Source organism: Spermophilus citellus (assembly GCF_964194105.1).
Source record: "Spermophilus citellus genome assembly, chromosome: 10".
Classification (NCBI taxonomy): Eukaryota; Metazoa; Chordata; class Mammalia; order Rodentia; family Sciuridae; genus Spermophilus; species Spermophilus citellus.
In genome coordinates, this window is record NC_138197.1 from 117,768,848 (window position 1) to 118,028,031 (window position 259,184).

General features: G+C 37.8%; 4 protein-coding genes and 1 long non-coding RNA gene across 15 annotated transcripts; 3 read left to right on the forward strand and 2 right to left on the reverse strand.

Moving 5' to 3' along the window:
• Positions 1–7,624: 7,624 nt before the first annotated feature.
• Positions 7,625–90,360, forward strand: MYBPC1 (myosin binding protein C1). Of its 8 annotated transcripts, none has more exons than XM_081309304.1 (34): positions 7,625–7,782; positions 25,648–25,683; positions 28,288–28,329; positions 28,454–28,495; positions 35,193–35,231; positions 35,777–35,812; positions 37,394–37,507; positions 39,266–39,414; positions 40,113–40,230; positions 41,546–41,597; positions 43,836–43,892; positions 49,093–49,259; positions 50,311–50,443; positions 52,410–52,534; positions 53,420–53,525; positions 55,076–55,242; positions 56,400–56,562; positions 57,979–58,085; positions 58,409–58,542; positions 63,917–64,076; positions 65,270–65,374; positions 66,168–66,356; positions 67,180–67,314; positions 70,440–70,493; positions 71,361–71,528; positions 74,412–74,500; positions 78,062–78,257; positions 79,777–79,916; positions 82,532–82,691; positions 83,609–83,745; positions 85,499–85,685; positions 87,430–87,497; positions 88,900–88,942; positions 90,083–90,270. In XM_081309304.1, the coding sequence occupies exons 1-32, from the start codon at positions 7,758–7,760 to the stop codon at positions 87,492–87,494; spliced, it is 3,597 nt and encodes a 1,198-aa protein (XP_081165430.1). In that variant the 5' UTR covers positions 7,625–7,757; the 3' UTR covers positions 87,495–87,497; positions 88,900–88,942; positions 90,083–90,270. The 8 variants fall into 8 exon arrangements, with proteins under 8 accessions (XP_081165430.1, XP_081165429.1, XP_081165427.1 ...); XM_081309303.1 differs by having other exon boundaries at positions 87,430–87,488; XM_081309301.1 differs by lacking the exon at positions 88,900–88,942 and having other exon boundaries at positions 87,430–87,488; positions 90,083–90,360.
• LOC308657540 lies at positions 7,789–11,880 on the forward strand. Its single transcript, XR_014023958.1, has 2 exons — positions 7,789–10,276; positions 11,288–11,880. It is a non-coding gene; the product is annotated as an uncharacterized lncRNA (long non-coding RNA).
• Positions 90,361–105,009: 14,649 nt separating the features above from the next.
• CHPT1 (choline phosphotransferase 1) lies at positions 105,010–137,474 on the forward strand. 2 transcript variants are annotated; one of them, XR_014024094.1, is made up of 9 exons: positions 105,010–105,499; positions 118,110–118,257; positions 118,578–118,719; positions 125,182–125,266; positions 127,861–127,992; positions 130,572–130,730; positions 131,136–131,261; positions 133,856–134,061; positions 137,301–137,474. XR_014024094.1 is itself a non-coding variant. In XM_081310153.1 (9 exons), the coding sequence occupies exons 1-9, from the start codon at positions 105,227–105,229 to the stop codon at positions 137,343–137,345; spliced, it is 1,221 nt and encodes a 406-aa protein (XP_081166279.1). In that variant the 5' UTR covers positions 105,010–105,226; the 3' UTR covers positions 137,346–137,474. The 2 variants fall into 2 exon arrangements, 1 of the variants encoding a protein (XP_081166279.1); XM_081310153.1 differs by having other exon boundaries at positions 133,856–133,966.
• SYCP3 (synaptonemal complex protein 3) lies at positions 137,327–146,162 on the reverse strand (the record flags this gene model as incomplete). Its single annotated transcript, XM_081310154.1, has 8 exons — positions 145,625–146,162; positions 145,136–145,202; positions 144,856–144,890; positions 143,264–143,381; positions 142,181–142,280; positions 139,440–139,538; positions 137,509–137,613; positions 137,327–137,380 (listed from the first exon to the last, which is right to left on the reverse strand). The coding sequence occupies exons 1-8, from the start codon at positions 145,752–145,754 to the stop codon at positions 137,327–137,329; spliced, it is 708 nt and encodes a 235-aa protein (XP_081166280.1). The 5' UTR covers positions 145,755–146,162.
• A 6,884-nt stretch (positions 146,163–153,046) lies between these two features.
• GNPTAB (N-acetylglucosamine-1-phosphate transferase subunits alpha and beta) lies at positions 153,047–233,942 on the reverse strand. Of its 3 annotated transcripts, XR_014023959.1 has the most exons (22): positions 233,544–233,941; positions 210,983–211,068; positions 203,050–203,169; positions 197,981–198,022; positions 196,119–196,324; positions 191,093–191,157; positions 190,702–190,836; positions 180,508–180,669; positions 179,243–179,422; positions 178,865–179,035; positions 176,664–176,787; positions 174,701–174,904; positions 172,695–173,758; positions 170,572–170,771; positions 169,938–170,157; positions 169,159–169,272; positions 165,879–165,964; positions 165,516–165,614; positions 161,658–161,825; positions 157,605–157,695; positions 156,747–157,236; positions 153,047–155,359 (listed from the first exon to the last, which is right to left on the reverse strand). XR_014023959.1 is itself a non-coding variant. In XM_081309312.1 (21 exons), the coding sequence occupies exons 1-21, from the start codon at positions 233,658–233,660 to the stop codon at positions 155,282–155,284; spliced, it is 3,732 nt and encodes a 1,243-aa protein (XP_081165438.1). In that variant the 5' UTR covers positions 233,661–233,940; the 3' UTR covers positions 153,047–155,281. The 3 variants fall into 3 exon arrangements, 2 of the variants coding, with proteins under 2 accessions (XP_081165438.1, XP_081165439.1); XM_081309312.1 differs by lacking the exon at positions 156,747–157,236 and having other exon boundaries at positions 233,544–233,940; XM_081309313.1 differs by lacking the exons at positions 156,747–157,236; positions 210,983–211,068 and having other exon boundaries at positions 233,544–233,942.
• Positions 233,943–259,184: the final 25,242 nt, after the last annotated feature.

The window sequence follows — 259,184 nt, forward strand, 5'->3', positions numbered from 1 at the left end:
GATCAATGGAAAACGGTTGAGAGACCTGAAATAAACTTAGTCACATCTATGACCAACAGATCTTCAATTAGGATGCCAAGAACACTTAATCAACAAATGGCACTGGGACAACTGGATATCCACATGCAAAAGAATTAATATGAAACCCAACCTCATGCATATATAAAAAAAAATAAACTTGAAGTGCATCAACAACCTATAAGAGCTATTATTTTAGGAGAAAATGTAGCAACTTTCCAGAACCTTGGATCTGGCAATGAGTTCTTAGATACGACACAGTATGAACAACAGAAGAAAAAATAGATAAATTAGACTTTATCAAAATTTTCAAAATTTATGCATCAAATGGCATTATCAAGAAAGTGAAAAGGCAATTTAAGGAATGGGAGAAAATATCTTCAAATCATATATCTAAAGTGAGTCTAGTATTCAGACTATATAAAGAATTCTTGCAACCCTGCAACAAAAAGACAAATAATCCCATTTTTTTAAATGGACATAGGGCTTTAAATTTATTTTTTAAAAATATAGAAATAACTGGTCATGGTGATACACGCCTGTAATCCCAGCAACTGGGGAGGCTGATGCAGGAGGATCCCAAGTTCAAAGTAAGCCTTGGCAATTTATTGAGGCCCCAAACAACTTAGTAAGACCCTGTTTCAAAATCAAAATGGTTGGGGATGTTGCTCAGTGATTAGATGCCTCTGGGTTCAATCCAAAGGAAGGAAGGAAGGAAGGAAGGAAGGAAAGAAGGAAGGAAGGAGCACATGGAAAGATGTTCAACAGCTTAGTCATTAGAGAAACACAAATCAAAATGATAATGAAATACAATCCCACTTCCCTAGGATGGTTATAATTTCCAAAAGACAGGGTAGTGTTGGCGAGATAACAAGTGTTGGCAAGAATGTGAAGAAATTACACATTGTTGGTGAGAAGTAAACGGGGTATAGCTGCAGTAGAAAACAAGTTTAGTGGTTTCTCAAAAAGTTAAACTTAGCTGGGCGTGGCGGCATATGCCTATAATCCCATTGGCTCGGGAGGCTGAGGCAGGAGGATGGCAAGTTGAAAGCTGGTCTCAGCAACTTAGTGATGCCCTGGGTAACCTCATGAGACCCTGGCTCAAAATAAAAAATAAAAAGGTCTGGGAATATGGCTTAGTGGTTGAGTGCCCCTGGGTTCAATCCCTGGTACCAAAAATATTTTTTAAGTTAAGCATAAATTGCCATATGATACAGTTCTATTTCTAGGAATGTATGCAAAAGAATTGAAATCAGATGTTCAAACAAATACATATACACCTATGTTCATAGTACCAATCATAAAAGATGGAAACAACTCAAATATCTATCAATGAGAAATGGGCATATCAATACAAAAGAATATTATTTAGTCATAAAAGTATACACACCATATTATGAATGAATCTCAAAAACAACATGTTAAGTAAAAAAAAAAAAGTCAGACACAAAAGGTCATATATTGGATGATTCCATGCATATGAAATATCCAGAGTAGGTAAATCCACAGAGAAACAAAACATATTGATAGAAGCCAGGTTCTAGGCAGAAAGACTGATGGGGTTAACTGTTTAATAGGTACTGTGTTCCCTTTAGGGGTGATGAAAGTATTTTGATATTAAATGGAGGTGATGGTTACACAACATTCATAATGTACTAAATACTACTGAATGTTTCATTTTTTTAAAAAAAAATTTAATTTGTTCTAATTAGTTATACATGACAGGAGAATGCTTTTTGACACATTATACACAAATGGAGCACAACTTCTCATTCTCTGGCTATACATGGTACAGAGCCACACCATAGGGTAATCATACATGTATATAGGGTAATAATGTCTCTCTTATTCTACTGACCTTCCCATGAGCACAGCCCCAGCACTCCCCTAACTCCCCTCTGTATAATACAAATTTCCTTCATTTTTCCCTATGGAAAAATGGATCAGCATCTGCTTATCAGAGAAAATATTCAGCCTTTCTTTTTGGGGGGTTGGTTTATTTCACTTAGCATGATATTCTCTAGTTCCATTTTACTGGCAAATGCCATAATTTCATTCTTCTTTAAGACTGAGTAATATTCCATTGTATAGATGTATGAATGTTTCATTTTTAAATGGTTAATTTTATGTTATGTGAATTTTATCTTGATGACAATTAATTTTGAAAAGAAAACAAAGGTTATAATTTATAGATACTTAAATTAGTATGATAGATTTTTTAAAGTGAGTTTGCCTACATGTATACCTAGTTTAAATCTTAGTATATTTTTGCTAAATTACTTTCCCTAAAGGTTACTCATCCAAAAGTTCAACAGCACTGAACAGAATCACCTGTTTTCTCACACCCTAGATATAATCATTTTAGAATTACCCACAAGTTTGTTTAAGTTTTCATTTTCCCAAAAGGCTTTGCTTCTGTGAATCACTTTTTTTCTTCAAATCCTTTACAAATGGTCCTGACTGATCATGGTTCTATTTAAATTCACTTTCAATTTTATGATGATACAAACACAGGTTACATTCAACAGAAACCAAAACTTCAAATTTTGAATTTTGATCTCCTGGGTTGGGGACAGACAGTGGGTGTTGCTGGGTAGTGGCAGGAGCCACAACTCCTGGTCAGTCACAGGACCCCATATAGAAATAGTAGACACTCTCCCTTGTGCTGTGTGGCTAGGCTCTGATGCTCTGTGGGTGAGGTGCATTAGATCCATTTTCACTTGAAGGCATTTTCAACTTAAAATGGGTTTATCAGAATGTAACCCCATCCTAAGGAGATTTTTTTTGTCCAGGTGATGCTAACTCTATGCGCTTCAAATTACTTTCTCTCCTTTTTATTTTTTGAACATTTTTATTTCATGATGTCCTTTGTTACAAAAGAATCTATAAATTTTTGTTTATTCAAATCTGTCATTTTTTCCTCCATGGCTTCTGTATTTTCTATTTTACTTAAAAAAAAAAGTCTCTCCACCATAGTTCAAATACTGTCATAAATTTTCTTCAAGTATTTTCTGTTGATTTATTTTTAAAATTTAAAACTTTAGTTGTTCTAGAATTCATTTCTATATCACGTGAATGAGGGAGTTTAAAGTTATTTATTTTTTCCTTCCTGTATTATTCCTGTTATTTTTACCTTGTCAATGCCATTCCTGTTATTTTACCATGACATTGACTGCAGTATTAAACTTGGAGGTAAACACTGAAAACAACCTGAATGTCCATCAAAAGGTGACAATCAAAACCAAATGACAGGCCGGGCATGGTGGCACACGCCTGCATAGAGGCTGAGGCAGGAGGATCGCAAAAGATCTATGCCAGCCTCAGCAAAAGCGAGACACTAAGCAACTCAGTGAGACCCTGTCTCTAAATAAAAATACAAAATAGGGCTGGGGATGTGGCTCAGTGATCCAGTGCTCCTGAGTTCAATCCCTGGAACACCCCCGCCCTGGCCAAAAAAAAAAAAAAGATTATATGACACACTATGGTAATCCATACCATGAACAATTATTTAGCTATTAATATATATATATATATATATATATATATATATATATATGTGTGTGTGTGTGTGTGTGTGTGTGTGTGTGTGTGTGTGTGTATGTATGTCTATGACAGCTTAAATGAAAACAAGAAGTTGAAGAGTAATGTAAATAGAATGATCCCTTTCTTAAAAAGCAGATCAAGAACTTCCTACAGGGCTGGGGATGTGGCTCAAGCGGTAGTGCGCTCGCCTGGCATGCGTGCGGCCCAGGTTCGATCCTCAGCACCACATACCAACAAAGATGTTGTGTCCGCCAAAAACTAAAAAATAAATATTAAAAATTCTCTCTCTCTCTCTCTCTCTCCTCTCTCACTCTCTCTTAAAAAAATTCTCTCACTCTCTCTTTAAAAAAAAAAGAACTTCCTACATATAAATGTTAAGTTTGTGTGTATTTTTATGAATATAAGGAAAGTTAGATCACATGTCATACCTTGGAATGAGGATAACCTTGGGGAGAGGGAGAGATTATTGGCTATTATTTCTCCTTCACTGTCTTTGGGTTGATGCAGAGAACATTATTGCTTTTATTTTGAAAGTTGTGGCAGAGATTGAGAGTCACCTGTTCAACACCATTCTCCTTGGTAACAGATCCTCAAGTTTTAACTGAGCTCAATACCACTGACAATGAAATATTACATTTCCCAGCTTCTTTTGTAGCCAGATATAGCCACGTTATTAAGTCTTGTCCATGAGAAATAAATGTATGGTTCAAAGAAGTCTCTTTAAACTGAGTGCAGGCACATGCCTGTAATCCCAGTAATTTGGGAGACTGAGAAAGGAGGACCACAAGTTCAAGGCCAGTCTTGGTAGTTTAGCAAGACCCTGTCTCTAAATAAAAATTTAAAAGGGTTGGGGATGTAGGTCGGGGGTAGTGTCCCTGGGTTCCATCCCCAATACATAAAAAGAAAGCGAAGAAGGAAGAAAGAGAGGGAGGGAGGAAGGAAACAAGAAGGCTCCTTAAAATGGAGAAATGAGTTCTTTTTTCTTTTTCTTTTCTGCTGCCTGGAATAGGAATATAATGGCTAATGCCCTCGAAGCCATTTTATTTATTTTAATTCATTACTTAATTTTTTTGATGTGGAGTCTTACAATATCACCCAGGCTGGACTCAAACTCCTGGCCTCAAGTGATTCTCCTGTCTCAGCCTCCTGAGTAGCTGGGCCTACCTGTGTGCCATACCACTGTACCCAGTTAAAAGCCATTTTAGATTACATGGTCACCTAGAAGATGATAGAGCAAGAAGAAGGATCCTGGGTTCCTGGTGACCCTGAGCTTTAGATTTGTTTTATGTGAGCAAGATTTTTACCATGATCCAACTGTTATTTTGTGTTTGTTATAATCAACCAAACCTCATCATCAGTAATACAAAAGGAAAAATCCAATGAAGAATTTAACCAAAGGAAAAAAGAGCCCTGTTGGCCATTTTCCCCCTTACTGAAAGTGTAAATACTCATATCTACTTGTTATCCTAATTTACTTGTTATTCTAATTTTGCTTTAATCATCTTATATACTATACAACTGCTTATCCTAAAATTTGTCCATTTTTCCAACCCCTCCAATAGTGTTTTTTTTTAAATATCCAAATCTTTTATAACCAAGTATTCCCAGGTCATAAAATACTTTCTCCATGGGTGTCAATATTTCCTGGCATATGTTCATTCACGTCAGTAAAATGATCAGTGTATTAAAAACCCATGGGGTTTCTGCAGAAGCCAAAGATGGCATGGCACCTCTTTTGTGGTATGTGTGAAATCTACCCCTCACTATAAACATTCTTCTGCAATATGATACTCTGCCCCCTCTGTCCATTTCATATGTGGTGTTCAGTGAGCTGAGAATGCTGGAAAAGTGATTGTTTTTTTAGGAATTCCCACATAGTATCACAATGCTAAGGCCAGAAGGGGTCTCGAGGTGACTTTTTAATGCCCCCATTTTACACAAGAGGAAACTAAGACCCAGAAAGTCTGCCTGACTCTCTTAGAGTAACTCAGCTAGTTAATGATAAGTCCAGAAATACAACCCAAGGGTCGGACTTCTGATTCTAGGTTCTCTAATTCATTTCATCTGCTAATTGACTCCCAAAGGGCTCAAGAAAGCTCTATGTCTCTCTTCTATTTTTTTTTCCTTTCTAGCTTTGTATTGCAGAATATGCTGTTTTCCGGTTGGCATGGTCTGTTTAGCAGCTAAGATCAAAGAAATATATCTTAAAAGCAAACAAAGTGCTCAGGAATATCTATGTGTTTCATAGATGATGTTCATGGACTGTCTCAACTGGCCAGCTTCCCCCTCTCCCCACATAGTTAAAGCATGATGCTATTGAGTTCTAAGTCGAGTTTCCATCCTTATATGAAAAGTTAGCTTGGCACAGGGTTGGTAGAGCTAAGTCTGACCAGCTGTGCTCTCAGCCACCAGGGAAATTAAACGAGACAGTGTGGCTGGTTCAGGACAAATCAATCAGCCTCTTGAAAATTACATTGAACATGCATGCCAATAAAGGCGCATGGGTAGTTTTCATATAAACCAGTTTTAGTCCTTGTCTCTAAGGTGTCATGCATGTGAACAAAGAAAGTAAATAGTCTTTTTCAGTTTAATCCCCTGGTAGTTCATATATATATTTTTTAAATCAGTTCCATGAGAGTTTCTGAAGAATTTGACCAAATCTGATACATTCTACAAAAATCTCAAGTGAGATATGCATGTCCATTTGCCATCCGTGATCAAAACAATAACTACCTGTCTGTCTGAATTTCTTTGCCAATGTCCCACATATTTTTAGTGTACAATTCAGTGGTTTTTAATATATTCACAAACTTGTACACCCATCACCACCATCTAATTCCAGAACATTTTCATCATTACAAAAAGAAATCCTGTACCCACAAGCAGTCACACCTAATTCTACTTCCCCCAGTCCATAGCAACCACTAAGCTAGTTTTTGACTCTGGATTTGCCTATCCTAGATAGTTCAAGTAAATGGAATTGAAGAGGCATTGGCATGTTACTTTGCAGTCTAACTTATTTTATTTTATTTTTTATTTTTTAAAATATTTATTTATTTATTAGTTATTGGCGGACACAACATCTTTGTTTGTATGTGTATGTGGTGCTGGAGGATCGAACCCGGGCCGCACGCATGCCAGGCGAGCGCGCTACCGCTTGAGCCACATCCCCGGCCCATTTGCAGTCTAATTTTTGTGTCTGGCTTCTTTCACTGAGCATAAGGGTCATTCATGTTACAGAATGTATCATTGCTTTTATATGTCCTATAATTTTTAAAAAGAATATTTCTTAGAAAAGAAGGTAAATGCTATGAGTATTCCTTGATAGAGATCTTTATATATCCTTTTATATACCCTATAATTTTTAAAAAGAATATTTCTTAGAAAAAAAGGTAAATGCTATGTATTCCTTGATAGAAATCTTTGCTATTGTTGGTAGAGAAAATAAAGCAATTCAACTTAGAAATTTGGCTTGTCAAATTAATTTTGAAACATCAATAAAATACAAAAATATAAAAGGGAAGGTATTGGGGAATGAAACCAAATTGTCTTATGTTCATATACAAATATGTTGCCCTGAATCACATTATTATGAATGAAATTAGAAGGCAGCAATAAAAAATTAATATAAAGGAAAAGAAAAAAAAGAAAAATTTAAAACCCAATAATTAAGAATTAATGAAAATGACAAGCTAATGAGAGCATTAAATTGTCTGAATAGAGGTTTCTTTCTGATCTTAGTGAAAATTAAGCAAATACTTGGATTAGCATATCATGATGTTAATCTATTTTTTTACCGAGCAGCAAGCTTTCTGCACTCCTGAATAGGCACACCCATCTGTCAGATGGCGAGAGAAGAGCAAGAAAGAACACGAGGCTGCAGCTGAATTTAGAAAGTTAGAGGTGTTCTCATCAGCCACATGAGATGGACAGGAGATTCCTTCCAGTAGGCAAGAGAGCAGAGTGCAGACAACAGATGTAAGAAAGGTCCCCGTAGCTGTCAAGTTCCAGCATCCTTGTGCTGAAGAAGGGAGGTGCCAACGTGATTGATGTCCAGAGGCAGTATAAAAGCACTGGATTTCTCCCCAACTGCTTGTCACATTGACCTGAACCATCTCTCGACTGCTCTTGGGGTTTCTGTCAACTAGTACTGGAAGGGAAAAAGCTCTTTGGAGAATAACATTTTATTTGTGGCCATGCCAGAACCCACTAAGAAAGAGGGTAAGAGTCATCCGTAAATCTTTTTGCTCTACTTTGTATGAAGTGTGTTTATTTAGGTATCTATTTTCAAACAAATATCCAATTTCTTATATAGACTGTAAAATAATAGAATCACTGTAATGCAAGGATAAGATTTTTGTCAAGGCAAAAGACTAGAGGAAAATATAGCAAGAGTGTAATGAATTGAAAAATATCTCATAATGATAGTTTATAAAGGAATATTGACTACAATGGTCAAATGAAATTTATATCACTCACTTGCAAAAAAAAAATCTTTTTGTTGTTGTTGTTTGTGCAGGGGATCTTTAAAGTGTAATTTGAGGATGTTAAATGCTCATGGTGAGCACATTGTATTTTTAAGCATGTTTTCTTAGCTTTGATCTCAATTTTTTCATCATGTATTTGCATTATGCTGGGGTGGGGGCTTGTAACACTTTTTCAAATAGTTAATAAATTTGACCAAGACTTCAAAAAAGAATTTGTAACATTATTTCCAGACTTGTTATTTTTTTTTAATGGAGAGACCTTCAAAATATACAGATGAAGGTATTTTTTTGCTTTTACCAGTTTGTTTTTGTTTTGGAGCTTTATTGTCAAATTCCTGAATGAAAAGAAAAAGTCTTTGAATGTTACAGATTTTGTTCTTTCTGCGTTTTATTACGTATAATTTCAAAGGTAGCCTTTTAAAATAATTAAAGTGAAAATATAAAAATATCTTCATCAGAAAAAAGTATTTCCTTCAATAAAGTTTTAATTTTCAATAAAAAGATCAATATTTTAAAATTACTAATTAATAATATAAATTGGAATTAGTGATTATGAAAATTAATGAAAAACACATCCACCACTCAAATATATTGGCTTTAACTCTTAACTATGTCTTTTAAGATATTATTCATTAAAACTAGTCTTCATTATACTTCCTGAATCTCTCTTTTTCACTTCTGCAAATAAAAGCGCAAGCACACACACTCAAATTAGCAGGAATATAAAAACAATATTTAGCTTTTTCATTTTTAATTATTTAAAAAATGCGTTTAACCATTATTTTGGAGAACCTTGGGAAAGATGCTACATGTTTGAACCCAAAGCTGAAATACTAACCATATTATCAAAAGTCTTTTGAATATATTTTCTTTATATAATTAAGTAACCAGTGCTGACAGGCCGTGGTGATCAGTTTACAGGTTGGCCTTACTTAGTGGCGGAGGGCATTGATGGATGAAGTCTTCCACCAGAAATAACCACACCAAATGCATGCATTAATATGGGAACTTAATCCTGACTATCAGTCAGTGAGTCCAACCCCTGCTAAAGTGTCATATTTGTAATGCAAATGATTTACATGTGTATTAAGTGTCCTTTTTAGTTGATCTGTCACTTGACTTGCCTCTTTAAGGTTTACTTGGATGAAGTGCATTCTGTTTCCTCACTGAGGACAGAATATTGTTTTAATCATCCTGAGTATAGTGGATGAGTTTGCATTTGTGGTTTGAAAGTCCAATTGAAAATGACAAGAAAGCTGAAAAATTAATAAATAAGGTGTCAGTCAGGCTGCAAAGCCTATAAAGCTAATTCAATTGTTGTGACTGCTAGATAAGATGAAGTTTTGTGTTTTGTTTGACAACTCAATCTGATTCATTTTCCCTCTACAGAAAATGAAAGTTTAGAACTGCAAAGAGAAAAATATTTTTTAACTTTAGACATATATATACATATGTGTATATGTAAATTAGCACAGATACTACAGTCTCCTTGACCTTCTTTCACTATAAAAACACTGTTGATATGCTGTGTAGGAGTCCCTCCACCCAGACCAGTAATTTTATACCCTTAGATTCTTTAGTTAGTTTAAATTTGGATGGTGAGAAGTAGGAGGGGAAAAAAAGTGGGGGGATTACTGATATATTTAAAATTCACTGAGGAAGTACAGAGATTTTTATTGTTAGTGTTCTCTTGTCAGCAGAACTGATTTTTAAAGGAACTATAATTTAAGGAGTTTTTCTTATTGAAATCATTGTCTTTTTCTATCATTGATATCAGAAGATTAAGGAGTGTGGCAGTTGCCAATGTTATGGTCATGAATAGTACCTTCTCCTAATGGAAATTTCATTTTTATCTGGGTTGCTTTTGTTCCGTGTAAGACTCCCTCTAGAAGACAGCCCCCCAAATTAAACATGGCATGGAACCAATTCTTCGCAGTCATTTCAGACTATATGCAGGTTGCTCCAGTTCATACAGTTCTTCTCACCTCTTCCCTAGCTGGGGAAGGTGTGCCCAGGAAGGACATGGCTGCTTACTGGAGTCTTGTTAGGACATAAGGGCTGGTTTGGCCCTCTGATGGACTGGCAGGAACTGGCAGTTCTCTCTAAAACACTGAGTTTTCATGTCTTGCTCAGCCATCTCCCAGCCTACAGTGGCCTCATTCTGACTGTCTCATATTGGCTCTTGGGAGGTGTGCAACTTTGGACCTTGAGGAGGAAGTCTGATAGAGGTAATTAGTCAACAGTCCTTATTTAGATCCTTAAAAATATTCTAGATGTCTTAGTGACCCTTTTTGACAAAAGAAAGCACTGTTTTTTCCTCCGTGGGCTCAGGATTGAATCTAGGGCCCTATCCATGTTAGGCATGTGCTCTGCCACTTAGTACACCCCCACTCCAGAGAGTATTATTTTTAAGGAGTAGAATACTTCCCCTTGTCCTACTCCCATTGTGTGTGTCTTCTTTGGAGAATTATGTTATTTGAACTATCAGTTACACATAAAAGACCTGTCATATACTTTGAATTCATGAAGAACCAGAGGGATAGTAAAATTAACTAATTAAGTCCCAAGTTTTCAATTGTTTGAATATTTCAATGAAACCAACACAGGTTTATTAAAATAGGTTGGAAATCATATTCTAGAGCTTACATATTATTATATTATATTATAATTACCATGTATTATTATAATTACATATATTATATTAATAATTAACATATATTATTATAATTAAATTACTATGTATTACCTTTATAATTATATATTATTGTATTATTATATACTTATATTATGTATTCATTTTATATTTAGGTTTTTATAGGTGTTCCATATGTGGGACAATGGGACAAATTGGATTTATTTATTCTAATAAAATGCTGAGAGGAGATACAGAAGGAAGCTTCAGATTTGTGTGACTCTCACAGATTGACTTGCTGATGCATTCATTTGTGTGTCAACTATTAAATGTGCACTTATTGTATGTTAGCTGTTGAGATTTCAGAGATACATAAGAGATGGTATCTAAAGTCCCTCACAGTTAATTTCCTCTGGGTCCTCCTGTGTTAAAAAAAATCACACTATTTGGAAATGTCTCTTCCCAGTCAAAAAGAAATTTTATCAACATAGAAATAGAAAATTGCAATTGCCTTTCTTTCTGGAGGTAGAATCTCTACTAGTTTAAAAAGACTATAAATAGTTTTTCAATCCATAAATATGACTTCCTAAAATTTCATCTCTTGCAGTATGAAATGATTACAACCATGAGCCTGGTTTCTTATCCTCCTGAGACAGCTGTTTAGCTGTTAAGATTCTGCAAAATCCAGAAAATTCTCTTCCAAAACACAGAAGTGAGACCTACACATGAACTTTTTTGTGATGTGATATATCCAGTCCCCTTATATTTCACATAGTTGTTGGAAGAATGCCACAGTTCCTCCTTAGCACTAGTGTTTTGTTCAGAACACCTTGGGAGATTCACTAGTTTTCTCATCTTCCATGTAAGATCCCTTCTTAAAAAGTCAGACATAGGGCAAAACACAGGTTCATTTATGATTGTCATGTTAAGGGGTCATTCTGCAAGTGTAGGAATCAAGGTCTTGGTGTTATGATTTCAGATCTTTTGTGTGTGTGTGTGTCAGCACACAGTATCTACCCTATTGATCTTGAATAGGTGGGAACTTGGTAATGGACAACTGTGTGTGTGTGTTTTCAGTCCAGAAAAGTTTTTCCATTTCTATATCTTTTTTTCATTGCTCCCTAGAGATTTCAACAGATTTTAAATTTCTGCTGAGTTCAAAACCCATCTGAAGGTACAGCAGCACCATCACCTCTCACCTATTTGCAAGCATCGCCCAGGGCTTAGTCATAGTCAGAAAAGGAGGCCCGGTGTAGGAAGCCTCCCTCTCATATTTACTTACTCTTTGACCTTCAGTTTTCACCTGCATGAGACTATTTGGGGTTATTTCAAGCACCAAAAATAAATTTGTCTTTGAAAAGTCATGACATATAAAGAATATTACCTTTACCTCAAATTGAGCAGCAGTAGTTAATCATATATAGGAAATAAAAAGAAAGAACAGGGTGGAGAAATTTTCTTAAGGGCTTCTATTTTTCTCCTAACTTTGAATGGTTCACTAAGGCCAAGTTGAAGACGTGGATGAGGAATAAAGAAGTTATATAAATGAATACCACAATATTATTTCCTTAAACTGCCCCCCGCCCACACACACACACACACACACACACACACACACACAGACAAAGAAAAACTGCCTTGCTGTCCGGAAGATTCATGGCATGGACTTCAGCTCTCTGTTATAAAGAAGGAATACTCTTCGGCAAATGCACCCACCCTGAAGGGGCTTAATACTTGGCAGAATCATTCTTTTCAGTAGCCTGCTTTTATGACTGTTCATACTGCACCTGTTAGGAAGATAAATAAAGGACTGGCCAGTGCTTTCCTCTGTAGCGTCCTAAATATATCGCTTTGAAAAAAACTTTGGAAAAATAAGTTTGTATGCTTGATTTTCATTCAGTAGGTCTAAAGTCTACCTCTTGTTCCCAGGCCTTTCAAACAGCAGTGAAGTCAAGGGTAAGGGAGTTGGGGAGATGATGGAAGGCAGAGGTCAGACTCACCAGCTGATCTGAGGGACCCAAGAGAAAGGGAAAAAACGAAGCACTTGTGATGCTTTATTATCTCAATGGGTCACTTCATTTTGGCCATTAGACATGGCCTGGAAACATTTTCTTTTAGGCTTGTTGGCACACACAATCCATTGTGTTTCCTTATTCTTAGCAATTTCAAAGTCTAATTCTCCAACATTCACATTGGAATGAATTACCCAGGCTGAAGCCTCTTTTTAAAAATGCTTGGGCACAAAAATAAATTAACAGGGCTGGGGATGTGGCTCAAGCGGTAGTGCGCTCGCCTGGCATGTGTGCGGCCCGGGTTCGATCCTCAGCACCACATACCAACAAAGATGTTGTGTCTGCCGAAAACTAAAAAAAAATAAATATTAAAAAATTCTCTCTCTCTCTCTCTCTCTCTCTCTCTCTCTCTCTCTCTCTCCTCTCTCACTCTCTAAAAAAATAAAAATAAAAATAAATAAATTAATTAACAAATGGTCTCTAAAGATTTAAATGAACATGAAATTATGTTCACTTAAATTATGCATTATTTTAAGAAACAAATGTAATATTTCAAATTTTAGGGATTTGTGATGGGGGGCTCTGTGGAATTGCTGGGGTCCTTTTGGTTTTTATTGTTTGTTTTGTTTTGTTTCAGCCATAGAAATTATCTTTGTTTTGTTTTTTTTGCCTAAAATACTTATGAATATTCTATTTAAAATGTATTTTGGGGCCTTTATGTAGATCCCTAGAGAAGAATTTTGATTATTATGAATAATTACTATTTTTATCTGCACTCCTCCCTAATTTGTCTGTGAAACCTGTATCAAGTGACATGAAGAACTACCAACAGCCAATGACTTCTGTAGTAGTTCTAGACCTCATCTCTAGGCATGCTTGGGTGGGTTAAATCATGAAAAACAGAATTAAAGTTCTAGCAATAAAAAAAAAATGAAAAAAAATTTAATTTCATGTGTGTGCCCAAGGGGACATGGCTATGTCTTCTTTGTTTTTATTTACATGTTAGTTCTTAAGGGAACACGTCTTTCCTGGACTGCTTGATTGGTTCAGAGTATTGCATGCTGGATAAACTTCCTAAATACATAGAAAGGTAGTTACTGAATTATCCCTTTCTGAGTGATGTTAACCATGAAGAAGCTCTTGTTTATTCAAGAGCCATTTCCTAAAAATTAATAGCACAGTGATTTCGAGAGATGAAACTGTGAAAAAGAACAAAGACCTTGTCATTAATCTCCTACATGCCTACAAATTATTTCACAACCAGAGAAAAACAGGTCCTGTGTCCCCATAACTTCTTACAAAGACAACGCCTGAATACCAAAGTGACAATATTGTCTTGTCCCATCTGAGTCTGTATGAAGTGAACAGGGTCAGCCTTAATTTACAGAGAGTATGTTTGTTCAACCACAAAGATAAACATCCAAGACAGATTTCAGAATGTTCCCATTCATGAGGCCAAGAATTTATGGGCTTTTGTGTGTGTTTCCAGAGTAAAATTTAGGTACCATCAGATTGGGGTGTAGATTAGTTGATTTGGCAAAGGAAAGACCAGGTTCATTCGATCTCATGCTTATTTTTCTCTCTAAAATGAGATCACAAAAAGCTAACTGTAATCTGGCTTTCATTATGTCTTTCAAGTCTAAATCCACTTTGATAAGACTTTCGCCCTTTTATACTCCCTTAGGAATCCTTTTATAGGCCAATTTGGCACATAAATGCAATATCTAAAATTATGTTTGATATGTCAGATGTTAGATCTTATAAATTCACCTTATTCAATTTTTTTGACTTGCATTTATCTCTTTAGGTTAAACATTTTTTTCTCTCTTCCAAAGTCATCCAAATCTTTCTCCAAAAAGCATCTAAACTTTAAAAAAAGAAATTCCTCAGGAATTCTTCATTTTTATTGGATAATAGCCTATGCCTCGTATAAAATTAAGAGCAGAATTTCTACTTATAACTAAAAGTTCACCTATTTGTATAACTCTACATTTTAATTTCTCATGTTCAGAGCTATATGTCTTTTTAAGATTGTTCTCCATATAGTAGGCATTTCAGCTTTTTCTCTGCTTATTAATAATATTATTAAACATGGCAACATAGACAAATTACTAGAAAGTATTCATAAAACTTTCTAGACAGTTCAAATTTCAGCTGCAGCATGAACTGAGAGTTACTGGCACTTTGTATGCCTCAGTTGCCTCATCTGTAACATGATTAAGACAGTACTTGACTCACTAGATCTTTGTAAAAACTAAAATTAATCAGATAAAGTGCTGAGAACAGGCTTACATACAATAAGACATGAAGTATTTTCCTCCTCAAACAGTAAACTCAGGAATCTTGTGTGGTATAAAGTATTAAATGTCCCACATTTAATAAAAACTTTGAATGCAATTTCACTAAGGTACATAATGACTACTGCATCCCATCTCACCTGGCATTAATGATTATAATACATTCCCCCAAAGTGCTGTTGTTATTGTAAATCATCACGGCTACCCACCGGAAATATGTCCTTGTTTTACTTATAGTGAAACATCTTAGCTCTTACCCATGGAAGTTTAGGTCGTATAAAATAAATCAAATAGAAGGCCTACACTCCAGGGCTTCTCTTGGGTTCCCATGGAAATGTGTTATGTCCAGCCTGGGGTGGGGGGTGGGGAGTGACCCCAGTTGTCAAATATAAGGGGATAATCAGTTGTTTCTTTATTGTTCCATTGTGGGGTCATGGTCTTTCCCACTTAGATGAAATCGTCACCCTACCCAGTGGAACCTGTAACTATATCTACCACCAAGGGTTACAAGGCTTGGGTTTGAGGGACATTAAGATTTCTCTACTCACGAGGGGTGCCTTTCAGTTGGGGTCTACCTAGACCAGAATTTTTCTGAGATAACCACATAAAGAACTCTTCATGACCACATGTGGATGATTGAGCGCCACTATATTTACTGCTATGGAATTTTTTTTAATGACCCCACCTGGTATCAGGCCTCTCCTTCCTCTATTTAAAAAAAGTCACCCAATGTGAGGCCCAGTAATGGCTTGAAGCAAGGCCTTTAAAGACTTATCCTATTACCCTATAGCCATATACATAAGTCAGTGATGTACCCCCCCCCAAAGGCACAACAGGAGACTAAAGTGGAAAATTATTAACAATTCAAATAATTTTTTGCAATATTTTTTTAACCTGTGCAAAATGTTTTAGATTTCAATTTGAGTAGAGCTTCCTCCTTTCCTCACACTGCAACAATCCCTTGATCTGTACCACTCCAGCCCCCATTCAATTCTTTTTTAAAACATGAAATGAAGAGATAAAGTCATCAGATAGTAGCAAAAAATCTTATATTTGATGCTTTGTAATAATGACCATATTTTAATCCTCTTCCTGTGTGGAATGGCATATTGAGTTGAAACATGCATAATTAAAAAGACAGAAGAACACGTTGACTAAGAGAGGGAAAAAGTCCTGTGGATTTAGGGAAATTCCACCAGACGGAAGCATGAGTCACTGAAAGTTTGCATACTCAGCGCATAATTAAGATTTCATCCATTCAGACCCTAAGGGTACAGATTTTGACATCACTTGGCCCCCCGTAAATGAATATGGACTTAAGGGAATCATTTTGAATAGCTGGATTCTCTGCAGAGCTAAGAGTTCATTTTGTTCTGATACCTGAGAACATTATTATTTTAACTAATTTGGATAGAAAAATTCCTAAAATGTAATGTATCACTCTTTGCTTTTAAAAATAAAGTACAATGGATGTAGCTTCATTTCGTGTTAAATTATAGATATCAGCTATTGTAGTACATGGCATCTTGAGAGCCCCAAATGACTTGCTTTTGTGTCAAATGGGCTTGTATTGATTTGCATTTTGAGTTTGTGTCTAATTATTTATAGCATTTCTGTTTCGTCTCTTTCCGGGACATTGCTGACTTATTATTCTCATCAGTCAGTAAAGTTGCCCTGGTCTTGCCTGCCTTTGTTGTCATGGACTGCGCTGTAGATAACCAACCTGATTCAGTAGGGTTTACCTGAAGACTAGCTGGAGCAGCATTTAAGAGAGCACTCACTTTCCAGGTATGAAATACAAGACCAGCACCTGAGAGTGTGCATCTGAACTGTGGCTTCTTAGGCACCTGATCTGCCTCCCACTGGTCGCAGACTCTGGGTTTACTAAGACACAGCAGTAGGGTTCTCCCATGCGGAAAACACAGGGACCCTTGGTGCATGGAGTTTGACAGATCCAGTTTCCTCTCAGAGGTCAACGGCTGTTATCTGGATAAATAACGTTGCTAGATAGCCGAAAACAAACAGGGGAAACTGAAAAGACGATATCTTTTTCTCTGTTGTGCACAGAGGAAAATAAGTTACTGTCCCCCAAATCCATTTGTGATTTTTAATTTGACTGCTTCATTCATTTTATCAGTCAAAACTGCATATTTTTCTCAAATGAAGTATACAGCAGGAATTTTTTAAACACACACATGCACATACACAGCCATTTTCTAAAGAAGATTTGCAATAAATTATAAACCAGAAGTTTTCAAAATTTTTGGTCCCAGAATTATTTTCACTCTTAATAATTATTTTTAAAAGCTGGCATATTTATTATTTTATTGGAAATTAAAATTGATGAGCATTTGAAACACAAAAATATTAAGCACACATCCATGGAAAGAAAGGCCAATTTTTACTGCCTTTTAAGAGTTATCAGCTGTCAGGCCATTGAAGTCATCACATATTAAGTATCCTCTAGAGAATTTCACTCTATATTTGTGAAATAAGGTGAATGAGGAGAGCAAACAATGCCTCAGCATTATTATGAAAGTAGCTTTGACCTTGTGGGTCTTAGGGACTCTTGGAGATCTTAGATAATACTTTGGTAACTACTGGATTACTTCTAAAAAATATGTAAATCCTTTAAATTCAATGTATAAAATATCTGGACTCATAGTCTATAACGAGCAGAAGGCAAAATAAGCATATAACTGTTAAAATATTAAATTAAATCTTAATTTATGTCCAAATCCTGATTTTCTGATACATAATCAATATGCCCAATAAAAATGCACTGCTATTTGTGGTTGCTAATTTTTTGGTGACACTCAATTAATGTAGTCAAAACTTTTCCTGAGTACTGTGTGTGTCTCCATGCAAACAATATGTTCCTATGTTAGGGCAGTTCCACTGTGCTGTTGTTCAGGCATATGAGGGCCAGGCTGGAGCATGTACATAGGGCCAGGCTGGAGCATGTACATAGGGCCAGAACTTGCCATCAACAAGGAAAAAGCCTAGTAGGTGTTTATTGCCTATTTAATCAAAAAGAAAGATAACCTGCTATGTTACTAAAAGTGGAAATACAAGAATCAGCCAGGTAAAGCCAGCATCATTGATGATTATCATACATAAAACATACACATATTTAATTTAAGCCTAGAATGCCATTTTCAGAAAAAGCAATAATAATTAGCAATTACATGCAATTTTCTCTTCCACCTCCCCAAATGATGGCTTTAGTGTGTTTATTTTTCAAAAACTTTTCCCCAAAAAAGTGACAGAATGAAAACTACACACAAAAAAAAATCTATAAACATAACATTTGATAACAACTTCTATTATATGTTCTTCCTGTCTTTTCTATGCATACATAACATATTCATAGGGTATGGTATAATTATACTTCCATGTTATCAAAAAGCTAAATGAAATTGCACACAAGAAAACACTGAATATTTTGAAGTAACACTATATCATTTTAATAATTTATTATTTTAATATATGTAATATGATACAGTAATATTAGTATTATAATGTACTACAAAATAATGTATTATTTGAGATAGTGAGCTCATGGGAAGGAGAGAACAGAGTATGTCATTTTAGTGGACAGACGCATACATGGAAAGAAGGGCCGATTGCTGCCTTTTAAGAGTTAAGATTTTTTTTTTTTTTAAAGAGAGAGTGAGAGAGGAGAGAGAGAGAGAGAGAGAATTTTTAATATTTATTTTTTAGTTCTCGGCGGACACAACATCTTTGTTGATATGTGGTGCTGAGGATCGAACCCGGGCCGCACGCATGCCAGGCGAGTGCGCTACCGCTTGAGCCACATCTCCAGCCCAAGAGTTAAGATTTTTTACCCTTCAAGTTACTGACCCTGGAACCCTTGATCGTTGAAAATAGAAATGGCCTCCACTGGAGAGAGCCAGCCATTTATGGAGTGAACTGGGTTCCCAGTGTTTCAGCAGCAGCACAAAGGCCACATATGGGGCTGTCTACTTCATAGCTGCCACCAGTGCCCGTCAATTAGAATGCCCGGGCACAGGCTCTGCAGGCATGCCATTGGTGGCATACCTGTGCTTTTTACAGTAGGTGATCATAGGGAAAAATCCACTATAAATAGATCAAGCCCTTTGAAAGCATTTCAGTGTTGCAGAGGAAGAGAAAGTCTATATCTATGAATTAGAAAGGATCAAACAACAGCCGCTCTTGCCCAAAAAGGAAGGAGCAGGCTTTAGCTGCTTTAGAATCCAGTGTTGCCCACTAAAATATTTTGTTGGATTTTTTGTTTGTTTGTTTTTTTTTTGTTTTTCAAAACATATCCTAATTTTCAAATAAGCTTTACAACAGCAACTTACATATTCCTGCTCGTGAGTACATCCCTTGGTATGTTTTTTTAACAGACAATGGATGGAGGACAGAGAGGGGACAAAGGCTAGTTTTATTCACACCGTGGGAAGGATCCACAGAATTTGTCCTTTGACTTCTAAGTAAGCCCAGTATATCAGGACCCGATCTCAGTCAATACCCATTTGCTTGTCTAAGATTTAGAGAGCTTACTGGAAGTGGATGCCTCATGGCCACTACAACACAGTTAACCTGGCTGACAACAGAGCTGACATGGTTGACTGAAGGTCATTTGCTAAGAAATGGGTGGGACAGGTTCCTTGACTCAAGTTGCTTCTCTGCTTTTCCAGGCCAGATTTTAAAAGGGCGAGATTCCTTAGAAAGGCAAGGGGTTTATTATTCCTGAGAGCCAAAACTCTAGCCCTAATTGCTCTCCTGCCCTTGTTAAGAAATGCAAGACATGTGTTGACAGTAAGACAAAATCTAATGATGGGGTTTGGGCGCATGCCTGGGAGCCTTTAGCCAGTGGGAGGGAGACCAATGGAAGACATAGTGTTCCCTGTGGGTAACACAGACGAAGAAAGCTGCCCATGGAGTGCCAGCGGACCGTTCTTGATTTCTTGGCAGCATGCAGAAGGGGCTTTTGTGCAGGGCAGGAACAGCCTGCCAGTCAACTATATTTATGGAGCACCTGCTGTGTGGAACTTGAAAAGGAGAAGGAGACGGGCCTTGTCCTCAAGAAGCTTGTGACCAAAGGGAAAAGAAAATTCCCCATCTACTGTAAACCCGTTAGCATTCACAACTACCTTTGAAATGGGAGAATGAAATGGGTGACATGGAGGGCCCAGGCCCAGCCTTGTTACTCAAATTGTAGGTCGCGGACTAGCAGTACCTATAGCCTGTTAGAAATGCAGAATCTTGAAACTGGCTTTGACCCTGGGAGTCAGCTGGATCCCATCTCTAGGTGATTCCCATGCATACTATGGTTGTGGATGCTCTAGAAGAACTATGAAAGTAGTGAGTCTTGAGTGTCCTAGGAGAGTACAGTGATCTGGTTAGGTGATTAAATTGATACTCAAAGGCAGTTCATTTATCTGTAAGTTCCTTATACACAGGAGTCTCCTCTGTTCTTGGCCATTTTTATAACCCTCTTGCCCTTGCTTGTCGCGTCTACCCGCCGGCAGGAAAGACGACAACAGCAGGATTCTTCTTTAACACACTTTATTGGAAGCTTCCATGAGGTATAGATGAGAGAAAAAAGGCCCCCGGGCCCGAAAAAACCACCCCTTATATACTTCAGCTGCAGCCCTGCTCGTACACCATTGGACAAAGAGTGCATAGCAACACAGCAGCAGCCAATAGAATGATAGACCCAGCACTTGCACATAATGCAAGAGACACCCAGCTCCAGCTTGTGCAAAGCAACAAGCACTTCTTGAAAACAGTTTGTTCCAGGAGCTGGACAATTGATACATTGTATTCTAGGGAGTGGCTGAAAACAAAGAACTGGGTCTCAGCCCAAGAATTAGGCTCACGCCCACACAAGGCAGCACAGCAAAATGGCTCTCTACACTTGCTAAGGTAGTTATTAATGGGAGCTCAATGAACTCTAGTTGCATGGATGGTCCCAAGTACTCACTAGCCAGCGGGGCACCATGGACATTGCTGTTAGTGAATGATTTGTACAGAGGCAGCCAATGAATTTGGGGAACACAAAATGGTTTTTAGTGGCAAAGCATTGCAGAATCTGTTTGAGACCAAAGCATGAGTTAGAGTGAGAGGGTGCATGATCAGTCCCTTCAAGGTAAAAAGGGACACCTTAGGGTCCTGAGACTTAGCAGTAACAGTTTATTTTCCTTCCCAGTCAAGAGTTGCTTGGCTTTTGCCACTCCTGGTTCTCCATCTCTCCAGGTTAAGCTGAATTCCTTATTTCAAATGCCCAAGAACTCTTATCCTTTCTAGACCATCATGACTGATGATTGATTGACCTTGTATGACCTAGGATGCATGTAAAGTTCATCAAAACCAATAACTATTTCCATCCTAAAGAAGGTTTGGAGGGTCCTACCACCTCTGTACAGTCCCCACCTGCTTCCTCAGCCTCTACCCCAGTTCCAAATATGTTCTAACACCATACAGCCCATGGACTTGGAGACAAGACAGATCTGTAGCAAGTGGCACATGCAGAAAGACATTGGTGTCTTTTATACAAGTGCATGTGAGTAAGAATTAGGATAATCATGATAATAACCATGAAGTGATAAAGCATATATGACATTTTTTCATGTTCCCTGCCCCTGTTAACTCATTCATTCCTGCCAACCACCCTTGAGGTAGGTTTTACTGTTATTTCCATTTCATAGATGAGGGAATTGAGGCACACTTCACTCATACAGATAGGGAAATATCCTATGAGGCTATGTGTCAACTCATTATAGAAAATGAAATAATTATTTATTTATTCTGCCTCTGTTAAAATTAGTAAGTAAGAAGGGAAGTGCAAGGCACAGGCTCTCAGGCTGACCCCTGGCAGAGCTTGGCTTCATCCTTCATGTGCTGTGGGATTTGTCAGGGTCAATTTCCATCTGCAAAATGGGGATAATCATAGTCCTAACTTAAAGAATTATAAGAATTAGCTGGGCATGGTGGTTCATACCTATAATCCCAGCAGCTTGGGAGGTTGAGGCAGAAGGATCGAGAGTTCAAAGCCAACAAAGAGCAAGGAACTAAGTAACTCAGTGAGACTCTGTCTCTAAATAACATCCAAAATAGGGCTGGGGATGTGGCTCAGTGGTTGAGTGCACCTGAGTTAAATCCTTGGAATAAAAAAAAAGAAGAAGATTTATAAGAATTAATATAATATAGGTCCTGCATCTAGCTGGTGCCAACAAGTTGTTAACTTTTTATTCCTTCACTGGATATAAAGAAATGGGGAATCTGTGGTTTTTGAAAAGGAGAAGTCTGCCTATTTATCAGTCAGACATACATTTTCCAGTTTCCATTTCCTGCAACCATCCTACAAATGTCTTAGCATTAATATACAAATTATATGTTTCCAAGTTTGGATTATCTGTTGACTGTTAATGACCAACATTCTGTGGATTTGGAGGAAGTTGAATTAAACCCTTTAGATTCTCATTTTGATTTGATTTTTGGCCTAGTACATAGACCATGGCCCTTATACACATAATAGAAATGGATATAAATGAGGAATTTATATTCAGGGCATTTATAATTTCTGTGTCTAAGATGATTCTAATTTATTTAGTTAGAATTCACCCTTGGTCTTACTTGGATTTTAAGCAACCCTAGCTGCCCTTACAAAATGGGCCTTTGTGACATAGATTCTATGTCCTGAGTTGACAGGTCTTATTATTAAGGACACATAGCCTCATAGGATATTTCCCTATCTATATGAGTGAGGTGTGCCTCAATTCCCTCATCTATGAAATGGAAATAACATAGCATGGCCTACTTGATACACACACTTAATAACAACTTCACACGCAACCAGCAAAGGAGCCCTCCTTAATTCTTTTTTTTTTAATCAATTTGCTATACACTTAATGGGTTTTCAGAAACAAAATGAGATACCAGGGAGTTAGAAAAGGAAGGAAACATTCTTATTTTTGTTGAATTGGGGATCAAAAGAGATATAAGTAGGCTGAGACTCTGGAAAATAATTAAATTATAGTCAAGAAATAGTATATTATGGTGTGGTCCAGCATGCCAAGAGATTAAGGCAGAATGCAATGGAGTAATTAGTTTAGAGAGCCTTGAAAGAGGTACTACAAAGACGAAGATTGCCAAAGGATAGCCATGAAAATAGCTAGTGCTCTTAATGACAGAGCTCTTTCTACCTGCCGGGAGCTGTGTTATGCATTTTGCATGGGAATTACACCCTTGGGGTCATTTATTATTATTTCACCGATAAAGAAACTGAGGCTAACAGAGATCATGGAATCATCCCAGATCATATACCTAATAAAGCATACAGTCAGGATTCAAACTAGGTCAGTCTGATTTAACTGTATGTACAAAAAAAAAAAAAAAAAAAACCAGAAGGTCTGATGGGGAAATGAAGAAGAACATTGTTTTTTTCAGGGACAGAAAGGTGAAAAGGTGAACAGGAAAGACAGCTCTAGAATAGAGGAGCCACTGGGCACTACAGAGGGAGAGCAAGGAAGTGCCCACCGACACCGGCTTCAATGCCAACCTGGAGAGAGTTCCTAACCCAGTAGGTAACAGACCCTCTCAAGTAGAATAACAGGATGAAACACAGTGGCAGGATAAATAACTTCTGCAGCCATGAAGGGAAAGGAGACCAGGGGCAGAGAAAGTTATCTGTAGAAAGAGCCAGGATGAGGTCCCGGGGCGTTGTGCGACAGTGGCTCAGTCCAGAAGATAATGTGTCAAAGAAACCGGTTTCTGGCTCTCAGTATTCTGATATCAATTCATGTGCTTCAACAACTTGCCCAAAGCCAAGCTGTCAATATTAGATTTCCATTTCTGCACTCAGATCTCTGAAAATAAAATGCGTGGACCAAGGGTTTTGTCTTCTGGTTGGCAATGGCATTATGATACTTTCCATGATGTGGTGGAGAAGCGAGAGCCTATCTGTTTTTTTTTTTTTTTTTTTTAATATTTATTTTTTAGTTCTCGGCGGACACAACATCTTTGTTGGTATGTGGTGCTGAGGATCGAACCCGGGCCCCACGCATGCCAGGCGAGCGCGCTACCGCTTGAGCCACATCCCCAGCCCCGAGAGCCTATCTGTTGATACCATCTCAGGGACACTTGTTTTTTCCCTCAGTGTCTTGAGATTTTTCACCCTGTCTGTGAATTACATCACACCCTGCCGCATTATCTTTGGCCAGCCTGTATGGTTATGTGGTTTCCCTCTGCTTTGGTTATACACTCTTTTTCACTCATTAGTAAATAATAATATACTTATATGTGGTCATTTGAATTTCAAAAATAGTCTTTTTTTAAACAAACCAACAAATTGCAGTTTGTACCAGGCACAAAAATATTAGTGATGATAAAAGGTATTGTTGCAACTCGACAGCTTGTATCCTCTGTTCTTAGTTCTTGTTACAGTACAATCCATTCATTTTTCTATGCTTATTTAATCAGCCAGACTAGACTAAAACAGGGTACTCAGCCTACACACAGTGATGACTCTTTGGCCAAACTGCTCATTGTGGGTTAATATTCTGTCTGTTTAGAGTCACATGTGGAAAAAAGAATGTGAAAAATCTCAGACACTGAAACAGATCAGGCTCCTAGGTATCCCACAATGTCTTTACATTTTATTTATTTTATGTCTTTACATTTTATGTCTTTACATTTTATTTAATGATCAAGTGGAAAATTGTTTTAAAGGAAATCACCTTCATTAACTGCCTCTTCCTGTCCTAGAGTTGAAGCAGCTGTTTCACTCACTAATTCCTACTTCCGGGCATCTGCAGGCTTAGGAAGGGGAAATTTCATGCTTTTTGGCTATGGATATGCCATTAGCTATCCGGAAATCATATATTCCTTAATAGAAGTTTCTTTCACATACTCTGTAGCCAGGTTGCTCTATAATACTGGACAGCCAATGCCAGGTTGTGAAACCTCAAAATCAGAGCTTTGAAACTTTTGGACAAGTGTAGGTAGAAATCTACTCCAGGTATGTGCACTTCCAGAAAGATCTATGAGAGGTTGATTCTGTTTCCCAGTGAATGGTGGCTTGTTTTGTAATAAAACTAAAAGCTACAAAGCTAGAGGACTTTGGTCTCATCATCTCTCAGAAAGTGTCTCTCACACAGGTAGGACAATGTTACAGATACTTTGGTGCCCTTCATCTCTGGGAAAAGGGGGACTCTTTCTGCACCAATCTCACCTTAGACTCTGTGGATGTGCCTGCCCCACTCACTGGGGCTCATTTCATTCTTATAGGAGCCCTATACATATGAAATGGGTGCCATGGCCTTTTTTACAGAGTGGAAAATATGTTTAGTACTATCTACTGCCCTGTATGTGGCTTCCTGAAAGGGCAACCAAGTGGCAGGAGACCTGGCTCCCTGTGTTACCTGTGCTCTTTTAATCACTCTCTCTTCCACCTCCTGGAAATCTATATAATACCATTTAGATCTCTTACCTGACACCTCACACCCAAAAGCAATGTGTCATGGGTCTCTTGATGCCACTGGATGGTCTTTTGTCAGCATACACAGGTTAGATGGTATTCCAGAGTAGAGAGCATCTTGGGAACATGGGAAGCAACTTTTCTTTTTGAGAAGTGAGCCTAACGCTTCCATTACTCTTTTTATTTGTAGAAAATGAAGTGGTGGCCCCAGCTCCCCCACCTGAAGGTGAGTTAAACACTGCCTCTCATATTTGGGCTGCATATACAGAACGTCCATCCCAGCACGGTTTGGCTTCCACTGATGCCGTGAGCTTTAACCTAACTCCTACCGAGACCTTGGACAATTGTGATAAGTTGGTAACCAAAATAATCCATTGTGTTTATATAACTCTTTCATATTAATCTGATTTGAATGACATTTCATATATATTATGTGAGTGATTATTTTAAATTCCCTCAAGAAATGCATAAATTATTGCTATGCTCAAGTTTAATATTGGTGGAGGCTGAAGGATTTATGGGATTTCCCTCCCTAATAGTGAAAGTCAAACAAAGCTTATCTTTTTCTTGTGAGAGTGGAGAGTAAATCCATCTGGAACCTGGAAGATCCTGACTTGAACTATGTCACCATTGGGCATTTCCAGAAAGTCCCCAGAGGAGTTTCCAGAAAGGTTTGGGGAGCTTTGAGACTCAACATCAGGACCAATTTATTGAATTCTTAGTATTCCATTGTCCACCAGGTGGCAACAAAAAAACAATGAATATAGAGATCCAGAGAAATCCTTGGCAAGTCAACACAGAGCCCAGCAACATATAATACATGAAGCCAGTTTTTACACATGCATGGACCAAAGGAAGAGAAAAGAATTGAAATAATGGCAAGCCCAAGTTAAACCCCCAACACAGCCCTTCAGAATAATTTGTCTGCCTGCCTCTGCCTAATAGCTCCCAAGATGGAAGCAACCAAAATCATGTGCCTTTCCCATGAAAACACCAAAATGTTCTTTCTTGTTACTCTTCCTCCCTAAAGAGGATGAGAAACTGGCAATTATTTGCTGGTTATTTGCTATGTGCACAGCCCCAGAGGGTACTCTAACCCTTGAGAAGGATGCAAAGCTGTCTATCAAATGCTTACTGATAACTAGGGGCAAACATACTGTACCAGATACGTGTGGAGCTTCAAATAAGACATATAATCCTATATTGTTTGTTTTCAGTCAAGTAAAAAGTAAAATATAACCCTGAGAACGACTACTACATTACAGCATTAGGCAATTCTATAAGAAACCCCTAAGGCAGTGGAGAATTAAACCTGGGTTACTTGAATTGACAATGTGGTATGAAGTGGGGGAGGGTGTCTCTGTAGACTGTGGGTCAACCCAGGTGAAAGCAAGACTTGAATGAGGCCTCAGTTTCTGGTCTTTTTGCATGGAAATTTATGAGGGGATTATGAAGCAGTTCCATTCTGAAGACGTCTTTTTTTTTTTTTCCCTCAGAGCACAGTTTTAGAAATCTAGCTGCTCACAGAAGCCCCTTTGTCCAGCTAAGAATACTAGATTCACACACTGAAATTTAAATAGTGTAGAAGAGTATTCCTGTATCCAAATGAATGAAATAGACTCAGAGTCATATGAGTTCAAGCCGGGGCAAGCTTAGATGTAGTTTCTAGTAGATCTTGATATTAAAATTGGTATAGATGTGTGGCATGCTTCTTAGATCTTCTCCCTTGGTATGTTGTCTTGCACATACAGATTTATTTTGGGGATACTGAGAACCTACTGATCATTACAGATAAACCTTTCCCCTCTGTTCTTCAGATCAGATGCTGTCACTGGGTCACTATAAAATTCCTCTTATTATGCCATATTTCCTATTCATTGCATAACATTGACCTCCTGTAGCTAAAAGGTTTCCTCTCAAACTCTGCTAAAGTTGTCCTTCATAGTTAACTGAGATTTGGGTCTGTAATCATCAAGAGAGAGGATGCATAACTTGAAACAGTTATTTCCTGTCATATACTATGAGTCAGATCAGATACCATTTGTAGGTGTCTGAACTAGAATGATTCTGAACAGAAAAAAATGCAAACTAGATGATCTCGGCTGATAAAAATTTGATGCCACTTCTTTTATTACCACTAAATCCAATCCAGAAGATTCATGTGTACACCAAAACATTTTCTTTGAAACTACATACATCATAATTGCATATTTTGTATCTTCCTATAATATCCAAAAGTCCACATGAACTTTATATGGTTCAAATTTCTTTAAAAAGTCAATCCCTTATTGGGATCTAAAATGAAGTAACCCACATGTTATACTCAGTTCTACTCCAGTGTTTGTATAACATAATTTCTCTGTAACTGAGTAGTGTGGGTGTGGAGGGGGACAGTACTGGTGATTGAACCCAGGGGCACTTTACAACTTAGCTATATCCCCAGTCATTTTTTATTTTTTATTTTGGGATAAGATCTTGCTAAGTTTCCCAGTCTGGCCTCAAACATGCAATCCTCCTGCCTCAGCCTCCTCAGTAGCTGGGATTACAAGTGTGCATCACCATAGCTGGCTAGTTGAGTGTATTTTAACAAGACATTTATTGCCTGTTCTAATGCATACTTTTAAAAAAGATCACACTTATTGTTTTTATGAATTTAATGTGACTCTAAATTATAATTCCCAAATTAATAATTCATGTACAGCATAATGATATGTAGCACCATTAATGTTGCCATTTATTTCCTCCCTTCCCACTCTTCTCCATTGCTCATCACACAACAAAATGCATGCTTTGAGACGCTTTAAAAAATGTGCTTGTACTTTCCATACAGAACCAAATAAAGAGAAGGAGGCAGGAACTACACCAGCAAAAGGTGAGTGGGAGTAGCACCATTAATATTGCCATTTATTTCCTCCCTACCTACCCTACTCCATTGCTCATCACACAATAAAATGCTTTGAGACACTTTAAAAAATGTGTTTCTACTTTCCATACAGAACCAAATAAAGGGAAGGAGGCAGGAACTACACCAGCAAAAGGTGAGTTGGAGGGAGGAAGAGTGAACTGAATTCAACAAAATTAAAAGCAGGAAGAGGTCAATATAATGAATGTCATTGTGAATTTCTCTGCATTGTCTTTCATCAACGTCTCTGCAAGATCCAAGATAAACAGTGCTTTGCTATATTTCCATTACACAATTTCTCAAGGAAAAACAACAATGATAAAAATATCACAAGTGCTTGTTGAGATGCCAGCAGATTAACTGGCAGCTTCCAAGTTCCAATGTGCATGCTAAGGAAAAGAGATGTTTGATTTGGTGATTATAGCAATTGGGAAAATTATCTGAAATATTCAGATTTTTAAAAAATTGAATGTTCTCGTGTTATTATGTGAACTATTCCAAGTTTCCTAGTAATTTTGAAGGCTAGCACCTCAGTTTGTAACTCTTGAGTATATATTCATGTAGATCTATATAATGACTTACTGAAATCAACAATAGAACGTTGAACAAATAGCAGATTGTTTCTTATTGAATTGAAAGACTCACTTATCCCTGCAATATTTTTCTATTTTTACATTTTTGAATATAGTCTGGTTTTAGAAAAAATATTTATCATGTACTTCTATGATTCCATAAAATACTAATTCCTTGGTCTCACCATGGATGAAGTCCTTGTCATTACTGATAGTCTGTCTTAAATTAAAGAGCGTTAGTTTCCACAGAAGAATGTTTTCATGGAAGAGGATTTGAGAAATTTGCTTTATATGTTTGTATCATTGTTTTCATATGTCAACCCTTTATTTGTGTAATGAATAATGTAGTCTAAGTATTCAAATAATTAATTATTTCCTGACTGCAATAAGAATAATCTCTTTTTCCTGGACACTGCTCAAAGGCTTGTTAAGTATCTTAGTTTTTGATATTTCATTACCTAATTCCTATGATATTGTTATCTTCTAAACATTAATAAAATAATGTTTTTTCTTTCTTTCAGTACACTGGATCACTTTTAAGCTAACTTGAATTTACACTTTCAAAAATGAATACATAATGTTAGTCCGCTCACTTTGTCCTTGACCTTCAGTGGCTTCCATGGATAGTAACATGAATACTAATCCTGGCCACGTGGATCACAGTTTGAAGGTTATTTTCTTATGGAATGCAGACAGTGCAAACCCCTAGAAATCTTTCCATGAGATGGGTTCAAGGAGGTTTGGATATCCTGGCTGAAGTTACTGTAACATTATTCTCAACAAGGCAGATGGAATACACCTCTACTTCCAAATATGGAAAGGTGTTTGGACCAGGCTAGAAGGCTCAACCAACAAAGCAGATGATGTAATCCCAGTGGGCAAGCTGTCAAGGTTTAGACAAAGCCCATGCATGACCCTTCTTCTGAAAAATTCACCATATTACATTTGACCCTTACATGAGCTTTCTCTAAAGTGAAAAGCAACCAACTTAACAACCAGACAAAACTCTTTTATTTATATTGAATTCAGTATGATGAAATGACAAGGGCATCCTGAAATTAGTAGTATTTTTCTTACATTTGCAGAAGAAAAGCAAGGTGTGGCCACACACAGTTACAAGTTCATAAACTGCCTTGTATAGAGAGTTGCCAAAAATACCTGGCAAGCAAATCAATTTAGGATAGAAAGTGACATTCCTAAGCAAAAAAGGTAGGTAAACAGAGGGTTATTTTTTCCCCTAAATATCAGTTCTCTTCAACTACCACCCACTTTCATCAGGCACAGGGAAATTTCAAAGAAAATACTTAAACAAAAACCAGATGCAATCATTGTTGCTCATGTACATCCTCAGGTGAGAAGGAAGCCCCACGGGGGCTACAAGGGATTGATGGGGTACAACTCCACTTTTCTCCAGGATTAACTAGAATGTCCTCCTCTACCCTTTCTCCCTTCTCCTACTCTCTCCATTTGACTATCCAGCTCAGGTTTCATTCCTTTGTACAGCTTGCCTCTAACCATTCTGGCTCATTTCCATCTTTCTTTCCTCTTTCTGATTTCTCTTGGACCTGTTGCTTTTGTCATTCAATCTTTCTTATCTCCACTAAGTCATGTACTAATGGCCGACTCCTTTTCCCCAACAGGCTGTGTGCTTTTTGATGGCCAGGCACTGTGTCTTAACACCTCTTTGGTTCCCTCATCTCATTCCTTCCAGCCTCTGGCACAGAGCTGCAGATGACAATTGTCCACTACAAATTCATGTAATTGAACCAAGAGGTGAATTTCCACGTTAGTTTACCTGCTGACCAGTTCAACAATGGTAACTTGGATAGATTTTTATTTCTATTCAACGTGTTTGCTGGAAGGATAAACATCGCCTTGGGCGGGAAAGGGAAATTTTTCTTAAAATGGTGGCTGTCACTTAAGATGCTAAGCAAGGACCTTACACTGAGTCCCCAGCAAAGTCTCCTGTAATTGAAGAAATAGAGATGGCAATAAAGAAATGAGTTTAATCAAACAGCAATATCAGAAATTAAATTTGCAAATCCCTTTCAGAATGGTAACACCAGGAGGCAAGTCCTTATTTTAAAAATTCTGCTTGCTATGGCTTAGAATTCTTCTAATTTCAGATGGAAAATCAATGGGATGCTAAAAGTATAAAGTATTTTCTATATCCTTAATGGAAATAGAGACCTACCTTTTATTTTAGCATACTTATTCAGCAAGTATTTGCTGACCATCATCTGTGAGCTAGGGACGCATGTAGACACAAGGTCCTGCTCTCCTGGAGCCAACTTTTGCTTTAAGAGGAAAAACAAGCATCAACAGAGGATGGTGGGTTTGGGTGTTAGAAGCAGACAAAAGTCACAGAGAGCTTTGTGTAGAGAATAGTATACGTGGTTGAGTAGGATCATTTTCTTCTTTCTTTTTTCCTTTTTATTTTGTTGACCAGCATCATCATCCTTTGCGTGAACAGAGGTAATGAGAGTAGATCTCTTCTACTTAAGAATTGACCCTGTGGGGGCTGGGGTTGTGGCTCAGCAGTAGAGCGCTTGCCTAGCATGTGCGAGGCCCTGGGTTTGATCCTCAGCATCACATAAAAATAAATAAACAAAATAAGGGTATTGTATACAACTAAAAAATAAATATTAAAAAAAAAAAGAATTTGACCCTGTGGAATGTTCCCATATTGGTTCTGTGCCTGGACCCAAATGCAGCAACAGCATTGGAATCAGAGATTACTTTAAGTATCGGGACGCATTTCAATGACTAAGTTCTGATATTTTTAAAAAATTTTATTTTTTATATCTTAGTAGCCTCTAGTCTCTATTTTGGTAAAATTGATTGGGAGAATTACTGCCTTTTTAAAGTTTATTCATTTTCCTTCCAGAAAACTAACTCTTTTCAGTAATCACTGCAAAGGAAATAAAACTTATTTTCTCTTCCCAGGCATTAACATTACCATATAATCTATCGTGAATGAACCCTGTGCACATTAAATATCTCACATAAACTCGGATGAGAAGTCTTCCTTTTGGCCTAAAAGTGATTGCTGGATGACCAAGTGAATCAGCAGAAATTCCCATGTTTTTCTCCTTAATTAGGCAATTTTTTAAAATTAAAATAATGATTATAATTTTTTTCTTCATTTAGGTCCTGTTACATTTGCTATAGCATTATCCTGGTGCTTTTGACTGGCATATTAAAACATTTTATGTGCAATTTACCTTTAAGTGTCAAACAATCAACTGCTAAAATGTCTCTCTGCATTTTCGATGTATTCTAATTTCATTACTTATTAGTAACAAACTTTGCTAAAAATTAATATTACTGTACTTTTAAATTCTAGGATGTAGCCATTGTAAGAAATAGAGATGGCAACATTGATTTGATAGATATGAGGAAGAAAAAAAACATTAAATGTACATTTAATTGTAAGATAAATCCTGGTTTCATAAGCATGCGAGTATGAACGCATGTGTCTTCTCATTAAGAAAATGTAATAATCAAATGCCTCAAAACATGATAAATTAATTTTTCATACTTTGTTGTTGTCATTTTGATCATCTACATCAATATTTACTACAACTAATTACCCTGCTTAAGGAATTCATGAATTTGTCTAAATCAAATGAGATACTCAATCAGCATCTAACTGGTACTTATGAACCCCATATACTTTGTGTGCTTTTTACTCTTTATCATAAAATCTTAATAACTGTATCAAGTTTATATTACTTAAAATTTTAATTAACCAGGCGATTAAAATAAACCATAAGTAGAAGTACTGAATGCTACGTTAAATCTATAGTAAGCAATATGACAGAAAAATTGCAAGGTATTTTATTTTTATAGAAAATTTTAAATATCTAACAGTCTTTCTGAAATACAGTATTCTCTTGATAGCTTAGGAATACCTATACCTCCATAAATACACAGTTTTATGGAATGTTAATGAACATTCCAGGAGAAAAGATGTGGAAAGTGAACTGAGTTTGGAAGTGCTAATTACCATATCATTTCCCAAGAGCCCCTGTTCTCCAGTGGCAAGACTGTCATCACAGAGTAAAATCCCAGGCCTATAACAGGAGGCTGAGATCTTTCTTTACTCTCCAGGAGTTCTTCCTTGGAAACTTCAGTTGTTTAAAATAATCATCTCTTTGGTTTTACAAATGTTATTTTCCCACGACCTCAATATGAGTGAAGGTGTGCTTTGGTGAATTTCTACACAGCTAGAAGAAAGAGCAGGCTGCTCTCCGGCTGTGGTCTTCATGTCATATTCTAGCAAGTCCAGAATGGATGTCTACATTTTTGTTATTATTTTAGTCACTTTTAAAGACAAAAAAAGAAATATGACTGGCATATTTTAGTTTTTGGTCTTGTTTGTTTTTTTTGTAACATGCTGTGCCTATGTTGTTGAATTGCATGCAACCTGAAAGATTTGGATATTCTGTTTCCTTCCCAGTGATAGAACCTGGCTTCTGTCTCACCCAATTCAGCCAAATTTTCATGGGGAACTTTTCAAGAATCTAAGATCAGGATCCCAGCATCCTAACTACATTTTCCACTTGAAAAGTATGTCAGGACCAAAGAGATGCTTCAAAAATATCTCATACTTATGTATATTAGGAAATCTATGGGGAATGAATTAAATATTGCCAACCGAGAAGCCACTGCTGTGTGGAGGGTGTGTTGTATCATCTAGAGAAAGAATATTTCATAGCCCCCTGAAGCACTGTTTTAGGATGTGTTCCTTAATGATCTAAAATAATTGTGCATGTCCCCCAAATAGTCTTAATACTTAGTGGACATTGATACTATCATCTATCAAACTTTGGGTTAAAAAACCAAGTTATCGGGCTGGGGTTGTGGCTCAGCGGTAGATCGCTGGCCTAGCATGTGAGAGGCACTGAGGTTGATCCTCAGCACCACATAAAAATAAATAAATAAAATAAAGGAATTGAATGCTATCTTAAATAGAGTTTAAAACACACATCACACAAACACACAAGCTTTTAACTTTAGCCTGGCATTTTCCAAGCTTCTTTGACCACTGAAAGCTTCCACCAAAGAATCCCAAACCCTGTGAGTTCTCAGTGAATTCCCTCTTGGGTCCTAAGGTAATATCTTTAGGGGTCCTTATACACTGTATTACATTATTTTGTTAAAATTAATAAGAGATATTCCTGGTTGAAAGTTTTGGGTAAGACTTTTCAGGCTGCTAAATAAAATTTGTAGTAAATATTCTGATAGATTATATAGATATGCTGTTTTTTTCTTCTTATTCCCAGGAATTTTTACAAGTATTTTTTAATTAACAGTCATGTGCATGTATTTTCTATATCTTGCTTTATACAGTCATTTATGTTTGTATTTTGAAATTCAAAACTTTTCTAGTATTTTTAGCGTGAAATGATTATTTATAAAATCACGGGTCTTTGTGCTTTGGGAAGGAAGGGACAGAGTTTCCAATGATACCAAATTATGCCTCTTCACACATCTAAAACGTGAACTTTGTTGTTCAGATATTCTAAACAAGGGGACTATTCAGTGCCTCTGCACATAAACACTATAAGACATATTTTGAATTTTTATAAATGTGCATGGGTAAATACCAATATCATTTGGGGGTAAATGCTTATAAAATTTTCCTAAAATAGTAAATAAGACAAATCAATTCATATTAATTAATTGTGATGTTTGTTTCTTAAAGACAGAAGGAGGATTATAGGGTTTTCTGCCTGAAAATGAGTTCTCAAATAGTACCTATAGGCTTTTATATCAGTGTCCAAATGCATGTAATGTAGGCTTTTATATCAGTGTCCATTCCTAGTAATATCTCAATGATAATGTCTGTCATTGACTTTAGTTACAGAATAGAACTCAAAAATCACCTTCAAGGCTGAATTCACCAAGGTTTGATTTTTAGCATCCATTTTTCCTTAAACAACAGTCACATAAAGCTCTTCATAGAGTTCCATTTTTTAATCTGTTTTCATTTAATGAGTTAATTTAATTAATCTATATTTTCATTTAATCTATGGGTTACCTTACTTTCTCATCCTTTATTGTCTTTTCTTCCTTGTTTTTTTTCTATTCTTTTTGCTTAAGTTTAACCTTTCAGGTACCTAGTCGTCTAGGCTTACTCCGTGGTTGAAAATGTTTTGGTAGTTTCTACTCTTCTTTTTCAGATTTCTTTTTTCTCAGGTGACTTGGAATGAAGTCCTTTTCTCCTTGACTATTTACTCCTGTTTCTTGTTTCAGAGGAAGAGGAAGCCTCCCCACCTAGTGCCTTGCCTCCAGGTTAGGACGATTCCTGCCCTTTTCCCTGCTTCCTATCTTATTGATTGACAGTAAAGGAAAAGCCAAGGTAGGGTGCCTGGCTGAGTTAGTGCACCAAGAGGAAAAACCTGATTTTAAAAGCAGATTTGTGTTTGTTTTATGGGAGAACATTTTAAAAGGAGGATTTTTTTTGGTAAAATAAAGGTAGTTAAGAGTAGTAGTTTTTGAATATAAATTTTAGGGGCAAAAATCTTTTGTCTTTTCTTCCTTTTCCACATATAGATCCTTTACCCTGATCTTTATGAGATATTTTGGATTTTTAAATTTTATTATTGTTTTTAAAGAAGACATAGATGTTTACAGATTCTTTTATGGCTGGAGCTCTACCAATTTTCCATCCAAGTCAAATTCTAGTTTTTCTTTCCCTGTACCAGCAGGGAAAGAAATGGTCACTATTAACATCATAGACACAGGGTAATGGGGAGTCCCAGAAGATTGAAGTCAGCCCTCCATGTCCATCCTTCCCCTGACCTCCTTGCATCCTCCAAATCACACTTTCCTTTCAGGTTTGGGTAGTCGGGCCCTGGAGAGAAAAGATTCAGGTGAGCACACAGCCGGACAAGGCTTCCTGACCCCATTTTAATGTAGTCACTAATGACCTTGTTACTTGATGCTGTCTTGATTCTAATCCTTGTTTTATTCAGTTCGGAGCCTTTAGAGCAACTTTCATTACGTTTCTTCTTACAAGAAAACTAATGTATTGATAAACAATTAATTTGTTGTGATATGTACTAGACACACATTCAAGAATCTAGACACGAATCCCACCAGTTAGTTTGTTTCAACATTTTTAACATTTAATAAACACACAGAATTAAATCTTCATTCCTAGGATTTTCTGAAGTTCACATTTGTCTAGAACATTGTATTTAAAGTACGGATGATAGAAACACTTTCTAATGCATCCTGCCGGCTATAGCTGCTACCATTTTGTGCTGCTATTTGGTCGTTCATTTACTTGACAAATTTGTGTTGTGGGCTTAAATATGATCCTAGCATGGGCCTCTTATGGGCCAGCCAATCTTACAGGCACCTTACATACAGAAGTGATCGAAACAACAAAAATACTTATCCTCATGTTCTAAGCATGAATGGTCACTATTAACATCATAGACACAAAAATCATACAATTTTAACATTAACTTGGGTTTTCAAAGATGTTTAATCATGTGACAACTTTGTTTAACTTCACTGTGAAAATGATGGAGTCCTGTAGCTACAAGTACCTCGCACTGAGCATGGCTGATACATGAAGACTAAACTAATTAAATGTGCACTTTCTTTTCAAGACCCATTAACAAGTAGAGTTGGTGACCCATGCATTTTTTTCCAGTTACTAAGAGACTGAAACTGATCTTCTCTGCATTCAGCTCAGAGACAGAGGAAGTGTCTACAGTCCTCTCTCCTGTCCTCCTTATTGAAATTGACTACAGATTAATACCAACCAAACACCTGAGTGCAAACTAAACCTCATTTCCAGCCTGTCTCTCTTCATGGGAAAGCCTCAGTTTCTTTCTTTCTTTTTTCTTTTTTTTCTCCTCCTTGTAGGATAATTCCACTACTCTTTAAATTTATACCTGCAGGTCATGATCCTGTTATTTAGTTGTCAAACTATTGCCACATCTATACAACCCTAATAGAATTGCCCGGTGATACAATAACAAGAAATCTAGAGATAGCAGGCCAGGCTGGACTATCTCAGCTTTGTCAGCCAGTTTACTCTTAAACTGATCTTGTCTCTAATCTTTTCAAGTTCTGTTGGACAAATGTGGCCTACTAGTCAGTCACTTGGAAAAACAGGCTGCTGTTTGAATAGTTCCCTACCACTGTTTATGTGTTAGGGGACAGAAAGACAGAGTTAACTACTTATTGGAAAATTTTCACTATTTTCAGGAATTAGAAAATGTTCCTTTGTCCCTACCAGAGAAGAGACATCTACTTAAGAATGGTAATCTGTCCCTCTCTAGTGATGGTGGCTGGGGGCACAAAGAAAGATGCTGTATTTATCTAAGTTTATTAGACAAGGAAAAGCATTGGTGTTGATGAGAACAGCAAACTCAGGTAAGTCTGCCTAACAAGAACCTGGCCTTGAAATGATCCTTTTTCTTCTTTCTGCCCTCTAGAGTGGTCTCTTGGTGAATCACCTGCTGGTGGAGAGGAACAAGACAAGCAGAATGCCAATAACCAGCTGTCCACCCTGTTTGTTGAAAAACCTCAAACAGGAACCGTGAAAGTGGGTGAGTGCCTCGCATTAAGTCCCACCCCCCTTCACCTCATTACTGAGGTGAAATTCACCATTTTAAAGTGAAATTTTCAGTAGCTGTTGTATAATCACCGCGTTGTGCAATCACGCCTTCTATCCAGCCCCCAAACATTTCACCACCTCCAGATCATGGGCCTCATTAAGCAATTACTCCCCTTACCCCTCCCCCCAGGCCTAGGCACTCACTGCTTTATATCTCTACGGGTTGATCTGTTCAGAGCATTTCATAATGGATTCATACAATAGATGAGTTTTTGTGTCTGTCTTCTTTCATTTAGTAGAATGGTTTTGAGGCCCATCCATTTTGTAGCATGTATTGGTACTTCGTTCTTTTTTATGGCTGAATTCTTTCCCACGACTCCCATAGACGAGATGAACTGGGTTTAAAAGAGCTGGCTGCAACATTAAACTAAGAAAGCAGCAAAAAATCATGCAACACAGAGTAGTTCTTAAACCGAGGGCAGGTGGGCTCTGCGACCTTAAGGTCAGCTTCCACACTGGAAAGAGAGCACTGGAAACAGGGTATGAGCCCATGTTTACTTTATAGTGGGGACATCAGAGGCACGGATAAGGTTTCAAGGGTTAACTTTGAATCTGCTTTTTGCTAATGGGACAGACCATTTAGCTTCTTTATGCCTCAGTTTCCTCATCTGTAAAATGTGTGTAATAACAGGCACGCTCTGTGATGTGCTTTGATAGTACTTGAGATAACATAAAGTTCTGATCCAGTGTCTGCTGTTGCTATGGCATAAACCGCCCCATAAGATGATTATAAGTCTGCCTATGTACTAAATTTAATGCATAATATACCTTAGGGGTGGCTAGTCCAACAGATGGTTCAGCTTTGGAAATATTCATCCACAAATACTAATTACACTTCCTTTTTTAGGCACTGTGATGAACACTGAGTATAACATGTGAGTACTCAGAGTCTAAAAAGAGAGACAAAAAGAAATAACAGGAAAACACAAAGTCTGTGTGCCATGAAAGAAATCCACAGGATTTCTTTTCTCTTCTAGAAAAGTCCTTGGAGGTTCAAGAATTTTAACTAACCAGTTTTTATGAGGAATATATTATGATCAGAACCCAACTTTGATGCTTATCCAAAATTCTGCGAATGAGCACATAGCTAACTATATTTCCAAATTCCTTCTTTCAGCTCTAGCATGCAGGACACTGAATGGGATCAAAAATGTTGGCTCCCTTGTGTCCCTGTAAGACACTGAAATGCTGGGCTGGTGGCAGGGGTAAAGTTTTGATGTTCTTAAGGTCTAAGAGGTCAATATACACAGACAGTCAATTCAAACAGTTTCATTTAGTCATATTCCTATAATTCCAGATGTTCTCTCATCTTGCATAATAAAAGAACATGTGTATATGAATTTATATATACATATTATATATCCATATATGTGTATGTATATATATATATATATATATATATATATATATATATATATATATATATAATTTTAAGATTTTAGGTAGATCCATATGTAAAAATTCTTTCCACCAATCATTTTCTGCTTCATGAAACTCAAAAGCAAAACAAGTTGAACTATCCTAAGAACCTCAAGGGTACTCATCAAAAAGCAGGGCCAATTCATTGCAGAATTCTGGAGATGCAAGTCACATCCCAGTCTATTCAGTGGTCCTGGGTCAACTCCTTCTGGGTGAAAGCAAAACAAATGACAGTTTTAAATCACAGACCGAATCCTTGTGCCTTTTCTAGGTGAAAACATCACCTTTATAGCCAAAGTCAAGGCTGAAGACCTTCTTAGAAAACCCACTATCAAATGGTTCAAAGGAAAATGGATGGACCTGGCCAGCAAAGCTGGGAAGCATCTCCAGCTGAAGGAGACCTTCGAGAGGCACTCTCGGGTATGGCTTTGAACTCTTTCCCAGCTCAGGGGTGTGACTAGCTCATTCCTTCTGTGTGAGTAAGAAGTCACTTCAGGTTTAGCTTTGAGAGATCTCAGTCCTAGAAAATGCTCTGGAGTTAACATTCCCGGTATCTACACTATTGTGATTATCTTGCTGTGCTCTGCGACTGTGGGACCTAACTGAAAGATGACGGCCCCTTGTGGGCAAGGTAGGACTATAGTTGTTTTCATCAGCTTTATCGCTGCTGTGACTAAAAGACCTGACCAGAACAACTTTAAAGGAGGAAAAGTTTATTTAAGGGCTCACAAGTTTCAGAGGTCTTAGTCCATACAAGGCTGGCTCCATTCCTTGGGGTTTGAGGTGAGGCAAAACATCATGGCGGGAGAGGGTGGTAGAGGGAAGCAGTTCACATCATGATCAGAGTGTAGAGAGAGAGGTCTCCAATTGTCCCAATTGCTAGATACAAATATATACCCCAAAGCCACGCTCCGATTCCCAGCTCCTGCAACCACACCCTACCACTTCAGTGACTACTCAGTTAAACCTATCAAGGGATTAATTCTCTGATTGAGTCAAGACTCTCACAACCCAATCATTTCTCCCCCAAACCTTCTCGCATCCTCTCCCACATGAGTTTTTGGGAAACACCACATCTAAACCATAACAATAGTATATCTGGGTATATTTCATTACAGATATACACATTTGAGATGCAGATCATCAAGGCCAAAGAGAACTATGCAGGAAACTACAGATGTGAGGTCACCTACAAGGATAAGTTTGACAGCTGTTCATTTGATCTTGAAGTGCACGGTGAGCCTTCTTATCTGGATAAATGTGATTTTTTTTAATGTGGGAAAGGATGAGGAAGATTGCTAAGTATCCCTGGTCTATGATATCTTCAAGCTCCCAGATAAGGGATGGTGACATTTTTGCTACTGCTGAATGGCTGTTTCAATGGCTGTCTCTCTCAGGTTTGGAGATAAGGTCATGTGGTGTGAGGACATAGGATGCCCAGGTAGAAGGGAGAATTTCTTTTATAGGGAATAATGTCAGATGTGAACGTTCTCCATTTATATGCTCTGTGTATGACCCAGAGTAAATAAAATTGAGATAAATGCAAATGTGTACATTGAGGTTGGAGGACCCCCCCCCCTTCATATGTATACAAAGAGAAAGTTGATTTGGCAGCAAAGATCATAAACTTAAGATGAATCCAAAGTGTGATGTAGCTGAAAAAGACAAATAGAGTGATTTTAAACTGGGCTTTCCAAGTGGTGTAGAATTGATACTTAGGAAACTTATCTCTTCAACATGCTACTGTTCCACATTTGGAGTGATGTCATTGGTCATGGGTACCATAGCTCAACCTGGATCCCTTCTGGAGTAAAGTAACCAGGAGGATGAAGAATCTAGAAACCACACCTTATCTAGCATGAGTGAATGGGTGAAAGACAGCAGGCATAGGTGGCTTATAGCAGAGGGGGGAGGGCTGTCACATAAAAGAAGAAAAATGTCCTTTCTATGTATTCAGGAAGGATTTACGCAAATTAGAATTAAAAGATGGAAAGGAAAAAGAGGCTAATTTTGTCTTCACATTAAGATTAAATGTTTCATGAAAGGTATACAGACAGCCTGGGAAGGTTGTGAGATCCCCATTTGGAGCTATCAAGGAGAGGCTGAACCATAATGGATCAGGGAACTGTTGAGACTTCTGTATGAAGTGGGGATCTGGTGTCGGGAAGCACTACTTCACTTTCAGGGCCAGACATCTCTGAGAGTCTCCTGGAGGCCTTTTTTAGAATATTGATTTATGTTTTCCCCTCCCTGATTTGGTGAATCAAAATCTCCAGGAGGCAGGATCAGGAAGCTGATATATTTCTTAAGTTCCTTGTGATTCTAACAGGCAGGTAGGTTGAATGACAACTAGACAAGGTAATCGCTAAGGTCCCTCCATAGGTTCTTCATGGGGGAGGATGGTGCCTTGGCAGCTCAGCCATTCAGTAGGACAGCTGTTCCCTTCACCTGACTCTCCTCCAATTGATCAATTCCCATGCCTGTAAAGAAACTGAACACAAATTTTCCTTCTTAATGGGTATTTATTATATTGCTTTTTTTCCTTCCAAAGAATCTACCGGGACTACTCCAAACATTGACATCAGATCTGCCTTCAAGAGAAGGTAACTTCAAAAGGGGAATGTAGACAGCTTTCGTATAATATGAAGTGGGGGATTTTTCAGAGCACACCTCCCTTCATCCACACTTCATGTGGGAACAATCCTTTTTACCAAAATCAAAAACCACCTATTTAAAAGTTGGTGTTCTAGGAAATTCATGTGTTAAATGCCCAATCAAGCATGCACTGATGATTTTTTTTTAGAATAATCTTGTAGTGAAGCTTCCATTTGTTGGAGTTTCACAGTTGTCTTAGAAAGATACACTTTCAATCTATTCTTATGTGGCTTCTTCCGTAATCGCATTTATTTCCACAAAGTAGCCCAATGAGATATTCAAAGAGACATGTTTCCTATAGTATCAGTTAAACAACATGAGAAAACTTTTATTTTCATTGCTTTTCATCTGGATATAACCTATGGGCCTATTAAACCAGTTTCCCAGAAAAACCACAACAAGTAGCTACTTACTGAAGTTAGCACCTTATAATATTAGATTATACTAAATGGAATACACTGAGACAGCTGGCATTTAGAATATTACAAAAGCCTGGGATGTAGCTCAGTGGTAGAGTGCTTGCCTAGCATGAATGAGGCCCTGGGTTCAGTTCCTTGCAACACACAAACACATTCTCCATTCTCTCTCTCTCTCTCTCTCTCTCTCTCTCTCTCTCTCTCTCTCTCTCTCTCTCTCTCTCTCCTGTTGAACAGCAAAATTTAGACACCTATTTACTTTAATTTTTGCAATAGCCAAGCCTGAAAAATCAGGGTGTCAAGGAAGAAAAATGAAAATTTTTCTAGTCACTGAGAAATGTAACTAGCTCCCTGACACTATGTTACACTTTATTTTTAATGATAGCAATATATAAATTCTTTAAGGAAACCACATCTTATTCTTCCTAAAACCAAATACACATACAATTTTGTTGAGTAAGGAAAGTCATCCAAAATTACAAAACACCCTGTTATTATGAAACAATGATTTAGTCTGTTAATAGAAGGCATATTTCCCTCCTAAATTATGAAAAAAATCAAAATTATAATTACTTTTAAAAGATATTGAATACCACCTGAGAGTCAATGGTGTTTTTTACTTGGAAAAAAAAGTCAAACTCCTAAACTCCATTACTTTTTTTTCTAGCTTCCCTTTTCACCCCATATTTTGCAAATGCATAAGTCTAAAGCTATGCTCCTGGCACATAAGAGGATATTTTGGGAAAGACATGATCTCTTTGCTTTAAAAGACTAGAAATTGGTTCACTTAAAGGCCCCTAAACACCTACAGTTTTGAAAACACATTACTTGAGTTTAATTCTTATGACTTACATGTTATACACACTGTTTTTAAACCCACAGACTCTTTTCTTAGAAACCATAACTAACATTTGTAAAGAGCAGGAAACAAAATCTTCATTAAAAGGTTAAACATGTAAGTAAGTATGTGCCATTTAAATGTCAACTCCATAGCTTCTCTATAGAGTTCAGATGAAATCACAATGGTGGCTGCATGCCTAATTTAAGATGCATTTCTTTAGAGGAAAGTACTTTTAAAAACCACTGGCTAAGAGTTCATTAACAAAATCAAAGATATAATTTTTAAAATACCTTTAAAAGCATATTGATGACAAAATTAAAAGACTGTAATTTAAAGAGCAATCCCTTTAAAATAGAAAGGAATGCATCTTTTCAAAAGCTCCAATGCTAGTTCCATCTTTATGCTATGTTGGTATCACATTATCTGATTCATCTATTCATGGACACAAAGAGGTTACCTTTGAATATAAGGCTTTGTACTTATATATCTGACATTGGTATACTTCAACCTCCAAGCCAATCTCTGTCCTATGTGAATAACAGAGATCAGCAAAAGTCCTTTGCTTTTTACACAGGTTTGTTTCTATGGCCCCCCAACTTGCAAAAACAAAGAACTTTGTGTTGCTTGGCTTAAGTGCATTTGTGTTACCTGGTTTTAACACAAATCCAAGCAATTTTATATATGCAATCTACAAAATCGTGTCCTTTGAAATCGTAGAGAACACAAGCTCCTCTTGTTTACTTTTCCACAAGTACATACTCTGAAGACGTACAATGTCACTTGTGTGAAAAGAAATAGTAGTTTGTGTTGATTTAGTCCTCGTGTGCCAGCACAAAATTGCATATACGTTACATGTAGAGTGTTTTGGGAAAACTGTCATGTATGTGTTTGCATTAAACCTAGTTTTGCTTTTCTTTTGTTAATGACAGTGGAGAAGGTCAAGAGGATGCAGGGGAACTTGACTTTAGTGGTCTCCTGAAACGTAGGTGAGAACCAAGTGATGGAGTGGGGCACTGTGGCCTGGAAATCTTTTAGACACCCACCCAGAGAAGTCAAGTTTAAAGTGAATGTTTTCCAAGGAGTTATTAATTCTTAAAATGTGTTTTGCTTATAGAATATAATAGAGTCTACTAAGAAAGAAATAGAGAAACAACTATATACTAATCTGTTAAAGACTTAAGCTGATGCTTTTGAACTTCCTTTTTAAAAGTACCTAAATTTTCACACATGTTCTTATCTGGGGATGGAGAAATTTGAAAACTGAGACATAGGACTTAAATACCTAGAAGTCCCTAAGAGTGTACATATTCTTTCTCATGATTGAATAAATAAAACCTCTATTCTCCTGGCTTTAACGTTTGATAACTGACTGAAAAATCAATTTCACAATTTTCGTAGACATCTCTGCAGGTGATACACACACACACACACACACACACACACACACACATATATATATATATATATATACAGATCTATATTAAGATATTGTTGATGATTTTTAATATTTCTTCAAATTCAAGACTTTATTGATTTAAAGGCATACCAGTATTTTGTAAATCACAAAGGAAAAAAATTATTCCAAATACTATTATGACACACTATTGATTATAAAAACACATCCTTATTCCAGAGATGTTTAAAATGTCCCCCAAATGTACGTTTTAGAAGCAATAAAACATGGTAGTAAAATGGAAATAAATGTTTAATATTATCACTCACACTCCCTTGATATTTTTCTATCTTTGATAAAATTTATAGAATTTTAGTGTGAATATTTAGTAACTATTTCATAGGACTTCTAACCAGATATATGCATATCACATAATATACTATACTATACATGTATACATACATTCTTACCAGATACTCACTATAGTGAAGAAGCAACAAAAGGAAATTGGGTTTGCTAGATTGCATTTATCTAGCAAATATGAGAATAACTCTAAATCAATATTTTTAAATAATGATACCAGTTTTCATTGAGCTTTTCAGGTTTATTTTAAATAAATTTTGATGTTTATTTTTATTTCTAGTGCTTTCTATGCTTATTAAAGGACCATAGTACAAAAGGCTTAACAACAAATTATAATCTTTGTAATAAACTGGGCTCATGTTTATTCTCAGTTTAGCAGGATGGTTTTATTCAAGTGGATGAAAAATTCATCTATACTCTTCACAACATTTAGGTTCAGAAGAGGAATATTAACAGGTGTGATTTATTAACGAATGGATGGACATTAGTCAATCAATAGACATGGCAATATCAACTACATCTTTCTTCCTTTGAATACCTCAAATAATCACTAGTTGCAGTAATATTTATTAATTCCCCAAGTGCATTTTTAAAGAAACAGTATATGAAGTACCCTTAAGTGAACCTCATTTTCTCTTATTCTATAGATGTGAAACCAAGGTCCAGAGAAACACTGAGTGACTTACTCCAAGCCACACAGAAATTAGAGGCAGGGCAAGGACTCAAATCCATGTTTCCCTTTTCTGAGTCAACTCATTTTCTGTGACTCTATGTAAGAAAAACTACTCCAAATCTGCCCTGCAAGCTGGTGCTTGGGTTTATAATGCATGTCGACAATCTAGGTAAAGCAGAGTATTGTTTTTTTTTAAACCCTCCAATCATTTATTCTGCCAGGAAAATACCAAGTGCTTTTTGCAGAATATAATGCCAGGAGATATGAGGGAAAGAAATCCAGCTCCTGGCACAGAGAAAAGAATGAACATATTTGTAGTAGGGAACAGGGAGCGGCAAAAACAGGGACCTGAATCTCAACTTTACCACCTACTGATTCTGTGGCTTTGATTAAAATATATGTCCTCACTGAGATTTGCTTTCCACATCAGTAAATGTGAAGAATAATATGACTTAACAGACATTGTGAAAATTAAATTAAGTATAAAAGGCCTGGTTAATAGTAGGTGGCAAATCAATACATACTTCCACTAGGAAAATGTTGTGTTTCTTTCAAAGAGCATATACTCATAAAGAAATCACACACACACACATGCACACGCACAATCAATCAAAATGTGATATGGTAGATTATTAAATGTCATTGTCTGTTAAAAAGGAACAAAACAGACTTTTTTTTTCATTCAGCAGATCGCAGAATGAAAGAAATCTAATTATAAATGATGGGAGAAAAATTATTAGGAAAAAAATGGGCAGCCGACATGTCTCCAGTTCTCATTTTCTCTACATCCCCTAATAAAGATTTGGGTTCATAATTAGACTGTTGTTAATATAATACTATGTCCATTTAATATGCTCTACTAATCCATTATTATAATTTCAGATGTGATGTGTTTTCATATTAGTGTGTGTGAATTGCATGCTTTCATTATGGTAATGACACATGGTTGCCATTCCCATTTCCCCAAGAGTGTGTGGCAAAATCCTCATCAGAATGAGTCTAATTACACCCAACTTCTCTGTATAAAGAAAATATCTCCTCGCCCTGATCAGAGTCTATTTCAAATAGACATTAGATAAAATCAGGGTAAATCTTTTGGGCTGTATTCTGTTGTGGGATTAGACCTATATAAATACTTAAAAGTCTTATTCTACATAAAATTTCTATAAATGTTTCATAGTTCACTAGGATCATCAAGTTATAGAAATTTTGATGTAGATGAAAGTACTGTGGACATTATACAGGTCTATGCCAATGATGGAAAGGAATCAGAAATTTTGATTTTTCTCCTTACTGCAATTACCATAACCATTCAGCTAGTTTCCTGTGCAGCCACCATGGTAAGTAAAGATCCATTCTAGAGTTAAGGAAACGCTGCAAGTGAAGAGTCTTGACCTCACGTTCCAATATGTTTGCAATTCGGAATACAATGAAGTGATGGAGAGAAAAAGAAGGAAAAAGCAAGAGGTCATTGGTATTCATATACAGAATTTGGTAGGGAATGTGGTAGAGTGGCATGTATCTTGGTGTTTCCGTGAAAATTGTTGAGGATAATTCATTTTATCAAGATTCATAAAACAATGAAATCAAGAAAATTATTATCTTTATTACTGGCCTCCTTTTATAAATATTCACCTCACAGATCTAGGTATGTCACAGTGTTTGACTTGTGCTTTCTGTTAGCTATTTAAATCATACATAGTTTGCTATCTTTAAATCTGTCCACCAATATCAGGAGGATACTTAAAATGTGCATGTGTATAATTCTTCTCAATTAAAATACAAATTTTAAACAATCTAGTATGGCATAATTTTAAAGTTTTTTATTTTTTAAAGACAAAAAATAAAGCATAAAAAGATTTTTCCCCAGAGAGAAAAATACACACACACACACACACACACACACACACACACACACACATTTTAACTGCAATTCCCCAAGACTTCCTATTAAAATATTTTAAAAGATGAACTTGAAATGTAGACTGCTTGCACATCTGGCAAATCATTACCACTATTCCAATCTTAGGACAATTTCTTGAGCTCTTCAATTTCCTCATGTTAATAGAAGGTGAATTTTCATTTCAGTGAGATAAAGATAATGCTTCCTGTCTTGAGTTTTTTGAGTTCCATTTTCCTAATGGAGTTGTCTAGTCCTTCCCATGAAGATTACTGATGGACCAATGACCTCTCACCTCCATTTTCCAGAAGATTGACCTCAGTGATCCCCTCTCTCATAGAGTGCAAAAGACTTTCATGACAATATAAAAACGAAATTAGATATTTAGAAGTTATACTTGCTAAAGTCACCTTAAACTCCTAGCCTCCCCCATATCTTTGCCCATGATGACAAAAGAATATAAAGGAGAAAAATCTAAAGGTGTGATTAATGCGACAAAGCAACCATAAGTAACCCATCATTCCCTAACACAATAGCATGAATCTGTTTTCATACTGATGTATAAGATGAATTGACCAGTTGTCTGGAAAATCATATCCAAATCAAATGTTAAGTAGTCACAGTAACATTTTTAAATTAATCAGATAAAAATAGTCAACTAAGCTTAAACAAAATTAGAACCATTTAGACAATGAAGAAAATCCATTTAAATTATATTTTGCATTTATACTATGCCCCTTTTCTCAAAGTCTTTATCCCAGGGAGTTTTGAAATAGGGAAAATAAGGGCACTTTAAATATTATATATTTTTATATGTTCTATAAATGTTTATACATTTTGATGTTATCAAATTTTGAGCTCATAATTTTGGTAATAGTCCTAAGAATATACTTTCGTGGAATCCTACATCATTTTAAGTTTAACATTATATGTTTATAATTCTACCTCAACCTTCTTCCAAAAAACTTTCAAGACGGTATATTAAGATGAAAATGGATTTTTTTCCATCTCACCCTTCTTTTCCCCTGCCATTTTAGAAAAACAATTTTCTTTTAAAAAGGAAAAAAAAAGTCTTCATGGTAGTTTCGATTTTTTAATATAAAAATAATAAAAAATGGTCAATGTATATACTTACTAATATAGAAAAGTAATGCTACTGGCAAAAACCAAAGATTTGAAAAAATTGCTTTGTATCCATATGCACATTAATAACATAGAAATAGGTTATTTTTCATTCCTAGACCAAAATTTTATTTTTTATTTTTTTAAAAATATTTATTTATTTATTAGTTATTGGCGGACACAACATCTTTGTTTGTATGTGTATGTTGGTGCTGGAGGATGGAACCCGGGCCGCACGCATGCCAGGCGAGCGCGCTACCGCTTGAGCCACATCCCCAGCCCTAGACCAAAATTTTAAATCTTTCAGTTCTTTGCCCACTTTCAGAATGAATGCAATACCCATTTCTTAGGTGAAAACCATTCTTCAAGTTCCTCAAAATCTCACTTCCAATTACATTTTAAAATGTTTTCAGTATATTTCCTGACATCCTCTGGTCCCCTAAAATTGTGTTTTTAATTAGGAAAACAAAAGCATATATTTGACGTTCTACTTATTGAAACCGTCTCCAAAATTTCATTGGCCTGGCATGCTCAAGGGCTTGGATTCCATCCCCAGTACCTCCAAAAAAAGAAAGGGGCAGGGGAGTAAAAACAAGTCAAACAATTCGACTTTAAATAACCAGGTTTAAAAACAGAGCTTTTAAGGCAACCGAAAAGTGGGACAGGGTACCCGAGCTTCCGTGTCTTTGGGAGCCAGAGCAGCTACTAAACTAGGCAACGGTTCTCCCCGGACAGGGAGGTGAAGCCGCAGGAGGAGGAGCCCGAGGTAGACGTCTGGGAGCTGCTGAAGAACGCGAACCCCAACGAGTACGAGAAGATCGCTTTCCAGTATGGCATCACCGACCTGCGCGGCATGCTCAAGCGGCTCAAGCGCATGCGCAGGGTGGAGAAGAAGAGCGCGGGTGAGTGGCGCGGGGCGTGGCAGCGCGGGCCCCGGGCAGGTGCGCTGGAAAGACAAGACTGAACCCCACGCCGTGCTTCTTCCAGCCTCGCACCGGGTTGGGGTTTATTTTGGTTAGCTTGGGCTTCAGGTCGTGGTTCCCTGCCCTGCACGGTACTAGCTGTGGATAGCGGACCGCTCCTGATGAGTTTAGGTGACCGACATTTACAGTCCCATCTACCACGTGGAGTGGTAAATAGCCGCGCTGTCATTTGGAACTTTTCAACGGACCCCTTTTCTCAGCCTCCACGTCTGCCTTAGACTCCGAGTCTCTGTTTTATTATCATATTCTTACGATTCTGGGAGTTTGGAAAGCCCACTTCTCACACCCCGTACGTTTTTTGTAAAACATCTATGCATCTCCCTGGGCATCTGAAGTTGTTGTAGTTTGTTGTGGTTTTAAATACCTTTATGAAGAGGGAAAAGAGAGAAAGGAATACATTTTAAGTAGATCATCAGCTTTTCACTTTCCTGTACTAACAGTCAACTACCTGTTTTATGATACATCAGGATAATACATCAATCCCATGTTTACTGTTTTAAGGCTGTCCAGGTAGAATTTAAAGATTCTCACTACTTCTTTTTAAAAAAAATCTCCTTGTTTCTATCCTCCCCACCACCCCGAAAAGGTTGAGAAATATAGAAGGGTTTTTGTTTGATTTTGTTTACATATGCGATCATTCCTATTATCCTGTAACTCCTAAGGAGAGAGAGAGAGAGAGAGAGAGAGAGAGAGAGAGAGAGAGAGAGAGAGATGCAGTGTACTAGGGATTGAATCCAAGAGTGCTTTTCCACTGAGCTACATCCCCAGTCCTGTTTATTTTTTTTATTTTGAGACAGAGTCTCACTAAATTGCTGAGGCTGGCTTGGAACTTGCAATCCTCCTGCCTCAGCCTCCTGAGTCCCTGGGATTACAGTCATGTGACACCTCGTCCTGCTCTCTTGCACATATTGACTAAATTCTCAGCATATATACACACATACTAACGTATTTTGCTGTTTCTGTCGATCAGCTTTTGCAAAAATTCTTGATCCTGCATATCAGGTTGATAAAGGAGGCAGAGTAAGGTTTGTTGTGGAACTGGCAGATCCAAAGTTGGAGGTGAAATGGTATAAAAATGGCCAAGAAATTCGACCCAGCACAAAGTAAGTGGGCTTTGCAAGTAATCAATGACAAAAATAAGGGAATCAAACAGTGTTTGACTTAATTTTCTGAGAATACAAGGGCTTTTTAGTTATAATGCAAAAGCACATGAACGGAGAATAAAAATTTAATCACTGCATGTATTTCATGATTACTAAAACCATAGTATTATATGAAATAAACTTTGCTTTATGTTTAATTCTATACAGACTATTTCAAGTGATTCCCAGTTATAGTTTAGTGCCACTACAGCTTATATGTAATTATTTAAGAGATTGCCAAACTTTTCATAGTTTTTAAAAGTAAAACTTAAAAACTTTTGAAATACATATTTGATATGCCAGTGAGAAATCATGCCTCATAATTAGATGACTTCTGTTTTTTGAAAACAGTATCTGTATTTGATAATGGCCGAATACCTTTTATATTCAATTCAGGAGCTATTTTGAGTGCTTACTCATAGTGTTGCATCTGAATACAAGTGTTTCATGTTGAGATCTAATGAAATGCAGGTCTAAGCCCATGTTTTATTATTTCTTGGCCCTCTCCCAAAGGAAGTAGGCAAACTAATCCCTGATGTCTGATGGTATCTCTAGTCTATTATGAAACTACTTTACAGAGATCCTCCTCAGCCTGAGAGATTTTCAACTCCAGTATATTTTTTTAAGTTAACAAGGGCCACGTGTACATTGATAAAAGACTTTAATCCTGGAAATCTGTCACTTCTGGAGTACAATTAGGTGGTTTCCAATTTCTTAATGTGATCATGCCAACAGAGTGACTTTGTGATAATATTGTTTATATCTGGTGCAAAAATCTCTTAAAGACATCTTGTATTTACCAAAACATAATTTGATTTGGTTAGTTTTATCTAGAAAACATTTTTGAAATGTTTTATTCTTGTAGTCCTCAATTTGATAATTTCCCAACCCCAACTAACTTTTTCTGGTTTGTTATAATGCTCTAATGTGCTCCTCCATGATCCAGGTCACAGCATTAAATTTTGTTGTCTTCTTGACTTCCTGTTTTCTCTTTCTCATTACTCAAATACTTTCTTAATAGATGTTAATAGTGATATGAAAGCACGGGTTTTAGGCTCATGTAAGAGACTGTCACATTGTATAGAATTACTACTGCTGTAATGATTAGTCATATAATTGTTAAATTAAACAACCATCCAACAGTTTATTGTGTACCTGTGCTCGGCAATGAATGGAATATATGTCAATGAATAAGATTAAGTCTCTGCCCCCTTCATAGAGCACATGAATTGGTCATTAGAAGAATGTGCAGAGTTATGGGAAAGGGGAAGAACTGTGAAATGAAATTGAGCAAACTATGCTATGTGCATGTATGACTATATCACAATGAATTTCACTTTTCTGTGTAACTATGATGCACCAATTTGAAAATCCAAATTAATAGAAGGAAGACCAATAAAGTAGAGGAAGGGGATTAGAGGGTGGGAGGAAGAGTTGGAAGGGGGCAGTACTGGGATTGAAATGGAGCAAATTTTGTTATTATGATTTTATGAATATATTAAAATGAACCCCGAAATTATGTATAAATATAATACACTAATAAAAAATCTAGAACAAAAGAATGCACGGAGTTAAAAATCTGACACTGTCAACCAAACTTGTTGTCAAACAGTGGGTTTTAAAAAATCAAACAGCAAATATGTGAGAACTGGTTTATATTTGAAAGAAAAACCATGTAAAAAAGAAAATATAAACTAGTTAAATAATGTATATAAACATGCATGTGTATCGTAGATCATAAACATGGGAATTGTTTTTTGTTTGATGTTAATTAAACTATGTAAAATATATGCTACAAAAAGGGATGATTAATATTATTTCCCTTACTTTCAGATATTACCAAATTATAAGCCATCTTTGCTGACAATAAGGCAAAGAATAATATTAAGCTCATGGACTCTGTTTATCTTCCTCCTGTTTAAAACAGATACATCTTTGAACACAAAGGATGCGAAAGAATCATGTTTATCAATAACTGTTCGCTGACAGATGACTCAGAGTATTATGTGACAGCTGGTGATGAAAAATGTTCTACTGAGCTCTTTGTGAGAGGTAAGATGAAATTTCTTCCTACGGTCATCAGTGCTCCCAGTACATCATTACTCCCAGGGGTAATGATCAAAAGAATGGTCAGGGAACCTCTTTAGCTCCAAGCTAGAAATGGTTTGGGTTGGCCGTTAGATTGACCCAGCATTGAGGCTACCCTGCACTGGCAGGTCTCATGAATCCTAAGGAATCTTCAGAAGTCTTAAGGCTAGAAAAGTCAAGGGGAGAAGAAACTTCTGAATAAAACTGCTCCATAGTTTTGACTCAAGCCAAGCACTGTTCTGCCTGATAATTACAATAGTTATAGCTTCTGAAACCCAACAAACTTCACTGGATGATCCTTGTTTCACACTCTCCACTGATAACAAATAGAATTCTCTTAAAACCAGCTTGGCAGTTGGCATCAGTAGATCATCATTTATGAAGACATTGTGAAAAGAACGGGAGGGGTGAAATGAAGCCACATGTCACTTATTTTTTTTTTAATGAAGCCTTCTGATGACAGACAACTCTATAATCTCTACCCTCCTTTTAGAACCAAAATAAAGAACTTTAGTGTTATTCATTCTCCTTATCAGGAGTGTCTATCACCTGGTTTCTTATTGGCTGAAAGAAGGATACTTGATACATATTTTATCTGCTCTCCAAAACAATGATTTATTTAATTTGGAGAGCTGTGAGAGAATTGGGAGAACTTTTCCAGGGTTGTTAGCTATTTGTTTTGCCAATAACAGAGAGTAAAAAAAATAAATAAATAAGTAAACTTTCACCTCCTATTCACTACCATAGATGATGCTTTGGTATTGTTGGATTTTCATTTGTGAACAAGTCAGGTTTGGGAGACAGGATTTCGATATTTAATGATTTTGATTTCCACCTTTTTCACACTAGAACCTCCAATTATGGTGACTAAACAGCTGGAAGATATGAATGCTTATTGTGGGGAAAGAGTTGAATTAGAATGTGAGGTGTCTGAAGATGATGCCAATGTAAAATGGTAAGTAGTTTTCCTGATGTCTGTCCTTTTTTATTTTTTTTGTGTGCCAGGAACACCTAACCACTGAGCCGTATCCTCAACCTTTTTTCTTTCTTTCTTTCTTTCTTTTTTTTTAAATTTTGAGACAGGGTCTCACTAAGTTGCTTAGAGCCTCGCTAAATTGCTGGGAATGGCTTTGAACTTGCAATCACCCTGCCACAGCCTCCCGAGTTGCTGGGGATTAAAGGTGTTTGCCATTGCATTCAGATCTGTCCATTTTTAAAAAATATTTTTCAGTTTTAGGTGGACACGATTTCTTTATTTTATTTTTATGTGGTTCTGAGGATCGAACCCAGTGCTTCACATATGCTAGGTGAGCACCCTACCATTGAGCCATAACCCCAGCCCTCTGTCCATTTTTTTTAATATCTTATTTTTTAGTTGTAGTTGGACACAATACCTTTATTTTAATTATTTATTTTTATGTGGCGCTGAGGATTGAACTCAGGACCTCGAACATGCTAGGCGAGTGCTCTACTGCTGAGCCACAAAAATAGTATCTTCCTAGTTAATAGAACAGAAAATACACATGGCTTTTAAACATATGAACAGACTCTTGACCTTATAGAGATCTCAACCTTAGTAAAGATGACAACTACAACTATTCTATAATCTTGGGGTTCTTTTCAGTTATAAGACAGAGAAAAGATCCAGAAATCTATATTGGTAAGGATGTAGGAAGGTAGGGACTTATAACTACTCAGGTTACCCTGGTCGGTTTGACTCCAAAGACCGAGGATACTCTGACTCTCTACACCACTATCCTTCTCACCAATCCTTACTGACAACTTAGATGGGAAAAAAACTTGTTTTTTTTTTTCAGTTACATCCTCATCACTGTATTGTTACAGCATCCTCAGAAAAATATTTTAGACTAAGAATCACCAATTTAAAAAATAATTAAAAAGAGCTGGGGCTGGGGATATAGCTCAGTGGCAGAATATGTGAGGCCCTAGGTTTGATTTCCTGTGCTAAAAAAAAGTAAAAATAAAAATAAGTAAGTAAGTAAATAAATAAATAAATAAATAAAAGCTTTATTTCCTGGTCAGGTGGAGAGTGTTTTCTTACATGTTCCCTCTGAGTAATCTCAAAATCAAAAACTAGAGGATTCAAAATCTTAAAATAAAATTTTATGTTGAGAAGTACAGTAAATTACACAGTGGAATCTGTAGCAAATGGTACAGAGTAGATTGTTCATGCAAATCTACTGTCACAGCTATCTTTAAAATGTGTCAAGAACCCAGAAGGGGGTACTATCCACTTTCAGCATCTTCCTCCGATTGGCTTATGTTCTCTTAATATGATTTTTGTTGACGGTATTTGTTACAGGATGAATTCAATGGCAGATAGATTGATTGATAAAGTCTTTTAACTGGGCAAATCTTTCTTCTTTGTCTGGCATCTGCCAGAAATGGTATGAGACTCTGGAATAAATCAAGAAACGGGACTGATGAAGTTTGTTTCCCGGAGGTTGATTTATAAAAGTTTTTTTATGATCCATATTAACTCAGGTTTAAGAATGGTGAAGAGATCTTCCCTGGTCCAAAATCAAGATACAGGATTAAAGTTGAGGGCAAAAAACACATTTTGATCATAGAGGGAGCCACGAAGGCCGACAGTGCAGAATATTCAGTGATGACAACGGGAGGACAGTCATCCGCCAAACTGAGCGTTGACTGTAAGTACGATTGCTTAGGCGTCTTCGGAGCTGGTGCACAAATCATGTTGTGCTCTTCAATCCAGTTTTAGGAAAGTTCCAATCTATTTGATTTATTCCTGTGGCATCTTTAAAGATGTGAAATTGGATTCCATTTTAGCTGAGTGTCTATCAGATAGTCAGGGACTCTGAAAAAGGAACCAACTACTGAATTTAATAGGAGAGTACTGATATCAGGAAGAAAATATTAAAAAAAAATCATCAGCCAGAAAAGTGATCCAAATTGTTCTAATCTCAAGACCATAAAAATAGATGGTAAATACTTAGATATCAAATCTCAGTAATATTTCCTGAATCCGTAAGTAAGCATTCTATCTAGTCATTAAATAAGTAACCAACACTCTGTAATTGCATTTGAGGTAAGAAGAAAATTATTCAGACCAAGTGGGGGCATAATCAAGAACATGCCACCAATGAATAAGAGCTTATTAGCTAATAGGCTCCAGAGCTTTGAGAAAATCCATGTACTTTCCCAAGTGTTTTCTAATGGTCGTCACTTCTCAGTGACAGAATCTGTCCCAGTTTGCCATGAAAATTAAAATAGCAAAATGTCAGGATGAGTGGTAAGACATGCAGAGCAAAAATCTCATTTCCCTACTTGTCCAATTGTAGTTTATATGATCATGGATTTGTTCAGAAGCAATCTCAATACACTCCTTGTGCTTCATGGAATTATGGCCATTTTAGTTTAATATCAAATGTTTTTCAACCACAGGCAGGTCCTTGTCTTGATATTTGTATCCATTTAAAGCAAGTACAGCCAGTTCTGCTCTAATTCAACATATTCATTCCTAATAATCATTATTCTATGCAAAATCATGCAGTAAAAATCACAAGGTTTACACAAGAAATGGAAATATGGACATAGCATTCCAAGAAATTTGTTAGAGACACATTTTTTTTTTAAAAGAACCTCATAAAAAACAGTGGTGCAATTTTACCCATAGTAAATGCTCAATAAATATAACAATTGTCCTCTAGTGTATGGATTGCACTGCAACAAATTCTCATCTTCAAAACAAGCATGGTAGCAGAAGTGAGAGTCCCATTGTGAAATGCCATCATGCTGGCCTGTCTGAGCTTGGGTTCTGCACTCATGCTGCTCCTTATCTCCACAGTGAGACCTCTGAAGATTTTGACACCTCTGACTGATCAGACTGTAAAACTTGGAAAAGAAGTATGCTTGAAGTGTGAGATCTCTGAAAACATACCAGGAAAATGGACTAAAAATGGCCTGCCTGTTCAGGAGAGTGACCGTCTGAAGGTTGTTCACAAAGGAAAGTAAGCAAACGAGGTGCCACTGGTGAGGGTTGGTCACCATCTCCACCTTCCCCACTTCCTCATTTATATACTTGTGCAATTTCTGTTTGGAGAGGAGCCATGGGGAGATGACCTATTTCTAGCTCTTTGCTTCCAACTAGCAAGAACCTGTGATTTCTTTGTTGTACATCATGTCCTATTCACGATCCTGTATTTGTACTTCACTATGGTTCTTTGTTGACTAATTTTGTTGCATCTAAACAAGAGGTTAGAGGAATGGGCTGAACTCTAGCTGACAAGCTGGTCAAATGTATGAACTGTCCCAACCAAAGTTAAAAAAGATGTAGAGTAGACCACTGATTTGAACTTGGCTTCTGTACTAGGTCCAACCGACCAAGTCATCATGGAGTTACTCATGCTGAAGTTCCACACCACCATGCCCAAACTAAGTTGCTTATCTGATCTTCCATGAAATATGGAAAAATAAAAATAATAGCCAAATCCCAAGCAGACCAGTTTTAGCAGGCATGATAAGGAAATCCCCTCTGCTTTAACCTGTACAAGAAAAGCAACTCTGAAATAATCCAATTTTTGTTGTTTTTGCTTTCTTGAGCCCTTTTCTGCTATAAAGTCAATTTCTGCTCAGCTCATCAGAATACTCATTCTACTTTATAGAATGAGGTATTGCCCAGTTCCAGAATTGCCAGTTAAGATCTTTAAAACAAGTCTGTTTTAATGTTGTCTTTTGACAACAGTAAATGTCACATTTTTTTTTCCTTGAGGGGGTGGGCATAATATCCTAGAATCTAGCAAAGATCTAAGGCAAGGGTCTGAACCAATGGGCTCTTGTAAAATCATGAATGGACTTTTGGGGAAGCTACAAATCATCTGAAATGGTGAGAAAATTCTTTGTGTGTACAAAATACACACTTTCTGTAGAGAAAGGGTCCATAATACCCATCTGATATTCACTGGTTTGTGACACCAATAAAATTAAGAACTATTATTCTTTTGGCATGTAAAACCAAGTCAAGATTATGATTTATAATTTGAATCTTCAAATGTAGCATTACTGAGGTGCTATGTCTTAATCTTTTTAAAGTTATGAAAATAAAAAAAGAAGAATAGACTCTTGCACACATAATAAGCAGGGTATTTTTTGGTACAAATATTTCTATGTACTCCAAAATAGAAGTCTAATTTAGGTCAACAAATAATTAAGACTTCACGTTCATTCTCCCTCCCTCCCTCCTCCCTCCCTCTCTCTCTCTCTCTCTCTCTCTCTCTCTCTCTCTCTCTGCCTCTCAGTTTCCCTCTCCCTCTCCCTTTCTCATGCATGAAAGAAGTAAATCAGGTAAAGGACAGGTGTCTTTTCAGTTTGGTTCATATATAGTCTAAGTCTTAAGTCTTAGAAATATGTTTTTCTCATTTCCTTAGAGTCCACAAGTTAGTTATAGCCAATGCCCTCATTGAAGATGAAGGTGATTATGTGTTTACACCAGATGCCTACAATGTTACTTTGCCTGCCAAAGTTCATGTTGTTGGTGAGTAGAAATCAGTGCATAGTTGTATTCTTATTGGTCTGATATGGTTTGCCTAGGAATTGCAATGTATCCAAAACCATATGATATATCACCTGCTATTGTCACTAACTAAAGTACTTGGTTCTTAAATCTTACAGTGGGATAGTTTTGCAAGGTTCTGGGCACCAACTACTTTGACCCTTCTTGTGTTCTTTTTAGTCAGATAAAAACACGGGATTACCAATGTTTAGCACCAGCCAATCACTAACCAAAATAAGCACTAGCCAATCACTAACCACATGGAAATGACTGTCTGATAACAAAGGCCATGCTTAATACTCCAGATCCTCCTAAGATCATCCTGGATGGTCTTGATGCTGACAATACAGTGACCGTGATTGCAGGGAGTAAGCTTCGTCTTGAGATTCCTGTCTCTGGAGAACCACCTCCTAAGTGCCTTTGGAGCCGAGCAGATAAGGTTTGTCACACACACACACACACACACACACACACACACACACAGGCTGTCCCACTTCTTGCACTCCAATAGTCAGATGAAGGGAGAAGGCAAATCAACAACCAAGAGTGCAGTACAGAAGTAATTTCTTTGAAAAGGAAAGATGATTGATTTTCAGGCAAATCCGATAATTCTTTTCTTTTCATATTCTAACTCCCTACCATGTGGTCAAGTGTGCTTTTGTTCATAATGAACAAGGTCCCATTATGAACAAGGTCCTTCATTCTGTTGATGCTATGAGGCAGGATAGAGAAGAAATAGTGAATTTTTTAGATAAAGTAAATAAGTAACAGAACAAAGTCCCTTTGGAGAGCGAGAAGCATTATGAAGATAATAAAAGAGAATGTCACGATAGCAAGTGGCTGCATAGTCAGTGGTCGCCTCTGAGAATAACAGCAAGGGACCCCTTAGGCAGAGAAGAAAGGGAAGAGATTTCCAGGTAGAGACCATGCAAGTGCAAAGTCCAGAGCGAGAGAGCAAGCTTGGTGTGCTGGAGGAATAGGAAGAAAGATGGTGGGGCTGGGGTGGAGTGAATGAGGAAGAGAAAAATTAGATTGGAGTGGAAGAGTAGTGTCCGCTCAAGTGTAACCCATGGCTTCCTGCAAAAAGAAGAAAAAAGGAGAAAATTCTGTTTTTACATTTAAAAAGTAGAAATGAGAAACAGACTTCTACTTCCAATCAAAATAGAATAATAGGAACCTGATATATACGCTCCTTTGAAATAAGCCCCTAAATTGACAAAACATATGAACGATGGTTTTCAAGAGAGTGGACACCAAACAATGAAAAGCAGTGACCCTGAATATGGAAATAGGTGTGTCTACAATTGTCCCAGCTTCCTGCCTTAAGAGAGTTTCCAGGCAGTGTACCAGGAAAAGAAACCCAGACAGAGTCCAAGGTTAGGACTCCCTTCGTACAAGGAGGCTGCATAGCTGCATAGCTGGAGTTCCAACAGAGTCAGACTGTAAAAGAGAGTTGCTCAGAGAGAGTCCTGGAGCTCCCCAGAGGGTCCCTCTCAAGTATTCAGAAGTTATCAATTTACATTGTTCAGGAAACCACCCAGGACTGAGGAAAGAACCATCACCGAGGATTAAAAAGAAGAGGGCATCATTCACACAAGGCCAGGAATAGTGCTTGTCCCTCCTTAGAGCAGACTGAAAGCCTCATCCTGCAAAGTGCATTGAGGAGAATCATCCCAAAGGCCTTGCCTTGGTTGTGGAAATAATTAACTGGACACTGCTTAGGACATATCTAACAAATTAGAAAAGCAAGCCCTAAAAGGTTCAATTGACTTTCAAGTAATTTAATTGCATTTTAGAACAAAGCTCAAGATTTGGGATACAAAATTACCAAGCATCCAAAAAGGTAAAATTTGTAATATCTGCCACTGGTCAAATATCACAACAGATAAATGAGCGGGAAACGTAACCCAAAGGGAGAAGGGTTGATTGAAACCAGCCCAGATCTTGCACATGTATTAGAATTAGCAATCAAGGACATGGAAACAGTCAATTATATCCCAATGTTCAAGCAGTTAGGTGGAGAAATGTTAAGTTCTCCATTCAAAGTAGAGATAGTGAAGTAAAATAGGGGGTGGGGGGATGAAGAGGAAAATTATTTGTAAAGACCCAAATCAAATTGTCTAGAAGATAAAAACTGTAAATAAAATGTCTCTATATAAAATGCCTCAAAAAAAAGTGGATGGAATTAATAGCTGATTAGACTTTGCAGGCATATTTGAAGACACAGTGATAGAAACTTTCCAAAATGAAGTATAGGTAGAAAGGGTCTAAAACAACTAAAACAGGCATCCAAGTGAACTTCCGGTTTCCAATCTAGCATTTAAGGGGCTTGGAGGTCGCCAATCCATCTTACAAGAGAAGGCAGTATACAAACTGGAAAATGAGCACCTCCAAATCTGTCAGAGAAGTGAGAGGATAGGGCAGACTGCTGACCCCTGCAGTGGAGAGACAAAGGCAGACACAGAATCACAACCGAGAACAGAAACCTCTGCCTGGGAAACCAGTGCTAGGAGAGGGAAAACCTAGACTGTAATTGATAAATATCTGGAGTCTGAGAGTTCAAAACTCCAGGGGGACCCTGTCATGGGAAACCCCTCACTTCTTCAGTTTTACTTTCAGAACTCTCTCAGGCTTCACAGTGAATCCTGGAGCAAGATCCCAGCAGGGGCAGGAGAAGCCGTCGAGAAGTATGTTAGAGCATTCTCTTCTTAATGAGACGTGCATTGGGGAGAAAATATTTTGCCAGAGCCTAACTTTCTGGTGTTGTATCAGAGCCTGACCTACTGGGGGGAAGGGAAAGACTCCACTGTAGATCCCTCAGGCCTTCCTGTCCTGCTGAAGAAATGGGGGTAAAGTGAGAAGCACTGGAGACACTCCAGGGTTGTAAACTCAAGAGATCTCCCTTCATCTTCTTTAATAATGAGCAAAAGAACTTGAACAGACACCTCAAAGAATAAGTACAGATGGCAAGTAAGCACCGGAGAAGATGTCCCACACCACATGTCATTAGAGTAGTACAAAGTAAAACAATGAGATACCAGGACTCACCCATTAAAGTGGCCAAAATTCAAAACAGACAACATCCAATGCTTGCTGGGATGTGGAGCCACAGGAACGTACAATGCTATGGCCAGTTGGAAGAGAGTCCATCAGTTTCTTTCAAAATGGAACACACTTTTTTTTTTTACATGATTCAGCTCTTCTTCGGTATTTACTCAAAAGAGTTGAGAACTGAATATCCGTACAAAAACCTGCTTACAAGTGTTTATAGCCACTTTCTTCATAATTGCCAAAACTTGGAAGCACCAGTATGTCTTTCCATAGGTGAATAGATAAGCAAACTGTGATCCCTTTTGGTTCCATTTTCACTGAAGTACAGTTGCTAAATAATTTCCCACATCACAGGAAGAGAAAACTACAAACATGTATCGCTTATGAACAGATGAAAAAGTTCTAAAAAAAAATTAGCAGATAAAATTCATCAACATATGAAAAGAATGATGTATTTATCCAGGAAAAGGAAAAGTTGGTTTAACATTTGAAAATCAATAAAGTTCATAATATTAACAAAAAGGAAAAACACAATTATCTCAATAAACAGCAAAAATATGAAAAATTCCATATATTCCTGATTTTAAAAAACTCTCAACAAACTAAGAAGTAAAAAGAACTTCCTCACATGGTAGAAGATATTATAAAAACCTTATAGTAACCGTCCTACTTAATAAAGACTGAATGCTTTCCTCCCAAGATCAAGAATGAGAAAGAGAAGATGTCTACTATCACTACCTCTAATCAACATTGTATTTGAGCTTGGTAACCAAGCATGAAAAATAAATAAAATTCATCCATATTGAAAAGGAAGAAGTAAAACTGCCCTTATTTGCAGGTGACATAATATAAAAAAATATATATACTAGAACAAATGTTCGTAGTAACTTTATGTTTAATATTCCAAAGCTAAAAATAACCCCAAGTTCCGTACATGGGTGAGAATGGGTAGACAAATTTTAAGTATATTCAAGCAATTTTAAGTATACTCAACAATAAAAAGGAATGTGTTTCTGATACTTGTAAGAAGAACACAGGTGAATCTCAAAATAATTATTCTGACCTTAAAATACTTTAAAACATTATTTTGTAAAATACTTAAAAATTGTCAGCATCAAATGTTGGCAAGGATATGGAACAACTAAACTTCCAGACATCACTGGTGGGAATGCAAAATGGTACATCCACTTTGCATGAATTGCATTAAAACCATTTCATAGTTTTTAATAAACACATACTTACTATATACAACTCTATGATACTCTCTCTAGTTATTTACACAAGAGAAATGAAGACACATGTCTACACCAAAACCTATACATTAATATTTGTAGAAGCTTTGTTCATTTTTACCAAAACCTGGAAATAACTCTAAAGTCTAGTTGTACCAATATTTTTTATGCTGTAAATCAATAACACATGCAAAGTACAATGGAATACAATTCAGCAATAAAAAAGAATGAACTAGTAATAGATGCAGCAATGTGGATGTATCTAAAAAGCATTATGCAAAGTAATGCCAGATTCAAAAGGCAATCTACTGCTTGATTCTTGTCATATGATACTTGGAAAAAAGAAAAACTAAGGGAAAGATATTAGATAGTGGTTGCCAGGGACCAAATTGTAAGGTGTGGGTTGATTGCCAAGGAGCATGCAGGTACCATTGAAGGTGACAGAAATAGTCTATATCTTAATCAGGGTGATGATTACACATTGCATAAATTTGTCAAAATTCATAGAACCAGATATACAAAAATTATAAATGTTCTCTATAAATATCATAGCACAATATGCAAACATCAAAATACAGAAAACCAAGGAGGATCATGTAATATCACCCTAAATAAATATATTCTTTTCACATTAAAGTAAATAAGGACATATTTTATAATCTTAGGTTGGTATTTGGCTACACTGAGTAAATTTTATTTTACTATAAAATAAATGAATTATGAAAGTTATTTTGGATATTCTTATTATGTCTCAATTTTGTGTTGTTGAAGACCTATATAAGTCCCAATCTGACACAAGAGAAAGTTAATTTAATAGTTACTGGCAAATTTCCAAGTTTCTACATCACCCCAACGTTCTCTGTTATTTCTCTTTGTGTATTCACTATTATTTTTCATATGGAAAATATGATCTGAGAATCCAAAAATTGTTGTTTCTTTAAATTTCAGGTTTAATAAAGAAAGAAAGTAATAAAATACAGAAGAAAGTAAAACTAATAAAAAGAAGTAACAGAAGCCCCAACTTCTCTCTGTACTTTGGGAATTACATATTCATTCTTCCATGTCCTTATTGGAAATAGAAAATCCATATTCAACAACTTGAGTGGAAAGTTGACCTGGTGGCCTTCTTCAACCTTTTCTATGTTTTTAAAATTTTCAAGACATCTATAGAAATTAACAAATCATTATTTAGTTTCTGACATGAGTCCAAGTATTTCTAATTTCATTCAAGAAGAGACTCCTGTCCTAAAAGTTCACTTCTTCCCTCGTATTTTCAGTCCTCCATCTTTCTCTGGGAAGAGTTGGTTGATGGGCTCTGGGATCCAGTCCCAGTTCCACTATTTCTTAGCTTGTGGACTTGAACAGGTTAAGTCTTGGTTCCTCGTGTATAAATGGGATACTGCCTCTGTCGCTAGAGTTGTGGGAAGATTAAACAGAGAAAATGCATTTGGGGCATTAACACCACTCCTAGCTCAAGTTGAAGTATCTCTTCTTGTGCGCATCATGCTGCATTTTATCCCTTCTTGTCAGGCTATCATGGAGGGCAGTGGCCGGATACGAGCAGAATCCTATCCTGATAGCAGCACCTTGGTCATTGATGTGGCTGAAAGAGATGACTCTGGTGTTTACCACATAAATCTGAAGAATGAAGCTGGAGAAGCACATGCAAGCATCAAGATTAAAGTTGTGGGTAAGTCCTCTTGGGGAGCAGACGTCTATAATGAGATGGATACACCTAGATCCAGAGCAGACCTCGCCAAGTGTTGGTTGCCTCAGGTTTTCTGGGTAGCCAACAAAAGGAAAGCACAGTATAGCTATATTTTATAAATCTCACTTGTTCCCTCTCTTTCAACCTTTGCCACTTTCTTCTCTTCCTTTCCATTTCTTCCCCTTTCCTTCAATTTCTCTTCTATTTTCTTGCCTCAAGGACTTGACTTTGGAGGAAAGGTCAGCCATTTGGGATTCCTGATCATTAACTGCAAAGTCATCGTCTCTTTTTGTTGCCCTTTAAAAGTCATTGAAACACAATTGCTAAATAATTTCCCACATCACAGTCAATGCAGAAGAATAAGATCTATCTTGGTCCTTAGTGTATTTTTCTTTTCTTTTTTTAAATATTTTTTTAAAAATGTCAATGGATCTTTTATTTTATTTATTTATTTATATTTGGGTGCTGAGGATCAAACCCAGGGTTTCATACATGCCAGGCAAGTGCTCTACCCCTGAGCCACAACTCTAGCCCCTTAGTGTGTTTTTCTTAAACCTAACTAAACCAAAGAAAAATGGGTCCAGCAGGTTATTAATGTTTCAAAGTCTCAATGATCTCTCTTCTCTTTTCAGTTGTCCCTTAAGAGACATATTTCAAATTGGCCAATACTGGTCACTTTAGCAGGAACTGAACTATACTTACAAAACATGATGACTCTCATTTCTAACTCAGATATCTACTGGTCAGCATCTTGAATCTTCTAACAAATGTAAAATTTGCTATAGTTAGGCCTTCTTCTGGAAGTTCATTTGTAGTTTAAAAACAACAACAACAATAACCATCTAGTATCCAGGTAATAATTTCTTAGTTGCCATTTTCAAGGGAAAGAGCAATAGTCTTAGGTTTCACATGGAGCTTATTATTTAATGTTGTAACACTGGTTTAAGGGAGTTGGAGACAACATCGAGCATAACTTTTGGTCCAAATTAGATACTAAGTACATTTCAAGAAATATGGAAACGTTTTTGAAATAATAGTTTCTGTGCTTATTACGTGTGTGTGTGTGTGTGTGTATGTATGTGTGTGTGTGTGTGTGTATACATAACTTTGTTTTCTCTCTTCATTTTATTTCATGTCTTTTTTTTTTTTTTTTTTTTTTTTTTTGTCTACTACAGACATCCCTGATCCTCCAGTGGCACCAAATGTGACAGAAGTAGGTGATGATTGGTGCATCATGAACTGGGAGCCTCCTGTCTATGATGGAGGGTCTCCAATCTTAGGTAACTGGATTTTGATCAGTCTATGTAATTTCCAGTGCAGTTGGTATCCTCTTGATGTATTTTAGTATAGAATACATTTTTAAAATTTTGAGTTACAAGAATAACTCTTATACTATACTATGACTTTATCCATTCAAACTGAAATTTATTTATTTTGAGATACTCTGTAGTCTCTTGAGATTTAAATAGATCTAACAAATATCATCTAATCTATTCCCTATTCTCTTTTTTTGTTTATCATTAATACTCAATAGCTAATTTTGAATAACTATAAGTCTAACTTTCACTGCTCTATTCAGTAAATATCCAGTTCCATAGGGTTATGTTATGAAGAAACTTTTTTAGCTTTAAATGCTTCAAATTTGGTTCCCCAATGGCATAAGGATTTTTTTCTCCTTACCAGTAATGAGACTCACAAAACTAATCATTTACCCCTCTTTATCGTCATTGCTGGGGCTCAGAGCCAACTATATTGGCTCTGACTATATTGTCCAACCATAGTGATTTAAGTTGCTATGGTTTACTTATCTGAAATCTGGTTTTTTTCTTTTTCTAGTATAATTTTATTTTTTTCTGGTAGTTATTTTATCTTTATCATAGGATGTTAATGTTTGCATTCCCTATAATCTCTAACAACTGATGGAATATGATGGGTTGAAGTACATACATATATGACTTTCACCTACCATGCTGAGAATATGCAAAAATTTCAAGAATGTCTAATATCTGACAAAATTTAATTTTGGAGACCAAGGGGGGGAAAATCTTCAGTTTCTGTTTTGTGTACCCATAGGATACTTTATTGAGAGAAAGAAGAAGCAAAGTTCCAGGTGGATGAGGCTGAATTTTGATCTCTGTAAAGAAACTACTTTTGAGCCCAAGAAGATGATTGAAGGCGTGGCCTATGAGGTCCGCATCTTTGCAGTCAATGCTGTTGGAATCTCCAAGCCCAGTATGCCCTCTAAGCCCTTTGTTCCCTTGGGTGAGTCAAGAGAGATATGTCTTTGTCATGGGAATCATTATCCCATAATATAAGTCTTCCCTTCTGATGTCTAGCTGGGAGGCTTCTCAGAACGGTGGGTGGGCAGGAGGTAGGAATTGGTTAGGGCAATTTTCTGTCTGGTAAATTTAAAGATAACTTTGGTAGAGTTGAATGTCTTCATAATGTAGACCCTAGAATTCATGTCCAAGAAATCCAGCGATAGCCATAGGTGACTCCAGGAGCCACCTCCCAAAGAAAACATGGAGCCAACTCTACTCTCCATCTGTCTTCCCAAGGTATAAGCAGACTTTGGTGTACATATTACAATATGGCTAAAACAAACTGAGATCAGTTCAACAGCCTGCACTTGGAAACTAGTCTCTTACTTTAAGGTTGTACATTAAACATTATCTTTCAAACCAAAAAATGTTGGTTCAACGTAAGCAAAGAAACAAAAGATGTCTCCACTATTTTATGGTACTGAAGTATTTTTTTTCAATAGAAATGAAACAAAGAGTTCACACTTTAAAATTAGAAGGTTATAAGAAATTTACTCTGGATCATTAGATCTCAAACTTAGATTTCTTTGACTTCCTTGGCCTCCCATCCTCTCACACCAACCACCCAAATTGGAGAAAAAGTGACGTCATTGCCACAATTCTTGTGTGGATCATATCTTTGCACTATATACAACCATGCCCAAGGTGTTTATTGAGCTGTGAGTCTGCTGTACCCAATTATAGTGATATCCCAGTTCACTTCATCACAGTTCCTGGGTGATAACTTTTAGCTAATAGTTTCTTCTGTTTCTTCCTCTTTTAAGCTGTAACCAGCCCTCCTACTATGCTGGCTGTTGACTCTGTCACCGACACCACTGTCACCATGAAGTGGAGGCCCCCAGACCAGATTGGTGCTGCAGGTTTAGATGGCTATGTGCTAGAGTATTGCTTTGAAGGAAGTAAGTACAACTAGAAGTCACATGAATACCGTCCTCAGTAGGTGAGGTATGCCCCACTTCCTTTCGTCTTTCAAGTCTTTCAAGGAAACTCATCTCTTTCCCATTGAAAATGAGATTAAGCCAAAGATCATTCTTCTGAGATGTATAAAAATGTAGCCCTTCTTTAGTACTTGATGCTAACAAACTGAGACCTCAAAAATATCCTAGCTGGGCTGCAAAGTTGGGCAACACAAATGAGCCAAGGTCATAGGAGGCAGGGCTTCTGACAATACTCCAGGGTCTTCCACTTTGTAATCCCACGGGTGGGATTGCATTGTACCAGAACACAGTGAATACCTTGTTGAGATTCAGCAAGTTGGAAATTCTAAAATCTATGCTGAGCAGAAGCTCACTATCAAAAGAGCTGCATGTTTAGATTAATAATAAGAGACTACCTAGTGATTATCTCTTGTATTCTTAAGGAGAAAAAAAAAATTAACAGTGACTTTTAATTTTAAAGGAAATGGCATTAAATCCCAGAGAGTATAAGAAATAGTTTCAACATGTGACAGTTACTTATCTCAAGGTTTGGGTATATGAAAATTTAATCACTTAAATTTAAAGGGAAAAGAGAAACAAGGCCCATAAAACAATTACGCACAGAAGTAATGGAAAAAGAGAAAATGACATTAGAAAATATAGGCCAGAGTTTACCTGAAATCCAAAAAGCTGTGACAGTCACCAAAGCCTGTTGCTTTCCTTGGTTTCCCATTGCCATGATTAGAAGGGGATGGAACTTGAAAAGGGTTCAAGTTCTTCTGGCTCTGGACTCAGCCTCCACCCTGGGTGAATGGTAAAGGATCCCCCAGGGAAATCTTTTCTTATTCTGCAAAAATGAGCCCAAGGTTTGACCTCTAAGAAAACTCTTTGGACGCCAAGCTTTGACATGGATGCTCCAAGTGAAGAAAAGAGGCTACAGAGCGCATCTGGGAAGTGGGGAATATGAACACACTTTGGAGAAAAACTTACCCAGAGAAAGCTGCTACCAAAGAAATCCCAGGCCCTGGATGGGGGCATCCACAGAAATGATCCTCGCTGGTCAAGAGGGAAGAAGAAATGGGGAATGAAATATCCTGGCATCCCCGAGTTCCTTTCACATGTACTCCACTCAAAGAGAGCCGTGATTGGTTGATTGGTTCTCCAGGGCTTAGAAAGGCACTAACCCAAACCCATGGGGATATTAAAGGGTTAGTGCAGCAAGAGAAGGGGGTAATGTCACAAATGCAACAGGAAAATTCTTGAGAATTTCAGAATATGGTTTATTTCCATTTCATTTGTCCCCGTATTAAAAAAAAAAAAAAAAGAAAAAATCGTGAGCACTGCACTCTGCTTTTTATATTGCCCGGCCAGCAGAATTTCCCAGTCTTATATGTGATGTGGCTGCTGAGCTCAAACCTTGTGTATGTATGAAACAGAGCAAATTCTTTACTCTTTTCTTTCTGATAGGTTTAAAAAGTAAGAAGATACAGCAAAATGATAGATGGCTGTCATTTTGATGTTACCCACCTTAGATAAAATACAATGAAGTGTATTTTACGAAATTTTGTGTGTGGTCTGTGTAGATATATATGTATATACATCTATACATATGTATATGTACACAATCATTATTATGTATCTATTTTGCCACATAACGTTTTGGAATTAGCTTTCTATGGAAGTTCTTTCTTAACGTGTATATCTTTCTTCTTGCAGTCTTTTCTTTCTTTATGTGGCTGCCTTATTCTTCATTCTCATTTAATGGCTGCTGTCCTCTAGACTAATTTTCTGTAGTGTTTAATGCTTTTAGATATGTCAGGTCTATTCTGGAAGAGAATTCTTTCTTGTATAAGATCGTGTGTTGTTTTTTGACTCTTTCTCTTGTTTTTGTTTCTTTTAATGCCTGCAGTATTTTATTCTTGTTTTTCCCCCCTTCGCACTCATTTCTTCTTTTCTTTCTTAAAAATTCACCTTGTGTATTAAATAACTCAACATATCCCTTCCACATCCCCTCAGACATCATTTTCTTTCTTTCTGTTTCCCCTCCTGTTAAAGTGGCTCAAATGTGAAGAGATGGGTGATTTTTTTTTTCCCCTCCTGATCTTGACCATCCTGTTTTCTCTTGGAGATTTTTCCTTTACCATTTCTTCACTCTTCCCTACATGTTTCCTCACTCCAGTACTTTCACTTTCTCATTCATTGTCTCTTGACTGTGAACTACCAACACCATTGCTCTCAAGCAGACCATTTGCTTAAAGTTTTATCTTTTCAAAGACGTAAGTTTTTATCATCCACACGCCCTCTCAATGGCCAGGCTGTCTGGCTAGTCCAGACTTTTCTCCATGATATTCCTGGTACGGTTGGAAGAGGCAGGAGAAGGTTCCCAGGCACAGTTACTCCTAACCCTGATCCCTAGCTCCTCTCCTGTATCAAGAAAGTCACCACCCCAAATCAGTGGGGCAGGCCCAAGACCACCCTGTGAGCCACCCAGATGGAATGGAAGGACTCAGGCAGACCCAGTTTGTTTTCTTGACACAGTTTGTTGTCACAGCCTCCTGAACTGCTGGGCCAGATTGCATTTCCATTAAGAGCCTCGTTAAACATGGCTGAGCCCTGGCAGGAGAGGCTGACCTTATCACAATGCCCATGCTCCCTGATTCTGATGAGGGAGCCCCACCATGGGAGCATGATGTTCCTAGAGATTAGAGAAGAGCCTTCCTGCTAAGATCAGGTACAGGGATAAATGGTTTCTCTGTGTGCTGGCCCTCCATGGATTCCAGGGCCTCCTTCTCCTTTCCTTTCAGAGTTCTTCTCTGTATCTTCTTCCCACAGTTGGAAATGTCCAAGCTTCCTCCTCTTCTCTTTTCTTCTCCCTCCTCTTCTCTGGGGCAGGAGTCTCAGAACAAAAACCACAGGCTGCCCAGGGCAGGCTGTGCCTCTCCCGAGGAATCCCCCCTAACATGTTTGGTCTCCTCCGTCACTGCTCTGAAGACAAATCTCTGCGTATTTTGCATACTTTACTAACAGAGAATGCTGACTACTGATACCATATTCTTCTGGTGTGAAAGTGGGTGTCTTTAATTAATTTTAATGACGGATTCTCAAAGGTACATCAGCCAAACAGTCTGATGAAAGTGGGGAGGCTGCGATTGATCTACCAGGTAAAGTATCCTGTGAAGCTCTTGGCCTTTCTTACCATATGATAGCATTTCTGGGAATGTTCCATGACCTCCCACGAAGAACGCCCACTGTCCACATGCCAAAAAGCCCTAGAGCTGGGGGAGGTGGAGGGGAGTTAGTCCTCAGAATCCAAGCCCTCTTTTGTCCTTTGTGCATAATGCATGCTAACTTTTAGAGCTGAAATATTTGCAAGCCCAGGATATTGGGTTTAAATTCTCTTGATGTTGTAGACAAAGCTACTAAAAGCAAAGAAAAAAAAAAAACCAGATTTTAGACAGAATGAAGAATTGAGATGACTCTATATGAGCTTATAACTCAGGAGCTGTGTTTCCTGTTTTGTGAATGTTAAGATGTTTTCTTCATGCATACAAATGAACACAGATTCTCTATGCTCATATTAGTGTCTCATAATCATGAACCAGCCAAGATAAAGTAGAGAGATTATGTGATTATAAAGGTCGAAGCCTCTCGGAAGAATAGCAATTTCCTATTTCTCTGAACTTTAATGTACACAGATGACTAAATGCCATGATCGCATCAATCATTATAAAACCAAATTGGGATAAAATTGCTGCAAAACTCTTGGGGATAATTATGATCATTTAGGATACCTTAATCTCGAATAAGAGGTTTCTTCCTGTTGTGTATGTTAGCTGTTTTAGGCCATTTTTTAACTTAAACACGTGAAAAATGCCCACCATTTTCATCCAAGTTTAGACCAAAGCCATACTCTTTCCAAATGATTTGATTAGGAGCAAAATACTGTTGGAGTTGACTGTAATTACTGGGATGATTTCTTCCACTAAACACCATTCCTCCTCCTTTTCTTCTCCTTTTATGGATTTTAGCTGAGGACTGGATAGTTGCAAACACGGATCTAATTGACAAGACCAAGTTCACCATCACAGGTCTGCCGACAGATGCCAAGATCTTTGTTCGCGTGAAGGCTGTTAATGCCGCTGGTGCCAGCGAGCCCAAATACTATTCTCAGCCCATTCTTGTGAAGGAAATCATAGGTTAGTGTCAAGGATTTCAAAATTTGGTCTCCCATTTACACTGTTTGCCTTTTTTATTTAAACATCTTTCTCAAACTTTATTTTATTGTTTTTCCTTTGGTATTTTATGAATGCTTCTTGGGATTTAGAAGTAAACAAAAAATAGCTCCTTGGGAGCAATGTGGGAGGTCAGCTTTGCATTCTGAGGACCAGTTAATTAACCTGACCAGGTTCTAGGAGCCAGCTCACCTTGAAGAAAGATTTTGTGTTAATGCAACAGTACAAATGATTACCACACCAGAAGTTTGGCTTAAATGAGTCAAAAGTTCAAAGCCATTTCTATAATAATATGAATACATTCTGGCCCTTTTCCATGTTTAAACATCTGCGCCAATAGTGTAAAAGTGAAAGTAAATAAAATTGTTGGTGCCTTAGAGTGAATAAAGTGCCACCAAACTGTACTAACCTCCACACACTACTAGTTCAAATAAAAGGTCTAGTTTTGCCATTTTGCCTTAAAGTGCTGTTTAATGAAGCATCAAAATTGTTAGTTTTATTAAATCTTGGTTCTTGATTACATTGTTTTTTATAAGCTCATGTGACAATGAAATGAAAAGTATGAAGCAATTGTATTTTAGCATTTGGAAATTCAGTGGAGTAAAACTTTCCAAATTACTAATATATGTTACAAAATCATGCAAGGAAGTTGGGCACAGTGACATGTGCCTCTAGCCCCAACTGCTTAGGAGGCTGAGACAGAAGGATTGCTTGAGCCTAGAAGTTTGGGGCCAGCCTAGGCAACATAGTAAGACCTATCATTTTAAAAAACATTCATGCCAGGGGAAAAAAGCATATTCAAAATGCAAAATAGACAATGGATTTTAATGTGACAAAATATGAAAAAGTTCATTGAAATGATTTCAAACTTCACATTGTAGCTAATCTTTAGAAAACTACACTCATCATGTTTTGTGTGGACTCAAAGAGAAGTATTCAAATTGTTGAAAAAATTATTAAAATATTTCTTTCATCTGTGTGAAACTAGTTGTCCTTTATATACTTCAACCAATATTTACAACTGTCCACAAGTAGAAACAAACATGAGAATTTGACTTCCTCTATTAAGCTAGACATTAAAGCAATTTGCCAAAATATAAAACAATGCAACTGACCTTGTTGAGTTTTTAAAAATATAAAATATGGTTATTTATTATTTACACTATTGTTTTTGAATGAACCAGTAAACATTTCAAAACTCCTCAGTTTTAATTTCTATATGATAATAAACACAGTCCACATAAACAAAAAGCTTTCATAGGTCTATAATAATTTATGTGTGTGTGCTAGGGACTGAACCCTGGGCCTCATGCATTCTAGAAAAGTGATCTACCACTAAGCTTCATCCCCAGCTGTAAGTTTTAATCTGTAATAGTGTGCTGAGACCAAAAGTTTTAAGAACCCCAATCTAGAGGAAAAAACACTGGATAGAGAGCTTGGATATCTGGGTTGCAATAAGGTTTTACCATAGACTGCATGTGACTTCCTAAAACCTTTTTGGGAATGAGTTAGGAAATGGACAGACAGATAAATGGGTAGTGGATGGATGAACAGATGGATGGATGGAAATGAGGATGAATAAAAGAAAGCATGAAGCATATACATTTTCTTAGTCCATTCTGGTATCATTCTGCTTAGGTTTAATCCTGTTTCTGCCATCTATTGGCTCTGTGACCTTGGACAAGAGACATGATTTTTTTTAAGGCCTTAATATCTTCATCTGTAAAATAGGGACAATAATAATACATCAACAGGTTATGAGAACTGAATAAATTAGTCCATGTTGCTTACTTCACTGACTTTGCCATATAGAAAACCTTCAATATATGTCAGCTATATTATTATTATTGTTTAATTTGTTATGGGATCTTGCTGGGTATCTATTTCCTCATATGTAATGTTAGGGAGTTCAAGGACCTACAATTTTCCTTCCAACCCTAACATTTAGTCACCATCATCATCATCACCATCTCCAAAACATGATTGAGCTCTTAAATTCTCAGCCATTGTGCTAAATGCTTTCGTGGATGACTTCATTTAATTCTCAAAACAATGCTCTGAATTAGAATTAGGTATGCTGCTGTCATCTCCATTTTACTTAAGAGAAGACTGAGACCAGACCCACTGTCTGATTGATCTAGAATAGAAAGCTGAGTCTCAGGTGCCATGACACACACCTGTAATCCCGTAACATCCTAAGAAATGCTTTATCCCTGAGAGCCTGTGAGTCTTAGCCTTCCTGCTCCTGGGTTTGCATCAGCATTTTATAGTATCTTTATGGTGTTTAATTAATGAATTTTAACACACAGGTCTGTCCGTTGAATACCTCACCAGAGTCACACAGGGAGAAAGTAACTATCAAACTTGAACAGAATCATCTAAATAGCAAATGCTAGATGTTAAAGATGTTCAAACTGTTCTCCCCCCATACTGAGAAAGAATGGACAGTCCTACCAGCTAAAGTGGTGCTTGTAAGTCTTTTCTGGAAGGTTCTTTGGAGAGCATTCTTACTGATAGAAACTATAAAAAAAAGAGAGAGAGAGAGAGAAAACTTGGTGATTTTTTTTTATAAAGTAGCTTTAGGTCTAAATGACAATAAAAATACAAAGTTATGCTAAAGTTAGGGAGGTCAGGGATATATTTTGTGGAATTAAATTAAAACATCTCTGCTTAAAGAATACCATTTTGACCAAAGTTGCCATATATAAGCTTATGACACATCCAAGATTGTGTTGCAGGGCTGTGACCACAAGGAGAGACCAGGGATCACTGTGCCATTGGGCTTAAGCAAGGCCATTTCCAGAATACTGTGCTGATTCAAAATTATACTATTTTACTTTCCCCCAGAGCCTCCAAAGATTCGCATCCCGAGGCACCTGAAGCAAACCTATATCCGCAGAGTTGGAGAAGCAGTCAATCTGGTTATACCTTTCCAGGTAATAATCCAGGGGTCCCTCATTTTCCTTTTCAAGGGATGGGGTATTTAAGAGCAGGGGTTGAGGCTGTTCTAGCACTTAAATGATTTAGGATATCCTCAGAGGGAGAGTGAGTCAATAATGGAAGGAGTGATTAAAGAATCTCCTAACATAAAAGTAGAGAAACCTACAAAATAGTCAGATTTTTTTTTTCTGCATGAAACAAATGAAATCTAGTCTTGCCCAAAGTTCAGGGAGCTTGGAGGGCGGGAGAGGAACATTGAAGAGATACCAGATAAAGGAATGGCCGGAGGGCCTCTCTGGTCCTAGCTCTCTGTAACACCCATCCTTTTTTTTTTTTTTTATTGGTTGTTCACAACATTACAAAGCTCTTGACATATCATATTTCATACATTAGATTGAAGTGGGTTATGAACCCCCAATTTTACCCCAAATGCAGATTGCAGAATCACGTCGGTTACACATCCACAATTTTACATAATGCCCTATTAGTAATTGTTGTATTCTGCTACCTTTCCTATCCCCCACTATCCCCCCTCCCCTCCCCTCCCTTCTTCTCTCACTACCCCATCTACTACAATTCATTTCTCTCCTTGTTTATTACATATAAGAGGTTGTGAGGGGAATGAACACCCATCCTTTTAAGTGAAGCTCTCAGTGTAACATTCAAGAAAACAAAACACGGGGGCTGGGGATGTGGCTCAAGCGGTAGCGCGCTCGCCTGGCATGCGTGCGACCCGGGTTCCATCCTCAGCACCACATACCAACAAAGATGTTGTGCCCGCCGAAAGCTAAAAAATAAATATTAACAAAATTCTCTCTCTGACGCTGTCTCTCACTCTCTCTTTTAAAAAAAAAAAAAAAAAAGAAAAGAAAAGAAAACAAGACACACTTAGTTCCCACATGACCCTGAACCAAGCAAAATTCCAATAAGAGAGATAACCAAGATGTGAAATCTTAAGGCCACTAAAATATGTGCTCACTGTTAAATGGTTGAGCTGTTGATCTTAAGATTAACCAGGCTTTGATTATAGTAATCAGGTTGGGTCTCACAGGTACACATGTGCACACCCACACCCACTGGGCCTTGCCCCAAAGCCTCAGAGCCCTCCACCTCCCTAATCACGTGACTACCTTTATGGAACACATTAGGCAGTGCTGTTCAATAGAACTTCTGTGATGTTCTATGTATGTAGCCACCAGGAACTAATGCAAGTTTAAGGAAGAGGTTTTTTTATTTTTAATTTTCTTTAATTAATTCTAACTTAAATAGTCATGTGTAGCTCATGTCTATTGTATCAGGCAGCATGGTCTTGAATTAGAATTTAGTCTTTGCACACATGTGCACACTCAGACACACACACACACACACACACACACACACACACACACTCACAGAGCTCTGTTCAAACCCAGGTTCCCATGAAAGCCAAGCTAAGGGGACAGCTAATTCTGACCATGTCACTGCATCCAGGCCCAAGCCTTAGAAGAGGTGGTACAGCAGACACAGCACCTGAAATCAGAGCAAAGGCCAAAGCAACTGGGCAGAGCCCAGCAGGGAGGGGAGGAGCTGGCCAGGCTCTTCCCACCTCCTTCCTCCTAGTCTCAAAGGGAGTATGTCACAGCAGGCGGGAGACCCAGTGCCAGCCACAGCCCTACTCTGAGCTGGCTGCGACCCTGCCCTCGCGTTTCCAGATCATTTCTACCACCAGGGCTGATTCAGCCTCCCAGATCTTGGGGGTCTCTGTCTTCCATCACTGGGTCTGGGAAAGGAGAAAGCATGAAAACAGGGACTCGTAGGTTGGGTTTCCCAGGACCCTCTCGGCCACCAGGAAGGGACCATGAGAATTGTGTGCCATGTTTGTATACCCTCTAGAGCTTCAGACATTTCCTCATCTGATCCTTAGAAACACCCAGTGAAGCAGGGGCTGCAGCTCAGGGTAGCAGAAATGCCCAGTGAGGCAGGAAGGGTAGATATCCTTACCCTCACTTGAGGAGGGAAGAAATTGACAGAGAAGTTAAGTGATTTGCCCAAGGTCACACGACAAGTAAATGGTAGTGCCTACAGCAGAGTCCTTGTCCCCTGTCGCTTACTTTTGCCATTCCATAAGTTGTTAGAGAACTCAGTTTTTCTCTTGTAGCTCACAGCAAGCTGTACCTTTAAGGAAAGAAGATGTGGAACTGTTTGTCCTTTTTTTTTTTTTTTTTTTTTTTTTGGTGGGGGGATACCAGGGATTGAACTCAGGGGCACTCAATCACTGAGCCACATCCCCAGTCCTATTTTGTATTTTATTTAGAGACAGGGTCTCAGTGAGTTGCTTAGTTAGTACCTCGCTTTTGCTGAGTCTGACTTTGAACTCACAATCCTCCTGCCCCAGTCTCCTGAGCCACTGGGACCTACATTGTTCTCTGCAAGTGTGAGCAACCCCAATTATTCTTTCATCTCCCTGGGCAGGAGTTTAATGTGTATCTACATCCTGTGTCATAACCCAGCCAGCCATGAGCCATGTCTGGAACACATTAGGAAAACTGTGCCTTAACGAATTACTGAATTAATTTCTGAGTTAACTTTTAGTTCTTGTCTGCAGGAGTGAGCCTGGGTGATCAGAAATTCTAGGACATTCCTTTGTAATAGAAACTGAAATTCATGCCCTTGAATCAGATTGTAATTTATCTTTTAAGTCTGGAGGAATAGACGAACTCTAGATAGGGCAGAGTTGTTGGAGGGGAAGGGAGAGGGCATGGGGTTATAAATGATGGTGGAATGTGATGATCATTAATTATACAAAGTACATGCATAAAGATACGAATTGGTGTGAATATACTTTGTATACAACCAGAGATATAAAAAATATCTATATGTGTAATAAGAATTGTAATGCATTCCGCTGTCATATATAAATTAAAAAAAATAGCATCAGCAGGTAGAGAGAGCAGAGAGAGAATTCTAAGCAAATCTGAGGTGAGCAGCACAATATAGTGTATACTAATCATTAACCTTTAGATGATATTAATAAAACATTCCTGAGTATGCAGAAATTTTGTTAGGTCTTCAACTTTTATAACCATCTGGTAAGATAAGTACTATTGTTTCTATTTTACAGATTGGGAAACTGAGGCACAGAGAGTTGCAGTCATTTGCCCAAGATTACACATCTATTAAGTGGTCAGGATCCAAGTATAGAGTGCAGGGCTTCAGAGCTCATGCTCCGGACGAGTAGCCTATTTGTGCAGACTATGGAGCAGTGCAGGTCCAAAAGAGACTTAGTTCTAGCACTTAGCTGCCAGGCCTTGCCAAATCATTTAACTCCCCTACATAGAGAAAGAGGCTGATGATACTTATCTTGATGTGAAGATCAAGGGAGATAATAAGTGTCACGCACATGCTTTGCACCCAAGAGGCAACCCACAGGCAGGGGCTCTCCTGCTACTGTCACCCCCACCAAGGCTCCAAGGGTGGTGTTTTCCATCCTTGCCCATGGTCATTCATTCCTGCCATGTTGAAAACCACTCTCAGGCAATCCACCTTCTCCCCTCTACTTCTTTTGTCTTTCTATTTAGGGAAAACCAAGACCAGAATTAACTTGGAAGAAGGATGGTGCAGAGATTGATAAGAATCAAATAAACATCCGCAACTCTGAGACTGATACAATCATATTTATCAGAAAAGCAGAGAGAAGCCACTCTGGGAAATACGATCTGCAGGTCAAAGTGGAAAAATATGTGGAAACCGCATCCATCGACATCCAGATTGTTGGTAGGTTTGGAGGAAGAAACTCGAATGTTCTGTCAGAATAGTGTGGGAACTAAATGTCCTTGACATTAGGGGAGAAATGGAAAGTTTTGTTAGGTTACCTTTACATAAAATTTTTTAAGATTAAAAAAATATATAAATTGTTAAGATTTGTTAGCATTTCAAAATAACTTTTCACTGACTAAAAATGTTAATCATAAGAGATTTGGGGCACATGTGTTCAAGAAAATTAATGTATGTACTTTTTGGTGAAATCTATCTGTAAAACTTTAGCAAACAAGCTCTCTCTGAGTTTCCCAATTCCCCAATGATAAATCTACTCTATATATTGAATTCTTGCCTTAAAAAAATTGTAGATTCTGGATGTAGCTTAACATGTTTCTTACTATACCTAAAAATCTCTTAAAAAGTTTGAATGGGAAATGAAGAATTTTTGTTAAATTTTTGTTAAATGTAAGGAAGATGAACCTAAACAAAATTAAACAGTTAAACACTGAATGGGTTGCTCCTTCAGGGCTTATTAGATGCTTACAAAGAAAAAGGTTAGTTCCTGCTTTTGCCCAGAGTTAGGGGAATAGAGCAGAGATCCTTTTGGGGTGTACTCGCTTATTAAACTGTTCTATAACTGTATCTTTTTAAATTTTATTTTTATTTTTATTTTATTTTACTTCTCATACCGGGAATTGAACCCAGAGGTACTAAACCACTGACCCACATCCCAAGCCCTTTTTAAAATATTTTATTTAGAGAAAGGGCCTCGGGCTGGGGATGTGGCTCAAGCGGTAGCGCGCTCGCCTGGCATGCGTGCGGCCCGGGTTCGATCCTCAGCACCACATACCAACAAAGATGTTGTGTCCGCCAAGAACTAAAATAAATAAATAAATAAATAAATATTAAAAATTCAATAAAAAAAGAGAAAGGGCCTCACTAAATTGCTGAGGCTGGCTTTGAACTCTCGATCCTCCAGCCTCAGCCTCCTGAGCCACTGGAATTACAGGCATGTGCTGTGCACCCAGCCCCTATAATTCTCTTGATGTCAAGAAATATATTTAAGAGCAGAGCTAGGAGAAGTCTTGTTTCCAGTATTTTTATTCTTATGGTGCTGGGTGGGGATTGAACCCAGAGCCTCATGCATGCTAGGCAAACACTGTACCACAAAACTACAACCCTATCCCTCCAATAATTTTTATTATATTTCAGTCAATTTGCTAAAACTTGAGGTTCTCTAACCAAAGGGCCTCTGATGAGCCTCTCCTCGGGTGAAAGGACATGCCCTATAACCAAGCACTCTTCCCTGTGGCTAAACCTCTCTAGTTTTTGCTGACAGGAGTGTTGCTCTGTGGCCTTGGATCTGGTCCTGCTCCATTCTAACCAAAGGCCCAGGGTCTCAGATGCCCCTCATGTTAGGGTGTGGAAGAGCTCCGCCTCCCGGTGGCAAAGGGAAGGAGGACACTTTAAGATGTAACTGTATAGACTGGCAGGGAAAAGGACCTCACAGTGATGCTGTGAATCCATCCTGTAGACCGTCCAGGTCCACCCCAGTCTGTGAAGATTGAAGACGTCTGGGGAGAGAATGTGGCTCTAACGTGGACACCACCAAAGGATGATGGAAATGCGGCCATCACAGGGTACACGATCCAGAAGGCTGACAAGAAGAGCATGGTAAGGGCTGGTGCTCTCTGTTCAGTGGCAGGAGCAAAATCACCTCTCATGAGAGGTGGTGGGGTGGTGTGAGGTTCTGCCAGGTGAGGAGACTGTGGAGCCACAGAGAAGTGATGTTGCAGAGCAGAAAAAGTAGCACATTGGGAGCCACAGAGTCGGGCTCAAGGTCACTTAAGGCCACATGCATGTCATCAATCACTGGACCTCTTTGGTCTCCATTTTCCTTATCTATAAAATGGAGGCCCAGATACGTACCTCACTTATCTATTATAAAGCTAAACAACATAAAGCAGTTAGTACGATGCTTAGTAAAGTTCAACAAATATTTACTCACTCAAAGCGATTCTGACTCAAATCTGTAGCTGGCAACTCTTTTCTTCTTGTGAAACAAATGTTGGATTGTGGAGACTTGTGTCTTTAAAAAAAAAAAAAAGGAGACAAAAGCAAGATTGAAAAGAAATATTCTACAATGTGCAGCCTAAGCTAAGATCCTAAAGAGGAAAATATTACAATGTGTTCAAGGAGAAACCTAGTTGGCGTATGAATTATTATAACCCATATTTTACAGATGAAGTAAATGAAGCTCATATAGGATCTGTGGCTTGTTGGAGATCACCAGAAATTAGCCATTAGTGTCTGAATCAGAACCCATACTCTACACCTTAGTACTGACCTGTATATGAATGAATGAATAAATCAATGTGTGGACATGGTGACTTAGAGCATTTTTCATCTTATAGTAAAATATCATACCAAATGATGTAGATAGAAAGTCTATGCATTTGTTCTTTTAGATCTCAGTAAGAAAATTAGGTCTTGCAGTTACATTGGATTCATAGAAGGAGAAAGTATGGGAAAAGACATTCTTAAGGAAAAGAAGTTTCAGCCACTTCTTTCTGTGACAGGCATGGCTTGTCCCCACACTCCTGCCCCACCCCTGTAGGGATTACATGTCAAAATAAGATTTGGTATTTAAAGTGTTATCTTTCATGGAAACCTGGACAGCTTGAAAGCAGGACCGATAGATGACCTTGCGAAGGAAGGATCTGAACATCTCCAGCTTCTTAGCAATAAGAGTTTTCCACTGGACCTTAGCCTGATACTGGCAGTGAACCCAGAGGGCTCCTTGCAGAGCCTCCCTGTTCTTCCACCCTCTGCATACTTGCCCAACCCTTGCCTTCTTGAGAACATGGGTATCCAGTCAAATCCTGGAGAGCTGGGACTTTATTGCCACTCCTTGTGACTGAGATCTGCCTAGGACACCCCCCCACACACCATGCCTGTATTCCAGTTGCAATCCAGCAGGGACAGACCAAGAGACCACAAAATGCTGCTCCTCCCAGTGCCACCCCCAAGGAAATCGACTCATCACTGTGTCATCACAACTGCAGATGCTGTTCTCCACTTAAATTCCCAGTCAACATTATTTTTATTCTGTGCCCAAACACTCACTTTTCATCTCTGACCATATATTGAGCACTATTATAGCTGCTGAATCAAACTTTTTAATTTTTTAATTTTTTCCATATAATTTTTTTTAAAGACAACTCCCACTCTTGGGGCACTCATAGTCAAGGCAAGAAGGAAGACATGAAGCCAAATGGTAACACAATATAATAAATGTTAGAATGGAGGTTTGCATTTAAATGCTTTGGCAATAGAGAAAGATATATCTATCTTCTGTCTAAAATATCCAGAAATCATAGATCATGAAGGCCTCTGAGTGTCCAAGGAAGATGCTTTTCTTGATAAAGTGACTTTTTGTTAGCACATATATTTTCTCAATTAATAGTAATGAAACATGGCATGATGTGGTTTCATCCGGCTGCAAGAGAAACTTTAAGACTGTTATGTTTTGTGTTATGGTGAGGAAACAAAAACAAACCTGTGATGGGCACTGCTGGTACAAAGAGTTGAGAAGCAAATCAGGTTTTATGTTGTGGAGTGCACTTTCCAAGGAGGGAATATGAAGAGGAAACAAGTAAAATGAATAAATAGATATTTTATATATATATACATAAAACTTGTATATATTTAATTTTCATGTATATATATATATCATACATATATTTTTATACATATATAATTTTGGTAGCTAGTGTTGTGGGGAGAAATTAGCTAAGTTAGGTGATAAAAGTGTGACCAACGAGGTTAGGTGGTTGAGAAGGGGTGATATCTGGAAGAATCTGTTAATGATGTTTGGAAAATTCACTGGATGCTATTAATTTTCCTCTGGTAATTTAGTTCCATATCTTATCAATAGAGAAGTTGGCACTAAAATTATACTTTATTCTACAAAAGATGGATAGAGAAGTAGGTAGATAAGTAAATGAGAGACATGGTACGGTTATGAAAAAATATAAAGTTGGTAGAAAATGACATCTAGGGATATGGAATCTAATGTAATCTAATGAAGATTGAATTTCATAGTCAAGTATAACCAAATTGTAAAATATTAAGCCACGTGTACTTTGTTGTAACTCTCAATATAAAAACTAGTACTCTTTTTTTCTTTTCATTAATGAAACAAACTTGTTATTTATTCTAAACAACAGTTGGAAGAGTTGTGTGTTTTTAGTTGATTTTTCTCAAACTGTTATTATTTTTTCTTTCAGGAATGGTTCACTGTCATTGAGCATTATCACCGAACCAATGCTACCATCACTGAACTGGTCATAGGGAATGAATATTATTTCCGGGTATTTGCTGAGAACATGTGTGGCCTCAGCGAGGATGCGACAATGACAAAAGAGAGTGCTGTGATTGCCAAGGATGGTGAGTCGGGAATGGAGTGACATCCAGAAAACTAGGTGGGCAGGGATTAGATGGATAAGGCTGAAAGAAGCGGAGATGTGGTGAGGGGAAAACTATGGAAACAATTATTATTGGAAAAATTGTGATAAAAATGTTCAAGTGAAATTTAAATTTTACAGGCAAAATCATTCAAGGGATATTACATTACATTGCATTTTTTTTTATGAAGGCTTTAAGCCAAGAGCAGTGGCACATGTCTGTAATCCCAGTAGCTGAGGAGGCTGAAGCAAGAGGATTTCAAGTGCAAAGCTAGCCTCAGAAACTTAGTGAGGCCCTAAGCAACTTAGTAAGACCATGTTTGAAAATAAAATATAAAAAGTGCTTGGGATGTGACTCAGTGGTTAAGTGCCCCTGGGTTCAATCTCTGGTACAAAAAATAAAATAAAAATAAATTAAAATATAGGCTTTAATTGATTCCAGTTTCTGGGCCATGGAGCTATAAATGGCTAATGTCACTGGGATAGGAAAAAGTAGACATTTACTTCTTGAATTTCTGTTATTTTGATTCTTGGACACTTTCAATATAGCTACACATGAGACCCACTCAGCAAAGAAAGGAGAAGCTGAATTCTATCTTTAACCTTTCATTTTGTCATAAATAACTCTCCCTCTAAAGCCCTTCCTGATATTCACATTAGAACACATTTCTGATCAAAATTCTTGGGGAAAAAACCAATCCTGTCAATATTTGTTTTAGAGTCAGATGACCATTCCAGCTTTCCATCTCGTGTGTAATGATTGGCTGTACATTTTCTGAATGTATGCCATGTGTTATTTCTAAGCTCGAGGAAGTTTTAATCATGAGTGAAGCATGCCAAGAATAATATAGTCTCAAGCCAATTTGTACTTTTGAACATATTTTAATACTTGTTTTTAAGGCAAAATCTACAAAAATCCAGTGTACGAAGACTTTGATTTCACAGAGGCGCCCATGTTTACTCAGCCTTTGGTTAACACCTATGCTATAGCTGGTTACAACGCCACCCTGAACTGCAGTGTGAGAGGAAATCCCAAGGTACCATACTGTTCTATCACGTTAGTTAAACTGAGGAATTGACCTCGGGGTCCCTCTTTTATATTCCCATGTTATAATGGTTAACACTTTTATAAATGAACCTTCTAACCACTATTTGTGTCTTTTGGGGATGTGGGGAATGGAGAGTAGCAGTGTTTGTGGATAATTAGGTTCACTATTCAAAAGTAGTAAAAGCCAGGCATTACATGGCTGAGGCAGGAGGACCACAAGTTTAAGGCCAGGCCCAGGAATTTAGGGAGGCCCTGCTTCAAATAAAAAAATAAAAAGGGCTGGGTGTGTGGCTCAGGGGTTAAACATCCCTGGGTTCAATCCTGGCACCAAAAAAAAAAAAAAAAAAAGTAGTAGGAAAAAAATGTTTGTCTTTACTAAAAGAAAAAGAAAAAGGAAACCATCTAATTTTGAAAGAACCGAGAGGTAAATAAAATAAAGCAATGTTGAGTCACCTGAAAAATTAGGTGGTGATTTTGACTCATCAAGAGTCAAAAAAAAAAAAAAAGAAAAGAAAAGAAAGAGTTCTATAACCGATTAAAGTAAATAACAATTATGCTGTAATGCAAGGCAGAATGCAGAGTACAAAGAAGGAAGAGATCACTGAAGAGCTTTAGAAAGGTTTTAAGTTTTCGTGTTGTTGACATTTGAAAATAACAACAAATTAACAAAGTTGTCCATGAAAAACTATGTCCCTGGGTGCAACTGTGGAAAAGTGCCCTAGAATCTGGAAAATTATAACAGTAGTGTGTTTCCTGCATATGCCAACAGAGATAGGGAAGTCAAAGGGAGAAGCCAGATAGGACACAAGGAAGACCCTGAATTAATGTGTAAATGGAAGTGATGTGGAGAAGGATGAGGAGGCAGATCAGAGGTTTCATCCAGAGCTTAGGAGAACATCCAGGGCTGTTGGTGTCAGTTTGGGAGGCCCAGTGTGGAGGTGCTACATTTCACCCTTTGGAGCACAAGCTCTAGAAAGGATTATCACTGAGGTAAGAGGGTACTGTGAAAAGCCAAGGACCAAGGCGTGAGCGTAGGGGAACGCTCCCATTTGGAAGGAAGAAGAGGACTGCGTGAAAGAGCTAGGAACGGTGCCGTTTCTAGGTTCAGAGCAAGACAAAATATTATAAAAAGTGGAAGGTGTTGAGGAAGGTGTTCAGAGAGTGGAGGAGTAGACAGAAGAAGTGAGTAGAGAATCAAGGATTTCAAGTGCAGTTCAGAAGTCACAGAGCATGAAATCAACTTTCTGGGGGACTGGGTTGGAACTGATCTTGTATTGTCTGATGGGAGCAGTTGGAACTGATCTTGTATTGTCTGATGGGAGCAGAGCCACTGTCACTGATGATGACTTCAGATGTCATGCATATTGTGTAATGATTATCACAATTAACACATCTATCACCATGCACACTGTACACTGGATGCCCCAAACTCATTCAGCTCACACCTAAATGTTTGTATCCACATAGATCAAATTGAAATGCAACAGAATCCATCTGGGAAGATTGCCCTAGCAATGTCCCCTGAACAAATCTGACTTTCTCCTTCAGAACTACCCACTTGCTTTCTTGCCAACCACTAAGTAGAATGTAATTTGAGAGATACACTGCCCAAGTAGATGTGTAGTCTTCAGTGTGCTTTCTTTCTAATCTATGCTTTAAAATTCTGTCACTGGCTTCGATGGCCTTTGAATGTGCTACATACAGATAGGTTTTGACCTCACTTTCTTCAATCTGAACTTCAGCCCAAAATAACCTGGATGAAAAACAAAGTTGCTATTGTGGATGATCCAAGATACAGGATGTTCAGCAACCAGGGAGTCTGTACTCTGGAGATTCGCAAGCCGAGCCCCTATGATGGAGGCACCTACTGCTGCAAAGCGGTCAATGACCTGGGGACAGTGGAGATCGAATGCAAACTGGAGGTGAAAGGTATGCCACCCACGGTCTCATGTATAGACCAAAGCAAAGGAACATTGTGTAATTATGGTTCTTAATGCAAAATCCAAGCTCTTTGCCAAAATGCTACAACTGGGGCAGTTGTAATGGTAGCAGTAGCAAGAGAAGGGGGAGGGAGGATTCAGGGAGAGGAGACATTTTTATATTCTGCCTCAACTCTGCTTTATTTGTTAAAGGCTACTACTTGATTATTTAAATTGGTTTATTTTTATCTCTTCTTATTTCCTGTTAACTAAAGGAATATTAGCTTTAGTGAAATGTTAATGGGTATACAGCATGCTGAGAATAAATACAATGAACTCATGTTACTTTGGTGATGTAGTCTATCTATAAATAGAAGCCTACTGCAAAAATTCATCTAATGAAAATGAAGCTAAGGAATTCATATTATTTTTAATTGGTTTACTTATCTGTGAAACTTCTAATCTATATAGACTAAGTTTGTTAATTTAGTGTTTGATTATACACATAATAGAATATAGCATATACATATTATAATCCGTTGCTTTTAAAATTGCTAGAGAATTTTTACTTGTACATTTCATTGACATTAGTTTTAAGAAATGTGGCAACTTATATAAACCATGAAAACATAAGGATTTTTGTGATAAGAGAGTCTCAGCATGAACAGTCATCTTAGTTTTCTTGTTAATTGGCTAGAGTCTTTGTTTTGAAGTTTTTCTTGGCAATAAAAACCTACTTTGGGACACTATGAGAACTCCTGCAGAAAATCCTCATTAGGAGATACTAGGTGACAGGATCCTAATGTGCTTTTTCTCATCCGTCACTGTATCATATTGCTATTCTATGATAACTAATGTCTTTTATTCTTATTTATTTTTAAAAAATACTTTTTCAGTTGTCAATAGACCTTTATTTCTTTATTTTACTTACTTATATGTGCTGCTGATAATTGAACCCAGTGCCTCACACATGCCTGGCAAGTGCTCTATCACTGAGGACCAACCCGAACCCTCTTATTTCTTTATAATGAAAAAAATTGTAATCCAAAAGTCAGAAAGATGACTTTGTAAATATCTATTTTAGAAAATCATAGTAAGCTGGGTATGGTGGCACATGCCTGTAATCCCAGTGACTCTAGAGGCTGAAGCAGGAGGATTGCAAGTTTGCCCTAGGCAAACCCTAGGCTAGACCCTTTCTCAAAATTAATAATAATAATAAAGGACTGGGGATGTGGCTCAGTGGTTAAGTGCCCCTGGGTTTAATCCTGGTACAAAGAAAAAAAAACAAATAAAAATAAAATCATAGTAAATGCTCAGGGTTTCGACATCCTCTAAAAAAACAAAAACAAATTTTTTTTTAAATTACCACCTATTCATGCTTTGAAAAAAAATTGAATGTTGCTAATGACATTGATGATGCTTTTATAAATGGTTCAATATTTGGAGCCTTCCATAAGAGCAAACAGTATTATGCATGTGGATATTATATTCTTTTTAGTAATAATCATATAGTCAATTGTATAGTAGTTGAACTTAATAATCAGAATAATGTATTTTAACCTATAAGTTCATGATAAGGTATCAACTGTGGTATTGAAAAAAGCTTTTGGTCCTAAAAGTAATGCTGAGATTGTTTATCATCAGATTATTATCTGATAATAGGTAACTTGAATCAAGTTAAGCTGTGTAAAAAAAAAGGTAAGAATGTCAACTAAGAATAAATAAATACTGGTACAAATATTCTGATTCTGCAGTGATATATCAAGGAGTAAATACCCCTGGACAACCAGTCTTCCTGGAGGGGCAGCAACAGGTTTAAAAAGTTCATATCCCACTGGATATTTCTACTTTCCGTTCCATTCCTCTTACATGAAAACGCACTTTGCATGTAAAGCTTGACTTTCTCATTTGCTTTTAATTCTGTTTTCTTAGCAGCTCATGGCATACAGTGTTTATGCCATGAACAAGGAAGGCCAAATTATTCAAGGATACCAAGTAATGTAGAAACCATGAGCTTTGTCAGAAAACTAAGTACCAGACCACAGGTCCCCAGGAGTCAAATCAGAACACTACATTTGAAGAGGTCCTCAGCTTATATAATAAGATTATCAAAACTTGGGAATCAATGGCATTTATTTAGTATTTTCATTTTTTGAATATAGAAAGATATATTTGTCCTTTAAGATAATTTACAGCATAGTTTTCTTAAAAGAAGGACAGAATTCAGAAAATAGAACCTTTTAATTGTAGACAAGTGTTATGCACATTTTTGATGGAGGGTATAAAAATAGACCCAACATCTGGAAACTTATATTTAAGATTGTCCAATTACAAATTTGTGAGTAGAGTGTTTGTAATCCATCTCTATCCATTGGACAATTTAGTCATTTCCATGGGACCCAAATTATTTTATATGTCTATGAACTTGAAAGAAAAGTGTAAGACCCACTATAAAATGTTTTAAGCAATAAATGAGTTCTATTATGTATGTATAATTCACCCCCATTTGAAAGAGCCAATTAAGAATTCTTTAGGGCCAGGTGACAATCTGTTATGACCTTTAATGTAGACTTTGCCTAAGTTTACAATATTTGCTTTCTGAATCTCCAGACATAGAGTTAGTTTTACAAAGAAGAAATTAACTTCTGCTTTTGAAGTTTTATTGTTATACATATTGTCACTTTGTATCCTGTGTTTAAGTCTTGCATTTGTTTACATCATTTATATATAATCAGTTCAGGATAGAATATTATGAAATATATTAGTCTAATATTTATACTTGATAATTTTGCCTTTTGGAATTTCAACATATATATATGAACACTAACATTTTATAAAATATCTATGTTTTTCTTTTGATGAAAAACACAATATATATATGTTGTAGGTTTTTTTTTTTCATAAGCTAATGGTTTGGAAGCTCTTACCATAAATATTCACTATACCATCAGATTGGCTTTGCCACCTCTCTGGCAGAGTGGTTGTGCATATTAATATATATATATTTTACATATTAATGATCCTTTTGAAGTGACTGGATCCTCACCCTTCATTCCATGTGCTTCTATTTTCCCACATCTTTCACATGACTAAGGATTAATGAAATCAACTCCTTATAATTGTGACCATAATTTCATCCAACCAGTACTCAACTTGGGTGTTAGCAGTTTATTAATGCTTACAACTTCTCTCTCTCTCTTTCTCTCTTTCTCTCTTTTCCTTAGTTGTAGCACAATAAGGATGTTTGAATGTATATTGCCATCTAAGGTAAGCTTTCATATGGTTTTGGCATATGAAGCTTATGACTATCATAAGCCATACCAAGCCTGTGGAGTATGGCATGATTTTCATTACGTAATCCAATGAAAATAGACTCCTTAAAATTGCTAACTTTGTAGTATTAATTTGTATTTTTCAGCATCTTAAATTAATATCTAGTACTTATTCATCATGACAATCTCCTAGTGACATGAAACAAACTGTTGAATGTGATAGAGCATGAATCAAAGCATTTAATGTAGATGGACATGATTGATACCCACGCATTCTGCATTCTTTGCATCAAGGAATGGACATGTACATAAGTGGCATCATTTCTACCAATATGTGACTTGAGTTTTTTTATTTTGTTAAGGAGAATGACTTTCTCAAATTTGCATTAAAGAAGTTTTAAGAATGTTTCAAATAGCATGCTGTTTTTTGTCTGGACATGAATTTATTAGCAAGTAGTAAAGCCCTTCATTGAAGGACCGTGCAGTTTTGTGGTTTCGTGGGTTCTCATTTGAATGAGGCTTTTGTTTTCTTAATATAAAAATTCAGAAACTTGGAAAGTAGGTATGAAATGTTAGGCATTTCTCTCACCTTCAGAAGGTATTGGACCATTCCTACTATTTTTAACCAAATAGTTCCAATTTTTGCACTTTCGACAGTTTAGAAGTGGTCAAAGTTAAAGGAAAGAGTCTTTTCTTCTCCAATCTGCTTGAATCAGAACTTTTTGTGCTTAATTAAAAGGAGCATTAACAAACTGGAAACAGATCTTCCCACTGACCCATAACATGGTATGCATTTGTTGTGCCAGAACCTTTAAATCATTTATAGAGCAATCACAAAACCTCTCTAAGAACAGTAAGTGTTTTCTACCATTTAGGAATTTAAACTAAGATTGAACAATAGAAGGGGAGTAACTGCTATGGGTCTTCTGGGAACTTGCTTTTCTGTCTAGATGCCAAGGGCTTTAAATTCTAAATGTACTAAACCTGGAGAAGATTTCCAAGTAGGGATTGAATGAATCTTTGTAGTAATAAAGTCATAATTAGTCTCATTTCCAGGCAGCTAGTGCAGTAGTATTATTTCAGTGATTTTTCACATAGATGGTTTTGACTTTTCCCTTCTCTCTGTCCTTTATAGGTGGGCTGTCCTTCTGCAGGCTCCTCTTGCAAGGTGTGCCTCCAAACATAATTGATTCATATTTGCGAGACTTACACTCAAGCAATCCTGAGGAATACTGAGGGCTGGGCATAGCCTCTCTGAATTCTGCTGCTTTGAAATCTGATTGAAAAGAGAAAGCATTTTCTGGTTTTCCACCAGGCCCCCAAGTGTGGTCATTTTCTTTCCTCTGAATGTTGAAGAGAAAAAAAAAATTGTTTGCACTGGTTGCTTAATTAAAAATTGCAAACAAAATCTCATTTGCTGTCAGTGCTTTGGCTGTTATTGTTTATGCTCCGATGTATTTTCTTTTAAAAAGCATCGTAGAAAAGAATAAGCAAAAGCAATTGTTTTAGTTTCAAAGAATAGGCTGTACATGGCCCCCCTCTCTTGGAGTAAAGAATGCAATACACCATGGTAGAAACTTGAACACCCATCTTGCTCTTGGTATATGGACTTTTTTCTAAATAACTTAAGAGTGGTTTATTTCACACAGGCCTGCTTAACACAAAGATCTATGTCCCCCCCACCCCCGCCTTTTTTCCCATTTGAATTCATTAAAGATTTCTTAAAGTTTACCTTTCAGACAAATTTTCTCAGTAGAAAGGAAAACTTATTCAGGAAGTAGTACAACACATGTCAAGTGTTTACGATGAAATGTCATTGTATTCATTTATGTGTTTGGCATTGAATTCTCAGACACAGAACTGAGGAACAAACGCTGAGAGCCAGGATGCTACCAAACTCAGGTGCAACCCCTATGGTGTCTCTGGCAGGGCTTCCTGGACAAATCCACTAGATCTCCTGCCAAAATAGCTAGTCCTAGGGATGGGAGACTGTTGCAGACTTCAGAGCAGTTACAAAATTAGGGTTAGCTGATGGTATCTGTTTGATTTGAAGGGAACCTCTTTTTTAAAAATTCTAGCAGCTGAGAAACATTTGTACTAATCCATAGTCTTTTTTTTTTTTTTTTTAGCAACTTCCTTTGCTCTTCCTGATATTATAGTTTCAGAGAAGGGAGTAGAATGCAAGTGTAAGGTACCACCTCATTACTGTTTTGCCCATGATTCCTCCCCCTTTTCCCTTGTCCCAGAGGCTGAATAGTGACTCACAGGTGCTTTCATAGCATCATGGGATGACATTGTTAAAATATCTGCACTGCTTCCTCTCCAGATCAGAGTTGTGATGGTGGTCGTGGATCTGGGTGATGACAGGCTCATGAAAGAACAGGTGGATCATCCAGGTAGTTGCAGGACATTTGAGAACAGCAAGAGAAAACTAGTTTGTGTCCAAACTATGGTGGCCCCCTCTTTTTCCATTCTAATTGGTTGGTGACCTTGCCTTTATGGTTGTTAGGAATATTGGTTATTACCCCTCTCCTATATTCCCAACAACTCCAAAATATAGTCATCCCTGAGTCCCTGGGTATCAGGGATTGGTTCCAGGACTCCCTGTAGAAGCCGAATACTTTTATCTCTTCTCTTCAATATCATAGTGTTTGCATATAATCTATATATTCCTCCTGTATGTTTCAAATCATTACTAGTTTGCTTATAATACTGAGTACATGTAAATGCTATTTTATTTTATATTTTTTAGATTTACAGGGAATGATATTTTTTTCTGTTTTTTTTATTGTTGGTTGTTCAAAACATTACATAGTTCTTGATATATCATATTTCACACTTTGATTCAAGTAGGTTATGAACTCCCATTTTTACCCCGTATACAGATTGCAGAATCACATCAGTTACACTTCCATTGATTTACATATTGCCATACTAGTGTCTGTTGTATTCTGCTGTAAATGCTATTTTAATTGTTCTTGCTCTGTATTGCTAAGAGGATAATGACAAGGAAAAAAGTTTCCCACGTTTAATGCAAATGCATTTTCTCCTCAAATATTTTTAATCTGTGGTTGGTTGAATACTTGGATGTGAAACCCAGGGACCTAAAGGGCCAATCTGGCAGCATTGCAACAGCCTGGCTGGCTGCCTAACTCAAATATCCGTTGCCTGATTTTGCCAAGTCATGGTCAAGTCTGTTAGGCCATTTATAAACACAGCCTAGAGTGACTGTAAAGCATCCTTCCATGGTTTAGGTTCCCCATTCATGACTTAGACACTCTACTTATATCCTGTGTTTTATAATGCTAATTTTCTGCATATGATCTTACCTCGAATTAAAGGTACCCATACACCGCAAAGTTCTAAAAAGGAAGAAAAAAGTTCATTTTGAAACTGTAAAGAGCAAAACATACCAAAAGTGTCATTGCTCTCAGTTTCCCTATAATATTTTTCTAATTCTGTTTAAATTTTATATATACTTAAAGAAAAATTATATGTCACAGAAATTTACCAAAAATTCTTTTTGGAAACTTAACATTCAGAATTTTAAAGGATCACACTTTATTTACTTCATTTAAAAGAGTTTGCTGAATGTTCTCATCTAAATTATTGAAGTAGAAGAAAAACCAATAGTTCTAAGAAACATTGGAACAAGGTAATATGTCTTTAACTCTTCACTTTTAAATTGAATTCTGAAATGTTCTGTTTAGCTCAACCTGTGCGTTATTGAAGGTCTGATGTGTACACTGATCGGCTCAGCTAGGAACTCAAATGATGAATAAACCATTTCATGCGTTGATAATGTATATGACTAATACACAAAGGGAAACAAACATGGCAGGTGTTAGAGGATTTGCAGAAGTTGGGTAACATGGTTTCTATATTTATTAGTAGTTACTGGCAGCCAACCTAGGGACCTACCCAGATCCCAGCTGACTGGGATTGGCTGTCTGCATGAAAAATAAGCAGTTAAGAAGGAAAAAAATGAATTTAATACAATTTGGCTAAAACCAGAGAGAAGCAAGTAAATTTCTCTGCAGGTCCTATAGAGGAGTTTACACTTTATAGAAACAAAAGCCAGGAACTATACATATGTATAGATTTATCTAGGCAGTGCTAGCCAGAGAATGTCACAATTCCTGTTTTTTCAGCCTTTGCTCAAGCCACCTGGACTTTAGTGGCAGTATTTCAGCTTCCACTGAGATTGAGAAAACAATAACCAGCAAGTTTGGGGGGAACTATTTTAGGGCTTTTAATTTCAAAAGGATTCTGTTACAGTATCAATGTATGGAGTACAGGACATGCCGTAGTGCTTTATTTTTCTAAATCAAATGTAGTATGAGTCTGAGGATCCCCACCAGCTAAGGGGATTGAAGTGAGAAATTATCTGTCCTGTGTGGGGGTTCTACCTCCGTCTCAGATTCTAAAGTCAACCGGAATCGTCCCTAGTGCTAACTAAATGCAGTAAAAGAAAGGTTTTTGTTCTTCAGTTAATACTGGTGATGGCAGAGATAGTTGTGATATAACCCCATATGGTTCAATCAAAGACAGGTGGCTGAAACTTCCCTGATAAGTGTAGAACTGAGGAATTCCAGACTCCAAGGCTATAGCATGACTTCTGTATTAGGGTTCTCCAGAGAAACTGAACCAATAGAAGATGAGTGGGTGAATGGATGGATAGATGGATGTGTTAGGGAACAGACAGATGAGGGTGGTGGGAACAGGAAGCTAAGAAAATAATTCTATAAAATGGGCCTGCTGTGCTGACCCCCACATGCTTTCTTTTCCAAGAAGCAATTTACCTGCTGCCCTGCCTGGCCTCAGTGAACAGAATATTTCACATTCCTCAGCAAACTACTCGTTAACTGCAGGAGAAATGCAGGCCCAAGATAATGTCAGTGGAAAGAACCCAGGAGATTTTTGTGATCCTGAAATCTGGGAGATAAGGATAATTCCTTCCAACCATAAAATCTGTAAGAATGCATGGTTAAAAATCCAATTAGAACCAGTCAGCATGGGTCAATATGACCTACAGTTGCCATGGCAGTGGGGACTTGAAAGTCTTGCTGTTAGTCAAAAGTCAAGAGGTAGATCTGGGTGGGACTCTCTGGAAACTTCTCTAGGATCCCCAATAAAACGGAAGTGCAGGACAGACACATTGTCCTTCTTCTCTCTGAGAGGACCCATTCTCTCCCTTGAGAGTATCCCCTTCCCCTTTCCTATCCCTTCAATAAACTCATTCCTATTACTCTGAGTGATATGTCTGAAATATTTCTGACTAGGTCACAAAAATTGGGGTTTGAAGAGAAGGTCTTCACATTGCCTCAGTTTCTTGGAAGGCCCCAGCTCTGTAACAGATTTCTAGGGAGAGATTTATTATAAGACACTGGTGATGTGGTTATGGAGGCTGAAGATCCCATAATCTGCTGTGTAGGGATATGGAGACCTCTGAAGGCTGGTGATATAGTCAGATACCTGAGAGCCAGAAATCCAATGGTATAAATTATAGTCTCGATCTGAAGGCCTGAGAAACCAGGAGAGCCCAGAGTTCTCAAGTGATTGGATGATGCCCAGTCACAAGGGAGAGGGCTATCTGCTTTACTCAGTTCATCAATTCAAATGTTACTATCTTCCAGAAATACCCTCACAGACTTACATAGAAATGTTTTTTAATGGGCTGGGGCTGTAGCTCAGTGGTAGAGCACTTGTCTAGCATGTGTGGGGCACCACATATAAATAAATAAAATAAAGGTCCATTGACAACTAGAAAAAAAATTAAAAGAAAGAAAGAGAGAGAGAGAGAAAGAAAGAAAGAAATGTTTAATGACCTAGCTGAGCATTCTTTGGTCCAGTCCAGTTGACATTAAAATTAATTATCACAGCATTTCACCTGCTACTTTTAGATGGGAGAATCGGAAAGTTCTACTCAGTACCAGACTTAGACATGGGCGAAAGGAACCTCAGCATTTTCAAGAATTCCACTCTGGGCCTTTTCTAGTCATACCACCATGGGGGTAGTCCTACTTGGGATACTTATCATATCTTGCTTTCTTACAGACTGCACCTAACCCCCCTCACTCCCCCCCCTTTTTTTTTTGTCCCAGGGATTGAACCCAGGGGCATTTTCATATCCCCAGTCCTTTTTATTTTATTTTTTTGAGACATGGTGTTGTTTGCTAAGTTGCTAAGGGCCTCACTAAGTTGCTGAGGCTGGCTTTGAACTTTCAATCCTAGTGCCTCAGCCTCCCAAATTGCTGGGATTACAGGCTTCCGAAACCTCATTTTTAAGGCCTCTTCTCTGGTTTCAAACTCCCAAGGAAGTATCATGTATATGCACTCCCCAGGCTCAAAGGGTGGTCTAGAAGCATCTATTTGCCAGGGGACTGGGGTCAGGAAAAGTAACGAGAGGCTGAGGCATCTATCTACATGGGTGGACCACACACTCCTCATGGTGCAGTAAAGGAGGGAGTCAGGGTGGCAAGAGAAGGGAGACTGGACAGGATGAGCCATGATATTCTGGCAAGTATCACTGAAGAATCTGATCACCCTACATTCAAACTGGACATCCCAGTCATTATGAAGATATTCTGGAGGATACAACTATTTTATTAACCATCAGCTTGATTTATAATTTCTAAGTATTTATAAGTAACAGTTGTAAAATTTAGGGTGCAGTCGGCCCCCAACAGCCTCTGTTCCTTCTCTGAACCTTTTCCTCCCACTCTTCCACCAGCCAACCCAACTCTCCCCTCCCTGCACACCTCTTCCTCCCACTCACCAAGTTCCAAGTCTGACCCTTTCCCTCCTTAAAGTTCTCCTGAATGGAATTCTAGAAATACAACTTTGGCCTCTCTTTCTTATGAGTAGGGATAAATTAAGAAATAATAAAACCAGGTAGTCTTCTTACCAATTCTATAACATTAATTGATTATAAATTAAACTCTATATTTATTTTCTTAGTTTAGTGGGTGTCACTTAATTTCCATCCTTGCACCAAAAATTCAAGTTACTGTTACATATAAGTATTTATAAAATCCTTTGTAATTAAGCTTTGATAATTCAGGACTAAAAAACAAAGCTGTTAATGGAACAACCAGTTGTTCTGATTCTAAGATTGTCCTCACCCTCTTCAAGACACCTGATGATCTCTCTGTGTCCCCAGATGCACTGGCCTGGGCAATCTCTGGCCTTGCTAAATATTTTTATTCTATCTCGAGTAGATTACTAGGGACAAAATGCCACGGAGGTGACAGAGGCAGTTAAACACTACCAGAGTGAGGACTCAACAGCAGAGTGGGGTGCTGGAGGACTCAAATCTGTCATTAAAGAAAAAACTTTGCACTCAAGTGCAGGATACCTGCTTTTTCTCCCAAGCCATAGTTTCAGAAAGCGCCTTCCTGTTCTTTGCAGATAAGTACTCACATAGCTGTTCATAGCAAGACTTCTAATCTTAGAGCACAGGAAAACACCTTAAAAGACATTATATACCAATGTAAAAGTCTTGGCTCCTGTTTTTTGAAGTTAATAAATAAATAGAAGAACAACAACTAATATTTACCAGCAATGCTGTGGCAAGAAAAGAACATTATTTATTCTTTGAAAGGCAACCTTCTTGAACAATCAAGACAAAGGATAATTGGAAGGCAGCCATGATTCAAAATAAACCAAAGCTGTTTTGAAGTCATGTGGTCCTCTGGAAAATTCCAGGCATTGGAGAGCCAAGCAAGTGTATCCTCTGCAGGCTATGGGATGAAGTGCCTTGGAGCTGCTCATCCCAGCCCCAGGCTTGAGTGTCCACTGGGGGTCACTGTGAATTCAGTTCCCATTTCTGCCTTGGGAGGTGCCCCTGAGCCAGAGGTAGTTGGAGTAATAGTGGGGAAGAGACTTGCTAAGAGGATTATTTTTATGCTCATCTTAATAGCTCATGGCAGGACTCCAAAATCATTCCTAGTAGCAGAAGCAGGAGTTCATGGGTGACATAGATTGTTTCCTGGGTCTTTCAAAAGCATGGATTCTGGCCCAACATAGACTTTGGGTCACTTCTCTCACTTAAGGAGTTAAGTACGAGTAGACAGATTGGGAGGCTGTGACTAGAGGGCCAGTGATGGCCAAGGCCAAGGAGCAGCATCAGGCAGGAGGGAGGAGGGGAGGACAGAGTAAGGCACTGTTATTTGTACAGAGAGAAGGGAAGTCAGGAGCAGCCAGAGAGGAATGAAGCCAGAAATAGCCTTGCCAGGCAAGCAGCTAGGGAAGAAGCCTAAGGAGAAAAATCAACAATAAAAAGAAAAGAGCTCCTGTTTATCTGCTTTACAGCATTGATCCAGCCATGCTTTCTTAACTCTTTCCACCTGGGCTGCATTTCTCTTTTTGCAGGATGGAAAACCACAGGGAGATGGTGGGCTTCCGGAACACAGTGTTCGCGCTCAGCCACCGCCTGCGATCCGTGCATGGTGTTCTCTTCCATTATAGATGAGCTTATTTTAATACCAAAACATTTTCTTCTTCCCGGATCTTCAAATGGATGTTTGTTTCTCCAGGTTTACTGTCATGGAGTAAGAGGTTTCTCAGTCCAGGAAGCTCAGCATTGGCTGAGAAAAACTACAACAGCCGACACCCTTAGCAAGGACCAAAATGTAGACTTCAGTTACCTTGTAGATATTATCATAGAATCAGTACCAGATACAGTTCTTATATATATAAAATCTAACTATCTAAACATCTAGCACCCATCTCTCCATCTATCAAATATCTAATCCTTTGTTCTGGAAAGAACAGCTGAAGGCAAAATTGAGTCCAGTTAGTCTTTCTCATCCCTTAATTGCCATCTGAGTCTTTTCTCTCTTCTTTCTTACTCATTCCCTGTTCAGTGGGGCCAATAGGGCTTCTCAGAGTGGTGCCTCACTAAAGCCTTCTAAGACCCTGTGCTACACTGGGCACCGAGGCTCAGGAGGCTGAGGCAGGAGGATCAAGAGTGCCAGCCTCAGCAACAGCAAGGTGCTAAGCAACTCAGTGAGACCCTAACTTTAAATAAAATACAAAATAGGGCTGGGGATGTGGCTCAGTGGTCAAGTGCCCCTGAGTTCAAGGCCGGGTACATTAAACAAACAAACAAACAAATAACAACAACAACAACAACAACAAAAAACCTGTGCTTTGGTCCCTAGTTACCCAAAATGTGATTTGATGACCAGCAGCTTTGGTCACCTGAGAGCTTTTTAAAATGAAAACTCTCAGGCCTTTTCCCAAATCCACAAATTCAGAATCTGTATTTCAACTGGCTCTCTTGTGGTTCAGTGTTCATTCATGTAGGAGAGGCCAGGCTCCAGTTCTCTTTTTGTCTAATTCCTTGCATGGATATTTATTTTGGGGCCATTTTCTCTCAGTTGTCCTAAGGGAAAGCTATTCTGATAACTGGATCCCCTTTCAGGTATTCCTGATAATGACATTACCTGACATCCAAATGTGACTTAACCTGTTATTCTTAAAAACCCTAAGCTGCAAGAAAGAATAAATTGCTCTGGGATTTTAGGCAGTCCAAATTGCTGAAAAGGGAATTTTTGATGAAGGGGGTTCCCTTCAGCACTCCTCAAATCATACCTTGGGAAAACATTTTAAAGCAGTAGGGCATTTACTCAGAAAAGGATAATAAATGAAAAACAAAGGATATAAACAATATTGAGAACTATGTCTCCAAGGGAATACAGTTTCCTTAACCCTAAACTGCTTTTGCAATTTTTTTTCAGATAAAAAGCACAATTACATCATATCAGGGATTCTCTTGTGAAATTTTGTTTTTCTGATCTTGAGTAGAAAATGAAGTATTTCTAGAAGAGAGCAAAGGTTTTAGTTGATCTGCTATTGAACAATGCATCTCTAATTACCCACAAATTTTTAAAAGTAGCACAGTTTCATAAAATTTGAACTTTAGAATCTCAAAGTACAAAATCATTAAGACAGAAATTAAATAAAACTCCAGACCATAATAATTGTAAATACTCCAGCCTATAGTCTGAAGCTCAGAATTCTAAACACAACACTGTACATATTTAACTGTACATATTTATGGGGTACACTTACAGTAATTTCAGACACTGAGGCAGATACTTGGCATGGTGATGCAGCACTGGTACTGTATGAGCTGGGTGGGGAGATAGATCAATAATTAAATTATAACCAAAAACAGGCTGGATTACAAGGCACAAAATACTCTGGTTGTATGAGAGCAAGAGAGGTGCAACTAGTAGAATCCGGGTGGTCCTCTTGGGGAAGAATGAATTTAAGCTGAGCCCTGTCTGATAGTGTTTCAGGGCCGTAAGGGATAGAGGGTACTCTCCAAAGGGGAACAAATGAGGGGCCCGCTAATGGACCCATGCAGCCAAAGCATGAGATTTAGGGAAAGCATGAGATTTAGGGAAGAGAAATTTGGGAGGTAAAACCAGAAAAATGATCAGGCTTTTAAATCCCAAGCTAGGTAGGTGGGACTTCATCAAAGGCTTCTGAACCGGGGAATGTATTATCAGTTTTAGGAAATTTAGTAAAATAATTCTTTAATATTTTTCATTGATACTTAATAATTGCACATATTTATGGGGTACAGTATGAAAATTCAATCATGTATACAATGTGCAATGACTAAAGAAGGGTGATTAGCATTTCCATCTCCTTAGACATTGATCATTTATTTGTTCAGAGACTTCAGACTCTTCTAGTTCTTTATACAGTATATAAGAAATTGTTGTATGCTACTGTCACCCTGTGAGGTAGAGCCCTATAACTCATTCCTCTTAACTGTAGTTTTGTACACCTTATCCAATTGTGTGTGTGTGTGTGTATGTGTGTGTATATATATATATATTTGTAGATGTGTGTGTTTGTTTCAGAAGTGTTAAAGGGCAGATGCGCCTTTATTTCATTTAGTTTTTTTATGTGATGCTGGGGATCAAACCCAGTGCCTTACACATGCTAGGCAAGTGCTCTACCACTGAGCCACAACCCCTTCCCCCAAAATTCTTAACATAATATTTAGAATGAATTGTAATGGCACAAATGCCACATGATATATAGAAACTGAAGAGTTTACTGTTGACAAAATGCCCATCTAAGTCCTATACTGATTGAGTTTCCCTAATCCAAAATGCTTGAGATCAGATGTGTTTCAGGTCAAAAAATCTGTTTGAGATCAGATTTTTTCAGAATTTGGATATTTGCATATACATTATGAGATGGAAAGACCTAAGTGAAAACACCAAATTCATATATGTTTATGTGCAGTTATAAACATAGCTTGAAAGTAATTTTATACAGTATTTTGAGAGCTTCTGTGTCCTAAGACCTGACTGACATGAGGTCAGGTGTGTAATATTCCACTTATGGTGTCATGATGCCGACATTCCAAAAGTTTCAAATTTTAGGATATTTTGGATTTGGGGTTTTCAGATCAGTCTTGTTCAATTTATACTTAATTGTCCAACTTACTGGGTTGTTTTTTTTTTTTTTTTTTTTTTTTTTTTGCAGTGGTTACGAGTATGGACTCTGGAATTAGACTGTGTAGGCTCAAATCCTGGCTTTATCACAATATTAGCTGTGCAATCCTAGGAAATTACTGAACCTCCCTATACTCCAGTTTCCTCATGTATGATATAAAGATGATTATGGTGAGTATTTTGTAAGGGTTTTGTGATAATCAAAGAAAGTAACTCTTGACACTCAGAATAGTGCCCAAGATAGGAACTCATGTGAGCTACCAGGTTAGTTCAAGAACAGGAAAAACTGAACTGAGACTGTAGCTCAGTGGCAGAACACTTGCCTTGCACGTGTAAGGCACTGGGTTCAATTCTCAGCACCACATAAAAATAAACAAAATAAAGGTATTCTGTCCATATACAACTACAATTTAAAAAAAAAACGAAAAGGTAAAATTGTCACTATACTGTATATGATAGATGTACACATCACCATGTAATAATTCATGTTAATGGGAAGGAGTCTGGTGAAGTAACAGGAAACTGTGAATCTATTTGTTTTTGGTAATTGGAATGCATTACATGCAGTAGATAAGGTAAAAGGGGCAGATGCGCATCAGCATGCCTTGAATTAAAGTGAAATTTCCAAATATTTACCACAAATAGCAATAAGAAGGGAAATCAGCCTAGATAGAGCATGATGAGGGGAAAAAATGGTTCTTTTTCCTTTTTATTATTTTTGCTACATTTTAATTATGAAATATTTTATATTGCAAAATAAATTTAAATATTTATGCCAGATGTCTGTGTCTGTACATAGATATGACATGAAATATACATATTTATACACATATATGGCATAAGTAATGATTAAATGAACTACCCAGTTTGAAAACTGTGGTTGAGATAGCTTGATGGCTTGCTAATATCCATTCTAGCACTTTTCAATAGTAGTGGAAATTTTAGCAGGTGACCCTTCTGGCTTGTGGGATGGGAGCAAAAGTGAGGTATACAAACTTGGGTCATGGCTTTCGAAGGAAAAGGAGTGCAGCCCCCCTTCTCTTTGCTCTCTCCCAATTGGTTGCGAGTTGGGACCACCCATTTGGACCACAAGTTCAAGATTAACATCCTAAACATGGTACACTAATAGAATAAAAGAAACCCACTTCTCTGACATCATGGAGCTGCTGTACCAAGCCCTGGATTAACTACCCAGACATTATATTTGAGGAAAATAAACTTCTATCTCATTCAGGCTTCTACAGTTTCCTAGCTGTATCCTAAAACAACTCCCAGTGAATTATCTGTCAGGACTGCTTGGTGCCCCTCTACAATCCCATCTCACCTCTCTACCAGGAGCAACCACTATCCAGCATTATATTAATTTGTTTTCCTTTTCTTCATAACTTTGCAATATGTGTTCATATCCCTAAATGCTAAATTTTGCATCTTTTCAAACTATATATAAGTAAGGTCATACTGTGTGCATTTTTCCAGTGACTTGCTGCTATGGTGTGTATAATATCCACCCCCCCACCCTGAATTCATATGTTGAGACCCCAACACCCCACTCCACCCCTGTGATGGTATATGGAGATGAAACCTTTAGGAAATAATTAGGTTTAGATGGGGACAGGGTACTTCTGGTGGGACTAGTGTCCCTATAAACAGAACCATTAGAGCACTTCCTCTCTCTCCTCTCTCCTTTTCTCTGCCCCTCTCCTTCCTGCCCCTTACCCATGTGAGGGCATAGATGGGAGGGGCTATAGGCAAGTAAGAAAGACAGCTTTCACTGGGAACCAAACCAGGTGGCAGCTTGCTTGACTTTGGACTCTCTAGCCTCCAGAACTGTGAGAAATAATCTCTATTTTTGTTTAAGCTACCCAGTTTATGGTACTTTGTTTTGACAGCCCAAACTAATACACCTGCCCCACCCCATTCAACAGTAAACTTGTGCAATTCATATGAATAAGTGAACATAACAGGTTCCAGATCAGACTCAGCAACTAAGCAAGACCTTAACCAACTTAGTGAGACCTTATATCTCAAAATACAAAATACAAAGGGGCTGGGGATGTGGCTTAGTGGTAAAGCATTTCCTGAGTTCAATCCCCAGTATCAAAAAACAAACAAAACAAATCAACCAAACAACAACAAAGCACACACACACACACACACACACACACACACACACAAAGAAGATAAAGTTCCTTAATTTTCACTGCTGTATTAAACTTACATAAATTATATGAAAATTCCAAGCATTGGTGGACACTAAGGTTATTTTCTAGCTTTAGGTTGATGTACAAATGTACCGGCAATATTATTACACCTATCTCCTAGGATACTTGTGCAAAAATTTCTCTAGGATAGACTTTTAGATCAGAATTGTGCTGTCATGTTGCAGAGTATGTGAATATTAAACTTTACCAGATAATGCCAGATTATTGTGCAAATGGTTGTACTCATCTACTCATCTTTACTAACACTTGCATTTAGGTAGGTCTATGTTCTGGCCAACAAATTGTATGTAGAAGTATTGAGACTTTTGGAATGGTACTCTAGTTTGCTGGCTCAGCTTAGTGGTAGCACTCTCCTCCTCCCCTTCACCCTCCTCTCTTCCTCCACCTCCTCTATTTCATTTTCATCCTCTTCCTCTTTCTTGCTGCTTGAAATCTAGATATGATGGCTGAAACTCCAGCAGCCACTTTGAACCATTAGATGATAACCTTGTAGATACATAAAAAGATGTTAGAGCAGAAAAAAAAAACCAGAAGAGTCTGGAGTTCCTGATGACCACAGAACCACCATGCCAACCTCAGAATGCCAATTCTAGACTTCTTTTATGTAAGAGAAAAATAAGCTTATATTTTGTATATGTCAACATGTTTGGAGCTTTTGCTATAGATATATGAACATAAGCCCTTTTGATTGTTTTTATTTATTACTTATTTTAGAAGTTCTTTATGTAATCTGAATACTATTTATTGTGGATGTTACTTGAAGGAAATGTATTCAGTTTATAGCTTGTCTTTTCATTTTCTTTAGTATGTCTTTTGATGTACAATAGAAATTACCTTTAACATATTTAGATTTGTTAATTTGGAAAGGGACTTTTTTCCTTGTCACAGTCATGGCATTGGTAAATTAAAAAGTAATTATCTCTTGGGGCTGGGGATGTGGCTCAAGGGGTATTGTGTTCGCCTGGCAAGCGCGTGGCGCTGGGTTCAGTCCTCAGCACCACATACAAATAAAGATGTTGTGTCCGCCGAAAACTAAAAAATAAATATTAAAAAATTCTCTCTATCTCTTTTTAAAAACTAATTATCTCCAAGTCCACTGCACATAGAATCAGCATAGTTAAAAGTGAATCTCTTCTGCATTTGCAAGCACCATTTTTCACATTAAAAATCACCAGAAATATATTTAATGAGAGGTTTGCTCTGATATTGCTCTGAGGCAGGAGATGTCAAACTTTGTTTTGGTAAAGGGTCAGGTAGTAAATATTCTAGACATTGTGGTCTCTGTCACAACCCCTGAACTCTACTAGAATAAACATGGCCTTATTCATGGCACTGAGTTTGAATTTCATAAACTGCACATCATGAAATACTGTTCTTTTGAGTATTCCCCAATCATTTAAAAATGCAAAAACCATACGTAGCTCTTAAACTTCAGGAAAACTGGTGGTGGGCTAGGTTTGGCCTGCAGGGAGCAGCTTGCTGACTCTCTGCTCCAAAACGTAGTCATGAATCCTGTGGGGCAAAATCCACCTGCTCAAAAGATGTTGCCCAATATAAGTATCTGGAAGTAGTTTCTAGCCTATCGTATGCCTTAGAAAAGTGCATATAGATCAGAATCACCAAGTGAAGAGTTAGGCAAGTGACAGGCCTAGCTGTGCAATAAATTATGTTTATGACAGGATGTCCCCTGCCCAAGTGGGTGCATTGTGAGGTAAAAGACTGGTGAACTCCCACTGTGTGGCAAGCTTGCTTGCTCCACGGTGCAATGAGAGGACACACTTGGATTTCTGCCTTCTATTCCAAGGAAGAGCGTGTCTAAAAATACCCATTGTTGTTGGTGTCAAATGACCTGAAAAATTGGCATTTGAGTTTCAAACATCCAGTCTCCTTGTTAGTATTTTCCAAGCCCTGACCCCCCCCCCTTTTTTTCTTTTCTCTTTTTAAATTTTATTTATTTATTTTTAATTTTCAAAACCTCGTCCTCTGACCCGGCAACTAAAGCTCGCAGGCTTGTGTTTCCAAGCTGCCCAGATGGGGCTATCATGGTGGTGGACCCAAGATCTGCAAATTCATGTTCTCACTTGAAAATTCCTGGGCTCTAGGCAGCATTGTACTGCAGTGATCAGCCCGAAGCCACAGCGTAGGCCCTCTAGAACCCAGCTGTGCCCCCCACCGCCAGGTGGAGGAAGCAGCTCTGTAACCGTCCAGCCGACGAGACTTCACTCACGTAGCGGAAGAAATCAGATCTCAGAGGCAGGTGCAGGAGGCCCTTGAGCTAGGCAGGAGCCTCCTAGCGCGCCCTTCGGGAAGTGTCCGCGGCCAGCCACGCCTCGCGCCCCCGCCCCTCCCAAGGCCCCGCCCCCAGCCACTGCTCCGGCCGCCCCGCCGCTTTGGGGGCGGAGGCGGGGGCCGGGACCTGGGGCGGCCCGGCCTGACCTCCACCGCGGCCGATCGGCCCCACCGGCGAGCCCCACCGGCCGGCGCAGGCCCCGGCCGCGAGCCCCTCCCTCCACCTCTCCCCGCCCGGCCCGGCTCGGCAGGCGCTTGGTGGCGGCTGCGGGTCCGCAGGCGGCCATGGCGGCGGGGGCCGGGGCCAGGCCGGCGCCGCGCTGGCTGAAGGCGCTGGGCGAGCCGCTGAGCGCTGCGCAGCTGCGGCGGCTGGAGGAGCACCGCTACAACGCGGCCGGCGTCTCGCTGCTCGAGCCGCCGCTGCAGCTCTACTGGACCTGGCTGCTCCAGTGGATCCCGCTCTGGATGGCACCCAACACCATCACCCTCATCGGCCTCGTCATCAACATGGTCACCACGCTCGTGCTCATCTCCTACTGCCCCACGGTCACCGAGGAGGTAGGGCTCACCGCCCGCCCGCCCGCCCGCCCGCGCCTCGTCACCCAACTGCGCCTCGTCACCCAACTGCTGTCCCCGAGCCCAGCCCCGGGTAGCCAGAGGCGCGGGGAGCGGGAGGGGAGACCGGTGTGCCACTGAGCATCCCCGTGGCCGCGAAGGGGTGGGTACGGCCTTTGCTTCTGAGTCCACCGCGGACGGTTTCACTGTCCCCTCGCGGACACACCCGGAGCCTCTCCCGGGTCGCCTAAAGGCTGTCACGCCACCACCCTAGTCCTGTGACCGCCCTGAGCCTCCCCCTAGCAGCAAGCAGCGGAGGGGCTGTCAAGGTCAAGGTCTGGTCCCATCCCCACATGGATGCCAACTTGTGGTTTGGACCAGCAGTCCGGGTGCTTTGCACACTAAGGACTGGGCACCCTCATCACCGTTCTTCCTGGAGCAAGGATCTGAGGTGGAGTCAGCCAAGCCCAAATTGCCCTTTGGACACTTTTATAATAGTTTGTTTCTCAAAGGTGGTGGTAGTAGTGATCAAAGATAAGTAACCTTTAAGAGACAACTTCCTCTTTGCCTCATTGACTTTTTCAAGAAAAACAAGCTAGGGTAGTATGAAAGTGATAATCCTTATCACAACTGAGAGATTATAAAAGCCAACAGGTCTTATTAGCAATAATTATATTGGACCTATGTCTAAAGTAAGAAGAGTAAATAACCCGGGCTTTGGACAACTGTTAACCAGGAGCACACCATAAGCTGAGTGTAGAGGAGATCTAGGGTGGCAGAGTGAAGGATCACTTTTAGCTAAAGTGCTGGGATAATATTGCATGGCACATTCTTTGACATTGCTTTCCTTTCTTTGTCTTACAAATAGTGAAGTCCCTCCATCACCACTATAGATTTGACTATAGATCTGTGAAAAATTAGTGAGAATTGAGGTTGGATAAGAGAAATACTATGGAAATACCTGCAAGTGATTTTAAATTTTGTTTGATGGAGCCCATTGGTGTGGTGTATGCCTGTAATGCCAGCTACTGAGGAAGCTGAGCCAGAGAATCTCAAATTCAAAGCCAGCCTGGGCAACTTAGTTGAGACCCTGCCTCAAAATAAAACAAATTTAAAAGGCTAGCACTAAAGTTCAGTGGTAGAGCACTGGGGAGAAAAGTCTGATAGAGCCTTCATTTTAACATGTCTTGCCAGTTGATGGATATGTTTATTATGTGATTCTTAGTCATTCCCATTATTGTTCATTTCCGAATTGTTAGGGAAAAAGTAAGCTGCTTTAGTATTTGTTCTTTGCTGCTCAATTCTAGAATTTCCCAGAAGCAGGGTATTAGAATGAAAAGATCGATGGGTTGGAAGTGGAAGACTTGAATTCTCATCTCGCCATGGCACAACAAACCTACAGAATCTGCTTTCCCATGTTGAAAATAAAAAATAATGCCATCAAACCAATTTTACAAGGAAGCAGTGAGAGACAAATGATGTATTATATGCAGATAAAGACAAGACCTCATTAACACATTAAAAATATATTGTTTTTAAACAATGTCCTGAAAATGCACATGAAAAATTAGTTTTGATTGGGCGTAGATTTGGCAAAAAACATCTGGACATTAGCCAATATCAAAAACATCTGATATTGGCCAATTAAATTGTGAACTCTTAGATGTTATTATTAATTAAAGAATACTTTGCTAAGCACTTTAATAACAATACACATACAAACAAGTCCAAAAGCTTCTGTTTAGAGGTGGAGGGGATGCCTGATGGGAGAGGTAAATTTATGATATTAATTTTAGGCTCAGAGGAGTTTTCAAAAGGGCATGAGGTGAAGATCTGAAGCACTTGAATTGAAAAATCAGAGGGGGCATAAGGATTAACATAATAAAATGAAACTGGAGGACTTTCTGAAATGGGTGTCATTAGATCCTTAACTGGCTTCTAAGTGGCTGAAGCAGGGAGAGGAAACACCCTTTCAGGATCCACATTGCTTGTTTGATAAAAATCCCAGCAGTAGTGTGAAAGAGCGTACCAGTTTCTGGCTATTTTGCCTTAAGGTCACAGAACGGGTAAATGAGACAGGACCAGGTAAGATTCAGGTCTAAGTTGGTCTGCCTGCAAAGTTCATATTGTTTTTGCTACACATTATCTCATTTGGAGTTGCTCCTTTTCTCTGTGCATGTGGGAAAACTCCTTATGCCTTATATAATTCAGGTATGTAAAGGGCATTCACATCATTGTTGAATTTGTGTCCTATGTCAACCCAAAGAAGTCGGTAAGCTTTCCCTTCCTGGCATAGCCTTTCTGCCCTCTCAGTATTTCTTCTCCATTCATGAAGTAACAGTAAGTAGTACATCATTTTGTAAGAGAAAAGTGAAGCCCAGAGAGGTTAAGTGATTTTAACCTGTCTTGGGACTTGTTTATGGATTCTCAGACTTAAGAATTTTTTTTTTTTAGAGAGAGAGAGAGAGAGAGAATTTTTTTAATATTTATTTTTTAGTTATTGGCGGACACAACATCTTTTGTTTGTATGTGGGGCTGAGGATCAAACCCAGGCCGCACGCATGCCAGGCGAGCGTGCTACCACTTGAGCCACATCCCCAGCCCCCAGACTTAAGAATTTCACAGTACCTAACAGATTGTTTCCAGAAAGGGACAGAGCAATCACATAAGGGTTTTTAATATGGCTTATCTACTCAAAAAGCCTGCAATACTGTCTACAATAATATGATTTTATATATTTTGTAACTACTGTGTTAATTTCTAGGACATGACTGGGGATGAAGGGAAACTGATAGAAAAAAACCTTGTGATTTATATTAAGCATCTACAGTGGTGCTCTGAATTGCTTTTCAAGCTGTCTTTTCTGATAATGGTACTAGGGATTGAACCCATGGGTGCTCTACTGCTAAGCTACATCCCTTTATTATTTTGAAACAAGGTTGCTCAGGCTGGCCTCCAAACTTGCTCTCCTCCTGCCTCAGCCTCCTCAGTAGCTGGGATTACAGATGTGCACTACTGCACTGGTACCCAATTGCTACCTATCTTTTAGTGCCCAATTCTAACATTGCCTTCTTATGAAGTTTTTCTTCCTCTCCCAAGTCAAATCAACCACTTATTCCTCTGAACTTCTGCAATAATAACAACAATAATAACTAACATTTACTGGATATTTAATACATGCCAGGCATTATTTTAAACTGCTTTTGTTCTATTATCTCATTTAATCCTCCCAACAACCTGAGTAAGGTACTATTAATACTTCTAGTTTATAGGTGAAGAAACTGAAGGGAAATTTACCTCTTCTAGGTGACTTAGCTTTAAGTGAGGACAGAATTCCAATCCAGAAAGCTGTTCTACCTCACAGGCTTTTGTGGATTTTGTGGAAGTTAAAAAACAGAACAGATGTTACATTAGGGTACCGGATACAATTGATGCTGATGATAGACCTGGCCCAGGAATACTCTTCTGTGGAACTTCTGCATTTTATTTTGATGCTATGTGTCCTTACTGAGCAGGAAAACCCATCATCTTTAAGTTTAGACAGAAATTGCTCATGTGTATAATCTCCATAGCACAGTGCCTTGCATAAAGCAAATTCTTATTGGGTATTTATTAAATTATTGGCTGCATGAATGAAATAACAATGTAATCTTGAGAGATGATGTCTTTCAACTTTTGTTTAGTTTTAGCTGATCTTGGATTAAAAATGCTTATCAATTGTTTGGCCTGAGTAATTTTAAGAAGTAAGCAAGTATTAGGATGAATGGAGAAAACAAGAACTGCATCATCTCCTCCCCTCATGAGGCAGATCTGTTTGAACTCCACTCTAAGTATGTAGCCCCTGACCCCATTCCTTGGCTTTCTTATCCAAAAGTAGAATTACAGGTTCTTAGAGTTTGAAAGAACCTGAGAGTTTATTTGATGCAATTTCTACATTTATACATGTGATAACTCAGTGATTCAAATCTAGTTTTTCTAGCTGTAATGTAGTAGCATTCTCTACTGCAAAACACACCATACATTCATTTTTGACTAGTTTAAACCTTTGATTTCATTATCTTTTACTTATTGGATTAAATTTTTTGCCCTGCCTTGTTCATCTGTCCCATAAATCCATGCCAGTATACTCTTTTAAGAGTATGTTGAGGCTGATCTTGAATTAAAAATGCTTATCAATAAATGATGCTTGATAAATTAAAGTGCCTAGCTTGGGCCAGGTCAGAGGGCATTGACCAATTCTTATGTTTGTGATGACAGAGTTGAACCAAAAGGAAAAAATACCTGGGGAAGTAGCAGGATGTTAAGAAATAGTTCACACCTGTTTAAATAACTGAGATTATAGCTGCCTTTGTACTGTATAGTAAAGAGTTATTTGTTGGGGTCGGGGGAATGATAGAAAAAAAAGGCAATAACCTGCATATTCTTACTCAGATGTTTTACTAACAGGTTTGGTTTCTTTGAATTCTAGCACATTTCCTTTTTAATCACCTTCTTCTCCACCTCCCCCCACTTTTTAACAACAGTTCATTAATTTATCAAGCATCATTTATTAAGGCAGAAGACTTGTGAGGGAGTAACCTCTTTTATTAAAACAAAATATAAACTCCTGACTTTCAGAAGATGAAAGTTCTAGAAACAGGACAGAGTCTAGGATGAGGTAAGTCCAGCCCTCTCTATATAAGGAGGCACTTGAGGACCTCGGAACAGATGCCCCTTTGATTCTGCAGCTGAGGTGCCTCCTCACCTTTCCCCAGTCCAGCCCTGTCTAGAAGGAACCCCTTAGTTTTCCTTTGTGGTTTGTTCTTTTAACTCCTATGGCTTCACTGTACTTAATTCCCAAAGCATAAACTGTTTCTCCTTTAAAATTCTGGGTCAAGTGTTGAAAAAACATGGCATTGTGGTATAGAGAAAGAACATTAAAACCCTACTTACTCCTGGGGCATTTGACTAGGGCCACAAGGATTGGACCACCTGGATTTTGTGACTTAGGGCACCTGATACAATTGATGTTGATATAGGTGAGGCCCAAGAGTTCTTTTTATCCCTTGCCCTTCCTATTACCCTTAACATAGTGAGAGGCAGGCATTTTCAAGGAGGACTCTAGCAAGTACTAAAGGAAGAGGAAAATTTGGAACTAGTCACAGAAATGATAAAAAGAAAGAAGACCACCTTGTGAAGTTGGATTTCTACAGTCATGAGAAAACTGTCCTCAAAGTGCTGGTTTAATTGCATTCATGAGTGATGCTTGATTTCCCTGGCCCTAACCTATAACCTGCCTTATTTCCTAAAAATGAGTGTGTTCTCAAATGTTGGCACTTAAATTGAACTGAATTGAGGCCAGAAGGCCAGGATGAAACCAGTAAGCCCCTGGAGCCATCCTGTTTGGCTTGACAGAGAATGGTTTTCCCTCTCCTGACCATTAACCTGCTCTGGAGCTCTGCCAAGCCAGTGATGAGAACCCTCTGTAAATAGGGAAGCACCTCACCCATATCACAGGCTCCTAATATGAATGTTACACAAATAGAAGCAATCAGTCGGGGCTGGGGATATAACTCAGTTGGTAGATTACCTTGTATGCACGTAGCCCTGGGTTCAATCCCCAGCACCACACACACACACACACACACACACACACACACACACACAAAAAAAATCATGGGGAGGCACTAAGCAACTCAGTGAGACCCTGTCTCTAAATAAAATACAAAATAAGGCTGGGGATGTGGCTTAATGGTCAGGTGCCCCGAGCCCAATCCCCAGTACCTCCCCCCACCTCAAAAGAAAAGTTAGAAGCAATCAGTCATTTCTAATTGTGTTTTTCCAGAGTGAAGGTAGTAGTTCCTTAGAGGCACCATGAGTTCTCCTAAAAATCATAGAATCACCTGATTGGGGACAAAGTCCACCTTTAACAGCATCACAGCATTACCTTTTCTCACATATGCACAGCCTGTCTCCTAACCTTCTTTCCTCTCCACCTCTTAGAAATTTAGTTTCTCTTTTCATGGAAAAGGAAAGTCAATCGATGCTTGGATAACTTTGAAATTTTACCAGCTGGCCTAATAATGGGTTTTGTTAATCCCTTTTGCATATGTGTCCACTCACCCAAGGAGTTTAAATCAAAAGAGGTGTTTTTTTTTTTAGTATAAAAATTCAGATCATAGACAATGTATAGATGTAGTGTTTTTAAAATTTTGGGTGGGGGGAGCTGGGGATGTGGCTCAAGTGGTAGTGCGCTCGCCTGGCATGCGTGCGGCCCGGGTTCGATCCTCAGCACCGCATACAAACAAAGATGTTGTGTCCGCCGAGAACTAAAAAATAAATATTAAAAAAATTCTCTCTCTCTCCCCTCTCTCTCTCTCTCCTCTCTCTCTCTCTCTTTAAAAAAAATTTTTTTGGGGGGGTGGGGAAGATTTTTGCTTTTATATATTACCCATACTAGATTTTATTTACTAATTTTCCCTACATCAACTTTAAACCAACCAATGTTAAAAACTCACACTCTAATCATAAAGTCACAGATATAATATGCTAGCTATTTTCAAAATACTTTAAAAATTTCCAGAATATGCAAATTAAACATATAAATACATTAAATATATATATTAAGAAAAATAGTTGACCCTCAAATCACCTAAAATTATCTGATAGAGTATCAGTAATATCAATAGCAATGATTAACATTAACCGAGCTCTTACGAGCACTTTACATTTTAATTTAATTTTCACAACGAGATAGGAATAGTGCCTATTCCCACTTTTCACATGGGGAGACTTGAAAAATAACTCATTCAATTCAGCCATAAGGATCTAGATACAAATAGAATCCAGAATCAACACTCCTAACCACTCTGTAAGAAAACCCTGGACCTATATTTTTCTCTTGAAAACTATTGCTGTGTTACCTGATGGAGAAAAGTTGGATGAAAGGTTGATTTTCAGCATCTAGGTACTGAGCTCTTGAAGTATGTATATCAGATTTTAAAAACAGAATATCTGCTCAGCCCAGTGAAAGGATTCTATTTTAATATGAAATGAGCCAAACACAAATGAGATTGCATAAATCTAAAGTGGAAATGCATATGATTGGTGCCATATGCAATCTGTAAGGCTTCGTGGCCCTCATTCTTAGGAACTCATTTTCTCCTGTAATTCCTCTTTGGCTTCTAAATTTTCTCCAGCAGCTACTCTGATGCAGCGGGGTGCCCCTTTTTGCCAGTCTCACTGCCCAGTGACTCTCACTCACCTGGACATCTGGATATGTGTACTTACCACTCACTGTGGCCATCTTCTCAATGTTTGCCTTGTGCCTTCTGTCGTAGAAGGCTGTGTGATTCACTGTCATCCTCCCACCTGTCTGACTGACCACTTGAGAGACTACGTTCATGGGTTACACTTCTCTCTCTTTAAAATAATCCTTACTGTGTATTGACTAAAAGACCATGTGCCATTATGAAGCCTAATCATTTGAGCATTTAGGGATTCATTTCTTTCTCAACTGAAGTTCTACTGAGAGGTCCACTGTTACAGGAAGTCCTGTCTATTTAATATATCCCTGTTTTTCTCACTTTAATGGGTTTCTGCTTTCCTACTCTCTGGAACAGGACGAAAAGTGCCCCAGAAAGAGGCCAGAGTGCTGGTAACCCAGAGAATGGGTCTTCTATTTAATGTTCTTTCAGAACCTATCAGGTAATGCACCAGTCAGGTAACTTTAAATATTGAGACCAGCTTAGGACTTTTCTTGGATCCTAGAGATACCTTTCTAAGTCTCATATTTCTGATCAAGGAACTTGAGTCCAATTTTCTCCTGGACTCTGACAGACTAGCACCTGAGTATTTGTGAGGTTTCTTTCTTAATGGGACCCTGGTAATACTTAAATTACTAATCTACCTCTGCTGGCTTTCTCTGTAATTAGAATTAGTTTTCACCTAATATATTTGAATGTTGAAGTATCTTTGAGTTTATACTGATCACATAGAAATGTTTCCATTATTTCACTTCTATAGGAGTCCCTTCTACAAACAGAATAAAAAGAGGAAAATACGAAATAAAACCTATTTTCTTACAGAAATTTTTGAATTTACAGTTGAGGAGTGGTAGAATACATTTTATATGCTATATGTTAAAAACACCACGTCTTTCCTGTATTATTTATTATAATGAATTAAAGTAATTATTATCAAATCATCGTTTACAGTCAAAAGAAGAAAAGGAATTATTGTTTTAAGAAGAACGAAATAGAATATTGTTATGATTTAATTTCCAGTTATTAGTAGCTAAGTTGATATCATAAGGTAATTGTCTTTGATCATAAGATGGAGAGTATTTTTAAAAATATTTATTTAGTTGTAGATGAACACACAGTATCTTTATTTATTTTTATGTGATGCTGAGGATCAAACCCAGTGCCTCACACATGCAAGGCAAGTGCTTTACTACTGAGCTACAACCCCAGCCCCTTATATTTTATTACCACAGTTCAAGGCCAAAGATCTGGCCCTGGGGCTGCCAACATATCAGCTATAGGCATGAGTCACCCAAACCAAACCAAAAAGTTATGGTAGAAAGTAGGAAAGAAACTTTAATCAGTATGGCCATAACGGGAAGACAAGGGGACGGGTATTACCCACTATGTCTTCAGGATACTGACATGAACTCCCAAATATATAGGCAAGGGGGACCAGAAATATACATAGTCAAGCAGCCTTGGTGAAACTGTGGTCTGGTAGATTATCTCAGGATTGGTTGGGCAGGGATTTATTCAGGAGATAAGAAAGTTGCTATTCCCTATGGTAATAATTTCAACTCATCACAAAATGTTTATTAATTACATTAGTTGTTTCTAGAATCTGGGATCACTTGGCAAAAGAGACAGATGGAAAATGGAGGCAGAAATGCCAAGTTTTTTTTTTTTTACATTTGCAGGCCCAAGTGAAATCAGTGCTTTTTAGCAAAAGCAGCCTCTAAGTCTTTTAATACTTTTAAATGATTATGAAAATAGAAATTAAGAGTTTGAGATTGGAAGGCTTGATTCTGTAGGAGTTTTCATTTGTTTCCACTCATTTTAATTATAGATTCAAAGATCGTAATCAACTATTATAACTATTATTTAAGAAGTTATTATCAGAATCAAATGTCCAGACTGCCCAATTCTCTAAGTGACCAACATTTGGGAGATAGGATTTGAGAAGGAATCAGGCTTATTCAAAGCAGGCCTGAAGAGGATGGAGGGTTATCTCCTCAAAGCTCTATCTTGTACCTGCATACCCATGTTTACAGTGGCACTATTCACAACAGCCAAGTTATGAAATCAGCCTAGATGTTCATCAGCAGATGAATGGATAAAGCAAAAGTGGTGTATACACACAGTAGAGTAGTATTCAGTCATAAAGAAGAATAAAATCATGTCATCTGCAGGAAAATGGATGGGACTGAAGATCATCTTGTTAAGTGAAATAGCCAGACTCAGAAAAACAAGAAATACGGGCTGGGGTTGTGGCTCAGTGGTACAGCACTTGCCTCACATGTGTCAGGCACCGGGTTCTATTCTCAGCACCATTTATAAATAAATAAAACAAAGGTCCATTGACAACTAAAAAAAATTTTTAAAAAGGGAATAATATCATTAAAGGAGAAAGATAAGTAATATATGTTTTCTCTCATGTGCACTCTCGGGGAGGGGGGGAATGACATGAAAATAGAAGGACGACAATTTAGGGAAGGGGACCAGGGAAAAGGGAATAAGAGAGGGGAATAAAGAAGATGGATATAATCAAGGCATGTTATATGCATGTATGGAAGTGTCACAAGGAAATCTATTAGTATGTGCTAATAGGTTTTTTTTTAAGCTCTCTCAATTTTTTTTTTTTTTTTGGTGGGGGTTGGAGTTTTTGTTGCTATTATTGTTTTGTTTTTGTGGTACTGGGGATTGAACCCAGTGAGTCTACCACTGAGTTATATCCCTACCACTTTTGTGTGTGTGTGTGTGTGTGGTGCTGGGGATTGAACCCAGGGCCTTGTGCATACAAGGCAAGCACTCTACAAACTGAGCTAAATCCCCAGCCCCTACCACTTTTGTATTTTATTCTGAGACAAGGTCTTACTAAATTGCCCAGTCCTCCCACCTCAGCATCTCCAGTACTGGGATTACAGGTGTGTGCCACCATGCCAGGCACAAAGGGCTTTCTTGGGAGGGGAGAAGGTGATATAGTGAGCAGAAGGCTCTACCCTGGTCAGGGTCCTCATCAATCATGGATGTGTTTCCCTTTTTCTTCTCTAGGTGAACATTGCAATGGACTTTACCCTCCTGTCACAAGTTACTAAGACCTAGGAATGACTGCTCCTCTGCAAAAGGGCCAAAGGGAGGGGGGCCAAAGGGAGACGGAGCAAAGGACAGTGTCAAAGAAACCCCTGTAACAGAGATGGCGGGCTACAGTTGCGAAACAATGTAATGACTTCCTTGGTCTTTGCTTCTTAACCAAAGAAGATAATTTCAAAGCTTTGCATTTGTATCTTATGCTGCCACCTGTGAAACAGCCAGGCATGCCCCCAGAGCTCCAGAGGCTGGGGCAGGAAGATCACAAGTTCAAAGCCAGCCTCAGCAACCTAATGAGACTCTGTCTCTAAGTAAAAATTAAAGAGGGCTGTGGATGTGGCTCAGTGGTTAAGCACCCCTGGTTTCAGTCCCTGATACAAATAAATACATAAATAAAAAATAAATTAATAAATAAATCTAAGGAAACTACACCATAGAAAAAGTGGAGTGCTATAAGTCAAGAACACCATTGTTTTGTAGTTTTTTACACTTGTATGCTTGAGATGCCAATGGTGTCATAAGCAAGCTTGGTACAATAGAAAGAATGGTTTAATTGAAAAACTAAAGTGGGGCTGGAGTTGTGGCTCAGCGATAGAGCACTTGCCTATCATGCGTGAGGCCCTGGGTTCAATTCTCAGCACCACATATAAATAAATAAATTGAATAAAGGTATTGTGTCAACGACAACTAAGAAATATTAAAAAAAAAAAAAAGAAAAGAAAAATTAAAGTGGGACAGGACTGTAATTCCAGAGACTGGGGGAGGCTGAGGCAAGGGGATCATGAGTTCAAGGCCAGCCTGGTGGGCAGCTTAGCAAAACCCTGTCCCAAAATCAAAAATAAAAGGGATATAGCTCAATGGTAGAGCACTCTTGGGTTCAATCTCCAGTACAAAAATAAATAAGTAAATAAAGTGGCATAGATAGGAATAGAGTGACTGGAAATGGGTATGTTTGTGGTTTTTTATTTCTTCCTAGGACAAGTGTAGATGGAGGCAGTCCTTGAAAGAGGGCATACATGAGGACTTTGCCAAATTGGGTGAGGAGAATGTTTAGGAAGGGAAGAGCCATGAGACAAAATCAAGGACATGAGGACTTTGTGGCTGGAAAGGAGCTGGAGTATGCAGTTGGGTAACTTGAGAGTCAGGCTGAGCCTAAGCTCCTGACACTGGGTCAAGAACTGTGGTCATCCCTCATGTTTTACTTCTTCATTTGGGAAGCCCTGGCCTGCGTGCTCCAAGTACACATGAAGACTTTCACTGCCATTTCAGTCTGTTAACTTGGGGGGGATTTGTTGAAGGTTTATTCTATGCCAGTCACTGTGGTAGGGAGCTGGGGAGGTAGCAGTGGGGGAGAAAGATAGTCCCTGCCCTCACGGCTTCCTTCAGTTTAGACCTCGCAAATTTCATTTGAAATGAAGAGAAAGAAGAGGAAAGAGAGAAGGAGTTTTGTAATTTTGGCTGGAGGGAGTTTTGTTTGTAGAGGGCAAGCTGAAGTTCTAGTGCAGTTTCTGTTTGTGGAGGTTCCACTTGAGTCTTTTCTTTTGTTATAATTTTCATGTAGCCCCCCTCAACTTTTGTCTTTCTCTTTGTGTAGCTTCCCCCTCTGTTACTGTGCTTCACAAATCCTAGCTGCCTTGACCTCATGAACTCTGATATGCTTTTCCTCCACAGCCAGCTTATGGGGCTCTATTTAGGTCCCCATTCCTGAGCTGGGACCTGGAAACTGCCTCTGGGCAGTAAACTGGAGCAATCATAGGGACGCATTGTTTCTCTTTTCTCAGGGATCTCGATGGCCTGCAACGTTTGAGAATTGTTGTTTCATGTATTTTATTATCTTTCTAGTTATATAAAGTGAGAGGGTAAATTCAGTCCTTGATGCTCCATCACAAATGGATTCCAATGTCTACAGTTTACCTTTGAGGTCTTATTTCACAGCAAATGCTTCCTGAGTAAGTTCATATCTGTGCCATATATGAATAGTATTGTATTAAAAGAGCCATGGACTAGGAATAAGATCCAGTTTCTTTTACTTGCTTGCTATTTAAATTTGTGTTTCTTACAAACAATATGGTGCTTCCGTGGTTCTCAACTCAAATGACATAATTAATTTGATGTCTCAATTTATTTTCATCTATAGAGGGAGAGTTTGAACTGTCTTTATAGCATATGGATATGATATAAAATGTGCACACAACAAAGTATGTCATTTGCTTAGTCTGAGCTATTTTCAAACAGAAGCTAGTATGTTATCTCTGAACAGTCTTTATTATTTGTCTTTATTACTTCCATGTATTTTTTAGGCACCATACTGGACATACCTTTCATGTGCCCTGGGACTCTTTATCTACCAGTCACTGGATGCTATTGATGGGAAACAAGCCAGAAGAACAAATTCTTGTTCTCCTTTAGGGGAACTTTTTGACCATGGGTGTGACTCTCTTTCTACAGGTAAATTAGCATTTTCTTCCCCACCCTCTCTCTGTAGTTTTGTTTTAACACTGATAGCTTAAAAACCAAAATGAACCAAGTTGTTTGCTCTTTTTTTTTTTTTTTTTTTTTTTTTTTTTTTTTTTTTGCAGAGGTGTACATTTGGGAGCAATTTGCATAATTTGTTTAAAAAGGATGTTCAAAAATTCATTTTGTTAAATAGACCTTATTTTAATGCCAGAATTATGTCCTCTGAAACTCTGCATTTCAAAATAGCACAGGGCAATTATTTCATTGATGATTTTTAAATTCGTAATGGTCTTTAAACCTTGTTCTTTCAGTATTTATGGCAATTGGAGCTTCGATTGCTGCTCGCTTAGGAACTCATCCTGACTGGTTGTTTTTCTGCTCTTTTATTGGGATGTTCATGTTTTATTGTGCTCATTGGCAGACCTACGTTTCGGGCATATTGAGATTTGGAAAGTAAGTATGTGTTTTCAAGTTGTATATTTAAAAATGTAAACAAATTAATTTTCACAATCTGATATGGCATTTGTTCATGATAAAGGGGATGAAGCTTCATTCAGTAATTTAAATTCTTTTAAATTTATTAGAGTGTTCCATGCATGCTACATCTTCTAAGTCCTGTAGGTGTTCTGCATGTTACAGATATGTTATTTGACAATAGTTTTATTTTCTTCCCCTATTCTCCAGCTTCCTCACTAGCCCAACTTTACTATAGATAGGGCAAAAAGAAAAATAAGGGGTCCAAATAACATAGAAAAAGAATTTGTAGTATTTAAATAAACAGCATTTGACCCTTATAATAAGTGACAAGTGATGTGGAGCCTAAGTACTCATTGGTCAAATCATCATGTGCCCCAAAACGGAACCCCCTTGACAACCATCAATAATAACAGGTAATTGTGAGACTCTCAGCTGTGGACACAGTTGGTGAAATGATCTACAAGTGCCCTGTAAATGCTGGAGCCTTGTACCAGATGCTATCTATGCCTCTGGTGCCTCTTTCTCAGACACCAGGAAATAGTGCACAAAGCAGAAATGCTGTTCTGTATTATTGCTTCCCCATGTAGCTCCCCCTCCACTTGGTCCTTGAAGACCTTCCTGCTGTTTGCTCACTCTCAGTTTACCTTCCTATGTCTACTGATTCTTTTTAGCCCCATTTTCTTGCTGCATAGGAAAATCAGTAGCTCTAAGAAAAAAGAAAAAACAAAACTAAACTCCTGATATAATGAGAGGAAAAACTCAAAAGTATAGACCATTTTGGAGCAGTAAGGCTTCAGGCAACTTTTCATATTAATCCCAAATTTTGGAATAATTGCAACTACCACCTACTAAGCACTTGCTTGCTTTAGGCACTGTACTAAGTGTTTTCCATACATTGTGTCTTTTATTCCTAACATTAATCCTGGAAAATGGATGTTACCTCCACTGTACAAATATACTACCAATAAATGATAGAACCAAGACTACAACTCAAGTCTTTGACTTCATGCTCTTAATAACTGCTGTCCAGAACTATGAGTCTAGCAATGTATTACATGTCATGGAAAGATAGAAAATACATGACAGATAGAGGCCCTCTTTTAGGAACTATGTGGGACATTTCGTTAGAGATAATACTTCTGTGACAATGATAACAGTCCAGATCAAATGTGAAAAGACTTACTTTAGGTTTCCAGAATCACTGAAGAAATCCTAAATAAGAAGAAGGTAACTATAGGCTGAACTGGTTTAAGAGAGTTTTAATAGAAAATGTGAAAATTAGTTCTTTACATACCAGTCAAGACCCATGGATCAGAAAGTACCAGTAAACATTCAAGGTAACTGTGTAAAATTAAGAATCTGTACCTAGTTATAGATTAAGATATGGTAAAATAGAAAAGCACCTTTTCAAAATCAAATGCATTTTAGTTAATTTGCTATGGTAAACTGGAGTAATATAATGCAGTGTTCTGGATAATTATGATTAATGACTAAAAGTAAAACTTTTTTATTATTTCCTTCATTAAAATTATTTCTGGGATGAATTAGTTCACATTTCTGGCCTCACTGTAAATTTTACTCCCAATTACTATTGATTGAGAATCTTGAACTGGAAATACAAAGATGAGTCACCTGTTACAAGAATATGCCAGACACACTGAGGAAGAGCATTCTACTCAGAAGCATCAGGAAAGTACTTAGAATATTAGAGAAATGGCTAGTGAATGATTACCAGTCTTGGAGGAAGTAAAGGAGATCCTTCAGGGTCTCAGGGTCAGCCATTTAAATATTAACTACATGGTAGTTATTTTCAGCTATGTACTTTTTTTTGCCTTACCAAAGTAAAAATACTATGGAGAACTGAATTGGATAGGTTGAGAGTCCTGCTTAATACTACAAGAAGGACTATAAACATACCTTATGGAAGTATGTAGACTGACCTCATGTCAGTTGTCCCTGCTAGGATGGATTTCCTGAATATCTGTCATTTTAAACATAATTTTTATAGTATATATGGTATTTGAAAATAGATACATAAAACCAAGATGAACACTATCAGAATATACTTCAGAAATTTATTTCATGAATACATTCTTGGTTTAAGTCTGTTTTCTGTGATTTTCTGTTTCTTAAAAGACCTAAGAAAAAACATACCAAATCAGTTTGTTTTGTTGGGCTGAAAAATGTAAGGTTTTACTAACATTGCTATATTTTTTGCTATATCATTTTTTCCAATTTTCATACCCCTTTATGCACTTTATTAGTAGTCTACTTTAGTATAATAGTTGAAAATAGAGGCTCTTGAGTCAGATTGAGTAGAATCAAATTCTGGCCCCTACCTACTAGTTAATTTATCAGAAATATATTAGTTTCATTTTTTCCATTTCTTTACCTATCAAATTAGAACTATTGTCATAAAAAGTTATTGTGAATATTGAACAACAATGTATGTAAAGTACTTAGCACAGAATCTGGAACATAGAAATATTCCATAATAAAGTTAGCATTATGATGCCTTGCTATTTATATTTTAATTCAATTTCTTTGGTATGTTTATTTCCTCAGGAGTGACATTAAAAACTAACCTTTCCTAAGAGAAAAACATATGTATTAATCAGTGAGATAGTAACTGATGTCAAATGAAAAGAAGCATAGGGAAGTTGAATCAAAACAGATTTGAGGATGGGAGGTTAATATAATTTATTGAGTGGTTTTATTGAATACTGGAGCAATGAATTTGAATAAATATTTTATCAAATATTGATTGAGCATCCATTCTAGGCCCTTTCCTAGGTGTCATAATAAGAAGAACAAATAAAATAGACAAAATCACTGATCTCATGCAGCTTACTTTCTAATCTTGGAGACATAACAGTAAAATATGCTAAACAAATAAATACTGCAAATAGTAAATTGGGTGATGATAAGTGGTATGTGTCAAGAACTGTAAGGGGTCTGATATTTTACCTACTTATAAGCTCCAAGAAAGCCTGTTAATGTTTTATGAATGCCTGCAGAAGATACAAAGTCCTGGGTCAGAGGCAGAGGACAACATTATCTGGGCAAAAACAACAGACAGAGGTTCCTGTTGTGCCACATTTCCAACCCTCTCCCATAGTCTTGTGGGGACCTAGATGAATGCCTGCACCTGTAGTGGGTTCCATAAAGAGAGAACTTTGAGGATCTGTTTAGTTTTATAGCAAGCAAAAGCAAACCTGTTTAGGGAAGGTGTAACCTCATCTTTCAGGGTTGCTCACAACATTCACAACCCTGGAAAATGACCCCAGTTGAGTGTTGTCATAAAAAGTTATTGTTCGACATAAGCTTGCATTCTTGGCACATATGCAGGGCCACGCAAGGGTATTCTGGGTCCATGGCAGAAAGCCTCTCATAATTGTGGGAAGAAAAAAAAATAAGGAAGGAAGAGCAACTATTTAAACGCTTCTTTTTTCCTTATGAATATAAAACACTGTCCTGTATTGTTCCACAGAATAGAAGTACTACCTATTTTACTTGGATGTTAATTGTTAGGTTGAACTCTTAAAAATGTGTAATTTCACTACAAATATGAACTTGTTACCTTGAATCAGATCATTAAAGCCATAATACATTAGTAACTACTTTAACTATAATTTTAAACTTTTACCTTAGTTTATGTATTGGTGTTTGTAGTTATAAATATAAGTTTATCAATGGTATATTAGATTTTCTTTAGCACAGTTAGCAGAAAAATTTAGTTAAAATCTGTTCCAGGTCTAATGTTTGCCATATAAGATAGAGCATATCTTATTTATTATAACATGCTTGTTCCCATGTAGAATCTTATGTAATTCAGTAAAGCAGGGTTTAAAATTTAATTTTTAAAACTAAATCAAGCATTTTAAGTTCAAGTCCAGTGTTAACTTGTATTATGTGGTACTTTTAAAAAAAATCAACATGTGAATATTTAGATTCAATGTTAATTTTTTCCTTTCTTTCAAAACCTTTCTATCAGATCTGTTTCTAAGACCACGTTTGGGAGGAAAGACTTCTTATCCCCATCCAACCTAGAATTACAATATACAATTTTAAAAAAAGCAGACTTATAAAATATAATCCCCAATATTTTATTTGATTCAACACACAAAATATTACTGTTAAGTTACCGAAACTTTTTCTACTGCTTACTCTCAATTCTGTAACCCTCTTATTGTGGACTCGTAAGAAACTCTGTACTACTTTGAATAGCACTATTGTAGATTGTCCTCAATGTTAACAACCTGGGGACTTATAGGTATTATGCCATCATATCCCCAATATCTGTTTTTCTGGCATGTTAAGCCTTTTGAACAGATTCTTAGCCCATTAATTAATTCTCTAAGCCTATGAGTTGTTATATAGAATAGTCTTTGTATAATGTGTCCTTCAAACTCCAATTGTTTCTTCATAGTTCAAAACTTGAGGATTGGTGAGTGATTCCACCCTTATACTCCCATAAACTTTGTTATTTACTAGATATCAATGTTATCTTTTCAGCTTCCTTTTTTTCTAGACTTAACAGGCACAGAAGTAGGATGAATATATGAGCTTAATTTAACATCTATGTTATTGAATGTTGTATATGTGCAACCAGCCATATTCCTAGCTCAGTTCTCATGTGTGTCATTTACTTTCATTCTAAAGAAAGCTCATCCCATAATCCCTATCTACTTTCTAGTTGCTTCTGGTCACTAGTCATAGCCCATGAAAATTATGGACAATGATATTATTCTTTGTTATTACTGAAATGAGTGCAATACTGATAATAGTCCTAAGTGCAGTAGGATGAGTGTTGGCTCTGAAGTCATGTTCTTAAGCAATATTCAGCTATTCTTTAAAAACCAGACATAATTTATAGTTTGCAAGATACATAATAGATGCTAAATAAATTTCAGTACTCTCCCTCCTTTTTCTTCAGAAAGAACCCTACATAATATTATTATATTTACCTTTACAACTAATTTGACTCTCCTCCAGGCAGCCTGGAGGTCTTGGTTTGCCTGCTACTGATCTTATAAATACTGAATGTTATTATTATATTTTCCTTTTATTTGTATGTTAAGATTCAGTTCATTTTTCCTTCTAACTGACCAAAATAACTCAGTCAAGAAATCTTTTCTTCCATATGTAGTTTTATCAAATCCCTACATTTCTTGTATTTGCAGAACATTAAATATTCCTCTAGCATTAAAGACTCTGGGATATATAGTAGAGTCTTAAAGCAGAAACATAAAGCAGGTAGACAGATTTAAAAAAAAAAGTCTAGAGCTCAGAAAAAAATTGAAGATTTATAGTTGGTAGTTTTAAATTTAGGTTAAATTATTAAGAGAATATGAAATTGCAGATGGAATTTAGTAAACAGCATTTAAAATGTAGAGGAATAGGAAGTCTAGGAAAGAGCCTGGGTAGAACTCTAGAGAGGAAAAAAAAATCAGGAGAGTACATGGAATAAATAGAAACACAGCAAAACAGTTCAAGAAAGAAGAATGATCCACATTTTAAATTTTGCAAAGAAGTTATATAAGATGATTACTGAAATATATCCACTAGATTTGGTAAATAAAATCACTGTTTAAGCAATTTTAGTGGAATAACGGGACCACAGTCCAGACTCTAGTGAAATAATCACAAATATGAAGAGGAAATTACAAATGTAGACTAATTTTCCATTAGTCTGTTGAGGGAGGAAAGGAGAGAGGATTTGATAGTTTCTGGGGAATGCAGATTAGAGAGACTGAGACTGTTTCATTAGTTTTTTTTTTTTAAGAGAGAGAGAGAATTTTTTATTTTTATATGGTGCTGAGGATCGAACCCAGTGCCCCATGCATGCCAGGCGAGCGCGCTACCGCTTTAGCCACATCCCCAGCCCACATTAGTGGTTTTTTGAGAGAAATATGAATATGCTTATAAGAGGGAAAATGTCTGTGAAAACCTAAAAACATATTGACTAGTTGTAATGTAATAAAAGCTATTAGAATTCCCCCTACTTTATAAGTGAAATTGACTTAGAAGTGTTTAATGATTTTCCCTAAATCATATGGTTGCTTGTTTATTATTATGATTTATTCCTGGTTTATAAAAGTAATACATAATTTAAAAAATTCAAACTTTAGAGAAGTATATATAGTAGAAAGTCTTCTGAAATTTCAATGACAATTATTAGCAATTTGATACATGCTATACAAGTTTCTTCCCTTTGCACATGTTGTTTTGTAGCCTTTGAATCTTTTAATCTTTGAATTATCAACTGAATACAACTTTGTGTATTCAGTTGATAATTCAAAGATTCAAGTAAAGGTAAAAATAAACAAAGTGTATAAAGATGTTTACTTCCTCGACATCTAATATATGATTAGCTAAGCTACACAGTCAAGAATTTTACTTGCAAACACCTTATCTATTTTTGTCCTTCTTTTTTAGAGTGGATGTAACTGAGGTTCAGGTAGCTTTAGTGATCGTCTTTTTGTTGACTACATTTGGAGGATCAACAATGTGGGACTACACGGTAAATCTAAATATTTAAATTGATGTTTAAGCACTTTTTAAATATGTAGGACAAAAAGTGTATTGTTAATCTCTTCAAATCTTTTCCAGGAATTAAACTCAGGGGCACTCAACTACTGAGCCACATTCCCATCCCCATTTTGTATTTTATTTAGAGATAGGATTTCACCGAGTTGCTTAGTGCCATGCTTTTGCTGAGGCTGGTTTTGAACTTGTAATCTTCCTGCCTCAGCCTCCCTAGCCATTGGGATTATAGTCGTACACCTCCCTTTATTTTATAATGTTAATATCCTGTATACCTTATAATGGCATTTTCTTCTATGTGTAAATATTTTACTGCATAGAAGATAATGACCCTATTTGCACTCTACCCCCCTCAAAAACAGAAATTACCTTTTGAGGCCAAAATTTATATCATGAAATAAATATGCATTTAAAAGTCCTGTTAATTTTGTTTGAAATTTGTCCTTAAGTATTAAGGAAGGAAAATGGTTAATTTGCCTTTTTAAAATCCATTTTGAGATGAAGATTAAGGCATGATTTTGTTTTATGCCAGGTTGGTGACCTCAGTTGGCTTTTAGGAGACCACTATTATAAACCCGAGCTTTGCATAAGAAGAAAATTTATAAAGAAACAAATTATTCTGTCACCCAACCCAAGTTCACTAGCTGACTCACAACTTCATATGCGTAGTGTTAAGAAGAATAATGTCAACGGTCAACAACTGATATTCCACACTTTTGTCCCAAACACTATGCTGTCAGTTTCATCTGCCCTTCAGAACTATCCTGGGAATAGATGTTATCATTATTCTGTTTTAGAAATGTCTTAAAATGATTAAGTCCTTTGTTCAAAGATACATGGGAAGTACTGAAGCTAGGACTTAAACAGACTCATTTCAGACGTAATGTTTGTAATCACTAAGCCACATACCTCCAGCAAAAACAGTGAGAGATACAAAACTAAATTACCATATGATCCAGCAGTCAAGCTCCTCCTGGGTATTTACTCAAAGGAGTTGAAAACTTATGTCCACACAAAAATGGCTTTATTTTTAATTGTCAAAACTTGTTTGGTAAATTGGTAAGTAATGGGGTCCATTCAGATGATGGAATATTATTCAATGCCAAAAAGAAATGAACTATCACAACATAAAAAGACCTAGAGGATCCTTAAAAGCTTATTATTAAGATCAACAAGCTAATCTGAAAAGGCTGCATACTTTGATTTCAGAACATGACATTCTGAAAAAGGCAAAACTATGAACTCAGTAAAAATATGAGTGGTTTCCAGAGGTTGGGAGGATGTAGGGATGAAAGGCAGAGAGCACAGGATTTTTAGGTTAGTGAAACTATTTTGAATGAGTGTTGGATTCATATCATTATACATTTAGCATAACACAAAAGAATGTACAACACCAAGATTGGAACCTAATGTAAACAATGAACTTTGTGTGATAATGTGTCAATGTAGGTTCATTGGTTGTAGCAAATGCCATGATGGGGGATGTTGATGGTAGGGAAGGTTATGGGGTGGGAACAGGAGAAATGTGGGAATGCCCTATACTATACTCTCAATTTTGCTATGAACCTATAACTATTTTTTTAAATAAAATCTAGTAAAAACAGTAAAATATTTAATTCCCTGTAATACTCAGAACTGCTAATTACTGTTTCTAGTGGTAGGCTCAGAAAGAGATTTTCAGCATACTTTTAAGTGGTGATACATTCCCTGAGACATTCATATTCCTTCTCATTAGGTAAACATAAACAGTAGTATTGAGGATATGCTATCATAGGCCCATACAATATACTAGAGAGACGCTATATTTTATGGTAGCTATTTAGCTAGTACCCATAAGATAGTGAATGTGGACCAAGAAGCATTTGGGCAACTGCAGTCATTAAGTCAGATGTAATTCACTTGAATTTAGAACTGAAAAATTGTTTCTTCCATTGCTTTGACAAGGTCATAGGAATAAAATACACTTGCTTATTCTCACTAAGAATACTTATTTTTTATTTAGGTTTTCAAAATTTAATGGCTAACCTGTAGTTTCTGCAAATTTGGTACAATCTTTCAAAGTCTATTTTCAAAATACAATAGCCTATGGCATTTGGCAATTCATTGTTACTATTTTTAAATCCTTTGCTGCCTTTGGAATTTTTCTTGAACAGCAATTGACCAACAGGTAAATATATTGCTAGAGATTTGATCCTGGATATTCACTACACAAATGTTTTTGCATGCACACACATCATATCTATCACATTTAAGATACATATCATGGTGTCTGCCTTTCAGGGGCTACTACATTTAAGTGAACTATCCTTTTTCGTGTTTAAGTCAGATGAAGGCTTGTTAAGTATTTAATCACAATTATAGAAATAGATTGAACTGATTTGGTGAATTCATTTTTGCTTAATGAATAAACCAATTTCAGAAGAAGTTACCATTTATATTCCAAAAGTTAAGTTTTGATTACAAGAAAAAGGATAGCTTATTATTCAGGACCTATCATAATGTTTCTTTACTATCTAATAAGAAGAAAATTCTGTTTTCTTAATGATTTCTTTCTCTTCTTTACCCCTAAAGATACCCATTCTAGAAATAAAATTGAAGATCTTTCCAGTTCTTGGAATAGTTGGTGGAGCAATATTTTCCTGTTCAAATTATTTCCATGTTATCTTCCATGGTGGTGTTGGCAAGAATGGATCCACTATAGCAGTAAGGCCCTAATTTTTCATCATCACTATTGATTTATGATAACTTTTTTTTTTTCTCATCACCAGCTACCAAGAGACATGAAAATATGTCAAAGCTTGAGACTGGAGAAGGAAACTAAATATCTTAAAGAATTTATTGTAGAAACACAGCACAAAAACATTTTAAAAACTATGTAGACGTGGGGCTGGGGTTGTGGCTCAGTGTGAGGCACTGGGTTCGATCCTCAGCACCACATTAAAAAAAATAAACAAAACAAAGGTATTGTGTCCATCTACAACTAAAAAAAATTTTAAAAACTATGTAGATTTATAATGAAGCATTTTTCCTCTTTCCACAGGCTTGCTTTGCATAGACTTTTCTGACTTCATTTAATTACTTTCATTATTGTACATAATCAAGAGTTTCCATTTGTTTTCTTGCAATTTGTGCCTTGAACTAGTAGAGGAGAAGAGGAGTAGGGAATAAGTTCCTGATTGAATTGACAGGAAAGCTATCAAAGGTCAAAGGTTATACAGTGGGGCAATTTATTACTCATAAATTTTATTGAAATGCCACTGAAAATACTTAAAAGACCTATCCTAATATTTTTAAAGGGAAAAAGTTTAATCTCAATTTTCAAGGAGGTATACCTTGTGTTTTATGTTCTTTACAGTTGCTCATGCAATAATTTTTTATTTATTCATATATTTTTTAAAGTCTTTAATACTTTGTTTTTTTTTTGTTGTTTGTTTCAGTATTGAGGATTGAACCGGGGGCACTTGCACAATGAGCTATATACCAAGCCTTTTTATCTTTTATTTTGAGACAGAGTATCACTAAGTTGCCCAGGCTGGCCTTGAACTTGTGATCTTCTTGCCTAAGCCTCCCAAGTCACTGGAATTACAGGCATGTACCACCATGCCCAACTTCACTTCTTTTAAATTGGAAAGAGCATTCTTTCCAAGTTTTTTTTTTTTTTAAACAAACATGATAGCTAGGTGTATTAGTATTATCATCTTAAAAGTAGTTGAACGTAGGAAGATAAATGTTTATTCCAGTGATGCCATCTTACAATAAAACATTATAAGGACTTTTTAGGGATTGCACATACCCTTTAATTCCTTTGGTTCTATAATTCAAAAATTCTGTTCTTTTAGAGTGGATTTGATCTTTGGAAAACAGTAAAAGTTATTTTGGAAGGACTAATAAAATAGAGTAATAAACATGAGATATAGCATTTTTAGTTTTAAAAAAGTCTTATTCTTTTAAATGACTTATAAGTTGGCTCCTAAGACAATTTCAAACAGTCCCCATAATACAAAATCAACTTAATCAACTTTTTTGAATCATATATATATTTTCATTCAAAAGCATATTATATAATTCATTTAGCTATGTAAGCTCTGACCTATTTGGGAAAAAAAACCTCTCATTTCTTGAGGTGTTTTGTCAGTTGATGTTAGTGCAGTACTGTACAGAAGGTGCTTAGGAATAAATGTTGCTTGATGGATAATAAAATAGAGCACTAGCTGGAACAAAAGTTCCACTGAAGAAAATAAGATTTGTGAGGATCAACATTCACTTTAGAGGATATTTTATTAAAAAATAATTATTAACTGTCTGGACAAGAACTTAAGAAGTCAACACAAGCTAGGAAGGTAGTTAATTTCAAATTCAGAAATTGTGATTTTTCAGTTTCTGGCAGATTTTTTTTTTCTGGAATAAAACCTAAGAACATTATATAAAGAGATAAAATGCTATTAGTCAAAAGTTTTATAATTTATTACCATACAGTATTTTACATATGTAATTTTATAGTACTTATAGTGTTATTACTTTTATTTTATAGTAATTTCTAACTTAAAATATGTGAATTTAATAAATAAGCATAAGGCTATTTTAGTGAACATTTTTAAATTGGTAGTTATAGATTTAGTAACTTTAACACTAAATTTATTTTAGTATTTTGTTTAGGATAAGTAGTGCTGAGAGAATCCTGATATACATGGATAAAAATTTACTGGCCTGGATTATATCATTTTATATAAAAGGACATTTGCAGTCTGAATGCAAAATAAAGGGGAGTGAGAAGGTGTTGATGTGGAGAGAAACCAGGGCAGAGTATTGTCAGTGATTGAAATATTTTGTAGAATTGGCAGAATAAGCTTTTTTTCAGCATTGTCACAAAAATGTTGACAGTTGAAAGCAAATTATATAATTCATTTAGCTATGTAAGCTTTTTTTTTTTAGCATTGACACAAAAATGTTGACAGTTGAAGTATTGATGGTCTTTGACACAGTAAAAGTTGATACAGAATAAATAACAATGTTAATTTTTAGGTAATTATTGGTTTAAAATGTGCATATATAAAACTGGAATCAAATGTCTTTTGCACTGTTTCACATCTGTATAGCACTAGGATTCTGTGGAAGTTTGAAGTCAGCATACCTAAGGTGTATATACTTCTTTAAGCCATACAACATCATAATCTCTTCTTTAAGTCTCTAGTTCTTTGCACATAATAGATGTTCAGAAAATGTTTTAATTGTAATAAATCCAGTGTTAAAATGTGACGCTGATTTTCTGCTTTATTCCTTAGGGCACGAGTGTCTTGTCACCTGGACTCCACATAGGACTAATTATTATACTGGCAATAATGATCTATAAAAAGTCAGCAACTAATGTTTTTGAAAAGCATCCTTGTCTGTATACCCTAATGTTTGGGTGTGTCTTTGCTAAAGTTGCACAAAAATTAGTGGTAAGAAGTTCTTTTATGATTCTTAGTGTAACTATTATACCTAGTTCACAAATGCAAAACTGGAAACTATTTCATACAATGCATTAAGTTTTTCTTTGTAGACCCAGCATCATAGTAAGTAGCTGTTTGTGCTACAAGAAAAACTGCATTATGACTTAATATTATATTCAGTTCTTTTAATTATTTAGTTGTAATTATCTATTAAAACTTTCTGATATCAAGAAACTTAACTTTAATAAGCTACCTGGTTATGAATTTGAGAGGTGTAGATAAGGATTCCCATACTGAATATAAGACTAAATAATCTGTCTTAATAGTGAATTAAAACTAACTAATTTCTCCTGAAAATTAGAGCTAAAACATTTAAAATTTAATAGTAAAATTATTTTGTTTACTTTCTTGTAGATAGCTCACATGACCAAAAGTGAACTGTATCTTCAAGACACTGTCTTTGTTGGGCCAGGTCTTTTGTTTTTAGACCAGTACTTTAATAATTTTATAGATGAATATGTTGTTCTATGGATAGCAATGGTAAGTACTTTTCTGCTATTTATTTTTTAACAGATGTCAAAGCACAACATGTTTAGGAGACATTTAACTATCAGTTGCCTCAATATTTAGTCTATAAAATGTTTCTGAATATGAAAATTACTTCTTTTAAGTTGTGAACCATTTTATATTGTATAGAAATAGCCAATGTATCCAAAGATCAAGATTCTAACAATCCAGGTCCTTGGAAACACAATCATTTATTATATCTTTCCCCCTCTACCCCCACAAACTAGAACAGAAATGTCAAAAACCACTTCACTCTAACCAAAGGACTTTCTGACTTTCCTTAAGCTTATTAAAATTATTCCCAGCTTACAGCAAGTAACAAGCTAATTAGATGGGGTTAGTACTAGCAAGGATACTTAGCTGCATCAGAAATCGTCTACTAATATTGAGGAGACAACAATAGATGTCACTAGGAAGTTCAGGATTCTGAGACCATTTTATATTAAAGGTAGGCAACTCTGTGTATCTATATGGCTCTTGATGATAGTATAATTTGTTTTAATCATGATGATTGAATCATCAAGCAAGGATTAAATTCTAATGATATGCTGCTCAAGAAAGGCATGTAGATATACATATTTTTCTACTCAAAAATTATTATAAAATGCAGAATATGGTGTTTAAGAAAGACACTTTAGCCATCTAAGGAAAAGAAAGTCATTCCGAGTAACAATCACAAAATTGGATAAAAGGAACATTACATTATTCTGTTCTTGAGATATATGTTTACAGTTGGTCTTCAACTAATAGTGGTTTTGTATAGTCAATACTCTTGATATATTTTTTCCTATTTCTGGATCTCACCAGCCTTTACCAAATTGTTCATGATATATAAACATATTGATATGTATTTTTTAAAAGTTCTAAATAAATCTTTTGATAATTCAAATGATCTCTCCTGTTGTTAAATTTAGGCATTTAAAAAATCTGTTTTCTGTTGTGTATAGGCCATTGGTACACATTTGATGAAACTTCCCTAGGTTATATAGTATTATACTTTATCTGGATTAAATTAACAATATTCATGCATAGTTCATTTAGAAGTTTTTTATTGTCCCAGGGGTGAGATATAATACCTAATCCTCTTGGGTAATGAAAATTTGCAGTCAATATACTAAAAAGTGGGGCTGGGGTTGTGGCTCAGCAGTGGAGCACTGGCCTAGCACATGCGAGGCCCTGGATTTGATCCTAGCACCGCATAAAAATAAGTAAAAAAATAAAAGGTATTTATATATATATATATATATATATATAAAGTGTCTGAAAAAAGGTATTTATATATATATAAAGTGTCTGAAAATCAGAGTACTTTAATTTTTTTGATGTACTTGGATATGTATTATAAAATGGAATTAACAAAATTAAAATATCAGGGGTTAAAATTCAAGCACCTGTTTTGTAATGAATAGTTGGCCTGATTTATACCAGTGATGTAGGCTGGTAAACTGAGGAAGTCAAATTCAACTTTTCTTTAAAACATTATACAGAAGAGGGCTGGGGATATAGCTCAGATGATAAGAGTGCTTGCCTTGCATGCATAAGGCCCTGGGTTCTATCCCCAGCACCACACACACACAAAAAAGAAAACATTACACAGAAGATAATACACACATACACAATGGGTGCCTAACAAAGTATGTGTTTTGTGGCATCCCTGAGGAAAAGCTTCCTGCCTCAGATAGAAAAGGATCTGATGGAGCTTTTCAAGTAAATGACAGAGATTTTCTCATGGGTGATAATCCCTCTCCAAAGGCACAGCTATGAGGCTTCTTTTTCTCCTAGGCTTCATTGTTTGAAGGAAAGCTTTTGACTAATCTCCAGGAAAATCTTTGGAAACCTTCCTCTTTCCATTTTGAATAGAAGACAATTTTGCATATGCCTCCCCTCAACAGGGCGTCTTTCCCAGATCTTTTTATATTCCTTTTATACAGACTATATTACTGATAATACCTTTGGAGGTGGATACCAGTGATTGCATTCAGGGGCACTCACCATGGGAGCCACATCTCCAGCCCTATTTTGTATTTTACTTAGAGTCAGGGTCGCATTGAATTGCTTGCCTCACCCTTACTGAGGCTCGCTTTGAACTCGCAATCCTATCAGCCTCTCCAGCTTTTGGGATTATAGGCATGTGCCACCATGTTTGCCTAGATCTTTTATGTTCTTATAACTAGCCTTAAAGGAATAAAATATGTATCTGAATAGTTCATTACAATGACTGGCAGCCCCTTCTAGAAAATGTGTGGCCTTATTGCATAGCAAAAAGTTGAAAGAATGTGGAGTCAGAAGACTTGGCTTCTGTTACTTTTGAGCTTTTATACTTCGGTCCTCTTACCCTCAGCTTCTATAATTGAAATACCTTGTATATTCCAGAAGAGTATAATAATAAGGTCCAAATATGAAATATGCTAAACTACTCTAAAAAGTAATAAAAAGTAATATTTTCAGAGTTAAGAATTTTATGTTAAGAATATTTGAGATTGGGTGGGAAGGGACAGAAAAATTTCTGTAAATTCAGAAAACATAGGCCATAATCCATTTTATATTTTCTTTTTTTGCTTCCAAAGGTCATTTCTTCATTTGATATGATGATATACTTTGGTGCTTTGTGCCTTCAAATTTCAAGACACCTTCATCTACATATCTTCAAGATTTCATATCATCAAGCACCTGAACAGGTTCACAAGCATATTGACTGACTAAATAGCCCAAGGAAAAGAGGAGAAGCAGTTAGGGGAAACCTATGTGTGAAGGAAATCCCCCTGTGCAGGAGGCTAGTATACTATCCAATAAGGTTATGTTTGAATATAATAGATAAATCCTATAGATTTCATTATAATGATTTCAGTAATGAAGTCCTCATTATGTCTCATCAACATTTTTGATCAAAGGTATTATCAGTAATGTAGTCTGTAAATTAGAAACGAGACCAAAGAATGAAAAACTGAACATAGGTAGTTCTAAACAGCAATCTCTTTGTGTCTACAAAATATTTATCAGACACTTGGGATTTTCATTGCCAAAGAATTACATAAAAATTCAGAACTTAAACTTTAGCCATCCTGAACATAATGGCCTTCTTTGCTAAAAACTGATAACTCATAATTGTAAATGCATGGCTTATAATAGTGTAACTGAGTTTGATATTATAAAAAAATTTATGCTAGCCATTTTTCAAAAACTATGTTAATTACTGCTATAAAAGGAAAAGTACCAACTAGAATTTAAAAGGGCCATGGGAATTAATAATCTGTATTTAGTAAAAGATTTTGTGGTACTAGTTCAGAAAAACATGTGAATCCTTATATTGAGGGTAACTTGTTCTTGATATTATGGGTTAAAATTTCATTGCCATGAAAAAGACATTAAACATTCCCTTTTATGAAAGACAAAAAGCAGCAACTGAAACAGCTGATATGTAAGAAAATTAGTAACTTATAAAAACATGGCAAAAACATCCTTCTATAGAATATTAGCCAGTTACTTCAAGTACACATAACTCACTTAAGGTAATAAGGGGACAAAATAAGTATCAGTTATTCAACCACTAAGTACTTTGGGCTCTGATTCTTCTCTTTCTACTCTTAGTTGAAAAGATTTAGATTGCTTTTATAAATACTAGAAATATCACCAAGATCTTTGATGATCCAAATCTTCAGACTCCCATTTGACCCTATTTCTAATTTTATAGAGTTACATAGGGCATATTGCTGTATGACAAAATAATTCAGAAAAAAAAGTAACAAAGATTACTATATCTAGCCAAGAAACAAACATTTAAAAAATGAACAGTGGAAATTTATATTCCCTAAAATATACTTCTATGAATTAAGTACATAGAAGACATTCTGGAGATACTTATTTTGCCTCCATAACTATTGGTAGAACTTCTCAAATAAAGACCTTCTTAGAAGTTTGAATAGTACTTAATATTTATATTCTAAGTTAGGGTATCACTCAGTGGAAGAATGCATGCTTAGCATGGGTGGGGTCCTGGGATCAGTCTCCAGCACCACACACTCAAAAATTTGGAAGTAAACTGTCCTCTTATTGTCAAATATTTCCTAATGGTGGGAGCATTAATTTCTTTGTATAAATTATCATAGTTAAAAAAAACACGATAATTTGTATAGACTTGCTTTTAAAAACCTGAAAGACCTTAGAAGTAACATAAGGATGGGTTATAGAGGCAAAAATTAGAATTTAAAATGGAAAAGCATGAGAAAGTCATTCCTTTACTTCTAATGGACATATCATTTTTGCCTGGATCGTTCACTGGAAGTATTTTCAGCAAGGAAAAAAAAAAAGAGTTTTAACTGACTTATTTCAAACAAATGTTGAAACAATTTAATATTTATTAAATCAAGCATTTCAGCCAGGCCACTATGGCATAAGCCTGTAATCCCAAAGATTCAGGAGGCTGAGGCAGGAGAACCATGAGTTCCAGGATAGCCCCTGCAACTTAGGGAGACCCTGTCTCAAAATAAGCATTTAAAAATGGTCTGGGGAGTGCCTTTGGGTTCAATCCTCTGTACAAAAACAAACAAACCAAAAAACCCACAAATGTTCCTTAAGTTTTTCTATTTAAAGAATGTGTATTTTAAAAGACAAGGTATAAAAAATAACTCGTTCAGGTTTGAAATGAATGTAAAATCAATTCCACATTTTTATTGATATTAAAACTAAAAAGATATACTGGGTAAAGTTATCTTTGAAGTCATAATATACTTAATTAGTTATGTTAATGACATACTTTTAATTATTACTAAGAAAATGTGTCAATTGTGGACCAAGCCCAATTACCTGATATTTTTTTTTTTTGATTAATTAAGAAAAGGTGTTTTTATTTTGTTTTTCAAAATAAACCCAGGGGTGCTTAACCACTGAGCCCCAGCCACCCACCCTTTTTAATATTTTTTATTGATTATTTAAAGCATTACATAGCTCATGATATATCATCTTTCATACATTTGACTCAAATTGTGTTTTGAACTCCCATTTTCACCCCAAATACAGATTGCAGAATCACATCTGTTACATATTCACATTTTTACATATGTCTTCGTGGAAATGACACACTCACAGATGCAGGTTTTAAAAATCTTAAAACCTAATATTTATAGGCTGGGTTGGGTGGCACATGCCTGTAATCCCAGCGGCTCTGGAGGCTGAGGCAAGAGGGTGTGAGTTCAAAGCCTGCCTCAGCAACAGCAAGGTGCTAAGCAACTGAGACCCTGTTTCTAAATAAAATATAAAAAAGGGCTGTATATGTGGCTCAGTGGTCTAGTTCCCAAGTTCAATTCCCAGTGCCCCCCCACTTGCAAAAAAAAACACCTAATATTTATAAATCTTGCTCAGTTATATTAATGATTTTAGCAGTTTAATTTATTCTAGGTCACAAATTTAAATTCTTTTAATATACTTTATATGCCAATAGAATAGATTTCTCTTGAAATCTTATTTTCATTAGAATTGGCTATGTAATAGTATATAGAAAAGAATGTATATGTAAAACAGATTTTGTGGTTTTTTTTCTTAAGAACAATGTAAGCCACATGTGGTGGCATAGGCCTGTATTCCCAGCTAATTCAGGTAAGGGGGAAGGAACACATGAACCCAGAAAGTTTGAGACAAGCTTGGGTAACAGAGCAAGACCTCAAAAAAAAAAAAAAAAAAAAAAGGAATAAAGAACAATGTAATCTTTATACTTGTACTTTGTACATTTGTGACTAACAAATACACTGAAGCCTAAATCTAAATTCAGTATCTTTATTAATACTAATAAAAGTGATAGTGTTAGAAAAATTCACAATTACAACTTCAGAGCTGAAAGCTTGATACATATAATTTAGGAATAGCTGGTACTTCACATAACTGTTGCAATTTTTTTGGAAGTTTACAGGAAGGGAGGACTTGCACTTAAATAAGCTACTGATTAAACTTGAATTTCTGAACTACTCTAAAGACTTACATGACTTTTAGCTAATGTTATAATTGTATCATATTACTTAGGTTCAAGTTCTTTCTTCAAAGAGTCATCAGAATAACATGGACTGAAGAGACTTTCGAACACTTGCCATCTCTTGCTGCTGCTGTTTCATGAAAGGAGATATTAAACATTTGTTTAATTTTTAGTTAAGTGTTATACAATTTCAGCAAATAAAATATTTCAGTGCTTACACCAACCCTTATTTTTTCAATTTGAAATATAGTGACTTACAGTTTCCATCATAATTTTTTTTTGCAACATAGCCATTTCTTTTTTAAGTTCACTTTGTGTACCAGTAAGTAGATTATCATGATTCTTCTCCAAGTCCTCCAAGCTCTAAAACACAAAAGGTTACTTCAGTTTTAGACCATAACTTTTTACCTCAATTTCTAAACTTGGAAAATTGTCAAAAAAAGTTTCAATATTCAGATAATGTTAATTATATTTATTCCAACTAAAAATACATTCTAAGTAATACATGAAGACCAAAATTCCTAGTATGAAAAAGTAAAATAAATCAGATATGAATCAAATACAATTCCAGAAGATACAATAGTAGTATACTTTACTGGAAATAATGGGTCAAAGAACTATTAATGTAAAAGTGGAGAAAAAAAGGAAAGGTACCATCACTAGAATACCATAATTTTGAAAATTTCGAATAAGTTTCTCAAACATCAGGTTATAACCTACTAATTATGACCAATAGTCAATGTGACATGAACTCACTAGAGAAAAAAATGATCTATAGTATGAACTCTTTATCTGAAAGTTATGAAAAACAACTTATATTTTAACTCTTTACTATTTATTCAACAGTTATCCTAGTGCCTACTATGTAAAAAGTACTATGTTAAGTGCTGTGGAGAAATTTAAAAATAAATAATTCATGGTTGCTTCGTTATTCCAAAGAGAAGAAACATATAAACAAAAATAACACAAAAGCTTTATAACAGGAATGGAAATGTAGCTTACTCAGGCTATATCAAAGAAAATGGGGATTGAATCCAATTTATTTGGCAAAAAAGTAAAATTTCAATAAATAAAGGAGTTGAAAGTATTCTAGGGGGAGAATATAAGCAAAAGCATGGACATACAGTGAGTGGGTTCAGAGAAAGCAATTATGTAGAGGGGTAGAAGTAATAAACTACATGAAACTTAAAAAGAGTCATGACAGGGATCTCAAAGACCTAAGAATGTAGAATGGGAATGTAGATTTTTCAGGAGGAAAGAGATTTTTTTTTTTTTTAAGAAAAATAACATGGAAGACTTATGAAGGATGGCCTGGAGAACAGAGAAATCAGTTAAGAGTTTTAATGGTAAAAACAAAAAGTGATAAGGCCCCGAACTAAAGTAGTAACAGTGGGAATTAAAAGAAAGAACCACTGATGAAGAAAAATTACAAGATCCTAGTTATAAATGAATGTGAAAGATAAAGGAGGTGGAGGAGTCAAAGTATACTGAAGTTCCTATCCTAGGTAGTAATGTTTAATTATAATATTTAGAAAAAATATTTTCTAGTTTTATCAAACCTTCATACCAATTAACAAATTTTATTCTCAGGGAGCATTAGAGAAAGCAAGTTCTCTACATGAAAATGCTTTTAATTTTAAAAGTAACTTTTGCATTTTTAAAACTATTTTACTGTTTAGATCACAGCTTGCACAATTATCAGTAAATAATTTCAATCCACAAATTTTTACTCTTAAGCTATCTTGCCTATCTCTTAAAACTTGGAATATAAAGTCATTTTTGATTACTGCAATAAATTCTAAAAGCAAATATGCCATACTTATATGTATATCTGAAAATAAATATTAATTTCAATTGGATCTTTTCTATTTAATGAAGACTATGTAGAAACAGTTAAACAGAGAATAATGACTTAAATGTTAATTTTGTGGATTTGATACATAAGTATATTTCCAGGTAAAATTCCCAATTTACCATTTCTGTCTTGAATAATCACCATAAAACAGAATCCTAAAGTAAAGATATATATTGTCACTTGTCAGAAATGAGTTCAAAATGAAAAGGTAAAAATTTTAAATGCATTAGCAAAATACTTTTCCCCGTAAGTTTGGAAACAAAAGAATTATTTTCTATTTCCATAAGTATATTGTTTTTTAAGACTGTATTGTTACAAAATGTACAACATTTACCTTTACGAACTGCTCATATAGTTGTCTAATTGTTTTCAGTCTCTGATTCTGAACAATTCTAGATTGTTGAAAAACCTTTTGTTGTTGTCGAAACATATTCTATAATCATAAAAAGAAAAAACTGTGGTAATAACAATTTGGTAAATTGTTTTGTTTGTTTTCAGTGCTGGGGATCAAACCTAGGGCTTCACACATGTTAGACATTTTACCTCTGAGATATGTCCCCAGCCCTGAAGTTTTAAACTTAGCAAAAAATAATTCCATATTGCACTTGAAAAGAATAGTTCATAAGTTGGTAGTTTTTGTTTCAATAACTATTATGACAGAGTTTAGATAATTTGTGTTTATTGCTAATATGGAATAATTATAATAATCCTACCAGTCAATGAGTAGGAAATCTTAATGCTCAAGACATGTATTATTCTAGGTAATTTCAATATCCACATGGATGATCTTCCATAATGGTGGTCTTTCAGTTCCTTAACCTATCCTCCACCAATGATTTTTGTCTTCCCTATTTTAGCCATTCACTTATATACTTATACACTAGATTTTGCCTTTATCAATGATAGGACCTTTCTATAGTATTGATAATGGCAAACAAAAAATATATTAACTTTGTGTCAGACTTATAAGTTCAAACTTATGTGAACTCATTTAATCCTGTGAGATAGATAGGTACTCAGGAGTCACTTCTAGAGTTGAGGAAACTAAGAATTAAAGTTAAATAATTTGTCCATAGTTTCACAGGTACCAATTGCTCAAACCAGGATTTGATCTCAAACTGTATTTTTCCAGAGTCCAGGTACGCTGCATATGCATAACTGTTTCTCCACACATCCCAGTATTTGATCACCACCTCAACATTCAAGCTTACTCTCTTTAGTAATACAGTTCAATAATATATCAGGAAACTAAATCCATTAATTCTACCTATTTTTACTGTCATTCCTATTCCTGTTGTCCTAACTTTCCTCTTTCCCAGCTTAAATTATATGGACAATTATTATAATTACTCCTTTACATATACACCTTGCCCCTTTCTGACTCTTTATCACACTTAATTGGTTAAACCTCAACCCTGAAAAATTCAACTCTCTAGCTACTCTATCTAGAAGCAAGACTTTCACCATCTGATTATCTTATTAAGAAATAAAAGAAATCTAAAGAGAACTTTATCAGTTTCCCATTACAATATTGACTGTTCACCTACATTAATTTATGCTCAAGATACTCTGCATTCCCTTTTGTTTCGAAGGATGAACTATCCTTGTGCGTAAGGCCAACTTCTTCACATGTCCCACCCATTCTCAAGAATTCAGCAAATGCTTCCCTCTTTCTGTTATTTTAAATTTGTCCCTCTAAATTATTCCTGTCAATACACAGACATGTTGCCACTTCTCTTAAAAACAAAAAGAACAACAACAACAAAAAACACCCTATTTTTCTCCTCAGGTCATCTTATTTCTTTGCCATTCTGTCTTGTACTCATTTTAATCAGATTTTTGCCCTCACTTTTCTACCAAAATCATTCTGATCCAGGACACCAATGGTCCTCCACATTGCCAGATCCACCCTATTTGGCCTGTAAGCAGCATGTAACAAAAGTAATCCTGTTTCCTTCTTAAAAAGCTTGCTTTATTTGGTGTAGAGTGGTTTGCACATTAGATATTAGCTCAAACATAATGGAGTTTCCTTTGCGGGTTCTCCCTTACTTCCAGAACACTAAAAATTCAAGTAAAATTTATAATTTACAATCATGACTTTATCTCATCCAGTTTTCATGGCTTAAAAACTGTCTTTAAACTAATACTCAACTTTGTGTCTTTAACCTCTCTCTCCTGAACTCCAGAGTAATATACCAGTGACCTATTCAACCTCTCCTTAGATATTTCATGTGCATTTCAAATTTAACATTTCCAAAACTGAGTTAACCAGCTCCCAAGTCAATACCTTAGCTCTTAAGGAATGTTTGATAATTACAAACAATGAAAGGATAAGTTGAAAGAACAATTAATGCAAAGTATTTGAGCAGGGCTGACTTCTATCTCCCATAACACATTAAGAGTCAACTATGTTCTGGGTAGGGGCTATAGCTCAGTGACAGAATGCTTTGCCTTGCATGTACTGACCAAGGGTTCAATCTCCAGCATCTCAGATTAAAAAGAGAAAAAAATTAAGAGTAAACTATATTCTGACTATAGTGATTAGCTCTGGAATGAACTACTAAATCAGGATATTCCTCCAGAACTTTCTGCCAGAGCTAGCGAGAAAGATTATCTATCTCAATCCACTGCAGTTATGAAATTATTTAAAAAATTTGTAGTAAGTCTAGAATTGAACAACAACAACAAAAATCTATCAAGATGAACCCACTAAGGTTTGGCAATAGTCCCAAGTTGCACTACATAAGCAACCCTTTCCTATCCCCATCAGGTATGCCTGAATCTAAACTACACTGATTTTCATTTATATTATCCAAAAGTCCTTCTTTTGTCCTTTAACAAATTTTTGTCACTAGAAAATCCAGAATTCCAACCAATGTAAGATGGCTAACAGCTTTTATGAGTATAATATATTCCTATTCTGTGGTTTGCAGTTCAGCATCTTTAAAAAACACAGCCAATAATGAGAAATGGAATCTGGTTTAGTTCCATGGGCCTAATACAAAGCTAGATTCTCTACTAATATTTGAGACTTGGTTATAATAAATTAATTGAAAAGCTAATAATGATACCAACAGCTAGTTTTTCTTCTTGTTCCCCAGCTTTCTGCAAATCTATATCCCACTGCTGAAACAGAGTCATAAATTGCTGAGAATATTCTTGGTTAAGCTTCTGTCTGTAAAACATAATAATGAATGTTGTCACACTTCATGCCAATAGGAAAAAAAAAAACATGCAAGACAATATTGAGTTGGTGTATTTTTATACTACATAAAAAAAGAAGGAAATCAAAGCAACTTAAATATTCTGATGATAGGAATCCAAAAAGTAAAATTAGATTCATACTGATTCCAGAATTTTTTTCCTAATAAGCTAAAACAAAGTCCTTTCACATGCTTTAGCTATTGAAAATTTTATCATTTATATAAATTTTCCAGAAAAATTTATTTGCTCTCCAAAGAGTTTATTTTTCATTTTCCCCTACTGAATGTACATTTTGATATGTTAAACAGATTAAAACATTTCTAAATCGAAACATGTCATTTGACTTTTTTCTCCATTTTGGCACAGGAAAGATTTTGTACAAAGGATTAGTTAAATCAGTGAAAATATAAAAAATATTTACAATATAAAATTGACCTCTTCTTACATTGTCAAACATAGTTAACTATAAGATAACTAATAATTTCTATGATATTTACCTTTTACTTAACTAGTATATTTCTGGAGTGAATGTGCATTATTTTTATAATTTAAAAAACCTCATTTGTTATCTGGAAAGAGAAAAAAGTAATTTACACCCGACATAACTTTCCTGTGTTCATGTACGAATACATGACCAGTGTAATTCCACATCATATACACCCATAATAATGGGAAGTTATATTCCATGCATGTAAAACATCAAAATACACCCTTATTATTGTATATCTAAACAATAGCAACAAAAAACGTAATGTTCACTCACTGCTAAGAAGCAGTTATCAATTCTATGAAGGCATGAGGTTATAGGACTACTTACTTAGAGGAAAAATAAAGCCAAATATATTTTCACTAGACTTTCCAAAAAATAGAAGATCATAATACTACTTTTCATAAGTGACTGTACAATATATACTAAGTGATACCAATGTGACCTTAAAAACCCAGCAATCTTACCTTTGCTCCTGCTGTGTTTTCCAAACATGTTCAATTTTCTGGTTACTGGTTTTGAAAGAAGCCTTGGTATACATTTCTAATCTTTTTCTCTTGGCAAGAAGAGCTTTGTTAATGTCAGCTATATTGAAAGAAACATTCATTAAAACTGAATATTAGAGAAAATTATTTTGTTCCCACATATCCATGTAAATATAATTATGGGTAAAGTTCATTAAAATATTAAAGAGACATTTAAAATTAAATTTAAAATACCAACATAATATACAAAAAGTTTTATATTTTTGAGCATTCAGGATTTTAGATTTCAGACGAGTAAGACTGTGCAAATATTTCAAAATCCAAAAAACTCTGAAATTTGAAACATTTCTGGTCCCAGGCATTTTGGATAAAGGATTCCCCAGCCTCATCCCAATTCTGATTTTCCTAAGTGAAAATAATTTTTAAATTTAGGGGTGATAGAAAAAAAAGAGCTAATAACAAAGGACAGGAGAGACTTCAATTTCCTCACAAGAAAATATTTTAATAAAAGCTAAAAAAGGACACACTTGGCTGAATCATTATTAGAACTCATTATATAAAACATATGAAAATAATCTATTATAAACCTAATTTTAAAAAGCCTAATTAAGAAAGGATACCAAATAAGAAAATTATGTTAAAAATATAGTTAATGACACTATTAAGTATATTTTTTATTAAAAGTAACAAAGATCAAAGATAGAAAAAAATCTTAGTTTAATAGATGAATTCATTTAAGAATATTTTAAATAAATGCTTTCATGGAGCTTTCTTGTAGACATTTTACCATTAAGCACTGCAATTCATAATATTTTAATACTTCAAATAGTACTATGGATCTACCACAAATAGTTATCACTCAGTAATCATGATGGCGCTGTACTACATATAAATATTTTATAATTTTAGCATCCAAAATAATACATTTGTAAAACAGTGAACTGTCACCGAACAAAACACACATTAAAGAAAAAGATTTGATTGTATGAATAATCCTTCTGAGAAGCCAAATATTGACGCATTTTAAAGAGTATTTTCCCTTAAATTTCCCTGTAATTGATATTTAACATAAAAAAAACTTAAAAATTTTGGATCTGATTATAAATGTCTTAATGGCTAGCAAAATTGTTTTTCATTTTCAACTGCAGTTTATTAATGTAAAAATAACAATAGTTATTTTAGAGCCTTCAATTTATAATCCTCCCAAAAGAAAGGAACACAGGAAGAGTTCTAAAATATAGAGTAAATGAAAAACTGATGTACATACAGATATATAGATATGTACTATGTACACGTGTTACTCAATCTTAAATTACAAAGAAGTATATACTTTTCCCATTCTTCCCCCCGCCTAAAATTCTATTAAAGCTACACATGTCTAAAAGCATCATTCTCACATGGTGAAAAAGGTTAAGTAAGGAAATTAATGAAACTAAATCACACTTGGTTATGCAAAATCCCAAATGTGAACAAAGAAATAATAGTTGCGTAGGTCGCTGATTAACATTTTCTATTATACAAATTACTATGTGGTTTTAAATAATTTCTTTAAATGAAAATCTCCAAAAACATACCTCCAAATTTTTCCAGCATGTTCTGTACTTCACCCCTGTAAAGAAATTACACTTAAAAAACTTTTAGAGATGGGGAATGTAACTCAGTGTCAGAGCATTTTTGACTAGCATGTGCAAGTGCCTAAGTTCAACCCCAGCAGGAAAAAAAAATAAAATAAACTTTTAATTAAAGATCCATAAAATATCATACTTATTTTGGAAGAAATATCACAGCCAAGTATTTTACATACAATACTTGTCAGACAACCAAAGCCAATTTTTCTTATTTTGAATATGTTACCCCATATCTTCAACTATTCCTGCAGAAGGCCTTTTCTTCCCATGCTTATCAATTGCTGGGGTCTTTCCTGTATTGACAAAAAAATGAAAACATTTTTGATATTAAGTATGCTACTTTGGTAAATTTTAATGACATAATTTTCATTTGTGAGTCTTTTAAGCATTTTGCCAATATAATTTTAAAAGTAGATATATAAACAGTACTTTCTCTGCAGGTTGGGTAAAATTAAATCAAGTTTCAGAACTATTTTATAGGACCAATCTTTCAAGTCTTCCTGGGGTAAGGTCATACATAGTAAGCAGTGTACTATTCATGGACAAGTTGGGAATAATGACGGCAAAGGCAAGTCTGATACAGGAGTATTAGGATTCAAAAGAGAAACAAAGGACATGAAAATGCTAAACAAAATTTTATTAGTTTTAAATAAAGTAGATTCAAAACAAATGAACCACAGGACATCATAACTGTCCAGCTTTAGGTATACAGTACCTTCAGCAACATCCTCCTCTGAACCACTCAGATCTTTATCTTCTTTCTCAAAGTCAAAGGCTCTTACAAGCTGATCCTCCACTGATTGTTTCCCAGATTTCCCAGAATGCTTTCTTACAGAAGGTACCATGTTTAGATCAGATGTCTTCAGACTTAAAAAAAAAAAAAAAGTCTCTCACTGATTCCAAAAGCATCATTTAAACCAACTGATAAAATTTAAAATGTTACCCATTTCCTAGTACATTCCGTTGGTCCAAAAGTTAACCTATTGACATTTGTTGGTTAAAAAGGAAAAACAAAGTGGGGCACGGTAGTGCACACCTGTAATCCTTGAGGCTTGGGAAGTTAAGACAGGAGGATCGCAAGATAAAGCCAGCCTCAGCAATGGCGTGGTGCTAAGCAACTCAGTGAGACTCTGTCACTAAATAAAATGCAAAATAGGGCTGGGGATGTGACTCAGTGGTCTAGTGCCCCTGAGTTCCAATCCCTGGTACCAAAAAGGATCAAGAACATAATGATGGCGTCAACCCCGACTCCAAAAGTGCTGTGCCCATGAGGATTGCAAGATCTGAATTTGAGCCCCACCTCTGCCAGATTCTTGCTAAATTTGGGCAAATCTATTCCACATCTCAGTCTCAAAGTGGAATCGCGGTTGCTGGCAAGACAGATCATGCCAGACTTAAGTTCATGGCAACACTCATCTCCCAGAGGAATTCCACGGGACTGGGGCTGAGGGTATCGCTCAGCGCTGGAGCGCTCGCCCGGGGTTCCAACCCCAGTCCAGAAAAAAACAAACAAACAAAAAAAAAAAAAAAACTCACCACCACCAACAACAAACAAACCAAGCAAACAGAAAGGCCGGGCACGGTGGCGCACACCTGTAATCCGAGCGGCTCGGGAGGCTGAGGCAGGAGGAGCGCGAGAGTTCACACCCAGCCTCAGCAATGGCGAGGCACTAAGCAACTCCGTGAGACCCTGTCTCTAAATAAATACAGACCAGGGCTGGGGATGTGGCTCGGAGGCCGTGCCGCTGAGTTCAATCCCGGGTCCCCCCCCCACCCACCCACCACCAAAAAAAGTCCAAGCGGGCCTAGGAAAATTCTATGAAACCTCTACAACATACATGCGGACATACATGTATGTTGTAGAGGTTTCCTAAAATGAAAATGAAGGAGTCCCCAGTTCCCTGCCCTGGTTTTTAACGGATTTGGGGCCCGCAGGAGCGAGAAGGCTGAGGCAGGCCCCTGCCGCGCTCCCCATAAACCCGGCCCCAGACGCGGCTCTGCCACCTGCCCTCCACCCACCCGCGCCTGCCCCAGGCTCTGCCCTCGGTGGGACCCCGGCCCCATCTTCCCGTCGGAGGCCCCAGGTAACGCCAATGGGGATTCACCCCCAAAGCAAGAGTAGTCTCGGCCCGCAGGAACCCCCAAGCCGACAAATCCCACCCCTCCTTACACCTCAATAAAACCTCAGTGGCCCCACCACGTTTCTAGACTCCCGACAAGTGACCTTAAACGCTCCGGCCTCCCCTATCCCGGCTCCTCACCTGAGAACTCAGCTGCTTCGTCGTCGTCGCCTCCAGAAAACCTTTCTGAGGCAATTTGCTATTCGAGCGGGAGAAAAACCAGTCTCGCCTCAGCCAGGCGCCTCGCTGATTGGCTGAACGCCGGGCGCATGCGTGCTCGGAGACGAGCCCCGCCCCCGCACGGGGGCGATCGCTCGCGGGCACGTTCGCCACGCCCACGTTTTAGCCCGCGCTTGAGGCTTGGCGCCTTCCAGTTTCTACATTTTAAATTTATATAATCTCAAAAATGTGAAGAGACAGTGCGAACTATGAAACAAATGAACACATCACCTACTTTGTGAAGTACAACTTCACCGAATTTGATTCACGGATTCTCCTCAGGAAAGCCTATCCGCCTCAGCCCGCCCCTTTCCCGCCACTTCTGAGAGGTGCGAAAGTTATCCGCGGGGCGTGCTGAACGTTCAACTCCTCCCATTTGCTAACTTTTGTTACCAAATGTACCTGCCCTTGAACAACGGGGCTTAGTTTCGTTTGCGCAGAGCAGAAACAAAAACAAAACCCCACTATTCCACGATTTTTCCATGGATTTTCTGGTCAGTATACATCTGAGTTATTTCCAAAGCCGATTGAACATTCTGATTTCTTGCGTGACCTATTTTTTTTTTTTAGAAATATTTCAACATAAGGACAACTTTATTAATTTTTTTATTTTATTATTTTATTAACATAAAAATGTGAACTGCTTGATGAATTCGTGTGGTCCAAGTTCATGACCTTCGCTGTGGAGGGGAGCGCCGGGCTGAACTGTTTACAGAGTATCTCTGAGTGAGGTCGCCGTCGCGCCTGGTGATATAAAGTGACCCTCAATTGTTTCCAATTGTATTGCAACCAACAAAATGTATCCCTGTCAAACTCCTCTTTACTCGCATTGTCGGATTTCTTTACTCTTTTTTTTTTTTTTTTTTTTTTTTTTGCCATTTTTGCCATTCTAGTGGATATAAAATGATATTTGTTTCAGGTCTTTTTATATTTTTCTAATCACTCATGAGATTAAGCTCCTCTAATGCCTAGTAGGCATCTCCTTGTCTCCTTAAAATGTTGACTTGGGTTTCTTGCCCATTTTTCAACTGGATATTAATTTGTTTCTTACTGGTTTGTAGGTCTTTATGCTGAGTGTTAATCTCCACAACTTTTTTTGTTGTTTTTTTTTTTTAATTTTTATTTTGTAGTTGTAGATGGACACAGAACCTTTATTTTATTTATTTATTGTTATGTGGTGCTGAGGATTGAACCCAGTGCTTCAAGCGTGCTAGGCAAGTGCACGGAGCAACAAATCCAGCGCTCCTTTTTTGGTATCTTTTAAAAGAAATTTATTGTTTCCCTGAAGTTATAAAAATATTCCACTACATTTTCAGTAAAATTTTAAGATTTTTTTTTCATGTCTTCGTTCATCTAGAATTAATCTTTGTGTCTTTTGTCAGGGATCAAATTACTTTTTTTTCCCTTCACATAGAAACTATTGTCCCATCATCATTTATTGATGGTCTTTTTTTTTTTTACTTATAATAATTGTAGATATTTATGAGGCATAGTGTGATAGTTCAATACATATACATGTGATCATCAAATCAAGGTAAGTTTCTGAATGTTCAGGAGCCTGTTTTGTTAGCCTGTTTTCCTGGCCAGTCTACCCACATCCATGTGCCAAAACCACAGTTTTCATTGTTCCAATTTTATTAATGCTTTCATGTCTCACTGGGCAAGTCTCATATCTTACTTTATCCTCACAGTATCCTGAGTATACTTGAATTTTTCAAGTAATTTTAGGATGGGTTTATCCAACATCCATGAAAAATAACTTGCTGGAATTTTTATTGGAATGCCACCAAATCTATAAAACAATTTAGAGATTACTGAATTTCACTATTCTTGAATATAGTATATTTTCTATCTTTAGGACTTCAATAATATCATTCAATAAAGTTAAATTTTTTTCTCTTATGCAGATTTTGCATACTTTATTGGATTGCTTTATAAATTATATTTTTGATATTTTTTCTAATTGTTGCTATGTAAAATTGTAATTGATTTCTGATATTAATCTTGCTAAACTCTTTATTATTTCTGATAATTGATTGTAGAGTCTGGGGTTTTATAATATCTGTGACTAATCACACTTTGGTTTCTTGCTTTATAATTCTTACTTTTTCCTTTTCTGACTGTACTGACCAGGATCTCTTGTATCAGTAAATAGAAGCACAAATATTGGACATTCTTGTCTTTGTCTCCATTTTAAAGGACATGTGTCTAAAGTTTCTGTTAACAATGACGATGCTGTATATGGATTTATGTTTTCCCCTTTTGAAAGTTTGCCTTCTATTCTTACTTTGCTAAGAAATGAAATAATGAGTTGCAAAAACCTAACCATAAACTTCCCTTTCATAGTTTGCATTCCCCTGTATCTTTCACCACAATGGAGCTATTTTCTTTATGTCTTCCAGATCACTCGTTTTTCCATTCAAATGAATTGAGTCTTTTATATTTCCACTGACTCATTTCTAACAATGTTTTATTTATTTTTTCCAGTTTTGCTTGGTTAGTTTTGAATCTCTTCTAACTCATTTGATAATGGCTTCTTGTTGCTTGGAGAGTCCAACTTCCTCCTAAACATTTCATTCTGTGTCAAGTGTAACATCTAAGGTCTTTAGTGAGATTTAGTTCTGTTGTTTCCAATTATTCTGGCTAGCATGCTTCCATACACACACACACACACACACACACACACACACGTGGCTACTTCACCAGCCCTTTTTATTTTTTGATACAGGGTCTTACTAAGTTGCTGAGTGTGTCCTTGAACTTGCCTCAACATCCCAAGTCACTGGGCTTAACAGGAGTGTGCCACTGTGCCCATGTTATCTGATCTTAATTGTCTGGCAGTCCTGAGAGTTTAAATTTCAAGTACTTTCTTCCAGAGAGATATCTGTTTCCTTCAGATGTACATTTATTAATGGGACTTTTTTCAAGAATCCAAGTAAATATCAGGTATATAAGTCCTACTCTACAGTGCTTATTTTCTGATTCCAATTTTGGTATTTCATGGTTGCATATTGCTTACTATTCTTCTTTCAGCTTTTATTTTCCCCCTGAAATGGTTCCATTAATTTCTGGAGGCCCAGAACTGCATTAAGAAGTAAATTTAGAGCCAAGCATGGTGGTGCATACCTGTAATCCCAGTAACTCAGGAGGCTGAGGCAGGAGGATAGTAAGTTGGAGGCCAAACTCAGCAATTTAGCAAGACTATCAGTAACTTAATGAGACTCTCTGTCAAAATAAACCATAAAAAGGGTGTGGGGATGTAGCTCAGTGGTGAAGTACCCCAACGTTCAATCCCCTGTAAACACACACACAAACACACACACACACAAAAAAACATTCAGGGTCTGGGTATACAGCTCAATGGTAGACATTTGCCTAGCATGTGCAAGGCTCTGGATTCAATCCCCAGCATAACGAAAATCAAAAACACAACCAAACGAACAAATGTTTATTTTAACCAAAGACGGAGTCTTCAGAGTGTCTCTGTTATAAGCTGAAAGTTGAAGAATTCCCTTTCTGGACTTTAAACATCATTAAACATTTCAGTTCTTGTCATTACAGGATTCATCTCTCCTAACTTTGCTGCCCTAATTTAGACCATCATTTTTCACCTGCTTTTTGGCTATCCCATTCTCTATCTTGCTGCTGGTAATTGTTCTAAAATCAAAACCTGATCATAATCTCCAGTTGTCACCTAATAGCTATCACTTATTTATACCATTCCAAATGCGGGAGCATTTTATATACATTGTATCTAGTTCTGTAAAAACCTACTATCTGGGTTTTATTATCCCCAGAATGGATTAGAAAAGTTCAGCAAGAGAGTGGGGATTCTGAGTCAGATCTACCTCCAGATCCTACTCGGTGGTGCCCAAAAGCCTTCAGGGGTTCCTTAGATACACTAACACAATTGATGTGTCATGCAGGGATCTTCAGCCTTTCACGTTAACTCCCCTTCTCGCCTCTCCTTTCTGAGCATCATGCAGTTTTCCCAAGCACCATTGCTATTTTGTACCACCTGGCCTTTGCACAGTTCAGCTGTTTTTTCTGTAGTCTCATCTGATGATCTTCTCTCAGTCTATCATTGTGTCTTGTGTAGCTTTTCTCCACTCGCTACAATGAATAGTCTGTTTGCCAAAAAGACATTACTATTCTGTCTCATTTTAATCATACAGGAAAACAGAGTAATTCTAAGCAGATTTAGAATACAGAATTCAATGGATCACTACTTACCCATAAATAAAAGCAACATTTGTGTAAGTGCTATGGTCCTTTGAAAGATCTTGTACATATGATTCAGGCAAGAGGCCCAGTTTTTTCACTGATAAATGAGTGTGAGATGTGGATAAAATGAAATTATGAACATAAACCACTTAGCACACCAAGTGTACTCAGAGAGATGCAGCTGTTACTAGGGAATGGGAGGGAAGAGCAGTTAGAGGACCAAGACACCCCCTTCACCTCAACCACCAGATGCTCTGTACTCATGTCTCTACCCCAAGTCTAGGATTTACTTTAAAATATATCAACAGAGAAAAATTAACCTTAATAACTGTTGGACAAATGGGAATTCATGGTGCTTAGTCTCTTTAAAATTTTCATAATTTTGTTAAAAGAAAAACTCTGTTGACACTGTTATGTGGTTTTTATCGGTTCTGCTGATACAATGAATTGCACTGATTTTTAAGTGTTGGACGAATCCTGTCTTCCTGGAACAGATCCAGCTTTGTCCTAAAAGTTGTTCTTTTGGCAAATAACTGAAGCCAACTAGTTAGTGTTCTATATGGGTTTCTTGTGGGATATATTGTATATGTGGTGTCCTTGTGGGATCGGAGCCAGGCACTGGGGCTGGGGTTGTGCTCACCTCAGAGGATGGTTCAATGGTGGTTTCCTTCTTTTTCTCCTACTCTCTGAAGGAATCTGTGTGGGACTGGTACTGCTTCTTCCTTAAATGTTTTGACATGAGAAGTAATTACAGTTTATTTTTAAATCCTTGATCTGTTAGATATGTGAAGAAATAATTTTAAAAGTAAATGCTCTTTTTATTTTTTCCATCTTTGGAGTGCTAGGGATAGAATCCATGGGCTCATGTATACTAAGCAAGTGCTCTCCCTCTGAGATATATTCCTGACCCCCTAAAAATAAACATATTTGAAGAAATAAAGTGTGTGTAGCAGTCTTTCTTTTTAATTAAAGTGTGTTACTTTCTTAGTGAAGGGTAGTAGAATCCCCTCATCTCAATGACTGGACCAGGAGCCCCACCTCTGGCCTAGATTCAACCCCTTAACACATTCTTTGGTCATTACCACCATCATCACTGGCACTTGCCAGGCAGACATGATTGCCAGGCACTGTCCTGGGTACGCTGCATAGGTCATTTCCTTTAATCATAGCCAATGGCCTATGAAATAGCTACCAGTATTCATTCCCACATTTCAGAAGAGTAAGCTGAATCCTAGCAAACCATGTGTAGGGTCCAAACCTTGAACCCTTGCAATCTGACCACATAGAGTATGACCACCCACATGTGCCACTGCCCTGTGGAGGCAGCATGGCCTGGAAGGGATGGGAAAAAGACAATCTAGGTTCCAATCCCACCTCTGCCTCTGACTGCTCTGAGAACTGAGCCCAGTCAGGTAGTGCTCCCAGCCTTACTGCCCTTGATTGAAAAAAAAAAAAAAAAAAAAAAAGGCTTGGTTCAGTGGTTTTGAAATTCTGCCTGCGGGGACCTGGGGTTTGGAGGCACAGGGGTATTCAGATAGCACAGCAGCTTTCCTTCTTCTGTATCACAGAACACAATGATTTGAATGTTTTTATTTCCTCTAGAATTCATGTTCAAACTTAATCACTTAATCACTAAAATAACAGTATTAAGAGGCAGGTAATACTTAGGGGAAGTGATAAGACCTCATGCATGGGATGAGATTCCCTTATAAATGGGTTTGCCATAGAGTTCATCCTTTAGTCCTTCCACCTTCTGCCATGTGAGAGCATGGTGTTCTTCCTCCTCAGGAGGATACAGCATTCCAAGGTGTCATCTTGGAAGCAGACTACCCCTCATCCAACTAAACCTGCTGGCACCTTGATCTTAGACTTCCCAGCCTCCAAAACCATAAGAAAATAAGTTTCTGTTCTTCATAAATTACCCAATCTCATGTATTTTGTTATAGTAACACAAACAGCCTAAGACACGTTGGCTTTCTATAGAATTTCATTTGAACTAATGGTTCTGATGCCTTAAAAAATTTTAAGGACACAGACTACTCATCAGCTTCCGAAGTTCATATGTGCTAATATTCTGCTGAATCATTAGATGAATGATCCCATGAATATTCTATGATTCTATTATCTATCCCATTGTCAAACCCCTAGTTAGGTGGGGTCTATGTTCATCTAACTGTGTAAATCTCCATTATACCCAAATATTCATTTCTCTATAACTTCAAGAATAAATTCTTTGCTTTTACAATGAAACCCAGATAGTCTCCTAAAATTTGACCATATGATAAGTTCCTTTTAAACCTCTTTTCTCCTTATAAAACAATATTCTCCAGTGTGTTAAAATATTCCTGTCTTCACCCTACTTTTCACTTAATTTCAGTAGTATTCAGTACAGTCTGACACACCATGTAGGCACTCAAGTAATTTGTTGAATATGGATTAAAAATAAATCCCCAAAGGTTTAAAAATCAAAGCATCAGACAAATATAACTTTTAGGAGACTTCAGTTGTTGAAATACATAATTCTTACAGCACAAACATAGTATTTACATTTCAAGTTCTTTTTACAAAATGTGTGCCACTGTGGAAGAATACTGTTGAGATCATGATCTAAAATACCTGTCAAATTTCAAACAGGACTCATGGAATTAGGTTTCCCTAAATCCAATGTATAATGATATAACAAAACATGGCTAAACTTCAGGGTTTACCCCAGACATAAAAAATACTAATCCTCAATGGTTAGCCAATGTTGGCCTATGGCCTGTTCTTGTACAGCTGCAAGCTAAACACAGGGTTTACAGTTTTAAAGGACTGCTTAAAAAAATAAAAACAATGACGAACAATATGTGATAGAGACATTTGTGTCCTGAAATTATTTACTATCTGGCCTTTTACAGAAAAAGTTTGTTGACCCTTGCTTTATACAAAACCAATTCAGAGAAAGAGAGCTACTGGAATATACTGATGAGTATTAAACTAGACACCAAGGTACTGTGCCTGTGCCATCAGAACTACTCATTTCTAAAATGAGGCACTTTTGTTTGAATATGTACATTTCCAAAACATAATTACATCTGGTAAGTAGCACTGCTACTTAACTCTAGCCCTTTGTAATTAGGCCTGCACACAAAATCACAGTATTCATAGGGGCTAAAGTAAACAAGCACAGAGTATTTCCAATGTCAATCACTGAGCTCTTCAGTAGTTATTAGTGGTTTAAGACCACTTTACACATTAATAAAATCAATAATTTGCATATTGCCAATAAGAGATGATATTAACTACATTATTTAAATAGCATCTATAAAATCACGTTTAGACATCTTGATTCACTTTTTTCAAAAGCAAGAATAACTAGTTAGCTTAGTAGCTACTTATCTGAAAAATGAGAAATGGAAAAAAGAAAAACAAAAGTGCAAAACTATAGAAAAAGGCTTTGGAATGAAAAGACGGGGGTCTCTCAAGCAATTGCTCCCAAGCTGGCCTGGGCTTCTCCCTTAGCTTGCAATAGTTACAGATGGAAATTAGCAGCGTATCCGTGAGGGTTTTCATAAAAAGGTGACAGGTCCATGAGCAAATGCTTTAGAAGTAAAATCAGTTCAGAGCTGTTCCACATCTAAGTTTTTGGAATTGATTAAATAATTCCCGGGCAGTGGGCTATATTCATGCCACAGCACAGTATGGTTCTGAATATTTTCCCTTCTTTGGGCCACGCTGGCTGCACATCACATCACAAAGACACTTCAGTGATGCTGAGTTTCAAAATGCTCAGTAAATTCTGAGGTAGGTGATATTCAAATGAAGATCTTTTAGACCCTGATTCGATCGGGACTGGCTTCTTTGTTTATCTTCCTCCTGGGAAACACCTTCCGCTTAAGAGCAATTAACTAAACAAGGGAAGACAGAAAATAAATTTCAATTTTCCATACTGATGAATGAGTGTGAGTGCATCCAACTTTCTGAGACATTTGTCCTTAATCATTTCCATAGTTTTATATGTAAAAAAGTCAAAAAACAAGTTTCCTCATTCCTCCCTGAAACAAAAGGAAATTTTAATTTTGTAGGATCAATATGCCTAGGTTTATGTCCAGAAACAGACCCAAGAGGATTAAAATTATTTGGGCCCACACTTCATTTTTCTAAAACCCATAACTATAGATTTTTGTATACCTATTACCAGACATTTATTTTCAAGATTTCTGTTTGTCAAGTCTTTCCACCAAAGGGAATGGACTCTAGGTAACCAGTAAGACACTCTCTGGGTTTTAATATGACTGCAGTTGTAAGACAGAATTTTTAAAATACATCTATATTAAAAACCCTACTGACAGTTTTTTCTATACTTAGCAAAAATCATTTGAAAACAAAGTACCTAATTTATGAAAGGATTGTAATATAAAAATTCTTTTGTAAATTAGTAGCTTAGAATTGGGATAAATAATACATTTTTCCTTATGAACACAGTTACCCATGCTATCATTGAAATAAAAAATGTCACCAACACTATAAAAGTTTCAATGATCATCCACAAGAATGGGTTCCTAATTAGAATAGGATATACTCCATGCTTGTATAATTATATCAAAGTGAATTCTACTGTCATGTATAACTAAAAAGAATCAATGAAAAATAAAACTAAATTAAAATAAAAATTAAAAATAAAACCTAGCCCTTATGGGGGGGGGGGGGCAAACCATGTTCTTATGGTTTCCATTTGGGATCCCTCTTGTGTGCTTTGCCTCCCTCTCTCCTGCCAAGGAGATCCAGTTACTGCTTCCTTGGGAAGCTGGAGCAGGGGCATGTACCACTGTGGTTTAGTTGATGCATGGGATTTGAGCAGAGGAAGAGGTGGTATCGACTGGTTTGTTCCTCTTGGTGGTAGGAAGGCAGGGAACAAGAGCTTGATTCAAGTAGCTGGAAAGCAGGGTAACTAGAGGCTTTCCTTTCCTTTCTCCCTCCTACTTCTTTCATTCTGTCCATTGTTTTCTGCTCCTATAAAGGACCCAGGAAAGGCTGACCTTCCTGTTTTCTTCCACTGCCCCCCAGTGGCTCCTTTCAGCCCAGCTAGTCCCTCTTTTTCCCTATCCTTGGACAGTTTAGACTCATAAATCTCTCAATGGACTCCTATTCTAAAAGTAAGTAGTCTTTCTGAGTTTTTTTTTTTTTTTTTTTTTTTTTGGTAAGATTTTTACCTGCCAGGAACAATGGCAACAAAAATATCAGGAACAAAATATGCGAACCTGAAGATAAGTATCAAATTGCCATCCTACTTACCTGTCCGATCTCCATTTTCTGAATTTCCTTCCATCAGTGGCAGGAAGCTCAGTGTTTATTCTAAAGCTCTCAATTTTTAGGCACCTCTTTTCTCTTAGTGCAAGTAAACCTGGTGTACATCTCCTTTGAATGACAACTAGAAAAGGTCACTCAATAGTCACCTTGACCAGAGGCTGAGGTGGGGCTGTTTGCCCCACACAAGTTAGGTCACCTCAGTTGCCGTTCTTCTCTTTCAATCTTTTTTCTTCAGGGCATTTCATACCTGCAGCCTAATGAGGATTCTCTTAACCCTCTCTTTTCATCCCTACGTCTTCAGGACCTTCACATCAAGGAAGCTGAGAGTGGGCGCAGAGGTGAGCCTAATGGTAAGGGACTAAAACAGCAGAGGGGGCGGGGATAGGGGAACCCAGGAATTCACTGAAGTGGGAGGTGTACTACCCGTGTGCAGGGCACACACACCCAGGGGGTATCTGGAGAGAAGATGCTGAGGCTGTTTCAGGAAAGTTAAAAGAGAAAGAAAGAAAATCAGAGACCCATAAAAACTAGCATCAGACAAGGATTCTAGGCAGGTTTTGGGTTAAAATTAAGTAGAGTTTTTCAGTTTTAGCTCAAAGTGTACAAGTTAATCCACTAAGAGTCAGGCAAGAAGAAGACAGGTAAGATTTAGAAGATATATGAATAAAAATCTCTTATACTGACTGCCTAAATGTTATAAAATATATTTCACATATTGGCATATGTGCTATAAGCTAACAGAATTTAAAATGTTCTAGTTGTGAATTTATATTATTTTCTAGAAGACTCAGATAATAATGTACCAAGAAATACTAACACCTATGTAAAATATATAAAACTTACCTGTTCAGCAAAAAACGAGAACACAGTAAATATAATCAAAGTAGCTAGTACACAATGGGTCCAAAACTTCAACTTATCTCGATATGCCCTCCTGTTCAGACAAAAGAAAGAAAATATGTACTTCTGTATATGGCTTCGCTGTCATTAGTTAAAAGTAATTTATATACTATCTTTACAAAACAATGCTGTGAAAAGCAAAAACATTGTTTACAGGCAAGGCTAAAAATGTTAACACAACATATAGTTCCAACATGAGTTCAGATTAGTTACTGTGGTATAAAACACTGTACTAGATTACTAGAAATTATCCAGGCAGGAGAGAAGACTTCAAAAGAAAATTGTGGTATTTAAACAAAATCACTCTTTAATTCACTTTTATTTGTTCATATTCACTTCATCACTTGTTAAAAAAAATTTCTGAGGTACAGAGAGAGGAACAATATGAAGTACCAGTGCAAAAATATTTAGAAACCTTAAGAGCCATTATGGCCACAACATATAGACAAAGAGACACATCAGCAAAAGCAAAATCTTGAGGAAAAACTCAGAGAAAGGAGGACCGCTCCGCTGAGATGGTACATTTCCTTCAGCTTTGGAGGGGACAGGGGAAGAGTCTGGCAGAGGGCAGAGTTGCAGCTGAGGCCTGGAGGACAGCTGAGCTGCAGGAAGGAGGGTGGGTAGGAGCTGGCCACTCTGGGAAACCCTGCAGTAGGGTCTGTATATAAAACCAGTGGGAAAGTGGATGGGATGGCAGGGGACAGAGGCGTGTGACACAACTGGAGTAAAACTGGTCACCATTTAAAGGATAAGTGGATAACCAAGCCACACAGTCTAGTGTTAGTCCAGGCATGAAAAAAGAAGGAAAGGCTGGCCCTGGTCAGTGAGAAGAGACATTCAAAGAAATAGCAGTGGAAGGGACATTCTGAAGATAGAATCAAGTGGTCCCAGAGATAACAGAATGTTGGGGACAAAGACAAGCAGCACAACACAGATTTCTCACCTGTAATTTGGAAATAATGAATAATTTGTTATGAAAAATAATTTAAAATGTTTAACATAAGGTTTGGAAGATAAGCTAATAATTATCCTCAGGCCTCTGTTCTGAGTTTCAGGTTCTCATTTACCACTGTTGTTGGAGTGGAAGACTCTACCTTAAGTCTCACACTCTCCCCTCCACAGTTCTTCTTCCTCCTTTCCTACATCTGCTACCAGGATCACAACCAGCTCAGTCAACTCCAGTGTCAACAGTGCCATTCAGAATCCATGTGTTCTTTAAAGAGCTAAGAAGCACTGGCTATAAGGCAGCTAATGTGTTGCCCCAGCAATCAATCATCACTGAGAACCTACTGTGTGCTGGGAAGGAACCAGAAACCAGCAAGATACTACCTGTATCCCTAAAAAGGATCCACGGTCAAGCAGGAGAGGCAAACATCAGAGATTGCTGTACAGTGCAGAAGTGCTGACCCCAGAAAGGAGTCAGGCATTTTGTGGGAATAGGATGAAAAATGACAGGAGACTCATGAAAGGAAAGAGAAAAGGGACAACTGTTTCCAGAAAGAAGAGTTGGGTTGGTGGGTCAGAGTGAGGGATGACACAGAAGTGAACGGGATGAGCAACCAGTGCCCTAAATCAGAGGATGACAAGAACATCCACACTTGACTTGTGTTACTGGCACAACACAGAATCAAAGAGTCGTCTCAGAGGACTCTTCGGCTCACAATTTCCTGATTCAGTTGGGCCCCTGAAGGTAAATTTAGTCACAGCCTAGATTTAGAGAGTTAACACTTAGGACCATCTAAAGAGCTTCCTCCACTGAGCTAAAGATGAAAATAATGAGAAGCTATTCCTTGTCACCTCTGGGGAACAAGATCCATGATTCAGTAACAACTCCTTATGAAAAATAAAAATATACCTATATCAGCAGTGCACCTGCCAACTGTTCCGTTTATCCTAACTCTAACAAAGAAAAAGATCTAATATAGATATGGGTTTCCAAAAATCGCTCTTTTTCTTTAACATATGCCGTTTCTTCTACTAGAAGTGCTCTTCCCTACCTGGAAAAGTCATTTGGATAATTCAAAACCAGGTAAAAAATGTTACCTTCCCCCAGCACAATCAGCTGTTCCCTCCTTCATATGCCAACAGCAGTGAACCCCACAGCCACACTCAGTTCACTAAGTTAGCCACGTTCCTGGTGTCTGGATCCCTGGATAGACTGTGGGGACCTCCAAGCTCTATGCCTTTTGTCTTTATATTCTAAGTGCTTGGCACAGGGAGGCAGGCAAAGGGTCAAAAATCTTCCTAAATTAAAAGATAAAATTATCCTTCTATTTAAATGGTGGTAGTGTAAGAGAATAAAAGATAAAAGAGAAGGAAATGTACAAAGTGACTTTGGAATACAATGGGATGTGCAGACGGTGAAAAGTCAGGCAGGACCTGCTAGTTGCCAGCTATTTCAATTGAGCATCACTCAACAGTACCTTTCATTGCTGTGTCTAGTACACAGCAAGTACTTCAGTGCACGTGCACTACTCTGACGTGGTCAGACTGTGGTATTGATATGGGGGAACAAGGCCTGGCAGGTGCTGGGCCAGGCTCTGGGAAGTGGGCTGCCCAGGTTCCCACATGGGCACCCTAGTCATAAGCCAAGATGCCTTGTGTAGGCCATATCCTAGCTCCATGCTCCAGATCCCTTGAGGACAAGAGTTACAAAGACACAGTCGATGGAAAAGTTAAGTGAAAACATGGACAGAAAGCTTTCAAAACAGTGTTGTTACTTAGCACTCAATGTAGGTAATGATGATTCCCACAGCAGATAACTAATGAAAAATAAGACTGAAAAATCAAGCATAGCAGAAAGCAAAAACAACGCCCACATCAGTGTGACTTGCACTTTCCCTAGACAGTTAGGAGTGCTTCAAGTATCTTTTTTGATGGCTGCCTTTTCTCCTCAGGCCCTCTAACACTCCCGCATTTTCTTTCTTGATTCTCGCCTACTCTCTGGACTCTCTGCTGTTAACAGTCTATCCTGGATCATAATTTCCACTGGAAGCTCTGAAAACAATGATTTCCTGAATCAGGCCTTCCCTAGCTCCAGCCTCATTCTACAAAAAAAAAAACAAAAAAAAACATCCAGAGCTGGCAAACCCATACTTAGAGAAAAGGCAGACTAAGAGTTACCGGGGGCTGAGAGTAAAGGCAATGGGGAGGAACTGCTTGATGGGCATGGGGAATTCTTTGGGAGTAATGAAAAAGTTTTAAAACTAGGGAGATGTTATACAATATTATACATGACCTAAATGCTACCGAATCATGCTCTTAGAAATGGTGAGGTGTGGGTTACATGACTTTCATTTCAATTGGAAAAAAAAAGAAAAAAACTGTCATTGATGCTTGTCTTCCCTGGTTTTCATCCCTTCACAACTTTATCAGATAATTTCTAAACACTTAACCAAATGGGCTCCTAATTCTTCTCCAGGTTTCTGTCCCACCTTTTCCAGCATATGAATCCAGCTGAGTCAGCCTGGCAGCCACACCACCCTCATCATTTTCTTCTTTAACCTTTGGCTTGTAGACACCTTCCCACCATTATCTGAGAGTGCCTTCAGGACTTAGCCCAATTCCATTTTCCTAAAGACAGACCCTCCAGTTTGGCCCACAATGACTTCATGTGCCTCTCATTGTGTGCTAAACAAAATTTCTTTCCACTCCTATGTTGATCAGCAAACCGTTGAATAAATAAGCGAAGTTCTAATTACACTGGAAAAACTCAGCCACCTAGTTTTTTCAATCCCTTGAAGTGATATTAAATGTTTTTCAAATATTAAACACAATAAAAACTATAACTGTATTTTCTTTTTTGCAGTGCTAGGGAACCCAGGACCTTGTGCTTGCTAGGTAAGCATTCTACCACTGAGCTATATCTCCAGCCCCCTATAACTGTATTTTCACACACAAAAAAAATTACACAGCAAATAATATATAAAAGAAATTTCTCTTATTTAAGATAAAGATATGCACACACACACTTTTATATGAAAAATGAGATTTTACCATTCCTGCAGCTCATGCATATGAAGGAAACGGTTTCGGTATTCTCTTGGCAGCTCAAATTGGGAAGGTATGGGAAACATGGATTCATAGAAGTCCCTGAGAACGGCCTTCACTGTCTGGGCATCTTTATGATTGTGATCAATGTTGTCATTTAGGCAAACAAACTTCCTGAAATAATAGAGAGCCAGAGTTAATGGTCATCATGAACTTGATCCTGAGCTGACAAACTAAACAATGTGGATTCCAAACGTCATTCATTCATTCATTCATTCATTCATTCATTCATTCATTCATTTATTATTGGACAATGAACCCAGGGCCATGCACAGGTAGAAAAGTGCTCTACCACTGAGCTATGTCCCCAGCCCTTTCTATTTTATTTTGAGACAGGTCTCACTACAGGCTGACCTCCAACTTGTGATCCTTCTCTTCAGCCTCCAATTGCTGGAATTATAGTTGCCACAATGCCTGGCTCTTAATGTATTTTAAATGGACTTATGTTCCAAATTGGTACATCTTCTGATGACTCTGGGGAAGTAATGTTCTGTAAAAATTTCCTCCAGAAATCCCTCATCTGTGAAATAAGAGAACTGAGGTAGATAATCTTAAAGATTATCTGTTTTCTGGCTATAGTAGTAAATTTATGATTTCTATTAGTGCATAATGACTGGAATATTCTGTTAGCAGCTAAGAAAAAAATTATTAAGTACCTAAAGCCAAGTTTTCTAAGCGACGGTTATATTATAAATGGTCATATAGATAACTAAGATAGACACCATGCCTTATAGCTACAGAGTCTATGAGTTGGACATTTTTAAATTAATTTTTAAACTAATTACCAAGCTGTAATATGCTAGCTGTAGTCTGCAAAATGCAGATTAAAGTGGTGCTTCCCCTTTCAAGTTCTCTTCAAGATAAAAGTCACTATGTCAAGGGACCATTAAAATAGTGGGTCTGGGCACAGTGGCAAATACTTATAATCCCACTACTTGGGAGGGAGGGTGATCACAACTTTGAGGCTAGTCTCAGCAACTTAGCCCTATCTCAGAGGGCTGGGTGTTGCTCAGTGGTAAGGTACCCCGGCTTAAATATCCAGTATCAAAAAAGAAAAGAAAAAAAAAAAAGGTTGGTCCAATGACACTTTTGAAGTAGATTTAATGAAATTTTTAATAAAGGCTTCAGATCTAACTAACAATTCATAGAAAATTCAGGGTATATAAAAACATGCTAAACAACTAAGAACTGATTAGAAAAGCACAGTGTAGGAAATTTACAGAACACAGAATCAGACCTCTTCATATACCCGCTCCCCACATATAGTAGTTTAGAAAAAAGAAATGAAGGGAAAATCTACAGATTTAGCTGCAATGAGTTTATCTGATACCACTTTAACAAACATAAAAACACTATAAATACTTATGAAATGACAGTGGAGAAAGGTGTACACTGACAGCTGGCTGACCTTAAGAAATCACTACTGATTTTTTATAGTGAAATGGTTATTGCAATTATATTTTAAAGAATCTTTATAGTTTAGACATATATACTAGAGAATGTATTAATAAAATGATACAATGAGATTTACTTAAAATTATTCAGAGGTGGTGATGAGGTGAGTTGGTTTAGATGAAATGAGCAAATATAAAATAATTCTTGTTGAAAGTTCACTCTAACCATGCATTCCCTAATTTGGGGGATTTCTTTAAATCAAGGGATATTCGAGAGCTATATCAAAAGCCTTGATTATATCCTAGATTTAAAACACACAGAGACAAATGGCAGCTATCAGGGGCATCTGGAGGCAACTGGTAAATTGGATAAAGGCTAACTATTAGAGGGCGTGTTCGTCACTGTTGAAGTTTTTGGATGTGTGGTCATGGTCTAGTCTTGTGGTCTACAGATGAAGCCACCAGTACAGCAGGAGGTAGCAGAGCTAAGAAGCCAAAGCAGAGCTGAGGGCTGGACCCTGCCTACCCTAGACTCTGTTAAAGGCATAGGCATATCCTTAAGTTCAAGTCAGTTTGAACACTGATTTTCCATGCCTGTCTTAAAGTGAGCCCTCATAAAAATAAAACAAAACAAAGAATTAAAAATTACATGTTCAGAAACACTGGAGGAGCTAGGTCTGACAACCACTGTCAAGGACGGCTGGCTTGCCGTCTTTTAACTAAATCCCTATACCTTTAAGTGCCACAGAGATGGCTATAGTTTCTTTCACCCAACCATTTCCAAACTAGCACAGAGACACAAAAGTACAGGCTATAGTTCAAAACGGTAAATTTTCATATCAGTACTATGAATCACTAGTGTCTAAGAGACGAATAGGGGGAATTCTATATCCCAATCAAAATGGATTCTAAAGACTAAAATTAATTTTTAAGAAGTAGAGCAGTGCATCCCAAGTGAAGGAACGTACAGCATACACAAAGAGACTTGCAGCTGGGTATTTATTAATCGTATGGCTTGTGGTGCGCTTGGGAGAAATATTTTGGAGAAATATCAATAGTTTCTTGGGTTACTAAAGACACAAAATAAACACTGAAGATATTTTTAATTTTCTCAAAATTCCAATATCTTTCTCCTTTCCCTCCTGAAGAAGAATGGGATTTCTAAAATAAATATCATCATTTTACAATGTCTAGAAATTATACATCTCTGGTCATTCATAATTAAAATTCCAATTTAAAGGAGGCAAGACTGAATACTTTCAAAGACATTTAAAAGACTCAGAAGTAGGGCTGGGATGTAGCTCAGTAGTAGAGGGCCTGCCTATCATGTAAGAGGCCCTGGGTTCCATTCCCAGCACTGCAAAAAAACAAAACTCTAAAATGAAAAGTGTTTATTTTATATGCCAAGGTCTCCCCACTCACCCCAAAGTGAAAACAAACAACTCAAAAAATGAAAATTTTAACAGATGTTTTCCTCATGGTTAAAAACTGCTTTACTTGTTATGGTCAGTACTAGTCAATAAATGTTGATCCCCAAAGAAAAGCTCAGTTATTTATCAGATGACTGGTCCACAGAGAGCTGAATGATGCTGGACTAAATAACTACTGGGAAGACTGAAGTCAATCCCCCCTGTTTCTTGGGAGATGAAGCCATAGCCAACTGATATACAATCCCGTAAGATCACGGTGGCCCCATGTGGGAGGGCGTCAGCTACCTCCACTCTTCAGATGCACTGGAATTCCACTATCCTCCTGAAATGGCTTTTGTTTCTCTGGAACTTTATTTCAAAATGTATGCATGAAGCAGTGAGGATGGTCCTCTGGGCAATGTGATAAAAACCCAGCAGGTTTGTAGCACTCTGGCTCAGATGCTGCCCACTGGTCATGACAAATGAATGGCAGGCAAATTTCAACTAATTTTTATAAACTCATCAAAACAACAGCTAGGGTCAGGCTGAATTTCAAAGCTTATGCAAACCTCAAAATGTATTCATCTCAAAGAATGGTTGAAGTTTATCGTATTAATTTTCACATAAAATTTATGGTAGCATTTCTTTGTCCTTGGAAGTTCATCTGAACTTCACTTTGAATTGTGAACATAAACCTAACCACCCAAACAACTGCTCTGGAGGCGCCCTTTTAATAATTCTGGGGATACCAGAGGCCTGCCCTTCAATCTCACTGACAACTCATGTTTCCCACTCCTAGGAGTCCAGGCTGACCCCTCCACATGGTGTCCCATCTCAATTTGCCACTCACACCTCTCAGTTAAGCCCCAGCTTGAAACACTAATTCCGCCATTAGGCCTTTCTGCCCAGAACTGAAATAAATTAATCTCTTCTCTCTGGTCCTGTTGCCCTTTGGTCAGGTTTATTTGCATAATTAAAAATAATTTAAAGAAAATCAGTACCTGGGGTTTTTTCTTATGTCATCCAACTGGCCAACCACATGAGAAACATTGGTACGAATCATTTTGAAAGCAATCTCTTCTTCTCCCATTATTTCAAACCTGATTATCAAAACATATTTAAAGAGGCTAAATATTTATGTGAATATGAAAAACAAAATTTCAATAAAAAGAGCATTTTTTAAAACGTTAGCAGACTCAGAATCCACAGAATGACTGGACCTTCAATATTACTAAAGAAAACAATCTTACATAAATTTTAAAAGAATGCTGAAAAGAAAAAAATATAGAAAAAAAATTATGAAAATGTCAGACCTTTGAAATTAGTATTAAACTAAGCAAAGAGAAAATATATGCACTACTCACCTATATTTGTTTTTGTCCTTATATGCTTTGTGGATTTTGTCAGTTACTGGTTTACAATTGGTTACTAGATTTTTAGTGACCGGTGGCTGTGAGGAAATACAAGTAGGTCAGATGTTGTATTAGGGATGAGATAGGATGAGGTGAGCAGACACTCACCTAAGGTGCAAAATGTAAGGGGTACCTTATATTCACTGAAATGAATATTTTCATGGAATATTTAAAAAAATCATGTTGGTATGTTACAAGCCTGCTTGTTAATCAGCTGTTTTTGCAAATAAAATTTTATTTTAATATGCATTACACTATATTGTGTTTAAAAATCTTGATGTTTTCAAAAAGACAATTTCTAATCCAAAATAAATTGATGTTTAGAAGTTATAACCTGTAGCTATAACGTAGAAGTATAATGTGATTATAGTTCTATAATCAGAGAGAACTAGTCTATATGATACTCGCAAACAAACTTAGTGATTTTTTACTCTAATTAGAAAATACTTTCTTTATCCTGCATGTAATCTGTTAATTATAGTAATGAAGCCTATGCCTTGGATGAGTTCACTGAAGTAATGTTAATTAATGCTGCCAGTGTAACTAATTATTTATGTCTTAAACAGTTTACATGCATGAGCCTCAAGACCAAATTATAATCATTAGTAAAGCAGCCTTACTTAATTTTTGGCTCTCAAAGGATATTTTCTGATTCTAAATTTCATGCCAGAAATTTGGCAAACAAAATAATATTCTGCAAATGAAAAAAGATGTATACATTTCAAAGGAAAATTGAAATCTCTCAATAATCTCCCACTTTGGCCACCAAGAGGCAAGACGAATGTCTATTTTCTAGGTGCTTATAATCTTTCCTTAGAGAAGAGCACATTTCTACAAGTTCCAGTATCTGGTAATGGTAAAGTCTGACTACAAGTTTTACAAGAGAAAGAAGTGGAAATGTTGGGAATATGGCTCAGTGGTACTTGTGCTTGCCCCGCCTGCATAAGGCCCTGGGTTTAATTCCCAGCACCACAAACAAAAACAAAACTAAACAAAAAACAGTGACAGAAAGAAACACAAATGAAAGGATGGGAAAAATAAAACGGGCTGTGTATTCTGAGGCAAGTGAGTGGCCAAAAATTAAGTAAGGCTGCTTTGCTAATGATTATAATTTAGTCTTGAGGCTCACGCATGTAAACTGTTTAAGATATGACTCAATCACCCCCAAAAAACTGAAGACCAAAGAGGATCAGGTTAAGAAGAAAGGCCAAGGGAAAGCAGTTTCGGAGTCCCACAGCCTTTCCTCTTTCCATCTCTTCTATCTTAACCACACTGAGGGGTGCCCACAAGAAAGATAAAGGAAAAGAAAGGGTAGCTTGGAGCACCCAGATGCCTACTTTCTCTCTCAAAGAGAAATAGTGCACCCAGATCCCTAATAATAGATAAAAATTTAGTTATCTTGACAAATACACAAATGTGTGTTTCTTTAAACTAGGTTACTGACTTCTCTGATTCAGAGTTAACTGTACTAGGTTACAGTTTAGAGTTTTGTTTTCAGAAAACAGAAAAGTGTTATTGTTTTAAAAGTTTTGTAACTGAGAATGTGAAATTTAATTTCTAAGACATTGATTTTATTCTCTCCAGAGGTAGCAAAATAACCTACACCATGATGACATATATACCATTTTCATGATTGAGAACACACTAGCAAACAATTACTAACATTTATAAAACAGTCTGTAGAGTTTACATTTTTTTTCACAAGATTTAACTATTTTATCCTTCTAGATTATGTCAAACATCCAGAAGAAACCCTGAAGCACACCAAGGAGCTGCTATCCTCTCACCAGCCTGAGTGCTGATCAGCTGTGCCGGAGGCCTACTGCAAACCCACACCCAGAACTACTCTCATTCTCTACCTGCTGGTTCCCATCTGCTGACCTTACTAGAGTGAATTCCTTTGTGGCTGACGATAAGTCTTGCTCTATTGATCTTGACCTCACTGACTCTGTAGTTTAAAGTTTTAGAATACTTAGAGAATTGGCTTTTAATTAGCACAAATCTGTACAGCTGCCCAAGTCGCATGCTAGCCTGACCTATGTGTGCATGATTGTTAGTACTTATGCTTGGTCTACGTGCCTCCACAGCTGCTGTTCCACCTCTCTCATCAGTGGCTGTCACTCATCACACTACTCCTCCTTGTGAGTGAGTTTCCATTGGGCTCTCTGAACATGTGCATGAGAAACAACTCCTGACAGGCACACCGAATGCTAAATGAACAGTTTTCTTTAAGGAATAAAATTTTTAACTGATTTTATAACTCTTCTCTATAGTTTTTACAAGTGTCTGATCTGTACTTAATAATAACTTATATGTGACTTGAAGACTTGCCAAGACTGTAAATTTTTTAAAAATAACAATTTATATGATATGTCAAGAGCTTTGTAATGTTGTGAACAACCAATAAAAAAAATCTGAAAAAAAAATTAAAAAAAAAATAAAAGTTACAATTTATTTTATTTATGAAAGCAAAAGCTATTCATTATAGAAAATACTCATAGAAGAAAAGGACATTAAAATCTACCTGTGATTTAACCTATTGTCATTTCTGTTACTTTTAGGGGTATATATGTTTATGTTTGTTGAGGCAGGGCAGGGTATTTGGAAGATTTTCATAATTCTAATCATACTGTGTATATGGTACTAAGCACTTTCCCCACTGAATTTTATATTGTAAGCATTTTTCCATAAATTAGTAAAAATTAACTATAAACAATTTGTCAATGTCTGTATTATTCCCGTTCATCAATTCTAAGATACACATTTTTCCCCCTTTTTTAACTTCTCTGAAGTGTGTCTTACAATCAACAGTCCTCCAATTACTTCAACCAGGTGGCCTTCTAGTGTGTATGTGCAAACCATTCACTGGTCAAGACTGAGAAAGTGCCAGCACTGGTCCATTCAATTGCTATTTTTCTGGCTGATATTTAACCCCTGGATTGTTCCCCCTGACCAATGACAATGCTCTCAGGCTACATGCTGCCATCCTATATGCTGTCGAGGACGTCTGTTTATGGAATTTATGCAACTGATCTGAATATATCAGCTTAAATCCTCATGGGGAAGGAGAGATTCCAAAGCAAGATATAAATAATTCTGGATTATATGCACTACTACTTTATTCCAGATACTTAATTAAACAGAGCCTGCCTCTATTTCTTGATGTGCTTTACAAAAATGTTGTAAATAACACCTGATATAAGTGTACATAAGAGAAACTCAGGCCACTTACCAGATTGGGGTCATAGTATGCTTCCTGAGTTGGGGGAATGTGGTTTAGCTGAGTGACATTAGCAGGTAGTGTTTTTGAGCAATTTATTAACATATGTTCAAGACCTGTCAAATCCTAAAAAAGCAAAATAAAAATATAAACTTGTTATATACATTATAAGTAAAGATTAGGATTTAAAAAACAAAAGTCATGTAAAAGTCTCTATAAAAAAATGACCTAAATACTATCCTTACAAGGCAGTTTAAATCTAATTCTTAGGCATAAAGACAAGCTAAGAAAGAGCAGAATGAGAATGCAAGAACAAATATTTCATCCTCATCTCCAAGTGGAACATACTGGCCTGAGGCACACATTTTATACAAGATGGTACAGGGGTCATGACAGGAGATGTCTTATAATTCTCCATTAGTAAGTCTCCTACTCCTGGGCTACAGGATGCCCTAATGGAGGAGTCTGGTTGAGATCATGGGTCATCTATGCCTAAAGGCCCTAAATGAATTTGTTACAAGAATCTTAGAAGGTATCTAATCTCCAGTTCTTCCCCAAATAAGGAGAAGATAATCCCTAATACAAACCTACAGAAAGTAATCTCATGAAATATGAACTTCAAATGTGGTTTTAATTCTGGCACCTCAAATCAATAAATTACAAAATCCTCATTAAATGTTAAGAATTACTTTTACTTGAATTAAATCAAAATATAGAGCAGAAAAAAAGATTATCAGAATTATAATTTCCATTTAAAATGTCACAAAGTTTAGACTAAAACAATACAAGACCTGTAAACTTAAAGGAAGATCATGAATTCTGGTAGCCAGTGTTCGGATTTCTCTGTCAGATAGGACACCAGATTGGTCTGTATCAACTTCATCAAAGACTTGTGATATATTCAGTGGCTGAACTGCACTCATGAGATAATAAAAATAAGAGAAGGCAAATTGCATGTCCTCCGAATGACGCACTTTGTGAAACGACGTCTTGTCAAATTCTTCAGGGAACCTGTCCAAATATAACATATAGTGAGCTTTGGATTATAAAAATATATATGGTAGCTAATATCTGTGAACATAGAATCTTTTTCTTTCTTCTTATTTAGATAATATCCTTAAAAATATCAGTCACAGGGCTGGGGATGTGGCTCAAGCGGTAGCGTGCTCGTCTGGCATGCCTGCGGCCCGGGTTCGATCCTCAGCACCACATACAAACAAAGATGTTGTGTCCGCCGATAACTAAAAAATAAATATTAAAAAATTCTCTCTCTCTCTCTCTCTCTCTCTCTCTCTCTCTCTCTCTTTAAAAAAAAATATCAGTCACACAATATCAGAGCTAAAAATTTTGCACAGTGAACAGGCAAATTTCAAGTATCTTTAGCTCTAAACATAGGCAAATAACTCAAACACAAGTAAGACTTACATATCCTGCAGTTCTTGCATAACAATTCGGTCAATCATGTGAGGCATATGTGCAGGGACTTTCCGAGATGTGAATCCAAACTTGCTGTTTAAAATTTTATTTACATATCGGAGTGAATCTGCAAATGTATCTTTTAGTTGCCTCCCAGTATGTTTGCTATCAGTAAAGTATGCCAATTGTGTCTTCAATGACTCTTCTTCCTGAAGGAGAATTCCATATAACTCAGGGTTATACTCAGTGCTAAGTGTACCTTCTTACCAAGTAATAAAGGCATTGAAATTCCCAACATTGGCTTGAGAACAACAGTTGTGTGAGAGGTCTGTTTATAAGGTGTTCCTGAAGGATTAGTCATTGATCATAAGATTTTGAAGCCAATTCATGCAACATTTAGAAAATTTATTTACATATAAATTTGGCAATACTTTCAATATCAAGCTATTTTGTGCTGGTGATCTCAAAGCATCAAATAACTGAGTTTTAAACATAAGGACTAGAAACAAATTTGCTTTCACTTATAACAATGTTTAAGATCATAAAATCAAAACCAATAAGAGGCAGAATTAAATGGGCAAAGAAAATTGGCAAGGAATTCAAAGACACATTACAGAAGAGGAAATATTTTTGCCTCCCAGACTGAAAAAAATCCAGTAAAGAAATTGACAATACCTGGTGTTGGTTAGCCTGTGGAGCAACAAATACTCCAGTATGCTGCTTGTTCCAGTGTGAAGTGGTGCAATATTTTGGGATATATTTAAAGTTTATAAGAAACCAGATACATTAACCTAGCAATTCTACCTACATTAGTAAATCTTTATTTCTGTAGGTTGAACTGCTAAGTGTAAGATATACATGTACAAGTATATTCATTGCAAAACGTTGGAAATAATTTACAGCCATTAAAACAAACAATGGCAGTGACAGGCATAGTTTGCCAGCATATTTTCAATCAAAAGGCAACTCCAGGGAACTGTATTTACAGTGTAATTTCACTGCTGCAAAACAGAAACGATATAGCTTGTATGTTTGCATACCTGCAGAAAAACCTTAGAAGAATACCCAAACTATGAAGAATAGCTGTCTCAAGGGCATAGATTGAGGAACGAGCACCCTCCACCCTTTTTAATGTTACATTTTTGCACTGCTTGCAATTTTTATCACTAGTCTATAGTAGTGCTTTTGAAATCTTTTATTTTTTATTTTTAAAAAAGGAAAGAGAGAAACGTGTGAAAACTAAACATACGCAAGAACTAGGCAGCCCTTCACTCAATGATCAGTAAATGCCTAACGGAAAACAAGATACTTCCTGAAAACACTGAGAGAATGAGACACAAGTTCCCCCTTCATCAGGCACTTGTGGCTCTGCCTCTTCCCTTCCCATACTGGATCATGTGACTTCTCATGGTCTGTCAACTCCTGGTGGGGGGGAGGGTACTTCTCCTGCATGCTGCCCCCCATACCTTAGGCAGAGCTAAGCTCTCCCTTTAGACTCCTTACCTGGATCTCAACTGAGATACTTTATCTCATTGCTGCAACTGTCTGCTCACAAATCTGTCATTCCTACTGCTCTCCAAGTTTCCATAGGTAGCAACTATGTACTAGTCATCTTGTATTTCCCAGCACTGAGCACTGGGATGGCACCTGGGAGATGAATAAAGGATGCTACAGCTGGAAGCTATGGCACAAGGGAAGAACACTCCAACTTTTAGTTTTGGCTCACACTGACTTCCTGCTGTGATATTGGCAAAGCTAAGGAACTTATCTGAAACTCAGGTTTTTCTTTCAGTAAAACTAGAAAAAAAATCAGCTCTGCCATGCTAAGTAAAGATAAGATGCCACTCTGTTCTACTTCCTCAAGGTATGTTTCTTGCTAAATTCCTTACTCATACTATTACTGTTTCCAAAACTGTAAAATGGGAGTAACAATAATAAATCCCCTTATATGGCAGTTTTATAAAAAAAAAAAAAAGATTCTGGGAAAATTAAATGAAATCATGTAAGAAAAGCACTTAGCTTAGTGGATGCAAAGGAAAGTATTAAATAAGTGTAGCTATTATTATATTATCACTTACAAAGTTATTTATTCTTCCTGAGAAAGATGAAGAATAATGCCGGATCTAACTTACATCAAGAAGATCTTGGAAATACTTTTTTTTCTCCCAAGGCAAAAAGCCCAGATGAGTTCCTATGAAATGCTGCAGCTTTCTTCCAGGTAAAACCTCATTAACATCTAGGTGATCTTTAGCATCTTCCTCCATTCTGTTTTGCTCTTCTTCTTTCCCTGTGATTTCCTTTTCTTTTGTCACATGGATTTCCAGTGGAATAATCAGAGATGAAAGCTTTCCTTTAGACACATTCCCATTTTGGGTCTGAGTTTCCAATTTAAATCTTGCTTTGGTCTCTAAGAGCAGTGGTGGATTCTGACCCTGGTAGTTCATTTTTACTGTCCCTGATGGAAAAGTCGACCTGTGTAATCTTCCTAGGCTTTCATGAGCCAGTTTTTCTATTGGGACCTCCAAACTGTCATTTATTTCATCTGTTATAGTAGCTTGATTTTTTACTTTATCATCCTGTAAGTTCACCAGAAATGATCTCAGCAAGGCTATTTTGGACAAATTGTAACCTTTCAAAGTGATGTCTCCTTGTTCCAGCTGCAAATCCAAGTTGCTGAGACTCAATCGGGCCTCTTTTGGGAGGAGTGAAATATTTACCAAGGGAACTTTCACCTCCTCTTGGAATCTTCCTGTTGTGTTAACATCATGTCTCTTGACCTTTGGGAAGCGTTTTTCTTCAGGAATATCCTCAAAAAGGATTTCTGCCTCTGGAAGAAGTGTTATGGGGCTATCCAAATTTTCATAAGACTTCTGGGTTGTAGCATTCACCTTGGGTCCCTCCCTTGTATCCACATCTACTGTTAGCTGGATTTTGAACTCTTCATCATTTGTGTTTTGAAATGTGATGTTAAAATGTATTGTAGTTGCATTCATTCCACCGTGCATTATGAGGTGGATGGTTTTCCACTTATTGGCAATAGAAGCATGTCGAATTATGGGGTTGTCACTATAGGCACCTTCTACTCCTCTTTTGGCTATTTCTGCAAAGCTGAAATAAGGCAGGCGTTCACCTTTTGGAATAATATAGTGAGTCTGGTTTGGAAGAAGAGTTACTTTATATAATTCATGAAAATGATCTAGAGGAAAAAGCACAAACAAGATTTTGTTAAAGAAAAACTAAGCACCATTTTACTCCTCTTCCTTTAATTTTTTGGGTTTGAGTTTCTACTTTTTAAGAGTGATCAGAAATTCTAATTTAATAAATACTGGTAGGCAGCTCATTTTACTGAGACAATCACAGTTATTTACATGGAATGCTGACCCTGACTCATCTTAGAGATTTGGCACAGTTCTTATTCTTTTTTTAATTTTTTAAAATTTTTTTAGTTTTCGGCGGACACAACATCTTTGTTTGTATGAGGTGCTGAGGATCGAACCCGGACTGCACGCATGCCAGGCGAGCGCACTACCACTTAAGCCACATCCCCAGCCCCAACAGTTCTTATTCTTAACAATAAATTCCAAATGCCAATTTCCATCTCTCTTTCTCTACTTGAAGGAAGAAAAGAAAAAGCTTTCTGACAAAATGATGACTTCCATTAATAAGCTATTATGAATATTCAAACTATCTTTATTTAATGAATTATTGACCTGCTCTTATTGTTTCCAAATTAAGCATTCAGCATGTTAAAAGAATGTAAAATGTAAAAGAAAAGATAATCTTAAATGTCAACTGTTTTCTATTTTTTTTTTTTTAGAATTTTTTTTTTTAATCTTTATTTTTTTTTTTTAGGTTTCGGCGGGCACAACATCTTTGTTTGTATGTGGTGCTGAGGATCGAACCCGGGCCGCACGCATGCCAGGCGAGCGCGCTACCACTTGAGCCACATCCCCAGCCCTCAACTGTTTTCTAAAGATCTCTGTCCTTCTCTTTAAGTTAGCTTAAAATTTAGATGCAAAATCAGAAAAGGAAACACAGAGATTAATTACTTAAAATAATAATAACCACCCAAAAGCCTGTATACTTTTCCATGATTTACCCTTTTACTTTTAGTATGTCATTATGGCAATAAACGTACCTTGCCCACAGTCACCAGCATCAAAGCCACATGACAAGACGTTACAGGCTTGGTCACAGAACTTATCAGCGAGCCAGGAATTTGCACATCCTTGATTACAGTAAGAGACGCTGTTTATTCCTCCACCAAACTGCCAGGGCTGTCCAACACCAATGCTCCCAGTACCTCCGCCTCCTGCAACATAGCGACTCCCTCCATTGTTACCTGTAGAGGGAGGGAGGAAGACTAAATCTTGGTAGGTTTTCAATTTTGAAAGAAGATAATTATTTCTTACTAGTGTTTTCAACACTGATGCATGAATTGTAGTCAGAAAATTTCACCACATTCTTGAGTAGATTTCACGTTGTTGCACAAAACAGACTGGTGGAGAAGCAGCAAGCAGCATTCAGAGAATAGAACTCCAAACTTTGTTTTATGCCATTGGGCCCAGAGGAAAAGAAAACTCCAAATTCTGAGCCCTGATCCATGGTTTCTCACAACAATGATAAGTTATTTGCTGTCATCTTAGACCCATCCTATTATTGGGGCTTTTTCCTTTTTTTCCCTCTTTTTAAAACTGAAGGCCTTGTGCTATATCTCTGACATCACAGGCATCTGTTACATTTGAAGAAGGAGTGGTCAGACTCCTGGGGCAGTTATTTACAATCCAAAAGGTAGGGACCCAGGGTTAATTAGACTTCCTGGAGAAAGGCTGGGAGAAGAAAGGGGAACTGACCCCTTCCCTAGGCATTGGTTTCTTACCATAACATTTTTATAATTTCATTTCACAACCAGGTCTAGTTTTGCCATCAAAATGTATCTTAAAAAAAAAAAAAAATACAACTGAACAGGGAGCATCACTTGACAGTGCTATAGGACTCATGTGTGTGTGCATGCATGTGTGTGTGCACGTGTGTAGACAAGGAGAAAAGGAAGAGATTATTTCAAAAGCCATGATTATCAAAACTGCACAAGAACATGTCTGAGCATGATTAATGACCTCTTCTACTGAATGTTAATGTTCTACTAGGGACAGAGGCTCTGGCCAGCACACATCTACTTTGAACATTTGTGTTCTCTCCCTATATAGTTGCTTTGTGTTTTCAAAACTATGCCTGACTCTAACATTAAAACAAATAAAAAAAATTTTTTTAAGTATGCCTGGCAGATCCGACTGAAACACAACTTGAAGCTTTGTTTCCTCAAATAGTCAACAAACTTCCAAATGTGTTCCCTCATGAGGAACACGGAGATGATCCTATCTGTGCACAAACACACTTTTTCTTAGTTGACCAAGAAATTCAAGTAGATAATGAATAATGCTCTATAAATTTAACACTTTATTGTAAGGTGGTAAATAAAATTTAAAAACTGCTATTATCAACAAGTCCAAATATAAGTATATGAGAAGGGAAGAAAAGCGGCATCTCTTCAATTATTCCAGACCTGTTGCAATCTGTTGGTAAAAGCTCCTAATCATGAATTCCCATGAGATGACTCAGAATTATTTTGTTCTTGGGTTTATAGTACTCTAGGTTTTCATATTTTAAGTAATAAGAAAAGGCATTTTCAAGTGCAGGATAAATATTGGAAAGTGCCCTCAATAATGGATAATAGGAATAAACTAGGCCACATGAGATTGTGAGTCTATGGATCACCACCGGACATGGTGGCACACACCTATAATCCCAGTGACTCAGGAGGCTAAGGTAGGAGGGTCCCAAGTTCAAAGCTAGCCTCAGCAACCTAGCGAGTCATTAAGCAACTTACCAAGACCCTACTTCAAAACAAAACAAAAAAATAAATAAATAAAAAGGGCAGGGGATGTGGCTTAGTGGTTAAGCGCCTCTGGGTTCAATCCCTGGTCTAGGGATCACTGACTATTTCAAATATATGGTTTAAGTCTATAGCATATCTTCAATTTGATTAGAATGAAAATACTTCTGTAAACATGAAAAATAATCATATTTTAACACATCCTTACCAGTACAATCACCACCATCCCAGTCACAGGCTGAATTATTACAAGCCTTGTCACAATAGCCATCTTTAATCCAGGACCCAGGGCAGCCCTCAGCACAGTTTGGCACAGGCCATGTCAAATAAACCTATGACAAAACCAAATAGAAAATAAGTGATTTATGACACTTTTTACTTTGAATTAAAATTCCTTTTTTTTTTTTTTAATCTATTCCTCTCAAAAGGCTGAATTTTCCAAGGCCTAACTGTCCACTTCATGCTTGTGTTCAGCTGGCCTGTCCCAGAGCACCCTGCTGTGGTGTTGGTGCTGAGCACATTCACTCCTTTCCATTACTCAAAAAAAGCAGACCAGGGCTCAACACATAGACTAGTTTCTCACACCATGCTCCTGTAATCTACTTTGAAATAAAATAGCATCATGTCAGATTTAATTTTGAGTACAAAAATATGCCACAATAGGTGGAAGTGTCACTGTTTCTCTGTGACAGCTATCAGTAACTCCTAAGTGTATTTAAGGATAATTTAGTCTCAATGAGGAGAGAAAGAATAAATAGACTCTCAGTATCCTTTACCTCCATGTATAAGGCCGTGTGACAAATGAACCAGCACAGCACTCTAAGCTCCCAAAATGAGTGATAAGGTATATGGTTATTTTTAAAATTAAAACCATTTTAAAAATATACTCCCACTTTAAAGTTTCTGCAACTTTGTCACTCCATCCATTTGGGATGTCTTTCTTCACCTAAACTAACACTTACTTATTCTTCAAAATATATGTCCATTCAGATGGGAGCTGTCCCTCATTCCAACTGATTTCCTCCTGTGCTCATGTTCCTCAGCACGGACATGCCTGTCAGCATCAAAAGCTCTGCACACAGTCACCGATTTTGTACTTGTCCCCATTAATATACAAACTCAAATTTGGATCCCTACAATTTAATGCAGACGAGGCACGTGGACAGGGACACAGAAGGAGCAGGTGGGAGACACAGGAGAAGGAGCAGGTGGGAGGCATAAACATCAACAAAGTAACTTTTTGCTCTTAGCATTTAGAGTTGCAGAGTGTTGTGGTTTGGAAATGAGGTGTCCCCCAAAAGCTCATGTGTGAGACAATGTGAGAAAGTTTAGGGGTGAAATGATTGGATTGGGAGAGTTGTAACCTAATTGGTGGATTAAGCAACTAATATATTTTAACGGAGTGGTGACTGTAGGAAGGTAGGCTGTGACTAGAGGAGGTGGACCACTGGGGTGTGCCTTTGGTGTTTATATTTTGTCCCTGGTAAGCAGAGCTCTCTCTCTGCTCCCTTGTTGCCATGTCCTGAGCTGCTTTGCTCTACCACTCTTTTGCTATGATGTTCTACTTCAACCTGGGTCCAGAGGTGGCTGTCTGTGGATTGAGACCTCTGAAACAATGAGCTGAATAAGCCTTCTCTCCTCTAATTGTTCTTGTCAGATCTTTTGGTGGCAGTGATGAAAAAAAGCTGACTAAAACATAGTTTTATAACTCAAGCCTAGAGTGATAAGTCTCTAAATTATCACTACATCCTTCTAACAATGCTATGGGGGTGTTTGTATTTTTCCCTACCAGGCAGATGGAAAACTTCCCTTGGCCAAGTCACTGTCCAGTGTGGTCCTAAACAGTTGGCCCCTATGTCTGTGCTCTCACTTCACCTTTCCATCCCACCTCTCAGCAAAGCCAGATGGAAACAGGCTGCCTCAAAACAAAATTTCTTCCACACCTGAAGTGCTAATTTGAGCTAACTTTCGTTTTTTTACTTTTCTGTTTTTTCTTATTGTTGTTTTTGGGGTACTGGGAATTGATCCCAGGAATGCTTAACTATTAAGCCACATCCCCAGCCCTTTATATTTTTTTTTATTTTGAGACAGGGTCTTGCTAAGTTCTTAGTGCCTCACTAAGTTGCCGAGGCTGGTTTTAAACATGCAATCCTCCTGTCTCAGTCTCTGAGACTGTTGGAACCAGGCACCAGGCCTAACTTTCCTTTTGCTGACACTAATTACAATTTTATTTCCTATGGCAAGGGGAAGAATGGGTCCTGGGTATCCCAGAATGCAGGAAAGCAAATTTCCTATAGTAGCTATTTTACTCAATTGTTGACTCGTTTGAATACTTATTTGTTTACATTTGAGTATAGAAATACACACAATGACTTCCAGCCTCGGCATCCCCTCCTCTTAGACACTCACCTTTTGACCCTTGGAGTGACTATAGAAATCATCTGGCCAGACATCCTTCCCAAACATGACATCATCATTTAGGTAAATAAATTTCTGAGACAGTCCTTCGATGCGATGAATGTGACTTTCAATAGCAGGTGAACTAAAGGTAGGCAAGTGGCTCAAATTTCGAAAAACATCCTTTTAACAGAAAAACCAAACAACAAAAAAGGAAGAAAAAAAAAGGAGAGAAAGGGTGAATTTGAATTGTTCTGGTTTGGACTGGCTGATGGAAAGGAAGGGAAGAAAAGAGTTTAAAAGGTGGACATGAAGGCGAGAGGAATAGAAGGAATGAGACCCTGAGATTCCTACACCACATTACAAGAAGAGAATGGGAAAGTCCTGTACCTGGTGTGTCACTATTTTCACTCGAGGATTGTCAAGGTTCAGCCAGGATGGAATCTGCCCATTGGTGACAATGAAAATATTCCGAACCCACGGTGCGTGCCTCTCGATGGACCGCAACGAGTACCTCAGCTCTTCATTATCTTCAAATCGGCTGGCAGAAACATCCTCATCCTGCTTGGACTGAGAGAAACAAAGGACACATAAAGATGTGAAGTACCCCTTAAATCACACCTCCTCCTCCTCCTTGTCTCTGCCCTCTGCCCTCTGAATTCAGGGTGCTCTGGATGACTTTCAAAGACAGAATCTGTGGCTGGGCGTAATGGCGTATGCCTGCAATACCAAGTGACTTGGGAGGCTGAAGCAAGGGGATTGCAAGTTCAAAGCCAACCTCAGCAACTTATCGAGGCCCTATGCAATTTAGTGAGACCCTGTCAATAAATAAAATATAAAAAAACGGTTGGGAATGTGGCTGGGGATGTGACTCAGAGGTTAAGCCCCTGGGTTTAATCTCAAATATGGAAAAAAAAAAAAAAGATGGAATCAGTGTTTGTCATCTTTTTATCATGGAGACTAAAATCCCTGATAAGAACAATTTAGAGAAAGAAAAGTTTATTTTGACTAAGGTTTCAGAGGCTTAGTACACAGTTGCCAACTCCATAGCTCCAGGCCTGAAGTGAGGCAGAGCATCAAGGCAGAGGGTGTAGGGGAAGAAAGTTGTTCAACTCACGGCAGCCAGAAAACAGAGAAAGAAGAGGGGCCGGGGGACAAGATATAGTCCCCAAGGGCATGTCCTCAGAGACCTATTTCTCCAGCTACCCCCACCTGCTTATAGTTACTTCCCAGTATAGCAGTCCTTCCAAATCATTAATCCAACAAATGGATTAATTCACTGATTAGCTGATAGCCCATAATCTTATCATTTCTCCTCTGAACAACCCTGCACTGACCAACATGAACTTTCTGGGGACACCTCATATCCAAACTGTTACAGAATCCTAATTTAGAATATTATAAAAAATGTAAAAGACTCAGTAATATTAACAAACAAAAACGAAAATAAAAACAAAACTTGAAGATATAACATTTCTTTATCACACTTTATAAAAAGGTTTGTAGATATAATTCTAGGTCACTTCAATTAATCTTAAATCAATGGCAGGGACTGGAAAATTAGAAAAGTTCCAATCAACTCACTTCTCTGTAAGTTCTCTTCCTTCTAATAGAAACCCTTTATTTGAGTTGTAAAGAATCTTTGCCTTCCTTACCTGGCTGATGGCACTCAGATCCCATAATAAATATGCAGGACTTATGGTCAGTTCTTTCCCATCGATGGTCATATTCTTCTTAGTTTGCTTATTTAGTTCTTGGAAACCCTTGGGATTATTCAGTTTTAGAAGGGCCACACTAGCCTCTGAATACAACTGCAACTATTTAAAAAAGAAGAAGAAGAAGAAGAGATACACACAAGAAAATTGAACCTCAAAGAGGAAACCCCCTTAATCTTCCCCTGTAATCTTTGGCAGGGCTGCCTGTAGAAAAACTATCTTTTGGGGCCAAGCTTGTGGAACAATCACAAATCTAAGAGGGAATACAGTAATCATCAGCTAGTTTTATAAACAGGCTTCTCCACCCACTTCAGAGTACATCCCACCCTTTATCTGCTTTATGTTCTGACTCTGTGTCATAGAATTTCCTACAAAAAGAGTCTTTCAGATCAGAAAACAGGGAGGGGATGAAAACCATGAATCGAGGACAGCAAAATCCTTTGGCTAAACTAGCTCTTCTGACATCAATTCTTTGTTAATTTATAAAATAGAAGCAAACACAAATCATTATGGGCTCATTCTGAATTCTATATGTGCTATGTGAGTATACTTAGCATGTTCTGAACAATTTCCTGAATTTATGGAGACCAAAAAAACCAGAGGCTGCAGTTAGAATTCTACGTCTTTCTCCCTTTTTATAATGCAGGCTGCTAACTTGTACCACCAATCGTGCAGGAGCAGATGTGCGCTCCAGCACACGTAAGTACTGCCTTCCTGTCTGATTACTTTTTTTACCCTGACGGTTCCTGGCATAGATTAAACACTCATAGAATTCGGCTTTCACTGCTGTCACTGCTGTCCTCACCCTGCCTCAGTGTAGGGTGTGGGAAATGGGAGGCAAGCCACAAAGGGAGAATATTAGCCTGCTCGGGAACTGCCTGGCCAGCCTCCCTGCTCCTTCTTCCATGGCCCTTCTGAGGGCTCCCTGCAGTGAAAATAATTACTATTCTAGTCTCAATACAGTAACAATACTCCAAATTAATTTTAAATTAATTGGGAAAAATACATTTATCCTAATCTTTTCTATCTAAATTGCTTTTATTTTGGAAAGTTATTCTGAAATTTCACATTCTAAAATTTGTAGATTTTTAACATTAAGATGAATTTAAAATCTAGAAAAGGATCTGACACTGATATATTTCCAAGGTGTAACAGTGCATCCACCTTGCTCCCTGACTTCGGACCAGATCCAATGCCACTGACTGCTTAACATTGGTTTTTCCACCTAGGCACTGGCTTATCAGAGAGAACCACTTTTTCAGAAGCTGTATATAAAAGAGATGTCAAAGTGCAATGATATTAAAGTTTTAAAAAAAATCAGTGAAACTACTGCCTAACACCCTTACATTTTAACTTGATGACAACATTTTCACTTCAGTTTCTACCACCGGCTGGGCACTCACTGTATGCCAGACATGGCCTGGGTGCTTAGCAAGTGCCACACCTGAGGGGTCAAACTTGGCTCCTAGAGTAGAGTGCATCACTTACTTAGGCTTCTGCTGATGTCACAGGCTGGTCTGTGAGTCACACTGGCATGGAGGACGACTACTCAACAGACTAGCAACACACGCTATCAGACACTTAGCATCGAATGGGTGGGCTCTACAGGGGCCGTGACAAGAAGCAGGTATCTGGCAGGCTGTTTGGGGCAGGGAAGAGCTGCTGGAGAGGCTGTGCTCTAGGAATAGAACCTGGACATTCTCATACCAAGGGACAAGATCATGGCTCCTTCACTATACTAGGTAGTTTAGGTGATCTCTAACCAGGTCCAGAGGGAAGAAATTGCAAAGCCTCGCTGGAAAGGGAAGCAGGAGCAACACCTCTACTAAATCTTATGTAACACTCACTGCCCTCTGCTGCAGACAGGCTCCCAGGTCATCATGTAACTATGTAACTACAACGGAAAGGTTGGGGATTCCATTTTAAGACAAAGAAAACAAAACAAAATACACTCCTATTCCAATACTAGCCATTAAGGTATGAAGAAAGTTTTTTGAAAAAGAAAGGAAAAAATCTTTTTTACTCCTCACACAGAGGAAAAGAAAATTTCAGAAATTGTGAAAGGGACGTCAGAATAGAATTCTAATACCTATGGGTTCTAACAGAAGATTCAGGAATTCCTAGTGTTATGGGCCAGGCTACATGGCCCATAAAATATTCTCCATTTTGCCCTGGGACTCCATGTCATGTAAGAAACGCTTCTCCCATGGGAAGACCCCACCTCTGGACCCATCAATAATTGCTTAGCATAGCATGTTTGCCAACACAAAATGGCAATTCTTATACAATGTAAAATTGTTCTTTCTTTGGATCCCATTTTTCCTGGATAATGTACACTGTCACTAGACTTTAGTAACCATTCTTTAACTTATATTCAACTAGGGTCATTTTGACCCACATCTTCTTCTTCTTATTTTAGATCTCATGTTTGTTTATGGTTTTGAATCATAGCAACAGCCACTTATGATTAATGTGGTTTTGCACTATAAAGGTAGACTCAAACCCCAGGATGGAGTCAAAGGGTGTAGACTAGTAGCCTGCTCCATGGCACGCCAGCTGGTGGATCTGGACCCCCTGCTGGTAAATAAAGTTTCCATTTCCTGCTTTAAGATCAACTTGGTGATTTACAGCAATCTTGCCATAACACTAGTATTAAATTACATCTTGTTTGATTTCACAGCTTATATTCATTTTTTTCTTTGATAAAAGATACATTGCTATAACTATTCTTACATTAGCCACCTTGCAGAGGGCTGATGTCTTTTCTTTTCTTTCTTTTTCTATTTTTTTTTTTTAGAAGAATAAAAGTCTTATTCTAAGCTCACATTTTCAGAGGTTAGTTTGCGCTTGGCCAGCTCCATTGTATGGGCCTGTGGTGAGGCAGAACATCATGGCAGAAGGGTGTGTCAGAGGAAAGTAGCTCAGCTCGTGGCAACCAGAAAGTATATATATACCAAGGGCTGATTTCTAAAAACATATACACTAAAAGATCAAGAAGAGGTTTTCCCATGGTAACTGTACAAAAGTGGATGGGAGATAAAGAGTAAGGCATTCAAGGGAATATTTATATGTGAGAGAAAGATTTTCTGCCACTGCAATTAAGCAAGTTGTGAATGGTGAAAGGGTTCCTCTGCCACCACAAGGTGGCAGCCCAATCCCACATATCTTTGTTACTTCCGCCAGAGAAGGGACAGGAGGTGGGTGAGGCAGAAGAGTTGTACTTGGTGGCAGAGGCTGGAGACCTATGCTTGGTCAATTGTGGGCAACTGCCTCCATAGATCGCTTCTTACTTTAAATTTTACATTTATCTAAATTCTTTAAATTAAATTATAAGTTTCTCACAGAAAACAAGCTCCACATGCCCCACTACAGACTCTTAAGGAGAGGTAGCAGGACTGCAAAATGAGCTGTTATGTTTGAGCCAATGAGATTTGGGAGTGTTTGCTACTGTTACATCATCTAGAGCAGCAGGATGGGCACACCTTAAGTCCAAATGTAAGGATCATAGTGTAGGATTCCAGGTATAGGCATCTTTCTAGATTCACTTTAGATAAATCCAGGAAGAGGTGAGCCAGGAAGAAGTGAGGAAAGATTGAGAGAGATGAAACAAAATGATGGTCCAGGACAGGACCTGGGCAACCTATAATAGCAGCAAGAAGAATTACTGCATTTCTTTTTATAAATTTTGCAAAAATCATTTCTTTGCAACAAGAAGAAAAATAGTTCCAAGAAAAATGCTGAATCCTGGTATACGTCTAAAGATAAATAATGGAGACCAAAATTAAGGGGTGAGAAACCAAAATTAAGGGGCTAGGTAATTAGCAGGTCAGTGCCAAGTGGCTTCAGAGGAGTAATGGACATGGAAACCAGATGCCAAGGACTTGACCGCTCACGGACAACTTCCAGAAACTATCTATATATGTGTGGGTATACGGGAACCAAATCTAACACTTTACATTGGGTTTACTGTATGAAATAGGACAGGGAAGAGAAAAGAATTAGAGAGGTATTCTTTCACAAACTTAAATTCAGGATTATACTGACCAAGTCATGAAATATAAGGATTTAAAAAATGTAAGAAACCTTCACTTTTCAGTTCTTTTAAGTGATGACAAACTATCAAGGAAAGACTGGTGTTTATTAATGTCACAAGTGTACAAACATGGAAAAATAAAAATACTGGTTTTGTGAAGTTATTCTAATTAAATAGTTCCACTGTTCTTAGCATAGTATCTCACATTTAGATTTTGGCTTAAAAAATAATAACAGCCAACAAAAAAAGAGTATGAATGCATGTTTTTAAAGTCAACCAAAAGTAATGAATGCAGAAGAGAACTCACCCCTTAAGGCACACAAAATAGTCATGTGTTAAGGTAGACCTTACTTAAAAATCATTTCTTTTCACAAATTTTGCAAAAATAATTTCTTTGCAAAGTTATTTCAAACTGATCATATATAAACGCCTAAAAGGAAGGCTGTTAGAGTCTGTAAACAAGTCAGGATGGCGCCTGGCAAATGTTAGCGTCTGTAAACAAGTCTGGATGACGCCTGGCATTTTGCCAGGGGGAGTGGTTTATGAGGTGGCCCAGCGAGCCATTAAATATGGAGATTTCTTATTGGTTAACTGCTGTATCTAGTTTATGTTAATTAAGATAAGCTGTGTGGAATGTATATATACCCCTCCTGTCCTACAATAAACGGCTTCCACTCCTGCTGTATCAACGTACACAAGTTGTTCGTCACCCTCCCGGTTATTTTGCTGCAGCGGGACTGCGGCAGAAGGCTGTACTAACCGGTCTAAACAACTGTGTATCTGCAAATACTATATCTGGGATAGTTTCAATCAGGGGCAATTCTGCCTCCATGGAAACTTTTGGCAATATCTAGAGACATTTCTGGTTGTCAAAACTAGGAGTGGAAGTGCTACTGGCAACTAGAGGACAGAGCTAGGATGCTGCTGAACATCTATAATGCACGGGACAGTCTGTTACATGACAGCTGTATCAGGCCCAAACTGTCACCAGTACAGAGGTTAAGGAGAATGTACAAATCCCCAAGGATGGTAAAGGCTTTCCCATATTGGGTCCACAACAATTTTAAAGGGCTCAAAAATTCAGAAGATCTAACCTATTTTTATTTTGAAATAATTTAATCTTAAAGCAAGTAAGAACCCTTTAGGGGAAAAACATTTCTGCCAACACCAACTGAAAAACAAATTAGCACCTTTCAGTGATTTGACAACTCAAGGCCACTAGGTCTTAATATGTCCTGTGGTTTTCTAAAACTAAAGTCAACTCCAGAGTTGGTTGATCCCTCTACTGATGAAATAAAACCAAAAGAAAGGGCACCATGTTGTAAAAGAGCAGGTACATAAAATGGTTCCAGAGAATCACAAACAAAAGGTCATAAGAACAATAGTACAGGTTGAGCAGTCCTTATCTAAAATTCTTGGGACCAGAAATGTTACAGATTTTAGATTTTTTAAAATTTTGGAATATTTGCATTTACATAAGGAGATAAATTGGGAATGGGACTCAGGTTTAAACATGAGATTCACTTATGTTTCATGTATACCTTCTCTCCATAGCCTGAAGGTAATTTCTAAATTTTGTGCACGAAACACAAGTTTTACACAGTTAAGAAATTTTCCATGTGTGATGTCATATTGGGGCTTATGAAGTTATTATGGATACTAGAACATTTCAGATTTTGGATTTTTAGATTAGGGATGTTCAACTTGTGTAACTTAAATAGGGTGAACTTAAATAGGCTCTGAATAGAATGCCAAGGGTGCAGAGTCCAAGTAAGACGTTATGCTATTTATTCCCACCCTGACTGAGGTCCCTCTTGCCTACGCCACTTACCCAGTCTTCAAGGACCTGGCATAGCCACATTCTGCTTCAGAATGTAATTCTAAATACTTGAGGACAGGGTCAGTATCCTCCCACTCCTTTTGCATACTAGCTCAGCAACCTCTATCATTGAATTGGCATAATGTAAGCATTTCCTTGAGAAATTTAGGAAGAATTCCAACTTGTTTTCATATGGTAAAAAAGAAGAGAAAAGCCAGGTGCAGTGGTGCATGTCTGTAATCCCAGGGACTCACAGGCTGAAGCAGGAGGGTCACGAGTTCAAAGCCAGCCTCAGCAAAAACAAGGCACTAAGCAACTCAGTGAGACTCTGTCTCTAAATAAAATATAAAAAAGGGCTGGGGATGTGGCTCAGTGGTTAAGAGCCCTTGGGTTCAATCTCTAGTACCCCCCCCAAAAAAAAAGGGGGGGAAAGAAAAAAAATTCACTAACCAAAAAATGAATGAAAAAATAACCCACCACGAATCAACATGTCTGAAAACACAATTTTGAGTGACCTGAAAATAAAGACAAATGGATAATTATTAAAAGGCTAATTTTGTGCCATCACACACAAAAATTCTACAGATAAATTAACTGAATCATGCAAGGGCTCACCCCAAACTAGAAAGCCTCTGACTGAAAAAAAAAAAAAAAAAAGCTTGATTTATAAGACTAGAGTTGACAGAGAAGTTTTATGAATTCAAACCCATTTTATTAGAAATTAAAGCATTTTCAAATCCTATGTCCTCTCCTAAAAGGGGAAAAATATGTAGGTTTTCCTTTAAACAGGATATATAAAGGATATATGCAACAAGTGAGTATACAGGCTCATTTCTGGTACCAAATACCTAAAGTGGCACATGTGAAAAATCATAGTCCTGAAAAGAATTCCCTTTATGTTCCAAGTCACTGTACATGTGAGTGTGTTTATGGTTATGGATTTTTTAGTGGTGCTCCAGCAGTGAGCTGCATGCCCTGACATTCTTTTTATTTTTTATTTTTTTGGTACCAGGGCGTTTAACCACTGAGCCACATCCCTGACCCTTTTTATTTTTTATTTCAAGACAGGGTCTCACTAGGTTGCTTATAGCCTTGCTAAGTTGCTGAGGCTGGATTGAATTTGCTATTCTCTTGCCTCAGCCTCCCAGACTACTGGGACTCCAGGCAAGCACCACCACACCTGGCCCTGTCCTTCTTATTTTGTTTTGAGACAGGGTCTTGCTAAGTTGCTGAGGCTGGCCTTCAATTTGCTATCTTCTGCCTCAGTCTCCTGAGACACTGGGATTATAGGCATGAGCCACCATCCTAATTTCAACAAGCATTTCTAGAGTGGTCCCTAAGTGTCCGGTAATCTGTTCAAGCATACAAAGATGAACAGGGCAGTGCTTGTCCTGAGATGCTCATGACCTGATTAGAGTTTGGGGGCAGACCTGAGCCATGGTCCTCAGCACAAGCCTCTTAGAGGAGCCTAGGAAGGCAAAGTGATCCAGCTGTTTAGATCCTGAAGCCTAACACCTAAGGGGCTTTCCTCATACATGCCACATGTACCTCTAACCCAACACACCCCAAACTGAGTTCCAGGCTTCCATCTAAAATCTTGCGTCTCTACCATAGCTCAGAGGGTGGTTAGTGTCATCACTTCTATCTTCACTAAAAATATCCACTTCCACTTTCCCTCTCCTTCCCTTTCCCCAACAGCTTCTAAGTTACCATGTGATGTCAGGTGTCTCTCTGATGTTTCTGGAGCCATTCCCATCCCTGGCATCTCAGTACCAAGGTACTTCAACAGAAATGTCTTGCTGGGCTATAGCAGCAGTGGCTGAACTGGTTTCCTGCTTCCAGCCTCTCCCTCTCTAACACCTGCCACACCTGCCCCTACTATGTTCCCTAGAAAGAGACCAGACTCTGCCCTCCTCCTGCCTCCAGGAAAAGGTCCAGGCTCCTTAAAGGAGACCTTTCTCATTCTGGTCTCACCTATCTTCCCACCCTCATCCCCTGTCTATGCTCTGATCTCTAGGAACTGCTGCCTGGATTCCCTGAAAACACCATTTATATCCAAGCCTCAGCCCTATTGCTCAGGAGTCCCCTTTACTTAGAACAGTCATTCCTTTCTCTGCTGGAGAGCAGATGTTCTGTCTCTTCAGGGCCCAGCTAAACTGCTTCCCATTCTGCAAAGCCTGCCATACCCCAGGATGCCTAAAACCCAGTATTCTGACAGCATTTTGTACAAACTCTTATTCAGAACTGATCATATGCTAATATAACTGCTTTTATCCATTCAGTTATTTTTAACATAGCCTCTGGCACATAGGATGAATTTAATACATGCTTACTATCTAAATGGACTGAGAACCCCTGATAGGAAACTTCACTTTCAGACGACCCATAATAAAGTCACAGGTAGAATCTAAGAAAAGAGAAAGGCTTGAAAATCTGGCTCAAATGCTGACATCCATCTGTTCTTCCTCATTCTCGTTTTCTCTATAGCTTCTCAAGACTAAAAGTCCTAGTCCCTGAAGGTGGTCAGATGCTGGAATTACCAAAGCAACCTGCAGCAATCCTTATGGATGATTACTGTGATGCTCTGGCCTCCACGAGGACAAGCCCAGAAATCCAACAGCTCTCCAGCTGGGTGAATGAGCTGTGGAGAGCAGTTCTTACCATATGGGAAGCTTGCTGATACGCAAGTTACTACTCTTCACTACCTCTACTTGCAGACACCACATCATGCCATCCCAGAGTAGTATACATAGGGTCCACCACACCTTGGGACTGGCATTCTCTGGCAGCACACACCTTCCTATCAACAGACACATCAAAAACAGTAAGTACTAGTAAGAGGCTGCAGCAGGTCTGGAGATGTGGGATTCCAACCAGAGTGGAGGATGGAGAAGCAAAAGAAACATTCTTTCTTTAAAAATTTATTACAGTTGAAATTATTAAATAGAACCAAGGATGTCATTCTTTCTGAATGAGAAACTGAGTAGATAGTCAAAAGTACAGATGTACATGTGTCTATAATTCTAGAACTAATAGCTAAGAAAGCCAAGAAGTGATGTGGCTAAAATGAAAGCAAATCTATGTTTTGTTTGTTTTTGGCCCAAATCAAAAATAACTCAGGAGTAGAGATGTAATAACTATTTCAAAATAACTGCATATTAAGAGCAAAATCCTAATACAGCTAAGCACTACCATATTTTAAAGTACAATAAAGAAAGTCATGGAGTAAAATATAAAAAAATTACAAATGTCATTCATATTGCCATTATATTATAAAAATATTATAAATTCTTAAGACAGTGAAACACAGGTGGGGGGAAAAAGAAGCAAGTTAAAGGGAATTTTGTGGAGGGTATAAAAACATAGTTAAGACAGGGATCAAAAAACTCCCTTAGTCATAGCTCCCCCACTCCACTAGCCCATTTTCATCCTCCCACCTATAAACAGTCAAATGATGTGTAAAAAGAGGAAGAAGTCAGAATCAAGGAAGTTAAATCCAGTGGTGGAACTCAAAGAGTGTTTCTTCATAAAACCCAAGAAAATCAAAGCCTAAGAAATTATTTATGCCAGGGATTTTATGCCCTCTGAGAGAAAAGACATTCAAGTTTTACAACATGGAACATTTCAGAAACAACAGTAGGCATCTTGATCAACTAGACAGCCACCCATATAGACGCAGGTCACAGGCCAGCCTCAGAAGTCAACCTTAACAAATTGCATCAATGGTCAGTCCTGAGGAGTTATTAAATATAAATTCTAAATACATGGAGTCCTCTATTATCTATTAATGAATCAGAGTTCTACACTCTCAAATGCTCCAAATATCTCAAGCATAATCGCTACATGAATGAAAGCATTAATAAATTTGCAGGCTGGCTCTGTGGCCCTCCTGCTTCTAGGATCCCTTTTCCTCTTCCAGACCTTCGATTCCTTATGTCATCAGTGCTATCAGGCTCTGTGTCTGTTTTGCCCACTGCTGTATCCACACAGGATGTAACACCACCTGACACATAGTAGGAGCTCATTTGTTAAACAAATGAATCCCACTGCTATCTGGGAAGCCAGCAAACCAAACCAGAAAACAAGACTCTTTTTAAGAGTTTGGCCAAATTAATACTCAAGGGTGAGGATCTTTTCTCAAAAGCCACCTTTACAATAGCACACTGTGGCAAGAGAGAGTCCCTCTGTCTCTTATGATCATTTGGCTATACTCCGAACAAAATGGTTATCAGAGAAGGGTCATGCATTAGATGAGACAGTGGCTCCTTTTCTATGTTCTTACCAGTTTTATTTTAGAAGAAAGATTTTCTGGCAGTTTTGTTTTCAGTTGACTTGTTTCCTTGAATGTTGGTGGAAATCCACTCAGGAAAGCCAAATCTTGCATCAGCACTAACCCAGGGACTTCTTTATCTGTTGTCTAAAATAAGGAGGGGAAAAAACACAACTCACTGTCCACATCAAGAAGCTGAGTGAAAACTTAGAGTTCTTACTAATCAAGAGCTTACTGCATTGTACAAACTTCAAAATAGAATGGTGACATTACTTAAATCAACACTCATTAACACTGGTAAGCTGGGCTCAGAGAAAAAGGTTCTCAAAGGAAAAGAGCTTCATTATTCACACTTTTATTCTAGTCTAATGCAAAAAATACAATAGAATTTAAAATGGCATACCAAGTAGCCTCTCCAAACTGTCTGTCTGCTATTTCCTTTAAACACTCCGGCATGGGCATCTTCAACTACAATGAAGAATACAGTAAACAAGCATATTTTTAACAAATACTTAACTGTTATCTGGCAGGACATTGTGTAAAGCATTTTGAGAGCTATTAAAGGAGCATAATACATCATCTCAAAAATAAAGCAGTTAGGAAAGACAAAATTAACACATTCAGCAAAGGAGGAACAATGAAAGTTGGTGTACAATTAAACATTAAATTTCATTACCTAGCCATTCACGCAGGCAGCAGAAATGTGGACTGAGTTTTGGAAGTAATCAAATTTAAACTGGATCTTCAGTTGGGGTTGTAGCTGAGTGGTAGAATGCTTGCCTAGCATGAGCAAGGCCCTGGATTCAATCCCCAGCACCACAAAGAAGGAACATCTCCCTCAAAACAAGGATGAAAATTGTATCTCAGCTGAGCACAGTGGTGCATGCCTGTAATCCCAGCAGCTTGGGAGGCTGAGGCAAGAGGATCAGAAGTTCAAAGTCAGCATCAGCAACTTAACAAGGCCCTAAGCAACTTAGTAAGACCCTGTCTTAAAATGAAAAAAAAATTTTTTTAAAGCAGGGGAAGGGGGCAGGCTGGAGACGTGGCTCAGTGGTTAAGTGCCCCTGAGTTCAATCCGGGTATCAAAAAAAAAAAAAAAGAAAGAAAATTGGATCTCAAAGAAGGAAATGACAGGATGACAGAAATGACAGATATACGAGCAAACATGGATACATCTGAGAAAAAAGAGAACTGCTCAACTAGAGTAAAATATTTGGCAACCTATGTACCAGCAAGCAAGGGTAACCAAAGGGGCCCTTGAATACCAGGTGGTGCATCATTTATCTGAACAGCAGGAAACCACTAGATCCTTTAGCTCCTTAAGAGGACAATTTTCTCATGATGAGTTTCTAAAATTCAATTTGAATAGAGCAGATTCCATTGGGGTGAGGATAACATAGTCCAACTAGGAGAGGTTTCTAAAGTAATGGGCACAAGTGAATCAGCAAATTTGCTGTTGATACTCAGGAATCATGGGAAATGGAAGAGTGGTCAGAAGGCTCTGAATTTAACCCCCAAGATGGGGAAAGAAAGTGAGTTCTGCAAATTATAGCCTAGCAAGACAGATGTCAATCCTAGAAAAGTCTCCAGTGAGTCCCTGGAAAAAGAAGCTTTGAAATACACTGACTTTAAAGGAAGTACTGGGCATTAAAAGCATGCCTTCGCTGAGAATGAATTTATCAAATACATCTCTCTCCCTCTCTCCAAGGTTATAGTGGGTGCTACACTGGTTGATCAGACTCCTAACAGATCTGATATGTATCTGTATGTAAGCTCAGTAGACCTGCAATAGTATTCTCAAGCAAACTTCATAGATACAACTGATATTCAGGCTGGACCCTGAACTGGGTAGATCATAACATAAATAATACCACCTGAAGGACGTGAATTCTGAGGTCATAACCATCAAGGTTCTGCCTTGAAGAACGATAGATCAAGGTTCTGCCTTGAAGAATGATAGATCAAGGTTCTGGAAGATATGAGAGGTGTGTCTGTCAAATGTGTGAATTTACACAAAGCTGACAGAGACTATTATCCTGGATAACAGAATCAGGATTCCTCCAATTCTTGACTACTTAGAGCAATGAATCAAATCTAGCAAAATAAAATCTCCTACAAACAAAGTAAGATCTAGGGCTGGGGATGTGGCTCAAGCGGTAGCGCGCTCGCCTGGCATGCGTGCGGCCCGGGTTCGATCCTCAGCATCACATACAAACAAAGATGTTGTGTCCACTGAAAACTAAAAAATAAATATTAAAAATTTCTCTCTTTCTCTCTCTCTTTAAAAAATATTTCTATGGGGGCTGGAGATATGGCTCAAGCGGTAACGCGCTCGCCTGGCATGCGTGCAGCCCGGGTTCGATCCTCAGCACCACATACAAACAAAGATGTTGTGTCCGCCGAAAAAAACTAAAAATAAATAAATAAATAAATAGAATTCTCTCTCTCTCTCTCTCTCTCTCTTAAAAAAAAAAATAAATAAAAAATAAAAAATATTTCTAAAAAAAAAAACAAAGTAAGATCTAGACATGGCATCAAAAACCAACTATGCAAACATAAATATAAATATGTATTTGAGCATTAGCATATAACTTTTTTAAAGAGACTTGGGAGTTTTAGTTGATAGTTCATGATGTGGCCCTACTGAATTTCCATTACATTTTTGTGCTTGTAAACAGAAGTAAAGCACTTAGACTCCTGTCACCAACTCATCAGGAAACCCTGTGAGACTGACCTTAAAAATGTCCAGAATCAGAACTGAGGATGTAGCTCTGTGGTAAGGTGCTTGCCTAGCAAGTGTGAGGCCTTGGGCTCACCCCCGGGCACTGTAAGAATAGAATAGAGTAGCGTAGAATAGAAATAAATAAATAATTCAGGAATCTAAAGCCAAACTCTTCTCAGCTGTATCACACCACCCTGATCTAACCACTTTCTCTCTTTCCTGAATCATTTCAATTTTGTCCTCTCCTCAATCTATTTTCACCACAGCAGTAAAAATAAAAAGATCAAACTGATCTTTCTGGAATATAAGTTAGATTATGTTATTCCTCTACCCCAAATCCTCCAATGATCCTCTATTACACTCTGAGCTAAATAAAACCAAACTCCTCAATGTAGCTATGAGGGTCTGCATTCTTTACCTCCCCCCACGCCCCCATTACTTCTCTATGCTTATCTCTGTCCATTCCTCTCCAAACACACTGGCCTCCTTACTTTACTCTTCAAACAGGCCAGACACATTCCTGCCTCAGGACCTTTGTACTAGTTTTTCCACTTATCCAGATCACTCATTTGCTGCAAATGTTCATTTTGCTGGCTCTCTTATCTTCATGTTTTCATTGAAAAATCATCTTTTCAGTGATGTCTGCCCCTACCACCCAATTTGAAATTACCATCCCATATCCTCTGTCTGATGCTTCCTCTATCTTACTCCATTTCTCTCTGCAATATTTATCTTATGTGGACTACATAATCTACTCATTTGTTGGGAGTAAACTCGATAAGGGCAGAGACTTTCATTCATCTGTTCACTGTAGCACCTTCAGCACAGAGGACAGTACCCAGCACATAGCAGGGACTCAGTACCAAGCTCTTGCTGAATTCATGGTCCTGCTTTCCTTGTACAAATTGAGCCATATGAAATGGAAGTAGTTTGGAAATGCCAGTTTAGTCCAGAGGTAATATGAATTGCCCTGGAAGAAATCATTTCCTATGTATCAAAGGGTATAAGCTTGCCTGGGAAAACCACTCCACTGACTGAGATGACCTGGATCCAGACTTCTGGGCTGGAATATGTGATTGCTGAAGCACAAAGGAGTTCAGCGACATATCTACAGTGTGAAAGGGGACAGTCATGTGCTTGGAAAGTTAAAATTTTCCTTCCAAACTAAAAATAACTTGTGCACCAGGAAGCCAGATTTCATTAAACATCATTCAGAATACAAACTGGTGAGTGGTAACATTTTGGCTCAATGAAGAAATTATACAAGAATACCATAAACTCCCGGGCAATCAAAAAACAAATTAGGAGTTAGATTATAAGTACTACAGGACACAGACAAGGAAAAATGAAGTCATTGTGAATGTTCTAGTCCAGGAGCTCCATAAAGGCAGCAGAACTTGAGATGGGCCAAGAGAGGAACTAGGTAGGGAGGTGTGGATGCACAGAGGCCCAGCAACTCCTAGTGAGAGGACTCTGACAGCTAGTGATGCACAGAGAGGGGGATCAAAGGCATAGTCAAGGAAATGAAAGCTGAATCCTGAACACCTGGAGGAGATTATACCATGTGAAAACCAAATTTAATTACTAAAGCATTTTCTTCACAAAAAGAGGAAAGTGGTAAGTGCAGGATTTTCACATTTATCTGATAATCATGTGCTAGACAGAGAGGAACTTCCCAGGCAGACAGGGTGCTAGAAGTCTATCACAGGAATCTGAGAAGGAATTCAGACCAGGGTAGAGGAAATGAGATAAGTAAGATATGAATCTAAGAATTACTTGCAATTAAAGCAAATGATAGGATGAGGTTAATTATTAGTTATGGAGGTAAAAAGTAGAAAAGGGGCAAAGATGGTTCCAAAGATTTAGACTGGGAGTACGACACGGACAGAAGCAGAGATAGAGAACTAGACTAAGTGTTGCAGGCCTGGGCTTGGCAGCCCAGCGATCAGGTGGGAGGACAGGTTCTGGACATCTAAAGATGTGGTGCAGTTTTTTTCAGAGTTACAATTTTATGAAGACACTCATCGTCTTCGTGAGGGCTCAGCCTTCATGTCTAATCACCTACCAAAGCTTCTACCTCCTAATAACATCACACTGAGGCTCAGGACTTCAATATGTGAATTCTGGAAGAAACACAAACATTTTGTCCATAATACCTATGTAACCAGATGTTTCAGAATATAAACTATGAATGCTCCAGGTATGTTCTGCCAAACTTCAGGAATTAAATAGTGGGATGGGGGGAGAACTCTTCTGGATAACTTAAGGTAAAGAAGATAAGGTAAGGATGAGTACCAGACTGAAGGTCCTCACCAGGCATTCAGCACAAAAAATGGAGAAATGTGGATTTCATGGAATAATACACAATCCTTTTCTGAGATTAGACATGACATACAAAGCTCATACAATGGCAGTTCCTTGGCTCTTCTTTGTGTGTTTTTAGTTTATCAGACACTTCTCTAAAATTGAATCATTTCCATCTTTAGATATCCAATCATTTCCTTTGGTAGGTGATTAGGACTGAAGGCCGAGCTCTCATGAAAGGGAAGTGCCTTTATACAATTGTAACTCCTGGCATGAAACTGTACCACATCTTTAGATGTCCAGAACCCGTCCTCCAGCCAAGTCCAGGCCTGGCCTTTGTGAATTTTGTCATTCAAACATCAATGATAATAAGATTTTTAAATATCCACAAAAAAGAGCTTACCATCCTTAGTGCTTTCAAAAACAACCACTGAGACATTAGTAGAAGGGTTTTTTGGTTTTGCAATGTTGAATATATCGCTGGCAGAATGAAAAGAAGGATAAAGAGATGGTAGGTCCTTTAAGGTGCTGTTGGCCGGCAGGGGCGGGTCCAGGATGAGCATTGGCACCTTGATGCAGTGCGTCAGCAGACACTCCAACTGCTTCTCACTGCAAGAAAACACCAGCACACTTACAACGGCATTCCTGAAATTTAATCAGCTACAAAAAGCTTGTTAGCACGACTAAATTGGGGCATTTTTTCTACAGCTTATATTTTAAAAATCATTATATTTTAACAAATGAGGAATTTTATCTTAAGAATATAAAAACTTAGTAAGTTAGCAAGTGTGGTATGAAATTAACAAGTTGAACTCTAAAGTTTTCAAACTCCTATTATTGAAATAAGATTGCCACCCAAATTTACTAACTCAAAAGCAAACAGATTTACAGCATTTCATTATTATCATTTTACAGACTATTCAAAATTACAGTGAAGCCCATGATCAGGAACTAGGTAGATCCCGATTAACAGAATGTCATGCTACTGGATATAATTAATCAGTTCCAGTTAGAAAACAATTGAAGACATTGAATGTAACACTATACTGATGCAAATAAAAGGAAAAGTATGGGGCTAGGGTGTGGCTCAGTAGTAGAGCGCTTGCCAAGCATATGTGAGGCACTGGGTTCGATTCTCAGCACCACAAATAAGTAAATGAATAAAATAAAGGTCCATCAATTTCTAAAAAAGTTTTAAAAAAAGCAAATGTATCATGGTTCTAACATGAATTTACATGAGCTATTTCTATCTGAATATAAGAAATACCTAAAACAAATATATTACTTGAATAAACAAATGGCAAGTAAGATATCTAGAATATTCACAAAGTTAAACAATATATAAAATTGTTCAACCTCCCTTAAAAAAAATCAAAGAAATGCAGAAGAAAACAATGAGGAATCACCTTTTGTTTACTCAATTAGCACCCCTCTAAAAATGAGAGCTCAGCATTAGTGTAATACAGTAAGGCCCAATACACATGCTCTACTGAGGCATGCTGGTGTCACCCCACCTGGGAATAGTTCTTGGGAAAGCAATGTGGCAACATATACATATGTTATATATGAAACAGGTGTTCATCTATACTGAAGGGTGAAGCATGAAGATAATGTATCAATGTAAAAATAGCAAATGACTATAACATTTAGAGACAAAGCTACATAATTAACAGGAAGAGATGATTAAACATGGAGGGCACTTAGAATTGTCTTTATAACTTTTTTTCTAAAGTTTAATGGTTAAATGGAGAAGTGGCAGTTAACAGGAATTTCTGCTAGTCAGTAAGTCAGTTAGGTCTGATTCAAATCAAATGTATCTAACAAGATATACATATCTGATGCTTGTCACTGGGTAAAATCCCCTTCCCAGGCCCTTAAATACATACAGTTTGACAGTTGTGTAAGATAAGAAAATATATAGTGAACATGTCAATAAATGATAGATACAAACTTTATCATTGAATTACTGGGTATAAGAATTTAAGAAGGCCAAGACAGGTGAGTAGTACTCTAACCCTTCCAAAAACAATAAGGCTTTAATTGGCTAGAACCCAAATAACCAGAGCTCTCAAGCAGCCTATCCTTCATGGCACTGTTTCCCACCTAATGGATGCATTTAACTTGGGGGTCAAAAACTAGCAGAGAAGGGACTAAATATAATTAGAAATATAAAATATTGTGCATCCTACAAAAACAAGTGAAAATCTGGAAATTTCATTTTCAGTCTTACAATTTTTATCAATGCAAAGAAATCAAACTGCTTACCTCTTCTTTGTTGGTTCTGTTGTGTTCTTCCCAAGGATTTCTCTAAAAAAGCAAATATGATTTGTCACATATGCACGGGCTAGTGCTAGTCCCAAATTTGAAAAAACATGGACTTCATAATGTTTATTTTCTTGGTTATACCACTGAGACTAGCATACAGGTAGGAAGCATAATAATGGGTACACCATTTATAATGCCAATAAATTATATGTGCCAATGAAATTTTATCAACAGCACTGTCCCATCCATTATAACCAAGACAGTTCACATAAAATATAGGCTTTTATATTTTACCAGTAAAACATGAGACCAGGCTATCAGTCATTTTCATGCACCGGGAATTGTGGGGAGCCATTCTGACACGTGATTGGGTGACTCCCGTTAAGGGCCTGAGGCACTCTGGCTGTGTCGGAGTTATCCCGACCCTTTCCTGATGAGAGAGCCCATCCGTGTGGGGGTGTGCGTAACCACTGACCCTGGAGACCCAATCACTGACCCTGACCTTGGAGTACAGCCCCCCCTCAACCTTCATTGGATGGAATTCTCCCCTGAATCTCTTGTTTCCCCCAAATAAAAGGCTGATCCCCGGCGTGTTCGCTCTCTCTCTCTCCTGCTAGCCCAGAGTAATCCTCGCTGCCCTGCTGAGCGGCTGGAGGCAGGGAAACAGGGAGACCGAGCCGTCTCGGACCTAGCATTAAAATAAGGTACTGTCTGTGTGTTTTATTTTGATCTCTTCTAACTAACTGAATGCCAGAACCTCATTAATGAAACCACTGCGCAGGCCGCGTGGTAGAATTGGCGCCCAAGAGGGGGGCATTCTGAATTAGTTAGATTGAGTGGGAGCGCGCGCTAAAAAGATTAAGGGAAAGAAATAAAGAGAAAGGAAGATAAGGAAATAGAAATAAAGAAATAAAGAGGAAATAAGGAAGATAAAGAATAAAGAGAAAAATAAGGAAGAGGTGACATTTGGGTCACAAAAGTAATAAAGAGGATAAAGAAAATAAGAAATAAGAGAAAGGAAAAAGTGACATTTGAGTCACAAAAGTACCGGGAAATATTGAAGGAAAGAGACGTTAATTTACTTAAAATGGGAAATTCTACTTCTTCGGATAAGGAAATGTATCTAACTATTTTAGACAGTATAATTAATCAGAAAGGAAAACAGATAAAGAAAACTCAGTTATTGCAATTCTTAAAGATTGTAGGTGAATATTGTCCTTGGTTTTGTGACCAAGAGTCTCCAAATTTACTTACTTGGGAGAAATTAGGAAGAAAGTTACAGAGAGTTTGTCTTTCTACTGAAATACCTGGAGGCATAGAGAATATACAGAAAACTTGGACGGCCCTAGAAATTTGTCTCTTTGAATACATGGACCAGAGTCCGTGGCCACCAGAAGAGCTTCTGAGAGGTATTCAAAGAGCCATTAGGTCTATTCAAATGGAAAATCAGCCTGAGGCTAAGTTAATTTCCTTTCCTTTGAGCCGTTTTAAAACAAAAGCGCTAGGAGCTAAAACAAAGGTTAGAAATGTGCAAGCTAGCCCGCAGACAGATTATACAGAACAGCATGATAAAGAAGAAGCATCTCTAATCTTGGAGAGCCCTCCAGAAGTGGTAACCAATCTTCCTGGAGAGGAAAATACAAAGGAAACTCCTAGCGGGGCTCAGGTTTCTTCTCAGCCACGTGAGTTAGAAACCCAAATTCCAAATGGCGATAGTACAGAGTCTGATAACAGCTCATTTATCTATTAAACTTCAATTACAAAAATTAAAAAGGGGGAATAAGATAATGACTCCCCAAAATAGCCTTAATCATGCCTTATTTGTTTTAAATTTTTTAAACTGTGACACAGAAGGTCACACTGCTGCTGAGAGACAAATGTCTCCCTCAGTGACAGGCCCTTTAGGCAGAGTTCTGTGGAAAGATTTACAGACTGGTCAGTGGAAGGGCCCAGATCCGGTAATATCATGGGGCCGAGGGCATGCTTGTATTTTTCCAGAAGGTGCTTTTCGTCCTATCTGGGTGCCTGAACGTGCTATCAGACATGGAGGAGATAGAACCCAGACTCAAGCGACTGAGGATAGACACGGAGGAGCCACAACCCAGAAGGAGGAGATATCGGAAAAAGATGAAGAAAGACCAGATTGAACCAGCCGAGAAGCTGATTTCGTGGAAAGATGTGAAGAAATTGACAACCCAGGCTTCCCAAATACTTCGACGCCTAGGAAAGAACAGGACACCAGTCTTGATGGTAGCGACAGTAATTGCCCTACTGGGCTGTCAGGTAAAAGGGAATCAAGTAGACACTTATTGGACTTATTTCCCAGATCCACCCCTGGTACACCCAGCTGTGTGGACTGGAGAATCTATTCCAGTATTTACTAATGACTCATTCATGATGGGAGGATTTACAGATACTCATATTACTCCCAGTCATGTGACTAGATTTAATTATTCTGGCTACAGTGCCCAATTACCTTTATGTTGGTCACATGATAAACATGCTGGCTGTCTGAAAGTATCATTTGAAGAAAAGACAGCGATTGGTAAACCTAGACTGACAAATAATTCTATTTATGGAGACTTAAAACCTAATACTAGATCAGTAATTAAGATGGGACTTTCCCATAACAAGCCAGTCATTTCTGCAAAACCCCCACCGGTACCCCACTGTCCAAATAGTTCTATAATTGAAATTGGCACCTTTCCAAAATGGATGGATTGTGTAAATACCTTTCCTGTACGACATAAGGTGTCTAAAGCTAGTGGGTATATTTTAGACTGGTCTCCAAAAATTGATAAGAGACAATTACGAAGAAATTCTGCTATGACACCTGCAGGATTTGTTAGTAATATTTTGACTTATAGTGAAGGAGGCATTCAAAGAGATATTTGGCGTTTAATTGCTGCCTCAGAATATTTACATTTTACAGATAAACCTTTACCAAAATTTGTCGGCAAGAACTGTAAAGAGGGATCTTGCTATGGCCTAAGAGCCTGTGTCCAATCTCCTTATGTTTTAATTATTGGAAATGTAAAAGTTAGATGGATGGAAGATAGATATTTTGTTACTTGTAATAAGTGCAACCTAACCAATTGTATTTCTAGGTATAATGGAGGAAAAGGAGTGCTGATACTTCATCAGCCCTCTTTTGTTTTATTACCTGCTAATATTTCAGAGCCATGGTATGCTGATGCTGGTTTACAAGTTTTACAGCAAATTCATGCCCAGCTAACAAGACCTAAACGTGCTATTGGAGTCATAATTGTTGGTGTCTTAGCACTGGTCTCATTTATTGCCTCAACCGTCTCTGCATCTCTGACATTGTCTCAGAATATTCAGCATGCAAAATTTCTTAATAATTTAGCTCAAAATACTTCCAAGGCTCTGCGTAATCAAGTAAATATTGATGAAAGGATTGAGACTAAGTTAAACGCCTTAGAGGCGACTGTTATTAACATTGGTAATGAACTTTCAGCCTTAAAATTTAAGGAAAGGCTTAAATGCCATGCTAATTATAAGTATGTATGTGTTACAGCTGCCAAGTACAATGCTTCTCTCTGGGATTGGGAGAAGGTTAAAACCCATTTATTAGGTATTTGGCAAAATAGTAATAATAGCTTGGATATTCTGGAACTTCATCACCATATCCAAGACATTCAAAATAATAGAGCTGATTTTTCAGATCCTTCTTCTTTGGCTAACCAAATATTGAAGGAGTTAAATGGATTCAACCCTGGAAATATTCTTAAACACTCCGCTTGGTACATTATTGGATTATTCTCTTTGCTGTTAATTCTCTTTTGTATTGTAACTATAGGATGGCGAGTCCTCCAATCAAGAATCCGGGGACTCCAGAGAGTGAACCGCCGCCTCATTGTTAAGAATAAAAAGGGGGAATATGTGGGGAGCCATTCTGACACGTGATTGGGTGACTCCCGTTAAGGGCCTGAGGCACTCTGGCTGTGTCGGAGTTATCCCGACCCTTTCCTGATGAGAGAGCCCATCCGTGTGGGGGTGTGCGTAACCACTGACCCTGGAGACCCAATCACTGACCCTGACCTTGGAGTACAGCCCCCCCTCAACCTTCATTGGATGGAATTCTCCCCTGAATCTCTTGTTTCCCCCAAATAAAAGGCTGATCCCCGGCGTGTTCGCTCTCTCTCTCTCCTGCTAGCCCAGAGTAATCCTCGCTGCCCTGCTGAGCGGCTGGAGGCAGGGAAACAGGGAGACCGAGCCGTCTCGGACCTAGCATTAAAATAAGGTACTGTCTGTGTGTTTTATTTTGATCTCTTCTAACTAACTGAATGCCAGAACCTCATTAATGAAACCACTGCGCAGGCCGCGTGGTAGAGGGAATGTCCAACATGGACAGAATCTGTTGCACTTTAAGGTGCTAATGACCTGTAACTGGACTGTACATTTATAAAGAAGTGAGTGGACAGGATCTCAACACACACTCCTGAGGAGTCAGAGGGGAAGTTACGTCAGCCAGCACCTGAACCCGAGGGTCTCCAGAAGTCCCTATGCCTTTCCCAGACAAAGCAAGTGAAATGACCAAAGAGACATATTAAATAAAAAAGTACCAAACTTTCTAATTTCACAGTCCATGTCTTCATAAAAGGAAATATACTTTTGATGGTCTTTTAGATGAAAACAAATCTATAGGACTATTGTACTTTTCAAAGAAAAAAATCTATCAGAACATGAAGTTATTTTTTTTTTTGCATAATAAATCTTAATTTCATGGAGATATAAATTCTGGGACCCACCTGAGCACAAAAACTAAGGCTCTTTTAGGAGGCTCCCTCACCTTTAGACCCCTGGGAGACCAAGCCATCTCTTCATAAAATGGCCACGGAAGTGACACCAGAATCTGGCAGTAATGGCTAGGCCCTCCTTAGGCACCAAGAACCAAGCAAGGGTCAGGGGATGACTGTCTCGGTCTCATGTTGGTGTGAGTTTCAGAGACAGATCTTTAATGGTGTATGAAAGTCACCTTATCCTCTCAAATGTAGGCTTCCTTGTACTCAAAGGAATGTGTTTTGTTTTGTTAAAATCAATGTTACCTCATTGCTTTCTGTTCCTCCTCCATCTGTTCTCTGACCTGTTGCAGTTCTTTCAGTAGTTCAAGATCTGTGCCATTCACCCAGGTGTAAACCACATCGATTGGCATGGGCAGACAGAGCCTATGGTAAACCCACAAGTCCTCCAGATTAAAAGCATGTTCATTTGACAGTAAAGTATAACAGAGTTTAAACTTAGAGGCTATGAAAAAAAATGCAAAAGTAATCTGATTAAGGCATATGATCACAGAACTGCATGACTTCCTAGAGCTGGGGGGCTAATATTTATCAAAACACCTTCTTTGTGGCTGGACTATGCAAGAAACTTCATGTAATTACGCTGTCACAACCACCTCATGAGGATGTTGAAATCACTGCCCTTTAAGGTTATTTGGGAGTAGAGAGGGGTGGTCTCAGTTTAGATTAGATAAACTGCTATATTCTCATATAGCAAAGGAAGGAGCTGGGATTCAAATGCAGCCAAACATAGGGAAGAAATAAGAAAGTTATCAAACAGTCCCAAGGAAGACCTGGACCAATCACTGCAGCCTTCTTGGGCCCTGATGCCCCAAGCCAGTCCCTCCCCAGCTTCTTCTCCCTGCTCTCTATTTCCTTTGTTTTACTACACTTGGCCTTTCTAACACCTTCTGCCAAAAGCACTCTTCCCCTTTCTCTCATTGACTACCAAAAACCTACCCATCTTTTAGGGCCAGGTCTAGACATGCTGACTGTGACACAGGAGTTCATATATACACCTGGGTGCTGACATCACTTTGGATGATTCTGGTATTTTCCAAGCAACTAGTACAGTTTGGGTTTTAGTTGTTTGTTTTTTTTATTGTTGTTGTTTTATTCCTTGCCAAGCAGTACTGAAGCTCACTCTCCTTTTGTCCTCACATCATAGGCACAGGGTTAGGCTTTTGGCTACAACCATATTACTCAGTGTACAGCTAATTCTTTCATGGGAAAACAAATGCAGTTTAGAGGGTAAATCTTTCAAATTATGGCAGAAAAAAAAAGGTGACAATGACTACCACCTTTGGCTTTTAAAAAAGTAGGTGAGATGATTAAACAAAAGGAGTGTCTATTATTGAGTACTTAGTATATGCTGGCACTGTTCTAAGTCCTGCAGATTCAGCAATAAATAAAACAAAATCCAAATCTGTTTCTTTATGGGGCTTACATTCTAGCAGAGGGAAGACAGGTAATAAACTAAATGAACAGATACAAAGTCAGATGTTAAATGTTATGGAAAAAATAAAGCAGGAAATGGGGGGTAGAAAATGTGTCTGTGTGGAGGTTCAGTTTTAGATAGGAAGATCAAAGATGACCTTGATGAAAGGTGGCATTGCAATCGAGATCTGAAGAAAATGTAGAAGCAAGGTAGTTGGGTTACAAGAGAAGAAGGGGTCAAAGAAAAGCAATAGTATGTGCAAATGCCCTGAGGCATGTGCGTGTCTGGCTTGTTTCAGGAATTGGGAGGGCAGTGCTCCAGGTGCAGATAAAGGAAACAAATGGAAGAGATTAGTTGGAGATAAAAGTCAAAGAGGTAACAGGGAACCCAGGGCTTCCTTAGAAAAAGAGGAACCACTTTATACATTCAACTATGAATATATAACTCTGAATGTTGAGTATTACCCATTTTTTTGTCAACATTCATCACTACGGAATAGTCTAATCTCCTCCTCGGTATGCACCTAGTGCTCTGGGTACTCCAACTGTTTATCTTTACCCAAACGTAAGAACTCATAAGATCTTGTGACTATGGACATACTTTTCCCTCTGCCTAGAACAGCCTCTCTAGCATGCTTCTTTTAACCATAATGATTGGCAGCAGATAGACATGTTAGGAACATGAAGTTATATGAACAATTCCATAAAACAGGCCTACTTGCTGGCCCTCTACATCTTTTCTTTCTTTCTTTCTTTTTTAAAGATATTTTTTAGTTGTCAATGACCTTTATTTTATTTATTTAAACGCAGTGCTGAGGATCGAACCCAGTACCTCACATAGGCTAGGCAAGCGCTCTACCACTGAGCTACAACCCCAGCCCCATATCTTTTCTTTTAAAAAGCAAATTTCCCAATGCCACCACTCTGGCTGAAGTCACTAGTCACAACAGTTAGCTGCAGGTCTGTTCTCTGGGAGAAGGAAGGTATATCCAAAGCTTTCTCCACAATAAGAAGAACACAAATTTACCTGAAAGAGGACCTTTGTGACCTTTATACAGACCAAATATTCTAACACTCAGCAAAACCATTAATCAAAAGGAAAGCCCACCAACTATAGAATCTGTAAAAACAAGCTCCAGTTACAACTGGTCAGTGCAGGCCAAGGTGACCCAGGGTTATCTTTAGATCTTTAATCTCAATATATTAGTGCCTCCCACCCCTATGGGTTTCATTTGGTACCTAAGATAAAAGGCACTTAAAAATCTGATGCAATCCTACTGTCAGTCAAAAGTGCCCTCTTAGGGAGTAATGCTAGAAACTTCCCAAAGACTTGAGAACAACATTGCTGATATGACCTACTCTTTCCCTTGAGGGTGCTACTTTCCCCTCCCTTCTAATAAACTTTGCTATACTCTACAATGCATGTCTAGCTTGAAATCTCTTGCAAGAACACAAGAGCCTTTAGAAAGACACAGTGTGACCTCCGTGTCCCCTCCTCAGTCAAAAACAACCTCCTTTCCCAGTCTCTCCTCTCTCCTTACTGCCCCAAGAGAATTTATTGCATAACATGCAGCTTTCACAATACTTTGCATTAGAAGGAGTCCTTGGCATATTGTGTGTACTATTTTTTATGGATGCATATATATCTTCCAGTAGATAAAGCACCCCTGGGGCAGAAATGGTATCATGCATTGTGTGCTGCTTCATTATTTCCTCTTTTCTACAACTTCAGGCTCTCTCTCCTTACTGTAACAATATGCAAAAGCTTCCCCATCTAAGTTTTTCTTGCATTTATCTATATAAATGGTTCCCAAACATTAGTAGGCATAAAAATATGTTGTAAAACATTGCTAGGCTCCATCCCTATAATTCTAATAGGTCTAGAGTGGGGGCTCAGAATTCTCTTTTCTAACTAGTTCCCGTGTAACACTGATGCTGCTGGTCTGGGAAATTACACTTTGATAAAACTCAGTTGATTTATATTCAGGCTATATTTCACTTTTCTGCCCACTAAAATGCCAGTTCTATATAAGATTAATGAATTCATCTTGCTCAGCATCATATGGCCTAGAATAGTGCTTGGTGCATAAGTGGTGTTTAAACAATTTGTTAGATAAATAACTATAATTTATTCCTTCGGTATATACATCAATGTTTCCCATTAAAATAAAAATCTATCTGACTCACAATGCCCACGTGCAAATTATCTAAGGTCATCTCGCTTATAATCTCACTTATAATGGTCTCTGTTCAGACTAAAAATAAATTTTAAAAAAGTGCTTGAATCATATAGCTTAAAAAGTTAAAGGGGGAGGGGCTGGGCTGGGGACATGGCTCAAGTGGTAGCGCGCTTGCCTAGCATGCGTGAGGCACTGGGTTTGATTCTCAGCACCACATAAAAAAAAAAAAATAAAGATTAAAAAAAAAGTTAAAAGGGGATTGCATATTCTGAAGCTTTCCTTATAAAGTAATTATTTTTGCTTTTAATGACTTTTAATAGAATCAAGAGCTACTCATATATGTTCAATTGAGGAAAATAAATACATAATCCATTTATACATTGGCTCTTCTTTCTATTAAGACTGTTCTTCCAAGGTTGGTTTAATTCTTTGGTGAAACTGAAAACCTACGAGAGATCGTGTGATCTGCTCAAGCTTATGAGTCAGTTGTTTTTCCATCAGACATGAAGGTGGTGAGTCTGAATCTTTCATTCTAACCACAAGACCACTATTGTGATTCCTAGATGAGAAGGAAGGCTTTAACTCAGCTGAGGTCTAACTCACCAATGACTCAAAACCAAAGCAGTGGTGACAAAAATCTAATACAATTTTTATTTTAACTATTATTTAGTTTAGGTTAATATTAAAGTCACTTACTAGACCCTTTGTTCTTCATTGTATAAAGGAGACAAGAAAACACAGAATTTAAATGGTTGGAAGAGATTTTACATATTTTACATGAAAAAACTGAATCCCAAATGACTCACTATCTCACAATTAGTAGCAGTTGATAATTTATACATTCACTTGTTACTGACTATATAGAGAGAGGGTTTCTTCTTCAATGAAGGCAAATAACATTAAAAAGACATGTCCATCTACTAGCAAAAGAATGAAAGATTTTCATAAACATTATGGTATCTTAAAATATATTAGAACATGTGATGTATCTGATCCACTTTCTGTCACTATTAATATTTGGCAATTTTTTGAGCATGCTTACATAAAAATCAAACTGCACTTAAGTGCAATCTAAAATTAGGAGAAATATGTCACACAAAGATTCTCAAAAGTTGTTTAGAAAGAAAACAAGAATATTTGATTAAAACTGCAAATGCAAAATGTAGATTTTCTTTTCTTTTCTTTTTTTTTTGTTTTTTTTTTTTTGTTTGTTTTTTTTGATACCAGGGATTAAACTTGGGCACTCAATCACTGAGCCACATCCCCAGCCCTATTGTTTAATATTTTATTTAGAGACAGGATCTCACTGAGTTGCTTAGTGCCTCACTTTTTGCTGAGTCTGGCTTTGAACTCATGATCCTTCTGTCTCAGCCTCCTGAGCTGCTGGGATTACAGGTGTATGCCATGGCACCTAGCTACTTCATTTATTTTAAAACAAGATGTTTAGATGTTGCTTTGGGTAAGTATATGAAGGAAACCTACACTCACACAGACATGTAGTAGAAAAAGGGTGGGAATATTTCATATATATTTTGGTATTAGTATATATTCTTTTCTGATACCAACACAAGTAGTAGCTTTTTAAGTATTAAAGCAATATTCAAATAATAAACTTAAATATTAAAGCAATGTGGAACCTGAAACATTAATGAGCTTCTGGTCCTTTTACATTAAAATCCATTGGTCTTTGCTGTATTTTGAAAAGTGTTTTCATGCAAGATTCTGTAACACCATTCCTTGGTTATTTGGGGAAAAAAAAAAGAGCTTATTCACTTATGAAGGCCTGCCAAATGTTGAAACACTTCATTAATCTTCTTATTTAATATTAACAAATGTATTTCAGGAATCACACCACAAACCTGACCAGAAAAATTTTTACAATATATAGTAGTTGTTAAGCTAACTAACTACAGTAGAAGCAAGTTTTCCAAAACTCTAATTTTCATCTGAAATTTCAAATGTTACCATTAGCAACAAATACTATTATTTGTTTTCCTTGGAATAACAAAACAGTTTTTCATTGTCAAGAAAATAACCAATAGCTGAATGTAGTGAAGCACACCTGTAATAACAGCAACTCAGGAGGCTGAAGCAAGAGGATCGAAAGTTCAAAGCCAGCCTCAGCAACTTAGTGAGGCCCTAAGCAACTTATCGAGACCCTGTCTCTAAATAAAATATAAAAAGAGCGGGGGAATGTGTTTAGGGATATAAAGCCCTTCCGGGTTCAATCACTGGTACTAAATAAATAAATAAATAAATATAAATAACCATATTTGAGGAATCACACTGTTTTTTGTCCTTTCAAGTAGTAATAATGTTCAGTGAGAGGACAGCTAGTTGAGCAACTCAAATATCACACAAGGGCCTTCCTTCAAGTCAATCTCCACACTGCTTATGTGTGTAGTAATAAAAATATATGCACTTGGGGTTCAGGGTTGTGGCTCAGTGGTAGAGCACTTGCCTAGAATGTGTGAGGCACTGGGTTCAATTCCCCGGCACCACATAAAGATAAACAAATAAAATAAAAAGTAAACAAAAATAAAAAGTATTGTGTCCATCTATAATTTAAAAAAACTTTAAAAAAATATGCACTCAAAGGTCAAGATATAATTGGGTTCATAATTTTTACTGCTTTATCATAAGTATTTCGAAATGAAACTAGCTTTTTTTTCTACTCTCTACATATATGTGGTGATAAAAAATACAATGACATATTAAGTGTGAGCAATTTTACCCACCATTGCCTTTATACCATTAGTGTATAGCTCAACACAGTAAAATTAATTTTAAAATAAAGGCCAAGTAACACCTCTTATAGAAAGTTTTAATTTCAAAGAATCCCTGCGGGTCTTGGGGACCCCCAGGTCTTTGAAAACTGCTATTTTAAAGAACCCAATGGAAAAGATGTAGTTTCCCAACTTCACTAGATACTTGCTTACAAGCTACCTCCCCTATTGGACCATTAATGGCAAATGAACAACTCAAGTGTCTATAACTGGGTAAGTCTCAGAGATGCAATCTTTATTGAGGGGATGCCATTCAACCTAGGGTGCATTAAAGACTAAAACCAAGAGTAAGTGTTAGGTCAACTTGAGGAGACCCCTTGCCTTTCCTTCTTGAGACACTCAGAACTTTAGTAATGCTTGATTAATATACAGTATTTAGTGGTTATTTTTTAAATTATTTATTTGATAGAAACCACATAAGCATTTATAACAAGTGAATGGAGGGACAAGGAAGTGCCTCTAAACAGGGGGAAGGGGGCTCAAATTGGTGATGCAGTCTAGAGGTACTCAGAAATTCACAAACTACTGTGAAGGCGCATGAATTGATACGAATTATTACCTATAATTTAATTAGGTTTTCTGACTCAGTGAGAAGAGAGGGAAGGATTTATGAAACCTATCCTTTGGGGAAAAACAGGGAGCCTGATCCCAGAGAACTTTACAGTTATGGTCTCTGACATTTAGACCAAGGTCATTTGTGGGATTAACAACTTTTGTTAGCTACTCAGTTTGTTCTGGCCACCTCCTGTCCTTACCCAATAGTGATTAACTGTGCACCATTACAATAAAGAGGAGAGTCAATACATACTGCATAAAAATGAATAAAAACAGAGAGAATTCTCTTAAAGTTAGAATAGTAATCAAAGAAGAATCCAAAACAAAAATTCATTAACAGTAGTTCTAGCCGAGCATGGTGGTGTGTGCCTATGAGCCCAGCTACTTGAGGCAGGACAACTTAGTGAGACACTGTCTCAAAATAAAAGTATGAAAGGGCTTGGATTGTCGCTCAGTGGTTGTTCACTTAGAAGCCATGGGTTTGCTCTCACACTAAATCCTGCAAAAAACACCCAAACAAAACAAAACAAAAACCAGTAGTTCCTCTGGGTAAGAAAAAACTGGGAATGGGACATTGAGAGACCTTCAATTTTTATTTTTTCTGTATTGTTTGAACTGTTTTCAGACCGACATATTGCTTTTATGATATAAAACAATATAAATTACATGTGTCTAAAAAGGAAAAGGAACTAAGAGATCCATTTTATCTCATGGAAGGAAAAAGGATGTTGAGAAACTGCTTCCATTCTGAGCTCTGTCTTGTGAGGGAGAAAACTATTCCCCAAGGACAAGAAAGGGTGAAGGCAGTGTTCCAGAGCAGCTGCACCAAGAAGCCTGGCCAGAGGAGGGAAGATTCAAGACAGACCCAGCCTTGGAGGTCACCACAGCGCTGGTTGACAGATCCTGTCAGCAGCTGGCCAGAGCTCAGGCTGGCTGCAAGTAGGCACCTGACTTCCTCATCCTACAGGGGGTGAAATTCCCTTAACCTCACAGAACTGGGGCAAAAGAAAATGAGATCCTGCAATTGGCATACTCACACTGCAAGGCAGGATTATTCTTTGGGAATCAGATTTCTCCCATAAAATGTGGTGAACTCCAGAGCATACTGTATTCTTGAATACATGAAACCATACCTACAACTTGGAAAGACCCCTTCAACCACCATATTTAAAACATGAATGATTTTATGACTCATCATCTAAGTCCAAAAACAGATACTCTCCAAAATGGGTCTCTTCTCACCGTTTCTGAAAGGACTTCCCAGCAATATTGTCTCTATAGGAATCAAACAGGACGTGGTATTGATCCCGGCTCCATTCCAGAACCACCTGGAATAAAAAAGAAAAAGGACAACGCTTCCTTTGCATCAAAAACTAAAATCACATAACCTTCATTTAATCACACTAAGAATTGTTAAAGGAAAAGAAACAGCAATTGAAATTCATTTATCTACTTAGTGCCTAACCCAGTACCAGACATGGTAGCAGATCCAGGTGAGTAAATCACCACAGTTCCTGCACCTGGACTGCCTAAAAGATTTAGGGTTTCACTGTGCTTGGGATGGGGTAGGGGAATCAAATAGGTTTAAATGGATGGGACATTTGAACTGGGACTTGAACAAATTCCCCAGGTGGTAAGAAAGGGACAGACAATACCAGCCAGCTGAAGAGCAAGTTCAAGGAGGAGAAAGAGCAAGCAAAGGTTGAGGGCAACTGTGGGGTGGCTCTATCTAGAGCACGGTAGTCACCTGGAGAGAAACGGGGCTGGGAGAGGAAGCTGAGTCCTGACTGTGATGCGCCTGCTGTGCCTTGGGAAGCTGGAGCACCAAAGACATTTAACTCAGTCACAGGATCCATCTGAAGTGTGGGAAAAAGTCTTCTCACCGCATGTTAAAAGACAGGCTGAAAGAGCAGGGACTGAGAAGACCTAGAGATTGACGACCTTTTTTTAACCTATGAGAAACCAGCTGACGGCCTTGTTGGGTACTTCAGGAGATGTAAAGCTACAGATGAAAGCTCCCTCATGCCTGCACCCCAGACCTATAATCTACCTGCACATGTGCCCGTTTACCACAGAGAAAGTGCCCCTCCTCCCAAACATCCTCTTTGTCCATTTGCTCTGGGCCTCATCAACTCCCATGTTCTCAGGACCCTGCTCCTTTCTTTTCCTCTCAATAGGATTCTGTCTGCTGCCACTTAACCATTTTCAGCACCTCTGGAAAACCTTTCCTTTACTCCACATCCCTTCCAGCTACCCCAAGTTCTCTGTTCCTTTCAAAGACATCTCTACTCTTCTATCCCCTCAGCCCACTCCAAAACCACTTCTGCTTTCACCATTCAAGTAGCCTTACCAAAGTCCCCATGTTGTCAAATCTAGTGACATCTGCTGAGTTTCTAGTGTACTCAATTCTTGGTGACTGCCCGATTCCTCCTTTTTTTTTTTTTTGGAAACATTTTCTTGGTTTTCCTTTTATCACTCTGGGGGCTCCTTTCCCAGGCCAGTTTCTTTCTCTAGTCTTTAAAAATACTGTGTCCTTTCATTCTGTGTCTCTTCCTGGAATGCTCTCCTTTTTGCTAAGGCTTCTTCCAGCTTCTAGACCTCCCTCTCTAGGATGTGACCCTGTTACATGGAGTGGGGCTATGGAAGAAGTCTCTGGATTTCACTCAAGCCAGCAGAGAGAAAAGAGGGAAAGACATGCCCACCTTTGAGGAGCACCTACCACATGTTTTCCTTGGCCAGAACCTAGTCACCTGCCCACTGCTGGATACAGAGGAGCCATGTGCCCTGCTACACTTCGCTCACCTCTTTTTTAACAAGACCTGACCTCTGCCTGCCTTTCCAACCTGACTGGGTTATAGCCTTAACCCAACGAGTGAATTAATCCCTGATAGGCTTCATAAGTACCATGAATTAATAATTCTCTCATTTGATAAATGTAAAAACATTTAGTGAGTCTAATGTGCCTCAGTATAGGGTTTGCAAGGAGGAATAAGCTAAATTTCCTGATTTTAAGGAACTATAGTCAACTGCTTCTCCCAGCTTCATTAATGTATGATTGGCAAAAAAAAAAAAACTATATATCTATGGTGTATAACATGGTGTTTTGTTATATGTGGTGAAATAATTAAATCAAACTAATTAATCTACCATCTCACATACTTACCTTTTTTTTTTCTTTTAGGAAAAAAAGATCTACTTTCCCAGCAATTTTTAAGTACATATTACTATTAACTACAGTCACCATGCTGTAAAATAGATCTTCAGAACTTATTCTAACTGAAGCTTTGTGTCCTCTGGCCAACATCTCACTATTTTCCTACAGTCACTTTTTAGTGGAGAAGTTTACTGCTGGCTATAGCCACATTGGAGAAGTGTGGGCCTCCTAGGAAAACCAAGAAAGACTACCTAGAAGAAGCAACAATTGCAGAGTCTTAAAGTATAAAGGAGAGTCTGCCACAGTTCACTGGGGACGGAGGTATGCCGGAGTGATTTGCTACCAGACTGGATGAAGGAGTGAAGAAGAGAATTAATGGTGAATGCCAGGTTTCCAGAATTTCTAGTCCAAGTCAATAAATGTACAGTGGAGTCATTTAAGCACAGGGGAGGAACAGGCATAGTGAGGATGAGAGCTAACAGGACTTGAGGGCCTCATTTCTGTTACAGCAAACTTGAGGTTACACTTGCAAACCACTGGTCTCTCCAGCAGGACTGCAAATTCCTAGAAGAGAGGGAATGAGTGCTACCTTTGGTATCATGTGTAACAGCAAACCCATAGCTATAAATGCTATCTACTTTGCTTATATGTGAACTATGTTCAATAATACAATTACATCAATTTCTATCAATGTAATAAGTACAAACAGAAGTGATTTCCCATCAGTATCTCTATGTACTTTGCAAAAGGACCACCAGTCTATTATTTTTATAAAACAAACCACAAAAAATCTAGACTTAATGAAAGTGTTCTTGGCTGGTACATTGCCTGGAAGATAAGTAGAAGGTATCAGAGAGGGCCACTTCATAAAGGGCCAAGAATGCTATCTGCTTTATGTTACCATATTGTTCTTCCTCCTCGGATAAATTAATCTCACCATCTATAAAGTGCTTTGGAGTATTAGAAAAACAATTCCATATTCCTCAGGCCAATCTAAATGTTGCCTTCACAGAACTCTGAGTAACCTCTGTTGTGGACTTGGTGGTCAGTCACCCACTACCTTATAACATTTCTTGCCCTATTTAGATTTCTCATTGTTGCTTATCTTTTCTCCCATGTTAGCATCTTCTTAGATTAGTTAAGTTATAAGCTGTTTGAGGGTACAAAAGTACTTACAATTCTAGTTGTCATCCAAATGTACTCAAAATTCACCATCTATCATCTTCTTAATAAATGTTCCCTGGTTTAATCTGGAGGCATGTAAGAGAAGACTGGATTTGGGAGTTGTTATGGTTTATATGTAGTGTCCCCAAAAGCTCATATGTGAGACAATGCAAGGTTTGGAGGAAAAATGATTGGGTTATAGCCTTAACCCAACCAGTGAATTAATCCCTGATAGGATTACTTGCCTGATAGGCAAGTGGGGTGTGGCTAGAGAAAATGGTTCAATGAGGGCATGGCTATGGGGTATATATTTTGTATCTAGAGAATGAAGTGTCTCTCTCTGCTTCCTAATCACCATATGAGCTGTTTCCCTCTGCCACACTCTTCCACCATGATGTTCTGCCTCACCTCAAACCCCGAGGAATGGAGCCAGCCTTCTATGGACTAAGACCTCTGAAACTGTGAGCTCTCAAATAAAAAGTTTTCCTCCTCTAAGATTGTTATGGTTGGGTCTTTTAGTCACAGCAGAGAAAACTCTGACTAAAATAGGAGTACAGACATCTCCAGTTCTCCTACTTGGTAGATGGATAGCCTCAGGCAGACCACAAGTGTTCAGGTCTCAATTTTCTTATCTACAAATTGGGTACAGTGTCTGTTTCATTAGATTTCTGAATGCTACAGGACAGAGATTCTCAGAAAAATGGAAGAATAAAGGGCATTAGAAATATGTGGGGAACACTAGAAGTCTTAGATAAACAAAACATATCTTCCAGAACCACCATTATAAAGGCAAGTCATTTAAAACATTATACTGTAGGAATGCAAACATAAAACTTGTATGGAGAGCCAGGTGTGATGGCACACACCTATAATCCCAGGCTGAAGCAGGATAATCACAAGTTTGAAGCCAACAGGGACAACCTGCCAGACCCTGTCTTGAAATAAAAAACTAAAGAAGGCTGAGGATGTAGCTCTGTGGTTAAGCACTTGCCTAGCATGCACTGGGTTCAATCCCCAGCACCCAAGACCACACAAACTATATGCAATAAAAAAAAAAAAGAAAGAAAGAAATTGTGTAATCCCAGTGGCTCTAGAGGCTGAGGCAGGAGGATTGCAAGTTCAAAGCCAGCCTCAGCAACTTAGCAAGGCCTAAGCAATTTAGCAATACCCTGTTTCAAAAAGAAAAAAAAAAAAAAACATAAGTGCTGGGGATGTGGGTTCAATTAATTTCTGGTACAAAAAAAAAAAAAGGAAATTGATGACTTTTTTTCTTTTTTATAGAGACAATGTTGGCCCTCAAAAATCTCTCCTACTTGGGCTGGGGATGTGGCTCAAGCGGTAGCGCGCTCGCCTGGCATGCGTGCGGCCCGGGTTCGATCCTCAGCACCACATACCAACAAAGATGTTGTGTCCGCCGAGAACTAAAAAATAAATATTAAAAATTCTCTCTCTCCTCTCTCACTCTCTCCTCTCTCTTTAAAAAAAAAAAAAATTATAAAAAAAAAAAATCTCTCCTACTTGCCACCTAGAGCTCTTCCCCCAGATACCTCCTCTCTAAATTATTTTCCTCAGAGTACTTACTTTTTTCTGCTACTAAGGTGATTCTTGATAAAACTGGAGACTCAATGAACTGCTTATGAAAATATGTTCAGAAGTACCACATAAATAAGGTATTATTGATAAAGAATTGCAAATATCATCTAAAGCTAGTTTGTTCTACCCGTTAAAAATATTTCTCACTTTCAAGCTTCCATTGGAATCATCATGGCATTCAGCATCAGTGGTTGGTCAGTTTTACTAAATGGCAGCCAAAGTCAGTCTTAATTTCCTGACAACAGAAAAAGGGCACATGCACACCTGCACCCAATCTCTCAAGCCAGGTGCTCCGTGCCACTGAATTCCTACCCCAGTTGCCTGCTGTGAGGAAGGTAGTAAGCTCGCTTTCCGGTGGTGACACTCCCAAGTGTGTAGCTACCAAATGGCAAGGCTGAACTCTGTGTCGCCCACGCTGCTCCTCTGACACTTATTCACAGAGCTAGCTTTGTCAAATGCACACGTATGAATGCAACCATTCAACCAAATCCACAGCTGAAGTGTTTATCTGACACACCAGTTACTCAGTGACCCAGAACTGCCACTCTAGCGTGTTTATAAATGTCACATGAATTTATGTTTTCCCTCAGCACACACACTTGCTGAAACTCCCAGATAAAAACTTTTTAAATTTGTAAAACTAGCACATGCTTTTTTTTTTTTTAAAAGATTTTTCTGATCAGAATGAAATGCATGCCATGGTAGATAATGGTGAATGATACACAAGCCCTGTAATTCTTGGTATTAAAGAATTTCTGGTTTAAAAAAAAAAAGAGGGGTAAAATTATTAGGAGGAGAATTGGGCTGATGGTGTAGCTCAGTGGTAGAGAGCATGCTTCACATGTGTGAGGCCTTGGGTTTGATCCCCAATACCACAAAAGGGGGGGGGGGGGCTGGTATACAATGCAAAGATCACAAGATTTACATCAGAAGATATGAATTTAAACCCCATACTTATCAGTAATACAAACCTGGAGAACTTCTCTAGTCTTACTTTCTCCTTTTGTAAAATATTAATATCATTTGCTTTACCAGACTATTGTCATAAGTAAAATACTTAATATAGTCAAACTGTTCACCTCTTAAAAGCAGCATTTACAATGCTACAGTATAATTTAAAATATTATTATTTAAATATTTGTCTAAGCTTTTATATGATGTAAACATGTATATGGTCATCATTATGTGGTACCTAATAGGTCCAATTTTTACTCATGAATTAAAAAAACAAAATATCTCTCTGCTCCTGAGAGCAACTCAAAGCCAAGAACTTGATTTTTTACTTTTATTCCAAGAACCTTAGTGCCTGGCACAAAATCAACAACCACTCTCAGAATAAATGAACAAAAGCCTACTGGTTTGATAAGGCAAACATTTTGGAACAGCTCACCACTCTAAAGTTTCTCTCTAGAACTTCCTTCTTTCAGATCCATTTCAAAATAGTTATGATAAAGGATAGAATCACAGAGTTAACAGCAGGCCTAGACCTATACAAGCATATAAAATTGTCTCCTAGTAAAAGCACATTTTCTCAACTTTTTAGCACAGCAGAAATGTAGCATGCTGCCCTATGAAATTCAAGAAGTCAGGTCTCTCCAATTATAAGCAGCAAGAATGCTAAGTAACTCTGATGGTATTTCCTATGTTGATGATCAAAAGTTTAGTGTTCCTAGATCACAACATAGTCTTCCCAGTTTCTGAAAACAAAATTTGTTTTACATTTGAGGCACTAAAAGATAGTCTTGGATTTGGATCAGTTCCTTTAGTTTATGTGAAGAGGAGAAATCGCCTCAGTGGTAGTGTTTTTTGCAGTAGTTTATTGGTTGTGTTTTTGTTTTTTCTTGGTACTGGGGATTGAACCAGGGAACTTTACTACTGAACCACATTCCTAGCCCCTTTTATTTTTTATTTTTAGACAGGGTCTTGCTAAATTGCCCAGGATGACCTTGAACTTGGAATGCTTCTGCTTTAGCCTCCCAAGAGTTACTGAGATTCCAGGTGTGCACCACCACACTCAGGTCACCTCAGTTTTAATAACCATTCAACTCCTAACATGAAATGGGTCAGTTATTTATTTTTAACTTGTGTTCTACTGCACTTAGCTACTTTGTTTTGGGAAAACCTACTTCTTTAATCAAATATGATTAGAAAGAAACAGCTGTGTGAGGAACTGAGTCCCGATTTCCACTTCATGCTCTTTACAAAAACTTTTTAACAAATATGTTGTCTAATGCCACAAAGAATTCAAAAAAGTAGACGTGGTCTAGGGTCTAGAAGAGTGCTTTTGAGATGAATTAGTGTTTGAATAAGTAGCATGAAGTGGAAATCAGGACTCAGGTCCTCACACAGCTAATGTCCCTATTGCAAATTAATCATTTATTTGTGTAAAATGATGAAGGGACATTTATTGTTTAGTTTTCAAGAGCAAAGAAAAACCAAGGTATCTTAAAGATTCTAAGATTTGGGATAGGGGTGTGGCTCAGGGATTGAACACTTGCTTAGCTTCTAGGCCTTGGGTTCAATCCCCAGCACTGCAAAAATAAATAAATTATATATCTCCTAAGCATTAAGCATTATCTACTAATCATCTTCCATCTTTGACATTAATCAGCAAGTCAAATATGCTATCACAATAATTTTCTAAAAAAGTTTTTTTTTCTAAAAAAGAAAAAGTTAATGAAATAAAATTTTATACAATTTCTGTTTGTGATATTTATTGTATTTAGCTTCATTAACAAAAAAAATTCATTGCATACTATTACCTAGATAAAACATTTAAAAAATATACCATGAAAGGCATATTAAAAATATACCTTTTATGAATATGAAATGCTGGAAGTCATAAATTAGGTGGAAAGAATGTTGTATTTTTTAACAAAATAGCTGCAAGGTCATTATTAACAATATGGACACCAAAGGACCTAAGAAATGTTCATGTTCATGTTCTTTCGCTCTGATTAATTCTATTAACAGAAACACATGATAAGAAAATCATCATAGTTTTACTCAGAAACTCTGTAAGTAGGATAAAATCACCATCACTATAAAAATGAAAATGATATAAAATTAAATTAGGAAACTGAGTAAATAAATTATGGCACCTTTACATAAGCATTATAAAACTACTAAAAGTTATGTTTTCAAATAATAGTTAAATGTTTAAGAGCTTAAATCAGTCAACTCATAAACATGATGTGTCACTATTTTTGAGTCTGACAACAGGGTAACGATCATAACAGTTTCTTCCTTTGTGAAGAATTATGGACTAATTAAGGGATAAAGTGATAAAATATTACGTAAAAAAATAACAACCAAAATATCAGTCTGGAGGCATAGATGTCAGTGTAATGGTGCGACAGTCAGCTCTACTCTTTCTTTCTCCACAGAAACATAGAAAAGCAAGCAGAATCTGCCAGAACAACAAAAAATATTATACAGTTCTATTACATAAAGTGTCCAGAGCAGACAAACCCAGAGACAGAATGTGTAGAAGGGGGTACAGGAGCTCCAGAGAGGGATGGAAAGAAGTTATTTCTTAATGGTTACAGTTTCTGTTTCAGGTAATGAAAAAGTTTTGGAAACAGGTGGTGATGGTTGTACACATTGTAAGTGCAATTAATGACACTGAGTTACACACTTAATTAACATGTCAAATTTTATGATATATGTGTTTTACCACAATAATTTAAAGAAACATAAAGAAATCATTATAATACTTTCTTCTCAAAAGAATAAAGGAAGACTATCAACACCTCTGTATCCACAGGGTTGAAATGGGTCAATGAAATGGACCAGTTCCTTGAAAGTTACAATCCACCAAAACTCACATAAGGAGAAATAGATAATTTGAATAGGCCTATGTTTATTAAAGAATTTGAGTCAATAATTAATAACCATCTAAAGAGTGCGGGGGACACCACCACGTCCACATGGTTTCAATGGTGAATTCTACTAAACACTTAAGGGAAAAAATGATACCAATTCTCTACAATCTGCTCCAGAAAACCAAAGCAAAGGGAAGACTTCCTAGCCCATGATCACCCTACTACCAAAACAATGCCAGGATATTATTAAAGAGCAAAATCATATACCAGTATCTCTTATGACCACAGATGTGGAAATCCTCAATAAAATAGTATCAAATAAAATCCAGCAGTATATATAAAGAATTATATACCATGAACAAGTGGGATTTATGCAAGTCTGGTACAACATCCAAAAATCAATTAACATAAAGATGAAAAATTGTTGTGTAGTTGTTAAGGATTATGGCAAAGAATCTCAGGCCAAGGATGTCATCGAAGAGTACTTCAAATGCAAGAAATGAGCAAATAAATTTTTCGTTCACATTCCTCAAAAAAAAAAAAAAAAAAAGATGAAAAATTGTATGATCATACCAATAAATGTACAAAAAAGCTTTTGACAATCTAACATACATTTATGATCAAAACAAACCCTCAGCAACTGGAATAGAAGAAAATTTCTTCAAATAAAAAAAGATATCCACAAAAAAATTATAACTAATATCATAATGATGAGAAATGACATACTCTCTCCCTAAGACTGGAAACAAGACAAGCATGGAATTTAATCATGCCTATTTAACATCATACAGGGAAGTCCCAGGTAATTCAGTAAGACAAGACAAGGCAATAAAAGGTAAAGAGAATTGAGAAGAAAAAAATAAAACTGCCTTTGTTTATAGATGAAGTGATTGTCTATTAAGAAAATCCCAATGAATAACTAAGTTTCCTGAGGCTAATAACCAATTATAGTAAGGTTTCAAAATAAAAAATTAACATACAAAAGTCAACTGCTTTCCTATATACCAGCATGAATAGCTGAAATTTGAAATTTAAAAAATACTATAACATCTAGGTTAGCACCTCTCCTGAGGTAAATGAAAAGATAAGCCACAGACCAGGAGATAATATTTATAAAAAACACATATCTGAGAAACAACTGGTGTCCAAAATATACAAGGAACTCTGAAAATTCAACAATAAGAAAACAATCCATTTAAAAAAATGAGAAAAAATATCTGAAGACACTTCACCAAAGACAACATACAGATGGCAAATAAGCATATGAAATGATATTCGACATCATATATCATTAGAGAATTACAAATTAAACCAAGATCCTACTCACACCTAACAGAAAAGCCAAAATCCATAACACTGGCATCTGGCGAAAATGTGGAACAACAGGAACTCCCATTCGTTGTTGATGCAAATACAAATGGTGTATAGCTACTTCAGAAGAGTTTGGCAGTATTTACAAATGCTAAACCTAGGCCTACCACAGGATTCAGGGTTATTCAGCAGGTATTTACCCAATCCTGAAAAATTACATCCACACAAAAACCTGCCCACAAATGTTTATAGCAGCTTTATTCATAATTGCCAAAAATTGGAAGCAATCGAGATGTCCACCAATAAGTGAATGGCTAAGCAAACTGGTACATCCACATGATGGATCATTATCCAGGGACAAAAAGAAATGAATTATCAAGTCATGAAAAAACATGGAGGAAACCAAAAGAAATATTGCTAGGTAAAAGAAGTCCATTTGGATAGACTACATACTATATGATTCCGACTAAATGACATTCTGGAAAAGGAACAACTGTACATACAGTAACAAGATTGCTGGGGGAAGGGGGGAGGAGGGAATCATGCACAGGTAGAGCATAGGCAGGGCCACAGCAGGGCAGAGAAACTATTCTGCAACAATGTAAAGACAGATATATGACTTATCTATGTCTTTGTCAAACCCGTAGAACCATACAACCCAAAGAATGAATCTTAAAATAATTGAGCTAATAAAAAGTCTACCAATATTGGTTTATCAATTTTAACAAGTATACCACTCTGCTGGAAGAGGTTAAAAATAAAGAAGACTTTGCTGGGGGAGAGAGGGTATATGGGAATTCTCTGTACTTTATAATTGCTCTAAAATATAAAATCTACTAAAATTTCATACACATACACACACAAAGTAAACTCACATATCTTCTTTTACATTCAAATTTAGAAACTTCTCTCCACATGTGACCTTTCCATATTTAGACAGTATGAAAAAATATTTCCACACTCAGCTTACTTCTAGGAGCTTCTAGGCTTCCAGAAGCTGAAGATACAAAGGTGAATAAATAAGAAAGAAAAGCCTCCACTCCCACAGAGCTTACATCTAAAATGTAATGCAGAGAAATTAAGACACAAAGTAAGAAAACATACATATCCACATACAATTTCAGATCCGTTCCAGATGATAGGTGTTACTGAGCTGAGAACTACCTAACGGCAAGGGCTTGTTAAGGGATGACCTGGGACAGAGCTCTCTATGGGCTGATGCAACAACGAGTGCAAAGCTCCCAAGTCAGGACAAGCAAAATGTGTTCAAGGATCAAAAACAAGGTGACTGCACCAGCTGTGTGTCTGAGCCTTGGCAAGTATCCCCCTGATCTTCTGTGAGAAAGTCAGCCCAGGCTGGCCCACTGGTCCCAGAAGGAAGAGGGACATGGCACAGAGCCAACCAACCCACCCTGATCACGCTGATGGGTTGACTGCCTCTGAGCTGCACATCCTAGGGAACAAATAATTGCCATTTTAAGTCAGGAGCTGGCAATTTTTTTCTGAGGGCAAAACAGTAAACATCTTAGACTTTATAGGCCAACATGGTTTCTGCCCCAACTATTCAATTCTACCATTGTGCAAAATGTGAAGTAGCTACAGACAACAGATAAACAAACTGCCATGGCTGAGTTCCAACAAAATTTATGTTCACTGATATTTGAATTTCATAAAATTCTTATATTCCTGTGAAACACTATTTTTTTAAATTTTTAAAACCATATCAAATGTAAAAAATCATTCTTAGATTAATTACAGGCCACATAAAAAATAGCTTTAATTTGTTGCTCCTGCTTTAAGACAGAAAATTTTAGGTTACTTGTTATGGAACATTTTTGTGGAAAGTTACATGATGCACAGAGGTTACGTGATACAGGTTGCTCAGAAGGGGCAGGAGGCACACTTAGGTCCTTATGCAGGCCATTGGAAAAGGTCTACATTTTCTACTATATTCAACAGACATGAAGTAATCTGACTCAATTTTTAAAATGTTGCTCTGGTTGTAGTGTGGAGAACAGTTAGAATAGAGCAAGAGTGTGAGTGGTGACTGTGGCTACCAGTTCTCTTCCATTGCAATTCATCTTCCATATTACTTCTAGGATAATTGTTCTAAGCAGAGATTTGATTTCATCACTCCCTTGCTTTAAATCCTTTGATGGTCCCATTTCCTTCAGGATGAAACCGAATTCCTTAGCAGCATCCAATAAGCAAGTCCTAAGTTGGCCCCCATCTGCCTCTCCAGCTTCAGTTCTTTACCACCCCCAAAACCCTGAAGTTCTTCAGGTGATAATGTCTCATATACACCTTTACACCCATGGTATCTTTCACTTTAAAAGGAAAAAACCAAAAGGATCCTATTTCCTTCCTAGCCATCTCCTTTCAGAACAAGCGCAGATGTCACTCCATCAGAGAAAGATTGCCTGGCACCCAAGTCTCTCTCTCTTCAACTTCATTTATCACAATTTTTTCAAGATTAGCATCATTAAGTGATCTCAGCTATTACTATAGTTGCTATGTGTGTCAGTCCATTCTTAAAGCATAAAATGTTCTTCCAATTCCTCTCGTTCAAAAACAGAAGGATCTTCCAGAGACCATGCCAAAAAAAAAATACGAGACTTCAATGATGGTATCATCTAGAGAGAAAGAGGGTCATGTCATGCTTGACACAGCTTCTGGAGGTTTTGAAAAAGAAGACTTTGGGACCCAAGACTGCCTGGGATTTTGATGCTTCTGGTGTGCTTTGTAGTACACGATGGTGTTGGGTGGCGGGCTAAGCACATATTGAAGCACATCATTGATTTAGGCTGTGGCTGCTTGGTCACTGGCAGTGTTATTCCATATTGAAACAACACCGCCCTAGAAGTGGACAGAGATCACAGCCCCATAGACTTTCTCCCCAACTAAGAACTATTCTCCCAACAGGGCCGGAAGGAGATTCTCCCAGCTACAGGAGACCAAGCCCTTCTGCAAAAAATAATCTGCTTATCAACATTTTTATTTGCATTAACCTCCCACATGTGTTTCATTCCTTCTTTGAAGAGATGGAAGTCACTGTGCCTGTCAGGTCCCCAGGACATACCATGTGACTGTAAAGCCTCCACAACTGCTCCACAGAAGCACAGATACAGATCTGTTTGACGATCTGTTCACAGCTTCTTGAGCTGATGGGATAGCTTGGAGTCTTCCTGAAGCAACCAGAAAATGTTTGTACTACAGAGGATGCTCTGCTGGTCCAGGGTCAGTCACCCATCTCTGCTGCTGCTCTCTTGTCTCATTCCATTTTTATTTCTACCATTTTTCTGTGTGCTGTTTTCTACATTCTGATCACGGTCCCCACTGACATCATCATTCAAGCTACTGAATTTATTCATCCTCTCATCCCTGCTTTTGTCCCACAATGCATTTTGTCAGGTGTCTTGTACGCATTAGACACTTCATTTATTCATTTGCTTGCCCATCTCCCTGCCTGGATTGAGATTTTTTTCAAAACCAGAAAGAAACTGTGTCTCTAGTTTGAAACAGAGAACCTGGCTCAGAGTAAACGCCTCCATAAATCTTTGTTGCAGATTCTGAAACCTTGGTAAAGATTTATGACTTTGGTATTAATGGAAGGAAAAAATGAAATTGAAGGAAAGAGGTAATAAGGGGGGGGGGATTTATCAAGGGGAAAGGATAAACTAGAATCCTAAAATAAGAAACAATTTTAGAAAGTAATTTTAAAGTGAGCCATGTGACTTTTAGTCTGATCACAGAATACATTTCACCCTGCATAAGTGTGACTTGATTATGCTTCACAGCTGTGACAATCAAGTCTGTAACACTTCTGAAGATCACTTTTTTCCTGTTTAATTTAGTGCACATATGAATCATACAGGCTGACTAATTACCTGCTAAAGATACTGCATCTGGATCACAAGATGGGAACAAATTATTTCAAGCTTGGATAAATATAAAAAGATATATTGTGAATATATATCATCCATTAGTTATATAGGTTACGTTTTAGAAGAAATGAGAGAGAAAGTCTACAGTGTAATTATAAAGTGCAAGCTATATTAAATTCATCAAGCACTCACCTCCTCTGTTGTCACATCAAATATATTGTGGGTTTTTTTTTCTTTGCTATCTCTAGGGAAAGATCACCAGGTGGGCATCAGCCCAGAGGGTAGGTCCCTGACTTCTGTCTTCATGAGCATCATGACCAGGAGAACACTCCTGGGAGAGGACATATGGTACCTAATTAGCATTTACTCAACATCTTCCATGAGACACTTTGCAAGGTGTCTTATACACATTAGACACCTCATTTAATACATCTTTCCTCATTAGGCTACATGACAATTAGTGAACAAAACAAATTTTGATGCCCCTAAGTAGTCATTCAACAAACACCCACAAGCACCTATAGTTAGGGTCTAGGAGAACAAATGAACTTATCTATTTTGTTTACTTTTGTATCTCAGGATATTAGTGAAGTGTCTGGCAAACATACAAGATGTCTGGGCCTACTAAACCTTGCAAATCTCTCTTCTTTCTATGCCCTTCCACCAGCCTAGTACAGGGCTCCTGTAGACTACCCGGCAGCCATTCTTGGCTCTCTAATTCATGATTTCCTAACTTGAGCATCATCAATATATGGGGCCTGATCATTGTTGTGGGGGTTGTCCTATGCATCACAGAAGATTTGGTGGTATTCTGGGTTCCACCTACTAGATGCTAGTGCAAAATAACCTTTATTGGTATTCATTGTTCTTGGACCAACACTGAAGTCCTAAAAATCTTAATCTACCAGGTGCTAGGAAAAGGGCACCACCAAATGCACTCCACCTTAGATCCATTTTGCCTTGCTTTCAACCTTTAGACACAACAGCCTTCATTTACCTCCTCAAATGTACCCCAATTTCAAAGCCTTCACATTATTTCCTTGTGGAAAAACAGCACAGTTTCTCTACACAATTGACATTTTAGGCTGGATAATTCTTTGCTTTGGGGGCTGTACATTAGCAGAATCCCTGGCTTCTGCCCACTAAATGCCAGTAGCACTAATACCATCCCATGCCCAACTGTGACAATCAAAAATGTCTCTAGACATTGTGGAATATCCTGAGGGTGGGGAGAGGGCAGAATCACTGCCAGCTGAGAACCACTGCTTAGAGCAGACCTGCCTCCTGTCTTCTGCCTCAATAATTCCTACCCTCTAGAGTAAAGCTCACACAACCAAAACAGCCTCTCCTGACCCCAGCCACCAGAAAAGACTTCTCACTTCAAGTCTCTCACCCAATACCCTCTACTTCTCTGCATCATTTCCCAAAACTGTAATGAAGGAGCATTTACTGTCTGGCTGTACAACCAGAATATAATTTCTTCATAAGCAGGAACCATGTCTGCTTCCTTCACTGCTATACCCCCAGGGGCCTGGTTCAGAGCTTGACAAACACGTACTCACTGAATGAATGAATAAGCCAGACACTCTGCTGGGCACAGGGACCTGAAGATAAGAGAGATTCCATCTTGGTTCAGGATGCTTAGTACAGAAACGGCAAGTTTCATCTCGTAGGCAAGCTCAATTAACTGGTAGTAGCCTTGAGAAGCTGGGCATGGAAAACTAAAAGCTTCCTCTGAGGCACAGAAACACAAGATATCACATTCCAAAGGGAAGTGCTGGACCAAGATGCCAAGTTCTCTAAGGAGGGTGAAAAACATCCCAATCACAGGTCCAAGGGCTGAAGATTAGAGGCTTTTCAGAATCAGATGGCGTTTCCTGACTCCTATCCCATGACTCCTATTCCCTGATGACTCCTCCCCACCCAAGCCCAGTTAAAAGTTCAACAGGATCACCAAGAGAGCTCATTATAGGTCCATGGAGATGGGACCATGCTTGTGTCACACTTAAGAACTAGGAAGGCTACCTGGCTACCTGCTCTGAGGTGAGTAGTGGTCACTACAACGGAATCAGCCCCAGGGAGGGTGGTGGGTATGGTCACCTAGGATGCCCTCTGAACTCCCTTAGGAGGAGCAAGCTTAGTCAGTACAAATCCCAGAAAGCTCTATATCTGTTTAGGAAGGACTTTCCTATCTCACCTCTTTGCCTTCTGCACTCACAGGAAGGATCATAAACGGGTAACTGAGAAAGAGAAGCACCAGCAGAGGTCTCTTTCTGTATCCATATACCTGTGCTCCCCTCAACTGCAGGCTTCCTGCCTGTACCAGGCAGCTAGGGAGGCAAGAAGCGCCAACCTAAGCTCTAAGTTCCACCATGCCATGAGAGTAACCACTCTAACTGCTGAAGGGATATTATGCTTTGTGAGTTAAAGTGACCATGGGAGTCTGTATAATCTAGACATATAACAGATGCCATAGGCCCAACTGAGGGCCTATTAGCAATGTACCTACTCAGTGTGTCACTTATCAATTCTTCTTCCATAAGAGAATTTTGCCCCATACAACACAACTGTTCAGGGGTTCATTCAGGAAGGCTCTACAGCCAAATGGGGCCAATACCAGGAAAGGATCACTGAGCCTTTGGACAAGTTCTTTAACCATCTTCTGAAGAGCTCTCAGAAGTTGAAGGAACCCCAGACTGTTAAAGAAATTATTCTGAAATTATGTCTGGACTCAAGGAGAAAAAAGGACCATGATAAATATGTACCATCTGTCACAAGGTGGTAGAGTGGTAGGTATGTATGGAGCTTTACAGATCCCAGCATTTAAGACTGAGAAGGCACAATGAATGAAGACAGAGTGGGGAGGATAGCTTTGCAGAAGAAAGTTGGAGGGGGAATTTCCAGACCTACAGAGAGCCAGATGCTGCAGAAAGTCAAGTTTTTCTCTCACAACATGCTAAAATTCATTAATAAAATGAACAATATTTAGACCTCTAAGAAGAAGTCGGGTCAAATGCTACTATCAAATCACCATATTAAATTATGAATTGATTTAATACTGAAAGATTTACAAGGACACAATGAACTCTGTTTAGCAAAACTCCATATTAATAAACGCATATGAGAATACAAGTTTCATGAATCAATTAACAAGATATTAAAAATAGAAACAACCTATTTTTGCATCTTTTGCAACAAGGTAAAGGGCTAACAACTATCACAGACTTAATGTCAATGTTAAGACCAGGAAAAGGAAATGGCTTTCAACTCAAGCCAGTGTTTAGGACTTCTGTTGCCCTGTTCTTTAGTAACTGCCTTGTAATTATCCTGTGGGAAGCCATCCTCAGCTCATGTGGTTCAGTTCTGAGAGTCTACCTCGCCCAGTCCCCTAGCTCTGGCGATGATCCAGGTGGTAACAAGGGTATAAGAAGGGCACTTGCTCTCTGGGCTAGGCAGGCAGCTCTGGGTCTAGCTGGAACTAATGAGAAAGAAAATTGTCCTGCTGCTGCAGTTACTGAACTGGCAGAATAGAAGCTGGTGTTGCCAGCAACAATCTTTGCTCCCATAGGGGAAAAGCCTGTCTGAGAAGTAAACCAAAGTGGAACCAGTTCCACTTTGGCTTACTTCTCAGGACAAAGCACAAAAAGAGATTCCTGACAACACCATTTGAGCATCCCCAATCCAATTCTGCCAGAGACTTGCACTATATCCTTGACATACCAGCTAATAAGACACCTTTTTTAGTAAGCCAGGTCTGAACTGGGTCTGCCAACTGCAACCTAGTACTGTTAATTTACACCAACAACAATTTTTAACCACTGGGAATTCAAAATGTAAGAGAGGTCATAAACTTTTATGATATTACCAAACTATACTCAAATTATTCCTAAATATTCTTACTGCCTAAAATAGTCTTGCCTCCCTAAAGTTTGTGCCACCTTGTAAAGATCTCTAAGCCTCCTCTAAGATGTTTCAACCCATAAATTTTCTTTTTCTGCTGCCTTTCTAAGCACTTTCTGTGAACCTATTCATGCACTCAATTACTTCCTTCTTTATACCATTACTCAGTCCTCATGCATCTGTCACCTCATCTCAGCTAGAGGCTCAAGATATAGAAGCTCAAAGCCTCTACATCTCTGACAGTGCCTTGCACTCTACTATGGACATTCTAACAGCAGGCCTCCAGTTTTCAAAAAGTTACCAAAACATGAATGATTCCAGAGCATGAAAATGAGCAAGTTATAATCAGATCAATCATATTTGAAAAATAAAAGGTGACTACAGACACTATGAATCACAGTAGAAAACTTATCTTTACTGGGAATGAGCTTGAAAAGATGTTGGTTAAGAATGTTCAAAATTCATTCATTCATATGTCCATCCATCCACCCGGTATTTATTTGATCAATCACTTTCTAGGTGCTAAGAATGCAACAGAGAATAAGACAAAGTCCCTGCTTGGTAGTTAGCTGGGCTGTGTATCCCTCCCACATCCCTCCAAAGAAAGAGTTCTTTAAAAAAAAAAAATGCTTAGTGGGCCCTAGCATTTTTCTCAGAAACACTAATGCCATAATATTACATAGAGTTTATGCTTTTAGCGTGCGGCCCGGGTTCGATCCTCAGCACCACATACCAACAAAGATGTTGTGTCCGCCGAGAACTAAAAATAAATATTAAAAAAAAAAATTCTCTCTCTCTCTCTCTCTCCTCTCTCACTCTCTCTTTAAAAAAAAAAAGAGTTTATGCTTTTAATGTGAAGCACCCAATAAATATATACTTGCAGAACATTAAACCAAAAATGGGGGAGGGACTTAGGTATCTACTCTAATAGTTTAAACACAATTTTTTTAAACAATAAATTTTTTCCACCAAAAAGAAATTATAAAACAGATAATAATGGAAGTTCCCAACCAACAAGGCAGCTGGGAGTTACTCAATTTGGGAACCATTGAGAATCAGTTTGTGCTGGAGCTAGGATCAGGCCAGACTGTTCCCTCTCGGACTAAATCTCTTTCCACTTCATCTATTTGCTGTGTTGGACCAAGAATATGCTCAAAATGTGTGTTTAATGAATTAACTAATCAAATACAAACATGATAACTATTTTCTTTCTTGAAATTGGACCAGTGTGAGAAATGAGTCACCAAGGCAAAAGGTAACCTGAGCTATACCCAGTTTTTAAATCCTCTTTTCCTTTGAATGATAGTATCTTATTATTCCAAAATGATGATAGAAAAGAGGCAAGCAAAAGGGTGCAGAGAAGCCAGGGGAAAAGCACTATCTGGTAGGAGAAAACTCTATTTGAATCTATCTGACCTCCTTATGAAAGTCAGTTTGGGGATATTTGTTTCCACACTTAGTTCACATAAGGGAGTGACATATTTTATATATACACACAAAAGGCACACAGATGTACATGTAAACGGGTATCTATAATCCTTTATTCACAATCCTGAAATCCAAAAGCCCTGCACACCAAAGATGGCTTTGTACCTTATAGGGAAACTTGACCTAACATGAACCTGTCTGTGGCAAAACTTGACCGAAACTGACATAGGCTATTTATAGACTGTATTTTCCTCACTGAGAATATTCATATATTTCACTACAAAAGAAAAAAAACAACCACCACAACCCTGAGGTTTAATTATAATGTTATATTTCTAGAAGTTTCTGATAAGAAATTGTGTACTTGCATATAAATAATTCAACTAAAAAATCATGACCTCAAAGTAAATTATTTACCTCAAAAATACATCTTAAAATGTATACAATAGCAATTAAGATAGAATGAATATTTAAAATCAGACATTTTTGAGCTAAAAAGGATCTTGAAAGCATAGTCAATCTAGTGCTTTCAAGAATGAGAAAACTAAGGCTCCCAAAGGCCACATGACTTGCCTAAATCAAGGAGTTTACCACAGACAAGCTCCTCCCTGATACCCTCACCCCAAGGCAATGTACTTCTGTGACCATTAGTCCCAATTCTCAGGGCCTATCCTGTGGAGTGTCACCTCTGGGTCCAGTTCTACTTTTGTTTTATCAGAGTTCCCAAGGGTTCTCTAGAAAACACTTGGCTCAACTTCAGGAAATTTTTTTTTAGATGCTTTTTATATACTTCCCTCCCTCAATTATAAAATTTGGAGTAAGTATACAAATGGCTTCTCAAAACATAGCAACCAATACTTCTTACACTAAGAGGGAATTAAGATAATGAATTCATAGTTAACAATAAACTTATTCCTTTAATCCATTATAATTAATTATTAATAAGTCAGTATTATTAACTATATGATCAAAGCATTCTATTTTCAGGGTATATTTCAAAATAAGGACTGAAGACATAAAATAATTCATGATGATAATAATAACCAATAGTAGCAGTAGCTATTACCATTTAATAAGGGTCTGTTACATGCCCTGAATTGTTCAAGGTTCTTTACATACAGATCTTGTCTTCAGTATCTACCCTGCAAGGAAGATATTCTTGCCTTCATTTTAAAGATGAGGAAGCTCAGAGAGTTTAAATATTCTTTTCAGATTAGACAAGAAGGATCCTGGTCTGTTTGAGAAATAGTAATGTAAACAGCCTCAGAGCCAAGTTGCCTTAGTTTGAAGCTCATCACTGGCATGAATTAGCTGCATTAACTTGTGCAAATGCCTCTGTTTCGTCACTTGTAAAATGGGTATATAATAGTACCCATGTCACAGGGTTGGTATGAGGATTAAATGACCTGGTAAGGCCTATGTTAAAGTGTGAGTTATTATCATGATCATCATTACCTGGAGCCAGCATTCAAACCCAGATCTGCCTAATCCTGCATCTCCTCTTTTCTACTCTGCTGTACAAGTTAACCACAGCCAGCTGCCTGTTTTCCATGCCACCTGTTGAAGTTCTTTGCCTCTCATTCTCTTGTCTGTTTAAATTTTAAGGTCTTTGGCCATTTCAAAACAGTGACAAATGTCTTTTTTTTTTTGGGGGGGGGGCGAATAAATGAATGAAAGGAAAAAAGAAAAAAGGTATAAAAGATGAAAAATTCTAACTGGTATGCTTAAGTTACCTTTATAATGCAAGGGAGTTAATAGCTAACTTAAAATTAATCAGGGTAAGAAGATCATCCAAAAGCTATGAGACACTTACCTGCGCATAGATACATTAAGTTATAACACATGAAACAAAGGTCAACAGGTAGATAACATTAAGCAGCTATTCTACACTTACAAGTCTAGGGCTCTCTCATTCTTATCTATAGGCTTTTCCTTTTCTTTCTCTCTCTCTCTCTCTCTCTCTCTCTCTCTCTCTTTTTTGGTAGTTTCTAGAAATACATACTGAAAGTACACACTTGGAAGCATGCATATAATTCAGCCAGACATTAAACAAATAGTCTGAATATACTGGCAGTATCTGACACTACATTTGAGCTACTGTTAACAGTTATTTACACGGCACCTTTTCTTATGGAGCTAATAATCCAGAATGGGTATATTTTAAGCAAATGTGTATGTGGCATTTCTAAAAAACACTCTGTTAATTTTAAAACCTTTTGCAATCTTCTAACAAAAAAAAAAAGTTAAGACAAGTAGATCAATTTTAAACCACCTGACAATATAATTTTTCTGTTGCCAAAAAGTGGTGTTCTCTATAGTCACAAACACATGCTGTCTCAATGCTTACCTATTCATAGTTTCCGTACACTTGTTTTAGATGGGAAAAAAAAAAATACTCTATTGGGGCTGGTGGTGTGGCTTAGCATTCAGGAGGCAAAAAGGAAAAAAAAAAGGCCCCCACAAAGAACACTGTATTAAGCAATACAACTGTTATTAAATGAAATAACTATTAAGTCTAGATCAAAGGATTATTTCAATCCAGAAAACGTTTAAAGTATACATCCAAATGGGCACAAAACCCACTGAACACGGGTGTTGCTGGCTTCCACACCTGTTGCCTGGATCCTCTGAATTTGACAGTCTAACTGAACTACTTATTGCACAGTAACTGAGAGCAGATCAGGAAAGGCCGGGTTTATGTGATTTAAATTATTACCATATCCCATGACCCAAGGGCCTGTGTGGCTACCAAGAGGTCTGGGGCAGGAGTCCAAGTTACCCAGTCCCGGCTACATGACAGGGGCCCTATTCTCAGCTGGAGAGGCCTTTGAAGTAGCCAATAGATCTTTAACATCAGGGTGCAAGCACAGCTACCATGAGGGCCTCCAGGCATCAGCTGACATACTGCTGTCCAAAATAAGAAAGCAAACGTGAAAAAGCAAAATAAAATAAAATAAATATTCTCACAGCTAAGTCCTTTGAATTTGGGACCAGTACCTTTTCCCCGTTGCAAATTCACATGAAATAAAACAGGTTTCTTGAACAAAAGTTTTGAGATATAGGAAGAAATGGGATTAACAGAGAGATGAAGAAAATAAAGTGCTTTGTCAAAGGTGACAAGATTAGTAGGGTGGCAACAAGGGAGGGGAATTGAAGAAGAGGCCGGGAAGGGAAGGAGGATTTAGGAGCGCCAAGGAAACGGGAAAAGAAACTCTAGGGGAAAGAGCTTCAATAGGGAGGGCAAGGCCTGAGGGAGAGCGCCAAATGACAGGAGGACCCTGGCGACGGTACCTGAAGGAAGGGGACTCAGCAGAACCAGCGTCTTTCCCCGACACTGTGGGTTGGACAGATATCGACCCTAGATGCTGAGCACGTGCCGGGGAGGAGATGCGAGCTCTGGCTGCCTCGGGGAACCGCAGGCGTGGGGCCGGTCCCGGGGCTGCCGGGCGGGTGGGAGAAGCGCGGGGCACGGGCGCCTGGGGCTCGGCAGGGCAGGGAGCCGGGTGCCGTGCGCGTCCGCAGGCTCCGGCAGCGCCGCTACTCACCTCTCCGAACTGGAAGGCGGAGACGATGGTGACAACGACGCCCACGAAGCAGACGTAGAGCCCATACCTGTGGGACAGGCAGGTATAGGTCTGTCTCTGCAAGAGCTTGAGCAGCATCACCCCGGCGGCCGCCACGCCACGCCCGGAGGAGCCAGAGCCGCCTCCGCCGTCTCAACGAGCCGCCATTCAGGGGCCCCGGCTGGGCCGCCGCGCTCAGGTCACAGCCTCCCGGCGCCGCGCATTGCAGCTCAGAGGACTGACGCCCGCTGGGCTAGGCTCCGCGGCAGCCGCTTCCGGGAGCCGGGAGCCCACGCCCTCCGCGCAGCGGAGGCGGACCCCAGGTCCGCGAGGCGGCGGGCGCCGCCCGGGTCTGGCCCGGCGAGAGGCGGCGGCGGCGGGGATCGCTAGCGCCACCTGGAGGGTTGAGGGGCAAGAGCAGCTGCGCGCCCTTCCTTCTGCGCGTGCGCGGCAGGCTCTGCGGGGTGGGCTGAGATCCACCAACCGGGTTGGACAGGCAAGCGAGAGAGGACCAGCCCCCGAAGCCAGGCCCAGCCTCAGAGGATGCTGACAGCTGGAATATTATTGTGCGTAAGGATTCCTTCGGGCTGGGATGTAGCTCAGTGGCAAAGCGTCTGCCTTGCATTCGCAAAGCCCTGGGTTCGACCCCCAGTTCCAAAAAAGACAAAAAAAAGAACCCCACCAAAAAAAATAAGATTAAAAAAAAAAAACCCTTTTCCATCCTGAACTGAGAAATCATGGTTTTTCCCAGCGCTTAGAAGAGACACTGTGTGGAACTTAACCCCAATCCCTGACACCTACCCCCCAACCCCGGTCCGTGTTCTTTTAAAGAGGAGACCTTTGGGTTAATATGTGGAACCCGAAGTTCATTTATTCATTAAATACGTTTTTATTATCTTGGTGCCTGGTGCTTGGTGTCGATTATTCAGAAATTGTTTCTCAGGAAGTCTAGTGGGGGAGATAAACAGGTAAACCACTAAATATAAAAGAGTTATGATAGAAATCGTGCAACATGCTAGAAGGGAACCAACGATGGCACATCTAGTTCTAGTTTAGCACCTGGTTATTTCCAGGCTCAAAGCAAGGGAGCCAACTGATCATCAACTGAAACCTCCAAAATTGTAAGCCAGAATAAACCTTTTTTTTTTTAATAAGTGCATTATCTCAAGTATTACAGTCAAAGAAAGCTAATAGAGATGATGGGGAAGATAAGGCTTAAGGACTAGATGTGAGGGGTGGGAAGGGAGGCTGGCCATGTTGAAGGCGCTGAATTAAGGCAAAAAGAGCTGGAGGCATAGTGAGATGGAACTAGAGAGTTTGACAGGGCTTTGAAGGCCCAGTTAAATTTGAATTTCAGATAATGCATATTTTAGCATAAATATATACCATGCAGTATTTGAAACATACTTACACTAAAAAAAATATATATTTTTTCACATTGAACAGAAAGCCCCGTGTTTTACTTGATAGAAATATTCTAAGTCACTCTGATAGCCCTATGAGTATCTGCTTGTGGGTTTAGACCAGTCTCTAGAAAGTCCAACTCAGGGTTGAAGTATTTGCTGTCCAAAGATATAAAACAACATCCTCCAATTAACTTTATCAGACAAAAAGCTAATCGCCAACTGTATATAACCTAGGGCAGCTTTCTCAATTACTTCAAAACTCAGGAGACAAGGAAAATTTTTTTTTTTAGATCTCGAACCTAAAATATCAACCATCTTTGAATGTTTTTTTTTTTTTTTTCTCAGCCATGACATAAAATGAACAACCAAAGTTAACAATCCTACACAAAGAGGAACCTCTTGCCCCTGGACCTGCATGTATTTTATGTGTATAAATGATATGTTTGGAATGCATAAGCTAAGAAATTTGATAGAGTTGGCATATATTAAAATTTGATAAGTTGAATTGCAATGTGTTATTTAAAAAAAAAACTAGAGTGTCAGGGAGAATAAAACTAAAATTTGAGGTAGGATTCCTTGGAGGGCTGGGGGTGTAACTTAGCTCTAGCATGCTTGCCTGGCCTGTGCAAGGCCCTAGTTTTCATCCCTAGCACTGGAAATAATAATTCATTTGGAGAATTGACTGGCCCTAGATCCTTTTTGTCATTCATCTAGTTTTTAAAATCTCTATTGTCTATGTTATTACTCTCTGCTTGTTCATTTCATTATGATTACTTATTTGAATCTTATGTTTTTGTTGTTGTTGTTTTTCCTTTTTGAGACAGGGTTTCCCTAAGTTGCCCAGGCTGGCCTCAAACTGATACTCCACCTGTCTTAGCCTCCCAGCAACTGGGATTACCATCTTGCCCCATCATGCCCATCTTTTCATGTGGCTTCCTATTTCATTGGTTTGTGCCTTTATCTTTGTAATTTCCTTTCCTCTTGTTCTCTTTGTTTTGCTGCACTTGAACTAGTTTCTGAAATTTAATGCTTAGATAATTTTTTTTCAGTCTTTATTGTTTTCGGATTTTTGTTTGTTTGATTGATTGTTTTTGCAATTCTGGGGATTGAATCCAGAGTCTCATGTGCATTGCTTTTTTTTTTTTTTTTTTAATAAATCATCCCCAAACTATAAATTTCCCTCTAAAACTTCTAATTTAATCTTCTAAAGACTACTAATTTTATTGCATCCCATAGATATTGGCATCGAATTCAGGTGCACAATGCAAGATAGGGTGCTGCTCTGGGTGTCAGGTCCAGGGATCACTGTATCCCCATCAAGGTAACCAAAGCAAGGTGATCATCAGACTACCCCAGGGCAGCAAGATCACTAAAAGAGTGTATTCTCTGGGCATGCATGACTGCAGCAAAGCACCAGTGCTGGTCTCACATACTCATCTACTAATTCACCATGCAACAGGAGTAAAGGAAAATCAAAACCATAGGCTGGAATCAGGAAGAGGAGTCTCCTTCTTTCTGCAATATCCCTTTATCGCCCTCTACTGACAAAATTTAGCATCACTGCAAAGGAGATCCCCCTAAGTCCAGTCCATTAACACAGAGCCTGTTAGATGAATTTGGAGCTGAGAGGCAACAATTGACTACTGACACAACCCAAAAGCTAGGGGTCCAGGTATAATTTATATTCTTTTAATCAGATGAATTCACAGAGTTTAACCTGGAAAAGAGTTACATGGAGAAGATGGCAGGGCAAAGGACACCTCTGTTTGCTAATGTGAATCAAGGTAGATGGGGTGTGGTTCTGCAGGCAATACTGCTTCTGTGGAAGGCACCTGATTCTGCTCATTCTGATCCTGACAGTCAGCAGCTCCCTTGGCAGCTCTGTTCATCTGAGGTTTTAGAAGCTGATCCTACAAATTCCCTGTGTTCAACCCTCTCAGCAGTTCATGAGTAAACCAACTTAATTCCTTTCTTTATCATTTTTATTTACTTTTTTTTAGAGGTGCTGGCGATTGAACCCAGCAAACACTCTACTACTGAGCTACACTCCCAGCCTCCCAACCTATTTCCTTTCTGCTTTAAGCAGCAAATGGATTCTTCAATCTACAAATAATTAATCTGACTAAAACATGGTAAAAGAATATAGTTTGCATGACATTAACTCTCTAGAATTCATTGAAGCTTCTTTTATTGCCCAGTACACAGTCTGTTTTTGTTAAATTTCAGATTTGTTAAAAAGAATGTGTTTACTCTCTATGTCTCTCTTTCTCTTTTAATTCCTAATTTCATCCCTGTATAAGTTCTCACAAGCCTTCATTTGACAGTAGGTTCTATTTCTCAGGTCAATATCAAGTCCTCCATGATATACTTTGCAAAACATAACCATTTGCAAAAGCTAACTCCTACCCTTATGTTTGAAAGTCCGATTAAATTCCTCATCTCTAAGCAGTGAGGACTCACAGATATATTTGATTGTCCATAAACACTGATTATCACATCACAATGTTAAGGGCATAACTAAATATCTTACAGCCTGCTTTTGGAAGATTGACACAGGCACTCTGATTTTCTACTGCAATGCTTTGACAATGTTCTAAATTTATCATAGTGATTATAGCTGCATTGGGGGAAAAAAGACTATTTTCTTCTCCTCTCACACCACAATCAACATAAAGACATCTATGATGGTCAAAAAAGTGTGTGGATTCTTCCTACCAGTAAGCAGGCAATCAGTTCTGGAATGGGGGACACCAGCTGGGCCTCCTCTAATCCAATTCAGTTCTCAAACTACCTGGAAAAAGTGTCAAGTCCCACAGGTTGAGAGCTCAGTTCCTAAAACTGTCCCTTCTCTTTAGATGTCACTCACATGCCTCAGGTTGTCTTACCTGTACTTCTGACCCACTGGTTATCAACTGAGGTTCCCACAGCCCCCTCCTGGGATTTGATTAATTTGCTTGAGCATCTCACAGAACTCAGGGAGGCACCTATTGACATTTACTAGTTTATTATAAAAGACATTACAAAGGATAAAGGTGAATAGATCAATAGGTGGACAAATGTGGGGAGGGGCATGGAGGTGTACCAACCTTCAGGATCCTTTACATGTTCATCTATTTGGAAGTTCTCTTAACCCTGTTCTTTGTGGGTGTTTATGGAGATTTAATTGCAAAGGCATACTTGGTGATAGACTAGGTAGGGAAACCCAACAAGATCTCTCTGCTTCAACTTTCTTCTTGGTCTCTCTGAGCAGCATTGCTTCCTCCAGGTTATGGGGCAGAACTCCTCTGGAATCTTATGACCAATTCTCAGACAAAATAGACCAGAGAATTTCGCTGGGCACAATTGTAATCCCAGCAGCTGTACTCCCAGCAGCCCAGGGGGCTAAGACAGGAACATTGCAAGTTCAAATCCAGCCTTAGCAACTTATGGGATCTTGCCTCAAAATAAAAAGTTCTGGGGGATGTGGCTCTGTGTTTAAGCACCCTTGGGCTCAATCCCCAGTACCAAAAACAGTAACAACAACAACAAACAACAACAAAAACCACTTCATTGTTAGTTCATGGATAATGTTTCTATTTCCATTTACTTCCCCAAATATATCATATATCTATCATCTCTCTCTCTCTCTCTCTCTCTCTCTCTCTCTCTCTCTCAGAAAATACCCTGTTTACTTTTTTTAAGAAAAAAATTATGGAAGTACAATTTATGTACTATAAAAGTGACCCCACATAGGGGAACAATGGTTTATAGAGCTACAGAGTTATTCAACCACCATGCCAATTCAGTTTTAAAATAGTTCTATCACCCTAAAAGTTCTCTTATACCTCTTTGTAGTTATACTCAGTCCCACATCCAATTCTAGGCAACCCCAGATTGGGTGTCTCTCTAAATTTGTCTTTTCTAGACATTTCATCTTGTAACTGGAATTATAGAATATGTACAATATCTGGTATTTGGGGTCTAGCTTCTACACTTAGCATGTTTTTGAGACCAGTCCTAATTATAGTACACATCAGTAGTTCATTCCTTTTTATTATTGAGTAGTATTACATAGCATGCCCACCACATTTTCATTTTGTTCTATTTTATCTATCACTGTTAATCATTGACTGACATTTAAATGTTTCCTTTGGCTATCATGCATAGATCTGCTAGAACATACATGTTCTTGTGTGCATGTATATTTTCTCTTCTCTTGGGTAGATACCTACCAATTGCTGGGGCATATGTTAAATTCATATTAACTTTTTAAGAAATTGTCAAACCATTTTTCATTTTACATTTCCACCAGCAATGTACAAGGGTTCCAGTTTCTTTTCATCCTAGCCAATATTTGGCCTAGCCTGGAATTTTAATTGTTATTCTAGTGTGACTGTGTCAGTGACTCACTGTGGCTTTAATTTGAATTTCCCTAATGACTAATGGTATTATTGTCTTTTGTGTATCTTCTTTGGTGATAAGCTCATTCAAATCTTTTGCCCTTTTTTAAAAAATTGTGTTTAGTCTTTAAACTTTTTAAATTGTTTACTGAAATAATGAAATACTACCAAAATAATGAATCCTAACTAACAAATCCAGTAGTTATTTTTGGCTCATCTCTCCTTGACCCTTCTGCAATATTTGATAATATTTCCAATAAACCCCTCTTGACATCCTTCTTGGGTGTCCAGGACAGAATGTTTTCCTGACTCTTCTTGAAGACCTTTACTATATACTTTACTATATACTCTATACTATGGTTTATACCTGAAGAGTCCCCAAAAGTCAATGAGATAAAGGCTTGGTCCCCAGCAAGTGCTACTGAGAGGCAGTGGAACCTTTAAAAGATGGAGCCCATTGGTAGGTCTTCAAGTCATTGGGGGCATGTCCTTGAGGAGCATAGGGGGTCCCCAGCCCCTTCATCTTCCTATCTTTTGCTTCCAAGCCATAAGGTAAGTAGTTTAGCCCTACTATATGCTCTCACTGTGATGTGCAGTCACAGGCCCAAAGCAATGGAGCCAACCAAACATGGACTGAACCCTCTCAAACTCTGAGCCAAAATAAGCCTTTCCTCCTTATAAGTTGATTATCTCAGGTATTTGTTATAGTAATGGAAACTCACTGATTTCTTTTTCTGGATTGCATTTCTCCTCTTGCTCTCTCTAGGTGGCCCAGAATTCACATGGACTAGACCTCTGCTCTCTGCTCTTTTTCTATATTGTATTCTATAAGGACACTTCTAGAATGAAATGAAAGCTGTGATGATATTTTGAAGAATAGGATGTTCTCAGAGTCTGATGAGAGCTGGAGCCACAGCAGCAGATCAGGGGCTGCCTCTCCACAGGAACTAGAGGAGGAGTCAGCCATTGTGAGAAGGGAGAGAAGTACTCCAAACTTTGTCTGCTTCCACCCTTCTATCCCTTACTAGCACCTCCCACTAGTTGAAACCAGAGGTTTATCGGGAGTGGCCAGCACCTTGCCAAGGTAATTCTACCTGGGTAGGAGGGGATACACCACCTGAGAAGTCTGAAGTAATCAGTGAAGAAATAAGACAAAGTCAGAATTAGTTTTAAAAGGCATGGAGGGCCTGATAGGATCTTCCAGTCCACACAGGAGCTAGAACAGAACAATTAGAAAATGGCTCTGGGGCTGGGGATGTGGCTCAAGCGGTAGCGCGCTCGCCTGGCATGCGTGCGGGGCCCCGGTTCGATCCTCAGCACCACATACAAAAAAAAAAAAAAAAAAAAAAGATGTTGTGTCTGCTGAAAACTGAAAAATAAATATTAAAAAAAAAAAAAAAAGAAAATGGCTCTGGTGGTTTGTTTAAGGCAGGGATAAGGTTTCCAGGTGGAATCTTTCTTCATGTTGTCCTGTGATCAACAGATTGATTGGCATCTTGGCAGGCTACACCCATCTCTGAAAGGCTGTGTGGCTACAGCAAGTCACCCCATGCCCAGTGCTGTACAGAACCTTCGGCACAGCTGAGTGGGATTTCACACCTACTATACAGCAAGGTTGCCGCTGTTAAGTTCCCAGATACCAGACTTTCCCACTCAATGGGCTTCCATGCTGCTTTGGGCTCCTCATGTTTCATGAATGGCTCTCTACAGAGGTTAGGAGAGACTGGGTAAAACCATCCATGGGGTCAACAAAGGCTATGGGAATTAATCAGGGAGCAAATGGAGACTAGCCAACACAATGCCCTTTTGTTCCTTCATATTGCGTGTCTAAAATAGATCTCAACATCTTTTGTGTCCAAACCATCTCCCTGTTTTGACTTTTGTGTCTCCCCTTCAACAGTACCATTACCCTCCCAGTCTCCCAGGCCAAAGCCTCAGAAATTACTCCAACTCCATTCGTTAATCTTTCCTGCCGCAGTCTTGGCTGGGCACAGAATCACGAGCCACCACACAGCTTTGTAGATTCAAACAGCAATTCTTTATTCCCGAACTCACACCGGCCTCCACACACGTACTGGGGCAATCCCAGTTCTTCTGCCACCCAATTCACCTACTCCACGAGGCTTTTTCTCCCATAATACTCTCTGAATCTCACGAGAGCTCAACGGGAGCTCAGGTAGCAGGAACGCCCTATTTCCAGCAGCAATAATCCTCAACATCGAACTTCCCTAAAACCCAAGGTCTTAAACTGGGAACGCCCTAAACCCAAGGACCGGGATACTATACTTCCTCAAACTGCAGGATACACCCTAATCCTGGATCCACCGTCGTCCTTGAGTAGGGTCATCTTTCTCAAACACACATGCAAGGTCACAGCAAATTTAACATGGGGTACACTGGCAAGGAAATCGATGCGTCATTCCTACTTGGTAATGGCCCTCAGCACTTTCCTACTGGTAAGTTCTCTATTCTTTATTTGGTATTGACCATATCATGGCTTTGAACCAAATGACTGTTAGAATCCTCTACAGCAGGGAGATTCCATGGTTTTATAATACTTAACCTCATGATTTTATTAAAATTCCTCTGCATTTTTCTCTTGAAAAGCATTTTCAGGACAAAGACTGTGCTTCACATTTCCTCAAATCCTTATTGTATCCATTAATGCTCTATTAGGTTAGGGACCCAGCAAAATGTTAGTAAATTAATAATTGATAAATTAATGAATGATCTGTTTGTGGTGGACATGGGCCTAAAACTCACCTAAAAAGTACAAAACTTGACAGCAGATGGTCAACACATTTCACCACTAAGTGGCAGCATCCACAATGATAATTTGGATGGCCCAGACCCAACAAATATATCACTGAAACTTCAATGGAGATGGTAGCAAGAGCGTGCTAAGAACATCATATATTGGTCAAACTGTTGTTCTCTTTCTGATGAAAAATACCAATGAATTACTTTCCATGCAGATGGGTTTCTCTTGAATATTTTTAATAAGCCTGGATTTAGAATCAAAAGAACCTGACTGCTAGTAGCAAATATTGGTGCTTTTATGCATCATTAATATGAATTTTAATATTCTTTTTGTTTTTAAAATAAAGTTCAGTTTAGTTTTCTTATTATGAAACCATTATCTTCTTAGTATAGAACAGGTCAAAGGAGACCAAATCTCCTATCGCTCTTTCTGTTGTTTATTTCTCTAGGTTTCACCATACATTTTTTTTTTTTTTTACAAATTGACCCTAAAATTTTGTTGTTCCAAAATGATCAATACTCATAAAAATGAAAGTAATAAGATGTGTTTAAAGTAAAAAGCCAAAGACTTCTTTCCCTCAGGGCTCTGTTCCTCCTCCTGAGGGTTAACCGTTGTGAACTGTTATGTGCATTCTTCCAGACAATCATTTTCTGCAGATTTAATTCTTTCTTAGAAAGCACTGTTTTTCCTGAAATTACAACACAAGTATTATTCTGTTTTTCTTTCACCCCAGACCCCTCAAATGAAACTACATAGAAGTAACCATTGATACCAATTGCATGTGGATTCTGGTTTTCCACACTTCAGTGTTTGGGAATGTGAGAGGGCATTTCCGGTTGTCATGGTGACTAGGGAGCTCAATAGGTCCATGAGGGCATAGCACTCAGGGATAACAACTTCGGAATGTCCATTAGGTTCCCAAATGACCCAAGTTTCCTTCCCCTGGAATGTCATTGGCACCCTTGCTGAAAAATCCTGTAGGATTTCTTCATGCTAAACACACACACACACACACACACACACACACACACACACACACACACAGAGTCTTTTTTATACCCAAAATTGAAAGAATTACAAAATAAAGCATTCATGTATCCACCACTTGGTTCCTACTATTAATATTTTATCTTATTTGCTTTATCACATATCTGTCCAACCATCTATGCCAATACCCATTCATCAATTTATTTTCTGAAAATGTATTTTGAAGTAAGTTGAAGAGATGGGGACACTTCATCCAAACACTTTAGCATTACATTATCCTTTAAAAGCACATTATATACATCTTATGATTGCTTTCTCTATAAATATATTATCATTCATTAACTCGATAATTGTTGGGGTTGACTATGTACTTTGCTAGGTCCTGGGACTATAGTGATGAGCCAAACAGTCTTCAAAACTCTTTACATAGTAGCAGTAAGAATAACAATAATAATCATTAGTTGTAAAATAATATCACATCAAATAATAATTACCATTTTTATAATGACATAATAATGAAGACTAGTATTTATGGTATGCCTGCCATATCTCTGACACTGCTCTAAGTATTTTAAAAATATTAATTATAACACTGTAAGGTAAGAACAATTGTAATTCTCATGATGCAGAAGATGAAGACACAGAGAAAATAAGTAACTTGATTAAGATCACAAAGTGATGAAATAACAGACCTAAGAGTTGAACCCAGGCAGCCTTGCTCCAGTGCCTAAAAGTACTCTTCTGTACTCTACTTCTCTGTCTCCATGTTAGACACACACACACATTTAATTTCTACAGATGGAAATATTCCACAGACTTGGTTTAATGTGATATAATTACTGATTCCCTTACTTCTAAATAATTCATCAGTTTTATTCAATGATACACTGAACATCCTTGCTCCTTTATCTTTGTGCATGAATATACTAAATATTTCTGTCAAATAGTTTCTGGAAGTAGACTTGTGAGTCAAAGGACAGACATGGGCTGGAGTTGTGGCACAGTGGTAGAGTGCTGGCCTAGCATGCGTGAGGCACTGGGTTCAATCTCTGCACCACATAAAAGTAAACAAATAAAATAAAGGTATTGTGTCATCTACAACTAAAAAAAAAAAAAGGAAAAAAAAAGACAACCGCATTTCAATTTGCATAGATGTTGATTAACTGCCCTCTAAAACATCATGTCCTTTCCACTCCTTCAAGAGAATCTAAAAGTAACAAATTTATTGTATCTCTCACAACACTTTATTAAAGTTTTATACATCTGGTGAATTAAACTATATAAAATGATTTCTTCTTTGTTGGTTCATTCTGTTATATAATAAACATTCATTATATATTTATTACCTGCCCAGTATTGTGTGGGCCAAAGAACAATCTATAAACAATACCTAAAAGAAAATTCCTTCCCCTAGGGGAATGTAGTAGTAATATTAACATACACTGCAGGTTTCCACGGTGGTGAGTGTGATAAAGAAAAATGAAGCAGAACAAGGAACTAGAGAGTGATGGAACTGGGGTTAGAAAGTGTCTTCAGGAAGTGAGGGTGTCATCAGGAAGCAATTTTACAGAAATGTGAGTGAAGTAGGGGTTAGAAGCCTCGTGAAACTTCAGGGAAAGATTATTTCAAGCCACAGGTGCAAAACACCAAGGAGGGATCCTGATGAAAATGAAACATTTGTATTGATGTTTCAAGTTGCATTTCCCTCATTGCTACAGATACAGAGCAACTTCCCCTGCCCTGCCTCCTAGTCCATAAAATATATTGAGTGTTGCAGTTTAATAGACTTCTTACCAATCTCCCTTCCATCAATGAATGCTAGTCAGAGGTGATGATTTTGAGTTAAGCCAAACATAAGGGTTTCTTTCTTTCTTTCTTTCTTTCTCTCTCTCTCTCTCTCTCTCTCTCTCTCTCTCTCTCTTTCTTTCTTTCTTTCTTTCTTTCTTTCTTTCAAGTCATATTCAGGACTGGGGTTGTGGCTCTGAGGCAGAGCACTTGCCTATCATGTATGAAGCACTGGGTTTGATCCTCAGTACCACATAAAAATAAAATAAAGATATTGTGGCCACATATAACTAAAAAAATACTAAAAATCATTAAGGTATAATTTACATACAATAAAAGGCACCCTTTGACAATGCAATGGATTTTGACAAAATGTGCAGTTGGTGTTTTCTTCCACAATCAAAATACCCCCAAAACTTTTCCATGTGCCCTTCTGAGATCAATCTTTTTTATTTTTTTATAATTTTTTTTTTTTAATATTTACTTTTTAGTTCTCAGCGGACACAACATCTTTGTTTGTGGTGCTGAGGATTGAACCCGGGCCGCACGCATGCCAGGCGAGCGCGCTACCTCTTGAGCCACATCCCCAGCCCGATCAATCTTTTTTAAAATTCAGTCTTGGAAGGTTTGTACATACATATATAAGTACATAATACATATCTAATATACAGCAACATATATCTAATATGTATATACATAGATATATATATATTTCTAGATTCTTTGTTCTGTTCAGTTGAATGTTATGTCTTTCCTTACACTAATAGTACACTGCCTTGTTTACCAAAACTGTATGGAAAATCTCAAAATTAAGGGCTGGGGTTGTAGCTCAGTGGCAGAGTGCTTGCCTCACACATGTGATTACTAGGTTCAATCCTCAGCACCACATAAAAATAAAAAACAAAATAATAAAGATATAAAAAAGAAAGAAAACTTAAAAAAAGAAAGAATTAAAAAAGAAAATCTCAAAATTAGATACTGTAAGTCCTCCAATCATGCCTTCCTTTAAAAAATACTTTTGGCTATTGCAGATCCTTGTATTTCCATAAATTTAAGTTTTGCCTGTTAACTTATGTAAAAATGCCCACTAAAATTTTTATTGGGGTAACATTAAATTTTTAAGATTAATTTGAGGAAAATTATATCTTGATACTATTTTATCTTCCAGTTCACAAACATTATATATTTCTCTGTTTATGCAGACATTTTGTTTTGAATTAGCCACATGTTTTATAATTAATGATCTTTCTATTTTTTTCATGGATCTCAGATCTTTCTTCCAGAATAATTATTTTTGCTAAAATACATCCTTTAGATGTTGCTTTAGTGAGAAAGCCTATCATTGATAAAATTCCCAGTTGTTGTTTATCTAAAATGTCTTGTTTTTTCCCTCATCCTGAAGACAGTTTGACCTAAAGACTTTAAAGATATTTGAAGGGTTGGGGATGTGGCTCAAGTGGTAGCGCGCTCGCCTGGCATGCGTGTGGCCAGGGTTCGATCCTCAACACCACATACAAACAAAGATGTTGTGTCTGCCAAAAACTAAAAAATAAATATAAAAAAAATTTAAAAAAATAAAGATATTTGAAGATATTATTCCACATCCCTCTGGCTTCCAATATTGCTATTGAAAGTCAATAGTTGCTGATAAACTGTTGTGTTTGTTTTTCCATCTAACTATTTTGAAAGCTTTTCTTTTCTTTTTGGTGTTCTGTAGCTCCAATTCTGGAGTTTTGTTTATTCTGATCTGATATATGGGTCATATTTATATGATATATATGATATGCATTTCAATTTGCATAGATATTGGTTAACTGCCCTCCAAAACATCATGTCCATCCCACAGTTTTAAGAGAATCTAAAAGTAACAAATTTTTTGTATCTCTCATAACACTCTATTAAAAGTTTTATACAGTGATAGAGCTCTTACCTAACAGACAGGAGGCCCTGGGTTGGATACCCAGGACAAAAAAAAAGCCAAATGAGCAAATGATGCTTGAAATTTCTTAGACATTAAATATTTAGAGTGGTATAAACATAAAATCAATTAATGATCTCTGAAACTGTAAGCTTTCATTAAGTGCCCTACTTGATCTATAGAGAAAACAGAGAACTAGTTGTTCAAAATAAAAGTCTCTGAGATGAATCAAATCAGTGAAAATTTGAGACCTGACCCTTTCCATCTTTAAGCTTGAGTTTCCTCATCTGTAAAATGGTATCATAGTAACTTGTCTAATATGGCTGTTTTGAGGATTAAATAAGATAACACACAGAAAGGTCTTAGCATGGTGCCTGACACAGAGTGAATGGCATGACACTAAAACTTTAACATAACCCACATATGCCATGATTGTTGCTCATTTTTACTTATAATTGATCCAAGAGTCTCACTAACCTCCACCTTCCTGGTTGGAGGGAGAGGGAAGAAGGGAGTGAAGTGCCCAGGAGTTGAACTAGCCAAGTAAAGGTACCTTCCTCGCTGCTGGCTAAACCTGTTTCTTTCAGGTTAACAGTCAATCTTTTATGTGACTCCATATCAGAGCTGTTCCATCCTCCTTCCCCTTTTTACATTTCTAATGTATCCAGTTCCCCTAGGTCCCATAAGTTAAGCCATGTACCCTCTTAGCACAAAGAGGGAGCCCTTGTATCCATAAGTGAGTCTCACAGGCTTTGGAATCCTTGTGGGACTCAGGGTCCTTGCTCAACTCAATACTGAGGTATTGAGCACTAACTGATATGCCCAGCCATTGAGGATATTTGTGGCTAGTGTTTACAGTATGAGGACTAATAATCTGTTCTTCTTGTTGGACTGGGGCCCAGTGACCCAAAAATACCTACCTGTGCATCCATTGGAGACTGTCTTCCTCAGACCTAGGGCAGAGCTGCAGGGTCACCTTCCCCTCACTTACTTCCTCATGGTTACCAAGTGGCAGGTCCCATTTGATTATCTTCGATTTTCTCAAAGGACATGTCAGGGAGGGACTTTTGGCTCTCTTCTAAGGGAAGATCCTGGCTTTGTCCAATTAGACTATTGCTGAATTACTACAGTCATGACCAGAGAAAGGCTTCCTCCATTAGATTTTATGAAAGCCTTCCAGTGGGTGTAGCAGGGCAAGCTGGGATATGTCTATAATCCCAGTTACTCAGGAGGCTGAATGAGGAAGGAGGATCACAAGTTTAAGGCCAGCATGGGAAATTTAGCAAGATTCTGTCTCCAATATAAAATACAAATAAGAAGGGCTGGGACGTAGCTTAGTGATAGAGCACTTACCTAACATGTGCAAGGCCCTCGGTTCCATTCCCAGTACCATAAAAATAAAAATTAAAAAAATCTTTAACCTAAAACTAATTCTTTCCCTTTGTTTCCCTAAGGCAATAAATACCTCCAAGTCTTTTTTTTTTAAAGAGAGAGTGAGAGAGAGGAGAGAGAGAGAGAGAATTTTAATGTTTATTTTTAGTTTTTGGCGGGCACAACATCTTTGTTTGTATGTGGTGCTGAGGATCGATCCCGGGCCGCACGCATGCCAGGCGAGCGCACTACCGCTTGAGCCACATCCCCAGCCCCCTCCAAGTCTTAAAGTTAGGAAAATTTACAAGAGAAGGGAATAGATTACAGAAAACAATTTATTGGGGGAGGTATTTCTATATTATATCAATCATATTATCCTTTAGCAAATTTGAATGTCCTACCACCTCCTTCAATTTTAGACCAATTATAGAAAATCCAGAAGCTATTCCTTTTTTCATAGCTCAATACATAATATTTAATTTCTTTGATCACAAAATAGTAGAGCTTAATACATTCTAGTGGTATTGATGATAGAGTTGAGCAAAAACAGAAAACTAGATTGGCAAGAATAAAGATTTTGGAGTGCTGATGAATATTGGAATCAATCTTCAAAAGGTTTTCTATTTTCAATTCTTTGACCAAAATAATGTGAGTTCAAGACTTCCAGACAAAATTATGAAACCTGAATGATGATCCTTTTGTTGGTGACTCTACCACCGCATCACCATGTGAGTTTGGACATGTACTGCTCCAATTTTACGGTTTCCTCTTACATAAATCCAAGAAATTACTCTATTAATCAATAGAATTTTTCTGGAAATACTCAGTTTCTTGTTCATAAATACAGCCATGAGCTGTATTTATCAAGGGTCACCTATTAACCTCTTATGGGATTAGACTACATCCCAGTGCTATTGTTGAACTTTTCACTCTTTAGGGTTTGGGTCATTAGAGTTGACCAACATGGAAAGAACCCCTCTATGACATGTCCATTCTAAGCACAGGAAAAGAAATCACATGACTGAGATTGGCCAACTTGGAGATTTTGTGAAAACATATTTTTTCTCCTGTTTTCTCCTCCTTCCTCTTCTTGCTCCTCCATGACCTTGCTTAATCAATTATTCTTTCGCTGAGCCTGGAGTTCTCCTTCAAATAGGATTCTTGCTAACTTACACATGGATCTCACCATTTTGTCTTCTTGGAGTTCTCTACCTATCATCTTGGAATAAAAGTCTGAACTTCCTGCCTTTACTCCTCAGTGTGATGCAATCCAGCTTCTATTTATACCGATGTACTGAAATTTGAAGTTGAGCAGTGACAGATTATTTTCCCAGACCAATCTTCCTTTTCTCCTTGTGCTTGATTTCATGCAGCATTTGCTCCTGGCCGTCTCACCAGGTCTTAACTGGGTACTAGCCCTCTCCACTGATGCCTCCCCAGGCATTTCTCAAGCCCCCAGCACTTGTCTTCACAGAGGTATCCTACAGATACTTCCAACTTGTATGTCTAAAACCCAATTCACAGTCCTCTATACTTCTCTTCCTTGACTTAACTAATGATTAATATTCACTGAGCCTCTGAAGCTAGAAACCAGCTCCACCTTTTCTTCAGCTCCTCTATTGTAGTCAGCCAATTGGCCACCAAATCCTATTTTCTCCTCCATAATCCATTGCCTTAGGTTAGGCCCTTGGCATTTCTTAAAATGACTCACCTGACTTTAATCCCCAATGTTATCTCTAGTCCAAACCTTGACGGGTGGCTAGAGTTATCACCATAAAAAAAAAAAAAAAAAAAAAAAAAAACATAATAAATCTAACAAGGATACCACTTTACTCCTGAAATTTCCTTGTTACTTTCAGGGTAAATTCAAATCTCCTTAGCATGTTATACAAAACCCTTTACAACGTCATCACCAGCGACCTCCCCAGCCTAATCTTCCTAGGTTCCAGTCACATTGGACCCACTTATCATCCCCTAGAAGGATCAAGTTCAATTGAACACCGTGCCCTTGATTTCAGGCATGGGGTGTTCTCTTTGCATATAATCACAAAGCAGAATGCCTGACAAACTGGAATCCTGCCTGGGTGTTGGTTGTTTGAGAGAACATTAACTAAATGTTAAACAAAATAATTATGAAAGAAATCCCTACCTCAGAAAATTAACCTTTTTTGTGGGGGAAGGAGGAGGAAACAAACAAGGCCAGCTGATCTGATGTTTCTGTCATTTTATCAGCCCTTTTCTAATTCAATCCAATTTATATCAGATATCAAAGGAGGAACATCTAACAAAACACTTTCCTCTCTTTCTATAGTTATCTTTACTCCATGGAGAAACAAATTGATGAGATCTTTGCAAACAAGAGCATCATACCTCATTATTTTCACAGATAATAATGAATGCATGAATTATACCTGATAGGAAACCCCTAGCACTGTTGAAGTCAGTATAAGGTTTGAGGTTAGCTAAGTGGAGAAAGTCAGATCATATGAGTTCCTATATTTGTGAGTTAATTTAGAAACTATTCATAAGAGGAAGGGGGGGAAAAAACCTGACCTCTTAAAACTTACAAGAAATTCTCACATTCATTATCATAATGGAAATTCCCAAGTTTCTGAAAAGTGCTCCTTTTGTTTTTTTCCTTCATCTTTGGTAACAAAAGCATCAGCCAGGAACTATTATGAAACTGAAGAAGAATCTTATGACATTGCCCAAATCAGTGATGACTTGTAACCATCAGGTTATCATGACAACAGTCAAATCATTCCCACAAAGGGCTCTTGCCCTCTCTCCCTTTGAGTAACCAACTTTTTAAACTTTTCTGATTTCTGTACTCAGTGCCATGGAGTTACGAATACTAATTATGAGATGTTAATATCCTATTGGTGGGCACAAATGTATAAGACCAGGTTTTCTTGGTAAAAAGATTAAACTAGTCTCAAGCATTCATCCATGTGTATTTTTTATCTGAAGTAACCACTTATTTTGTGCTAGTTTTTGGCACTAGAGATACAAATACAGGAGATTTGGTTCCTGAACATAAAGAGTTCATAGTCTGGTTTGTAGGATGAGAGGTTAACCTTGTGAAACGTGTCATAGAAGTAGCTTCAGGATGCAGAGCAGTGGCACAGAGGTCAGATGTGGAGGTGGGGGTGGGGAGGGGACTTCTTGAGACAGGCCACTGCTGAGGCAAATACATCCAACAAATGTCTATTACTCACCTATGTCAGGCATGGCTCCCAAAGACATTCTTACCCTTGTGAAGTGTACTTTCTAGAAGTATAACTGGAAAAAAAAGATCAGGAGTTTGCCGGATGGACAATCTAAAAACAACAACAACAACATATCTTTCAAGATTAATTATATAATTAAAAACAAGCAGGTAGGCACAGGAAATTCAAGCTCACTGTGTAATCTGGAGCTTATACAAAAACATGTCAAGAACACGTCGATATTTTCTGATTCTATATACAGAGGAGAAACTTCTGGGAACACGGCCCAGAATCCATTTACAGCTAGGGGCCACACCACGAAAAAGACACAAACTCTCATGTCTATGCAGGCCCCAGGAACACATGTGCATACACACACAGGGATGAGTCAGTTCACATGGGGACTTTGCTCTGCCTGTCCCAGTCCTGACATCTGCTTTGTGACAATGCCCCACTGCAGAAGCCAGAATACAAGGAGGAGATTGAATCCAACTGCTATCCCCAAGAGTATATTTTTTAGTTTCTTCCTGATCACAAAAGGGAGAGTAAACTTATATATGGTACTTTTTGAAGAGAGGGTATACACTAATATGTGTTCCCCTCTTTTTTTTCCCTCAAAGCAGTGATTATGCAGATTTGTTCAAATAAATTTAATTGACTGTTTCAAAGGACTCTTGAAAGAAGAAAAATCATAACATCCACTTGCCTAGAATGATCCATGACCTTGCCATTGAAAAATAGACTATTTTGATGTTTTTAAAGACACAAAGATGGGTATGTGAATGATAGCCCCTCAGTCTCTCCCTCCCTTCCTTTCTTCCTCCTTTTCTGATAATTTCTTTATTAAATGCATAGTATATGTCAAGTATTTTAAAATTAGGGAATACAGGCATCTTATACAGGAAAGAAATGAGGGGCCTATGATTCCAGATGATCACTGCTGATATTTTGGTATATCCTCTTATAGATCTTTCCCTGTACCTGTTTCTTATAGATTAATAAATATACATGCATTTTCCTTTATAGAAGCATATTGAATACTGTTTTGCAACCACTGTTTAACATTCCATGAATGGTTCAAAACAATATGTATTGATCTACAGTATGGCTTTTATGAATGACATTTTTTTGTTTTTTTTTTAAAGACACCTTATGGGGCTGGGATTGTGGCTCTGTAGTAGAGCACTCACCTAGCATGTGTGAGGCACTGAGTTTGATCCTCAGCACCACATAAAAATAAATAAATAATATAAAGCCATTGTGTCCATCTACAATTAAATTTATGTATGTATTTTTTAAAGGCACTTATTGAGGTATGATTAATAGGTAAAAATCCTGTATGTATTTAGCAAAAACCTCTTTACAAGTTTGGGTAAATATGTATCTGTATATATAATATTAAGAGAATACATTTGTGTCATCAGAAAAAGAGCCTGTTTTGCCTCTGCTTTCACACCACAACTACCCACACAACAGACTTCTGTGGCCTTAAAAGGTATGTTGATTCTCCCCATCAGCAAGCGGGTAATTAATTCTGCAACCAGGAACACAAGCTGGGCATCCTCTAATCCAATTCAATTCTCACACTAGCCGGAAAGAGTGTCAGATCCAACAGGTTGAGGGTTCAGTTCCTAACACTTGTCTTTTCTCTCTAGATGCCATCACATACCTCAGGTTATTTCACCTGTACTTTGGACCCACAGACTATACACTGGGGTTCCCACACCCCCCTCCTGGGATTCAATTAGTTTGCTTGAGCAGCTCATAGAATACAGAGAAACACACATTCCACTTTATTATAAAGGATAAGACAAAGAATAAAGGCAAAGAGTTGAATAGGAGTAGGTACAGGGATGGGGCATGAAGCTTCCATGCCCTTTCCAGGTGTACCCACCTCCATGAACCTCCACATGTTCAGCTGTCAGAAGTTCTCTGAACTTTGTGTTTTAGTCAGCCTTTTCACTGCTGTGACTAAAAAACATGACAAGAACAATTTTAGAGGAGGAAGTTCATTTGTTGCTAGAGTTTCAGAGGTCCATAGATGGCCAACTTCATTGCTCTTGGCCTGAGGTGAGGTGGAACATCTGGCTGAAGAGTGTGGTGGAGGAGGAAAGCTGCTCAGGACTTGACACCAGGAAGCAGAGAGGGACTTCTCCTCTCACCAAGGACAAAAGTCATGCCCCCACTGACCCACCTCCTCCGGCCACACCCTACCTGCCTACATTTAATCCCTATCAGGGGATTAATTCTCTGATTGGGTTTAGGCTCTCATAACCCAATCACTCCACCTCTGAACTTTCTTTTTTTTTTCTTTTTTTTTTTTTTTAAAGAGAGAGTGAGAGAGGGGAGAGAGAGAGAGAGAGAGAGATAATTTTAATATTTATTTTTTAGTTCTCGGCGGACACAACATCTTTGTTGGTATGTGGTGCTGAGGATCGAACCCGGGCCGCATGCATGCCAGGCGAGCACGCTACCGCTTGAGCCACATCCTCAGCCCCTGAACTTTCTTATATTTTCTCACACATGAGATTTTGAGGGATACCGCATATCTAAACCATAACACCTATATTTATGGTGTTGTATGTGTGTTTCTTTCTTTCTTTTTTTTTTTTTTTTTTCTTGTGGTACTGAGGATTGAACCCAGGGTCTCACACATGCTAGACAAACACTGAGATACATACAACCCCGGCGCGTTTTTTAAATTAAAAAATTTGAGACAGGATCTTGCTAAGTTGCCCAGGCTGACCTCAAACTTGTGATCCTCCTGCCTCCATTTTCTGAGTAGCTGGATTTATAGGTATGTGCCACCATGCTTGATTTCCTTTTGGGTTTTTAAGGAGATTTAAATTGCATAGGCATGTTTGAAGCACGGACAAACATGTTGAAATTTGATTGGAATAAAGGAGTATGACCTAAGGCTAAGAAACTGGGTAGGGAAACCCAGCAAGATCAATCTGCTTCAACTTTCTTCTTGGCCTTTCTGAGCAGCATTCCTCCCTCCAAATTATGGGGCAGGACCCTTCCAGAATGAGGAGGGTCTTATGACCAAGTATCAAATGAGGTAGGTCAGAAAATTATTTTATAGTTAGCTGCAGAGAAGATTAGAATTTCTATGACCTCTGCTGGGGAAAGAGTTGTAGGCTAGTAACTCTGGGGGGAAAATGTACTATGATACTATTTGATTTAATTTGAAATGTGCTGAATTACAATGATTATTTTATTTCTTTAGTTCCCCTGTTCCTCATGGGAATTGTAAACATCCGCCTGACTCTAAATCTAGAAATATCAATCCAATGTAGATGAATTAGAAAAGTTGAAAAAGTCAAGTAGATGTATATGTTAATTGAGATAATGTGAGCTGCGGAAACAAATAAACCTAGAAATCTCAAGAGCTTGAGTTTCTCATTTATGTAAAGACTCAAATGAGAGTTTCTTAATGACTGTGGGGTGGGGTTTGGACAGGGTGCTTTGCCTCACAAAGTCATTCAAAGACTAGGCCAGGAATATAACATGTGACTTCCAGATCATCCTGCTACCGGCAGTAGCCAGCAGATGAAGAAAGACAGATGGTAAGGAAGCCATACCCACCTTTTTGCAACCCATTCTCGGAAATGACTTGTGTCTTCCACTGGGAAAAATTAGTCCTGTGGTCTCATGGTGACACAGGGAGGCCTGGGAACCAAATGCCCTGCCTGAGAAGTCCCTTCCTGGCTAGGAACTACACAATGAGAAAGAAGCATGAATTTTTCACTGCAAGTGAACATATCATTTCTGCTACAATTTGTTTTCTGCTTCTGTGATATACTTTATAAAAGTAAAAGGGCTGTCAAAAAGTGAAAAATTGTTATGGACGGCATGTTTATATTCTTTCCTCTCCTGATTCATATATGGAAGCCTGAACTCTTGGGTGGGTTAGAAGGGGGACTTTTGGGGCAGTAGGTAGGTTACAGGGTGGAGCCCTCATGATGGGATTAGTACCATTATTAGAAGAAACACTGAAAGATGATGCTGTCTCCCTCTCTGCTCATAAACACGTAAGAATACAGCAAGAGGATGAAAATCAGGAGACAGGTGCTCACCAGACACTGGATCTGCTGGCCCCTTGATCTTGGATTTGTTGCCCTAACAAATACACTAATGAAGTGTGAGATTTAAAATATGGGAGCTTATAGCAAGGAGTGTAGTTCTGTAGTAGAGCAAATGGTTGGCATGTGCAAAGCCCTGGATTCAATCTCCAGCACCAAAAAGTTGAAAAGGAATAATTTTAGAAACACGGCCTAACATTGAGTGTATAGCAAATAAATCACAGCAAATTCTTAAAATTTAACTTTTGATTTTGGAATTTTAGATTTATAGTTGCAAAGATAGCAGAGAGTTCCACACATGCTTTCCCTAGCTTCTCCTAAGATTGATATCTTATATAACCATGGTACATTTGTCAAATCTAGGAAACTAACAGACGAAATACCAGTAATTAAATTACTTTACTCAAATCTCACCCATTATTTTTTCCCTTTTGTGTTCCAGGATCCAATCTGGGATACCATATTGGATATTACATTAAGCCCTTGTGTCACCTTACTTCCTTTCAACCTGTGACAGTTTCTTAGTCATTCTTTGCTTTTCATAACCCTCACATTTTTGAAGCCGCTGATGGGGAATTTTATAGAATGGCCCTCAATTTGGGTTTGTCTGATGTTTTCTTAGGATTAGATTAGGGTTATGGGTTTTAAGGGAAAATACCAGAGGAAAAGCAGATTTTCGTCAGATCTTATTTAATATCTCATTATATCAATATGATTTATTATGGTGATGTTAACTCTGATCCATTTGTTATAGTGATATCTGCAGGATATCAATTACAATACATTGCTTGGAAATGCCATTACAATACTGGTGCTAATTGTTAAGTCATATCTGGTATAAAAAATTGTGTAATGATTAGTGACTGAGATACTGAACTGTGCATTACTATTATTAGTAGTATTTTTTCCATCTGAAAGAGTTTTTTTTTTTTTTTTTTTTTTTTTTTTTTAGAGAGAGTGAGAGAGAGGGGGACAGAGAGAGAGAGAGAGAGAATTTTTAAAATATTTATTTATTTTTTCTTAGTTCTCAGCAGACACAACATCTTTGTTTGTATGTGGTGCTGAGGATCGAACCCGGGCCGCACGCACGCCAGGCGAGCGCGCTACCGCTTGAGCCACATCCCCAGCCTGAGTTTTTTGTTTTTATTGAGTTAGAATGTTGCCCATTTAAAGCCATCTCTGAAAGAGATTTTGTGCTGCAGCTTAAGGAGAAATAGTACCCAGACTATTCTGAACTCTGCATTTTAAAGAGATGCTATTGCACTAGATCTGAAATAGTTCCTATTGCACTAGATCAGCTACTCGGAATACTGAGGCAGGAGGACTAGACTGGACAACTTAGTGGGATCTTGTCTCAAAATAAAATGAGTATAATGTATTTTGATATGTCATATACACATGGAGTATAACTTCCCATCTTTGTGGTTGTCCATGATGTGGATATAAGAGGATTTATTATGTATTTCAAAAGTGAGCCAGGAATGGTAGCATACACCTATAATCCAAGCTATTCAAGAGGCTGAGGCAGGAGAATCATAAGTTCAAGGCCAGCCCAGGCAACTTAAGTGTCTCAAAATAAAAAAGGACTGAGGACATAGCTCCATGATAAATCACTTCCCAGTGTGTACAAGGCCCTGTGTTCAATTCCTAATACCCCTGCACCCCAAAATATAATATTATTTAGAAAAATGAATTTATATTCAATTTTCTAGGAATGTGGCCCACCGTGCAATTAGGTACCTTGATTTTAATTTATTTTGGGGGAGTATTGGGGATTGAACCCAGGGGCACTCAACCACTGAGTCACATCCCCAGCCCTATTTTGTATTTTATTTAGAGACAGGGTCTCACTGAGTTGCTTTGTGCCTCGCTTTTGCTGAGGCTGGCTTTGAACTTTAGAGACATAAAGAGAATATGATAAAATAGTTGTGGCTACTCATAAGAGAAAATTCCCAAATAACATTGGCTATGAGTAAATGCAAATTTATTTCTCTTTCACATAAAAGCCTAGAGAGAGAGATAACCCCAACTTCCCCAGCAACATGTGTGCGTGTATGTGTACACACACATATGTATGCATGTATATAATAATTTCTTCAAATTGCATATATACATCCATGCATAAATACATATACCTACATAAAAATACAGAAATAAGAACCATGTACTGTTTAAGCAGTTTCCTTCTGTAATTCTGGAGTTTGAGAATTTACCATGGTTACGTACCTTGGAGCCCCAAAGGCTAGAACTGGATTGAAAATTCTATACATCTATGTTAGCTGCATGAACTTCAGTCTGTTTCTACTCATAACAAAGGGAGAATAATACCTGAGTGCTGATATGAGGACCAGTTAGAGGGAAGCACACTGCCTTTGGATCACCCAAGGAAGACTGACTTTAAAATCCTTATAAGGTCACTCCATCCAGATCTTGAAGCAGCATTTCTTTTTTTTTTGCCAGGGAAAGTCAGGAATCAGGCCAAGGGGAGAAGGTGACTTTTATTATATATTCTAAAGATACTCAGTCACATGCTTTTCCACATTTCCTCATTTCCTCCCCAGCCCCATAATACTGGGGATTGAACCAGTGGCCTTGCTCATGCTAGGCAAGTACTCTACCACTGAGCGACATCCCCACCCTGCCCATTTTTTTTTTTTTTTTTGGAGACAGGGTCTTGCTAAGTTGGGCTGGCCTCAAACTTTTGATCCTCTTTCCTTGACCTCCCAAGTAGATGGGATTACTGGCATGCATCACTATGCCCAGCTTTCAGACTTCTGCATTTCTTAGTGTCATAAACTTTACTATTCCAGGAAGAAGGAAGGTCTTTCAAGATCTATGATATGGGAAACTTTTAGAAGGAAAAGTGGCACTGTGCCTTCTAAGGGCTGCTTGATACCATATACTACATATACATATATGATTATAGTTATGTAGCTACATAGGGATCCAGCATGACATGACTGTCATGGTCGTAACTACCATTTTGCCTGTCAGGTGACCCCTAGCAGGAACAAAGTCTTTATGATGGTCAGCTCAGCATGCTAATAGTTTTTGGGAAAGCTCAGGTACACTCTGGTTATGGGCAACCTTTGTGTAGCAAAGCACATAAACCCTTTGCACCAACATCAGGGTGCAGGGATTCTCCTTTGCTGTTGTCACCTAAGTCATGTTTCCATCTGTAAGCCCCTAACAAACTGCATTTTATGCAGTCCTGAATTTGTCTACATTTTTTTTTTTTTTGCTCTCTTTGCACTTTCTGTCTTGATGGACAGTTCTCACACGCTGGGTTTCCCCGAAATAGCCCTATTCCAAATATATACATACATATATGTATATATTATATATGTGTTTATTTTAAATAACAAAATATTATTGCCACTCATATTTATGCTAAAAGTGATTAGTAATCAGGCATGTTAGCTGTAATCCTAGCAATTCAGAAGCCTTGGCAAGATGATAAAAAGTTCAAGGCCAGCCTCTATAATTTAGCAAAAAATTCCTATGTCAAAATAAAAAATAAAAAAACTTTGGGATATAGCTCAGTGGTAAAGCACCCCTGGGTTCAACCCCCAGCACCTGTCCCCAATGTGATTAGATATAACTATTTCCTAAATGAATTACTTATGTAACAGAAGGGCAAGATGATCAGGTGAATCCCTTATGATGTCATTATTCCTTTGCCGAGGAAGAGTGTTGTTTGGGTGAATCAATAGTAAAACAGG

Excerpts from the sequence above, each read along its gene's own strand:
- MYBPC1 (XM_081309301.1), top strand. The coding sequence starts at position 7,758 with ATGCCAGAACCCACTAAGAAAGAGG. Across the intron at positions 67,315-70,439 it reads AGAGTATTGCTTTGAAGGAA|GTACATCAGCCAAACAGTCT; the intron begins GTAAGTACAACT and ends GGATTCTCAAAG. Across the intron at positions 70,494-71,360 it reads GGCTGCGATTGATCTACCAG|CTGAGGACTGGATAGTTGCA; the intron begins GTAAAGTATCCT and ends TATGGATTTTAG.
- CHPT1 (XM_081310153.1), top strand. The coding sequence starts at position 105,227 with ATGGCGGCGGGGGCCGGGGCCAGGCCGGCGCCGCGCTGGCTGAAGGCG. Across the intron at positions 118,258-118,577 it reads GTGTGACTCTCTTTCTACAG|TATTTATGGCAATTGGAGCT; the intron begins GTAAATTAGCAT and ends TTGTTCTTTCAG. Across the intron at positions 127,993-130,571 it reads AGAATGGATCCACTATAGCA|GGCACGAGTGTCTTGTCACC; the intron begins GTAAGGCCCTAA and ends TTTATTCCTTAG.
- GNPTAB (XM_081309312.1), bottom strand. The coding sequence starts at position 233,660 with ATGCTGCTCAAGCTCTTGCAGAGACAGACCTATACCTGCCTGTCCCAC. Across the intron at positions 176,788-178,864 it reads GTCACTCCAAGGGTCAAAAG|GTTTATTTGACATGGCCTGT; the intron begins GTGAGTGTCTAA and ends GTTTTGTCATAG. Across the intron at positions 169,273-169,937 it reads ATCTTCCTTTAAGTTTACAG|GATTTGACAGGTCTTGAACA; the intron begins GTCTTGTATTGT and ends TTGCTTTTTTAG.